At 35.2% G+C, this 288358-nt stretch overlaps 8 protein-coding genes, 1 long non-coding RNA gene and 1 other non-coding gene across 23 annotated transcripts in view; 6 read left to right on the top strand and 4 right to left on the bottom strand.

The window, feature by feature from the left end:
- rnf38 (ring finger protein 38) overlaps nt 1-15895 on the top strand; it is a 40663-nt gene extending 24768 nt beyond the window's left edge. For all 3 annotated transcript variants that reach the window (XM_051113522.1, XM_051113529.1, XM_051113513.1), the window contains exons 4-13: nt 9109-9302; nt 9985-10240; nt 10851-11030; nt 11216-11386; nt 12611-12772; nt 12852-12955; nt 13057-13144; nt 13443-13564; nt 13743-13842; nt 15767-15895. In XM_051113522.1, coding sequence (XP_050969479.1) covers nt 9109-9302; nt 9985-10240; nt 10851-11030; nt 11216-11386; nt 12611-12772; nt 12852-12955; nt 13057-13144; nt 13443-13564; nt 13743-13842; nt 15767-15829 — 1440 coding nt within the window. In that variant the 3' untranslated portion in view covers nt 15830-15895. The remainder of the gene's footprint in view (nt 1-9108; nt 9303-9984; nt 10241-10850; nt 11031-11215; nt 11387-12610; nt 12773-12851; nt 12956-13056; nt 13145-13442; nt 13565-13742; nt 13843-15766) is intronic.
- Nucleotides 15896-24371: 8476 nt separating this feature from the next.
- On the top strand, nt 24372-87598 carry limch1a (LIM and calponin homology domains 1a). Of its 5 annotated transcripts, XM_051106609.1 has the most exons (33): nt 24372-24828; nt 45600-45670; nt 46581-46650; nt 47761-47867; nt 47984-48014; nt 48121-48231; nt 48339-48540; nt 50729-50969; nt 51193-51372; nt 52513-52851; nt 53999-54277; nt 54686-54973; nt 57553-57870; nt 60582-60983; nt 63297-63629; nt 64086-64301; nt 65506-65535; nt 67098-67230; nt 67311-67468; nt 67561-68029; nt 70938-71244; nt 72771-72889; nt 73088-73175; nt 75719-75744; nt 77683-77796; nt 78469-78561; nt 78634-78839; nt 79141-79235; nt 81261-81369; nt 81585-81671; nt 83489-83597; nt 83678-83780; nt 84330-87598. In XM_051106609.1, exons 1-33 carry the CDS (start codon nt 24721-24723, stop codon nt 84353-84355), a joined length of 5568 nt encoding a protein of 1855 aa, XP_050962566.1. In that variant the 5' UTR covers nt 24372-24720; the 3' UTR covers nt 84356-87598. The 5 variants fall into 5 exon arrangements, with proteins under 5 accessions (XP_050962566.1, XP_050962582.1, XP_050962574.1 ...); XM_051106625.1 differs by lacking the exon at nt 77683-77796; XM_051106617.1 differs by lacking the exon at nt 81585-81671.
- A 293-nt stretch (nt 87599-87891) lies between these two features.
- On the bottom strand, nt 87892-91398 carry phox2ba (paired like homeobox 2Ba). The gene is made up of 3 exons (XM_051121283.1): nt 91095-91398; nt 90196-90383; nt 87892-88346 (listed from the first exon to the last, which is right to left on the bottom strand). The coding sequence occupies exons 1-3, from the start codon at nt 91285-91287 to the stop codon at nt 88047-88049; spliced, it is 681 nt and encodes a 226-aa protein (XP_050977240.1). The 5' UTR covers nt 91288-91398; the 3' UTR covers nt 87892-88046.
- A 3117-nt stretch (nt 91399-94515) lies between these two features.
- exosc9 (exosome component 9) lies at nt 94516-98890 on the top strand. Its single transcript, XM_051119108.1, has 12 exons — nt 94516-94657; nt 94781-94875; nt 95021-95140; nt 95248-95350; nt 95755-95892; nt 96005-96087; nt 96798-96930; nt 97110-97198; nt 97418-97564; nt 97769-97887; nt 98229-98292; nt 98402-98890. The coding sequence occupies exons 1-12, from the start codon at nt 94592-94594 to the stop codon at nt 98430-98432; spliced, it is 1188 nt and encodes a 395-aa protein (XP_050975065.1). The 5' UTR covers nt 94516-94591; the 3' UTR covers nt 98433-98890.
- A 1662-nt stretch (nt 98891-100552) lies between these two features.
- Nucleotides 100553-100626, bottom strand: trnai-aau (transfer RNA isoleucine (anticodon AAU)). Its single transcript has one exon. It is a non-coding gene; the product is annotated as a tRNA-Ile (tRNA).
- A 264-nt stretch (nt 100627-100890) lies between these two features.
- Nucleotides 100891-116626, top strand: ptpn9b (protein tyrosine phosphatase non-receptor type 9b). Its single transcript, XM_051113903.1, is given in 14 exon segments — nt 100891-100972; nt 103677-103820; nt 103918-104007; nt 105396-105520; nt 105610-105715; nt 109420-109530; nt 109643-110502; nt 110599-110695; nt 111051-111120; nt 111228-111306; nt 112174-112324; nt 113275-113439; nt 113442-113484; nt 114273-116626. Coding segments are annotated over 14 exon segments (2298 nt in total). The 5' UTR covers nt 100891-100939; the 3' UTR covers nt 114497-116626.
- Nucleotides 116627-120324: 3698 nt separating this feature from the next.
- Nucleotides 120325-210834, bottom strand: ptprdb (protein tyrosine phosphatase receptor type Db). 3 transcript variants are annotated; one of them, XM_051106372.1, is made up of 41 exons: nt 210312-210834; nt 208012-208034; nt 205278-205359; nt 200489-200528; nt 171514-171653; nt 168444-168589; nt 168072-168213; nt 166298-166483; nt 161435-161452; nt 157799-157909; nt 157569-157580; nt 154609-154878; nt 152017-152598; nt 151756-151898; nt 151531-151672; nt 148909-149211; nt 148401-148594; nt 147785-147808; nt 147121-147238; nt 144351-145004; nt 143749-143846; nt 140842-141098; nt 140338-140431; nt 139945-140154; nt 139079-139239; nt 137428-137439; nt 137203-137318; nt 137028-137066; nt 133981-134078; nt 133611-133734; nt 132023-132198; nt 130794-130817; nt 130074-130193; nt 128273-128427; nt 127313-127598; nt 126902-127080; nt 126662-126788; nt 124826-124951; nt 124244-124398; nt 123804-123939; nt 120325-123087 (listed from the first exon to the last, which is right to left on the bottom strand). In XM_051106372.1, the coding sequence occupies exons 5-41, from the start codon at nt 171599-171601 to the stop codon at nt 123019-123021; spliced, it is 5895 nt and encodes a 1964-aa protein (XP_050962329.1). In that variant the 5' UTR covers nt 171602-171653; nt 200489-200528; nt 205278-205359; nt 208012-208034; nt 210312-210834; the 3' UTR covers nt 120325-123018. The 3 variants fall into 3 exon arrangements, with proteins under 3 accessions (XP_050962329.1, XP_050962338.1, XP_050962346.1); XM_051106381.1 differs by lacking the exons at nt 144351-145004; nt 147121-147238; nt 147785-147808; nt 148401-148594; nt 148909-149211 and having other exon boundaries at nt 210312-210813; XM_051106389.1 differs by lacking the exons at nt 130794-130817; nt 137028-137066; nt 144351-145004; ... (2 more) ...; nt 148401-148594; nt 148909-149211 and having other exon boundaries at nt 210312-210807.
- On the top strand, nt 148585-168593 carry LOC127163247 (uncharacterized). Of its 2 annotated transcripts, XR_007827463.1 has the most exons (5): nt 148585-148671; nt 148748-148821; nt 153635-153783; nt 153967-154092; nt 168497-168593. It is a non-coding gene; the product is annotated as an uncharacterized LOC127163247 (long non-coding RNA). The 2 variants fall into 2 exon arrangements; XR_007827464.1 differs by lacking the exon at nt 153635-153783.
- A 27291-nt stretch (nt 210835-238125) lies between the features above and the next one.
- tyrp1b (tyrosinase-related protein 1b) lies at nt 238126-249734 on the top strand. The gene is made up of 8 exons (XM_051122478.1): nt 238126-238202; nt 240245-240600; nt 240699-241021; nt 242569-242773; nt 245056-245223; nt 245374-245553; nt 245647-245796; nt 248871-249734. The coding sequence occupies exons 2-8, from the start codon at nt 240246-240248 to the stop codon at nt 249068-249070; spliced, it is 1581 nt and encodes a 526-aa protein (XP_050978435.1). The 5' UTR covers nt 238126-238202; nt 240245; the 3' UTR covers nt 249071-249734.
- Nucleotides 249735-252695: 2961 nt separating this feature from the next.
- rbm47 (RNA binding motif protein 47) lies at nt 252696-285171 on the bottom strand. 5 transcript variants are annotated; one of them, XM_051106841.1, is made up of 7 exons: nt 284825-285171; nt 276040-276213; nt 263941-264664; nt 262079-262547; nt 259484-259687; nt 258306-258496; nt 252696-256192 (listed from the first exon to the last, which is right to left on the bottom strand). In XM_051106841.1, exons 3-7 carry the CDS (start codon nt 264631-264633, stop codon nt 255938-255940), a joined length of 1812 nt encoding a protein of 603 aa, XP_050962798.1. In that variant the 5' UTR covers nt 264634-264664; nt 276040-276213; nt 284825-285171; the 3' UTR covers nt 252696-255937. The 5 variants fall into 5 exon arrangements, with proteins under 5 accessions (XP_050962798.1, XP_050962774.1, XP_050962807.1 ...); XM_051106817.1 differs by having other exon boundaries at nt 259484-259690; nt 284825-285169; XM_051106850.1 differs by lacking the exon at nt 259484-259687 and having other exon boundaries at nt 284825-285170.
- Nucleotides 285172-288358: the final 3187 nt, after the last annotated feature.

Here is a 288358-nt window from a genome sequence, read left to right as displayed (position 1 = left end):
TAATAATAAATACATAAATAATTAAATAATAATAAATACATAATAATACATAATAAATGTGACCCTGGACCACAAAACCAATCTTAAGTAGCATGGGTATATTTGTAGCAATAGCCAAAAAGAATAATGGTCATAATAGTAGTAATAGTAATAATAATAGTAGTAATAATAATAATAAATGTGACCCTGGACCACAAAACCAATTTTAAGTAGCACGGGTATATTTGTAGCAATAGCCAAAAATACATTGTATGGGTCAAAATTATTGATTATTCTTTTATGCCAAAAATTATTAGGATATTAAGTAAAGATCATGTATAGTAATATGCATTGCTACGAACTTCATTTGGATAACTTTAAAGGAAATTTTCTCAATATTTAATTATATTTAGATTTGCGGAATTTAATCGCAAACCAGTCAGGGTGCATGTTACAGAACCAAGTGTATTAATAAAAAATAAAAAAATAAAAAAAAAAGTCAGATTCCCAATTTGGAATTGGACTCTGTTGGAATTGCTCAGTTGTTTCTTCTCCAAAATGAAAAACATGCTCAAACTCGTGAAACTTTGCACACACAACAAAAGTGGTTAAAATTAACATCTGATATGGGTTTCAGAACTGGGTGTGGCAAAATGGCTCAGTAGCGCCACCTATAAAATTTCAACGAAGTGCCCCTCGAGCTATGTTTTACATGCATGTATGAAATTCAGTAGACACATGTAACACACCAATACCTACAAAAAAGTTCCAGTCAGTTAGCCAGTGGTCAGTCTAATCTAAGTTGGTATAACTCAGCCATACAATGTCTAATCTGCCCCAAACTTCACACGTTCAATAAGAGTCCTGATCTGAACACATATAAAGGCCAATATTGTGTTATGCATGGCGTCTCATGCCACACATAATGTTCAAAATGGACACTGACATTGTGCCAACAGACAAGACAGAGCAGGTTACTTTAGCTATGAAACAATCTCTCAGCTTTCAGATTTTGTAGTTTTGTAAGAAATTTAAACAAATACAGTTTTGTTGCTCTTTAATGTTGTGGAAAATCGCTGTAGCGCCTCAGTTCAAGAATGGCACATGAACAGATCATCTCTTCTACTAGTTATAGTATGAAATAAACATGAATGAACATCAGAAGGTGTCTTGTTTTAACCGTGGAAGGACATCAGTACACACCATTTTCAAGTTCAAGCCCACCAACATTAATCTATTCTCCTGTCTAGTTTATTTGTCGGGCAGATTTGTCGTTATGATTGATCAGATCGCCTGCCAGTCAAACTCCTTGCAAAGGGTCAATTGTTATCTATATTTGCAGAACATTTTGTCAGACAATTCTTGGACTTTTATTGGACACTGGGAGTTTTTAAGTCAAAAATGAATTGTAGAGATGCTGGTTCAGGTATGTGTACCATTACAAGTATATGTATGAAAGCATTTTTTAGTAGTTGTATTTGCGTTGTAGCACTAAAAATGTTGTACTCGGGGCAGCATAGTGGTTAAAGATCTGAGCTGGTAAAAGGTTAAATCCCACATAATTGATCCTTGAACAGCTACCATTGTGCCCTTCTGCAAGGCACTTAACCCCAGATATCGAAGTAATCTGTCACTTTGGGCAAAAGTACTAGGGCCACAAGAGTACCTTAAGACCAAGTAGAAATACCAACTGGTGAGTTGCTTTTTGAAATATTTTGTGTATAACCACTACAGAGAGAACTATAAAACAACCATTTTTTTTTTTCTTTCACGTGCACTAATGGTGGCTTACTTGCTCCATAGCAGCTTCACAAATTGTGACACTGAATTGACACCATATTTAATTTTGTAATCCAAAAGAGAGGGAGTTCCCTGTGCTCTACAACAGAAAAATCTTATCTAGCTGTATTCATCCTGATGGCTGGTTGTAGTCCGTGTATAACAGAAATTTCCGCTTTATCACTTAGATGCCATCCTCCAGAAGATTTCTGTGAAATCCTGGATGCAAATGCACAACTCTTACTATGAAGGTTTAGCCAAGGAATATTATTTAGGTCATGCTTCTTGGTCGCCTTAAAGTATCCTGTCATGGATCCTAATTAATATTCCCGAGGCAAACCTTCACCAATTTGAAACTGAACATTCGTTGTGCCAGTCACTTTATTGCAAGACTTTGATAGTATAACCATGCCATACTTTATGATATAAGATAGTTATATGTGTTGGTTTTCTAGTGGCTTAGTTGAGTTAACCAGCCATTAAGTTCACAAAAATGCTCCTTAAACACAAATGTTAAGATGAATTGGTATCAGAACCAGAATCTGTAAATCCCTCATGATTCCCAGCCTTAGTTATCCACAGCAGTGCTGACTGCTCTCAGATCGCATGGATATATAGTAGCTGGGTGTTCAGCACTTTGCCAAGCTGCCTCACAATAGCAGTGGTTATTCCCTGTAGATAGTGTGGCCCCCCCAGGCAGAGCGAGCTTGGTATTTGTTGAGCATGTGATGGCGGGTCCTGGAGCTGTAGTTTTTAAGCTCTCACATACTCGTGTGGCTCCGCTACGATAAATGCATTCAAAACATGAAACCACCGAGTATGTTAAAAGTTTTTCTCTAATCTTCTCCTTACAATTTCAAATGCATGCATGAATGTTCAGATTTTGTTCTCTGTACCCCTCACCCACTCGTCTCCCCCAAACACGGATGTACGGCCCCATTAATGTTTCATACTAATGGACCTGTCTGACCGGGTTTGAACAGATGTGTGTGTGTGTCTGTATTTGAGTCATGCATCTCTGCTGCTGTTTGGCTTTGTCCCGAAGTCTCGTGTGATCCTGTGCCTGTACGTGCATTTTGTACGTTTTGTTTGTCCTTTATGTGTGAACGCCTTGTAATTTGCGTATGTGTGTGGGTGCATTTACTTAGCTGTAGGTTGAAGACAAATTTGACGACAACCTGCCATTAGGGACATTCAGCAAACTTGTTTAGGGAAAGAAAACTTATTTCAGCAATTTGTCAAGCCAGCATTTCTCATTTTCATTTAGTTTAAATTGATGTGTTAAAATGATGTGCTAAAACTGAAGTAAAATTGCTAAATGCTGCATAAACCCGTCTACATATATAACAACACGTGTATATAAACACAAACTAACAACAAAATTACAAAAACCAGATAATTGAAATGTTAATAAAACTATAATAGTATCTTAATGATGCTAAACATTGGATTATAGTAATTATAAATGGCTATAATAGTTTCAAAAATAATAATTATATTATAAGTAAAATTAAATGGTACAACTGTAGATAACTTAATAACAGCAGTGTAAAATGTATAAGTGTTTTTCGTATCTCTGATTAAATTGTTCCTTGGTCTTTGTGTTATAACAACAGTAACATTTTTATGACTGGTTTGGATCCTTTTGGGATAATGTCTGTCTGTGTGTCTGTGTGTCTGTGTGTCTGTGTCTGTGTGTGTGTGTGTGTGTGTGTGTGTGTGTGTGTGTGTGTGTGTGTGTGTGTGTGTGTGTGTGTGTGTGTGTGCATGTGGACGGCTGCCGGTTTCGGATGGTTGTGGATAAATGTCCTGAGGCTGTGTTCCAGGCACTGTTCATAGTTCATCATTTTCAATTCTGCACTTTCCCCCCTCTGAGCCCCACCCTGCCGCCCCTTGGGGCATCACTCCTGTCCTCCCCCCATCTCTGCTTCCCATCCATCCATCCACTCCCCCCTTCAGCCCCAGATTCTCATCCTTCCCTTCACCTTCCTCTCCTCTCATGGCTCTGAAGAAACGAAGGACTGAAGAAAGACTAGTATGGGGTCACTCTATGGTTTCTTTCCTTTGTATGAACTCAAATATGTGAGCATAGTGTATGTTAACAGTGCAGCTTTTACATATATGGGCCATTCTACAGAACTGGTTTAGAATCACAGTAATATATAATTTAAAAAGATGGGTTATATTGACCTATTAATATTTTGCTTACATCTTCCTTGTAAATATATATCTTTTCTATTTTATTACAAAGTTTTCAGAGGTAAATCAATAACAGTTACAATTTTAATAATATTTCAAGTGTGATTTGAGATTTGTTGCATTTTGAATCAAATTTTTCTTTGTCAAAGGCAAAAAGTTGATCATACTGAGTTCAAACTTAAGGATCCATTATTTTGAATATATATCGAACCAAACACTATTATAACGTCTTATTTGATAATTCAGTATACTTCCCATGTTTCTGTTGTGACTGCACATTTTCAGAAGTAACAGTAATATTTTAACACAACAGAATTTTAACCCACATGCTAAAACGTACTAAAGTACTAAACTTTTGCTTAACTGTACTAAAATTGTTTATTTCCCCCCCAAATAAAGGACTGTGTGTTCCCTTTTGTCACTACTGAAACAGTGATAACATGTTTCGGTTGAAATGCCACTGACTGTTTTGGTAGTGACAATTTTAGATGCTAGCTTCTTTTAAAGCTAGCTCAAAGATGCTTATCATGGTTTTTGGTTGTGAGACAGCAGTTTGGACCAATTGTATACATGTAGAATGGACTGTATATACAGTACATATACAGTTAATATACATTTACATGCGTAACATGGTACAATTTTGTCCTTTTCTCTCTTTTTTTTTTTTTTTTTTGTCCAAAGAACCATTTTACATGTCCAAAAATCCCAGACTCCAAGAATTTCACTTTCATAAAAGCAATGGCCAGCTGTGTAATTGTGTTGCAACTGTTTCTTATGGAGTCATTTCAAGTGTAGTCAGCCCACAGTGGAAAGAACCAGAATGTTCATTATAAAGTTGTCATACAGGCCGACAGTGTGACCATATGGCCATCAGAACAGGAAAGGCATTTCAACGTGCTTCTAGTTTTAATATCCAATTTTAGAACAAGGCTGTTAAAACTTCTATAGCTGTGCTGAAAATGACATCTTCAACTTTCCAAGGCCCAGCTCTTGTAAAAACACAGTATCCATACATAAAATGAATTTCCCATGAAGAATTCAGAACAGTGAGACGGTTATCTTGCGTCATTTGACTGTCGTAATGTTGTAACGCTAGAATCTAGTTAAGATTTTTGATGCCAATTTTAAATATTTTATTTGTAGCACGAATGTGTTATGAATGCATACATTTAGTATATGCACTATTTAATACTTATTTTCAGTTCATAATTTAAAATAATTGGGTCAAACAAAGCAAAACTTTTGATTTTAAACATCATTAACACCCTTAAAACACCAAATGGGGCTTTCTTTGGTGGTAACACACAATTTTTAAAGCCCAAATCTCACTATGAACTGACTATTAACAATGATTTTATCTTACGAAACTCCTAATTTGCTGCATATTATTGGTTATGGTCTTTGCACATGTAATCCGAAATTCTTGTTCAAAATTTTGGCACGTTAAAAAAATAAATATATATTTATATTTACATAAATCAAAGTCAGACGTGCTCCTTTGCCAGCTGTGATGCCTGGTTACTGGTTTAAACTTGTCTTAGGTTTTTAAAAGATTTTTGGGTCAGCACACCTAAATAGCTTCAACAATTGATAAGTAAAGGGTAAGATTAAGAGCTCTAAAATGTGACCCTGGACCACAAAACCAGTCATAAGGGTCATTTTTTTTCTTTTTTTCCTTTTTTTTTTTTTTAATTGAGATTTATACATTTATATTACTTTGAATATTATATTAAGCTTTCCATTCATGTTTGTTAGGATAGGACAGTATTTGGCTGAGATACAACTATTTGAAAACATGGAATCTGAGGGTGCAAAAAAATCAAAATATTGAGAAAATCATCTTTAAATTTGTCCAAATGAAGTTCTTAGCAATGCATATTACTAACCAAAAACTGAGTTTTGATATATTTATTGTAGGAAATTTATAAATTGTATTTATGGAACATGATCTTCACTTAATATCCTAATAATTTTTGCCATTAAAGAAAAATACCTAATTTTGACCCATAATGTTTTGTTGGCTATTGCTACAAATATACCCATGCTACTTATGACTGGTTTTGTGGTCCAGGGTCACAAATATGATTATGCAAAATAAGGCATTAATATCTGCTTTATAAGCAGCCAACATGCTAGTATTATGCGACTAGTTAATAATAACAATTGGTCCCTAAACTAAAGTGTTGCCAAACAAGTTATCAGTAAATGATGAAGAAAGTCCCATTTAACATCTAATTCATGTATAAATCACACTGATTAAATCAAGTTTTATGTAAGAGTGTATATGAAAAGTTCAGATGCAAAAGCCTCTAAATCCATCTGACGTGTTTCTTTAAAATAAGCATTACTTTCTGGCTACTTTGTATAGGTTTCTATGTAAGTACTGGTAATTCTGATTGGGCTGAGGCTGGAATTTAGCAAGTTTGGAGTAAAAGTGTTTGATGGACGTATACTATGTGTCAGGAGCATTCACTCAGTATCATTATCTCTTTTATGACCGAGATGGCTTTTAACTGGTTTTGCATCTGAACTCTTCATATACACTACTACTCAAAAATTCTGACTCTATACGATTTTTTTTTTTCCTGTCTACTGTGTCCTTTTTCTGATCCTGTTCGCTCTATTAATTGGGCTGGTGATGGATGAGAGGGGAAGCAAAGTTGCAAAAGGCCAAAAACTAATTTTCAAACATGTGTATAATCTCGTTTTGTGTGTATGTGAGAGAAAGTGTGTAGACCGCATACAAAACAATTGATGTCATTGTTTTGAATGGGATCAGGCAGCTGACTCAGACGTTACTTTGCAAGGTCTCACCTCTCACACGGAGAGACGTAAAGGAGTGTCTGGAAGACTACATACGCAGACCGAAGTGACATTTTTACCTCACGGAAAATGAGATGAGGGGGAATATACGGTGTATCTGTTTCAAGAGACATTTAAATAAACCTGACTCAAATCCATATGCAGATAAGTCTAGCCTGCTCCCCAGCTGTTTCCTCTTACTGATTTCTCACACACACACGGTGTCAACGGCTGCTCTCTGTATCTCCACACTTGGCTTAACCTTGTTTTGTGTGAGCTCACTTTACCACCCACAATGAGTCTGTGTGTGTGTTCCGTCCACTTGTTTGCCTGTCCTTTTGTGATTTTCGCCAAAAATCGCACGCGTGTTCTTTTAAGACGCACCTCTAGTTTGCATGTTGAAATCCTTAGTGATATGTGTGTGTGGGTTAGCATTTGAAAGTTTGTCTGAGTAACTTGTTAGTCACCCAAAAGTGCTTTAGAAAGTCAGTCGTCTCTTTTCTGATACCACCCCTCGTAAACTGTGACTCTCCCAAACTAAGTAGACCCAGAGCTCATCAGGCTATAAAGTGTTAGTGCGTGTGTGTTTAGTCATGAGTAAGCATGTGTATGTGTGTACTGAGTGACTTCCAGTAAGAGGTGAGTGCTAGATGAAGCTGATATGATGTGTTCAGATATTCCTGCATGTTCAAGCCTTTGTTACACATACTGACTCATGTGGTGCTGCATGTTTCCCCATGTCTCGGATGAGACTGCTGACTTGGACTTGAATGTGTTTGAGTAACACCGGCGGAGCAAGTGTGCGTGTGTTGAGCAACAAGCTATGGGTTTCCTCAAACTTTCGGGAAGTGACCTCACACTGCCTTAGGCAACAGAGGCAGTGATATCATTGACAGGAAATGCCACTAATGCCGGCAGGCACAATAGCTGCTTGTGCTCTCAATGGGCAAAAGCAACTAGCACATGTACAAAACATTTTTTCTTATTGTGTTAAATTTTAATTAACATCAGTTTTCATATAGGGGGAAATTACTGGAGTAGAAAATGACTCATTTTGTGGTGAATATTCTTTTGTCCTTAAGTGCAGCAGTGAGCAATACGTGGTTGTTAGACTTGAATATTGGAAATTGAATTATGTTGTTGTTGTTTAAAGGGGATTTTATAAAGAAATACATTTTTAACTGAGTCAGCTTTTATCTGTGAGAAACAAAACGAAATATTTAGCAGAATGTTTAAGCTGTTTACAGACAAATGAAAGCTGTTGAGCTTCAAAAAGCTCATCCACATCTCGTATTTCAAGTCTTTCTGATAGCTTTATGTAAAGAACAGTTTGAAATTCATAGAAAATCCACCGAAGCTCATTTCTGCTTCCATATATGACCCTTCACCACAAATCCAGTCATAAGTTGCACGGGTATATTTGTAGTAACAGTCGAAAAATACCATTGTATGGGTCAAAAGGATTGATTTTACTTTTATGCCAAAAATCATTGGAATATTAAGTAAAGATCATGTTCCATGAAGATATTCTGTAAATTTCTGACTGTAAATATAATAAAACTTCATTTTCAATTAGTAATATGCATTGCCAAGAACTTCATTTGGACAACTTTAAAGGTGATTTTCTCAATATTTAGATTTATTTATTATTATTTTATTTTCTCAGATTTCAGATTTTCAGATGGTTGTATTTTGGCCAAATGTTGTTCTATCCTAACAAACCAAACATCAATGGAAAGCCTATTTATCCATGATGTATATATGTCAATTTCAAAAATATTACCCTTATGACTGGTTTTGTGGTCCTGGGTCACATTTACTGTACCTGTACAAAATGATCAAATTTTCTTTTATGCCAAAAATCATTAGGATATTAAGTAAAGATCATGTTCCATAAAGATATTTTGTAAATTTTCTTACCATAAATATATCAAAACTTAATTTTTGATCAGTAATATGCATTAAGAACTTCATTTGGACAACTTTAAGGGTGATTTTTCTCAGTATTTTGACATTATTATTATTATTATTATTATTATTATTATTATTATTATTATTATTTTGTTTGTTTGTTTTGCACCCTCAGATTCCAGATTTTCAAATAGTTGCATCATGTATAAATCTCAGTTTTTAAAAAAAATTGACCGTTATGACTGGTTTTGTGGTCTAGGGTCACATATTCAAATTTATTGTGACACAATGGGTGAACTGTTCCTTTAAGTACATCAAACGGCTGTAGTATCGCAATGTTTAAGTAATGATTCAGTTAAAAAAAAAAAAGAAAAAAAAAGAAAGTGGTTTGTAATTGCACATGAGTAATTGAGTGATTTCCTGTGTTTTGTCCCTCAGACGGAGGATTCTCCTAGTCCGAAGAGACAGCGTCTTTCCCAGCAGTCTGTACTGGAGTTTACCTCTGCCCCTCCTTCCACACCCTCGCCACCAATCAGACCATGGGAGCTTCCGCCCAGTCGCAGGCCACACCCCTATCCCCACCCACACTACCACCCCGAACGCTGCCACACACCTGCACGGCACAGACGCAGGTATGCTGTTGTGTTAGTTTTAACTGTTTGTACTAATGCACAACGAATGAGCTGACAGCTAATCATGACAGCAGAGGCATTTGTCAGTTCAGGTGTGTTTGGCTTTTGCTTTTATAATGCAGTTTTAAGAAGCTTAACAGATTAGATTACTGTATTGTGAACTGTATGAATTATTGTGCTAGAAATGGACTCATTTAGTAGTGTAAATCCATAATTGTTGTCTCTTCTTTAGTTGTTTAATCCACTAGTGAGCATTTTTAATATGGCTGTTTAGTAAAATCAAATACTAATAGTAATAGTTCAAATCTTGGCCATTCTACAGAATTGGTCCCAAGTCAGAGTTGGAAATCTCTTGGAAAAAGGTGTTTTTCCAAATTGTATGTATGCAAATTGTATAATATTCAAGGTACATATAGTAATTGTGCAGTTAACACATTGTTTCAGAACGATTTGGAATATTTATTCTCTCCCCAAATTTGTCACTACTGAAACACTGTAATAATAATTTAATTTGTAGGGTTATATTGACCAATTGAGATTTTGCTTAGTAAATATCTAAGATCTGAATACTTAAATGCTTTTAAAATGTGCTTTTTTGGTTGTAGGACCAAAGTTTGGACACATTCTGTAGTGTGTTTGTGTATTTGTATGTATTTAAATGTACGTGACTTTCTCTGTGCAGTCCTCCAGTGCGGCGTCAGCGTGGCCGACGAGAGCGTCTGTCGCGGCACCATCCCCCTCATGGTTCCCCGGGTGGGGGGCAGGATGAAAACTATCGCCACCCTCCTCACCCACATTCGCTTCATCCCTACGGCCAGCCACCATCCCACCCTCCACCCGGTCTTGATGAGCCCCGGGCCTTTCACCCCCCTACGCTCTCGCCACGGTTATTGCACCCTCCGCAGCAGGGAGCCATGGTGATGGACCTCCATGAACAGGTTAGAGGGTTGGGGCAGGGTCTCTGTGGGATCATAACTGGGACCAAAGGTACCCTAATGAGGTTTCCAACCAAGAAGATTAAACAGACTCTGATGTCTTATAACTTTTTTTTTTTTGTATGTCATGTACCCTCACAGCCCCACAGCTCAAGTACCCCTTCATCAACCAAAGCAGAAATGTGATTATTTTAAATCTTACTATACTGGATATCATCCAGCATGTTTTTGTAGCATTTTTTTTTTTTCTTTTTTTTTTCTCAGATTTGAGTTTTCTCACTTCTTTTTCCATCACAGTACTTAAAAAAAAAAAAAAAAAAAAAGTAAATAAAATAAAAACAAGATAATTGAGTTCATCTTGCAATTCTGAATTTTCTTGTAATTCTGACTTTATTATTTTTATTATTATAATAATTATTATTATTATTATTATTATTATTATTTGCAATTTTGAAAAGTCAGAATTGTGAAATGTATTTTTTTTCTATTGTAGGAAAAAATGGAAATAGGCTTCCATTAACATTATCATAATTGAAGTGCCCTTTTTTGGATGCATCATTAATAAATCAAACATTATTCATTATTATTCATGTTTTTTGTGTGTGTTTGTTAGCTTCCTCAGGGTACGGTGCCTGTGTCATATACCGTTTCTCCAGTGCCGCCCCATGGTCTACCTGCCCCCCTCTGTACAGGACAGCATCTCCCAGCATGCTCTTCTCAACAGCAGGTGCCAGCCTGTTCTGTGGTCTTCAGCGGACAGCAACACTATCCAATCTGTAGCGTACCGCCTCCTGTAAGTACATATCAGTGTGTGAGAAGGCATAGCATCAATTGAGTTTGCTGAGCTCATTTGATTTGATTGAATCTGCTGCCCCCCAGTGGTGGCAAGTTATACATTCCTGTTTTGATCTTTAATGGTGCCTAGCCTTTGTAATAGCCTGAAACTAATAGTCTAATGTCTATTTGTTTGACCTGCAGATGTTGCCGGCATGTTCGGTGCAGCATTTGCCAGTGCCGTACGCTGCGTTTCCTTCTCTTCTCTCCAGTGATCCACCCTTCCTGCTTCATCCTCCGCATCTATCACATCATCCGCCCCACCTCCCCACTCCTGGACAGTTCCTACCCTTCCAGACACAACAGTCTCGATCTGTGAGTATACAATCGTATGCCCACATAGTTTTTAGGGGAAACCATATTGTAATTGTTAGAATGGTCACGGATCAGCGATCTCCACGTAAACCTGATTGTGCAAACCAAACCGTAAGTTGTAGAGACTTGAAACTTGGAGGGATGGTAGTACTCACACCACCTACAAAACGTCACCAAGACTCTCCCCAATCAGCCTGACAGGGGCGCTACAGCGATCAAAAGTACAAAATCGCTCATAACTTCTAAACCGTCAGTTGCAGGCTCAAGTGTCTTATGCCGTTGGAATCCTTGGCTCATGCTGGACAGATTACATCATGAGTGAAATTTTCGGGTATTTTGGAAAAACCTACTTTTGTGAACTAGTCCTAGTCCAATCAGAACCAAACCAGTGGAGAAAGATTCTCAGGAGATCAAATATCAATAATTCTTTAAAAAAAACAAAAACTTTGCGACTCGCTGTCAGAAAGGGACGCCAAAACGTTTGAAAGGGGCAGGGCCACTTTTAGTAAAATGCCTATAACTCCTGAAGGAAATGCGATATCTTTGCCAAACTCGGGAAACTTATATAAAAGCTCAATCTGCAGTCGCAGGATTAAAGTCATGGATCTTGGCCACTTGGTGGCGCTATAAAGAGGGGAAAAAAAATGGCTATACCTACGCAACCATTTGTCCTATCAACATAAAAATTGCTGTGCACTGGAAAAACTCAATTATCTGTACTCTCTAGGTCAATTATGAAAAAAAACGTTGAAATTTACCCTTAGGGAAGCTATAACAGGGTCGTTTAGAAAAGGGGGCCTGTTCGTATTTACCCAAAATCCTATAAAGCCTGAAGGAAAACTCAAAACTTCACAAAACCTCGTAAGCACATGCGACCGGTGATTCTAAACAACCATGCAAAGTTTTGAGATTGGACCACAGCTGGCACTATAACAGTCATAAACGTTACAACACATAATATTTCTATGGTAAATTACCTGTATTTGCAAATAAAAAAACGGTGCTACATAATGTCTTTTTTCATATGTGCTTAAATGCTTTAAAGTGCTTGAACCCTGTTAATCGCTGCTTGCAGCTATATTATATTTTACATTATATCATTTACCATCAACATTTTTATGTTTTGGAACTCTTTTACTCAACAATGCTGCATTTGCATACATTTAAAAATATTAGTATTAAATATGCATGTTTGTTTGTGTTTTTTTTTTTTTTTGTGACTAGCCGTTGCAGAGGATAGAGAACGAGGTGGAGTTGTTGGGGGATCATCTGTCAGTAGGTGGAGGGTTTAACTATCCTCATTCGGGGCATCCTAGTCCTCTGCCCCCTTCCACCCCATTGCAGTTCCTCTCCCATGAACCCCTGCCACAGGAGCTCTTTGGAGTGGTGAGTGATCTTCATGCTTCATCACCTCTGCTCATTGCAATCTAAACAAGCTGATGAAGGTTTCATGTGTTCTCTCCAGCCGTATCCACACTTCATGCCTCGACGAATCACAGGCAGACGTTACCGCTCTCAGCAGGCTGTACCTCCACCTCCTTACCACCCAAGTCTGCTGCCCTACTTCCTGTGAGTCACACATGTAAACGTACACCAGAGTGTGTTGTGTTGGAGAGCCAACGAGCTGTGGAATAATAATGTCACTGTTTTGTTTCTATTTGCTGGGCCAGATCTGTTCTTCCAGTCCAGCCAACAGCAGTGGGTCCCACCATTAGCTTAGAGCTGGATGTAGATGATGGAGAGGTTGAGAATTATGAGGTGAGAGTCCAGGAAACTTTTATAAACAATTCGGTTACACTTTATTTCAAGGTGCCCTTGTTACAGTGTAATTATACATTTAAGTACTGAGTAATATTAATTAACTACATGTACTTACTATATGGTTAGGATTAGGGTTTGGCTTAGGGTTATTTACATGTAATTATACGTAATTAATTGTTGTTATAAGACTAACTACATGTAATGTGTAACAAGGACACCTTCAAGACAGATTGTTTTTTGGGTATACTTTTGTTTTATTACTGTTTTACATGTGCTTTTGTTTTTGTTTGACTAGGCTCTGTTAAACCTTGCTGAGCGGCTCGGAGAAGCGAAGCCTAGAGGTTTGACAAAAGCCGATATCGAACAGCTGCCTTCCTACAGATTCAACCCCAGCAACCATCAGTCTGAGCAGACTTTGTAAGTACAAACCCAACTATTTTTGTGACCTTATAATAATTGAGACTACATTGGAATGTTTGTACTCTTGAAAGGGAAAACAAAGTTTCCTTCTATTTTTTTTAAAATACATTGTAACAAATGTTTGATGTTGAAAAGGTATTATAGTATTGAATATTTTTCCCCTCTTTCCCTGTAGGTGTGTAGTGTGCATGTGTGATTTTGAGTCTCGTCAACTGTTGAGAGTACTGCCCTGTAATCATGAATTCCATGCCAAGTGTGTCGATAAATGGCTTAAGGTAAGCAGTCTTGGAAATTTAATTTAATTTAGTTTAATTTAATTTAATATTAAATAACAAATAATCATGTGTTGACTTTATGAATTAATAATATGGTTAATGCTAACCCTATAATAATATTTTTTTGTTATACCTTTGATAAATTATGTGAAGGATTTCAGTGGTTCTCAATTCATAGTTCCCTTTTTCTAACAATTAAAAAAAATAAATAAATATATACTGTAATTGAAGAGAGAGAGAGGGAGAGAGAGATTAAATTATTATATTAATAATTTAAACACCTTTCAGTTATCTTTAAGCCGCCTTGGAGGACCTCTGGTTGAGAACCACTGTTTTAAAGAAATAGTTCACCCAAAATTGAAAATTAGCCCATGATTTACTCTCCCTCAAACGATCCTAGGTGTATATGACTTTGTTCTTTCAGATGACTACAGTCGGAGTTATGTATTAAAATATGTCTTGGCTCTTTCAAGCTTTATAATGGCACTGAACGGGTGTTGAGATTTTGAAGCCCAAAAAAAGTGTATCCACCATCATGAAAAGTACTCCACATGGCTCTGAGTGGGTTTTAAAGGCCTTCTGAAGCAAATCGATGCATTTGTTCAAGAAAAATCTCCATATTTAAAACTTTATAACTGAGAGTTGTGTTCCAGACGTAGGTGAATGTAGAAGTGATCAACGCGGAAGCACAGTGGAGAGAGCAAAACAAAACACCAGTCAGGAATTAGTCAAACCAAAATGTATTCAGATAATTTCAACATTTCTCACATTATCTCAGATTATTCCCTATAGTTTAGAAAATGGTAATAAAACATGACAAGAACTCGGAGTGAAACAGAACACATTCATCTTGATCATGTCAGATAACTCAAAGGTATGTAATGGATTTCAAACAACCAAAAAATCAGACAACTGTGTGACAGTATTTACACAACTATCAATACTTTGTTGAGCAATTACCAAGCAAAGCTTAATTTTGTTCAGTCTGTGGTGTAAAAAGGCCACATTAGCAATTAAAGAAAAATACTTAAGCAAAACATGGTCAGGTCAAAGTGTCTGAATAATTTTTGGTCCCAAGTTTTTATACATTTTACTGTATGAAGAATTATATGTCACAGTTTACTTTATTTTGCTGTCCTCACTTACATAAATGAACTACAGTGTCTTGCACCCACTACTAATATCAAAAATTTAATCTGGTGTCTAAATAATTTTTGGTTTGACTGTACAAAATGAGGATTTGTAATGAAAAATGGTGGAGGATTTTGATACAAGCCAATAGGAGACTGGTTTTCCTCTGCTGCAAACAAAGCTTGGTTCTCATTAGACAAGTACATTCTCGCTGGAGATTACGCTACGCTACGTCCTACGTCATCCACTGGAACGCCACTTTCGACAGTTAGCAGAAGCTAGAGATTACAGTTCATAAAGTGTTAAATATTGAGAGTTTTCTTAGACAAACACCTGTGTTCACTTCAGAATGCCATTATTTACCCCTCGTAGCTGTGTGGAGTACTTTTTATGATAGATGGATGCACTTTTTTGGACTTCAAAATCTCAACACCCATTTACTGCCATTATAAACCTTGGAAGAGCCAGGACATTTTTAAATATAGTTCTGATTGTAATCATCTGACAGAAGAAAGTCATAAACACCTAGGATAGCTTGAGGGTGAGTAAATCATGGGGTAATCTTCATTTTCGGTGAACTATCCCTTTAAGATGCGGCCACAAAAAAAACAGTTGTTTCACTAGGAGTCCATGAACTCTGCTTCATACATCGCTATACTATTGATAAGTAGACATTGGATGCTACTGTGACCACACCTTTATGCAGGTGGACTTTAACTACAGCTTGTCTCCAGTTGTCGTGTGTGTATATTTCTTAGACCTATTTGACAATATATCCTCCTCTGTCTTCTAGGCTAACAGAACCTGTCCTATTTGCCGAGCAGATGCCTCTGAAGTCCAGCGGGATTCTGAGTGATGCTGCTCACCGAACACACACATACATATACGCACACACACACCACTAAACACTTCCTTCAGTCATTCTCCTACCCTGTTACATTCAATTAACTTCCACATGCATAATTACTCCTCGCACACAGACGACTGCTGCAAAAGATCCATGAAAACTTTATGCATCGAAATCGTTTGATATTCATCTTTGAATATCCAAGTAACTGAGACACACAGACACACGCACACACACACACACATCCTTTTGGTTGTTTGATCACTAATTCTTTGAGTGGAAGTCCAAAGATTATGGTTCATATTATCATTCTGGTTATGTTCTGGTTCTGATATTTTTTTTTGTTTGTTTTGTTTTGTTTTTTTAATATATAAATATATATAGTTTAGTTTTCCCCTCGGGGACTGGTGTTGGTATGTTGCAGTCTTGTGTGATTGAGTGAGTGTATGTGCACTAACATTCCCGGCTATGTGAGCACACTGTGGTGTGGTGGTCTTTACGAAGGTTAATGTTGTGAGCATGGGCTTTTTATATTTTACCAACAGATATAGCTATATATAAATATGTATGTATGTATCAATATAGAGGGACAAATTACAAAATTCATAATTTTTTTTTTTTTTTGGTTGTTTGTTTTTTAAATAGGAAAGAAAGAAAAAAATTATGGAAGTCTGTCTTTTTCCCAAAAATGGAACAAAAGATTGCAAAAGATTCAAATTATATCTATACATAAAACGGGGCTTTTGGGTGGGTCTTGCTCAATTATGATTTAGCAGTCTTTATAGAATTGGAAAACTGTGAGGTGTGTGCTTTTGTGTGAAAGAGAGTGTGCGTGTGTGTATTAGAGAATCAGTTGTTTGTTATTTATCCCATATGTGTGGTACAGAACACTGGCTTGTCGCTCTCACTTTTATTCTCATCTGGGATTGGCTGAGGATGCGCACTGACATGACATGTGATTGGTTTGGAGGGGCAGTGGAATATTCTCCAAGTTCTTCGTATCCTGCTGCAACCTTTTTTGTTCTTCGGTTTTCTTTGCCGCCTGTTACGTTTTTCAATATTACTGCCATCAACAAAACACAAATAACCTTTTAAAACGTGTTCCTAATCCATAGCCAGTCCTGCAGATTGATTATGTAGACAAATCACCACTTTTCTCATTTAGCACTTAGGGCACCATAGTGTCATTTATTATCATTTGGTGCCAGCATAGACACCATTTAAAGCCTTAAAAGCATAGTTCACACAAAAATGAAAATTTTATGTCGCAGATAGCCATCGACTTTCATAGTGTTTATTTTTTTCCAAACTATGCAAGTCAGTGGCTACCAGCAACTGTGTTACCAACATTCTTTAAAATATTATCTTTTGTGCTCAGCGGAAGAAAGAAACTGTTACAGGTTGAATTACCAACTTGAGGGTCATTCAAATTTAGAATTGTGCGAACTGTCCCTTTAAGTCTTTTTAAACCCAAGCTAATGTTTCAGTAGCAGTGTTCCCCACAATACTCTTGAGTTTACCAAAATAGGCTGTCGTTTTTAATTTGGGTCATTATTTGATTTTATACGCCTTAAAATCCAGTAATCAAGGACTCTTCTGCCTGATTATATTGTAGCATTTCCGTTTCTTTAAAAAAGGAAACATCAATTCTGCAGGACAAAATGGAGGGCAAATACGGCGTTTTAAGTACCTTCCCTTTATCCCTGTAAGGCTCTTGGTCTTAGTAAACGGTTTACGTCTCTTGTCCTCTCATTTGCTCTCTCACTGCCCTCTCTGTACGGTTAGTTTTTCTTTATTTAAACAGCCTTCCAGTGCACCCACTCATACAGCCTCCATAAGGCTGTTATAGCCATTCATAGCCACGTGCGTTACTTTATAATGAATGCCTGAGATGACCTGTAGGGTTGTTTGTGTGTGTATGATTGTTTTGTCATTATGAATGGATATAACTGCCTCTGTGTCGCATTATGTAGGCTCTATGACTGGTGTAGAAAGTGTCATATGAATTCTGTGATGTAGTCTCAGAGCCTGCAGTGTCTTAATGAGAGATGCCTTTAAACCATTCTCCAGTGTTGTCCGCTTTAGTGTCATACGTCGAATTCATGACCCGAATATTATGAATTCTTTATTCTTTGCAAGCAACAAATGTGCATTACCTTACTTAACCATTGTCATTCTGTGTTATAGAAGTTTTATTTTTCCCTGCTTGGTACAATAGCAGTTACCTCAGTTTTACTATTTATGTTTTGTTTTTTTTCCCCGTATTCCTTTGCGACACCAATAAGAGAGCTTATGAATTCTCTTGCGTTTGTTTATTGGTTGTTTTAATTCTTACCATTAAAAATACAATTGTATCATTTAACATGTTGTAGTTTCATATGTATAATATCTGTAACCAAAATCATTTGAAGGCTTGATATAAAAAATTTTTAACAAACATTTGTAATTTTTTTTAATTTTTTTTTTTGTTTGTTTTTTTTTATGAGAGATATTACTAGTAATGCTTTACTAAGTGGTGGAAATTTTTTTTTTTTTTTTTTCTCTTTGTCTCTGACCCCTATTCCCAGTCTTTTGGATTTCAAAGGGTGGCTCAGTAATAAATGTATAATGTTCTCTTCCTTGACCTTTTCTGTTCTTTTCTTTTTCCATCCATTCTTATCCTATCTCTTTATGTCTGTTTTCATTCTCATGGTTAAAGGAATATTTCAACCCCTTCAAAATAAAAAAAAGGACATTTTAATTAGAAATTGCTGATAAATTTCACAATTACAAAGAAATTAAATATTCTGAAGTAGAGTTACAGTGTACTCTCGGTCTCATGGTTTTTTGAAAATCTGTCATGATTTTCTACTACGAGCCACAAAAGAAACATTTATAGCTGAATGTCCAAACTGCTATTTTCCATGTAATGAAAGCGAATGCAGATTTTTGGAGAATATCAACTTATAGTTGAATATGATCCACTTTCACTGTATAAAAGAGAGCAGCTGATTGTGATTTACATCTGTTTTGTTCCACAGTAGTAGGCAAATTATGTCAGAAATTGCATTTTGGGGTGAATTATTCTTTTAACTTGTCATAAGGATGTACTATGTACATACAGAAATGCATCCATAAAATTTTTAAATCCCACACTCATCAATAGGTTAATTCTCTGGTTGCCACTGTAATCAAGTGTGACTGGACAAAAAAAGCTAAAAAGCACCATTATGAAGATGTTTTATAGCTGTATAAATTTGTTTATGCTAAAGTAAATCAAAAAATTGATTTATGTTAAACAACGTCTCTGCAGCATTTAATTTACACCAAACAAAGTATCTGTGGTTGTGTATCTTTTGCAAGATTACTGCAAAAGTGCTACTTGAAACCTAAAGGATTTTTTTTAATTATTCAAATAGTGTCTAGTTATACTCCTGTTTCAAGCCCAGTTAGTTACGGAACTACGCTCTTAAAAATAAAGGTGTTTTATGATGCCATAGAAGAAACTTTTTTGTCTATATGAGTCCATGAAGAACCTTTAACAACTGAAGAACCTTTTTTTGTTTCACAAAGGAAGGAGGTTTTACAGGTTATATAAAGGTATGAAATAGATTGTTCTTTAAAGAACATTTGACTGAGTGGTTCTATGTGGAACCAATATTTTTTTTATTTTTTTTATTTTTTTTTTGGCATCGCTGTGAAGAACCTTTTTAAAGCACCTTTATTTTTTAAGATAGTAGCTTACCATGTTTTTGTAATGTGTCCAAAGCTTGTTTCTGGGTGTTGTCCTTGTTCTTTCCTCTTCTCATTTTCATCTTTAATATCACACCCATGTAAGCCTTTGGTCTGGAGTCATGGCATGATGCTGAGCAAGGAAGAAAGGAGCATTAGTTTACGGTCACTCTCAGTGTACAGCACTATATGAATGCGGTAATTGTTGTTTATGGCCGGATGAGACTGTCTCCACAAGTTAGACTGTGTAGTCTCAGTCAAGTTCTGACTAAAAACGGACTGACTACTGCTTCTGGGAATAATGGCAAGCGACATTCACAAGACATCCCGCAGAAAGTCGTGCTCACAAGGTAAGAAAGTTTCTACAATGAGTACCTCTGACTGAGGAAGAAACTTAACTGGATTTTGGTAATGTTTACAAGATTTGTGGTGTTGTCTGAGGGACATAAAATAGCAGGTTTGTACTGCCCCCCAAAACTGTTACCCAGACTTCACCACCAAAGAAGCAAATGACATTTAAATGATAAAGTATAGCTTTCTCCTGGTGTAAACACAGGACAGAGAAGCAATTGCTTATCAAAACATATTCAAAATATCATCAGTGACTTGATTTATTGTTTGTGCCTGTGCTTGTTTGCACAAAAATATTTAATTAAATTAGTTTGTAAAAACGAGTAACATTAGGACAAAGGATGGCAAAGCAATATTCATTACCTACATGGGAAAAAAATGTTGTAGTCAATAAATGGATAATATATGGCTAATAATGGATTCCCATGAGGGGAAAAAATCCTTCCTCCAGAGGGCGCATGGCGATTAGGAAAAAAAAATGGGACTCAGCCAAAGATGGAGTGTAATGACACCTATTGGTTACATTCAGTCCTGGTTCTTGAGGACTCATGGTAGTGAACATTTGATATGCCTGTTTTTATTTGACACACAACGTTTATTCCATGGAGAAGCATTATTTGAATCAGGTATGTTGAATAAGGGAGACCCAGAAAATGTGCAGAGCTCCCCAGGACAGAATTGAAAACTACTGGTCTATAATATCTGGAGAAGATGCATTTATTTAATTCCATTTAAATGTACTGTTGTAAGTCTTATAACATGCATTTAAGTTTATTACCTTAATGTGTATTTTATATCATATTTACATTCATTTACATTTAAAAGACATCACATTTGCTGTTATAAGAGAAGAAAAGGATGCACACCAGTGCTATTTTTTTAATCAATAAAAATCCTATACGTTTTTTTGTTATTATTTTGAATTAGTTTATTAGAATTTTCTGTTTTCATTTTAATTTTGCGTTTTAGTAGTTTGTTGTTGTTGTTTTTTGTTATAGTATAGTATAGTTTTTATTATTTTTCAAGTCGAATCAAGTTAATTAAGTTGAACTGAATGAAAATGGGAAATGTTACCTTGAAATAATTTTTTTATATTAAATTTCTACTAGCAGTGTTTTTTATTACAATTACGTTAGCATAGAAAGAAAACTGAGTTAACTGATTTTATCAGATCTTCAAGCACACAGTACAAGCTTTTATATTTTAACTTAACAATAAACCTATAGATTGTTTTCATTTATCAAAAAAACTGATGCCAGAGGCTTTCAAATCCTCTAGACCAGTGTCAGCTCTAAAAAGGACTTTTCCTCCCTGCTTTGTGCTTGATAAGCTGATCAGCCTTACAGGCTCAGTATGCTTAGAGTTAGGGGAGGATTTGTTTAGGACCTTGTGGGCACTTTTTCCTCCAGTTCCCACTTTTCTTCTTAAAACGTTTGAACCCTTTTATCTAGCCTTATTATTTCTTCTGCTATTGAGTTGATTGAACAGCACCACCAACTGGCTGTACTTTAAGCTGTAAAAAGTGAATAAATCAATGACCTTTGAACTTCTTTGGCTAAAATCTGATTCTGGAATACGTTTATTTGGCTTCTTAGGCTGCAGCTGATAATTCTGAACAAACCCCTAACATAAAAAAATTTAAATGTGTTCAATTAACAACTATTTCATAATTAGAAATGCAATAAATCTATGGAGTTTGAAAATGGTATTCTTTCTTATATTTCATTGTATAGTAAGTTATTAGTGTTTTTAAAGCCACCTCTAAAGGTCCAGTCACATTTACTGTTCTTTTGAAATTTTCGCCGGGAAATTTAGTCATTTCAGTAGGAATCCATGTAATTGTGAATTTCGCTGAAGATTTACATGTGCAAATTTTGCAACATAAAGCATTTTGCAACATTGACTTGAAAGGAAATTTATTGTGAGCTGTGCTGTGCTTCATATATTGCTACAATAGACAATGGACCTTGCCTCTGAAAATTTCACTAATGTGACCATACTTGCAAAAATGGCACACTGTACAAAGGTCAGAAATGAACAAGGGCTTAGGGCAAAAATACCACAGACATTTAAAATGTGAGGGGAGGAAAAAATGCCAAATATAGTGCACTGCATTCTGTAGATTGTTTAAATCTGTTCTCTAACATTTAACCTCTAGTCCTATATCTAGATAAGCTAATATATTAAATGTATTCTAGCAGAGGGTTTATTGTCTTTTGACACATCATAAATTATTTATGGATACTAGCCTATGTGATGATTTGATTTTACAGGTAACAGTAACTGAGTAGCTATTTATTTATTTCAATTAATTGATTCAAGGGTTAAGTATTTGACACGGATGAATTAAAGGGGTCATGACATGAGAAATCAAATTTTCCTTGATCCTTTGGCATATAAGAGTTCTTTGTACCATTAAAACATCCCCCTCATTATAAACAAAGCCTTTATTTAATCAAGCTCCCAAAAAAAAAAAAAAAAAAAAAACACTGCCTCCAGAGCAAGGCATCAACGAATAGTTATCTTCTCACTATAGTCCCCACCTACTGGTGGTCATTCGCATAACGGCTGACATGCTAAATGCGAGTGTTGTGTCGCATCACATTGAATAGAAATTACAACTGTTATCTTGTCTACACTGGATACAGTATACAGAGGTGCGTTCGCTTGAGTCTGTCGTCAACAGGACAAATGGAGTGAAAAAATGTTTGCTTTGACGCATTTGGTTTAAACAGCTTGTTCGTGTCTTTGTACAGATATCAGAAGGATCCCATCTTAAGGAACAAGTGGATAGTTTATTTTTTAATGGCATCACAGATCATGTCAGAGGATTGTTCAGAGTATTTTGTTTTGTAAAGAAGTCACAATATCATGGAGAGTTCACAAAGAATCATTTGTTGAATAATGAAGCAGTTTTAGATCTGACTGCAGCTGCATCACAAACTGTAAGTAAATTGTTTCATAATGCTTTGTCTGGAAATGACTGTTTTTTAATCATGTTGTCAAAACACTCACATGCAATAGGAACGGGAACATATTAAAGTAGTAAAAAAATCCATGTCATTACCCTTATAAGGTGTGATTTTAAATGGTTAGAGTCCTCATTAAAATAAAAATGTCTCCGAAAATCACCCGGACACAAACATTTGAACAATCCAGAGAAAGGCACTGATGAACAGACATCTTCTCACCATAGGCCCCAGCCCACTGGCATTCAGTGGCTGACACTAGAAGTGTGTTCACACCATATCGGAATTCCCATAATTACAAGATTCCAATTTGTAAAAAGCATTCACGTCCTCATAGAACTCGTAATTACAACGTGTGAACTGGGAGTCTTCTGAGAGCTAAGAGTAGAACATTTTGTCATCTCGAAATTACGGTAATTACGATATGGCGTGAACGCAGCACAAGTGTACCGCACAATTCAAAAAAATTGAAGCCAAAACGTTTCGATTGCCCCCAGGTGGCTGGTCCCAGTATAGGTCATAAACCCCGGCCTCTCCATGTAATCGAATGGGATGTGAGGCAAACTAAATAATTAAATTTCACTTCAAATAAGAGTTTTCCAAAGATGTGTTTGCGATCGTCTCTGTGGGAGTGTTGCTCGCTACTGCGCAGACTCTGGTCCCAAATCAGCATAATAGATAGTGTCAGAGGCTTGTTCAGAGTATTTTGTTTTGTAAACAAGGCACAGCGTCATGGAGAGTTTACAATGAAACATTCGTTGAAAGATAAAGCGGTACTAAATCAGAGAAACTAAATCTGGTTGCACAATGCTTTGTCTGGAAATGACCGTTTTTTAATCATGTTGTCAAAACATTCACATGCAATAGCAAATGGGTGTTGATACTGTTTCCTATGCAATAACGTTAGCCAATTAAAAAAGTGGTCAATTACTAACAAGCTTTTAAGGACCCGCCTCCTAAAAACAGGTCATTTTAGACAGAGTCAGAATGAAGGTTGAAAATAATAATTTTTCCACATATTTATTTGTTTTTGTTTTGTGCAATTATAAGTAAACCTCAAGGAACATAATACAATAATTTAAAAAATACATGTCATGACCCCTTTAAGGTGTGATTTTAAATGCTTAATGAGTTCTCTTTAAGATAAAAATGACTCTGAAAATTAATTTCAGGGGACAAATATAGTATTTTATAAAAATCCTAATACTGTACTGAGCACAAGAGCAGTCGTTTTTGTTTATCCATTTCAGCTGCGTATTTCTAGAAATTTCTGTCTCCCTCTATCCATGGGTTTTCAACTTTTTCCAAATATGAATGTGAAAGTACTGGTGTTTTCTTTAGAAAACGCAAACCTAGTTTTACTTTAAATGAATAACTTTGTTATACTCCATTGAGAGAGGGTGAAAGACAATAGTTATGTTTATAAGAATAATATGAGAGAGAGAGGGAGAGAGATGTCTGGCCGTAACTGGAGCGGTAACGGAACTGCTCTATTGTTCTCGTTAAATTCCTTTCCCCCGCGCATGCCAGTCTCCCGTTCTTTAGGAGAAGAGACAGGGAGGCTGATGCGTTCGCCTTGCTGCCCCTTACGCATTGGCTGAACGGAGACCTCTGGTGTTTTTTTAGCTTATATTTTTAGCAGCGGAGGTCGGACTCGTATTGCATCGCGCTTGGTAAAAAGTGCAGTTCATCTGCAGTGCTGCTGAGCGCTGGAGAACCGCAGTGTGCTGCGCTGTGAACGTTCGAGCTCAGCATATTGAACGAGTCCGCTATTACGGCGAATGATCTGAAGTAAACACGCAGGTCTGTCTGTTTGCGGAGCGCTGGATATCTCATCTAGACTTTTTTGCTAAGACCCTGTTTTAGGAAATGGCCAGTCCTGGAGACGATTCGGCTTCAAATGCCCCACTGGATCAAGCAGAATCTGCTGACGCGACCCCAGAACCAGCGTTTCAGGAGGCTCAGAAATGGATCGAGGTGAGTTTCGCATCACTGTAATGTTTGTTTCGAGGTTACATCACGCTCTGAACAGCTTATAAATATTGCACCGTCACCTGTTGTGAGTGCGCGAGCGTGTGTGGCGGGTTTGGTTACAACAGCGGGCAATGGAGCCCAACAACGCGGGGATCATGTGCGCGGGATTCGGGTGCTGTAATCGGACTAGCGCGGCTTTGATACAAGTAGGGCTCACCGATTTTTTCACTCACATGACAGCCTATTTAAATTTGCTGACAGATTTTATGCTGTACGACACCAATCCAGTGGACACTTTTCCAAACAAAACATTATTAATTTTGAAGATGTGCATCAGAAACAGAAGATGCACATAATATTATGCGTGCGGACACGCCCCCTTTTGCTAAGCAATTCCAGCAGCTGTTGTGGAAGCCAAGAGACACGCCCCCGCATCCTCTACAGGCCACGCCCCTTTCCCGAGTCAGGCCAGGCAGTCAGCAGCACAGAAGCTTGATCAAACAGTTTGTTTACGGAGCATGTGTGGCATATACAGTATTTATGAGGCCTTCGTTTTATTTGACCTGATTCACTATCAAGTGTAACATGTGAATGTAGGACTGTTGCATCCCTAGAGATGTTAAAGGTTTTAGATGTAGGTCTTGGTATTAATATGGTGACCCATTTTAGGGGTCGTGGATTGGATAGGGAGAATCCTCGTCACTGATCTAGATTTGAGGTTGAGTTTTTAATATTTTAGATACCATGGACCCCAAATGTGATCATTCTCGTGTGAGGGATCCCCATCGTAAAGTCTGTGTAGTTTTTTGTATAAAGATCCAGTTTATAATATGAATAATGTATTTATAAATATAATTTGGGAAATATTTAGTTTCTGCTAATTTATATTAATAGAACTGTGCTGTTTGATGTATTATTTATTTATTTATTTCAATCCTATTTCAATTTACACTACCGGTCAAAAGTTTTTGAACAGCAAGATTTTTAATGTTTTGTAAAGAAGTCTCTTCTGCTCACCAAGCCTGCATTTATTTGATCCAAAGTACAGCAAAAACTGTAAAATTCTGAAATATTTTTACTATTTAAAATAATTTGAATATATTTTAAAATGCAATTTATTCCTGTGATCAAATCTGAATTTTCAGCATCACTACTCCAGTCTTCAGTGTCACATGATCCTTCAGAAATTCTAGTATTCTGATTTGCTGTTCAACAAACATTTATTATTTTTATCAATATTTAAAACAGTTGAGTTTATTTTTTTCAGGATTCTCTGATGAATAGAACGATAAAAGATTAGCATTTTTCTGAAATAATTTTTCTTTTCTAACATTATACAGGAGAAATTATAGAAATTAATACTTTTATTTAGCAAAGATGCTTTAAATTGATCACAAAAGTGATGATAAAGACATTTATAATATTACAAAAGATTTTTATTTCAGATAAATGCTGTTCTTCTGAACTTTTTTATTCATCAAAGAAACCTGAAAAATTCTACACTACTCTACAGCAAAATCAGAATATTATAATTGTTTCTGTGACTAGAGTAATAATGCAAAAAAAATTCAGCGACGAAATCACAGGAAACACTTATTTTAAAATAGTAAAAATATTTCAGAATATTACTGTTTTTGCTGTATTTTGTATCAAATAAATGCAGACTTGGTGAGCAGTTAAAAAAAATCATTAAAAATCTTACTCTTCAAATGTGTATGTTGTTAGTTTGTTATTTTAATTTTAAATAATTTTTTTTTACAATTTTATACCATCTAGCATTTCTTTTTAGTTCTAAGTTTAACAAACCCTGCATTAGATTATCAGTAATGGCTTTTTTTTATATGGTCCTTTAAACTTACATAGCCACCCACATATAGACAGTGTTACTATGTTGTTATTTAGTTAGATTACGCAAGGACTTGCCTAGTTAGATTAGTATAGAAGATAGTTGCAAATATAAGTGCACTACATTCTGTAGATCTAATATTTATAGCTTATTGCATAATACTTTATTGTCTTTAAATGCATCATAAATTATTTATGGTTAATATGATATGATTTGATTTTATAGGTAACAGTTGTTGAGTAGCTATTAATTTCAAATTGATTCAAGGGTCAGGTATTTGATATAGATGAATAATAAGGTGTGATTTTATATGGTTAGATTATAAAAAGTCCTCATTAAGGTAAAAATGACTCAGAAAATCAGTACCTGCTTATTATATGTACATATGGCACTTAAAACTTTAATGTAGCAACCTACTACAGATAGCATTAGTATATTGTTATTCAGTTATTGTTATATAGTTAGATCATATAATAGTATAAAAGATGGATTTTATGTGTTTTTTGTGATTTCACAAATCCCCCCCAAAAGTATAGACCACTTTGTCATGCCATAATTCTTTCACATTTTTTCTGCATTACTATTTGTCTATTCTGTCTGTCTTTCTGTCCATGTGTTTCTCTTTCTGTCCATGTGTTTCTCTGGCATGTCAGTAACACAGGCAAGAGCTCATGCATTTTAGGACGATCAGTATAAATAGACAGGCTGAAATAGCCTAGCACCCTGCTGCTCGCAAATAGTTTTAACTAAACTGGCACAGAGAGAGACATGCTTCTTCTGTCTCCTGCTAAAAATGCTTTTTCCTTAGTGAGTCACTGAAAGAGCTAGAACATTACAGGCCAAAGCATATGGCAGACTGAAGCGTGAATGGCAGACTGCAGTACAAAGTTACATGCAGCTCTCTTGAGACATACATATAATATATAGATTGAGAATCCCTGCAGTGGTCAACTGAGATGAGGTCGATGTCAATATATTAGAATGCAAGGTGATGGACAATATACTATTGATATTTAGGTTTCATAATCTATCTATCAATCTATCACAAATAAAGATTTATTAGTAGGGGTGGGGGAAAGAATTGATTCACATTTGAATCGTGTTCAGTCTTCTAGCAATTCTCATTGATTCACAGATTTCAAAAATCGATTTTCTAGTTAATAATAATAGCATGATGTTGTCGGAACAAAACAGCAACAGCAATGGAGCAGGAAAAACAAATACATCCTGCCCCATTTTCAGCGAGGGCAAATGTTTGGAAAAATGTTATATTAATTATTGATCTTTTGTTATTATGAGAAGTATTCAGAAAGGGACGGAAAACAAACAATGCATTCTATGGAGCCGCTAAAGGGACACGGTTAGCCGCGCGAGCGGTAGCCTGTTATATTAGAGTACATAATATATATTTCACTTACCACATGAACAGATTAGGGAGAGATGACTGCTAGGAAGATGGTGAATGATTTGCAGATCCTGAGCACCACAGACAAACATCTAATCTTGTAAAATATGTGGTCAGTATGCCTACTGTCGCTCCATGTAATCACAAATCTCGAAAGTGAAAGTAAAACACAAAAGCGCATTCAAAAGCAGTATTAATTATTCCTATTAATAGTAGATAGGAAGCATTGATTTCTTGAGTCAGGACTACCCATACTATGGACTGGTGTGTTTTTGTATTAAAATACTGGTGTGTTTGATGTCTAGTGTGCTCAAAACATTTTATGAAAAATTGTGAATCGTTTTTTTTTATCGAGTCATGACCACAAGAATCGATTTGAATCGAATCGTGAGGTACCAAGAAGATTTCCACTCCTAGTTATTAGTTTATATGTTAAAGGTGAATTTGTACAAATCATAAATTATTAATTTAAAAAATTTGGGGTTGTACCAGATGACATTTTACAGCATGTACTTTATTTACCTTGACAAACAATCATGTTCCTCTATATTTGTACTATACAGTGGAGATAAAAATTAGAGAACAACCTACAATTTCCCAAATTTCAAGGTCACTGTTTAGTCCTATTTAAAGTTATCCTAACAGGAGTAGAAGGGCAGTTTTTAAGCATATTTCATAAATTGTATTCTGAAGCACAGTATAAAAAAACTTAAATGAGATGTTGAGAACTCTGATCACTTATAGATACCTCCAAGTTATTGGTGATAATCTGGCACCTGGTGCTAATTTCCTTAATTATATGACAAACCCTTTTTAACTGGTAGCATTCCTCCAGTTGTCACTGAGATTGCAAGATGGCGGGCCGTTCTAAGGTGACTCTGCAACAACAGGTGGTGCACATGAAGGCCAAAGGGACGACCCTTTCAGCCACTGCAAGAGAAGTTGGTCATTCTAAATTTGTGATTTCTTGAACACTGCAGGTTTACAATGACGTATTCTTTGGCTGGTTGTCCATGTAAGACAAATGCATGAGAAGACAGGATAATGCAGAGACTCTCAGTGGGGAATCGGTTCAACACGGCAGCTGGAATTGCTTCCCAGTTCAGTGTTGAACAGGGTAAGGATGTGTCTCTGCATGTTTAAGAGAAGTTGGACTGAAAGCACACTCTGCAGTGGCCAAGCCTCTCATCAGCAGAAAGAATCAAAAGGCTAAGATCACCTTTGCTGAGGAGCATGTTGTGTGGAGAGAGTAAAACTGGTCCAAAGTTCACTTAAGTAAATTTTTTGGTCTGATGTGAAGCATTTTATTCAGCATCAAACTGGGGAAAGACTGAAGCCTAAGTGCCTGAAGAAGTCAGTGAAAGGTGGAGGAGGAAGTGACATGATTTGGAGGATGTTTTCAGCAGCAGGAGTTGGGCCTTTTACACAGATGCATACCAGGATGAATGCAAATGTTTATCAGAACTTCCTTCAGCAACATGCAGTTCCTTCCCTGCAAACAGCTCCCAATCAGCATGCAATTTTCATGCAAGACAATGCCCCTGTCTCTCTGCAAAACAGATAAAGAAGTTCCTTGAAGCTAAGAACACTGAAATAATGAAATGGCTGTTCTAAACCGACTGAAAATCTTTGGCGACAAAGTTGTGGCTAAGAAACCCACTACAGCTACCAAAATATGGAAGAAAAGTGGACCAAGATCACACCAGCACAGTCTGAGAAACTGATGTCCTGCGGTCAGATGTGCTAAAGTCATTCAAAGCAAGAGCCTCTACACTTTCTACTAATTTCTGACAGCTGTAACCCTCCAGAATTTTAGTTGTAATCTTCTTTCGTGCTACAGTGGGTTATTGTTCTCTGTGTTTTCAACAAAATTATGTTTTTGTTGAAATACTCTAGTTATCTTGTCAAACATGTTCATAGACCCACAGCTAATATTCCTTTTTGAAGTATTTGTAGATTGCTCTAATTTTGATTTCCACTGTATGTTGGTTGCCTAAAAAAAAGTCGATTGGCCTAACAGTATATCGTCTGGCACTTCTTATCTGTATATCAGGATTGCTTTTAGACAGAGAATCATCATGTCCTATCTTTGTTTTGATAGTACCTCTTATAGGGCTCATAGGTGTGTGCTGAATGGGTCACGTGACATTATACGGAAACTGTATGAGGAAACACTCCCAGTGCACCTGTCAGTGGTTAGAGACGGACGGCAGCAACCACATCGCATTACAGAAAGTCCTTCTCTGCCATGGCCTATCATATTTCAAGAGCCCTAGAGTTCCTCTCCCATTGACTATCGGGTGTCAGAGCACTTCTCTCTTTCTCTGCCTGTTTCTTTCCATCCTACCATTTGCCCACCACTGTCATAGAGTCACCATAGAGACCATACAACATGTCCCATTGATTGCACATCAACTTGTGGTCCATTTTAAGCATTTTAAAGCTTCTATCTGGCAAATCAAGGGTATGAGGTCAAGTGTGTGTGTGTGACAGAGCTGGTACATTCTGAGTACAGATGGCTCTGTCATATGACCTCATAAAGCCAGCTGTCACAGCTGTGCAGTCACATACATACGGATTAAATGATACAGCTTGCACAGTGAGAGATTTGGGAGGCAGACACAGGCTGTCTACACAGTTCACATTCATTTAATAGAGTCCTCTCAAGAACACAGGGACTGAAATCAGAAACTAAATATGAGCTTTCCATGATGCCGTTGGCTTTGTTTTGTGCTTTCAAGTATTCAGGGTGACCACAAAGACACACTTTAAGCCAAATGACCTTCAGTCCAACTGTGTCTGTGACTAAGATCAACTCCAGTCTACTGTGAAAGACTTGGAGCTGTTCAGCATCAGTTCTCTGTGCCATACAGCACTATTAGCAAAAATAATCTGTCTCTGTTTGGAACAGAGCTGTTTTGCCTTAAAGGGACAATTGACCCAAAAATTAAAGTTTTGTCATTAATTACTTACCCACTGGTCGTTCCAAACCCGTCCATCGTTCATCTTTGATGAAATCCGAGAGCTTTCTGACCCTGCATAGACAGCAGGGCAAGTGAAAAGTTTTATGGCCCAGAACCCTATTGAAAAAAACAGCATATGGTGGTAGGTATGTTTTGATGCTGGGATGCTGGTTAGGTAGGTTTTGATGCTGGTTAAAGCTGGTCCTTTGCTGGTTTATGCTGGTCCTTGACCAGCAACATGACCAGCTAAGGACCATATGCTGTTTTTTTCAAGATAGTAAGGACATCAATAAAATAGTCCATGTGACATCAGTGGTTCAACCGTAATGTTATGAAACTATAAGAATACTTTTTGTGCGCAAAGAAAACAAAAACAACTACTTTATTCAACAATTTCTTCTCTTCCGTGTCAGTCTTGAACGCGCATTGGCAACAGTACCACAACGCATTCAGTAATGAGGAAATTTTACATACATCTTGCAGAATCTTTTTTATTCTTAATTATTTGACCAAAATAAGAGGGATCATACAAAATGCATATTACTTTTTATTTAGTACTGACCTGATGTGCGTTTCCCAAAAGCAACTATTGTCGCAAGTTTCGTTGTTACCAAAAGAGTTCAGTGGAACTAACGACCATAGTTATCTAACAATAATTTTGGGAAACGTGCACCTGAAAAAGATATTTTACATAAAAGAACATCTTTTATATAGTTCACAATATATAGCATAAATAATGAGAACTGAGAGACTAATATGCAACTATTACAGAAGGTTCAAATGCTCACTGATGCTTTAGAAGGAAAAACAATGCATTAAGAGCTGGGGGGTAAAAACTTTTTGAATTTTAAGATCAGGGTTTAACTTATTTTGTCTTCTGGGACACATATAAGTATTTTTTGTAGCTTCTGAAGGACAGTACAAAATGAAAAAAATATGATATTTAGGCAACATAAGAAAAATGTATCATCATTATGTTCAAAAGTTTTCACCCCCTGTCTCTTAATTCATTGTTTTTCCTTCTGAAGCATCAGTGAGCATTTGAACCTTCTGTAATAGTTGCATATGAGTCCCTCAGTTGTCCTCAGTGTGAAAAGATGGGTCTCAAAATCATACAGTCATTGTTGGAAAGTGTTCAAATACACAAAAATGCTGAAAAACCAAAGAATTTGTGGGACCTGAAGAATTTTTCTGAAGAACAGCAGGCAGTTTAACTATTCAGGACAAACAAGGGACTCATGAACAACTATCACTAATCATTCAGGTAACAACATATGTAAACTTTTGAACTTTTGGTCATTTTTATACATTCAACTATTATTTTTTTTATATGTAACTATATGTAAAAGTCTTTTATGTGAAATATCTTTTTCAGGTCAGTACTAAATAAAAAATAATGCATTTTGTATGATCCCTCTTATTTTGGTAAAATAATTAACATTTTGCAGGTCCTGCAAGGTGTTTGTAAACTTTTGACTGAATAGTGGTTCTTAGTTCAGTGAGGGAGTCAGTTAAACTCAGTAACGGTTTTAAACAATTCACTGAGTGAGCAAACCGCTAATGAGTTAAATTTAAAGTGTACATTTTTTGACAGTAAGTAAATTTGAACTGATTCATAAGAGTCATTTGTTTGTCAATCAGACATCACAGCTTGCGCTGTGTTCATTACTGTGTTCAGGAAACATTGGCATGCATATGATATCTGGCAAAATGGTGACAGATTTAAAATTAAGGTCACATTTTTAAATTTTGACACTTTTACAACCATTTTAGTCACATGTGAACGTAGTAAACTTGTAAAAAGTGTTACCTCAAAAGACTAGTTTGTAACTGTCTCTGATTAGCCTTTGATGAAAACACATTGATCCAGTGCTTTCGTCTTATACAACAAAACTGTTCATGTGTAAATGAGTCTTGTAGATTATGTAAAGAAATGCAATTCTTTCCAGCCTCAAAATCTCTCCAGATTCACCACCCACCCTTGAGAGCACACACAATCCTGATGTATTTTGCAATCATTTAAACGCAGTGTTATATAACACTACTTTTACTCATCTTGGGCTAGGTTTTCCTGGTCAAGGAATAATCTCCAAAAGTCCATGGAACGTTTAGCATAACTAGCATAAGTCACTGCTGAACTATATAAGGAGATAAGATATACAGTATATAAAGATATGGTAGAAATATATGCTATTTCAAATTCAGGCAAAATGTCTGTGTGTGGTAGTTTTGACCTCTGACCTCAAAAATGCCACATGCAAATGAATTTTTTTCTGTCAGTGTGGCTAAATTTCGTCGGCGGTTGTATTGGCTGAGGTCTTTGTTTATGCGCTGAAATTTTTGGTTGTGTTTAGTCTTCCCAGCAGAACCATGCAGCACAAATCTAATATCTGCACGGCCTATGGATGGACAGTGGCAAAAGCAACTGGAATATGGCTTTGTTTACCAAACTGATCAGCGCTGCGTGAATCAGAGTCATGCCTGGCACAATCCATTTGAATCTGACACAGAATTCTCTGTTTTAGACCTCATTGTGAATCCCAAATTTTGCTTTAACAATGTTGAACATTGTGAACAAGGACAACAGGAGAAAGTGGTGCCATGCACAGACATAAAGGCTTTTCAATTCACATATTTACTATAGTAACACACTTATTTCCACTATAAAGAACCTTTTGTGCAATAAAAAGATTTCATGGATGTTAAAGGATCTTCATGGAACCATCAGTGCCAATAAAGGCAATAAAGGTCAAAAGTTTACATACACCTTGCAGAAACTGCAAAATGTTAATTATTTTACCAAAATAAAAAGGAATAATACAAAATGCATGCTATTTTTGTATTTAGTACTGACCTGAATAAGATATTTCACATACAAAAAATGTTTACATATAGTCCACAAGAGAAAATAATAGCTGAATTTATTAAAATGACACCGTTCAAAAGTTGTTACCTGAAAGATCCACAGCTGTTTTTTTCTTGTTTGTTTGTTTAGTGATAGGTGTTCATGAGTCCTTTGTTTGTCCTGAACAGTAAAACTGCTCAATGTTCTTCAGAAAAATCCTTCAGGTCCCCCAAATTATTTGGTTTTTTAGCATTTTTGTGTATTTGAACCCTTTCCAACAATGACTGTATACTTTTGAGAACTGAGGGACTCCTACGCAACTATTACAGAAGGTTCAAACACTTACTGATGCTCCAGAAGGTAAACCGATGCATTTAGAGCCAGAGGGTGAAAACTTTCGAACAAAATGAAGATGTGTACATTTTTCTTATTTTGCCAAAATATCATGTTTCTTGTTATTTAGTTTTGCCATTCAGAAGATGCTTACATGTTTCCCAGAAGAAAAAATAAGTTAATTTGCAAGGTGTATGTAAACTTTTGACCTCAACTGTATATTTTTAAGAGTGTAGCTGTAAAACATAGCATGTTTTGTAAATATCAGCAAATTTATATCTGCATTCAAATTCAAAACCCTGTTTTACTGTCAAATGTATCTATATATCACAAAATATGCATTATTATTGCACTTATAAGTCCTTGTAGAACAATAACATTACTGTTATTGCTGTTTTTTCCTCTAATAATTCATTCTTAAACACTTACCATCCCTGGAGATTTGCATATACATTTAGACTAAACAGCAAAACTGCATTAAGGTGGATTAATAGAGAAATTAATCAAAATGGTTCACTCTTCCAGGGAGGAATGAGTCTATATTTATGAAGTAAGTGTATGTTTGTGTGTATAAATGTGCATGCGTTTTGTGTGTATAAATGTGCATGCGTTTTCAAGTACTTCAGTACAAGTCTTGAGGTGCAGTTATCTGTGTCTAAGCAACCAATTAGCAGATTGATTATTAACATGTGAATGAACTCACAAACAGTGAGAGACTGGCTGACACGGATAAACACACACACACACTTTTGACATCTGAGGGGAATAATCTCTGAGAACAAGGCAGAGCAGTAGAATGTATCTTACTCTGAAAATATTCCCAGTGGGTTCTATAAATCAGCAGCTATTGAACTTTCTTGGCCCACAACCTGAATAAGACATTTTGTCTTTACTGAAGCTCTGCAATAGGCTATCAGATATGCTTGTAATGTATACACTGATTCTTGTTGTTTTTTCACACATTTAAAAAAAAAAAAAGAAACATTTGAGCATAAACACTAACGATAGTATATATATAAAGGGTTGAAATCGATACTACATAGAGGTTTGTATGAGAATGAAATATGATGTTTTGAGCTGTGTTTCCTGTTACTGTTACAAAATTGTATTTTGCTAACCATAACCTCTGCCAAAAATACCATGGTTGCTACAGTTATTTCTCCTGCAATAAAACTGTGGTAACTTGGTATTCACCACAGCTGTCATCAAAAAATATTCTGGAAGGGTTTTGCACAGTTTGGATGACTGTATGTTTTTCTGTAGATCTAGTAACAATAATTGCAGTAAGTGTGGTATTTTGGTAGAAACTATGGTTACCATGTGGTTGTGGGAAGCTTGATAGAAAACATTTCTTCTGGCTAAATGGTCCCAACATACTTTTGTGAATAATTATTCCTACAGAGCATTATAATTCAGGAATGAATGTGAAATTTATTAACATAGCTTTGTGCTTTCCCGTGTGTGCTCGGCCCTCCCAGTGGGTGCTCGGCGCCTCTGCCCCTGTCCCACATACACATGTCATTTGCTTGGTTATTTTAAAATGCTCCAGTCACCCACATTCTGTCCATCTAAATTTAGGGTCCCTACAGCTGTTCAGTTCTTTTCAATACTTGTGTGTGTGTACATCCTGGTGTAAATGCATGTCCTGACACCGACAACCTTGTCTAACTTTACACTTCCAGTTCCCTGTTTATGTGTCCTTCTCTCTAGACAGTGGTCAATGCTTAGATTTTTGTTTTTAGGAGCACTAATTGTAGCAAAGTCAAAAAAGTTTCTTTAGAAGTTTCAGTAGAAAATGTATATGATGCATTTTCAGTTAATCCTACTCATGATTATTAATTATGTATTGTAACATTAACTGTGTTGTTGAGGAATAGTTCATCCACAAATGAAAAGTTGCTGAAAATGTATTAATTTTTAGGCCATCCACGATGTAGATGAGTTTGTTTCTTCATCAGAACAGATTTGCAATGCAGCAATACATCACTTCCAGTCCGTCAATTAACATCTTGTGAAGGGAAAAGCTGTATGTTTGTAACAAACAAAACCATCAAGACTTTTTTTTCATGTCAAACTGTTGCTTCCAGCTAATATTCTAATATATGCTTGAATCAGGAGAGAAATCTGCACAAATCAAGTCCCACATACCACTGGTTCTAAACATGTATGTAGTTGTATTTTGATGTGAGAGGACAACAGGGGATGGATTTTTTCACTAGACTTGAGATATTTTGTCCAGAAGTAAAACTTTTTGGACTTTCATTCTGACAGCACCCATTTACTGCAGAGGATCCATTGTTGAGCAAGTGATGTAATCTACATTTCCCAAAATTTGTTCTGATGAAGAAACAAACTTATCTACATCTCTTTTGGCCTGATGGTTGAGTAAATATTTAGCAAATGTTTATTTTGGGTGAGCCAATTCCTCAAGTATGCATAACAAAGTGTTAAATTAACTAATTCTACTATGACTCATAAATGTTTATTATGAATATAAGTAAAAGGAGACCTATTATGCCCCTTTTTACAAGATGTAATATAATTTTCAGCTCATAATACCCCACAGATCATTTATTATAGCGTTTTGAAAAAACACTCTGTTTTCCGTGCATGTCTCTTTAAATGCAAATGAGCTGCTGCTCCCCACCCCTTTTTCCAGAATAAGGCTGTGCCGTTACAGCTCGTACCTCAGATACTCTGCTAAAAAACGTCTGTTTGGTTTTGATTATCAGGTCTATCATGCTGAATTCATGTGTTTTAAAGCCATGTTTGTTTAAACTTCTGATATACGGTTTTCTGAGCACACACATCCAAAACACTTGCACAGAAAGTGGCTGTTACACGGCATGTACTAAACTAAGTTCTCTTTCATGTCTTATTGCGCTTAAACGGTCAAATACACACAAGTTTATGTAAAAAAACACATAAGTAACAAAAACAGGTGGTTAGGTCTGTTAAACAGCTGGGAAAGAAATCTGATCTGTGTGGCAGCAGTGTAATATACAGTAAATAAATCAATAAATCCACAGCTCTCTTGTCTCCTCTGAGGCTGGGACTCTAAATAGTTAGTATACTTTGCTCAAACTTTTGTCATGGCTTTAAAACTTGTACAGCATTGTCGCTTGCGAAAACAAAATGGCGATGCAGTGGGTGGAAACGTGCAGATTAAGGGTAATATTATAATAAGATCTCATTTCTATGTCACGGGGAGAGTGAAATCTGATCTTTTTTTACAGGCTTGCAGAGAAAGGCTTACTGGGTTGTCCCTTTTCACATTTTCTGGGTTGGTAGATACACTGGGGACCCGATTTTAGCACTTTAAACATGGAAAATTTCAGATTTTCATGATATTTAACTGTCTGAAATGAGGGTGGTCACAGAAGATAACTATTCTATGTATTTATGACCCAGTTAATGTCATGCACCACACCTTGAGTATGCATTCTAGGTTACACACAGATTGATGAAAAGTAATATAAAGCAATCAGTTGCAGTATGAAAGATGGTTGGTTGGTGGTTTTATTCTCTAAGATTTGATCAGTATTTTTACACATTGGCACACAATAATTTTCACTCGCTATTTCTGATATGGGTCATGTTCAGTGAGCAAATGGATAGAAGAGCATAACATTTTTAAATCCGCTTTTGCCCACGTATTATCCGTTGTTCTTTTACAGCTTTTAATTTTCCTGTAGTGGTGAGAGAGAGTGCTCTTTAATCCTGTGTGTGTCTTTGTCTGGACGGATGAGCTGGAGTTGTCTATTTCCAACAGCCCTAGTCAGGTGGCCTATTTTCAGATGTATTTTAAGACAGTGTGTCCTGAGAGACATCATCCCCTGTCTGTTTCTGCCTCACTGAGAGTAGCCCTGCTTTCCGCTGCTGAGGCTGTTGCTTAGGTGATTATAAGCAGGAATAGCACATGTATACTGCTATTTTTGTCCGTCTTTAATGTTGATGTCATAGGGGGGATTGTCAAACGTGGTTTCTTTATGTGTGCATGCAGAATAGAGACATATAAAGTGCATTAGTACCACCCACTTTTCCGGTGGGCAGGTTCCAAAAGTATTTCTATTCATGTCTTGCAGAAGTATATTTTCTATTCATGTTAAAAGAAGTAATTGTTAAAGTGGTATAAGCCATGTAGTGTTCATTTTGTCAGACATTTTTAATTTAGTCTTAGTCTTTTAAAGGGGTCATCGGATGAAATTTCACTTTTCCATGTTGTTTGAACATTAACGTGTGTTGGCAGTGTATGTACAAATCTACCCTATAATGATTAAAATCCATGCAGTGGTTTTTAATTAATCTGTAAAAATAATATTCCCTTTTTCAAATCGAGCCATTCTCAGATGCCTGTCGTTGTTGCGTCACATCGACAGAGGCCACTCCAATGATAGTTGATTGACATGAGCATCTTACCTCAGATCAGTTGTAACAGTCCAACCTCCATGTTTTGATGCCGAGAGCAAGGATGTAAGTTAGACAAGAGTTGAGCGATTGAGGTGTTGCGTTGCTGGATGTAATAATGAACGTAGTGGTCGTCATTTACTCCAGACATCTGAGCTGCTGAAGATGCAGTGGATTACATTTGTTTGTGAAGGGAATGCGCCTCCCGATCTACATATATCCGTCTATGTTCGCGCAAATCATTTGTGATCCAGCTTCACTTACAGCTGAAGTGAGTTTAAGGGGTTTTTTAATGAATCTTTGCGATCGCCTTTCCTAATAATGTGCTAGTTAGCAAGTTTAGCAGCTAAAGTAAACAGGCTCGTCACTCCACAGAGAGAAGAGGGGGCGGGGCGAGCAGAGCTCATTTGCATTTAAAGCAACCTCGACCAGAATGTGATGATTTTTGCAGAGCTCATTTTGACAAGGTAAAAAGGGTGTTGTTTTACACTACCATTGAGAATTTTTAACCAAAGTACATTACAGACTTTTCATTAAGACCCTAAAGAATCATATCAACTTGTGGAAAATGGGCATCGGATGACCCCTTTAAATTAGACTTAGTCTTGTATCAAATTTTTTTTTAGTTACTATCATATTTAGTCAACCTTGTCCTGTTTTTGTTTAGTCAAGTTTTAGTCAATAAAATCTTGGTCACATTTTCGTCAAGCTGTAATGGTTAAACTGATAAAAAACAAATTTTGCTCTAAACTATATTTGTAATGATTTTTGTCATTTGAGAATTTTTGTTTTGCATTTCAGGTATTGTACTTTCTCCAATAAGAACAAATCATTTACCTCACCTGTTGTACAGATTAATTATAGGCTATTTATGATATAAATTAATTAGGGCTGGCAAACGATTAATCGTGATTAATCACATACAAAATAAAAGTTTGCCTAATATATGTGTACTGTAATTATTATGTATATATAAATACAAGCACATTCAAGTATATATTTAAGAGAAATATGTTATTTATGTGCAAAATATTTTTATTTATATATAATATAAATTCTATAAAAATTGTAATAAGTACAGTACACATACTTGTAAATATTTCAACTTTTTGTGTTTTTTTTTTTATTATTTGTTTGTTTGTTTTTATTTATATAATTATTTTTTGGTTTGGTAATTTTAGTACCTCAGCTTAAACTTATCTATTTCAGTTAGCTGCCGGGCAATACTTTCGACTTTTTGTGTTTTTTTTTTTTTTTAAGTTTATTTTTTTCATGTAATATTTATATTTTATATTTATAACAAATCTTTCACATCACAAAGGGCAGCTTCTGTCCACTACGAAACAATCACATACATTGTTAAAGTCAGTTTACGAATTCAGTTAAGTACAATAGTTTATGTGAACTGTTGGTACTCCTGTTTATATTTCAGTAAGCTTTACATTGAAAGCATTGTAATATGTGAGTGTGATGGACTAACAAAAGAGAGCAAAACTTCTGCAAAAACCGCTGGTAAGGGAGAGATCTTCTACCAAAATCCCAATGTTTTGAGTCAGCTAATGGGAGGCTGCCTTGAGCAACTCACTGTTTTCTTGGCTCCGGTGTATGGCATCTTGGCCATTATGGTGAAATGTAGCTTGTTACACAACTGCACTGTAGGGGAGCTGTTCCCGTGGGTATGTTGACTGGACTGTCACCAGCAGGTGTAAGTGTGTGTGTGTGTGTGTGTGTGAGCTTGGCGTCAAGGTAACGGAACTGCTTGTCTGCCACCAGAAGCTTTTTTGGTTCTTCCTAAATTGTTGCCATCAATCAATTTTTTCTCTCTCTATTACTGTCTATCTCTCGCTGTATGAATGAATTAGGTCAGCATGTGTATACAGGACTGTCATATGGCTTTCACAGTATTAAGAGTAGTTTCAGGAACTTTTTTTTATTGAGGGCAATATTTGCTTCTCCAAGTTTCAGTTTATAAGGCATTTATTTTTAGATTTTAGTGGACAATGTTTTATTAAAAACTTAAAAATGATTCTCAGGGCATGTCAACACTGTTACCATTATAGTTTCTATTTTGAGGTGCTTGAGATGTCACAGTACAATTTATTAACAATAAAACATTATTACCTATCTGTTACGATGTTTAAAATCTTACAAAAATGTACCTTAAAGGGGTCATCGGATGCTAAGTTCACTTTTACATGCTGTTTGAACATTAATGTGTGTTGACAGTGCATGTACAAATCTACCCTGTAATGGTAAAAATCCATGCAGTGGTTTTTAATTCATCTGTAAAAATAATATCCCCTTTTTCAAATCGAGCCATTCTCAGATGCCTGTCGTTGTTGCGACACACCCACAGAGGCCGCTCCTACGATAGTTGATTGACATGAGCGTTTTACCTCAGATCAGTTGTAACAGTCCGACCTCCATGTTTTGATGCCGGAGCAGGGATGTAAGTTAGACAAGAATTGAGCGATTGAGGTGTTGTGTTGCTGGATGTAATAATGAACATAGTGGTCGTCATTTACTCCCGACATCTGAGCTGCTGAAGATGCAGTGGATTAGGTTTGTTTGTGAAGGGAATGCGCCTCCCGATCTACATTTATCCGTCTATGTTCACGCGTATCATTCGTGACGCAGCTTCACTTACAGCAGAAGTGAGTTTAAGGGTTTTTTTAATGAATCTTTGCGATCACCTTTCCTAATAATGTGCTAGTTAGCAAGTTTAGCAGCTAAAGTAAACAGGCTCGTCACTCCACAGAGAGAAGAGAGGGGCGGGGCAAGCAGAGCTCATTAACATTTAAAGCAGCCTCGACCAGAACTGGATTATTTTTGCAGAGCTGATTTTGGCAAGGTAAAAAGGGTGTTGTTTTACACTACCACTGAGAATTTTTAACCAAAGTATATTATAGACTTTTCATCAAGACCCTAAAGAATCATATCAACTTGTGGAAAATGGGCATCTGATGACCCCTTTAAAAATCATCCCATCAGACTGGAAATGGTATTGTTTTCAAAATTATTATCCATAATGCTGTAGAGTACAGTTATGGTTGATGTTCATGTAATAGCTGTTTCATGTAATGGAGTTGTTGAAGTGATTTCTTGATGTTTAGGGATTAATTTCTGACCCTGATCCACAGCAATATTGAGTATGTTGGCGCAGGCGCCAAGCAGATTAATGTGTGCCTGAAAAACAGCTTACCTCTAATTTATGTGTGTGTGTGTGTACTCATGTAATGAAGAGTGTAAAGACATAAGTCAGAGGGAGAGTGAGTCTTTCTGACAGTTAAAGACAGCTGCAAGGGATTTCTCAAAGAACTTTGTGATTCTGAGAGATTGAATGTGTCAGCATGTGTGAAAATCAGTATGTGAAGCTGTGTGCTATTCCCTATATAGTGCACTATATGTGCAATACCAACACTTTGTAGTGTTGTCTGAGTTTTTAGAAAAGATTTAATTCCATATGTAATTCACTTATTATTTTTTTACTCAGCATAAAGTTTATGTATATGTACACTACCGTTTAAAAGTTGTACATTTATAAAAAAAATCTCTTATGCTTACCAAGGCTGCATTTATTTGATCAAAGATATACTCAAAGCTATGGAAGCCCGTTTCTGCCACTGAATAAAAAAAAAAAAAAAAAAAAAAAAAAAAAAAAGGATTTTTTTTGTCTTGCAATTATGACTTATCTTGCAGTTGCAAGACTTTTTTTCCTCAGAATTGTGATACAAACTCGCAATTCTTAGAAATAAACTCGCAATTGTGAGAAATAAAGTCAGAATTGCAAGATATAAACTCGCAATTGCAAGTAATAATATCAGAATTGTGAGATATAAGGTCACAATTCTGACTTTTTCTCAGAATTGCATGATATATACTCACAATTCTGATTTTTTCTCCGATTTGTGAGATATAAACTCATAATTCTTGGAAATAAACTCGCAATTCTCAGAAATAAAGTCAGAATTGCGAGATATAAAGTCACAATTCAGATTTTTTTTTCTCAGAATTGTGATACAAACTCACAATTTTGACTTTTTTCTCAGAATTGTGAGATAAATTCACAATTCTGAGAAAAAAAAGTCAGAAGTGCAAGATAAAAAGTCGCAATTTTTTCATGGCGGAAACAAGATTCCATACAAAATTGTAATATTGTATAATTTTATTTTAATTAAATTAAAATTAAAATGTAGTTTTTACTGTGATGACAAAGCTGAATCTTCAGCATAATTACTCTAGTCTTCACTGTCACATGATCCTTCAGAAATCCTTCTAATATGCTGATTTGCTACTCAAGAAACATTCCTTATTATCTCAGTTGAAAATGGTTGAAAATTCTGTGTTGAATTCAGTTGCTCTTTTCATCCACACTTTCCCTATGTAGTGAGCAATAAGACTCACTGGGAAATAATTGGAAGAGTTGTTTCAGACACAGCATGCGTGTAAGGTAATTCAGAGACCCATATTTCAGTGTGAGTGACATTAGCCTTTTAGCACAGTTAGCAACAGCTGCAATAATTCGCACACAGAACACCTTGCATGTTACAGAAAAAGTTACTTTTACTGAGAAACATAAATATATATTACATAATTTAAAACTTACTAATGTAAATTTAATGTTAAATGAATTCTTTATTGTGCCATTTTGTGCATATTTTACTTTCTCGTGACCATTTTCCCCTCTTGCTGACCTTTAGAATTAAATGAATGCTGTTGAAAATGCCTCTGTCCCACGTAAAATGAGCAACAGTACACACAGATGGTGGCTTTGCTGTTATGCCCAATATCATTTGAACTCCCCCACATCCTTAAATAACAGCCTCTTTGCAAAGCAAAACCATCTATGCTGAAATGTGCAGCTGCAGCACAAACTCTTAAGATCTGAATAAAATGACTGAGGAATTTGCTAAACAAAATTTTGTTTGGCATTCTTTAGAAGCATATGCAGAGCAACATGTGCTAAACACAACTAGTTATTTAGGAATAACAGCCTCTGTCCAGGTTTCTCATTACCTCAGAATGATTGGGTGACCCAAATTTCTGATTACTTAAGAGATGTCCTATACATTGTTTTATCAAGGCAATTTTGATTCTTCATGATATGAGTTAAAGGACTAGTTTACCCAAATATGAAAATTTGCTGAAGATTTACTAACCTTCAGGTCATCCAAGATGTAGATGAGTTTGTTTCTTAATCGAAACAGATTAAGAGAAATGTAGCATAAAATCACTTGCTCACAAATAAATCCTCTGCAGTGAATGGGTGCCGTCAGAATGAGATTCCAAACAGCTATTAAAAACATCACAATAATCCACAATAATGTACATGACTCCAGCCCTTTAAAGGGAAAAGCTGCATGTTTGTAATAAATACAAGACATGTTTAACTTTAAACTGTTGCTTCAAGCTGAAAGTCCTCTAAATATAATATTGGTTTCTTCAGTAAAAATGTTACCCCATCTGAATCAGGAGAGAAATATTCACAGATCAAGCACCATTTACAAGCGAAAACAGTCCAAAACAATTCTAAATAATTATGTCATTAGATTTTAATATGAGAGGACAACAGGGGATGGACCTTTTCCACTAGATAAAGCATTATTAGGATTATGGACTTATATTTTGGCATCTTGTTGAATTTGTTTATTACAAAAAACTGTTTTTTTACAAGACAGTAATTGATGGACTGGAGTCATAATTGTCGCTTATTCCCTTGAAACTGTAATTGCGATTATTAATTGCGATTATCACAATTTACAATGAATAATGTTTTGAATAGCTTTATATCTGTTTGATATAAGTTATTGAGTTAGCAACTGCATGCCACATTTTTAAATATAGTTCCTTCTTTATCTATAAATTTTTTTTTTTAAAAATTAAAACAATGAGGGGAAAAAAAACCTAAGATAACCTTTAGAAAAAATACACACTCTCTCTCTCTCACACACACACATTTGGCTGAGGCAGAGGATCTATGGTTGAGCAAGTGTTGCAATGCTAAATTTCTCCAGATCTGTTTAGATGAAGAATGAAACTCATCTACAGCTTGGGTGGCCTGAAGGTAAATACTTTTTTTTTTTTTTTTTTTTTTTTTTGGGTGGACTATTCCTTTAATGGTGCTGTGTGACACTGCGGCTTCCTTTCTTAGCAGCAGTTGAAGGACAATGGACAATGAGTGACCTCTGTACTGATGTACAGGTCAGCTGTTTCCTGCTTTGAGAGAAACTATGTGTAAAGGTTAAGGGGGTAACAGGTTTATGATTAATTGTATGTGTATAATTGCAGGTTTTGTCTTCCAAAGGGCTTTGCATTGTTAAAAATAATCTTTATTAATCTCAAATACTTGGTCATGCACTGCTCTTGGCAATAGAGAGCAAATTAATGTTCTCTCTCTCTTTTACACACATGCATAGTATGTGTGATTGTGTTAAGTAAGGACAGATTATGTAATACTAGTTTAGTAGTTTACTAGTGCACATTAAATGTGCACACACACAGTGTAGGGCCTATATAATCATTCTCACACACACAGAATACATACATAAATAAATACAAGCATACATATTTATTTTCTCTGACCCATCCACACACACATTGTGCTTTTAGAATGTAAGCATTTGTGAATGAAAGAAAATCAGCTGTTTTAGAGCTCCTTTGTGAAACCCATTTATTTTTTTAACTTAGCAAGAGCAATATATGTGTGAACATACATATTATAAAACGCAAATATCATAACAGATTAAAACATAAAGAGTTAAGCTTTGAGGCTTTCTTAAACAAATATACAGTATCTGTTTGGTTAGCATTTAGGGACAAATCATACTGTAAAAGTATAGATTTAGAAAGGGGCATTTTTCACACAGTTATTTTGACTACATTTAAATGGCTCTGGTCACATTAGCACTCTCTGAAACTGAAACATTTTCAGTTCTTTTTTCTGATGATCTTTGTGCTTTTCTGTTTGCTTGACAGGCAGTGACAGGAAGAAGTTTCGGTGATAAGGATTTTAGAAGCGGGCTGGAGAACGGCATTCTGCTCTGCGAGTGAGTTTTATATACACACTGTTGATGTAAATGAAAAATGTTGAGATTTTTTGTTTAAAAACATTTATTCTGATTAAATACAGGTGGTACTAATTCACCAGTATGAATACAAAATACATACAACTTGTTTGTTTAAGCATCATCTAGCAAATTTTTTATATTACAGAGGACAAATAAAAGTACTGATTAATGGATAAAATCACTCTGATTATGATCACTACACTACTGTTTAAACGTTTTGGGTCAGTTATTATTTTTCATGTTTCTTTTTGCAGTCTTTTATGCTCACCACGGCTTCATGTATTTGATCAAAACAGTAAAAATGTAATTTGTGGAAAGTATTACAGTTTAAAATAACTCTTTTTCTATTATAATATATTTTAAAATGTAATTTATTCATGTGATGGCAAAATCGATTTTTCAGCAGCCATTACTCCAGTCTTTAGTGTCACATGATCCTTCAGAAATCATTCTAATGTGCTGATTTGGTGCTAAAATATTTCTTATTATAATGTTGCAAACAGTGTTGTTGGAAACTGTTTTTTCAGGATTCTTTGATAAATAGAAAGTTCAAAAGAACAACATTTATATGAAATGTACTCTTTTTAACCATGTAAAAGTCAGTATACTGTCGATAAATTGAATTGAATTCAATGCAATAAATATAAGTTTTAATTTATTTTTTTTTAAATCTGACTGACCCCAAATTTGTGAACAGCAGTGTAATTATTATTTTTATTTTTTTAATGTAAAATGTATGAAAAAAGAAAGGAAAAGAGGAATTAAAATAAATTATTGAAACCTTTTTTTTTGCAGGGTCATTCATGGGTCATTGTGATGATGTTATGAGTTGACCCACATATTATGGTTCTCTAATGTAATCTCTCTCTCTCATCATGTGATTTATTAGGTTGCTGAGTTCAATCAAACCAGGCCTTGTGAAAAAGATCAATAGACTTCCGACACCCATTGCCGGGCTGGTGAGTGTGATTAGTGTGTGATTGTTTGCATGTGTTTGTGTTGTTCTGTGCCTGTTTGTGTCAGGCCAGTCTCAGCACTGCTGTCTCTGAACAAATCCAGTACTGTCCCGGTGTGTGCGTGTATCTGTGTGCGTGGTAGTTATTTTATGTTTATGCTGTCAAAATATCAGATAAGTACACCCCCATTGTGTTACGCTTTAGTTTAATTAGATAAAAGAAAAAAACTTACCATGGTATTTTATTCTAAGTGTCATGGTATGCTATTTGTGCCTCTTGCAAAATAAGTAAAAGAAAACTGTAAAACTGTCTAAAACACATTTTACACAACTTTAGACACTTGTTCTTCAAATAATGAGATTTTCTGCACTTTGGTTTGATAACATGCATCACATACAGTGCCTTGCGAAAGTATTCATACCCCTTCATTTTTTTCACATTTTATGTTGCTGCCTTATGTTAAACTGTTTTAAATGACTTTTTTTCCCCACATCAATGCACCATAATGACAAATCAAAAACACAATTGTCACAACATTTTCATAAACGGAAAAAAAAAAAAAAATTCTTAACTCTTCCCCAGATGTGTGGCTTGATGCAATCCTGTCTCTGAGCTCCAGAGGAGCTCCTCAGGGTTTGGTAATTGCTCTGATACGCATTTTCAGCTGTTAGACCTTTAATTGAGAGGTGTGTGCCTTTCCAAATCATACTCATTCAACTGAATTTGCCACAGGTTAACTTCACTTGAAGTGTACTAACATCTATAAGCAATATGAATGCTCCTGAGCTAAATTTCAGCTGTCCCAGATACTGAATACTGAATACTTATGCAGCAGAATCATTTTAAGTTTTTTATTTTTAATAAATTTGCAAAGATGTAAAAACTTTTTTTTGCTTTCCATTATGGTGTATTAAGGGTGAATTGATGTGGGGGAAAAATGATTTAAAGCAGTTTAACATAAGGCAGCAACAAAACAAAATGGGGAAAAAAAATGTAGGGGTATGAATACTTTTGCAAAGCAGCACTCTACATATGTATGTACTCTACATGTGACCTGTAATTTTCACATACAGTGGGAAGCAGGTATATAATATGTGTCTTTCCTCTCATCAGGATAATCTGACCATGTTTCTGAGAGGATGTGAAGAACTGGGATTGAAGGGATCACAGCTGTTCGATCCTGGAGACCTGCAGGATACATCGATACGAGCAAACTTAACGTATGTGTGTGTTTGTGTATGTGTAAACAGAGATAGTATAAACAGGAAACTAATTATGTGCAGAAATTAATGGGATCAATCAACAATTAACAAATCTTTTTCTTTTTCTGCTTTAGGGGCTCTGACTGCAGTAGAAAGCTGAAGAATGTAAGTACACTGAACTATTTTCATAACTGTTGCATTTCAGTTTGTGTTTGATTGACATTTTTGCTGATATTTTTTTTATTCTCCCCTATGTTTTTTAAATGATCAGGTGCTCATAACCATATACTGGCTTGGTAAAGCTGCTAACAGCTGTACAACATATAACGGCCCCACACTCGATCTCAAAGAGTTTGAGGGGCTTCTTTCCATGATGCGAAAGGTAAATCAAATCCTACCAATAACCAAAACCCTATGAAACAGCCAGATACATAAAATAATTGATACGCTATTATGTTTTTCATTATTTTTTTAATATTTGGTGTGCAGGAGTGTGCAAATGAAGAGTTAGACTCCCCTAAGCGCAGTATAAGGGACAGCGGTTACATCGACAGCTGGGAATCTGAGCGCTCTGATTCGCTGTCTCCTCCAAGACACGGTCGTGATGATTCGTTTGACAGTCTCGACTCGTTTGGCTCGCGATCACAGAACACACCCTCCCCAGACACAGTTATTCGCTGCAACAGTGATGGTATGACTTTCTTTTCTGTTTTTTTTTTTTGTCATCATGCTAGATTATGTTAAGTCAGGCAATATTTTCAGTAGTCTTGAAATATTAATTGTCTTTATTCCATGGAATGTCTGGATACTGGATTCTGATTGGCTGGCAGGTATGCAGTAAAACCGTTCAATGCACAGGTAGTTCCAAATCAGTTTAATCACTGTTCTATATTAATGTGCTGCTTTAACTGATGCACGCAAACACACACACACACAGAGAGAGAGAGAGGTCGGAGATGACATTGTGCTGTGCACATACATTAACTTTGTCAGCATTGTCAGCGCTTCTCTGCGATTCTTATTAATAAAATAGTCTAGATACTAGATCGCTACATTATATTCCTCAGCAACAAGCAACGTTTTATATGTACTTCGCGTCAGGTGTTCTTAGCTTCCACGTCATGCATTTAAAATCCTTTAATGCACGGCAAGCCATTGATTATCCCTTACATAATTGTGTAATAATATATGACAATATTACTGTTTTTACTGTGCTTTTGATCAAATAATTGCAGCCCTGATGAGCATAAAAGACTTCTTTGAAAAACATTGTCAAAGCATTAAAAATATACATTTTTTAATCAATTTCACCAAAATGTACATTATTCCTGTACTGGCCATTCTACAGAATTGGTACAAACTGAATTTAAGAATTCAAATCTTAGGTGTTTACAAAGAACTTTGTATTATCTGTTGAAACCCACAATAATATTTAAAATATCAGGAAGCTTAAAATCATAAAATCATCATTTGGTGTTTACTTTCAATTGGGAGGTGGCTGTCCTGAACTCTAACCCCTAAATTTCAACTTGTAAAAGTGATATTTAAATCATTTTTGCATTTTATTCCATTATTGTTGTTAAAAATATTATTTTGATTTTTTTTAAAAGTGAAGTTAAAAATGTTTTTTTTGTAAATTATGAATCTTTATGTAAAAAATGTGTCCCGCTTCTCGTCGCTACCAAAACAGTGTATGTTTTAGTCCATTGGCTGAGACTGATTTTAATTACACCCCTACATTTATGATCAGGAAATATTTGTCTCTCTGTGTCTAGCTACAAGGTGTGAATAGATATGTCCCATCATTTTGAGGTAATTTTTTTTTCAAAAGTCTGAAAATACTACCACTACCACTACCAAACACCTTTTTTTTTTTTTTGCAAATAAGCACACTTTTTTGGGAGTTATTCCATAGCATTTAGTTTTCATATGTGTACCACTATTCAGAACTGTTCTAGCTAACCATGTGCTGATTAGCATCTTTGAACTAGTTTCAAAAGTACCTAAAATTGTCACTACCGAAACACTCATGACCAAAACATTTGGTGATGTTTCGGTAGTGACATAATTGTTTTTTGGATGTTTTTCCATGAAATTTAGTTTTTATGTGTGTACAACAGTCCAGAACTTTAATAGCTAACCATGTGCTGATTAACATCTTTGAGCTGGACTCAAAAGTGTCTAAAATTATCATTACCGTAACAGTCACGACCAAAACATGTTATCATTGTTTCAGTAGTGACAAAAGAAAACACACAATCCTTTATTTGGGGGAAATAAAAAAATAGTGCAGTCATGCAAATTTTTACTAGTGTTTTAGTGTGTAAGTTAAAATTCTGTAATGTGATGTGGTCACTACCAAAACATGACTGTCACTACTGAAAATGTGTTTCCACGACCGAAACATTTCAAGATGTTTCTAACTCTGACTTTGCACTAGTTCTACAGAATGGTCCATATATTATGCACACACACTTACGTCAGACTCTCCATGTCTGTCCTGTCAGCAAACCTTCATGCAAGAGCAGCTGGGTGTAAAAACACACTCAGCACACAATCATGAACTCCGAACTCAAGGAGAAGAATAATATATTCCCACATATGTGCCGCGGGGGTGTAAGACTGCAGCTGTTGCGCAGGACAGACATTTAAACACTCATCTGTGAGTGTGTGAGAGGCTCCACATGAGCTGCATCTGATTACTGAATCCAGACATCGACAGACTAAAAACGGGAATGAAAAAACATCAAAGCCAAAGAAACTTCTAAACGATAAATTATATTTATGTGTGTGTGTGTGGTTTTTTTCACTTTAAAAATAAAACAACATACTTCTGATAGTTAGATCTAATAGTTTCTCTCAATATGTCTTTCTGACAGACTCAGAAAGTGACGCTGGTCATAGGAAGTTGCCGGACGTACGTAAGGATGACATGTCTGCCCGCCGCGTGTCCTACAAAGAGCCTCGCGCAGCTCTTCCCTTCAATCAGTATCTGCCGAACAAGAGCAACCAGACCAACTACCTTCCTGCTCCCTTGAGAAAGAGGAGGAGCGAGAGAGAGGAAGACAGGAGGAGTGTGAGCAACTCAACATCTCCTGTAGGAGGAGAAAGACCTCTCAGGTAATCAAAGCCGCTATGTTAAACAGTGTTTGGTTTTCCTCAGGAAGTGGCTGGAAATACCTCCTCTGGCTGCAGTATGGCTGAGACGCATCATACATCTGAACAAAAATCAGTACACACTAGCATCATCTGTTTCATCCGTCCGAGTTTGTTTGATTCATCCTGTATTATCCACAAGTGTGTTGTTGGTGAGCGCTGTGAAAATTCCCATTGCTCCCCACAGACAAGAGTGCATAGAAGTATTAAAAGAGGAGGCTGTTGTGTCTCGAAGCATTGCGTTCCACAAAAACTCCACCTGGGCGGATGAGAAAGGGGCGGAGCTTGAGGAGGCAGAGCTTAAGAAAATGAGAAAGCTGGAAAAGGCGGGAATAAAAGTATTACCTGCCTCTGTGCGATACAACAGGTCAGCGGTTGAATGCATGTGTATGCAGCGACTAAAACTGCTAACTAGTTGTGTGTAGGGCCTAGTAGCTAAAGAACTACAAAGCTTGTGTGTTCAAATCCATGAGTTGTTATCTAACTCCAGGTTGCTGTGTGGGAAGTGTCCCTTTTTGCTTTTGGTTTCATCTACATTATAGCATGGAGTGACATGGTTGTGAATTAGCTTTAGCCTTCGTAGCTTAGCTAATGTTTTGAGTCGATGTCAGCTGTGTAGTGCGAAGTTGAACTGACTTGTTTTGTCAGCTTGTGAGTGTGACTCTGACTAGTCTGAATCTGTGCTAGGTTAATGAGGAGTGTGTGTGTGTCTTATTAGGTTGAGCATGTTATGCTAATTTGGCTTATTCTGAAGGCTTGATATCTGCATCAACTCTTGATACGGAAGGACTAACATCTCTACATTATAGAGTGCAACGGTCCCATTTATTTTCTCCATAAGGGAGTTTATTTTGAGTGATAACTTGTTAATCGATGGTATATGTTGTGTTGAAGCCTTCGGTCTACATTATTTCAACGTATTTGTAAATAATCATGTTCAGCAGTGGAATTTCTGGTAAAAAAAAAAAAAAAAAAAAACTACATTACCCATGATTCTGCAGAAATCTCCAATAATCAGAGAATTGTAACAAGCAAATAATGTTAAAAGAACTCCTTAGTGCCAGCCCATGTATAAGCTGTATATTTTGCAATAAACAAAAAAAATAAAATTATTGATGTTTCTTTTGTGTCAAAAATCATTAGGATATTAAGTAAAGATCATGTTCCATGAAGATATTTTGTACATTTCCTACCTTAAATATATCAAAACTTAATTTTTGATTTGTAATATGCATTGCTAAGAACTTCAGACAACTTTAAATGCGTTTTTTCTCAATATTTATATTTTTTTACACCTTCAGATTCCAGATTTTCAAATTGTTGTATCTCAGTCAAATATTGTCCTATCCTAACAAACCATACATCAATGGAAAGCTTATTTCCATATGGAAAAAATGAATGGGGAAAATACTTCCGGAACCAAGGCTGCTAAAAAGTGGAAGCGAACTGTTGCACTCTATTTTTCGAAAATATATTCAAATGTTATCATGGCCAATTTTCTCCTCAGTCCAATTGTGAACCCTGTGGAGGCCAGTAAAGCTAAATCACCGTCGCCTGACATCATTCTCCGTCGTGATAATGAGTTCATGCGGGCCGCTGCTCCACATCAGTGGGACTCGAATGAGGAAGACGATGACGAAGAGGCAGAGCGGAAGGTTCCGGATGTCCAAAAGGATGATCTTGCTTCTCGCAGAGCGCGCATGAATCAGTTCAAACCCAGTGTGGCACATCACTTCCTGCCAAGCTCTTGTAGCTGGAAGGACCGAGAAAAATGGGAGGGAATCAGGCTGGCATCCCAGCATGCTATGTTGGAGAGGATGGAGAAGATGGAACAGGAGAAAAGAAGGTGTGATGGGGTCTCATGTTTAGGGACAAGTTATATTGGGTTTACACATCTAGCACAGTGTTATTGGACAAACTCATTATCTCAAAAAGATTTCAAGTTACATCCACAAAGTTCTACGCAGTCCTTCATTCTTTTCTAACTTATTTTATCTTCACTATCTGATTGGATTTCCCCTAGTGGATGATCATAAACTAAATTTCTACCTTCACAGTCCTTCAGCCAATATGTGATCCTTTCAGCCTTACTTGGTATGCTTTATTTTTTAGGATTGATCTGGCTTTGTCTAGACAACAAGCTTCTCTTCAGTATCTTTACATTTGCTGTGTAGTGTTGTTCTATTTGCTTGTACAGTTGAGGTCAAAAGTTTACATCCCCCTTTCAGAATCTACAAAATGTTAATTATTTTACCAAAAGAAGAGCTGTGTTTTTTTTGTTGTTGTTTTTTGTTTAGTGATAGTTGTTTATGAGTCCCTTGTTTGTCCTGAACAGTTAAACTGCCTGCGGTTCTTCAGAAAAATCAGGTCCCACAAATTCTTTGGTTTTCCATCATTTTTGTGTATTTGAACTCTTTCCAGCAATGAGTAAGATCCATTTTGAGATCCATCTTTTCACACTGAGGACAACTGAGGGACTCATATGCAACGATTACATAAGGTTCAAACTCTCACTGATGCTCCAGAAGGAAAAGCCATGTATTATGAGCTGGGGGTGAAAACTTTTGAACAGAATGGAGATGTGCACATTTTTCTTATTTTGCCTAAATATCATATTTTTTTTTCATTTAGTACTGCCCTTCAGAGGCTACAGAAGATACTTACATGTTTCCCAGATGACAAAATAAGTTCAATTTACCCTGATCTTCAAATTCAAAAAGTTTTCACCCCCTGGCTCTTAATGCATGTTTTTTTTCCCCTGAAGCATCAGTCTTATTTTAATAAAATAATTAACATTTTGCAGATTCTGAAAAGGGGATGTAAACTTTTGACCTCAACTGTACCATACAGTATTATGCATTTTTCATAGTAGTTAGGTATTTGCCATTACAGTAGGTAACTGTCTGTGGTCAATATTGGTATTGTCGTTGTGTTCTGTGGGATTTTATTGGTCCATTTTTTTTTATATTTCTTATTTTACATTTCTACCACAGTCAGGCTGACTCCACCTCCCCTGAGGTGCCAATCATAACTCGTAAGGACAATCCTTTCCTGAATCCTGAAAAAGACAGGAAAGAGGGGAATGAGGAAGATGAGAGAGAGGTAGAGGGGAAGATAGTTGTCCCAAACCCACACAAAGATGATCTAGCCAGGAGGCGGACTGGGAGAGGGCCACGCCCTCCCAAAGATCCCCATCAGTCATTGGCCCAGACATCCATCACTCAGTCAGACCTGGAGACATGGCAGAGGCTCAAGATGAATACAGATAGCAGGTGCCTCGAAACAAACACACGCTCTCTCACTCTTCTGATCTTTATACGCACATTTGACCACAATGTCCAAAACTAACACTCATTGAGCACTAAATAATATGACTTTGATCATTTGGCTGGTAAATATGTAAAATTTTACATGGTTTAAATTTAACACAAAAACTGTGATCCTGGAAGTGACTGAAAGTATGGAAGAAAAAACAACTAAATAATCCCATTGTTTTTGGTTCAAATAAGTAATTTGTAAAAATAAATCGTTAATTAATAATAATAATTTGTTATTAAAAAATGCAGTTTCAAGGTTGGTAAAAACCATATATTAAAAATGACTTGTTATTTGCATGTGTGGCAAAAAGTTAATGCCATTCCTCCTGCTTAGTTCAGTGTATCCTTCGTACTGATCTACAGTGAGTCTGACTCTCCTCCTGCTGAAGTGTCAATCATAACTCGCAAGGACAACCTCTTCCTGACCCCTGAGAAAGACAGTAAGGCTGAGCAGCAGAATGAGGAGGGAGCAGACAGAGAGAAAGAGGCGAGGGTTGTGGTGCCTAATGTAAAGACAGATGACCTGGCCAGAAGGCGGGCCCAAAGTGGGCCTGTCCCTCAGAGGGACCCCCGACAGTCATTGGCTCAAACAACCATCACTCAGTCAGACCTGGAGAAATGGCAAAGGCTCAAGATGAATACAGAGAGCAGGTGCCTGACATGTGACCTTTACCTTTGACCCTTGACCTAACATGACTTATCAGCACGCTTCAAGACATTTTAAAAGTTTCAAACTGCTGAAACTTTGAGCTTATCTACTTAGTTGTATGTTTTTTGTGTTTTTATACATAAAACAGACACACCTCCAGCTTCTGAAATTCAGTAATTTATCCAAGAAAATAACCTTATTGTTATTATTTTTTTACAGTTTGGGTCTAACACTGTGTCTTAAGCAGATATGATGCAATAAAGCAACAAATAATAAAATATTTTTCCTCTTATGTCTTATAGCTTGCTCAAAGGTTGTAAAAGAAAAATGCTATTCAAAATACATTACTGTTCAAAAGGTTGGGGTCAGTAAGATTTAAAAAAATGTAATCAAATATATTTTTTTTGTTTTTATTCAGCAAATACACATTAAATTGATCAAAAGTGACAATAACAGCATTTATAATGTTACAAAAGCTAAATACATACAGTTACATTTCAAATAAAAGCTGTTCTTTTAAACTTTGAATTCATCAAAAAATCCCATATTAAGTTAAGTTTTAACATTGATAAGAAATGAGTACCAAATCAACATATCGGAATGATTTTTTAAGGATCGTATGACACTGAAGACTTCAGAAGAATTGCATTTTAAAATATTATTTTATTGTTATTTTGAATTGTTCTAAAATATTTCAAAATACTACTGTTTTACTGTATTGTGATTAAATAAATCCAGCCTTGGTAAGGATAACATGCTTACACATTAAAAATCATAATGACCCCAAACTTTCCAATTATTTTAGAATATTAGGTATAAAAAAGATAATGTGTTTACTGTTAAATACTATCAGCTATTATAACAGTAATATTTTCCACATAATATTTTATTAATTTATTGTGCCTTTAGTACAATGACAAATAAAAGCCAGTAGTGCTGTCTTATATAGCACATTCTCATATAATTTGTATTATATATATATATTTTTATAATATAGCAAACTTATACACTGCCGTTCAAAAGTTTGGGATCATGTTTATTTAAAGAGGATTTTTATGCTCATATGCTTTGATTAAAAATACAGAATAAATGGTAATATTGTAAAATATTATTTTAACATAAAATAACTGTTTTCTGTGTGAATATATTTTAAAGCGTAATTTATTCCTCTGATGCATAGCTGAATTTTCCGCATCATTATTCCAGTCTTCAGCGTCACATGATCTTTCAGAAATCATTCTAATATGCTGAAAACATTTGTGCTGCTTAATATTTTGTTGGAATCTGTGATTATTTGTTTATGATTTTTCAGGATTGTATAATAAATAACATGTTAAAAAGAACAGCATTTGCTTAAAATAAAAATCTTTGTAACAATATAAACTACCATTTAAAAGTTTGTGGTCAACACATTTTTATTCTTTTTTTATTTTTTTAATTTTTTGACAGAAATTAATACTTTTATTCACCAAGGACATTGATAAATTGACAAATTGATAAAAACTGACAAACTTGTTTTGTTAGACAAAAATCTATTTTGAATAAATGCTCAAAATGTTCCCAAAAATATTGATAATAAATCAGCATATTAGAATAATTTCTGAAGGATCATGTGACAATGAAGACTAGACTAATGGCTGATGAAAATTGGGCGTGGCATCACAGGAATAAATTATAATTTAAAATATATTAAAATAGAAAACCATTATTTTAAACTGTAATAATATTTCACAATATTACAGTTTTTTCTGTATTCGTGAATGCAGCCTTGATGAGCATAAAAGAATTAAAAAAAAAAAAAAAAACATTAAAAATCTTACTGAGCCCAAACTTTTACACAGAGTTGTATACACATAGCAAACAGTATAAATGAGTCTGCATATAAAATATGCCTACTTTTATATTTTAAGAAAACTGTATTTTCTTTAAACATGTTTTGATTGGCTGTGATTGTGTGCCATCACACTGTATTTTTACTGTCAGTGTAGACAGACAAATTACTTGTTGCTGAAAAAGTATTATGCCTGGTTAAGACACAGCGTGAGCCTAAATATATATATTTAAATCAGTCGAGGCTTACAGCCAAGAAGCTTGGTCTGTCATTGGCTCGAGTGCTACGTAATAGGGCTCTGTCTTGTTCTGCTGTTGTGGAGATGTTTGTTAAAGCGGGTCTTTGTGAGACTCTACATTCTGCTAGCAGAGGGAAGCCCCTCTCAAGCAAACAGACGTCACCAAGGCAACTATTGAAACCAAGAGATGCTCACAAAGAATGAGGGAGGGGAGCATGAGAGTGTTAGACGACATACTAAACTGTTGTAGAAGAGCCAAGGCTGTGTGTCATTCCTTCAGTATAGTAATTACCCTTTTGTATGTTTCAAAAGGCCATGCTTGCGTCAGCCTCAGTGGGTTTATTTGGACATCTCACAAATTCCAGTCCAGACATCCATGACTTGACTGTCAGATTGACGTGGACTGCATTATTGTATTTTAGTTTTCACTATTTCTTTACGTCGCTCCTCTAATTCTTCTCTCTTTCTCTTCTTTACTCACATGTGTCATATATGTGTGTGCGTGTGAACAGCGATGACCCTATTGTCCCTCTGTGTCAGACGTGTCTTGAGAAAGGCTGCCTCTCTGTTTCCACCAAGACGAAGGTTGCCAAGAACGACCTGGCCAGTTGCCGAGAGCGTTCCTCCGGTGAACGGCGGCGTTTTGTGACATTTGGGGGTGTGACAGAGATGGAGAGTAATTCCTGGAAAGAGGAGGAGGAGGAGGATGAGGAAGGGGGAGAGGGACAGGGGGACGAGGCAGAGAAGCTTCGATATCTCCTCTCGATGGCGCCTGTCGCTGTGCCCACCATAGGGCTGGGCTCCATACTGACAAAGAGAGCGGTGGGCAGGTAGGGAGAGAAAGGATGACAGATAGAGAAGGATAGATGCATAAATTATGCATGAAGTGCATTAAACATTATATTATGTCAAAGTTTCCCAAACTAGGGTTTGTGAACTGCAGGCAGATTGTGAGTTTAATGAAAAGCTAATAATTAATGTAGAATTAATCTAATAAAACTAATAAAAAGCTAATAAAATCATAAATATTTAAATAAATCTTTTTATTAAATTACAGTGTTAATAATATTTGATCCAAAATACAGTAAAAGCAGTGATACTTTATTAAATATTTTTACTATTTAAAATAACCACTTTCTATTTGAATATATTTTAAAATGTAATTTATTCCTGTGATCAAAGCTAATTTTTCAGCATCAATACTCCAGTCTTCAGTGTCCCATGATCCTTCAGAAATCATTCTAATATGCTGATTTGCTGTTCAAGAAACATTATTATGTTTAATTTTTTTCTTCAATGAATAGAAAGAGCCAAAGATCAGCATTTATCTGAAATAAAACGCCTTTGTAACATTATACACTATACCATTCAAAAGCTCTATTCATTCATCGAAGAAAAAATTCTACTCAGCTGTTTTCAACATAATAATAATAAATAATAAATGTTTTTTGAGCAGCAAATCAGAAAATTAGAATGATTTCTGAAGGATCATGTGACTGGAGTAATGATGCAAAACATTCAGCATTGAAATCACTGGAATAAATTACATTTTAAAATATATTCAAATGGAAAACAGTTATTTTAAATAGTAAAAATATTTCAAAATGTACTTTGGATCTAATAAACGCAGGCTTGGTGGGCAGAAGAGACGTCTTTACAAAACTAAAAAAATTCAAAAACTTTTGACTGTAGGTGTAATATATAAAAAAGAATATATAATTCTATTATATATTATTATTATTATAGAAATTATATTAATTTTATATAAAAGTAAATGTAAAATATATAATATAAAAAAATAATATAATAAAAAATTCTAAGATATAGCCTACACTTATATTTAAGATAAAAAATTTGCTTATTGTTTAGTGAATTCCAACTAGATTGATATAATTTTTCGTCTGGTCCCTAAGGTGCATTCATGCCATGTTGGAATTACCATAATTATGAGATCCCAACTCGGAAAAAACATTCATTTCCTCCTACAACTTAGAATTACAACTTGTAAACTTTCAACTTTTTGGGAGCTCTGACTCATACCACCTGACTGTACCACCTGGCAGCAGTAAAATGTAGTTAAGCAGTTAATATTCAGTTAGTCAATTATAGCAATTCCTATATTGTTAATGTCATAATGATGCAAGAATAATCTAAAAATAAACAAAGACAAAGTTCGATGTCGCTAGCACAGAGTTATGTTTGACCTTAAGCGGCCTTTGACCTCCACCGAGTGCAGAGTGCTGGAGGGGGAACTGGCTGAGAAAGCGAAGAATGAGAGAGAAGATGATGAAGTTGATAAAGAAGATGAGAGGCAACCAGACATACAAAAGCTAGCACAGAGTTGAATAAATAGCTAATGTTCCGCTAAACTATAAGCGCACTGATGCATTTGATTAATGACTTGTATTGCAGTTTTGTATATTGATTACACACTTTCATTTTGCCGTTTATAGACAAGGAAAAGCATTCTGAGTCTGAGGACCTGAATAACTCTGAGTAATATCCCAGTATGTCATCTAGTAATTACAGTAATTGTGAAATAGCATGAACACAGAATTAGTTTCTGCCATATTTCATTATTTACTTCACAATATGACTCTTTTAGACATCATCGTCTTCTTAGAATCAAGCAGTAATTTTAGGTCCAGTGATATGAAGGATACCGACACACTACTACAAACACTGCTTGTTGAGGATTCCCTGCTGTCAGGAACTAGGAAGTTCTCGGGAAGTTTTGTTTATCAAATGATCTGGACATACATGCAAAGTCACCCTCACAGTGTGTTGGAGTTTGTGAATGTGTATCGTGATTTTAGCAGTGATGCTGCATTTTTAGGGCATGTTGGTTTGGTTTATAAAGCTGGAGGATTCCTGCCTTGAGAGAATGTTAGCATGATGCTAACAAATGTAGCACCAATGAATGATGCTTGAAACTCTTCTTATTTAGGCTAGGAGTGCAACTGGGCTTATAGTTGAGACTGTTAGGATGATGCTAACAACTGTAGCACCCTCTGAATGATGCTAAAATTATGCTTTTTGGCCTGTGTGGGAGAGAAATGAGCTGTGGATGGCTTAGAATGAGGCTGTTAGCATGATGCTGACAATGTAGCACTCATGAATGATGTTTAAAACTGCTCTATTTAGGAGGGAAATTAGCTGTGAATGGCTTGCAGTGAGGCGGTTAGCATGATGCTAACAACTGTAGCACTTTTGTGAAAACTGCACTTTTTTGGCCTGTTTAGGAGAGAAATTAGCTGTGAATGCCTTATAGCGGTAGTGTGGACTGAAATTTCCAAGTCTGACTGTGAAGAAACAGAAAAAAGATGAAATATGTGTTTGTGCTTGTGTAAGAGAGTAATAAAGCGTGTTTCTGTTTCTTTTGAGTAACTGCAGTGCAGTTGCTTTGGTTCCCACTGGACTGCATCGTTCCTTGCCTGTATCTGCATTCTTTGTCCTTCCCCCTCATTTTTTTTTCTTTACTGTATCTGATTCATTGTTTCTCTCTTTCCTTCCATGCTTCATACATTATGAACTAACTTAGTGGAGATGCAAACCCTGAGCCTCCTCCCATAATGCCCCCTGAACCTCCGAACCCTGTTATGTTTGACCTTAAACGGCCTTTGACCTCCACCGAGTGCAGAGTGCTGGATGAGGAACTGGCTGAGAAAGCGAAGGATGAGAGAGAAGATGATGAAGAGGATGAAGAAGATGAGAGGCAACCAGACATACAAAAGGATGACATGCTAGCTCGCAGAACAGGATCATTTCAGAAGCCAGCAAGCGGGACCTCCTATAACAGATTCCTCCCGCAGCCGGGATCCAAGAAAGAGAACACAACAGCGGCTTCCTTAGCCCAGAAAGGAATAATGGGCACGAGTGGAGACAGAGATCTCCAATATCTGGAAAGAAACATAAAGACAAAGAGAACCATGATTGGACAGAGGTGGGACGAGCAAGACTTACTGGAAGTCTCAACTTCTCTTTGTTGATAATGCATGAGACTAACATGTGTGCCGTGGTGAAAAGGACTCTTTCATTTTAAACACGATATTTATATTTTAGCAGAGCTATCTATGGAAAGCATGACTTTTGTCTTTTCTCATACTGGGTTAGGGAGTTACTGCACCATTTGTGCAAAAGACAGAATAATATCTTGTTGCCAATTTTGCAATAGTCATCTGATGTCATTCCAAACCCTTCAGACCTTTGTTCATCTTCAGAACACAAATTAAGATATTTTTGATGAAATCCAAGAGATTTCTGTTGGATTTAGACAGATCGCTGTATTAAATCATATCGCTCATTAAATTATACTGTTTTCTCTGTGAAAATTCCACCACCTATACTCCGCAAAAAATGTCTGTGGCGTCCAGCCTTTTATTTCTCACAACAATAACACTAATGGTTGAAGTCGTTAACATAAGTTATGTAGTTGTCTTTTCTGAGGTATAACGTTAAGTGACTATTCACAAGCTGTTTTATTCACGATATAATACAGTAAATGATTGGACATAATATTTAACGTCTTTCATTCGTTATTTGTAGAGCGCCAGCCACCAAGTAATCGCAATAATTTTCAGAAGGCGTGAAAACAAACAGTATAGCCTAATTTAATGAAATTATTGTAATTGGAAAGATGATTGACTTACTTGCCACTTAAACTGAAGTGAATACAGCGATCTGTCATGCCGCATTCAAGAGCGTGAAAAACACATTATTGTAATAGACATATTGTTTGTATTTTGCTATAAAACTGCTAGAATTTGAAACCTGATACTTTGGAATTTCTCCCAGTGCTCCCAATCTGGGCCATTTGCATGTGCAAAAGGCTAATATACTCTCAAAATATTAAAATATAAACTTTTGTTTCGTAATTGCAACGAACTAATTCTCGTAATTTTGACTTTATTCTCAGAATAGTTTGACTTTATTCTCAAAACGTTTCAACTTTATTCTTAAAATATTTTGACTTTATTCTCGTAATATTTCTAGTTTATTCTTGCAATTTCAACTTTATGCTCAAAATATTTCGACTTTATTCTCGTAGTATTTCAGCTTTATTCTTGTAATTTCAAATTTATTCTTGAAATATTATGACTTTAATCTCAGATTTTTATTTTTTTAATGTGGCACTAAAACGCCGTCATAAAAAAGTATGTTAATAAAATTAAGGTCGAACCATTAATGTCATATGGACTATTTTAAAGTGGATCGGATGGTCATCGGATACCCATTTTCAATAAGTTGATATAATTCTTTAGGGTCTTAATGAAAAGTCTGTAACATACTTTAGGAAAAATTTCTCAATGGTGGTGTAAACAACACCCTTTTTACCTTGTCAAAAGCAGCCCTTTTCACAGAAAGACATTTTGGAGCATGTCCCTTTAAATGCTAATGAGTTCTGCTCACCCCGCCCCTTTCTTCCGTGGGGTGACGAGCGGTTCCTTGAGAGACCGTAAGCTTTAGCCATGGCACTTGCTAACTAGCACATTACTAGTGAAGCCATTTTTCAAAGATTCATAAAAACCTCTCACTTCTTCTGTAGGTGAAGCTGCATCACAAATGATTCAAGCACATAGACACATTTAGGCAGATCAGGGATCGGCGCATTTCCTTCAAAAATGAAAGTAACATTAATCCTCTGAGTCTTAAACTGCTATGTTCATTATTACATCCAACAACAAAACACCTCAATCGCTTAGGAGACATTCTTGCCTTCCCCTGCTCCAGCGTCATTGCAGTGGTGGACAGTTCACAGCTCACTCAGGGCAGGTCTAAAGTAAGACAGCCGTGTCACACTGGGTGGATTTTTATCATTATTGGGTGGATGTGTACACACACTGCCAACACCCATTTATGTTCAAACAACATGTAAAAGTGAATTTTGCATCTGATTACTCCTTTAAGGATGTCCTTACTACCTTTCTGGGCTTTGAACATGTCAGTTGCGTTGCTGTCTATGCAGGGATCTGAAAGCTCTTTAAATTCATCAAAAATATTTTAATTTGTGTTCCGATGAACAAAGTTCTTGCTGGTTTGGAATGACACGAGGGTGCGTAGTTAATGACAGAATTTTCATTTTTAGGTGAACTATACCTTTAAAGCAAATGTAAAATTTGTTCCTAGAGAAGTGAATATGTGTGCATTTGTTTTTAACCTGCCTGCGTTAAGTTTTGCCTTTTGAAAGTATTGCGTTTTCGCTATATCAAGAGTTTTGGAGTTCCAAGTTAGTTATCAGCATATGCTTTTTTGACAGAAATGAACCAGTCGAAGTACCAAAGACACCTGTTCCAGTTGCTGTAATCACAGAAAAGAGCCCTGACGTTGTACGTTCATCTATAACTAACGCCAATCGCTTTGGCAGTTACAATGATGATGATGAATGTGGGGATGACGATCAACTGCCAGATTTTGAGAAGGATGACATGCTTGCACGAAGGACTGGATTTAACCAAAAGCCAAGTGCAGGACAGGTTTTTAATGCTTTTCTGCCCAAACCTGGTGCTGTCAAACATAAAATCACTCCTGTCGGTGGATTGCAGTCTAGCCTCAAACCAAGAGAACAAGAGACAGCCTCGTCTCTGGACAGGTTAGGACCCTCTGGGAATGAAGCGTTTGCCCCTGAATGCTGCTTTTGTGGTGTTCGTGGAAAGAAGATTGTTTAAATTGCTATTAATGTGGGTTTTTTGGATGTGGTTTTGAGCTTGCTGTGTGCAGTTGGTTTTCGGAGTACAGAGAAGAGATGAATGGCTTGTACATCAGTGATTTAAGGTGGCTATTATCTGTTTACTAATATATGTGTCTGGCTTGAACTAAATTAATCTCTTTGTTTCTAATCTAATATGCATATTCTGATATATTGTCTATGCGTATATTATTTAGTCATTAAAACAAGTACCCAGTTGACACCCCTTATGCATTTTCATTTTTGTTTGCACGTGTTTTCTCTGTTCTCTCTGGTGGTTTGTTTTGTAGTCAGAGAACAGAGCCTCAGGCTCCCTTTCACAGCCCTGCTTTGCTTTAGTAACCATGGCAACTTTCTCAGCTTCACCCTTAGCTCTGTGGCCCCGCCCCCAAGAGATGCTGAGGACACGCCTAGGAAGTGCCCTCAGATGATGGACAGGCAGGAGGCGGGCTCTGTGGGTGTGGTGGGACTTGAAAGTCTTAGTAAAGATGAGACTATTACCAAAAGCCCCTCCCCCAGACCTCACCAACCCTCACGTCGCCCCCTTTGGCAGGAAGATGATGATCTCCCCCCAATGTGAGAAAGCACTTTCAGGACCAATTTATTACTTTTGAAAACAGCTCTGACTGAAATGTGTTTTTGTATTCCTGCATGGAAAGAGATTGTGTCTCATGCCTGTATCTCTGTTTTATCACTGTTTCACTTTTCTTTGCTCATCGATGCAATGGTTATCCTTGAAGGATTGGTTCACTCCTGCATTAAAATTTCCTGATAATTTACTCCCAACTTCATCCAAGATGTTCATGTCTTTCTTTCTTCATTTGAAAAGAAATTAAGGTTTTTGAGGAAAACATTCCAGGATTTTTCTTCATATAGAGGACTTTAATGGGGATAAGCAGGTTGAAGGTCTAAATTGGAGTTTCATTGCAGCTTTAAAGGGCTCGACATGATCCCAGCCAGGGAATAAGGTCTTATCCAGCAAAACAACTGGTCTTTTTTTAAAAAAATAAACATTTATATACTTTTTAACCACAAATGCTCATCTTGCACTAGCTCTGTGATGCGTGTCTATCACGTTGACTGTATAATGCGTGAAGTCTTGGACGTAGAGCTAGTGCAAGATGAGAATTTGTGGATGAAAAGTATTCATTTTTAATTTTTTAAGAACTTGACCAATAGTTTCGCTAGATAAGAGCCCTTCAAATCGTTGATTCCCACTGAAGTCCACTATATGGTGAAAATCGTGGAATGTTTTCCTTAGAAACAATTTCTTTTTGACTACAGAAAGAAAGACATAAGCATCTTGGATGACATGGGTATGAGTAAATGACTGGAGTGAACCAATCTTTTAAAGGTGCTGTAAGTGATTTTATTACTAAGAAGCAGGCTTTTTATGTTAAGAGTTTAGCTTTACTTACATGCCATTAGAGGGCGCGATTTTGGAAAGAGCAGGTTGTTTAATGCAGTGGCTGACCTGGGGAAATATCACAAATATCACTTACAGCTCCTTTAAAGACAATATGAAATGCTGTGGAGAACTCATTTTACTGACATGTGTTGTAAAATCAGATTAGGAAAGTACATTAAGACACGCACACACTATATATATCTCTATCTGTGTGTGTGTAATATAGTGAGGCAACATTTTATTTTGAGAGGTAATAAAAATGTCTTTTTTTTTTTCAAAGGTCTATAATTAGTGTTCTATTATGTTTAGCCATTTTGTTCTTTAAAGCTCAACTTTATTTATATTGTTTTTTTTTATCCATTAATGTTCTAGATTCAGAGCTACTAGTGTTTCTGAAACTGAGTAAGTTTATTTTCCTTCCTCTTTGTCTTTTGTACTGCTGCTGCAGAACTGAGCAGTTGCATGTACTGTAAACACAAGCATTTAGAAGTGTCTCTCTTCACATGCCGATACAACCGACATACTCTTTCTTGAACTTTATGCATGCATATTCAAATGTCAAGCCTGCCCTTACACATGCATGTAATAACATATGTTTGAATCTTTCTCATGGTTTGCTGTGGTGGATACTTCAGCTCCCTGTGTTAAAGGAATAGTTCAGCGAAAAAAATGAAAATTGATTCATTTACTCCTCATGTCGTTCTAAATCTGTATGACTCTATGAGGCTCATTTCCATGCATTTATAATAAACTGAAGTTTACAAGCTTCAAAAAGATGCAAATATGACTCACACGTGCATATTTTACATTTAATTTAGTCATATGATTTGTATTAAGTAACAACTAAAATGCAATATGGTATAATGATAATATGGGTTTTGAACAACATGAGGGTTTCTTGAGCAATTAAGAAATAATGTTGTCAAAAATGTACATTTTAAAGTTGAAGTCAAAATTACGTACACATTACAGAATCTGCAAAATGTTAATTATTTTACCAAAATAAGAGGGAGCATACAAAATGCATGGTATTTTTTATTTAGTACTGAGCTGAATAAAAGATTTCACATAAAAGATGTTTACATATAGTCCACAAAAGAAAATAGTTGAATTTATAAAAATGACTCCCTTCAAAAGTTTACATATGCTTGATTTTTACTACTATGTTTACCTGAATTATCCACTTTTGTCCTGAACAGTTAAACTGCCCACTGTTCTTCAGAAAAAAATCTTTCAGGTCCCACAAATTCTTTGGTTTTTCAACATGTTTGCGTATTTGAACCCTTTCCAACAACGACTGTGTGATTTTGAGATCCATCTTTTCAAACTGAGGACAACTGAGGGACTCATAAGCAACTATTACAGAAGGTTCTAACACTGATGCGTTCAGGACAAATAAGGGACTCATGAACAAAAAAACAACTGTGGGTCATTCAGGTAACAACACAGTAGTAAGAATCAAGTGTATGTAAACTTTTGAACGGGGTAATTTTTATAAATTCAACTACTATTTTCTCTTGTAGACTAAATGTAAACATCTTTTATGTGAAATATCTTATTCAGGTCAGTACTAAATAAAAAAAATAACATGCATTTTGTATGATCTCTCTTATTTTGGTAAAATAATTAACATTTTGCAGATTCTGCAAGGTGTATGTAAACTTTTGACTTCAATGTACCTGTACTTTTTATTGTATTTGTTCTGGTTGTATTATTCATGGTCCTAATAAACACTTGTTGCTCTTGCTCTAACATTTTTTTCACTCAACCATTTCATTCCTCTTTAACATCACTGACATTTTATATATGTGTTTATTTTTTGACATGTCCTATCTTGGTGCCTTCAGGTCTCAGAGGAAGAGATGTGCTGTTATTGTCAATCTGGCTTTGATTGCACCGTTTTATCTTCAGCTAAAAGAGTTACAGCACTTGTAAACATGTCTATTTTTGTTTGTTATTCAAAGGAGCGTGAGTTTGATTGACATGCGTGATGAAGAGGATGAGCTGTCCTACCTTCGTCCGCACAGCCAATCACGACACGAGCACCTACACAACCAGTACAACAAACTCAAAGAGGAGGAGGACCAGTGGCAGGACGTGAGTCATACAAACCCACACAAGCACGTTTAATGAGCTCACACGCATAAGTGTGTACATTTTCTGGCTTCTGTGTGTAGGACTTGGCACGCTGGAAGAATCGGAGGCGAAGCGCATCTCAAGATCTGATCAAAAAGGAAGAAGAGAGGAAGATGATGGAGAAGCTAATGACAGCGGATGGAGGAGCCGGTCATCGCCGGAAGAGCATCAAGACATACAAAGAAATCGTAGAGGAGAAGTGAGACACAAACTGAAATCTCTACACTCTAGCAGATATCTTAATGATCACTTTAATACATCATTGACATTCTACTGATCTCTCTCTTTCAGGGAACGTAGGGAACAGGAGCTACATGAACAATACTGTAAAGCCTCCACTCCAGAAGAGAAAGCAGCCGTGCTTCAACGCTACGCTCTCCGTTTCACCATCAGCGATGCCATACTGGAGAAACTCCAGCTCCCCAAACTGCCATCTGCTGCCTCACCAATGCACACATCACCGCTCCATCAGCCTGAGAAGAAGCTGACATGCACTACCTTAGTAGAAGCAGAGGTTCAAGAGCCTGAACAAACGACCCAAACACACCACAGTGTCCATGTGGACCAGAAGATTGCACAAAAACAGGCACCGGCACAACCCAAAACCCCTGAACCATCACCTGCGGAGGCCACCAAAGCTCCAGAAATCCTGTCAGCACCCATACGAGTTCCTCCGGCTCCATCAAAGCCTGTACCCCTGATCGCCCCAAAACCCTACAGCCAGCCCAAATTCAGCCAAGGACTCCGCAAATCAGTGAAGGCAAGATTACTTTCCTAAGACTATACTCTCAATAACGATTTCATTTAAAGGGGTCATCGGATGCAAACTTCACTTTTTCATGTTGTTTGAACATTAATGTGTGTTGTCAGTGTATGTACAAATCTACGCTATAATAATAAAAATACATGCAGTGGTTTTTAATTAATCTGTAAAAATAATATAATAGGGAATAATATCCCCTGTTTCAAATCGAGCCGTTCTCAGATGCCTGTCGGTGTGCTGTCACACCGACAGAGGCCGCTCCCACGATAGTTGATTGACATAGGCTCTTACCTCAGACCAGCTGTCACAGTCCAGTAACTTTCCTGTCCGATGCCGAAGCAGGGATGTAAGTTAGACAAGAATATCTCCGATTGAGGTGTTGTGTTGCTGGATGTAATAATAAACATAGTGGTCGTCATTTACTCCCGACATCTGAGCCGCTGAAGATGCAGTAGATTACATTTGTTTGTGAAGGGAATGCACCTATGTTCGCGCGAATCATTCGTGATCCAGCTTCACTGTGTATAGAAGAAGTGTGTATAAATGTTTTTTTATGAATCTTTGTGATCGCCTTTCCTTATAATGTGGTAGTTGGGAAGTTTAGTGGCTAAACGCGGCCAAATGTGGCTAAAGTAAACAAGATCGTCACTCCACAGAGAGAAGAGAGGGGCGGGGCGAGCAGAGCTCATTTGCATTTAAAGGAACAACCCCTTAGAATGAGATGATTTTTGCAGAGCCCATTTTGACAAGGTAAAAAGGGTGTTGTTTTACAAAACCATTGAGAATTTTTAATCAAAGTATAATAGAAATTTTTTTTATTAAGACCCTAAAGAATCATATCAGCTTGTGGAAAATGGGCATCCGATGGCCCCTTTAAAGATGGCAAAAAACTCTCTGGGTATTTTCAAACTTTTTCATCATTCAAATGTGATGATCTTCCGTTTATACTGTATGAAAAGGTATCATATTATAAAGACAAAATCCTAAATAGTGATAATTGTTTTGTTTTTTATTAACTTTGTTATTAACTATGTTTTGTGTATGCACATACATTTCATAACATAGTTTTGATTTAAAAAAAAAAAAAAAAAAAATCTAAAATTTTTCTTGGTTCACAGGTCCCCAGTTTGAAAATCCCTGAGTCAATGTTATGCCAGGATAGTTCACCAAAATATGAAAATTCTCTCATTGCTCACCCTCATATTGTGCAAAATCTGTATGGTTTTCTTTTTTGCATAAAACACAACAGAATTATCTTTCAGAATGGCCAGAATGGCTGCTTTTTCCGTATATATTTAAAATTGATGAGACCAGGGGTGCCCAAACTCAATGCTGGAGGACAGAGTCCTGCAGAGTTTAGCCAAAGCCAATAGAAGGCAAGCCTGCAACCTTTAGCCAAAAAAGCGTAACATTAAGCTAACACTTACGGTTTGGGAAAGGAGACTAGAGGCTGTTTTCTTTTAAATGATGTGTATGGAGAAGAGGCTTTACGATGCTGAATAAATAGCTTTTTTAGATGAAACAGCTTATCATTTAATGAATCGACTGCCTATCGGCTAATTTTCAACATATTTTACACTAAACAATACCCAGCAAGCAATAATCGTGATTTCAACGTCTGGTTTAACTATAGACCCGATATAGTCCAGCTATTTATAACCCACTTCTAGACCAAATAATCTTGAATTTAGTTACATGTCATTTTTTGGCAAAATACTTGTGAGATGTATGATATTTCATCATGTAAGCAAAGTCAACAGCGTTTACAAGGTGTTTGGTTTTAGTTCTATATTTATATATATTTATATATATTTATTTATATGTATATATATATATATTTATATATATATATATATATATATATATATATTTATAGTCTATTCTAGGGCTATGTTTAGACGTCTATTAAATTTTCACTGACAGCCCAATGACAACCTTATTTTAGCCTAGACGTCTGGGCTGTGTTTCAACGGCTAATATACGTTTTTTAGACCAAAAATTGCTTGCTGGGTACTTTTGGATTTAACTATTTTTAGAGTTTACACTGAAAAAAAGGCCGTTTTATAAGAGAAGTCACTGGCTTTTTGCAACAGGTGTGATTCAGCTTACAGCACTTCCCATTCGTTCCTATGGTATCCATAAACGGCGATTGAGTGTCGCACAACTCTGAACTGAAATTCAGTGACGTCAAGGCTGTAATGTGATTGGTTATCAAGGCACAGGTGATCCAAGGTGACCATTACACTTTCCCCAATATTAAGTAATACACAAAGTCACTAGAAGGCGAGCCTGCAACCATTAGCTGAAAAAGCGTTAACGGCTAAAGCTAACACTTCTTGTCTGGCAGTACATGGGAAAGGAGACCAGAGGCCGTTTTTTTAATGGATGTCAATGGAGGAGAGGCTGTACTATACTGAATAACCAGCTTTTTAGAGGAAACGGCTTATCATTTAATGTGATCCCAGTTAGCCGTTATGCTTTCTCCAATAATAAGTAATACAGACCTTCTCATCTCGCTATAGTAAGACAATCTCTGGTAATACAGAAACTCTCATCTCCCAATAGTAAGAAAATCTCTGGTTTAGCAACAACTCCAATTAGACACACCTGAAGCAGCTAATCAAGCTCTTACTAGGCATACTAGAAACTTCCCGACAGGTGTATTGAGGCAAGTTGGAGCTAAAATCTGCAGTACACTGGCCCTCCAAGACTGAGTTTGGGCACCCCTTGATGAGACCAATAACACTTTGTAGTCACCATTGGCTGCCTTTGAATAAAAAGACTAACCTGGACATTTTGCTAGATAGCTCATTGTGTATTGTACGCAACAATGACGTGAAGGCAAGTAAATTATCTGTCTTTTTTTTTTAAATCAGCCTAAATACATTTTTTGTTTGTATTACAGAGTGATGGGCTGATACGTGTGAACGGTGATAACACTCAGCAGGAGAACAGAGAGAGAGATGATAGAGATTCAGTGTCATGTCCTGAAGTCAACTTCTCTTCTTCACCTCCAAAGCCAGACACTCAAAGTCAACAAAATGAGGAGCTAATTGTTTTAAAAGCCTCAGAACACCAGCAAAACTCACAGACGTCTGTATCTGACCGGGAGAATGAAGGCGTAAAGGAGGAAAAAGAGTGTACTCTTAGTCCTCAGGAAGAGAGTATCAAAGAAGACACCTCAACTACACTGACAGTGTCAGAACCAGAAGGTTGAGGATTATAATATTAGCCATAGTTTCCAATATTCTGAATGTTTGTAGAGAATATGTATACATTATATATTCATATAATATATATATATATATTCATATCAGAGGTTGCGCTAGACTTTAACATGGTCCAGACAGGGTCGTAAAAATTCTGTCATAATAATCTATTATTACCCGTCATTTTAATTTTCATATTTTTATTATAATAACACATTTAATTGATTTTATTTTTGTTCACATAGCAGTGTTTAAAAACAACTAAATACCCTAGGGCTGGGTAAACAAAAAAACAAAAAAATCGATTTTTCGATTTTCATAGATTCTCATTTTAATGAACCAATATCGATTCTTTTGGTCTATGCTGTTTTCAGTTGATGAATGAACAGTACATAGTGCGACTTCCTTCCAATAAATAGCAATAGGCTAGGCTTTATGTTACTTTTCCAATCTGACACTTTGTTTCATATCTAATTCTCTACTCACCTGTGTAATCAAACGCATTCGTGACAGTTTCGTTTTTGTTCTGTAGCTCGTGCTCTGCTGCAATTACAGCTACAGTTTACAATAGATCACCCTCAGTGTTATCTGTCAAAGTGACAGACGCCCTTTAGATTTTTTGGACTGACGGACAATTTTCGGTTAACGCAACCTCTGATTCATATATCATTTTTTAAGAAGTCTTATTTATGAGAAATAAAAATACTGTCATACAGTGATGGTTTACTGTAACTTTCAAAAATCAGAACTTCTTCCTCAGACAGTTTTTTTTTTAATATTTTAAGGGATAGTTCACCCAAAAATGAAAATTCTATCATTAATTACTCACCCTCATGTCGTTCCAAACCTGTAAAGCCTTCTTTTATCTTCCGAACACAAATTAAGATATTTTTGATGAAATAGTTAAGTAGCGAAAGTAGTTTAAAGTAGTCATCTAGATTAATACATTGACACTTTTGACCACATTTTACATCAGTTACACCTATCAGGTGTTCAAAAACTTAACTCTAAGTGCAAACATATACAAATTTCTAACTGAGCAAAAATAAACTTTTGAAACAAAGATAAAAAAAAGGGTTTTTTTTTTTTTTTTTTAATTGAGATATATACAACATCTGAAAGGTGAATAAATATGCTTTCCAGTGATGTATGGTTTGTTGGGACAATATTTGGCTGACATACAGCTATTTGAAAATCTGGAATCTGAGGTTGCAAAAAAAAAAAAAAAAAAAAAAACTAAATGAATTTGTCCAAATAAAGTTCTTAGCAATTAAGTTTAGATATATATTTATGGTAGGAAAGGTACCAAAAATCTTCCTGAAACATATCCTAATGATATTGGGCATAAAAGAAAAAGCGATAATTTTGACCTATACAATGTATTTTTGGCTACTGCTACAAATATATCTGTGCTACATAAGACTGGTTTTGTGGTCCAGGGTCACAAATGATATGATCTGACCAATTTAAAGAAGAGGCAGCATAGACTGAATCATTTTATATTACCTTACAGTTTTCTATTTCATCAGGAAAACAGCCAGTGCCTGACACGATGATGAAGCGCAGCTGTGTTGTTACAACAACCATAGTGACAGAACTCACCCAGACTCACCCCGTCCCACCAAATGACACGTCCAGCACAGAGCAGGTGGGCCATGATTTCTCTCTTTTCAATTTGTAATAAAACGTTCATTAATTTTCCAATACATCAGCTAATTCTTAAAAGTAAAACCTCAAGCTGGCTGAAAGTAAGTGATTAGTGCCGCTGTGTATTCTATTGGAAAAATGCTTTTATTTCTATATTGACTGTAAAAACCAGCAGTGATTTTCTTTTCATTCCCCTCAGCTTGATTCAGTCCATAATTCATGTGATGTGAGCTCAACTGCCGAGTCAAGCAAGGCTGAACAGACTTCATGCTCGCTCTCAATGACAGGTAATACCTCCTAACTTTAATACAGTGATGACCAAATTAATCCGTACTCCAGCTTTCCAACTTTTTAGTTATTTACCTCCTCTAAATCCTCTTCTTGGTTACCTTTCTTTCTGGTTTACTTTTTCTACTCTTCTCTCTTGCTTTTTGTCTCTTTCATTGATTACCCTTCTGTCATTTGGTGTGCTTGTGGGTCTGTTAGAGTCCTCACATTCCTCCAATAGCTCTAGGTTACGCTGGGAGTTCTTCGCTCCAACAGGTAAAAGCGATAGATGAACTAATCGCACAGAGCATCCTTCCCCATGAGCGGCAGATGATGCATCTGCCCACCGCTGATCATCTCTTGTTTGTCAGCCTCCATTGACTTCTCCTGTGGAGGTGCATTGTACAGTAAATGCTTGTCCACTGAGGGCATTATGAGGCACTACAGATTTTTGAAACTGTTTTTTGAGTGTAGAGGAGAGTGGAGTAAGCTGTAGCACTTTACCTTAAGTTGTCATAAAGTTAAGGACAAAGGAGACCGATATCTAATATTATACTGTACATTATGTACATTCTTTTAACTTCCTATTTTTTTGTGAATCCTCAAAAATCTATCAGCAGCACAGCTGTTTATTAATGATAATATTAATAATATTACTGTTTCCTGAGCACTGAATCAGCATATTAGAATGATTTCTGAAGGATCATGTGAGACTTGAGTAATCGCTGCTAAAAATTCAGCTTTGCCATCACAGAAATGAATTACATTTGTAATTTTGTAAAAAACAAAAAGAAAATGTTTTTTTATATTATAATAATATTTCACAATATTACTGATTTTACTGTATTTTTTATATTATATTATATTATATTATATTATATTATATTATATTATATTATATTATATTATATTATATTATATTCTGATATTTTTTTCATAAATTATCCCCACAAATGTTCCTCTGTTTGACATCATTTTTAACAAAACCAGAAATTTTGTCATTAATAACGTTTTCAAAAATTCTATTATTTAAAAAAAAATATATATATATATATATATATATATATATATATATATATATATATATACACTACCGTTTAAAAGTTTGGGGTCAGTAAGACTTGTAATAGTCTTTAAAGAAGTCTCTTATGCTCATCAAGGCTGCATTTATTTGATTAAAAATATAGAAAAAAAACAGTAATATTGCAAAATGTTTTTACAATATAAAATAATGTTTTTTATTTTAACATATTTTAAAATAGAATTTATTCCTGTGATGAAAAGCTGATTTTTTTATCAGCTGTTACTCCAGTCTTAAGTGTCACATGATCCTTCAGAAATCATTCTAATATGCGGATTTATTATTAGAATGATCAGTGTTGGATAATATCAACAGTTGTGCTGCCAAATATTTTTTGGAACCTGTGATTTTTTTTCTTTCATGAATAACAAGTTTAAAAAGTACAGTGTTTATTCAAAATATAAATATTTTATAACAATGTAAATTATTTATTATTAACTTTTAATAAACTTTTAATTATTAACTTAATACATCCTTGGTGAATAAAAGTATTAATTTCTTTAAAAAAAAAACAAAAAAAAAAACAATAAAAATGTACTGACCCCAAACTTTTGAACGGTTGTGTATATATATATATTATTATTATTATTGTTATTATTATTAGAAATATATTAATATATTATATTTAATAATTAATGGCTAGTCATATAATATATTTATACAATTGCAATTTACTGATATATACTTATATAGACCCACATAAATTTTGCTTTGACATAAAATTAATTTTAATAGCCAGGTACAAAATGTACTTTGATTACAAAATCTTGCATAATTTCTTAAGGATTTTATTTAGTTTACCCACTCATACTCCAGTCTTTCCTCATCATTTCTTCTAAACATAGAATTGTGTTTCTTTTTGTCCTCATTGGGCATCTGTAGCATGGACATATATCAGCACTCCATGACTATAGATTTATTTAGTCTGATCATTGTACAGCGGTCCGCAGAAATTAAACATGTAGAAATTAAGATGCTCTGTGTTATATTGCTTCTGTTGTTTTCATGTCTATATTTACAACTCACAGAGAACAGATCCTTCTTGTCTTCTCTGCTTATACCTGGTATTCATATCCATCTCAGGTGATACATACAGGTGTAAACAGTGTCCAAAATCTTGGATTGAATCACTCAAACCAGGTGGTGGTGTAGATATACATGACCACACTGAATTTGCAATCTGTAGTCACAAAGAGACCTGTCAAAATCTGATCATAAGCGCACATATGAGATCAACTGGAGATGCAAGTGAGTAATATTAATAATATATGTAAACAGGGATTACAAGATGGATGTCAGTAATGGCTGTAAATAGAGACATTGTGTCTTAACACTTCTCTTTGTTCGTGTCATTTTAATGTTTTACACTCTGTGTACCACTTTGAGCTCCTGTGGTGCTATTGCTTTCATTAGCATATGGAAAGATTAATGAGCATATGATGAGTTTCTAAAGCCACTGTTCTCTTCTTCTTTCTTCCACAGAGGGGATTGACTACTCCATTGATTGTGTAAGTACTTAAATTGTGCCAAACTCACACTCATTCTTTCAGAATCTCTCCTTTTTCCTCTTTCTGTATTTCTTTTAAGTGTTTTTTCCTTTGTTAGTCACTCATTATAACTAGGGATGTGCATTTCGGTCATTTTGGCTGCTAGAGTACTGGCTTGATGGGAACATATTGTATTTGGTCTTCGCACCAATAGCTTTACGTTTTGAATGAGCTTTATCGGAGTGTCTATTTACACTAAGTGCAAATAGCCTGTCTTGTTGGCAGAGGCTATTTACAGTAACTCCGCCCACAAATGTGTGATTTGAATAGTCAACACTTCAAAAGATGCCTCCTAAATAACAGCTCCAGTGGTATAGTTGGTAAAGTGTGTGGCATAGTTTTTCAACGCAATCGACCTGGGGTTCAAATCCACCTATTGGCTAACCTTTTTATTGGCTACATTTTTTAAGGTGGCATCCATTTAATAATTTGAATTAAAACTATAATTTAAACTCAATACGTTATTATTGCATACTGTTTTATAATGTACTACAATACTGAGGCACAGATTTTGCAATAAGTATTATAAATAGCAAAAAATTCTGCTATTTTAACTTAGTGTAAATAGAATCTAGAAGTCCACTTCCAGAACAACAATTTACAGATAATGTACTCACCCCCTTGTCATCCAAGATGATCAAGTCTTTCTTTCTTCAGTCGTAAAGAAATTATGTTTTTTGAGGAAAACATTTCAGGATTTTTATCCATATAATGGACTGCTATGGTGCCCTGAGTTTGAACTTCCAAAATGTAGTTTAAATGCGGCTTCAAACGATCCAGAATGTGGCCGTAAACGAGGAAGAAGGGTCTTATCTAGCAAAACGATCGGTTATTTTCATTACAAAAACAGCGATTTTGGACGATTTTGAAGTTGAGGGTATGTCTGAGTTTTTTGACATACCCTAACTGTCTTGAGCCAAAATACACAGAGTTCAGGGAGAGCAAGACAAGACGAGCATTTGAGAATAAAAAGTATATAAACTGTATTATTTTTCTGAAAATAACCAATCGTTTCGCTAGATAAGACCCTTCTTTCTTGGCTGGGATTGTTTACAACCGCATTTGGGATCATTTGAAGCCGCATTTAAACTGCATTTTGGAAGTTCAAACTCAGGGCATTATAAGGAGAAAAACCTGAAATATTTTATTTGAAAAACACAATTTCTTTACAGCTAAAGAAAAAAAGACATGAACATCTTGGATGACAAGGGGGTGAGTATATTATCTGTAAACTGTTGTTCTGGAAGTGGAGTTCTCCTTTAAGAAAATATGCTATTTTCAGTGTAAATAGCCTCTATCACTGTTTACAAATAGTGCAAATAGCTGCTGTCTTTTTTAATATATTTTTAGTTTTAGTAATTTTACATACTTTTGACATATTATTATATTTTATATTATTTATATTATATATTTATATCATTATATAAATTATATTTATGTTGTCATGGCAATTTATTAAAATAGAAGTTAAAACTTTGTTGTTAAGTTTAATTTTTAGTTTTGTTTTATTTTGTTTCAGCTTTATTTAAATCAAAGAAAATCTTAATAGTTTTAATACTATTTCGAAATTTCTTGTTGCAAATGACAATTTGGCTGTCAAATGTTAAAAAAAAAACATTTTTTAAATCTGATCTGACTGTTAAAAATGAGAAACGTTTAAAAAAAAAATCAGATTTCAAAGCAATTATGCATGTGGTTTCAATCATTCGTAAAATAAGAGGCCCCATTTTGGCAAGTTAAAAACAAGTTACACAACTGATTTTAAATAATTAATCATTACTTTTGAGTACTCATGCTCATACCTAGTTGGAACAGCGTTAGATGCACCCTGTCTTCTTACCTACTTTCCTCTTTTCATTTTTGCTTCTGTATGTATGTGTGTGTGTGTGTGTGAATCAGATTGAAACCCCAATGTTGAACCTTGCAAAAAGGGTTGACCACTGGACGTGGGATCCTAATGAAGAGCGTAAGCGACAGGAGAGGTGGCAACAGGAGCAGGAACGCCTGCTACAGGTACAATAGCCAGCTTGGGGTTTGTCTGAGTGAAGTGAGCACCACCTGTTCTGTAGAGACAACTTCCTCTGTCTGTTGTGTTCTGGTTAGCATTTTTCCATCTGTTCCTGTCTACCCTTCACCTTCTCTCAAATCTATCACACTGTTTGATGACTTTTGTATACCTAGAACCTGTTCTTCTGCAAAGTATAAAAGGAGGAATTTTGAAGAATGTGTTCAATCTTGTCCTTCCAGTTACAATAAATGAAGTTCACTGAAGCTTCAATTTTCATAAGGGTCACAAAAGCACTTGTGTATTTATGTTGGTTTCATACACTATTTTCCAAATGTTTGGGGTCAGTAAGATTGTTTTGTAAAGAAATTAAAGGGATAGTTCATTCAAAAATGAAAATTCTGTCATTAATTACTTACCCTTATGTCGTTCCAAACCCGTAAGACCTTCATTCATCTTCGGAACACAAATTAAGATATTTTTGATGAAATCCCAGAGCTTTCTGACCCTGTATAGACAGCAACGCAACTACCACATTCAAGGCCCAGAAAGGTAGTGAGAACATCAATAAAAAAGTCAATGTGATATCATTGGTTGAACTGTAATGTTACGAAGCTACGAGAATACTTTCTGTGTGCAAAGAAAACAAAACCGACTAACAACTTTTTCTTTTTCTGCAGGAGAAATATCAGCGAGAGCAGGAGAAGCTGAAGGAGGAGTGGGAGAGAGCACAGAGAGAAGTGGAAGAGGAGGAAAGGAGACACCATGAAGAGGTACGTCTTCTAATAGTTCCACGTGACCTCTAATTGGTTCTTAATGACCACTAATTAGTTGTTCATCTATAGGAAAGGAGGATACTGGAGGAAACCGTGACCCCACTGACCCCTCGCAACTCAAGTTTATCATCCAGTGTGGTGACAGAGGCTCCGTCCCTCACCCAGCCCTCAGCCCCACATGACACCATTGTCCTCTCCTTGGCTGACTGGGAAAGGAAACAGGAAGTGCTGGAGAAACAGGCACAGACGAACCAGAGTAACGGACTCACGCACAGGTGGAGTACATACAAAATCCATTAGAAAGAAATATCCCAGGCATCTGTAAACAGCTTGTGTTTCCACTAAGGCAAGCAATAATGTGACTGAACCAGAACCTGCAAAAATGTATAATTCCAAATTTTCATGTTAAACGCAATTTAATTCAGTGTTTTTTGTGGTGTTAAAAGCTGATTTTGATGTACTCTGGCAACTTGTTACTGGAAAAAGTGTAATGGTCAAATACAGAGTGTTAATATCATAACTCTGCAAACAGGATATGTCTGAAAGGATGTTTCAATGTTAATATAACCTCTCTAGCCCTGATCAAGTAATCACACCAGCTCAGCAGAACGGTCAGAGAACTGAACCTCAGGAGAGCCAAACAGCTACACCACAACTGCAGTTTATACAGGGTAAGACACAAACACTAACCCTGGCTCAAAATGAATGTCATAAGTGACAAAATGTAATTTATAAAATAAATAGTTTTAGTAAACATGTAAAAATCCTAAAAAAAGATCAATATTTCTTGGTTTCATAAATTTTGAAAATGTTATCTACAAATATTTATTTCATTATTCATTTATGTATTTATTTATTTAAACCAGCATGTAAAAAGTAACTTTTCTTGTGTGTTGAATACTTTCAACAATGTTTTCAAACATAATTTGAATTATTATTATTATTATTATTATTAATAATACTAATTATAGTTTGAATTAAATATCATGATCTTGATTTGGAGGACAAGAGGTTTTCAGAAATAATACATACATACATACATTCATATATATACATATATATATATATATATATATATATATATATATATTAAAATTTAAAATTTAAAATTTGTAAAATCTCAAGTAAAGCCATATGTAAAAAGTAAAAACATAATTTTTAAGGTGAATTGTTACTATTATTATTATTAATTATTATTATAATTTTAATTAAATATCATAACCTTGTTTTGGTGGACAAGAAGTTATTAGAAATCTGCTTATAGCAACATTTTCGATATTTAATTTTTTTAATATTTAAAATATGACATTATAATAGTAATATTGTAATATTAATTATTATAAATATTTGCTATAATATTATTTCATATTATTCTAAATAATAGTTTTATTATTATTATTATTATATTATAAATTATTGTGTGTGTGTGTGTATATATATATATATATAGTAGTTAGCTGTATTTTTTTTGTTATTATTACATAATAAAAACAAATCTACTGCAGTTTGATTAATATTACTTAGAATGCAGAATAATATATATATATTAATATTACTTAGAATATATTATATAGATAGATAGATAGATATAAAATTCTAATCTCTATTTTTTTTAGGGTTACACCATTTGACCTGAAAATAAAGAAAGAAAGTAAAAAATATCTGATATTGTTTCCTTAATACACACATTAAAGGCACAATATGTAAGATTTCTTAATCAGATATCCCAAAACCAATAGAACAATGTTACATGTTTTGCTGACTTGTGTATTTACATTAGCCAAAATGTTTTGAAAAATGTTTAGGTCCAGAGAAATAAGCAATATTCTTACTAGTGTAATGGACTGTGTCATTGCGTCACCTGCCAGTGATGTTATACACACTTGTTTTTCTGGTTTTATTTTTGTAGAAAACATGGAAACCCCAAAGACACTTTAATATTTTATGCATTTTATTAGACTGTTGACAAACACACAGAGTAGCATTATAACAGAACTCTCAACACACTCAAATGTATCTAGTATGATAAAACAGCGCTGCTTTTTTAAAACATTTTTATGCATGACCGGAAGGAGCGGAAGTGCTCGACTGTGGCATAATAAAAGCTCCGCTGCTTTCGAGCCGTGTATCTCACTCATCCTTCATTAGCAAACGCTTCAGTGTCCTCAATTCACTTCCACGACTTCCAGCCCCACCCTGCTTAATAGAACAGTGACCTTAATAAATCTTTAATATATTAGCTCATCCACGGACATGATTTCTGAGTCCCGATGGATTGCATTAGCTGTGAGGATAAAGACAACTCCCATGATTCCACACTCAATCATGGCGTCATCAAACTACGCATTTGTTTCTTTGTTTGTTTTGAATATGCGCCCTCTAGCAGCGAAAACTTACATATTGTGCCTTTATGATCTAAAAGGATCTTTTTTTTTTCTTCTATGTTGTTTACGCCATGATGACTTTGATTTGGAGGACAAAACGTTTCTACAAATAGCCAAAATTATTCAACCCACATTTTTAAAATCTAAATAATATCAAAAAAGTTGTTTAAATATTACAACATAAAAATAGCCTTATTAAAACTTAAAGAAAAACGCAAGAGCATATACTTTACTGCTTTACTCATCTGCAACAATGTTTTACATATATAAGAACACACTGGACACACACGGTTTTTCTCTGTGTTATTACAGATAGCTCTTGGAGCTGCAAGTCTAAAGACAGACAAGAGGATTTGAAGAAAACTGCCTCACTGGATCGTAAACAGAGTCCACCTCAGAGCCAGACCACAAGGATGAGGAGGTGCGTGTATATGTGTGTGTGTTTGTGGGAATGCATGCTGGCTTGCATACACACATGTGTGCCAAAATGCTGCTTGGCTTTGCTATAAGTGGAGGATGTTTTACAGATCAGATCATATGAGGTTTTTTTTGGCACATGGAACATTTCTGCATATGACTTGCTTTCACAGTTGTGTATCTCTGTGCTTGTGTGTATGTGTGTGCGGCTGCTGGCAGGACTGGGTCGTGTGAAAATGTTTTAGGGACACACCCATCAAAATCACCCACACCATCACAAGACACGCCACCTCCATCACCCAGCAGGTATGAGCCTTCCCTCCAACACATACTCAATCACATGGAGACACATGTGTGTGTGTATGTGTGTATGAGGAGGTTTTCAGTAATAGGCTTCAAAAGCATTTATGCGTTTCACCCAGACACAGTGACTGCGTCATGCTGTTGAACTGGCTTTTAAGATTTATTGCATTTAATTTAAAAGCAAAAATATTGGTTTAAAGAAACAGTTTGCCCAAAGAAATGAAAATTTGCTTATGTACTCAACCTCGGGCCATCCAAAATGTAGTTTAGTTCTTCATCAGAACAGATTTAGAGAAATGTACCATTACATCACTCACCAATGGATCCTATGCGATGAATGGGTGCCGTCGGAATGAGAGTCCAAACAGCTGTTAAAAACACCACATTATTCAGTCCAACCCCTGTTGTTTTCTCATAGCAAAATCCACCAACATATTTGTTTTTGCTTTTAAACAGTACTTGATCTGTGTATATTACTCTACTGAATCAGATGAGATGACTTTTTCACAAGTGTTATGTATTGTGGGCTTATATTTCAGCAATTTGATGAATTTGTTTATTACAAACACACAGCTTTTCACTTCACAGGACATTAATTGATGGACTGGAGTCGTGTGGATTACTTGTTGATTATTGTGATGTTTTTATCAGTGTTTGGACACTTGTTCTGACGGCACCCATTCACTGCAGAGGACCCACTGTTGAGCAAGTGATGTAATGCTAAGTTTTTCTAAATCTATTCCAATGAAGAAACAAATTCACCTACACTACCAGTCAAAAGTTTTAGATTTTTTGCTTTTTAAAGTAGTCTCTTCTGCTCACCAAGCCTGCAATTATTTGATCCAAAGAACAGCAGAAACATTAAATTTTGAAATATTTTTATTATTTAAAATGACTTTTCTATTTGAATATTATTTTAAAATGTGATTTATTTCTAAATTTCAAAGCTGAACTTTTAGCATCATTACTCCAGTCACATGATCCTTCAGAAATCATTATTATTATCACTAATATTCTGATTTGCTGTTAAAAAAACATTTATTATTATTATCATTATTATTATTATTATGTTGAAAACAACTGAGTAGAATTTTTTCAGGTTTCTTTGATGAATAGAATGTTCAGAAGAACAGCATTTATCTGAAATAGAATTCTTTTGTAACATTATACATGTCTTTATCATCACTTAATACACATTTGATTATATTAGTGTGATTTCTGAAGACTCATGTGACACTGAAGACTGGAGTAATGATGCTGAAAATTTAGTTTGGATCACAGGAATAAAATAAATTTTAAAATATATTCAAATAGAAAACAGTTATTTTAAATAGTAAAAAATATTTCACAATTTTACTGTTTTTGCTTTACTTTGGATCGAATAAATGCAGGCTTGGTGAGCAGAAGAGACGTCTTGAAAAAAACATTAAAAATCTTACTGTTCAAAAACTTTTAACTGGTAGTGTACATATTAAGGGTGTGTGAATTTTCAGTGTTTTGTCTTTTTTTTTGGGTGAACTATTCCTTTAATGCATCCATTTGAAATGCAAAAGTTCAGCATATCATCTTAAGTTCTCAAGTTGTATCACCATAATTATAAGGCATAATCAGTGCTTTCATTTCAGGAGTTACATAATCATGCTAAATGCTTATGTGCGCACAATCCCATTTGTTTATATTGCTGGCCTGTATTGCATTTGTTACCTCTTTATAGTCTTTTTTTGTTATTGCTTTTCATCCAAGACCTGACAAGACCAGACAAGAATGTTAAATGTTCATGTTTTGCATTAATTTATGGCGTTATGTGGCGCCCTCTGCAGGTCAGTAAGTGGAAAGAAGCTTTGCTCCAGTTGTGCACATCCGTTGGGTAAAGGAGCAGCTATGATCATTGAAAGCTTGGGGTTGTACTTCCATATTCAGTGTTTTAAGGTAATACCCATATGCTTTTGTTTCTCTGTGTGTGTAAGTAACTTGTGCAGCCTTTTATATCAATATCTGATGTGTTCCAGTGTGGCATATGTAAAGGGTTACTCGGTGACACAAGTGCTGGAACTGACGTCAGAATTCGAAATGGACTTCTTAATTGTCAAGAATGCTACATAAAATCAAGGGGTGAGTCTTAATGTGTTTTTTTATTGTATCTTAAACATGATCCTAATGTGCAGGTTATTGTAAGTCCCTTTTGTCTAGTATTTTTTTAAGATAAACCAGATAGAAAATCTGTTTCTGTGCATTTTTTTACCTTAAATACACACATTTACATGTATTATAAATATATTTAATAATGTAATTACAATCGAATGATAATATTTTCACACTTTTTACAATTTTATTTAATTACATTGGAATTTTACAAAATTAGTTTAATTAGAAAAGGTGAAAAATAGACATAGTCCATTCAGGTGATAATTGCATTGGTTTGGAAATGCATTGCATTTCATAACAAGCTGGGAAAAAAAATAACTGCAATGTTTAGCAATAATTTACCATAAAATATATTTTATTAAAGTAAAAAAATTATCATCGTTTTTAAAAATTTGATAATATTTTTATGTTTTTTTTATTTTATTTTATTTTTTTATTTGGTTCTGGTACCAGAGTAAAACATATTTTCAGGACCTTTTTACAGATTTACTGTTTTAATGTGCTCCTTCCTTGCAGCTGCTGGCCAGCCAACAACGTTGTGATGCCTCCGTACTTCTGACAAGGAAATGGAACTGAAATCAGGTTAAACCAGCCCAGGACCATACCCAAGAAGAATGGATTTTGCGTTTATACAACGTTTCCAACAGTTTTCCTTACAGCACAATCAAGCATAGACATTAATGTCAAAACTGGAATCATGTAAACATGATGGGTTTTCCTCTGGACATTATTTGATTGTCTTTGTTCTTGCTGAAAAATGACCTTATCGCTTACATGATAAAGAGTCCATAAAATATTACAGAGATTACAGCGAGTCTGATCATACTGTTAGTTTTAAACTTTTGAAGGAGAAGAACTGGTAGCACTGTACCTCACAGTGGCCATGTTACTCACATTTTAATAGCAATAAGGCCCGAAACATACTTTCCGCAAATGCAGATCTGCTTTCTTGCTTTAGTGCATCAGTATCAAACTGATTATGTACCAAGGTATCAGAAAAAGGGTCAGAAATTAACTTTTCCAGTAAGGCTTTTTTTTTTTTTTTTTAAATAATAACCCTATTATTATAAAAACTAAACTATGTTGTCTTTAATGTCAAATACTTAAATTTACCCAATTAAGTTACTTTAATCAATATTTTAAACTGTTGTCAATAACAATAGGCTACATTTTACCTAAATTATAAATGTAAAACAGGAGTTTATAGGGCTGCAGTATTACAAAAATCATTATTGTAGATTATTGCTCTGTATATTGTAATTATGATTATTAATTAATCAAGAATAACATTCTTGTTTCATTGACAAAAATGTAAGTCCATGACTTTAGCCAAGTCTAGCACATCTTATACAAAAACTCCCGGTTATACTCACTGAAGCTATGAAATTAATATTTTATTTACATCGTGTCTGCACTGTTGTTTATGATGAGGAAATTCGCGAGCGTGAGCAATCAACAACAGCTCCGGAATTTTTAGCGCTGGCTAATCTAAGTGCCTCTGATTGGCTAGTGCAATTCTAAGCTCAACAGAAACGCGTTTGATTGGTTATAAGGCTCAACGCTGCCTGAACAGCGCGTAAAATCTGATGTAGTCAGTGTGAGGGAATCTATAATTGCACTAATAGACACTTTTTGTTCATTTTCACATACGTTGTTTAATTGTGCAGAAGCGTTTTTTACCCCTTTGTCTTGAATTTATGGCCATTTTTGTTTATTTTGGTGCCATTTTTGCCACAAACCCTCGTTAATTTCCGACCTTGGGTAGTACCTTTTCAAAATGTACTAATAAATACCATTTAGGTACTAATAAGTAAGAAAGAAGAAATGAGAATATATTTATATATATTTATATAATATATATATATTAAAAGTTATAAGTTTACAAAAAAATATTTTATTTATTGCCACCATTCACTCTTATTCTTAAGCCTATGTAGAAAATGGTCAAATAATTCAATAATAAAAAAAACGGATATTATGGTTGGTTGTTTAACATTTCTATGTTAAACTATGCTAAAGTTAAATATTAAATGTTTAGTTTATTACCTTGAACTTTTTCACTGTTCGTTGTCTGTGAACAGTAAACTAAGCAGAAATATAACTTATTGAACATCAAGAATATCAAATATTGGCGGTTAAAGCACTGAAGCAACATATAAGTGTCCAGTGTTTTTCCAGTGACATTTTTGAAGTAAATGTATGTCATAGTTTACTCTACATACTCACTACTGAGGGTGCGTAGCTAGAAACATCTACATTCTCGTATTTGTTTAGAGTATGTTTTGGGCCTAACACTAACAACATGGAATTATAAACTTCCAGAAATTAACAACATATTGACTACATGTTGTACATTACTCAAGTACTTACGTAAACACATTGTAACATGGCCGCTGTGATGTAGAATGAGGCTGAATCCATTTTTTATTGTGAGGAACATGTGGTAGCACAAATGTCCAGAAAATTTTGCATCTATTATTTTATTAATGATAAATAATCTCAGTTTTTGTAAAGGTCTTGCAGGTATCTGACATTATTCTTAAATGTTCCACTAACAGACGAACGCATGATGTGCGACTCTTAGGCCTAGCTGATTTGTCCTGATGCCTTAACTGACAACATGAATCACAGATAAGATTGTCCATCATTTTTATTTATGGTTTGAAAACACGTCTTCATGAACTGGAGTGGTTTTGATTTAAATGTTCTGTTCCTTCCTTCGTTTCACATTGCCTGTTTTATCTTGTTTGATCAGTGAGGGGTTTGATACTTTATTTGTGCAGCATTGTTTAACACCATGTAGAAAGCATGTTTCTAATGGGTAGGTCTCACATTTCCATCCAATAATATTTACGTTTTGCTTGCAGTTGAATAGTAAGATTGCATGATCCCCGAAACTTCCCTTGATGCCGCTTTACATTACAATGTCCGTACATTACAAGCTACTAAAATGAATGAGTAAAGTAAGCTCCACATAATCAGAAGTATATTATGTAATAAACACTGTAATGTAAAGTGTAACCCTTTTCTTTTAGCTTTTGAAAATATTCCGTTAAAGTCGGTTTTATGTGTTCTGTTGCCTTTCTCTCTTCTGCAATGTTGTGCCTTAGAAATGCGCTCCTAGATAATGTCTAGTGTCGGCCACCCTTGCATCCAAAGCTTCAAGTTACCAATGTGTATTGGTGAGAGTATTATGCATATGCACTGAGCACTCTGCTTTTACCCTTGTACTTTATTCAAACACCATGAATGTGCGGACAAGAGATTTAAAAAATGAAACTCAAGCCCTCTGTGTGCTTTTCACTCATTTCATGTGCATTTAGAGATGTAAAATTGTGAAATATCTATATTTATCTAAATCAACTGAAAAGGATTTCAATCTTAATGTCACTAAAATATCAAATTCAACAACACGGACAGATTGTATACAGCAGCACTAGCATATAATTCCTGCTTTTTTAACTTCTGCTTATGCTTTCTGTTAATATTTGAGATTAAAAGACATTGTCATTTAGATCCGGGGGGTTTTGATTGTTGCTTGTATATCGTTTGTTTTATTTTGTGATATTGTAAGAATATGAACTGAGACTGAAGTAAGGCAATAATTACTGGAAAGAGTAGCCAAGGATGAGTGAGATGTGTGTGACAAATAACTTCATATTCTGTATTTATTATACCCTTTTAAAAATGAGCGATATAAGACAACCTACAAGACGCTGAAATGCAATGGCTTTTATAGCAAGTGTATGTTTTTAAATAAACTGTAATAAACTATTTTAAATGCACTTGCATTTGATCCACATGCTTCTGTTTGTGACTGAATGAAGTGGTAAAAAATTATTAATCACTGATCGGAATGTATTTTCAAAGAAAGATTAAGCTCTGTATATTTGTTATAAAAAGTTATTTGTAAATCTAAATATTTATTATAAATAACTGAAAAAAGAACAAAAGCAGTAAAACATTACGTATGTTGACTAATTATATGAATCACTTTTCGATCCACTTTCTTTATTTGCATTTTAATAAAATACTAAAATCAATAAGAAAAGATATAAATCTAGTATCTCTCCCATACTTGTAAAAAAAATTTTGTCAGTGAATAGACCAATGCAATTCTATTTGCATGAGAACCTAACAGATAAATAACATAAATGAAGTACATAAATGGCACTATTGCGATCTAAACAGTGGGTTCTGATGTTTAAACTGGCACATCATGTTTTTCACTGCTCAGCACATGCAGCCAGTAGTTACACAGTGAGTTTGGTGACCTCTTGACCTCTGTGCTTCAAGAGAAGAGACCCCTAACAAGGGAAGTTCGTCGGAAGCCTGGTCCTCTCTGAGACTGCTGGTGTCCTGTTTGTGGTCTGGGTTTAGTATAAGACTTGGTTGTGTGCTGTCTGGGTCAGGGACTGTCATCGTTTTGGAGCTGTCATGGGAAGGTGAACTGTTCAGTTTGGAGGATGACTCAATCCATGTAGCCGCGCGCTCCTGTTTGCGAAATTTAGCACGTCTGTTCTGGAACCAGACCTAAATAAAATAAAATAAACCCATTTAATGAAAAAGTAAACTTCTAAATTTGGCTGACCTAATTAAATCCACCAGATATTAACAACATAACTATTTTCAAGTTGTTATGCATTTTACAGAAAGGTTCAGGTTTTGTTACTTTTAAAGGGATAGTTCACCCAAAAATGAAAATTCTGTCAGTAATTACTCACCCTCATGTCATTCCATATGCATAACACTGTGTCCTAACTGCGATAAAAGGTATCTTTTCTATGTTAATCTGAGTTTTTGACCTAACTAGCCACGGCGACGACACGCAAAATTTCTATTTTAGAAATGGTTTTTATTTCTGTGACGTTAAGCTGAAACAGCATAACATACAAACTATGATAATTATAATCTCAAGTACTGAGTATGTGTTTTATTTAATGTTAAAAGTGTCTAATGTGAGTTTGAATATCGCATTTGCGTGACATTTATAGCCATACTGAAAACAAGATAGTTTACCTCAGATCTTGAAAATAAATTGAAGCAAACATATACGTAAAAACTGCAAACTCAATGCGAACCAACAAGTGTTTTTCATGACAAAGATGGTATCAGTCATGATATTTAGTTTTAACAATGTTAAAAAGGTTTAGTATTTATGAATTAGACTTTAAACTTGTCCATTTAGTTGAGAGTGTAGTGCACTTCTGAACGGCTGTGATATTTCAGTGATACGGTCATGTCTTGCTGTCGCGTCGTGTCTGATGTGGAGAGATAAAAACTGTGTGTTGCTGGAGTCTTGTCATGTTCCGTGTAGTTAGGACACAGTGTAAGACCTTCGTTCATCTTCGGAACACAAATTAAGATATTTTTGATGAAGTCCGAGATCTTTCTGATGTTCAAGACCCACAAAGGTAGTAAGGACATTGTTAAAATCCCTGGTGAAAAAAACAGCATATACTGGTAGCTATGTTTTGATGCTGGGATGCTGGTTAGGTATGTTTTGGTGTTGGTTTAAGCTGTTCCTTTGCTGGTCTGTGCTGGTCCTTAGTTGGTTTATGCTGGTCCTTTGCTGGTTTATGCTGGTCCTTGACCAGCAACATGACCAGCATGAACCAGCAAAGGACCAGCTTAAACCAGCACAAAAACATACCTAACCAGCATCCCAGCATCAAAACATAGCTACCAGCATATGCTGTTTTTTTCACCAGGGATAGTCCATATAACAACATTGGTTCAACCATAGTGTTATGAAGCTACAAGAATACTTTTTGTGCATAAAGAAAACTAAAACAATGACTTTATTTGACAATTTCTTCTCTTCTGCGGCCGTCTTTGACTCCCCGGTGTTCTAATGTGGAACCCGGATGCACTGCGCATTGTTTACAAGTAGAAGGTGGGGTACACTGTATGTAAAATGGTCTTTGTAAAGATCTTATGAATTCATGTCAAAGACTGACATGGAAGGAAAAAAGGTTGAATAAAGTCTACTAATTGAACTACTAATCACGTGGCCTTGATGTGATATTTGCCTTGCTGTCTGTGCAGGGTCAAAAAGCTCTCGGATTTCAGCAAAATATCTTCATTTGTGTTCCGAAGATGAACGAGGGTCTTATGTGTTTGTAACAACCTGAGGGTGAGTAATTAATAACAGAATATTAATTTTTGGTTGAACTAATTAACGTTAATGTCAGATACAATACAGGTTATCCAGTTATTTATGAAAACATTTTAAATTAGGTTAGATATTGCATGAATACCTCTACACTTGTTGAGCAAAATAAAAATAATTAATCAGTTTCTGAAGTCTGCGCCAATGTTGTTTACTCTTGTTTATAACTGCTTGTACGGTTGTATGTTCTGTTGCTTAGAACGCAGATACCTGAACTCGAGCTTCAGTAAGATGGATCTCCTGTGCGAGCTCCTCTCGGGTGTAGATGTCTGGATATTGAGTCTGTGAGAACACGCGCTCTAGCGCTTTCAGCTGCGCGCTGCTGAAGATGGTGCGGACGCGCCTTTGTTTACGTCTCTCCTGGACGCCCCGTTCATAAGCCAAAAGATTATGATGAACTGGAAATTGAATGAAATTTTAATCAAACACAAAAACATATGTTTTATATTGCGTTATATCCCTAAAAAGCCTCACCATTATTCTAACCAAGGCTGCATTTATTATAAAGACACAGTAAAAAAAAAAAAAAAATTGTGAAATATTTGTAGGCTACAACTTAAAATAACTGTTTTCCATTTTAATATATTTTAAAATGTAAATGTGTATTTTTTGCTGCATAATGTTAGTCGTAAATCGAAATATGGAGCAAAATCAATTCTAGAAAAGAGAAAAAAAAAACAGTAAAAGACAACACTGTGTTGATGTATTGTGCCGCTTTGGCGCAATGCTGAAAACTGTTGTGCTGCTTATTATTTTTTTTTCATTATTACTTATTTTATTTGTTTGTTTTTTGTTTGTTTGTTGTTGTTGATGATGATACTTTTTGCAGGATTCTGATAAATAGGACAGTGTTTAGTTGATTTTTTTATTACGACTGTAAAATATTATCTGTCACTTTTGATTGAATGCATCCTTGCTGAATAAAAGTATTAATATCTTTAAAAATAAATTAATAAAATTAATTAAAAATACATTTCTTGGGAGCCTATGTGAAAAAAGGTTGCTATCAACTTTTACATTTTTTATATTAGCTAATGCAAATAATTAGCTTACATCCTTAATTAGTTTGATATAGCCTACTAATAAATATGATTAAAGCATAGACTAACCTGTTATGTAGTGTGAGGGTTGATGAGAGCCAGGCGCAATGAAATGGCAACTGCTTGTGTTTCCTAAATTGCACCTGTTATACTGAAAACTGAAGGGCTGACTGCAGGAGCTGAACTCTGTGGAGCGGCTAGAAGTTCGGCCAGTGTCCATCCCAGAGTCGTACGCAGTAGACGTCAGGTAGCTGTACTCCATCACTATTGCAACACTCGCAAAGTGTCTCTGATGTCCTCGGAACTGTTTCTTATGTGAGGGCTCTGTGGCTTTTATTAGCCCTGGAGTTCAGTTGATTAAGTCGGTCACTGACACGTGGCGGTGGGTCTCATTGTATTATGCTTTTGACATGTCTCTCCATCATCTCTCCCTCCACCTGCATCATATCAGCCAACAGCCTAATAAATGTATTAGGCTACCATAGCATGTTACAGCTACATCTATTTTATTTATTTATTTTATTTTATTTTATTTTATTTTATTTTATTTATTATTAATTAATTAATTTTTTTTTTTTTTTTTGATTTTGCACTAAAATGTGTTTTGAGTTAATAGTTAAAAACACATTTATGACGTAGCCTTATTTATGTATTTATTTATTTATTTATTTTATTTATTTATTTATTTTTAATAAATGAGAACGGTCCACACCTCTGAAGCTCTGAAGCCGGATGACTTTTTTTTTAACTATTACCGTCACCTGAAACATGTTTGTAATTTTTGTTATTAAAAATGTTGCTGTTATTAAATTTGAAATATTAAAGTATATGCGATATACTACACATTTGATGTAGCATTGTATACAGTTTATTACACATTGCACATAATTATCAGAATTACATTAAGACTAACGAGGTGTAAGATGAAAAGATTTTCAGAAAATAATTAAATACATTATGCGTTAGTATCAGTATTACTCATGATGACATAATGTAAAAATGGCTAATTCAAGAAGTAGCCTAAGCATTTATTATTAATTAATTACGAACAGAATAGACTTGTATTAAAATCTGATAACTATAGGATAAAAAGTTTCGTTTCGTCTTGCTTCTTAATGCACATTTTCGTGGTTTTATTTCGCTCCAGATTTGATTTCTGTGCCGCCATTGCTTTGTAGAGATGCCTGACGTTTGTATTATAGGCTGTTCTCATTTATTTGTTCTTATTTTGAACCTTGCATGACATTTGACATGAACTAGGTCAAAGCGTTGTTGTGTCGTATAAGTGTATATGTAGGTGGAAAAGAGAGACAGGAGATGATAGAGTGGGTTTTGATGCAAATCTCGTCCGCGTCTTTGTGCTCAGCATGCGAGTATCACGTTGAGCTGCTCAAAGGGTTGGCGAGTGTGCAGCCCATCCATCATAACGTTATGAGAGCAACAGGCCTACACAAGAGCACCAGCTGAACGGTAAAATATACAACGCTGCTATGATTAGTCGGGTTCGGCTGGTACCATTAGCCTACCAGCGCTTTTAAAAGGGACATCTGCGTACATGTGAATTTGCCACAGGCGCATTCGACCATAACAATAGCTTTCCAATAATATCAAATAATAAATCACAATAATTTGTAACAGATTGCATGAGATTATGATCCATCAAACCATCCAAATTGTTGCACTGAAAAGGAGACGGATTCATACACCAGTCTAATTTTTTAATAAACGCCTAATTTGCTTAATAAATCACTTTGCACACACTGGCCCAGCGCTGGGTTGCCAAATGACCTAGACTGGCTGAAACAATCTATTAAAACGTTGTTGTTTTGACTGAGCGTGGTTGGGTTAAATGACCCAGCAGGATGTTTTTTTAAGGACTTCTCAACCTAAGGTAAATGTAATGATATTTACTTTTCCAGTTATGTCAAAAGTCTGACTTTGTATTATTTTAATCGTTAAAAGTCAAGTTCAAGACCACTGAGGTGGGAGAGGCCAGGTAAAGATAAATATTTTTTTGTTTGTTTGTTTGTTTTCTGCTGAAGAAAAAATCATAGAAGATCTTGATCTTTTTAATTGTTATTTTTTGGTGTATCTAGATAAAGATAATGAATAATAAAGTAATCAATTAGTAATCAATTGGCAATGAAATACATAAACTGAAAATTTCAGATGTGAGTTTTTTTTACACACAAATTATAAGATTTAATATACAATAACAATTCAACAAAATTATGTCTGAAAAATTATAGGTCCTGTGCTGATCTGGAACTTTGTTTTCCTTTGCAAAAATAGCTTACAAGTTGTTTTTTTTTAACTATTAATATTATAGTATAATAATATTATATATTAGCATAATATAATTTAATATAATAACATTTTTATTCGTCTAAAATACAATTCTTTATTTATATATTATTTTATACCTTGATCAGAGAAAAAGAACCATCAACTATAATTTTTTTTTTTTTTTTTTTTTTTTTTAATAAAGTTCAACAAAGTTTTTGGTGAAACATACATTACCATTCAAAAGCTTTTGGACAGTAAGATTTTTAATGTTTTTTAAAGAATCTCTTCTGATCACCAAGACTGCATTTATTTGATCCAAAGTAGCAAAGTAGCAGCAAAAGCAGTAAAATTTTGAAATATTTTTTTCTATTTAAAATAACTGTTTTCTATTTGAGTATATTTTAAAATGTAATTTATTCCTGTGATTTCAAAGCTGAATTTTTAGTGTCATTACGCCAGTCACATGATCCTTCAGACTTCATTTAAATATTCTGATTTGCTGCTCAAATTATTATTATGTTAAAAACAGCTGAGTAGAATTTTTTTCAGGTTTCTTTGATGAATAGAAAGCTCAGAAGAACAGCATTTATCTGAAATAGAAATCTTTTGTAACATTATAAATGTCATTATCATCACTTTTGACAAATTAAAAAAAAATACTGACTCCAAGCTTTTGAATGGTATAGTGTATAATCTTACAAAAGAACAAAATAATCTTTAGATCTTTCTATTCATCAGAACATCCTGAAAAACTATACTCAACTGTTTTAAATATTGCAAATAATATAAAATGTCTCTTGATCAGCAAATCAGCATATTAGAATGATTTCTGATGGATCATGTGACACTGAACACTGGTGTAATGTTGCTGAAAATATAGCTTTGATCACAGGAATAAATTACATTTTAAAATACATTCCAATAGGAAGCAGATATTTTAAATAGTAAAATTATTTCACCATATTACTGCTTTTGCTGTATTTTGGATCAAAAAATGCAGCCTTGGTGAGCAAAAGAGACTTTTTTAAAAAACATAAAAAATCTTACTGTCCAAAAACTTTTGACTGGTAGTGTACGATTTCAAACAAATGGAGCTGCTGCTGTTTTATCAAATCTAAAACTCAGCCAGCATTCGCCACTCTGTTTCAGTGCTTACGCATATACCGTGTGCCACTGTTACGTTTACGTCATAACTATGCGCAGGTTCTACGCTGAATGAAGCGTGTGTGAGGATGCAGTGATAGATCGAGTTGTTTATTTCGTATATTCAGGCTGTCAAAATGAGGGATACTCCGCTGTCAAACTGCGAGAGGCGTTTTCTTCTTAAAGCTATAGAAGAGAAAAAAGTAAGTTACACATTGTGAATATATTTTAGACGTGATATCGCTAGTAATAAAAGTTTTGATTATTGTCTTTCTACAAACCACATCTCTATCTCACTACCTGAACCATATTTATGTATTCTATAGCGCTTAGATGGAAGACAGACATACGATTACCGAAACATTAAAATCAGTTTTGGAACTGATTATGGATGCTGCATCGTGGAACTTGGGAAAACAAGGTATCAGTCACAGTTGCTTTAACATTTACAGTGCTTACAAACGACGTGCTTCCCTACACCATTGATTCAAAGTCATAGCAAATAATCGCTTACATGCTGTCTAGAAGAAAATAATCAAATTTTAAACACCTGTTTTTCTTTTCAGGGTATTGTGTCAGGTATCGTGTGAGCTGGTCCCTCCAAAAGACTCACGTCCCACAGAAGGCATCATGTTTTTTAATTTGGAACTGTCTCCCATGGCGTCACCAGCCTTTGAGCCAAACAGGTTCGGACTTATTTACACACAGTCTTGCAAATTATTCTCAGTGTCTGTGTTATCTTATATCCTAATGTCTGTGTTTTTCTCATTGTGTTTCTGTGTGTATTCCATAGGCAGTCAGAGTTGTTGGTGACCTTAAACAGACAGCTTGAGAGGTGTCTGAGGAATTCTAAATGCATAGACACAGAGTCTCTCTGTGTAGTTTCAGGAGAAAAGGTGAAGTGCATACCTGTCATGTGATATACACTACTGGTGGAAAGTTTGGATCAGTTCCTTTTTTTTAAATGACATTAATAACAATAATTTTATCAAGTGAGGATGCATTAAATTGATCAAAAATAACAGTAAAGACTTACATTGTTACCAAAACAACCATATAAAATAAAAATAGAACTTTGTATTCATCAAAGAGTCCTGAAAATATACACTACCAGTCAAAAGTTTTTGAATAGAAGAATTCTCTTCTGTTCACCATACCTGCATTTTAATGCAAAATACAGTGAAAACAGTACAATTTTGAATTGTTTTTACTGTTGTAAATATATTTTAAAGTGTAATTTATTCCTGTGATCAAAGTTACATTTCAGCATCATTACTCGCCTTACCTCTATTATTTACAGGTTTGGCAAATACGGGTTGATGTCCATGTGTTAAATCATGATGGAAACTTGATGGATGCAGCCAGTATTGCTGCCATTTCTGCACTCTCACATTTTAGGCGGCCGGATGTTGCTATTCAGGGACGAGATGTCACTGTGGTGAGTGTCCTGAAACTGCAATAAAGTGGTCTAGGCTGTTTAAATGTATGTTTGGCAGGTGGTTTTTATTTGGCATTTCTTGTTTATGCTTTGATTTTTGTATTTTAAACAGTTCAGTCCAGAGGAGAGAGATCCTATTCCACTGAGCATATATCACATGCCTATATGTGTCAGCTTTGCGTTCTTCCTGCAGGGGTAAGAAACAAAATCAAAACCTTACAACGACAAGTTTTACTGATTTTTTTCTGCAGACAATTAGATAAACTGCACTGGAATTTGTTGACACGGTAATTGAACTAAATGGAATCAATGTTAAACTGACTCAAGCTGAATAACAACACACTTTTCAGTTGAGGTCCTTATTGCTAAATTGAACTGGTATTATCCACCATTTTCCTTAATGCAGAAGTAAGCCTATGGGTGAGACTTCTGGTTCATTAGCCGAAATAGGGTAATAACGAGAAGAATAACAACGCGCAGTAAATGGTAAAATTGTTTGCTCTATAAACCAGTGTGTTCATAATCAAGATAATACATTAAAATAATATGGTAAGACACCTATTTGCGATATCAAGCTGTGAAATGTGCAGTTTTGTACAGCTGCTAAAAACAGCTTGATGCATACCAGAAGCCACACCCACAAAATTTACAATGGCCACGCCTACTCTTACGGGAGGAAAAAGGTGGATAATTGATGAACTTTTACACAGTTATTGAACTAATCTGGATCAACATCGGACTAACTGGAGCTAAATAAAGACACTATTTTTTAATAGAGCTGCTGTATTGAGTTGCATTTTGAACTTGTCTTGCCTTTTTCTTCTGTTCATGCTGTTGTTTTCAGTTGACATAAGAAATTATTATTTTTTTCTACATTCGTTGTTTACTTGTTATTCCTTCTTAAGCTCTTATTTGCTTGTGGACCCTTGTGAACGAGAAGAGCGAGTTAAGGATGGATTATTGGTGATAGCCATGAACAAACATAGAGAGATCTGCTCTATTCAGTCTAGTGGAGGGATCATGCTTCTCAAAGACCAGGTAAGAGTGTATGTTAGTTATATATTTCTAGTCTTATTTTACTTGTTTTTAGTTTATTTCATTGATTTATCACATAACTGTGAGATGGGCTTTTAATCTTGACAGCGTTTCACTTTTAATCAGTACTTTGCATGTTTATGCAGGGTAGTACAATCTTACAACATTTTGTTTTCATGCAGGTTTTAAGATGCAGCAAAATAGCAAGCGTAAAAGTTTCTGAAATCACAGAGCTTATCAACAAAGCCTTAGAGAATGACAGAAAAATCAGGTATGTGTGTTTGCAGTTTAAAATGATTTTAAGTGTGTAGTGAGTTTTATTATTTAAATTTAGATGTTACAATTTGATCTTAAATCTGATCTTAAAAAATAATGTTTTTTATCACTCTTTCTGTCTTATTACAACAAATAATAAATAATGGAATAATTTATGTTTATATAATAGATTTATATGAAATTAATTTACCGTTTTGTTATTTTTTCTCTTTAGAAAGGAGGGTGGAAAGTTTGGCTTTGCTGAATCCATGCCTAAAGAGCGAATCACAACCCTTAAGAGAGACGAAGCACCGGTGGAGATGACAGATGTCGAAGAGACTGCCAAAGACATTGTGAACAGAACAGAAACTACCACAGAAGTGTATCTATTGGCCCATACAGCATATTTAAAGAGAGTTTTTGAACAGCTCATTTCAGTTGAGAATGTTTTAATATACTGTTTAGAAATCCAGAAAAAGAAGAGTAATTATATGATGTGCCAGAGGATGCATGAAATGTAAAGGGAATATTGTCTGTGCCATGTAAATTATTTTACCCGAACATTACTCCTTGACCCCAGAGTCAGTGTTCCCTCTCCTGTTCTTGTTGGCATGGGAACTGCACAGGTAGGTGAAGGCATCGTGAACTCGTGGGGACTCGATGAGGAAGAAGAAGATGAACCTCAGACAGAGGACACAAAAACAGGTAATGTGAGAGTCTGGTGTTTTTGTGCTATAAAGTAATTGTAAACATGCTTTATATATCTTTTCTGAAGAAAAGGAGTGTGTTTGTGTTTATTGTCCAGATATTTTGAATGTTGTAGGGGCTAAATGTCATCACAAAAATAGTAAAGATTAATTTTTTGATGTTATGGGGAACAATTTTTTTGTCCCCATGAGGAAAACATAGTTTTCTGTAAGAGTAAGGGTAGGTTTAGGGTTGGGTTATAGAATATAAGGTTTGTACAGTATAAAAAAACATGTCTATGGAGAGTCCTCATAAAACACAAAACCCAAATGTCTGTGTGTGTGTTTGTGTATGTACAGATGAAGTAATGGTGATCTCAGACAGTGAAGAGGAGGAAGTTGTCATTCTTAATGAAGAAGTCCAGTGAGTAATGTCATTAAATCTGGTCTTTTACCTCACTTATAAATGTACAACATACCCACATATTGCAGCTTACACACTGGGATATAACCAGATATAATTCTTTTTTAAGGAAATCCAAGAAGACTTCTAAACGCAAATGAACTTCGGCACTGCAAAGAAAAATGAGGATCGTATATCAGATTCCCATACCGTTGGAGACTATATGTTCTTTTTTGTATTATAATACAAATAAAATAAAAAAAAATGTGGAACATTTTTTTTTTATTGCTAAAGAATAGTTCACCCTAAAATGAAAATTTTGAAAATGAAAATGAAAAATGAAAACCTATATGAGTTTCTTTCTTTGTTGAACATAAAAGATGTTTTGAAGAAGGCTGGTAATCAAACAATTGATGGTCTCCATGGAGTTCCATAGTATTTCTTTCCCTACTATGGAAGTCAGTGGGGAGCAACAACTTTTTTGTTCTTTAAAATTCTTCAAAATATCATATTTTGTTTAACATACAATTGCAAAAGTATTTTTTATATTTTTATGTTTTGTTTTTTCACTGCCTTGTTAAACTGCTTTAAATTACTTTTTTCCATGTCAATCTACACTCCATACACCATAATGACAAAGCCAAAAACAGAATTGTCACAGCTTCAAACAAATGAAAAAAAAAAAAAAAAAACTGAAATAAGTACATTGCATAAGTATTCATACCCTTAACTCGGTACTTAGCTGAAGCACCTTTACAGCCTCAAGTATTTTGGGTATCAAACTACATCAGCATTTGGCAATTATTTGCCATTCTTCTCCTAACCTCTTCACCTCTCAAGCTCTGTCAACTTGGATGGCAGCAGATGCACATTTTCAGGTTTCTCCAGAAATGTTTGATTGGGTTCAAGCCCAGACTCTGGATGGACTGCTCAAGGACATTCACAGAGTTGTCTATAAGCCACTCTTGCTGTGTGCTTAGCGTCATTGTCCTGTTGGAAGGTGAACCTTCTGCCCATTCTGAGGTTCTGAATGATCTGCACTGGGTTTTCATTAAGTCTATCTCTATATTTTGCTGTGTTGAGCTTTCATTTTACTCTGTTGAGTCCTTTAGTCCCTGCTGCTCAAAAACAGCCCCACAGCATGAGGCTGCTACCAGTACACTGTACTTTTGGGATGGTACTCTGCAGGTGATGAGCACTGCCTGGTTTCCTCCATACATGATGCCTGGAATTGAGGTTCATCAGACCAGAAAACATTGTTTGTCAGTCTGAGGGTCCTTCAGGTGCTTTTTTGCACATTCCAAGTGTGTTTTCATGTGTCTTCATTGAGGAGAGGATCGAGTCTTGCCACACTGCCATAAATCCCAGATTGGTGTAGTGTTGCAGTGATGTTTGTCCTTCTGTAAGTTTCTCCCATCTTCACATATGATCATGAGGCTCCACTAGAGTGACCATCAGGATCTTGGTCACCAGTATAACCAAAACTCTCCTCCATCAATTGCTCAATTTGGCCAAGAGTTGTGGTTGTTACACACTTCTGCCATTAATGGTAACAGAGACTACATGCTTCTATGGATCTTCAATGCAGCAGAATTTTCTCAGATCTGTTTCTTTTTCTGAGCTGTATGGTCAGTTTTTTTTTGTTTTGTTTTTTGCACTGATATGCATTTTCAGCTGTTAGACCTTTTATTAAGACGTGTGCCTTACCTAATCATACTCATTCAACTGAATTTGTCACAGGTTAACTCAACTCAAAGTGTAGTAACATCTACAAGCGATATGAGTGCTTCTGAGCTAAATTTCAGCTGTCCCAGAAAAGGGTATGAATACTTATGCAATGGAATAATTGAAGTTTTTTCCTTTTTTTGGAAGTTGCAAAGATGTAAAAACGTGTTCTTTTTTTTTTTTTTTTTTTTATTTTATTTTTTTTTTTTTTTGCTTTGCCATTATGGTGTATGGAGTGTAGACTGATGTGGAAAAAGTGATTTAAAGCAGTTTAACGTAAGGCAGCAACTTGTAAAAAAATGCAGGAGTATGAATACTTTCGCAAGGCACTGTAAGAAAGAAACTGATACTATGTTTGGAAAGACATGAGGGTGAGTAAATGAAGACAAAATTTTCATTGTGGGTGAACTATACCTTTAAACGGGTGTGAATGGGAAGTGATTAAAGCTGCTAGTCATGTTGTTAAATAAAATAGCACGTCTAGACATAAGATCAGTACGACATGTCGCATGTGAAATCATAAGTAACTACTTGTTTGTAAATTCATAAATATATATGGCCAGTACGGGGATCGAACCCGCGACCTTGGCGTTATTAGCACCACGCTCTAACCAACTGAGCTAACCGGCCAACTTGAGCACGCAGTGGGCCAATGAGCTCACAAACTTAACTTAGTCCAACTGATAATGGTCATATAAATAGATTGCCACAGATTTCGAACATCTATCTTGAAAACTATACGCCCCAGTCTATTCTCTTTGTGCCTACTTACTAAAATGCATAAATAACTTCTGCGCTAACTTCCAAGCATGAATTTAACCACAATACTGCGCATGCGCGCAGTCCTGATGCACGCCGCTCTGACGCCGCTTGACAGGCATCAGCGGCGCGTTCCCGAAAGTAGAGAGGGCGCGCCCGTAGACGTTGCTGCTCAGGCTTCAAGATGGCGGAAGCCCTGACAACTCAAGAGGAGGTGGTAAGATACCTAAATATTTCCACTAAGCCTTTCGTAGATTCCTTGGCGTTTCGTGTTGAGCCGCTACCAGCTCCTTTGTAGCATGTATTAAGATGATACGACATATAATACAGTTAATAATTTTTATTAACAAGGATGTTAATGGGAATCGCGGGCCTGTGGCTGTTTTTGAGGTAGCTGAGGTAAATGCTAGCCGCGTTAGCGAGCTAGCGACGCTGTGTAGGATGATACACATTTATAACGGTTTAATAAATCTTTAATGACCGGTATGATTGTAGAATTTTAGGAAACTGATAGACAGTATTGTAAAATGACTCTTACGTGTTTTGAATTAAACACCAACTGTCTAGCATTAAGTAACATTAGGTTGACATACAACGTGAATGTGACTCGCGGTCTGTCTAGACTGTTCACGTTAATGTTATTGCGGCATGATTTCATTTAATAAAAGCTGTTGTAACAAATTTGCATCGCTGCTCTGTCACGTGTGGGGATATATAAATCTCCATGTCGCTGTTTGTTAACACAGCGAGCCGGGTGTCTGATGTGCTCCACTGCTGGAAAATGTGAGACAGCTCTCAGTTCTTTCTGTCTCACCGTGAGAACACTCATATCTAGTACTGGAGGTGCCATTTGTTCTGACTCGTTGAGGAAACAGTGTAATATGAGTGTAGCATAACGTCTGTCAGCACGATCCGTCTCTCTTTACAGCTGTTAGATCATCCTGCTTGTACACATGCATTTGATTAAGTGTTGTCATGGTAGGATACTGCAAAAATGGTTCGGTTTTGTATTTGGAAACCCTTTGGAAAATCAGGCATATGGGCTGTAGCTCGACTGGTACATTGTTAGTGCATTAGCTGGTTGTCAACCGATGTAGGGGCTCATTGGCTGGAAATATAGGGGGATTGCAGTGTAATGTCATAGCATATATTCGACAAAGTCAAGAAGATTTTGATTATTACAACCGAGATGTAAATGTAAGCACTGCCTTTAGGATTTATAGAAGCTTATAAACAAGTTTTAAGTTATATGCTCACAGGGCTGCATTTGTATGATGACAAATGCAGTAAAACAGTAATGTGAAATATTCATATTTAAAATGACTGTTTTCTGTTTTAATATATTTTAAAGTGAAGTTTATTCCTCTGATGGCAAAGCTGAATTTTCATTACCCTAGTCTTCAGTGTCACATGAAACTTTAGAAATCATTCTAATATACTGATTTTCATATATTGATTTTCATTCATTTTCACTGTTGATCAATTTATTGTATCCATGTTTAGTAGAAGTATTAATTTCTTCAAAAAAATCTTACTGACCCCAAATTTTTGTGCAACTAACACGCTAAAATGATTACATTTCCCTCTGTTTATTAAGCGTAATTCCCTGCACTATTCACCTACTCGTTATTTATCCTGAAACAAGCTTTTCTCTTAATCGATACATTTTCTGTCCAGTGATTTACTTAATCTACCCAACCTGGCAACCATGTGCACATTCTCTCTCTACATTACAGAAAAAGCACTGATGAGCTGAAAACACTGGCAAACATGTAAGTTGGAGCGATCTCTATTGAGAGATTCTGCTCAAATAATAATGTGATACAGCCAGTCGGTGTTATTTTACACAGTCGTTTATGCTGTTTGCTGCAACTAAATCTGAGCACATCATGCTAGTTTACGTTCTCTAGATTCGTACTTATGTGAGAGTGAGAATGATGAAATGTAGTTGTTTAATTTAAAAAATTTTTTTGAGCAAAATAATGTGATGATACACTACCAGTCAAGTTTTTAAATAGTGAGATTTTGAATGTTTTAAAAAGCAGTCTCTTCTGCTCACCAAGCCTGCATTTATTTGCTTCAAAGTATAGCAACAAAGTATAACTTAATTATTATAATTATAATAAATGTTTTTTGAACAGCAAATCAGTATATTAGAATGATTTCTGAAGGATCATGTGACACTGAAGACTGGAGTAATGATGCTGAAAATTTAGCTTTGACCATAGGAATAACCTTTTAATTTATTTTTCAAATAGAAAACAGTTATTTTAAATAATAAAAATATTTCAAAATTGTATTGTTTTTGCTGTACTTTGGATCAAATAAATGCAGGCTTGAGCAGAAGAGACAACTTAAAAAAAAAAAAAAAAAAAAAAAATTACAAAACTTACTGTTCAAAAACTTTTGACTGGTAGTGTAAGATCCTCTCAAAATTCGCTTAAACTAAAAGCAGATTATTTATTGACAAGGTTATTGATTGATTTTTGGTTTTACACAAGGGAGAGCTAACATTTCTATTATAATACCTGAAGAAAGCAATCCGTTCAGCGTTTACATTCATTTCCATGTGCTTTGCCAGAATAAACTTGACTTATGAACACCTGTCAATAGTAAAGGATGTCATTTGCAGCCAAATGGTGTCATGCTGATCAGCCAAACTTTGCATGTTTACTGGCAATGCCGATGATCTCAAAATGCCAAATATCAAGTGATTTATCGGTGAAGTTGATGCGTTGGTTTATCACTAGTGACAGCAGCCAGACCCAATCACTATAAAGTACAACATGCATTACAATAAATATACAAAAATAAAAAAATGGATGTTGAAAGTGGGATGTGTAACTGCCATTAAACGTGCTTTTTCGGTGTTGGATACAGTAAACCTCCTGATGAAATTTATGTTTGTGTGTGCGCGCCAGGCGGTGGAGGAGTTTCTGGCTGAGCTGAGGTGTCGGGAACAGTCTCAGAATGCAGATCTCGTCAGTCAGATGACAGCGGTTAAGTTCCTCATGGCAAGAAAGTTTGATGTCTCCAGAGCCATAGACCTCTTTCAAGCTTACAAGGTACAGTATCCTAATGTGGAAAGTTTGAAAGATAATAAAATTCAGTATACTGTATGGGAGAGTCTATTTACATTTTAATGCTTGTGTGTGTCTACAGAACACCAGAATAAAGGAAGGCATCTACAATATTAACCCAAATGAGGAGCCTTTAAGAAGCGAGTTACTCAGTGGGAAATTCACAGTTCTGGTGAGTACAGTTTCAGATGAACATAATGTGTGTGAACATTACTGATGTCCAGGTCAGCTTTTTGGACGCAGTTACCAGTTTGCCGTTGCTTCTCTGCTACAGGAACATTTTAGTTGTACAGATTGGAGATGATCTGCATGATCTGTAGAATGTGTGAATGGACAGACTGGTTTTCACAGTCAGATATTACAAACTATTTGTCAGATAGTGCTCACTTATATTTACACAAGCGTGTTGAGCTTTTTAATCAATGTTCATTGTGTTTTTTAACATAGAATCTCACTTTTGAATTGGCTCACTGTGTAAAAATGCTGTTGGAACACTACCATTCAAAAGTTTGGGATCATTTTGGGAATTTGTGGGAAGAAAAATTCACAGGGACGTATTGAATTAATCAAAAGTGACCGCAACTATGTGCAACAATGTGCAACAGTGTTGCAAAAGATTTCTATTTCACATAAATAATGTTCATTTGAATTTTATATTCATCAAAGATCCTAAAAATGTATTCAGTTTCCACAAGATATTAAGCAACACAGATGTTTTCAACTTTGATAATAGTAAGAAATGTCTCTTGAGCAGTACATTAGGCCCTTTCCTAAATTGTTTTAATTTTTCTAGACTCTGTTATAATGGTTAAATTAAAAAATATTAATCAAAACAAGTCTAATCAATTGAAATCAAAAAACCTGCACAGTTAAACAGCAATTTATTAAAAGTTTAACAAAAATTACATTTTTAAGTTCCTATGAAATGTTTTTTCCTTCAAATTCAGTTTTATTTTGACCAAATTCAGTGTTTGTCATTAATTGTCTGGATTCTATTTTAATGGTTTCATTAAATTTTAATAATCAAAAGCATCTGTGACACTAGAAACCTTCAGCAAGTAACCCAAATTTGGGCAAAAGGCAGCTACAAGAATTTGGACGCAAGAATTTTTAATCACTTTCAGATTATGCAAACCAAAACCAGTGCATCAGCGAAATCATTCATATGTACAGTTCCTGTAAATAAAGCAGAAAATAAAGGCCACCATCATTGCTAGTGATGGCGAAGGAAATTTAATCTCTGATCTCACACATCACACGCAGAGCAGTTCCATGATCTTTGTTTAGTCTGGACCTTACTGTTTGTTTCAGTCATTTTTCATCCACGGCCACGCTGTATACAGAGTTCGCTCAAGTGTTTGTGTAGGCAGTTCTGATCTATTCATCACATCTTAGTTTTCAGAGCACTAATATAAAGAATAATGCAGCTTTTCTATTACATCTGACTGGTTTAAACTGGTTGTTGAATTGACTGTTTTTGCTTGTACTTGTGTGTCTGTGTATTAGCTGTGCATGTTTTTACAAGCTGTGTATGCATTAATTTGGCTTCTGTGTGTGTAGCCCGGCCGTGACGCGAAAGGTGCGGCTTTGGCACTTTTTACAGCACGTCTCCATCGGCCAGACCTCACTACCCATAAGGCTGTTCTTCAGGCCATTATATATCAGCTGGACAAGGCCATTGAGAGGTAAAATAGACCACATCCATAAATCTGATCAAATTTAATAAGGTTAACAGCTTTGCATTTTCATCTAAATCATCTTTCTCTCCCCTCAGCGTTCAGACGCAGAGAGACGGGCTCATTTTCATCTATGATATGACTAATTCCACATATGCCAACTTTGACTATGAGCTTTGCGTCAAGATTTTGAATCTGCTTAAAGTAAGTGTTTTTATGCTGTCAAGACCATCTGTCTGTTTTACAGTGCGTTCATATGGCATTAACAGCACTCAGTGGGGTTTGGATTTGCTCTTTTGATATATAGGAAGCTTTTCATCTTTCATACTTGTAATTTGTGGAGAACTGGAGCTTTAGTAATATTCAGTCACATACAAGTAGGGTTGGCTGATATATTGAATAACATAAGTCAGAATTGTACACATGCTATGATTTTTATTCACTTTATATTTGTCTAAAATATACACTACCAGTCAAAGGTTTTTGGACAGTAAGACTTTTAATTTTTTTTTTTAAAGAAGTCTCTTCTGTTCACCAAGCCTGCATTTATTTGATCCAAAGTACAGCAAAACAGTAATCTTTTAAAATTATTTTTACTATTTAAAATAACTGTTTTCTATTAGAATATATTTTAAAATAGAAATTATTCCTGTGATTTCAAAGCTACGTTTTTAGCATCATTATTCCAGTCACATGATTCTTTAGAAAATTATTCTAATATTCTGATTTGCTTTCCAAAATCATTTATTATTATTATTATTATTATTATTATTATTATTATGTTTGATGTTTTCAAGATTCTTTGATGAATAGAAAGTTTGAAAGAACAGCATTTATTTGAAACAGAAATCTTCTATAAGATTATAAATGTCTTTATCATCACTTGTGATCAATTTACAGCATCTTTGCTAAATAAAAGTATTTTAATATAATAAAATAAATAAAATACTGACTCCAAGCTTGTTTGTGTAGTGTTGTAATGGTGAGTAGTGATATTACAAAAGCTTTCTATTCATCAAATAATCATGTAAAAAATGTACTCAACTGTTTTAAATATTGATAATAATAATAATAATAATAAAGGTTTCTTGAAAATTAGCTGAAGGATCTTTGAATGATTTCTGAAGGATCATGTGACACTGAAGACTGGAGTAATGATGCTGAAAATTTAGCTTTGAACACAGGAATTATTTTTAAATAAAATTAAATAGAAAGTAGTTGTCAAAAGTGTTAAGGTGTTATTAATAGTCTCTGAGTTCAGTAGCAAAAGTTTATATATTTGATTTTTTTTTTTTTTTTTTGCTGATTATCATGATGTTACTTTTGTTCATATACTCTACCGTTGAAGTTTGGGTTTGCTAAGATATTTTATTGTATATTTTACATGAATGTACTTTTTTTCTGCAACCTTCATTCCAGTTTTCAGTGTCACATGATCCTCAGAAATCGTTCTAAAATGCTGATTTGGTGCTCAAGGTTATTATTATTAATATTGACAACAGTTATGCTACTTTATATTTTTGTGGAAACTGATACAATTGTTTTTCGGGATTCTTAGACTAATAGAAAGCAACAGCACTTACTTGACACAAACATCTTTTGTAATAGTGTAAAGGTCTTTCCTTTCTCTTTTGATTAATTTAATGTGCCCTGGCTGAACAAAAATGTTAATTTCTTTTAAAGCCAAAATAAAAATGCATTGACCCCAAACTTTTGAACCGTAGTGCAATGGATGAAGTTGAAAAAATTATGTTTGATTAAAAAAATCCTCTGATTGAAAAAATGGCAGTAGTGGAGCAAAGAAAGTAATGACTAGTTCTTAAAATTTCTTGAAAATGTTGAACAAGTCGATGAGTTCTGCTATCTAGTGAGACCGTTGACCTTACATGGATAATTCTGAGAGTGCATGTAATGCACCAGGTCTCTTCGTTTTGTCCAGAATTGAGGAAAAGTATGCGTGCATATCCTTTTAATTAACAGATTTTGCTATTTTTATCTTCACCCATAACAGGTGCATAAAATCAAGCGCATAGCCACAATCCTCCTTAGACAAACATTTTTAGTAGAAAGAGACGCACACTTTTTGTTCAGGCATTACAATGCCCCTGTGCACAAAGCATGATCCAGAGAGAGTATTTACTGAGTTTCGTGTGAAAGAACTTGTCTGGCTTGCATAAAGCCCAGACCTGAACCCCACTGAACACCTTTGGGATGAATTGTACCGCAGACTGTGAGCCAGAACCCATCACTCATCTTCACTTCCTGACCTCACTGATGCTTTCGGGTCTGAATGGGAGCAAATCCCCAGAATCTAGTGTTGTTTTTGGAACAATGGAAATTTTTAGAGCAGAAAAAGAAAGATGAACCTGCTATTAAAGGGATAGTTCACCCAAAAATGAAAATTACCCCATGATTTACACATCCTCAAGCCATTCTAGGCTTCATTCAGACTAGCGCTTGCTGTTTTTTTTTTTCTGATTTTATTGATTAATTTAAATGTACTGTTTTGCCATGATTTAATTTTTTAGAAATCGAGGAATCACGATTTTGAATAGAAATATTACCAAAGGTTAGAATTCGACACTTTGACAATATGCCACTGAAAATTGTACAGAGAAAAGAACGATCAAACCACATGTCAGTGCACTTGATTAACCGCTCACGTGTGACACGCTCATAACGCCAGGTGCCATTCACACAGAATGTGCTTTGGTGTTGACAAAGATGTGTCGTGGGCAGTGGAATAGGAAAAACATGCAAGAAGATGGGAGTAAACTTCTTTGAACTTGAGCACTGCATTTTTAGAATGCCGTTTCATGCATGAGATGCTGCAGGAGATGCGAGTGCAGCAGTCAAACGGGTCCAGGTTTACATAGAAAAAAAACGATAAAAATGCAAAATATGATTGTGCAAATAAAAAACCTGTGAAGAACTACTACTGTATGTCTGATATTTCATGTTTGCATCATGGAGACAGGCTCAAATCCTGCCGTTCATTGTTTTTACAGAACATTTATAGCTAATAATAGTCTACTGGTGTTATTCCTTCAGTCATTTTGAATTTGAATTACCTTGACTTTTAAGAGGGTTTTCCTCATATTGTTTCTTAATATACAATATGTGTAAGACAAGTATGTACATGGTGTAGTTGTAGTTCATGCATCTTTTCTGCAAACAAGTGATTTGTTTAACATTTAAATCATGTTGACAACTTCATGTGTGGTGCACTTGGAAAATAATTTTTTTTTAACTAGAGAGTTAATAAAGAAAAAGTTACTTGAATCATGCTGTAGTTGCATTTTCAAGTTGACCAGTTAAAAATCGTAAAAAATCAAGAATCGGTCAAACTTTTTTTTGCCATATCGCCCAGCCCTATTTCAGACAAATACAATTGGAGTTATATTAAAAAAGTTCTGGCTCTTCAAAGCTTTATAATGGGGGTGAATGGGTGTTGAGATTTTGAAGTCCGATAAAGTTCATCCATCCATCATAAAAAGTACTCCACATGGCTCTGGGGTTTTTTTAAAGGCCTCCTGAAGTGAATTGATGCATCTGTGTAAGAAAAATGTCCGTATTTAAAACTTTATAAACTGTAATCTCTAGCTTCCACTGTCATACTTGTGTACGCAAGTGAGTGGCGTTGCAGCGGATGAACATATTACAATTTAATAATATTTTACAATATTATTAGAATATTATTAGATTTGACAGCATTTTTGATCAAATAAATGGGACGTATGTGAGCATAAGAGCTTTCAAAAACTATTAAAAATCTTACCAACCCCAAACTTACAAATGGTTTTGTATGTTTTTGATTTTTCAGAGGGTTTGTTTAATGGGTGGGTCTGTGAATGGGATTGGCACAGTCCTTTGTTTGTTGTGCTTACTGTCTTTTTTGTGATTTTTAGGGGGCTTTCCCTGCTCGTCTGAAATGTGTCTTTATTGTATCGTCTCCGCTGTGGTTCAGAGCACCGTTTGCGGTACTTCGTCTGTTTGTGAGAGAGAAACTAAGAGAGAGGGTATGTCTAGAACTTTGTATATGCGAACATTAATCTTTTTAAAGTGGAAAATGCTACATTTATTATTTTTAAGTGTACAATGCTTTGAATGTGATTGCATGTTTGTATTCAGGTGTGCACTGTAAAAGCCCATGAACTGGTCAATCACATACCGGTCAGCTCTCTTCCAGAACATTTGGGTGGCTCGTCACAGTATAGCCACATTGCCTGGATCCAGTCCTGCGTCAACTCCAGTCCCAACCACCCCAATAACTCTCCCTACGTCACTGCGGACTGCTTGGGCAGTCTGCTCCGCTCCTACTCCATGGAGCATGGCCAGAACACTTCAACAGACCCCTTAACTGCCAATACTTCAGGGGCCACCCTCCTGGGTGACGGACTGAACTCAAACTGCCCCAAACTGGATGACGGCAATGCCAACCTGCAGAACCACAGGACAGCGGGACACGCACATTGGAACGGCTCTGTACTGCCAGGTTCAGGGGGAATCTTGGGGTCCAACGCCAATGTCGTCAACGGCCGTGGCCGTCAGCCACCACCGCAGTCAGACACGCCCCCAGACACACCCCTGCATCAAAAACACACTGCTGGTGCCATAGTACCAGGAGTTGGTGGGACTATGGGTATGGAAGGTGCTTGTTTGGATGACAGTAGGCAGGATGGCAATGGCGCTGAGGACAGCCAACAGGATATGGAGTTTCTGGAAGAGGAAGTGGAGGGAGGAGATGGTGTTCCACCCCTCCCGTTGAAATCAAGGCCGCCGCCTCTTCATCACAGCGCTGCCCCGGATATGAGCTGGTTACCGGGAACGACAACGGAAACAGCTGCTTTGTCAGTGCATGTGGCAGAGCCAGGTGGAATGAGCCTTCAGGATCTGGTGCAGCACGTGAAACGTAAAAAGAAGAAGGGCATTTATCAGGAGTATGAGGAGATCCGCAAAGAGCCTCCTGCTGGAACCTTTGACTACTCGAAGTAAGTGACATTTGCTTTCAAGGAGTAGCTGTAAAGATGATATATTTACAGACAAAGGAGTGTTTGCTAACATAAACATGATGCTTATTCTGACAGGAAAGCCTCTAACCAGATAAAGAATCGCTACAGTGATGTCCTTTGCCTTGACCAATCACGTGTTCGACTCTGTCCGCTCAACAGTGAGGATGACGAGGTCAGTGATGCCCTTTTTCCTTTATGAACCTAGTGATTTTCCGTGCATTTAATATTTTGAATAAGCCATTTTTAATTTTTTTTACTTCTACTAATTTTCTGTGCTTTTGTCATTTTTATTATTATTATTTTAAATAATTCTATGTAACTTTAATTTATTTGTATTTCAGTTTAAGCTTAGTAATTTTAGTACTTAAATTCAAATTATTTTTTATTTTTTTACCATTTTCTCATCTAATATTATTTATTTCATTTTGTTTCATTTTTGTCAAAACTTTTTTTTTTTTATTGTTTGGTTGACTGTTTGTTGACTGCCATTGACGGTTTTCTTCATCAAATTGATTATTTGCTTTTAGACGTCTGACTACATAAATGCAAGTTTCATGGATGGTTACAAGAGGAGTAATGCTTACATCGCTACTCAGGGTGAGACTCTTTGTTTTTTAACTAATCATTGTGTTGTGAAGTACACATACATGCATAGTACGGATGTCAGTGTATGTGTGTAAATGTAAATGTTTGGCTTGTTTCAGGGCCTTTGCCAAAAACATTTGGAGACTTTTGGCGAATGGTGTGGGAGCAAATGGTTTTAATAATTGTTATGACTACAAGGTTAGTTTCCTTCTGTGAAATGTTACACGGTTTTCCTTTAAGGAATGTTGTAATGATGCTTTAACAAGATTTTGGACAGGATAATACAGGGCTGCAACTAACAGTAATACCATTTTAAAGTTTTTAAATGAGCGATGCTTTTTCTGCAAGGATGCATGAAATTGCTCAAAAGGGACCTTTTTTTTTTTACATTATTACAAAAGATTTCTAATATAAATAAATGCAGTTCTTACTGTTCATCAAAGAATCTAGAAATTCATGAAAACCATGCAGTACCATGGTTGTCACAAAAATATTAAGCAGCTTCATGCAGGGTTCAACATTGATAAAACAACAGTTGATAATACAATATTAAAGAAACCAAGCCATATTAGAATGCTTTTTGAAGGATCACGTGACACTGAAGACTGGAGTAGATGCTGAAAATTCACTGGAATAATAACTGGATTTTTGATCAAATAAATGCAGCCTTGATGAGCCCAAAAAGATTTCTTTTAAAAACATTCAAAAATCATGCTGACCCTAATCCTGTGAATGGTATCTGTCAAATCTGTCAAAAACTTTTTTTGTATTATTTGAACACATTATAAATAAGATCAAAAGAAATCTAAAAGTGTATCATTTTATGTCATATAATGTCCAATTACAAATTGCATCATAATGAACAATAATTATGTTGTAATTACAACTGTGGGGACTTCGTGTTTGTTATTGAAGTCCAATGATTTTCATAGTAATTTCAATAGAATGTCTGGGATCATTGCATTGAATTTATAGATTTTTTTTAGTAGAATTATATTTAAAATAAAGATTAATGTCTGACAAAGAAGATCAATATAATAATTCTTTATCTTCTGTCTATCACAGAGTTGTAGAGCGAGGTCGAGTGAAATGCGGACAGTACTGGCCATTAGAGGCTGGTCGCACTGAAGATTATGGGTACTTTTTGGTGAGAAATGTCCATATTGAGATGTTTCAGGACTTTAAGCTATCACACCTGGAGCTTTTCAACACTCAGGTCAGCCTCTCAGTCTCTTTTTTTTATCTTTTCTTGCCCTTTTATTTTATTTTGTTTTCATGAGCACTGACTCTGACATATAAGTTTAATATAGACATGCTCTCACTTTGTATGAAAGCCTGTTTCCGTATTTTCGGCTTTTTTCTCAGAATTTGGAGATATGAACTCGCAGTTGGGAGTTATAAAGTCAGAATTCTGAGGAATAAGCTTGCTATTCTGAGAAATAAAGGAGCAAGAAGTGAAACTGACAATTCTGACTTTTTTCTCAGAATTTTGAGTTTGTCTTGCAATTGTGTTGTGTTTTGTTTTTTCTCAGAATTGCAGTTGGGAGCAGTGTTGGGTGTAACTAGTTACTAAGTAATTAATTAAGTAATCTAGAGTGTGACCAGAAAAATGTATGTAGTATTATGTATCTGTCATTTATTTGAAAGAATTAAAAGAACAATTTCATGTCCTTCCTTGTATTATTACCTTGTCAAGCTTGAAATAGGATTTAGAAAGTAATTAGTAATAAGTAATTAAATATTTTTTGGAGAGAGTAATTTGTACAATACTCTAATTACACTGTTGCAGATGTAATTAGTAACTAATAATTAATGACTTTTTCTAGGGAGCTTAGCCAACACCCAACACCCAAGACTTGAAATTCTAAGAAGAAGTCATTATTGTGAGTTTGTCGCAAGTCTGATTTTATAACTCACATTTGTGAGTTTGAATCATGCAATTCTTAGAAAAAATAGTCAGAATTGTCACATTAAGTCGCGATAGCCTTTTTTAATTTTTTTTTTTCAGTGCTGGAAACAGGCTTCCATACATTTTGCCAGATATTTTGACTATCTACATAAAGTCTGGTCCACTTTTCAGCTTACTCTAGTTAAGAAAAGCACACTTCCATCACATACTTCTTGTGTAAATAAGGGCATATGTTAATCCTGAATCTTTTCTTCCAGACAGGGGAATGTAGGGAAGTGTCCCATTATCTCTACATGAGCTGGCCAGATTTTGGTGTTCCGAAGTCAGCGTCAGCCATGCTGGATTTCCGGGCACATGTGAAACAGAGACAAGAGTCCTCATTACGAACACTGTATCCTGATTGGACGGGACCCCCAGGAGGCCCCCCCCAGTGGTGGTGCACTGCAGTGCAGGCATTGGCCGAACAGGTCAGTTTATACCTTAACGGATTAGTTCACTCCAGAATGAAAATTTCCTGATAATTTACTCACCCCTATGTCATCCAAGATGTTTGTCTTTCTTACTTCAGTCGAAAAGAAATCAAGGTTTTTGAGGAAAACATTCCAGGATTTTTCATCATATAGTGGACTTCAATGGAGGCTAACAGGTTGAAGGTCCAACTTGCCATTTTCTTAAAAAAAAAATAATAATTATATACTTTTTAACCACAAATGCTTGTCTTGCACTAGCTCTGCATAGTGCAAAAAAAGTCCATCTCATTTTCTCCTCCAACTTCAAAATCATCATTGATTTGCCTTTTTTTGTAAAAGCCATTTGACTTTCTTTGCACGTTCGCTTTGTAAACACTGGGTCAGTACTTCCACCTACGTCACACGTGACCTTTCCAATGTGACTACTTAATGCGTGAAGTCAAGCTTGTGCAAGACGAGCATTTGTGGTTTAAAAAGTATATAATTTTTACCTTTTTTAGAAAATGACAGATCGTTTCGCTAGATAAGACCCTTATTCCTCAGCTGGGATTGTGTAGAGCCCTTTGAAGCTGCAGTGAAACTGCAGTTTGGACCTTCAACCCATTTGGCTCCCATTGAAGTCCACTACGTGGAGAAAATAATAATGTTTTCCTCAAAAAACCTTAATTTCGACTGAAGAAAGAAATACATGAACCTCTTGGAAGACATGGAGGTGAAATTTCATTTCTTAACTACACCACAGCATGCCTTACAAATGTTCTTTGTTTTTTTTCCTTCACTCTCAGGCACGTTTTGTACTTTAGACATTTGTCTTTCTCGTCTGGAGGACATCGGGACAGTGGACATTAAGCAGACGGTGCGTCGCATGCGGACGCAGCGTGCCTTCAGCATCCAAACGTGGGACCAGTACTACTTCTGTTACAAAGCAGTGATCGAGTACGCCCAACAGAGCGGCCTGCTGCAGCCCGTAGAGTGGTCCGACACCGAGCTGGAAACCGACAGCGAGTGAATCAGGAAAAACAGAACTCACATGAGAGGGCGCAAAAGGCACGGAAGGAAAAAAAAAAAAGCCGTCTTTTCCCTTCTCGAGGCTACAGGTAGACTCCACCGCCAAGGAAGTTGCGGAGCGGAGGATGCTTTTGTCCTGCCACTTTTCAAGCCCTTCTTTTTACACCGATCCAGACGAGATCAGAGAATGTGGCTTGATGTACGAGTTGTAGCATTTTTTTTTTTTTTTTTCTTTTGTTTTTTTTATAAATACTGACTTGCACATGTGGAATGACAAACTTGAAAAATCTAGTTTATCGTATTACCTGCTCTTTTTTTTTTATGCTCAAGTGTTGTCAATTCAATATCACTCAACTTGGGGGTTAAATGCACACTTTTTATTAAAAGTGTACAAACAAAACTTGAATTTTTTTTTCTTCCTCCGTCACATTAAAATAGCAACTTCTTTGTGTCTAAACAGGTTCCAGTTTTAGTTGCTATTATTTGTGTTCGTCGTTAAACTAATCTTCAAGCCAAAGGTATGGTGTCGAATGCTTGGATGTATCCGTAATGATCGTTGTGATTTAAACCCTTGTATATCTTGTAACATACATTTATATATTGTGCATAACAACCTTTGAAAAGCCTTGTTTTAATATAATACTCTTAACTTTCTTCAGAATTATGTGTATCTATATATAAATATATATATATATATAAAGAATATATGTATAAGTATATGTTGGGTTAAAACAATATGAAAAGAGGAGGAACGCAACTATGCTATATATATATATATATGGTATATCTTGTTTGGGTCCTGCAGTTTTGATTTTCATCTAACCGAAATCCACGATTATCCAGCCTTAACGCAGGCCGTCTATCATTCGCAGAGCGTCTCAACTGTGAAGATTCTCTCTGAATTCTGGCCCTTAACCTCCAATCACTGCCTTGCTCCCTCTAAAGTATGAACTTTGACTTTTGACTGTTTTTTTTTTTTTTTTTTTTTTTTTTTTTTTTTCCCTCCCTCCTACTTGTTTCGTTTTCCACTACGGGCCCCAAGTTGAAGTATCCTGACCTACACGGACACTGATTCTGTTACCGCCATTATCTGAAGTGTTCCGTACTGATGTGAAGTGTTGGAGTCATTTGTTACAAGTGAACTGGGGTCTTCAGCTGTGCGGTGTGTGTATGTTTGTGTGTATGTGTGTCTTGGGGTGGAAAAAGCCCCAGTTTGTGCCTTCAAGTTTTCCGTAGCGCAATGTGTAGTTTCAGGCAGCAAGTAGAACAACTGGTCTCACATGCATATAGGGAATTTATTTTAATCTCAGGGGTATACTTGGTGTTTTCCTGCTCTCAAAAAACGTCATTTGCCTCTATGGTAATTATTTCCAAAAAAGACAAAAAAAGTGAAAGTGAAAGAAAAAAAAAAAACTAAGTATACAAATTTTATTTTGAATTTTATACAGCATCCTGTATTATATTCTGTTTTTATTTATGCCTTTGTAGAACTTCAGCAGTATTGAAATTTGAATGTTGGTACGAAAAAATGAACACACATACTATTTTGAACGGATAAGCTAAAGAAATCAAACCATGTAACAAAAGACTGATCAGTCTTTTCTCTATTTTTTTTTCTGTTGTTGTTCCATTCAGTTCAGTGTGGAATTATGTTACTCATCATTGTGTTTTGGGAGATAAAATCTGTTATTTTTCCAGATGCCTGTAGCAGAACTTTTTTCATACTCTGTGAACTGTTAAAGGGCCAAGACTCAGCACGGCTGCCACTAACAGTTTTTAACTATTTGCCAATCAAAAAAACAGAGGTTTTACGTGTAAGAAAACCAAAAAGAAAAAAAGAAGAAAAAAAAAACAGGATATGAACTTGAATGTTATGATTAGATAAAAATCACGTCGTCTTTGGGAGAACTTTGGAATGCTTTCTCCTTGAATATCAATGCTTGTATGATGATGACAGATGGTATTGAATGTGTGAACGTCCCACTCATCTAATGTTTACTTGTTGACTGACTTATCCGATGCAGGTGTGCAGAATGTGCTTGACTGTTTTATACAGCTGATTCCTGCTTGAATGAGGTTAAGTGCAAGAGACACACTTGGCTCTGATTTATTAAAGCAGTCGGGAATGCGATGTGAGTGTTTTTACTTTTATTTTCAGTTTCTTCTTTTGGTGCCCGGAGTTCTTGTGATTGAGTAATGGCCTTTTTACCCGACATCTGCAGTAGTGTCGTAGTAAACATGAATATTATTCTGAAACTGAGCATGTGTTTGTGTGTTAAAATGAGCTGGCGAGAATTGAAACGTGAAACAATGACTGTATTGAAATATATAACTCTTGTGTTTTCAGAAAGGAGTGATTTATTTCAGAATTGGCTACAATTTGCTGTATTTTGAGCCAAATAGCACATTGCTTTTGACTGGTCTCGCTTTGGACCTGATTGCTGATTTAAAAGCTTTACACGCAAAAACAGTAAATGGGTTTGATTGGCAAAGCGATCAAATTGACTCTTGGAACCAAAGAGATTTCAAAAGTGGTTTTGAATTCTTGTGCATTACAGCAGGTGAATGTCTCTCAGCTTCTGTATGTCCCTAGAAAAGTGCCTGAATTAATATAAAAAGCTTACCAGCACTCTAGACATTGTTCCCACTGAGTAAAACTAAATACCCAGGTTATCTAAAATAGAAAGAAAGAAAAATAAAATAAAATGGGTGACTATTGATGATGGCTGGTATAATGCTGAAATGCATCTAATACAGTTTAATAGCAAATTAGATATACATAATATTCTTTAGAGCACTTTAACAGTTTTTACTTTCAGTAAATTTCGTGTCAAATTCATCTATTTTTTAAGACGGTCTTGATGTCATGTCGTTATTATATTGCAAGTGTTAAACTGGGCGCTAGGGGGCGCTAACGGCTGGTTATTTGGACAAGGTTATTGGCTGATGGCCAAAAATAAGATGAAATTCTGATAGCTTTGATAGTAAATCAATGGGATTATATAACAGTATCGCAGACTGCTTATATAAAATGCATATAAATATGAGTTATGCTCTATCTCTCCCAGTAATACGTCTTAGTAAGATGATATTTAAATGCTTAGTTTTAAACTCAAAGCTCTGTCGTTTTTATTGCGGGGCAAAACGTGTAATGCAATGCAATACAGTGATAAGAGAGAGACGTACAAATAAATATTACTAAAAAATTATGTATGGAATATAAAGTAAAATATAAAGTAAATCTATGTTGCTTTAGTTCAGTAAGTGTTCATCTTGAAACATTACTAATAATGTTTTATTTTATACAAATCAGTAAAGGCCCAACACTACAATACAAAGGTGGACAATGATACTGTAACGTAAAAATTATACAAAAGTATAAGGCATCTTTCTTCCCCCACCAAAGTTTTGATAATATCCTTCATTTAAAAGCCTTATTTTTACCGTAAGCGAAACCAGTCATAAGTAGCACGGGTATATTTGTAGCAATAGCCAATAAGTGGTCAAAATTATATATATATATATACACATACATACACACACACACACACACACACATATATATATATATATACATATAATATATATATGGGTAAAAATGATAAATGATCGACTTTTATGCCAAAAAGCATGTTCCATTAAGATATTTTGTGAATTTCGTACCGTAAATATATTAAAACGTAATTTTTTATTAGTAATATGCATTGCTAAGAACGTCATTTGGACGATTTTCTTAATATTTAGATTTTTTTTTTTGCACCTTCAGATTCAGATCTCGGTTAAATATTGTCATAGTGTTAGGCTATGACAGTGGTTTCCAAACTGGGGAAAAATTCTATGTATACTTGTTCCTGTTTGCAATAGCGTCGCATACTGTGCTGTAACATGCTGTAGTACTGCTGTACTGGACAACGCTGGTAAAATGACGCGACCCTCTCGTGACGGTATGCTCTGCTCACATGCGCTGATAATAATAACTTTGTAGGACTATACATTATTTTGATAATTAGTCAAAAAAAAGTTATATCTGATTCTGTTTCATAGAACTGAATAAAATAATATATTGAGATTTAATATTCATATATTTTCTGTCCAATTTTATTGTTACTTTCAATAAACGTGGTTATTTTATTGGCTTGTGATTTTTTTTTATTCACTATCATTAATATTATTGAGTTAAATTAAGTCTTTAAAAAATTACTATATACTAATATATAATTACAAAGCAGTTTCAGTTTCAGCCAAGAATTTTCATTTCGGTACATCCCTAGATTTTTATGTAACGTTAAAAAAACATTTTCAGGGTGATACAAGACACCACTGTGAAAATGATCTTGCTTATTATATGGCTACTTGCCACATATGTAAATAATTTAACACAAAATATGAATTTCATCATATTTTATTACCTCAAGACGACTTGCAGTACCCGCTGCAGCGGTCTGTTATCAGTTGTAGCGGTTTTTGCGTAAAAATAACAAGTCAGAAATGAGAATTGCCGTTAGCCGAGTAAAATTATGAATGAATGACGCATATTAGTTCTGCTTTAAGCATTAGTGCAAGTTTTTCAAAAGACAACAAGTGCCAGGTAAACGTAAAGTAGATGATGAATCTGCTTTAAAGATCACAACTACAACAAAGAGAAGAAAGAGAAAGAAAGAGAAGAAGAAAGAGTTTGTTTTTCTCTTTTACAAATCTGTTTAAAAAACAATGAATGCTGTTACATAGTACACAGTAAAGCTGCATGCTTTACTTTTAATGTTTCTACTCTAAAAGTGACTAGTTCATTGTTTAGTTTTTTTTTTTTTTTCAGTAAGTTGTCACGCGGAATTTTAATTATTACGTTTCAAATAAATCCTTCTGAAGTTGTGTTTATGTTTATGCGTAAATGCGGGGGTGGGGCTTGAATTTTTTTTTTTATTCTGCAAAAAGGGGGCCCGGCAGAAAAAGTTTGGGAACCACTGCACTAGCCTATACACCAATGGAAAGCTTTGTAAACATTTGTAAATTTATAAGACTGGCTTCCGGTCTCATTCACTTCCAGCTAATTTTATCTGTAAAAAAAACAGCTCGTTTTGCTGCTTGATATTACAAATTGGTGTGTCTTATCATATTATTTTAATGTATTATCTTAATTATTAGCAGACTGGTTTGTAGCGCAAACAGTTTTACAGTTTACTGCAAGTTGTTATTGTTCTCCTTATTTCGTTAGCGTCTAATGAACCGGAAGTCTCACATATAGGCTTGCTTCCACGTTACGGTGGATGTTTTAGCTGTACAAAGCAGCTCGTTATTTGAATGTATTATCTTAATTATGAACACAATGGTTTGTAGTTCAAACAGTTTTACCTTTTTTCTTCTCAATTTCCCTACAGCAGCTAATAATGAACCAGCATTCTCACACATTCACAGAAAACGTCCAAATTGCAGTTTCGCTGGGCTCTACATGAGGACTTAAGGGTCTTATCTAGCGAAACGATCAGTCATTTTCTAATAATAATAATAATAATAAAAAAAATACTCAAATCTACGTACTTTTTAACCACACGCTCGTCTTTGAAGCTGCATTGAAACTGCTGTTTGGATCTTCAACCTGCTGATCCCCACTATATGGAGAAAAATCCTGGAATGTTTTCCTCAGAAACCTTCATTTCTTTTCGACTGAAGAAAGAAAGACATGAACATCTTGGATGACATAGGGGTGAGTAGATTATCAGACAATTTCTTTTCTGGAAGTGAACTAATCCTTTAAGTATTCTTGAATATTTTGCTGGCCTGTATGAACCAATCACTGATCATAAGGAGTGGATAAATAATGACTCTCTGAACTATTCTTACCATTTTATTTGTAACAAATAAAACTTTTCCAAGACAATTGTATTCTCACACATCTGTCCTTACAACATAAAGTAGGAAAATTAAAAAAAGAAAATGTCCTCTGAAATATTTACATTTACTACAAAATCAGAGGTAAAAGATTTCCCTTTTGTGTTTCACATTAATTGACGGGTGAAATTGTAAAACCACTCACAACGTTTGACAATATGAAAATGGTGATACAATGCATATTTGGTCAGATTACATGATATAGATTGTGCTAGTTTATTCTTCACATGAAACAATGTCATGACTCATCAAAATCTGATGGTGCCTTCGCATCTGTACAAATGGGGACTGTCATGCACTGGAAAATAGATGATTTTTTTGTGTGTTTTTCTTCTCAAAACATTGACAGATTAGCATAGAATTCCCATTAAACAAATGCTAATTGATATCCTCTTGAAAATATAAGCATAGCTAGATTCAACAAAAGTTGAAATTTGAAAAACCCTGAAACTTGGTTGTGATATTAATATGTTGTAAAGTGTAAGGAGGTGGAGAAGGTAGATAGTGGAAGATTTGCATGTTAGATTTTCAAATACAAAACTAACTCAACTCTGGTTTTAAATAAAAAAATACACAAAGACAAAGATGCTGCAAAGCAAGTAAAACACTTCCTTACATCGTAAGTTTGCAGTGACCAGACTTTCTTGGGAATTACTGAATGACTATTACCACTGGACTAGAAGGAAAACCACTCATATTAAACCACCCTGTCATCTAAGATTTCAACAATAACATTATGCACATATTTTCGTAAGCTTTGGAACCAAAACTTGTGTTTCTCTTAACATGCACACACTGTGAGCAACACTGTGAAATTCATCTCATTCAATACAAATAACATTCTGTGTTGAAGAAATAGTAAGGGTTAGTGCATAGAACAAGAGTGCAGTCATATCCAAAACCATAACCATACAGATGTTACGGTCCGTGATATTGATACAGACACATTAGGGCCGTTTTTATGTGCGACTTTGTTCCCAAAGTTGTAAATCTAATTTATCATGCAGTGATGTTTTATCTCAACTTATAGCGAAAAGTCTTTTAAGATGTCATTTAGTTGGCTTGTAAAATCCCCCTTCCGAATGCGTCCTCACCAGCATGAAAAATGTTCTTTTTGTTGATGTTAACACACTAACATCATTGATACCATCACAACGCTGATAAACAAGAATGCAGACACGAACAGTTAGAGAAATGAACGTTTCCTGCAGCGGTATGCACTGAAAGCGAGAAAACTATTTCCTGTTCTATACTCCATTAGAATTTCAAATACAAATCATTTATAATATAATAGCTATTATATATGTAATGGAATATGCAGTTCTCTTGGCCCAATATAGATACAATAAACGTGTGTCCTCTCAAAAATGGACACATATTGGCTTTCAGTAATATAATTGTCTAGTCATCTTGGCAGTACTTCACCACCCTGGTACTTAAAATTGGTCTTGGTGTTAAATATATATTAAAATTCACTCTGAAGGATGTAACTGTATTTTTAATTCAGTTTTATTAAGTATTGTCTTTTTTTTTATAACATAAAACAGGCTCATATCCATAAATGTGGAACATTTAACTTTAATAGCGAACTATTTTAAACATGTGACTATGATAAGGCACTACCAGTGTCAGATGATCCATTATGTTATTGTTTTGAGAGTTTGGCGGCATTTGACTTCAACATTTGAACTTCTAAACCTGATTGAAAGGATGTAGTTGTTTTGGTAAGTTTAGTGAAGAAAATCCTCTTTACATATTACTGCAATCAGTACTTTTCGTAACTTATGTGCACTGACAAGTACCTCACTCACATAGTATAAATATCACTCAATACATTGACAATTTTTATATATAATGTGCTAATATGCATAATAACATTTTGTTTTATACTTTATGTCATATAGGATTAATGAGACAGTATAATTACAGTGAGAATATCTCTAATACTTGAGTGGTTTTAAACTTGAAGGTGCGGTTCACGTTCAATATTGCACAGTTTTTGAGACAAATCTCCATTTTCGGCTTGTTATTTTTCCTCGTCTTAAATTTGTGATAGATATGTACGTATATATCTATGTGTGTGTGTGCTACAGATAAACAAACAGGATACTGGCATAAGCACCGATACTTAGGGAGTTGCTGAATGTCATTTTTTATGTATCACTTAAGTGAGTTAGTGGATCCACTATACAACTGGTGACAAAAAACAGTGGAAACTCTAAACCCGGACTGCATCCCTCAATAAACTGTTTATTTGGGGCGGATCTGGTGTTAAACAAATTATGACAAGTAAGAAGTACCATCAAATTGTTTGCTTGTTGTCTCCTCATTGGTCTGTTGAATCGGTCCAGACAGCACATGGCACAACTCATGCATTTTCATTGGATCTGCTGGCCGATTGCCAGAGTTTTACTCCACCTCAAATCTGACTTGACAACTTTCAGCTATATGATTGGAGCTACAATTTGTTGTGACAATTCTGTATCCCAGCTGCCCTCCCTGTCTGGCTATTAAATTGTGTGCTGTCGGGAGAAATCAAACAGACTCTTGAGCTGTGGGGAACAGAAAGAGGCTGTCAGATTGATCAGACGCAGGTCTCGGTGTGTAATGATGTGGCCCTTGGTCCAGGGAAAGGTTTTATGTTGCATAGTGATCAAAACTGCCCAGGTATTCCAGCGCTGCTCGATAGCAGAACTGGTACTGCTCCTGTGGAGGGCACACACACACACATACACACACACCATTTGATCTGAATCTCAATTTGCTGATCAGTATACTGCTAAAATATATATAGTATATCTGCTAAAAATGCTAGGTTATTTTTTTAACCCAAATGCTGGGTTCAGTTCGTTGGGTCTTTTTATTGGTTTGTTTTAATATTTTTACCCAGGTGCTTTCCACAGTTGAAACAAGATACCTTCTGATATTCATTCATGTTTATTTAATGCTGTAAACTAGTAACGAGGAAGAGATGATCAGTTCATGTACTGCTTGAACTGAGGCGCTACAGTGATCTGTCAAAACACATTAAAGAGCCAAAACATATTTATTGTTTGAATTCTTAAATGATGAAATCTGAAAGCTGAGACTGTTTCATTCCAAAAGTAACACGCTCTGTCTTGTTTGTCATTGTTGTAAGCATCCCCTTTACACGCAATGTATTTTTCACTGCGTGAGAACATGATGTGTCGCATGAAAGCATTACGGGCACATTTTTTATACTTTTATGGCGAATCAACCTACAGATGGCTTTGAAGGTTTAGCTACGAAATGAAAAAGTACTTTAACATTCGATAAAATTACACACAGCCGTTTGAAAAATGTTTAACTTGTACAAGTCTAAAGAAATTACGTAACTATGAGTAGTGTGGGCAGAAAGACATGAGTACTGCATCATGTGGGTTGGCAGCGTGCGAGCTTACCTCTGTCTGCACCATAGCTGGTCGTTGAGTGCGCAACATTTTGACAGTCTGGAAGATATCGACCACTCCTTCATAACGCATCCTCTCCAACACTATACTCAGAGTGATAAATACACCTGTCCTGCCAACACCAGCACTGCACGCACACACAACAAAGTAAATACATTAAGTACAATAATGTGAATTCACTGATTTTATTTCACAGCTCTTAGTCAGACGTGACCCTGATTGGCATTTTGAATCATGACATTTTTGTCCAGTGATAATTAAGTCATTTTGACTCAAATCTACATATTCTAAAATACAAAAATACAATTTCCATTTTTATTTATTTAGTAGGTAACCTTGCAATAAAGGAGAATGTAGTCAACCAGCCATTATCGCAACATAAACCCTGACTTTTTTTTGTAAACAACTCATAACGCAAGTATTCTCCTCACCTGCAATGTACTGAGATAGGCCCATCCTGACCAAACTGCTCTTTTGTTTTGTGCACTTGGCCGATGAAATCAATGAAGCCTTCTCCCGATTTTGGCACACCCTGCTCTGGCCAATCCGTGAACTGAAACTGCCGGACTGTTCTGGATTGACCGTCCTAGGAGAGAGACACATCATGAGAGACAGACAGTTGCCAGCATTTTAATCTGTAGAGAAGTTATATAAACCATGGAATTGTATTAAATTTTCATGATAGTTCTAACTAATAAATAATTTCTAATTTGCCAGCTAATGAGTTTTAAGCATTATATAATGTAGGAACATTAGTTAATGTTCTGAATGAAAATTTTATAGAATGTAATTGAGAAAACCCAGCTTTTTTTAGGCTGGGGGTCTCTGGTCTGTAAAAATCCCTATGCTAATAAATAATGCAAACCAATCGTTTTGACTGAATCATTCAAAAGAAGTCATTACAGTAGGAAAACGTGCACTCACAATATAAGTTTCTATTAGTTTTTAGAATAAAAAATGACTGTATATTCAAGGTTTTCCATGAACATAGAAAGCCTGAGTGTTTAACATACCCTCGCGTCTGTGACTTTAAACTCTCGCAGTATATACTGAGGCATGTTGTACTCCGCCATGGGATCCACCACAAAGTACTGATAGCGTGCTGATCTGTCAGATGGCCAGTACTGATGACATTTCTCCTGCATTAGAAAGAAATTCACATATTCATCAGTGTTACTATTGATATCCAAAACTAAAATTATTTAAAACATTATGATATTTGAAATGAAGCTAAAATAAAATATAAATACTAGCAAAAAAGTAGGGTTAGATTACCCAAAAAGAAAATTCTGTCATTAATTACTCACCCTCATGTCATTCCAACCCCGTAATAACTTTATTTGTCTTCGGTACGCAAATTAAGGTATTTCTGATTAAATCCAAGAGCTTTCTGACCCTGAATAGACAGCAACTGACACGTTCAAACAGTCACACAGACTAGTTTAACAATGTCCTTTCTACCTTCCCGGGCCTTGAATGTGGTAGTTGCATTGCTGTCTATGCAGGGTCAGAAAGCTCTTGGATTTCATCGAAAATATTTTCATTTGTGTTCTAAAAATGAACAAAGTTCATACGGGTTTGGAACAACATGAGAGTGAGTAATTAACAGAAATTTCATTTTTGGATGAACTAATCAGAAATAAGTTGAAGCAATAAGCATACTAACTGGATCTCAGTAAAAAGTAAAAGTAAAACTTAAATAAAAACAAATTAAACCCAAACCCTAAAAAAAAAAAAAAATTAAAAAATAATTTTAAAAAATGACAAAAGCAGATAAGAAAATTGACTAAAAAGTAAACTAAAATAAAAAATAGAAAATAAAAACTAATACTACGGCTGCTTCCTAATAGTCGAGTAATGGTTTGTCGACGACAAAAAAAGCCACAGAAGTGGCGAAGTCACTCTCGCCATGACGGACAGATCGTTAACGGCTGGTTTATGTGGTAATATAGTACATCGGGCAATACATCCAAACACTTAAATATCATTCATCAACTTCAAATATGGCTTTTTATCTGAAAGATTTATGTAGTAGCAACTTTATACAGCAGCGCAATCTAATGTTAACCTAGAAAAATGTGCGCTATTCAAGTGTCTGTGTGGAGTGTGGAAGCTGAATAGTAGCTGCTTACAGCATTACAGATGGAGACGTCGGTGCAGTCAGTTGCTCTTAAAATACTCCGTCATTTTAGTCATACAGATAAGAGCAATACATCCTTCGAATCTGTAAAGACTCTGTACGTTTATTTTTGTGCACTCAGAATAACAATGAAATGTTGCGCTTTTGTAAAATAATGAAAGCAAAAGCTTTCTGTCGTCTCAGTCTCTGAACTTGAGAGCGAAACTTCAAAACACTGTGTACACTTGCCTTACAGACATGAAGAATATATCTATAGAGAGTGAAATGTCTACATTTAGATGAACCAATTCAAATAGAAAACAAATATTCTCAGATGATGTAATCTGTATGAAACATGCATACAGGCACATCACTACTGCGTAGATAATGAGTCAGTGTCGCCGATGTCATCTCTTAAGCCGAAAATAAATAAAGCGCTAATTTATCAATAAATTATTAAAACGTTAATGCAATATCTTTGCTATTTTTCCCTGACACATGCATAATCATTACTTCTGCCAGTGCACTGTGGCAAGCTTTTTTTTGCATGTGCTTCAGCGCTTATTAGGCTATGTAGGCAATTAAAGGCTAATTATTATTATTTATATGGTTTATTAATAAATGTGCGACTAATAGTTGACTAATGCAATGAATGACTACTAGTCGAGCAGAAAAATCTTTAGTCGAGGGCAGCCCTAGCTAATACGTGTATGTGTGTATGTGAACTAACCCTTCCCATTTCTCTGAGTTTAGTAAGCATAACCACTATGGTAGAATTGTGTTCCCAAAGCATCCGCCAGTAATCTTCAACTGTCTCCGCCAGCGGCCCCTGAGTCGCAATATACGCCCTCTGTTGCCTAGAGAGATGAGAAGGAAATGAAAACTTCAAGAACTGATAATTTCATCAGCTTTCTTGCAAATGTTGATGTGTCAGTGGCTTGTTTTGGAGATGTGTTGTTTTGCAATTTACCTGTAGCCATCTATAAAACTGCCATTGACATAGTCTGAGCCCTCCACTCCTCTGATTAGCTGCAGACACACACGTGTGCTCTCATATGGCATGATATTGACCAGTCGGTTTTTGAACTTATTGCATGGAAGGCTGGCACTGACGAATCGGGAGTTATGCGCTTTGGCATTAGCTAACCGCTGAAAAGGAAATGATACAGAAAAAAGAAATAAGTACACAACAATTAAATGTTATGAATGGGCACATTACAAAGCAACATACAATTGCCAGCAACAGGAAACAATACAGTTTTTATGTATTATTTATAATACAACTTGAACTACTTAAAAAGCTGTAACAGTGTTGTGGACTGTTATTTTTCAGTTAATTTGTTATTGAGAAAAGTAAGTTCCATTCGTGGGATGTACTGACTTTAAACTCCTGCTCCATTCCGCTGATGTGCTCCGGCGGTTCCGTCTGTGACAGTCTCTGGATGTAGGCGTAAAGATTCCGTGCCGGAACCTCTGTGTTGCCGCAGGAAACGGCCTCCAGCAGTGCATCGTAAATAAAGACGTACTGCTCCTCTGTCTGCACCATGTAGTTTCGTTGAGATCGCATCAGAGTCACATGACCATAAACATCTATCGTCTTCTCCTGCTTCACACGCTCCAACATGGCATCAATCACAATGAAGCAGCCCGTTCGGCCCACACCAGCACTGAGACAGAGGGGAAAAGCTTCTGTCACAAGCACTCACATTAACACATTCCAGCATAAATGTTGTATAAAAATTGCTGTCACATTAAAAAAAGAATCTGTGATTTTCTCACTGACTAATTTCATAGCATAAAAACATTAGATGAAGGACACAAATAAAACATACATTAACAGAGACAAACAACTGAGCTGCAGAATTTCAAGAGAAAATTCTATGACATAATGCCAATTTTATGTAGTCAACCCATTTTAGACCAATGGTAACAAACTCTCATGAACGCACATCCACAGCTGACACAGTAGAGATGAAAATGTGGACTAAAGTCGTTATTTTTGTTTTCTTTGCGCACAAAAAGTATTCTTGTAGCTTTGTAAAATTATAGTTGAACCACTGATGTCACTACTTTGTCAATCATCTTGGTACTTTTCTGAGCCTTTAACGTGGTAGTACCCTTGCTATCTATGGGAGAGTCAGAGGCCTCTTGGATTTCATCAAAAATATCTTAATTTGTGTTCCGAAGATGAACGAAGAGCCAGTACTCACCCAATCATAAGGGTGAGTACTTAGTGACAGAATTTTCATTTTTGGGTGAACTAACCCTTAACCATTTCTCAGAATCTTTCCCTGTCATGTCTGACTGGATATAAATGTGTTTTCAATTCGGTACTATTTACCTGCAGTGGACCACAATGGGTCCAGCGTCTGGGGGGTTGCAGGCTTTGACCCGCCTGAGGAAGGCCAGGAATGGAGTGGGGTGTTCAGGAACCCCCTGATCTGGCCATCCTGTAAACTGGAACTGACGAACCTCCCTTTTCTCACCACTCCCACTCTGCACATAGAAACAACACAATTCAGCACGTGTGCTTCAGTTGCACGCACAAATACAGAGGCGCGCACTGTATCATTTTATATTAAAGCGCGAATGAAGCTACAAGCATGCGTGTCAGATCCGCGCCACGTTCAACAGAGGCAGCTCTTAAAGTAATAGCAGCCAAATAAGCTAATAACCCAGCTGCTGTGATGTCTGTTAATCAAAGAACAAAAGAAAAAAGACGAAATCAATAACATTTGTAGCTTTAGGATTCATCTATATTTCATTTAGAATTGAGTGCCGGATAGCGTTATTCAATTTCTGTATATTTCCTACTATTTACACAAGTAAAAATATTTACTTAAGTTAATTTAAATTAGAAGTTGTTATTTTTTAAAGTCTAATAAATGTTAAAATTGATAGCTCTCAATTATACTGTAATGTTGAATGGCTATAGTCAATGGTTAAATGTTAGGAAAAAAGTACAATTTTTCTACAGACATCAGTAGTATTGGTATCAGTGATACTTGCCTTCAGTCATAAAAAAAAAAAGGTGGTATTAAACAAATATTAAAAATATACTGTCTTCATGTTATTTCTACATTAATTTTAAGATTGAATGTGAAATTACTGCAATATAAAAGTATATTAAAAAACTTTAATGTTGGATTAATCACAATTTCAGAAAAAAAATGTTCGATTAATTAGCTATTTTTTAATCGATTGACAGCACTATATAGAATAGAATAGAAAATAGAATAGAATTTTTGTCAGAGAGTGCTTCTCATCCAAGCAGTAGTCTTATTTTATCCAACAAATTCCATGTGTATAGCCTTCAAAATTTAGCACACAAAGCACAATAACTGTCAAAAAAAATACATGAAAAGTTATGAATAAGCAATACATGACAAATAATTGAAACTGTTGACAACAACAACATCATAAATAAATACATAAAAGCATCACATTTCAAAATAAGAAATGCATAATGTTTAAAGCAGTTTTATATGATTTTCTCAAGAATAATATGGGGTAGAAAATCAAGCATTGCCAAAAAGATAATGTCAGAGTGAACATTTCATCTGCAAAACTTTCTGCAAATATCTGCTCTTTAAGAGGTATATGTATGTAGTTGTTATATTTGTTTATTTTCAATACATTTTGTGTTGTTCTGTTTCTATACAGTATATCAAAATAATTTACACATTATTTCTAATTTTTCACTTTTTTCTCCACTTATGGTAGATTTACTTTTAAACATAGTTCAGAGTATGTTCATATTTTGTTTTATATGTTTACATTGCAACATTGCAAATCAGCTTATTCTAGAGTTATTCCATAACCCTAACCTTAACCTTCTATTCTCAAGTCTACTAATATTCTTTTAATATACTAATACTAATATAATTTCAAAGTTAATTATAGTTAGTAGAATTAATAATTTTTGAACCTGTAGGTCTATTTTAATTCCAAAACAAATTCAAAAAATTTAAATGAAAATAAATTATGTAAACACTTTCTCGCAAACATTCAAAGATGTTAAAAGAATGCTATCTGTTTTTATGTTAAACCCTGCGGTTCGACCCTACCATTTGGCTACATTTGTGAGAGTAAAAAAGTGTTTGTATCTTGTGTTTATGTGCTGATCACTGCTGCTTCATTACCTTAAAGAGAGCAAAAGTCCTGACGCAGTAGGTCGCGAGCTCCACCGTGTCCAGTAAATTGACTTGCATCAGTCCATATGTCTCTGTGCCTCTGCTGGGCCAGTACTGATCGCATTTATTCTGCACACAGTTCAACAGACACTTAGTAAACCTCTCACTGCTGCAAATGTCTCAATGTCAAAGGAGACATTAGAGGAGAGCTGAAGAACCAGCTGAGATCAACATTGAGAGTCAGCTGCTCTTCAGCTTGGCAGCTTTCCATCAACAACTGTACTCGCACGGCTATGTGTCAGTCTGCTCCCAAGTTCACTAGTAATTACACTACCATGGGAGTAGGTTGTCAAAATCATTCCAGTGCACTGAACAGTTCACTCCCTAGAAATGATCAGAATGCCTTTTAACCTATTTTAACCTATTTTTTTACTAATTCCCACTAAAGGGAACTAGGGAATAGACTGAGACACACCCTTTGAGAGCACATTTCAGCATGCAGTGAGAGTGTGATAACCAGCCAAAAAATTCAAGTTACACTTTGGCAAAATGTGTCTCAGAAGTCAGTGAGCGAAAGAGGAAGTGAGAAGAGACAGATCAGAAAAAGAGAGAGTAGGTGTAAAAAAGGGATGAGGCAGAGTTAACAAGGAGGAAAGAGGTGAGACACGGAATATCAACCATTCAAGTGCAAAGTGAGAGTGGTCTAATTAGCCAAGTGAGACGTCTTGCCTTTGAGAAGAAATACGAAGGCATCTGGAGAGTAATAGACAAACAGCATAAGACTTACTCTGCTTCGTAACACCACACAACAGACTCACTGAGAAATATGGAAAATATCAATGCTGTGTTTGATCAAAAAAAAATTAGTATGGTTAGTAGGTGTGTGTGTTTGATTTTATGAGTTTGATTAGGTGTTGTACTGTCTCAGTAATTATGTTCCAAAATCCAGTCGGTTGATTACCTAGACAGCATTTTAGACATCCTGATGCAAAGACTGCTTAAAATTTTAGTTCCTTTAACATTCTGGTGGGCTACATAAGTGCCCATAGCTTTTGAAAATCTAAAAAAAAAACAAAGATATATTGCAGACAAAAATACGATTTTGATAAGGAATTAGTTGTTCATGCTGTTCTTGCAAAACATTCTGCAGTTATTAGCTGGGTTTCCATCCAAAGTTGGAAATGTAATATATTTAAATTTAAAAACAATACAGCAAGATGTTCTCTAAGTACAGAGTTTTACTTTCACTTTCAAATTAGCAGCAATTCTGGTCTAGCAATTGTTTGTTTTTAGTTTGTTTCAGTTTTCCCTCTTTTCCTTGCTTTCCTTCTGTAAAAGCTTCGTGCACATTTTACTTTCACTTTCAAATTAGCGGCAATTTGTCAGCGTCAATAGCCTTGTGGGCAGTGCGCCAACATATGGTGCAGTTGCGCCCCGGGTGTCCTGAGATCGGATCCCACCCCCCTCTCTCTCTTCCCCTCACTTCCTGTCTCATCTCCACTGTCCTGTCGTAGAAAAAAAATTCAAATGCCAAAAAAAGGCAATTTGACGTCAAGCAGTTGTTTGTTTTTAGTTCATTTTCCTGTTTTCTTCACTTTCCTTCTGTTTTAAGTAGCTTGTAAAAGTGTCGTGCACATTTTACTTTCACTTTTAAATTAGCGGCATTAACGTAACGTAACAAACTTTTATTAACAAAATAAATAAAGATACACAATGTTATATGCCTAATATAAAATCATACCTTACACAAAGTTTAAACAGGTATACAAAACTGAAAATCAGTAAACTGTGTAACCAAATAAACTGTAACTGTAAGTGACCAGTCCTGGCGTTGCTTCTAGTAGAAAGCTAGGATGCTTGCTAGATTTTGGAACAGAGATTGTGAGTGTTCTGTCTGGAAATGTGTGAGTGCACATGACTTGAGTGTGCTCTGTATTTGTATGATTTAGCGCTCTCACCCTGGATTTCTCCTCAAGTTTGGTGATCATGATGATATTTGCTGAGTGTTGTTCCCACACCATTCTCCAGAAGTCACTAAACGTGTCTGGCATGGGGCCCTGGGTGGCGATGTATGCGCCCTGTCGGCGGTACCCGTCTATGAAGTTGGCATTGATGTAGTCACCGCCAGGAACACCTGCATAACAAGAGGGAATGACATAAACTTCATTACTTTCAAACGAGAAAAAAAAGAAATGCTCTTCATAAATTTTAATGGGTGTAAATAAAAGATTCAGTTCCATTAGTATTGTGTCGGATCAAATATTTCAAAATGACAAAGCAGCATAAGAGCCGAAATGTAGAGCAGCTGCACTTCAGGTGACCTAAGTTTGAGGCCCACCTAGTGGACACCACTTGATCCCATCCCCCCCGTCCAGCAATTTGTTTCCTGTCTACCTATACTTTCGCAATAAAGGGAAAAATACAAAGTATAAGGGATATTTGCTGGAAATTTTTTTAAAAACTTAAAATCTATGATATGAATCATCTTCAAATTAGTATATGTCAGTGTTATTTTGGTATTATTTATATACTACTATAGCACTTTTTATTGTATTTTATTATTTAGAAGTATTTATTTTTATATTTTTAGTTATTTTAGTAATTTGATGTGCTTTTGTCATTTTTATTTTTTTGTAATATTTATTTGTAATATTTATGTTTTCTTTTTTGTAAGTTTACTACTACCTTATTTCAGTTAGTTGCCAAGGTAATTAAGTTGGCAGCATCCAATTAAGTTTTTTAAGTTTATGTAATATTATATCCAATATTTTATTTGGCTTCAGCTTTATTTCATGTAAACCCCCAAAATAATAAATTATTGGTTTTAGTCTACAATAACAACTATGGAAGCCCATTTCCACCACTGAATAAAAAATAAAAAAGGTCATTTTTATTTCACAATTCTTACTTTTTTCTTAGAATTGCATGATATAAACTTATAATTGCGAGTTATAAAGTCAGAATTGCAAGATATAAACTCACAATTCTGAATTTTTTCTTGGAATTGCGTGATATAATCTTGCAATTGAGAGTTATAATTCCAGTTGTGACAGGAAAAAAAAGACTTATTTCTTCAGAATTCTGAGTTAATATGTTACAATTCTGACTTGTTAACACGCAATTGTGTTATAAAGTCAGAATTGTGAGTTGTGAATTTATATCTTGCAATTGTGACTTTATAATTTGTAATTGCAAGTGTATATCAATTCTGAGAAAAAATATCTTGCAATTCTGGCTTTATATCTAATAACTGCAAGTTTAAATCTCTCAATTCTGAGAAAAAAATTAGAATTGCTAGAATTCTTTTTTAAACATTTTTTTTTATTCAGTTGCTTAAATGGGCTTCCATAAATAACGGTTCAGTTATGTGTACATTCAGAGATAACAAATAGCAGTGGTGCTAGATGCAATAAATGTGAACGGGTAAAACATTCTCATAGTTGATTTCCCATGATAACACCCCTTTAAGATGAAAAAAAGTCTTATTTCTCAGGAATACACACACAAAAAAAGCAGTATTGACATACTGAACACACACGCTCTCACCATCATTGTTGGACAGTGCTACTCTGGTGTGGTCGTAGGCGATGACGTTGGCATATCTGTTCTTTGGCTTGTTAATCTCAAGGTTAGAATGTTCCCATGAGAACTGCTGCCCTGGATCAATAGACTACAAAAGAGAAACGTGTCATGAATTACACATCACAGTGGACAAGCCCCATACTGTACTTCACATGTTACAAACATCACATGGCTTATGCATTCAAATTAGTGCTCACACATCAAAAGTACATGAAAAAGAACTCAAAGCATGTTATAGCATGCTAAAAATGTGGTGCTAATATACATCATTCATTGGCCAATATGTTTTTAATGTACACCCGTAGGGTGTGAATGTGCGTGTGTGAGATCTGACCTCATACTCTTGAGAGAACCTCAGGTTGTCATTGGCTTTCATCCTCTCTATATGAGCTGGCAGTTCTGAGACGGACACTGGAGGGTGGCTGGTCATGCCTGTCAATCATATCACACAAACACTTCAGTTCAGACCCTGAGAACACGGCATGCTATTGGACTGAGTGCTCTGAGCGGTGTGAGAGAATGTTAGTGATATCATCTATGTTTTAGCTCTAGGGTTCATGAGTGTATGCGTTTTGAGGAAAAAAAACTTAAAAGAATATCACTAGAAGTTAACCCTGTAAATTCTAATCTACTGTATGAAAATTTTCTTCTGCTTTTTTTGGAATAGAAGAGTTTATTGAACCCTTAAATGATTAATTCATGTGTTTTTGGATATCAGACTTTTTACAGAGTATGAAATACAGAGAATTTGGAGCTCATACTGAGGAGGGGGAAAAACTGTTTAATTCAGAGGGCCAAACTGGGCATAAACATGCATTTTGGTGCAACTGCTGTTATTTATATGGTCAAAAACTAAGATGAAATTCTGATAGGTTGAAATGTAAATCAATAAGATCTTTATAACAATATAGCAGATTATCTATATAAAATGCATTAAAATTTTAGTTGTTACTATGTTCTTCACAACAATAGGTGTTTTAAGATGATATTTCAATTCTTAATTTTATGGTCAAAACTCTATAGTTTTTAGTGTTATAGTTGTGGAGTACAAAATATATAATGAAACATAATATTTGACACTCACATTTTAATATGATATTTCTAAAAAATGTTGCATGGATAAGGTTGCTTTAGTCCAGTAAGTGTCCATCTTGACATATTACCATATAAAAGAGTGAGAAGTCCTTTTTGCTGTAATATCTTTTCTAATTTTTGTGTGAGAAGTGTGAGGAAACACAAAAAGACACATATACCATGACCCGAAGGGGGAAGTTTTCAGTTTTGATCATATTGATAATTTAAAAATTTACAGTTGAAGTCAAAAGTTTATTTAACCTAAATAAGAGGGATCATTCAAAACGCATGTTATTTTTAATTAAGTACTTTATGATTTTTACTGTATGATTTTGAGATTCATCTTTTCACACTGAAGACAACGGAGGGACTCATATGCAACTATAACAGAAGGTTCAAACGCTCACTGATGCTTCAGAAGGAAACACAATGCATTAAGAGCCGTGTGGTGAAAACGTTTTGAATGTAAAGATCAGGGTAAATTTAACTTAACTAAGTATCTTCTGTAGCTTCTGAAGTGCAGTACTAAATGAAAAAAATATTATATGTAGGCAAAATAAGAAAAATGTTCACATCTTTAGTCTGTTCAATAGTTTTCACCCCCTGGCTCTTAATGCACTGTGTTTCTCTCTGAAGCATCAGTGAGCATTTGAACCTTCTGTAACAGTTGCATACTGAGTTCCTCAGTTTTCCTTAGTGTGAAAAGATGAATTTCATCGTATAGCCATTTTTGGAAAGGGTTCAAATACACAAAAATGAAAAAACCACAGAATTTGTGGGACCTGAAGGATTTTTCTGAAGAACAACGGGCAACTGTTCAAGACAAACAAGGGACTCATGAACAACTATCACTTAAACAAAAACAACAACAAAAAAAAACTGTGGATCATTCAGGTAACAACACGGTATTAAGAATCAATGTAAACTTTTGAACAGGGTCATTTTTTATAAATTCAACTATTTTCTCTTGTGAACTTTATGTAAACATCTTTTATGTGAAATATCTTATTCAGGTCAGTACTAAATAAACAATAACATGCATTTTGTATGATCCCTCTTATTTTGTTAAAATAATCAACACTTAGCAGATTCTGAAAGGGGGGTGTAAACTTTTGACCTCAACTGTAATAATACTGATGGTTGAGACCAATTTAAATGGAACTTTTACTTTTCCATTTTTTTTTTAAATGGATACTTTTAGTTGGACAGTTAATGTTATATACATTTAATGTTCATATAAAAATTAACTGATCAATACCAATTAAAAGATCACAAAATGTAAGCTTGTCATGTTTTTTAATGACAAATCCTGTAAAGTGATACATTAGGCATCTATAAACTAAAAAAAAAGCATCACATTATTTAAACAGAATTGTTTAGATTATTTACTTATGTACTGTAGTCTGTAGGTTATTGAAAATGCAGGACAGAATATACACAAATGTTATATCTAGTAAAGTAAACAGCCTCACAGAAAGCTTTATTTCAATTATTTTATGATATGTTACTTATTTTTGAGGGGACTGGTCTCCACGCAGACTGATATCCACATCCCATCTCTATAAATAGAATCTGAACTATACTGAATGCGCACAGGGCAGGGTATAGATTACAAGATAGTCAGAAGTATTAAGCAAGATGAAATAAACAGTAAAACAGCTGAATCAGATCAAATTAAACTTAAAGCAGAAATCAATATTGCTGCATTTAGAATATCACTGTGAAGAGTTCATTTCATGTCTGCAATAGTTGCCTGTTCAACAAAGTCAAGATCAACATTGATTGAACACTGCATTACTGTAATCTCTAATACAGCTACCTTTATTTAAAAACACCTAGCTATATTTATATGTGTCAGTGTGCTTAGATCAGTTTTCCCCATTGTCATGGGGACTAAATCTCCACAAGGACAGTAGAACTTAAAATCACCTACACTGTGGCGGCCAGCCAATGGTCCCCATGAGGAAACATCTAAATATTAACTAAACAATGTCTTAATGAAAATCTTAAAATGCATAAAGTTTGTGTGAGGGTTTAGAGGTTAGGGAAGAGAAGATATCATTAGCCAAATCTAAAACAAGAAAGACAATGGAAAGTTCAACGAGATAGAAAGTGTGTGTGCATGAGTATGTGAGCTGGTTGTGACGTCAGAAAAGCAAGAAAAGTTTTACACGCTGCAGCAGGCGTTCACATACACCCCTGTTATTGAGCCAAATGAGTTAAGAGGATGAAAAAGCCAAACTTGTTACTGCATATGTGTAAATGGAGGTTAAGCAGTCAATATAGACTTCAAAAACCACAACTAACTTGATAACCGTCGATAACCGATGATAGATGCACGCAAACCTAGAAAAGAGACAACACTGTGTTGATACAGACAGTGTGTGTGCGTCAAAGCAAAGGGGCGCTGAAAGCTGCTTCTTCAGCACTCTGTACCTGTGTGTGAAAGTGTTTGTGACATGTCTTTTCATCAGTATATTACCAGCCGTTGGGAAGTTGATTCTACGCAGCTCCACTGGGTCAGATGGATGCTGGGAACTCATGGCTTTACTACTGCTGGGAAAGCTGCACTTCCTGCCCTCCAGCTCTGCCCGCTTCCTGTAACATCACACGCGCAGGAGCATTAAAGCAACACTCACTTAGTAGGAAATAGTTTATATTGCATTTCGGTCATAATTAGATTTAGAGAGAAACATAATACACAGACCTGTCTGGTTTGCTGGTGTGTGCATAGATAAAGCGAGGGAAGAAAAAAGAATTAAGGATAAATAAAATCAGCTTCTGCAGAAGTAAAATATAAAACATCTATCATTTTATTCCTTTGCTTATCAAATGAATGAATAATGTAGGCCAATTTGTGAATAGTTCAAGGACTGACTCTAATGAATGATTCACTCACAAACATCATGGTTTTAAGTTTAACTCTACACATGCAATATCTAGAAGATACAACAATTTTAGATTTCAGGAAAAATTAGAGCAGAGCATAATTTTTCATTTTACATGTTTCCATTTTCAGGTTTTTCATGAATGCCTCACTTATAGGGATAGTTCGGCCCAAATATGAAAATTACCCCATGATTTACTCAACCTCAAGCCATCCTAGATGTATATGGCTTTCTTCTTTCAGACGGATACAATCAGAGTTAATATTTAAAAATTGTCCCGGCTTTCCTTTGCTGCAAACTAAATTTGGTTCTCGTGAGACTAGCATATTCTCATCTGGTTCATAAAGATTTAAATATGAACATTTTTCCTACACAAACACATTGTGATTCACTTCAGAAGGCCTTTATCAACCCCCCCGGAGCTGTGTGGAGAACTTTTTTAATGGATGGATACACTTTATTGTACTTCAAAATATCAACACCCATTCACTGCCATTATAAAGCCTGAAAGATCCAAGACATTTTTAATATAACTCTGACTGGATTTGTCTGAAAAAAGAAAGTCATATACACCTAGGATGGCTTGAGGGTGAGTAAATCATGGAGTAATTTTCATTTTTGGTTAGGGATGTAACTATATTATTAATATTGTGATATTGTGATTTCAAAACTGTCTTGATATTATCGTGGTCACATGGCGATCAAACGATACATTTCTTATTCTAACATAAAAGGTCTTTAAAGTTGTGTTTTGGGATATTATGCTTTGGTAGCGTATCTGTCAAACGAACTAAAACTGAACTAAATCCAAGAACGACAACAAAACGAGAACAAAACAGAGAACAAAACGTTTTGTTCTCGTGATCCGATGAGTTCCGCACCTCAGAACGGCTCAGTTCATAGTGAACTAATGCAGTAAACTCGTTTATTGCATGTGCCACCAGTTATGCTTTATTTTTGTGGTAGATGATTACAGTATTTCACTAGATTTGTAGTGAGACACATTTTTGTAAGCCTGTTTTCACTGAAGCTGCAGTTTTCCTTCAAAATAAAAACTCTGCTGCCATTTCCATCAAAATAAAAGTGAAGTGTGAATTGCTGGCAGCTAGCTGTTTAAATGCAAATTTTAAATATCTCTAAAAGTGTAGAAATTAGGAAAGAAGTATGGTAATATCCTATTGTAATAATATCCTTATGAAATATTCATTTTCATTTATTTTACAGTGCAGTTGTTTTACAATATATGGCTAACAAGTCAATTCACTGACTTAGTTAAGAATATGGGTTGGAGCTCTTAATCTTGAACTCTCAAAGTGCATTAGATATTGATTTTGATATATTACATCCCCATTTTTGGGTGAACTACTCATTTAATTCACTTTATGACTTTTTTTCCTTATCTCTTTGATGTCATTTAATCTACAGTCAAATTCTCAATCATTTTTCCGCTCAATTCTCTTTATATCTCACCTTTTAAAGAGGAGGATGAGGATGACAATGCTGATAATGAAGATGACAGCCAGCACTGGCCCCACTACCCACAGAAGCCCCTCCTCCTCATCTACGATTGGCTGCGGCTCAACATCAGAGAACAGCACGGCATCAGAGAATGGACTCGTGGAGTACACGGTCTGTCAATCAAAGATCAAGAATGTTTTTTTCAGAAATGCTTTATGCATTTTCAATTTTGCCTTCACACTTTCCTTCTCACTTTAAAATTAAGCAGTACATCATACTTATTTGACTAGGGGCCAGATTTACTAAACAAGGCAAATTAGCATTAGAGCGCAATTCCACAAAAGTGCTGATGGATGGGGAAAATTCTGCGTAATTTACTGACAATGTGCACATTAAAGAACACAGACGCAGCCAGATCATAATGACTAGTGCAATCTTCCAAGAGCAGCGCAAATTACCGCCTGCTTTAAGACATGCTTTTTTGGGGCATTAAATAATGATGCAAATACCAGTAATTTAAAGAGTGCAAACGTTAGTACATCACATTGCATGATTCATTTTAATACTCTCCTCCCATAAATTTTGTGTCTGAGAGGAAAACTCCTACAAATGCATATTCAATAAGCTCAGATGCAAAAATAACTGTGTCCAGCGATAATTCTTCACTGCACGTCTTTAGTAAATCTTGACAGTACTACTTTGCATTGGCGCAAGTTTATAGTAAATCTGGCCCTAAATGTTTCAAACAGTTTCTGAGTGGATGCTTTCTTATAAAAGACTCACTCACAATGATGAAATTATTTAACACAGTAAATGTAATCACTACATTATCATAGTGGAGCCCAAAATACACCAACATGAAAAAGAAAAGTACTTACGTTCTGGCCCAGTTCAAGAATAGCCAGCACGAAGCACACATACTCCTGTCCGTTTACAAGCGGTCGGTTCAGGAACGCTCCATACACACGTCCGTCTCCTAGTTTAAATTCAGTTGGAAGATTCTGGAAATGAGCGCTGATGTACGCTTTTGCCTCCGCCTGCCTCCGTAAACGCACAGAGCGACCGGTGCCATTAATCTCCCTCAGCAGCTGGAGAAACCAGAAAACAGGACAAGCGCATGACACAAGCTAAGTTAATCACAACAGACACTGCAGCTCCCCTGTTGAATCAACGTGCGCTTTAAACTCTGAACAGCTTTTTTTAACAGTGAAAACTTGATGGAAACTTTACAAAATTACAACATCAACCACTCAACTGTAAAAAAATATTACCTCATCAATGTTCATCTCATCTGGATCACTCCACGAATTCTGATAGTTTCCTCCTCTCTGCCTCTTCAGGGGGACAACCACAATGTAGAAACCCCTTCCAATAAAAACATGATATTACATTATTATGGCTAAATCTCAGGGGTGAATCTCAAGAATAGTCTGGGTTATTTTCTCCATCAAAAAGAAAGAAGTTTCATAAAGACCATTAAATATTTCTGCACTGAAAAACTGAAAGCTGAAAATTCCGATTGTTTTGCCATCACAGGAATAAATGATATAAAATATCTTAAAATTTTTACAACGGTTATTTTAAATTGTAATAACATTTCACAATATTTTCATTTTTATGAATTTTTTTATCAAATACATGCGAATTTTTGAGTTTAAAATTCTGTGACCACACTGGAAATCTGGAAACTTAAACCTGAACATAAACAGTTTCAAAAGTCCAATTTGAAACTTTTAATCAAACCCGCCCTCTATTTTCATTGGTGTATTGCTGACCTGACATTAGCCTGTCCCTGGACAGTGGGCAGCTGCAGTGTAGCGATGCTCTGAGAGCTGGTCTTGTCCAGCAGCTGGGGTTTTCTAGTCAGCAGGTTTGGAGCCGTCATGGCATCTGCCCGGTGCTGCAGGCCTCCAGTGCCATCAGCTTTACTAGTTAACAGGAAGGTGTAGAGAGACTGGGCCTTCAGCTTAGTCACCAACTTCTGCCCAAGCCGCCCATCCACCTCCACACTCTCACCATCACCATATGAGATCTGAGAAAGAAGGAGAAAATAGAAAAGCAAATAAACATAAATTGCACACTTAACCAGTCACGACTATGCACATCCTGTGGCACACACACATTTGAGTAGGGCAGATAGAGATTCAGACTGACACCTCAGACGCTTGCTAACACACACACCCTCACACGTTTATACAAACACTGTCATACACAATTCCATCTCAATATGCTGCATGAAGGGGTGGCGATAGAAGAACAACACACACACCCACACATTTGTTTTTATACTGAGCTAATGATACTGTCTGTCATCTAAGCTAGTGATTCTCAACCAGGTGTCTGGGGCCCACAAGGGGGCCTCAGCACACTTAAAGGGATAGCTTATCCAAATATGTAAAAACTGTCATTAATAACTCACCCTCATGTCGTTTCAAACCTGTAAGACCTTCGTTCATCTCTGGAACACAAATTAAGATATTTCTGATGAAATCCAAGAGCTTTCTGACTGTAGACAGCAACACAACTGACACGTTCAAGGCCCAGAAGTTAGTAAGGACATCGTTAAAATAGTCCATTTGACAACTGTGGTTCAACCTTAATTTTATGAAGCTACGAGAACCACAGTTGAACCACTGATGTCACATGGGCTGTTTTATTGATGTTCTTAATGCCTTTCCATATCTTGAACATGGTAATTACATTCTGTCTATGCAGGGTCAAAAAAATCTTGGATTTCTTAGAGTTGTCAAAAGGTACCGGGTTTGGTATTTTCGGTACTGAAATTTTAAAAACGTCCATTTCCCGCTCACATCTGAGCGCTGTTGAGCCGTTTTTTAAACATCGCTGATTGACCATAGTGTTCACGCGCTCAACAGACATGACTGTGATTGGTTACAATGATAAGCGCTTCGCGCTCCTCACCGAGCGCTCACACATAAGCGCAACGGGAGTGTTTTAAAGCCGTTTGTGTCAGCGGATCCCTAATACATCTGCACATAGACGGATCTGCCGACAGGCGCTGCTGTCAAACGCTCTCGTTGCGCTCATGTGTGAGCGCCAGTGTTGCCAACTTTTTTCAATGGAAAGTAGCTAAACCCCATTTGAAAAGTCGTCAAATGTCGCTACATGACGTCATACGCTCATTAGCATATTAGCTCATTAGCGTACGTCGTATTGTCTTGCGTCTCTGTGCTCACATACTGCTATTTAATGCAGCCAAATTCAATAAAACTGTTTTCATTTATATATTTCATAGATATATTGATATATTTTACGGTTTCTTTTGTCAGACAACGGGGTAAATATGAAATAGTGACTGAAACGCGGCCCATTAGGACTACATAACCAGCTCTCGAAGATATTTATTTACACTAAAATCGTGATTCATAATCACGACATTGTCTAATGAAATAAAATACACATACGATGTCATGTCTGTTGAGCACGTGAACACTATGGCCAATCAGCGATGTTTAAAAATCGGCTCAACAGCGCTCAAATATGAGCGGTAAATAGACGTTTTTAAAATTTCAGTAACGAAAGTACCGAACGTGGTACATTTTGACAACTGTACTTAATATGTGTTTTCCAAAGATGAACAAAGGTCTTACAGGTTTGGAACGACATTAGGGTGAGTAATTAATGACAGAATTTTCATTTTTGGGTGAACTCTCACTTTAAAAGGGGGCCAGAAGATGGCTTAAAATTATTTAAAAAAGACAAAACCAGTTTTAAAATAAACAAAAAAACTGCTAAAAATCAAAATGTAAACTAATAAAAGATTCCTTATTTTAATGAATTCCTCCAACAACCAACATTTTTTATTATTAAATTAAATATATAAGAATTTTTTAAATAAAATAAAAAAAAATGTTTTAAATAAAATAAACTTAGCAGTGTAAGTTCCTATAATATAAATTCCTTTAATGTTAGACCTGGAAAAGTCATATAAACTTCTATACGCTAAATGTAAATTTTTCTAGTTACATAAAGTTCTAAAATATTTTATCATGTAGAAACAACTGAAAAACTGCTATTTTGAGTAAAAATATTTAAAATATTTTAAATAAAAACTTATTTTTTATTTTTAGGAAAAAGTATTTTTAAAAAAATCTTCTAAATTCTTATAAAAAGTGTGAAACCTGAAGAACACTCAGTTCTTGAACTGTCTAGAATAACTAATTTTAATTTGAATTATTTTACATTAATATATTCCCACTCTAAGTTTGTGCAAATAAAAACACCTGAAAACAAGCAGCTTTATCATTACTGTGCTGCAGCCTTGACGTCAAAACCAAGTTACAACGTTGCAACATTATAACCAAGATTTAAACCTATAGGTTTTTATAATGGGAATTTTCAATGAATGAGTAAAATAAGGTGTGTGGTAAATATAACTTGGTGATACTTTGACGATAACTGCTTCAAAAAGTTTTCAGTATGGATATGTGTAATTTATGATGTAGACCAAAGTACTGTCAATTTATATTTACCACAGACAATTGAAAAACTCCATTATACAAACCCATTAGTCTGCCAGGTTTTGATGTGATGGCGGCTTTTGAAGTCATAAAGGTTGAGAACCACTTCCCTAACCTTTTCACACATGTAGATTTTCAACAAAACCAAACTCATGCACACACACACACATGCAGCAAAGTATTGTATTTTGCAATACTTACAATAAGAGACTGTGCTTTATTACTGGCGGTTCGTGACTCCCAGGTCAGCAGGACTGAACTCTTCATAGCAGCTTTCACTCTAAAGTTCACAGCAAACACTATTAAAGAGAAAAAAACAAGAGATCAACACATCACACATCAATACTCCAGCTCACCTGAGCAGAACCTCTGGCCTCCAGCATTGCTAAAGCATTTATGAAGAACATCAAAGAATCTTTTCAACTGTTTCTACTAAAAACATTTACCACATCACGCTGTTATCTGCGAAGGGTGTGCAGAGCCGACAAAAGAAAGTAGAGCTTATAAGTTATTTTTTCCTCATAGTGCTGACAAGAATTCGTCACCCTTTTCTAAAGGCTCACCTTTACCATAGTTGCCTTATGAGATAATAGAGCACTCCACTTTCACCTAGATCCATTTACAGAAAGACTCTCACCTTTTATCTGCACTTAATGGACGTCACCGAGTAAGAGACTCAGACTGACAAAGACCAGACATAAACAGAAAACATCCTTCCAGAGTAATGAAAATGTAGTGTTTTTTTTTTAGGAAGGCTTGTTTGACAGTAAACGTTTGAGTGTGAGGATACACATGAGTCCTACCTTCCTGTGCAGGTTGTGTTTTGATGGATATGGGGAGACTATAGGGCCCAGGGCCGTGTTTGCTAAGCACGCACACTCTCGCCACATACTCAGTATTTGGCCTTAGGCCATTAAGAACCACTGTGGCCTCCGAAACGTCTGATTCCATGGCAATGTCCGTGCCATTACTATAGGTGACAGCGAACCACACGCGGTAACCTTGAATTTGATCGTAGTTTTTTGGTCGCTCCCATCTCAGGATTACAGATGAAGAGTTGATGCCTTCGGCTGTTAAGTTAGCCAACAGCGGAATGGTTTCCTCTATGCTCACATTCTGAGCGTCTGTTGTTCCTAGTGATGTTACCATGTCATCTGTGGTTGTCTGCACCACGTTTGGTGTTAAAAGTGTGACCTGAGCGCTTGAACCGTAACCCCAGATGGTACGGGCCGCGAGACGGAAGACATACAGCACCCCTGCGTTCAAAGATGGGACGGTGTAGGTGCGTTCCTCAGTGTTTAGCTCTTGCACCATGAAGGAGTCTGACGTTGGGTCTGCCGGGCCATACGAGAGCCTGTAGCCCAACACAGGAGACAGACCAGCAGGGGGAGGCTGCCATTTCAGTACCGCAGTGCCATCCTCTGATGGCGCGACTGTAAGCAAGGGCATACCTGGCACTGTGGGGTAGAAAACAGTAGTGTAGATTAACACTATATATGTAGCATTGCAGCTAAGTTATGTGTAGGGTTAAGTAATATACACTACCAGTCAAAAATTTTTGAACATTAAGATTTTAAAGTTTCTTTTAAAGAAGGCTCTTTTGCTCACCAAGCCTCCATATTATTTGATCCAAAGTACAGCAAATACAGTATAATTTTGGAATATTTTTACTATTTAAAATAACTGTTTTCTATTTTTATATATGTTAAAATGTATTTTATTCCTGTGATCAAAGCTAAATTTTCAGCATCATTACTCCAGTCTTCAGTGTCACATGATCTTTCAGAAATAATTCTAATATGCTGATTTGCTGTTCAAGAAACTATTCAAGAAATTATTATTATTATCATCAAAATTTAAAACAGTGGAGTACTTTTTTTAGGATTCTTTGATGACTAGAAAGATCCAAAGATCAGCATTTATCTGACATAAAAAGCTTTTGAAACATTATATACCATTCAAAATCTTGGAGTTAATATAATTTAGAAAGATAGAAATGAGAAGAAGAAATTATAGAGATCAATACTTTTATTTACCAAGGATGCTTTAAATTGGTAAATAAAGACATTTATTATGTTACAAAAGATTTTAATTTTAGATAAATAGTGTTCTTCTGAACTTTCTATTCATCAAAGAACATAATATTAATAAAAAAATAACTAAATTTGAGCAGCAAATCAGAATATTAGAATTTTTTGAAGAATTTCTGAAGGATCATGTGACTGGAGTAATGACGCTATAAATTCAGCTTTGAAATCACAGGAATAAATTACATTTTAAAATATATTCAATTAGAAAACAGCTATTTTAAATAGTAAAAATATTTCAAAATTTGACTGTTTTTGCTGTATTTTCGATCAAATAAATGCAGGCTTTTTGTGCAGAAGAGACTTTTTAAAAAACTTTTAGAAACTTTGGACTGGCAATGTACTTGATTTTGTGGTTACTTCAATGATTAGTTCACCCAGAAATGAAAATGAAAAGACTTTCTTGTGCAATACACAAAAGAAAAATGTTTCAATGCTCTTTTCCATGAATTACAATGAACTGGGACTGAAGATTTCAACCTTTAAAAATGACACACTGAAATCCCCACCTGAATGAATTCACAGGAAATCTTGACATTTGCAACAGCTTTAATAAAAGAAGTACCCTTTGAGTAATTTGTGCGGTCACAAATTGGTTAAACTGAAAAGTCATGGACATCCAAATCTTGACATCCATTTTTAAATTAACAGAAGTACTTTCATTTGTTAACTTTTTTTTTAGTTAAATATTATCAGATCCAGTTCACAATATCAGTCTGAATGTTTCATTTATGGATTGAAAAGTTGAACTCACATTTTATTAGCCAAGACGTTTAAATACTCTAATTTGTTGTTGAATCAGATCTTTTCAGTGAATCATTTGATTGGTCTGAATGATTCATTTATACAGTAGCCTACATCGAAGACCTTATAATTACAAAAGTCAAACTCACTGACTCACTATTTGGTGATATTCACTAAAAATCTTGACATCCACAAATGTTTTCTTTGTCACATTTTTATGTTAATAGAAATAGTCAGATTTGTTGGAAAATAATTCTTTTGAGTCTTTTCAGTGAATCATTTGATCCGATCCACAAAATTGCTCTGAATACCCTGTAAAAAAAAAAAACAGTACATGCTGGTTAGTTATGTTTTAAAGCATGGTAGTTAGTTTGAGCTGGTTTAAGCTGGTCCTGAGTTGGTCCTGAGCAACTAGTTCATGCTCACGACCAACTAAGGACCAGCTTAAACCAGCCTCCATGCTTTAAAACATAACTAACCAGCATATGCTGTTTTTTTTTCAACAGGGCAATTCATGAATCAAAATGTTAAACTCACAGCTTTCTCACGAAATTTCATCATCCAGTTGCAGAAAAGCAATCTTCAAATTTTCTTTTTTAGTGTTCCAAGCAAAAAGGTTTGAAATGGCATGAGGATAAGTAGATGATTTTCATTTTTGGGTGACCTTTCTCTTAACACTAAGATAAAGATAAAAATGTATACCAATGCATTAGTGTGTATGTATGTGGGAGTGTGTACAAACATGATGGTTTAGTTCTGATGACAGTAGGTTTGCTGCGCGCGCCATCGCCTTTTGAGTTGAATGCAGCCACAGTCACAGAGTATTCAGTGTTCGGCCACAAATCAGTCAAAATCAGGTCCTAGTAAACACATATACACCTTACTAAAAAAAATCAAAGAAACCAAGCGTTCTGTAATACTGCACCACATAATCTGTATTCATATCAGAGACTAAGAAAGGAGGAAGGCAAAGAATTGTTGCAAAATTAATGTGAGAAATCGCAATGTTCAATATGGAGGCTCTAAGAATTAAGGTCGACCTCACGGTTAAAAGAAGTCAATAACACTTTGATTGAGACGCCGTTTGTTTTACTTTAGTACAGTATGTGCAAGCATAGTAGCTGGACCAGCATGACTTTTTTTTTAAACTATGATTTGAGCTAAAGAAGCTAATTTTTGACTATATTTATTTGACTATAAATATTTGACTCAAGTTACTGAAAAATAATCCTGACAAACTGATTCCATTTGTTTCCCCACTCAGGTGTATTTTCATTCATGGCTACATAGCTGCCTGAAGGCATAACCAAGATAGCCGCAGAGTGAACTGATTTGCCTTAAAGGGACTTTGATTTATGTAAATATGCGTATTAAAATTCTGGATTGTGTTCAAAATAGATACTCACATATTGTTTTGAGTCGTTCTGTGGCTGTTTACAAAAACAAGACATAAATAGTTAAAATTGACGTGATTGCCAAGATGTAATATAATTATTTGCAACAACACAATGAATAACAGTCTACTGAGAATAAATAGTGTGAAAGGTTCACTGAAACAATTACATGGTGGTTTTAAGGCTCTCAGTTTCTGAGATAGCTATCAGAAGCTCTGTCTTAGCATGTGGATAATAAGCAGATACTGATGTTATCTGATGATATAGGCAAAATTAAAGTCCATTTAGAGAGCATTAGCTGAGCTAAGAAGCCTAATTACTGACAAACAAACAACTCGTCCAGATCAAGTGATAGTTGAGATCTGCATCATATTTCTAATCCATGCGATTGATTCTTCCGTTAGTGGCACTACTTGAAACCTTGAAAAACAAAAACATCTGTTTCAACTGTATGAAAATGTTTATCACATGTCCTTGTTCCAGTTAATTTTGATATGTGTGATAGTGTGGAATTTTGATATTATATTGGTAATGACACCATTCGAGCCCCATTTCTAAAAAAAATGCACATACTAACTGAGAAGTGTATTTGTGTGCATGTGTGTGTCAGTGAGGTGAAGACTCCTACCTGCGGGTCTCTCAGTAGGAGTTCCCTAATTCTGGGCGAGACTGTTCTCTCCCCTGCTGTTCGTCTGGCGTATGTCACCTGGTAACCACGGATCTTTCCATGCTGTCGCTCAGCAACTGGAGGTTTCCATGACACTCTAGCAGAGGTGGCGTTTAAGACCACCACATCCACACCCCGTGGCGGTGCACTGGGCACTAAAGGGGCATTTTAGTAAAGGACATGTAGTCACAGCAGAACATTCCTTCCAGCTCACAGGAGGAGAACAGGAAAGGTGAGGAAAAGAGGTGTGGTAAAACACCACAGAAAGGGATCTGACCAGGATGACAAATACACAATTTTCTACACAGATGGAAAGATCCTTAAAGAAGGAAATCCAATGAGGAGAAGTCAGGAATAACGCAACCACTTGCTTCAGGACAAGGTAAATGTTGAGAAGACAAATGCGCCTTTGGTAGACGAAGGAAAGGGAGGTTTAGCTTCAGGTCAAAGGTCATATTAAGGCACGTACCATCTTCTTCTGTGCGGATCAATATCGGTAGGCTCTCAGGCCCTTGACCAGTGTCAGTGTGGGCAGCAACTGTTACAGAGTACAGGGTCCCTTTTTTCAGGCCCTCTATCCGATATCGGAAACAGTTGGATGGAATGTCCGAGATCCTTTGCACGGGGTCTTTCTCCCGTTCCACTGCCACATATCGGATGGAGTATCCCGTTATGCTTCCATTTTCATCTGTGAGGGGTGGAGCCCAGCTGAGCAATAAACTGGTGGAGGAGGGGCTTATGCATGTGACTTCCTGGGGAGGGGGTATGGACTCTGATTGGGTGATTAGAGAAGTGTTTGAGGCAGCGGAGTTTAGTTTTAGTGTTGTCATGGATGATAATGCGTGAAAATGAAATAAGAGATAAAGACAAAAAATAGACAAAACAGACATGTAAAATAATGTGTCACTGTCACAGACAGGTAAAAAAAAGACATTAAACTGCAAAAGATCATCCACAAAGAGTGGACTGAACTGAAAGACAAATATATTCAACATGAAACTTACTTGTTTGACTCTCTCTTTCCAGATCCTTTCATTGAATGTCTCATGTTCTTACCTGCTGTTTACACTTAACCCATCCAATGAACAGACTTGGACAATATCATGCAAGGCAGAGGGAAGCCCTCTTTCTCGCTTTATTATTTCTTGCAGAGGCACAAGCTAAATACACCACACCAGCATACAAGTTTCATTGATGAAGACCACATGGCAATCTTACCATATTCTGTGTCTATGTGTGCGTGTCAGAATGTCAGATGCCAAGATTGTCTGTGGTCAGAAGCGAGGTAAAAAGGTAGTCAGTGTAGGTGAGGTTCTAAAGAAGACTTGCCCTAATCTTACACGCATATCTACATCTAGGCACTAGCATCTACTTCTAACTGACACTTCCTGTTTGCATTAATGCAACAATTATTTTTATCAGTACAGTTTCACTTGCATCAACAGCATTTGCTATTTGCCTCAATGAAATATTTGCATGTATCAACTGTCCGGTTGTCAGATTTTTGATGTCTTTCTAGACATTTAATTCGTAAGTCTCTAAATACTTTCAGTTGGCCAAAGTGTCCAGTTCAGTTGGTTTTAGTGTCAAAAGTTAAAGCTGATCAACAAAACAAGTGATAAACAAACATGCTCTCTTAAACTTTATTCTTTATGTCTAGAATGGGGAAATCTGATTCATTTAAGTGAATCATTTTGTTATAATGGTTCAAAAGATTTTCCTTTAGCATCATAATATAAATCATTCTAATATGCTGATTTAGCAATCAAGAAACATTTTTTATTATTAAAAAGGCTGAGAACAGTTGTGTAATATATATATATACACTGACCAAAATTATAAACGCAACACTTTTGTTTTTGCCCCCATTTTTCATGAGATGAACTCCAAGATCTAAGACTCGATCCACAACGTTGACATCAGCAAACCGCTCACCCACACAACGCCATACACGCTGTCTGCCATCTGCCCTGTACAGTGAAAACCGGGATTCATCCGTGAAGAGAACACCTCTCCAAAGTGCCAGATGCCATCGAATGTGAGCATTTGCTCACTCAAGTCAGTTACGACGACGAACTACAGTCAGGTCGAGACCCCGATGAGGACGACGAGCATGCAGATGAGCTTCCCTGCGTTTATAATTTTGGTCAGTGTATATGGAAACCATATTTTTTTTAAGATTTTTTGATTAATAAAAAGTTCAAAAGAACAGGATTTATTTAAAATGGAAACACTGTAAATGTCTTTACTGTCACTTTTGATCAATTTAACTTATAATTACCAGACAAAAGCATCAATGTATTTAAAAAAAAAGAGAGCCCAAACTGTTGAAAGGTAGCATAAATAATATGTTTGTAAAAATTATTGCTATTTTCTGATGGTTATAAGGGTCAATTTTATGAAAATACGTAATCTAAAAGCTGAATAAATAAACTTTCCATTGATGTTTGGTTTGTTAGGATAGGATAATATTTGGCTAAGATACTATTTGAAAATCAGGAATCTGAGGGTGCAAAAACATTAAAATGCTGAGAAAATCACCTTTGTCCAAATGAAGTTCTTAGCAATGCATATTACTAATCAAAAATTAAGTTTTGATATATTTACAGTAGGAAATTTGCAAAATATCTTAATGGAACATGATCTTTACTTAATATCCTAATGATTTTTAGCATAAAAGAAAAATCAATAATTTTGACCCATTTGGCTATTGCTACAAATATTTCTGTGCCACTTAAGACTGGTTTTGTGATCCAGGGTCACATATATGTGAAATAACATTTGACTGTAGTTTGACTTTGAAATTAAATTTAATAAAAAAGCTTGTAATTTGGGAAGCTACAGTTTCTAGCTTCCCCAACATCAGTGTGGATCAGGTAGAAAAGACAAAGCTGAATTAAACTGTAATATTTAGCCGGTCGACCATTATAATCTTTATGCTGAAGCTGACTGAGCTGATTAAAGGACATTTTGCTGGTTAAGTGAGTTAAGAAGCTTTCCAGCACACCACCATCTAAAACACATGATTTTTTTTCAGCAAGGAGAAAGGTGTTTGTGTCCGTTATTTATAAAAGCTTTACACAGAACATACGTGTTTGTGGAGTCTGAACGGTGATTTCACTGGTGAATGCCCCCAGGCCGTGTTTACTTCGCGCTGCTAGTTGAAATATGTAGGTGGAAAATGGCTTCAGGTTCTTCAGCAGATAGCTGGAGCTCGGATCAAATGATATTTTCTGGAAGAGAGAGGTTTAAAGTAATTAGCATAAACCAGACACTATAAAATAAAAAAGTTTTGCATGTGTGTGTCTGTGTGTACCTGCTCTGGCTGGTCTCCAAGCCTGTAAATAAGCTCATAGCCAGTGATGGCATCTGTACCACTGTGAGCAGGAGGAATCCACGACAAAAGAATGCTGGTCTCTGATTTCACCTCTGCCTTCAGTTCTGTGGGCTGGGACGGGACTAAAAATGAGAGGAAGCAGAAAGACGATGCTTCTGAACGAGAGCATGATGCAACAGAATCAAAATAGGCTGCAATATTAGAATCTATAAAATAATCACAACTTCACATTCTGCACACCTCCTGTCTTGGCAATGATGTGCAGATCGCTGGAAAGAGGTCCGTCTCCCACTGCTGTAAAGGCGAGAACTCTAATATAATAGGTTTTGTTCGGCGTCAGGTCTCGAATGTTCAAAAAATTGGCCCCTCGTACCATTTCCTTCTCCCACTGGCTCACAGGCAGTGACGAATCTGATGTGTAATACACCCTGTAACCAACCACCTGACCGTTGGCTTCCTCTGGCTCCTCCCACTGCACCATCGCCGTGGAACCACTCAGCATACGACCTCTGACACGACGAGGAGGAGAACTAGGCGCCTGTTCGGCCGTGCGAGCTTCAACCGTCTGACTTGGCGGGCCATGGCCAATCGAATTCACTGCCACAACACGGAAATGGTAGTGCGAGTAGGGGCTGAGTCCACCCACGCTGTAACGAGTTGTCGCTATGGCATCGATTTCTTTAAACGGGTCGGTGGAGGAAGAGGGACGATACTGAATGATGTAATAAGATACAGGTAGTGGATTTCCACTGTCCCACATTAGAGTAATGCTGGTGGCAGATCGCTCCATGATAACCGGAGCTCCTGGAGGATTGGGAAGGGCTATGGAGTTGAAGGAAGAGACGGGTAAATTAGGAAAATGTATTTATTTAATATTGTGGGCTGTGTAGTATTTAGGATTAAGCAGCACAACCATATTTAACTTAAAGCGATAGTTCACCCAAAAATGAGAATTCAGTTATTAATTGCTCACCCTCGTGTCATGCCAAACTTGTAAAACCTTTGTTCCTCTTCGGAACACAAATTAAGATATTTTTGGTGAAATCCAAGAGCTTTCTGACTCTGTAGAAACAGCAATGCAACTACCATGTTTAAGGACCAGAAAGGTAAGGGCATTGATAAAATAGTCCATGTGACATAAGTGGTTCAACCGTAATTTTATGAAGCTACGAGAACACTTTTTATAAAATAAAACAAAAATATTGACTTTATATGACAATTTCAGTCTTTGACGCAAGTTCAGAAGAGTACCACAATGCAAGCACCAATGTGGTGCGGCTCATAAATATGTAAAGAATCCTCATTTGCAAGCACGTAGAGCCATCTTCAACTTCAAGCCATCTTGCAACGGTCAACTTGACACCATTCAACATAATAATCAATAAATATTCATAGACACTACAATCATGGACAGCCAGTGGTTGTAAAAAACGCTGGGATTTAAATTCCTGAAGAAACGGGATAACCTTTCACAGATAAGAATGTGTTGGTTTGTGTTTTTAACATGTATTAACTCAATATTGCAGGTTTTTAAAGGGGTCATCAGATCCCTATTTTGGGTCTGATGAGTCTATAACATACTTCAGTTAAAATTTCTCAATGGTAGTGTAAAACAACACCTTTTTTACCTTATCAAAAACAGCTCTGTTCACAGCGAGCCATTTCAAATGTCCCTTTAAATACTAATGAGCTCTGCTCACCCCGCCCCTCTCTTTCTCTTCATAAGAAAACCCTTATACTCACTTCTGCTGTAGGTGAAGCTGGATCACCAATTATTTTATGTGAACATAGACAAATTTAGATCAGCGGGCACATTCCCTTCAAAAATGAAAGTAAAGTTAATTCTCTGCGTCTTCAGTGGCCCAGATGTCGGGAGTAAATGACGACTGCTATGTTCGTCCAACAACAGAACACCTCAATCACTCAATCTGAGCCATTCTTGTCTACCCCTGCCCTGTTTTCGAAACAACGGTGAACAGTTCACAGCTCACTCAGGGCGGGTCTAAGGTAAGACGGTCATGTCAATCAACAATTGTGGGAGTGGCCTGTGCAGAACTATGTCATTCTGCCAGGAATCTCAGAACAGCCTGATTTGAGAAAGTGAATACTATTTATCTTAGCTTCATAAAATTACAGTTGAACCACTGATGTCACATGGACTATTTTAACAATGCCCTTACTATCTTTCAGGGTCTTGAACGTGGTAGTCGTGATGCTGTCAACGCAGGGTCAGAATGCTCTTGGATTTCATCAAAAACATCTTAATTTGTGTTTCAAAGATGAACGAAGGTCTTATGGATTTGGAACAATGTGAGGGTGAGTAACTAATGACAGAACTTTAACTTTTGGGTGAACTATCCTTTTAAATATAATAACATAATATAATATAATAAGAAGAATAATTAAAAGAATCATTTTCATTCAGTTTCGTTACATATTGTACATTAAAGGCATCACAGACCTAATGTGAAAGTTGTTCCAAAAGGTAGCAATTACACTGGCCAAATCTTTTTTTTTTCAATGCACTGAAACACGCTTAGTCAAACAAATAATAAGATGCTGAAGGAAGTGGGACAAGTGTTGATTTTGTGTGCACTCAGAATGAGTTGTTGCCTATGAAGTGTGTTCCAAGTCGTTGACTCATGAGGTCATATTTCAGTTAGCCAGGCATTAGACTGCAAGCCAGCTCACTAGGCTTTGGAACAACCATCAGCCACCCTGCTTCCCAAATATTGGCTCTGCCCATGGAACATATTGTTAAACTAAGTGTTTTTCTTTCTTTAACATCATTAAACATCTTCAAAGAGTCTTTTAAATACCACTCCTGCGTACCTTTAACTGTGATCTGGGCAACCGTTTCGATAACTCCGAGAGTCGACATGGCCACACACGTGTAGTTGGCAGACTGGCGTACATCTGTGAGCTCTAAAACATTCCGCCCAATAGGCATGTCATCTTCTGGAGTCAAATCCTCTGCTCCCAGCATCCATTTGACATATGGCATGGGAACGCCCACTGCCTGACAGGAGATATTCACACTTCCTCCCGGCATGATCTCATAATCCATCGGTGGCACTGAGAAGCGAGGAGGGATGCGACGCACTGAGGGTGTGAAAGACAGTGAGCCATTTATTAACTCATGCTAAAGACATTATTAATGCTACAGAGAGCACTGCGCCTAATAAGATACGCCCTCAAGATGTTGTACGCTGCAGGTTATCAATCTGTGCTGTAGTGAAGAGTGGGATAAGATGTGGCTGCATCTCCTCTTTAATGTCCCAGACTATGAATAATTTTTGTGACGTGACTATATAATTGGAAAACACAGATGCCTGTGACCAAGAGGTGCATATGAGAAAAGTGTTACAAGTTAACTTTTTTTGCACATCAAAATACATACTGTACATGGCAAGTAAAATTATTTTTATGTAAAGCAAGTGCATCAAGGTGTAACAATATGTGACCGTAGACCACAAAACCAGTCATATAGGTCATTTTTTTTAAATTGAGATTTACACATCATTTACTGAAAGGTGAATAAATAAGCTTTCCATTGATGTATGGTTTAGGTTAGCACAAAAAAGCTGGGATAGAACTATTTGAAAATCTGGAATCTGAGGGTGCAAAAAAAATCTAAATATTGAGAAAATCGTCTTAAAAGTGGTCTACATAATTTCTTAGCAATGCATATCGCTATTAAAAATTTAGATTTTAAATATTTACGGTAACAAATTTACAAAATATCTTCATGGAACATGAATTTTGACCTATACAATGTATTGTTGGCTATTGCTACAAATATACCTGTGCTACTTAAAGGAGAACTCCACTTTTAGAACGATTTACAAAAATTTACTCACCCCCTTATCATCCATGATGTTTAAGTCTTTCTGTCTTCAGCTGTGAAGAAATTATGGTTTTTGAGGAAAGCATTTTAGGATTTTGCTCCATATAATAGACTTTATTGGTGCCCCGAACTTCCAAAATGTAGTTTAAATGCAGCTTCAAAGGGCTCTAAATGATCCCAGCTGAGGAAGAAGGGTCTTATCTAGTGAAACAATTGGTAATTTTTTTCAGAAAATAAAAATCTGTTTACTTTTTAAGCACAAAAGCTTGTGTAGCACAGGCTCTGGGATGCGTGTCCATGACACTACGTACTATTGAATCACGTCGAAAGGTCACTTAGACCCAGTGTTTACAAAGTGAACGTGCAAAGACTAAGGAAATGCAAGTAAGTCACACGCTATTTACAAACAAAAGGGGTACAACGATGTCAGACGATTCTGAAGTTGTAGGAGAAAATGAGATGGAGTTTTTCGCCATACTCTACCTCTTTGAGCCCGAGTACACAGACAATGAACTTAGACGTGATTCGTAGTGTCGTGGACGTGCATCCCAGAGCCTGTGCTACACAAGCTTTTGCGCTTAAAAAGTATACAAATTTTTATTTAAAAAAAAAAAATGACCGATCGTTTCGCTAGATAAGAATCTTCTTCCTCAGCTGAGATTGTTTAGAGCCCTTTGAAGCTGCATTTAAACTACATTTTGGAAGTTCAAAATCGGGGCACCAATAAAGTCCATTATATGGAGAAAAATCCTGAAATGCTTTCCTCAAAAACCATAATTTATTCACGACTGATGACAGAAAGACATGAACATCTTGGATGACAAGGGGGCGAGTAAATTATTTGTAAATTGCTGTTCCGGAAGTGGACTTCTCCTTTAAGACTGGTTTTGTGGTCCAGTGTCACATATATATATCATGCAAGTTGGTGTAGTACAAACAAGGCAAATTTTGTTAAAAATTAACCATGAAGAATTAAAAAGCATTTTTCACAAAATGGCAGTTGTGGGGTTAAATGTACCAGACAGTGTTACTGTATTTGTTGTTAAAATGTTGGGGGAAAAAATACTGCCAGGCTTATAAAAATGCTAATAATATGCAACAAAATAAAACAGTGGTGCATTAGTAAACTGTTTTAAGCAGTTTTTTTTTTTATGTTAGATCATTTATTTGAAATGAAACTATATTCTAAAACATATTCACATTAAAAAAAATTGTTAGTTCATGTTAGATGAGGACCATTATATAATATTAACTAATTTTTTTAAGAGTGTAATAGTAAATGCTAAAATAAACATTAAACGGAGATTGATAAATGCTTTATATATAGTATATTTCATTGTTAGTTCACATTAACTAATGTATTTAACTTATATTAACAAACGGAACCTTATTGTAAAGTGTTACACTTTTGGGTAATATTTCTTTAGTAACATTTACATATTTTTTATATTCTTATGTTATAGATGCTTTATTGTAATTACTTTAGGACACCATGGAATAAATTACATATTATATTAATAATTTTGCATCTACTGTATCTGATATTTCCTTGCAAACAAATATTTACCCTTCTCTCCCATGCTTATAAATTGTGAAAACACAAACAATTCTGGTACTGTATTCTATAACATAAATAACCTAAGATGAATGTATAAATTAAATTGTACTTTTTTTGTTCAGATGGACACAAGTTCAGATGAGTACACGGCATTACTACGATATCATTTGCTATTAGCATGATGTTATGGAATGCGGTTAAGTAGGATCAGGTGAAATATGGCGGATTAGTGTCAAATGACATATGCAGTATTAGGATCTGGAAAGTGAGTTTGACTGTCCGGAGGGAGGGAATCCCAGTGGAGGGGAAGGATTATGCGGATGTGAGGGTCTGAGACTTAGATTAGAGTAAGAAACAGAGTGTTGGTAGGAGAGGAAGAGCACTTACCATCTCTTAACTCTATAGAGGAGTCCAGCAGTGAAAAATGAGGCAACAAGGAAAAATAAAGAAATAATGACAACACATCTAAGGTACTGTAAGAGGAGATGATCTAAGAAGAATCAGACAGATCAAACTACACAGACTCACTTTGACATGTATCTATTCATAAAAATGTGTTAGTTACAGGTTTTATTTTATAATTATACAGCAGTCAAATAAATAACAGAAAGCTGTACCTCTGACGTAAAGGTTAGCTGGTGTTGAGTAGCGCGTTCCTTCGCTGTTGGTCGCGACACACTCGTATTTACCCTGATCAGTTTCTTCGCTCTGATCAATCTGAAGTGCACCTGGATACATATGCACATTTAAAGGCATTTACATTTAAGACACGACGACACATGCACAGACTTCGTCACCACCCCAGTCCTTTGGAATAAATGTTCTAGGTTGTGAACAAGTTAAGCTCTATCGACAGGCATACATACATTTCACAAAGCAATTTTATCACGCTAGTGTCATGTCTTATACAGTAGCAATAACTTTTCTGTGGAAAATCGACAACATGTTTTACATAGAGCTTAATCTGTACTGAACCTGTAACATTTTGTTAACTGTAACTCAGACATACCAACACCACACAAACTAGTTTGCATGTAAATATTAGCACAAATTGACAGGGTTAAACAATATCACAATTAGTGCTGGGCGTTTAGACCAAAAATCTCGCAGTTTCATCGTTTATGATGGTTTTTCCCCTTTCCTGTGCCTTTATATGAATCAGAATGCATGAATTCATTGCAGAACCACTGTGTTTTAATCACTATCCAAACAAACATGCTACATAAAGTATAAGCAGTTTTTGATGTAAATTAGATTGTATAATTTCAGAATTTCAAGCAAAAACAGAATGGGCTTTGTGAAATTATGCTATATAAAACACTTCAGTATGAACCAGAAACAGCAGACAGGCTGAACGAGAATGTAAATTCACTGTCTGACTGCAGGTGGCGCTTATGGAACAGCAGCGATACAATGGCTGTAAACAAAGCAGCTGTGCTTTTAAATACTACATTAATATACATTATACAGTTGAGGTCAAAAGTTTGCATCCCCCTTTCAGAATCATTAAAATTGTTAATTATTTTACCAAAATAAGAGGGATCATACAAAATGCATGTTATTGTTTATTTAGTACTGAAATTGAATAAGATATTTCACATAAAAGATGTTTACATATAGTCCACAAAAGAAAATAATAGTTGAATTTATAAAAATAACCCTGTTCAAGACTTTACATCCCCTTGATTCTTAATACTGTGTTGTTATCTAAACGAGCCACAGCTGTGTTTTTTTGTTTAGTGATAGTTGTTCATGAGTCCCTTGTTTGTCCTGAACAGTTGAACTGCCTGCTGTTCTTCAGAAAAATCCTTCAGGTCCCACAAATTCTTTGATTTTCCAGCATTTTTGTGTATTTGAACCCTTTTCCAACAATGACTGTATGATTTTGAGATCCATCTTTTCACACTGAGCACAACTGAGGGACTCATATGCAACTATTACAGAAGGTTCAAATGTTCACTGATGCTCCAGAAGGAAAAACCATGCATTAAGAGCCAGGGGGTGAAAACTTTTTGAATTTGAAGATCAGTGTATATTTAACTTATTTTGTCTTCTGGGAAACAAATGTATGTATCTTCTGTAGCCTCTGAAGGGCAGTACTAAATGAAAAAAAAAAAGGATATTTAGGCAAAATAAGAAAAATGTACATCTCCATTCTGGTCAAAAGTTTTCAACCCAGGCTCTTAATGCATGTTTTTCCTTCTGGAACATCAGTGAGCATTTGAATCTTCTGTAAGAGTTAAATTGTTGGAAAGGTTCAAATACACAAAATGCCGGAAAACCAAAGAATCTGTGGGAACTGAAGGATTTTTCTGAAGAACAGCAGGCAGTTTAACTGTTCAGGACAAACAAGGGAATCATGAACAACTATCACTAAACAAAAAAACATAGACGTGGATCATTCAGGGAACAACACAGTATTAAGAATTAAGAGTATGTATGGGGTCATTTTTATAAATTTAGCTATTATTTTCTCCTGTGGACTATATGTAAACATCTTTTATGTGAAGTATCTTATTCAGGTCAGTACTAAATAAACAATAAAATGCAATTTGTATGATCCCTCTTATTTTGATAAAATGATTAACATTTTTAAAGATTCTGAAAGTGGGATGCAAACTTTTGACCACAAGTGTATCTCAACTTTTCTGAAGACAGTCAGTTCCCCTCAGAGATGCATTCATTTAAACCTGAGTTCAGTATTTAGGATTTTTCTCCAATATTCTGCGGTAAACAGTGATCTTGCTCTGCCCGCTACAATATTTTCTCCTCTTTGGATTCGTCTTCAGCGTCTCTGGCTTCTGTCAACGGCAGTTTACAGTTGTTTTTTTGCCATGTTACAAAATTAGTTGTGTGTTATTAATAGTTCTCTAACCATTAGTCAGAAGTGTATGTAGTTAACAGTGATTTCCTCTCAGATGTCCATAATTCAAACCGGTTTACCATTTGAACTAGCATATCGCCCAGCACTAATAACATCTAATAATCATAACAGTATTAAAAACTCTCCAAGAACAACTTTTTAAGAATAAAATAAACCAAATATTGCCTTAATATCTCAGAACAGTCAAACAAGTGACCTTGCCAAAGAGAAAAAGAAAAGCAGACAGCTTCTTTCAACAAAGTTACTTAAATATTAATTGTTAGATATAGACACAAAGAGACAGAAATGACTCCAAAAAAGACACAGACTGTTGCACTGCATGTAGACCAGATTCTAAAAAGCTTTCATTAAAAAGACAAGATAAAAATAAAAAATAGCCTGATTTATCATCCAAGTAGAAATTTCAAGCTGAAAAATGAAATGGTGTTTAATTAGAGGGAGAAAGAAGTGAAAAGATCCAAAGAGGGATCAGAAGAACGTGAGAAAAACAGCAAAATCAGAAAAATGCTTTAATTTGAGTAAAGCAACAGTATTTCACAAAAAGATCAGTATTTTTGTAATGTCAGTGATGGCAAAAGATGTCACTGAAATTGCAAACTTAAAAGTCTATATTTCACAATACAAGATAATACAAGATAATTTAGGTGGTCTCTTCTTTTTTCCCATTATTTAGCTGGAAAACACAAATCATCTCTCATATCTGTTCCTCAACTTCAAAAATTATAGCATATGTATCATATTTATCCTTTCAAGCAATGATGCAACCATTCAAGACTGGAGAGGGACCAAAAATAAAACTGATTTTGTGGCTTTTAGTCCATGGCTGTTTGCTTTGAAGCTGGTTAAATGCTAGTGCATATGCATTTAAAATTTATAGCCTTCGGGGACAACAAACCAAAAACTATAGATGACTCAGCTATCAATTTTTTATCCAATAGGTTTTTATCCAAAAAGGTTTAGGTTTGAACCTTGCAATATGTCCTGCCCAATCTTCCTGTTTCAAAAAGTAATACACCATCACAAGAAAGAAAACTGCAATAGACACATCGAACAACCACTAAAGTAAATCCTCTTTAATTTTAGTAAAGATTTTGATCAATTCATGAAATTACTGCCTATTTGATTTTAATTTACCATGAAAATAACACATTGAGATAAGATCTGTGTAAAGGGGAGGTAGTTTTATCATGGTGACAGAAATCAAACATTAATCATGATAAACAGTCTCTGAAAATGACACGGTTAGTCAAACAGAGAGAACGAGAAAGAAAGAGAGAGATGGAAAGAGAGACAAAGGGAAGGGGAAGAGAAAGAAAGAAAGAGAACGGTAAGGCGAGGATAGATGTGGTGGGTTGCTTTAGTCTCTTACCTCGGATAGGTGTACCCCCTGGATGTGTGAGAATGAAAGCAGATGGGAGATTAAAGAGAAGACGAGTTAGTGCAGCGAGGGAGAATGAGAAAAAGAGAGAGAGCGAAAAAGAGATACAGAGAAAGAAAACAGAAAGATAGAGGGATAAATAAAAACAGCAAAAAAAAGAGTGCAAGAAAGAAAGAGGGGAGGAGGGAGACTCTTCATGTCTTAAGTGCAAAGTGTATGTTAGGTTTTTATGAGATGACAAAAGAGGTTGTCTTAACCAAAAAGAACTGAAACTTTCCGTCATTTAGCACGTTTTAAAAATATTGATGATTATAATTTAGATTTGTATGTAATTCTTTTAGCAATCAAACAATCAAGATCTGCACATGACTGTACATCAAGCTAATACTTCTTCAAAAATTCTTTATTAAATGCTGCATCAGAGGTCATAAAAATACGTGCATAAAGTGCAATAAATGTGCAAAGGTTCAAAACGTTTTCAAGCTCTTCCTCAGTGCCCCATCATGATGTTATTAGCTTGATGTACACTCGTGTGCGGATCTTAATTGTTTGATTGCTATATGTTTTTTTTGGATCTATGCACCGCACCAACTTGTGTTTCGGATTTTGAACTTTTGGCGCTGCTCCTTTTTTGTGACTATGTAATTCTTTTAAAAATATATTTACAAAACTTAATCAAAATATAAATTAAAAAAAAATGCTTTAAAGGGATTGTTTACCCAAAAATGAAAATTAGCCTATTAATCACTCACCCTCCAGGCATCCTAGGTGTATATGACTTCCTTCTTTCAGATGAATCCAATTGGAGTTATATTAGAAATTATCTTCGCACTTATAAGCTCTATCATGGCAATCAGCGAGTGTTTCTCTTTCATCAGTCCAAAACAAGTCCAATAAAGTACATCCATCCATAAAGAAGTGCCTCATGTGGCTCCGGGGGGTGAATAAAAGCCTGTTGTAGCGAATCGATGCATTTTATAAGAAATACATCCATATCTAAAACGTAATAATCTATCTTGCGCCAACTGGTCATACACGGAAGCATCTCCGTGTGGATGACGTAGGACGTCCGTGTTGCGTGTGCGCCAGTGTGTCTTGTGAAAACCAACTTTTGTTTACAGGAGCAAAGGAAGCAAATTGTCCTTACTTTAGCAAAGGATTTGTGGTTTCTACAGAAATCCTCCTCGTTTTGAACTTCTAATTCGTAACCATTGTTTGGTTTGGTTTCTCTGCGGCGCGTTCGCGTTCATCACTTCTGAGTGGCCGGAGCTGCTTCCGTGTACAACCAGTTGGCACAAGCTAGATTAAAGTGATTATTACGTTTTAGATGCATTGATTCACTACTTGAGGTTTTATTCATATTTTATTTATACTGTGAGGCACTTTTTATTATGGATGGATGCACTTTATTGGACTTGTTTTGGACTGATGAAGAGAAACACCTACCTATTGCCATTCTAAGGCTTGGAAGTGCCAGGATAATTTTTAATACAACTCAGATTGGATTCATCTGAAAGAAGGAAATCATATACACCTAGGATGCCTGGAGGGTGAGTAAATAATGGACTAATTTTCATTTTTGGGTGAACTAACTCTTTAAATTCATTTCAAAGGCATTTGGTCCCTGTTTCAAAAACCCTTTGTAGAAATAAACTGAATGATTAGAAATAAAGAAAAAAGGGAAACCAAACCCTAAGTTCTAAAGCACCCCTGTGAAATGTAATTAATGGTTTGAGAGAAAAACAGACAATTCCAAATGCAGTCCAGTTGAATAATTCATGAAATATTTTTTGCAATAAATTAGATTTCCAGAACAAAGAGTGGAATAAAAAGCCAAGAATCTGCTACTAATAAAGCTCTTTCACTAAAGATGTTGTGATATCAATGTCACAATAAAAATATCAAGTGTTACATGTATTTTACCAAAAGAACATGACGGAAAATTTACAGTCAAGTCCGTCAGTGGCAAATGACGATTATTTGTAGCACAACCTCTGGATGGCACCTCCATTTTCGAAGAAGCAGTTTGTAAAACCAGTGCAATTGAGAAAATATCCTTAAAAAAATGAATCGAAAAGAACACAGAGACTTAAGACAGGCAGACTCGAGCCCAGAGAGACAGGAAAGCCAAAAAAGGCCACGGTTTTGGGTGAAAAGCCACTGTAACATTCAGCATTAGGACATTCAAACCTATCTAGGCAACAAAGTGACAGAAAGAAAGAAAGAAAGAGAAAGATCTGAAAGAGTGAGGGGGTAGTGATGCAGGAAATCCAATGCCGAGGGCAGTGAGCGTTTGGAGAAGTGAAATAGTGAGCCAGTGAAGGAGGGAGCAAGAAAACGTAAGTGAGAGTGGAAGCGAGAGGCTCGGTATCACACGTTAGAGGGGCAGCGCTCAGGTAAGGAGGACCATCTACTGTACGTGAATGTGACTATGTGTTGACTATGTGCGTGGAGAAAGGGTGACTATACTGTTAGGGGGAATACAATGTATAGATATATCATGCGCTTTACCAGTAACTACGTGTTTATTTGTTTTGTGCTTGAACATGTGAGTGTGTGTTGTGCCTCAGAATAGCACACTTACCAAAAGACTCTGTAGATTAAAACACAGAAAGAGAGACAGCACATTTATCACTTAAGGTTCTCGCACAGCAAAAACAGTGTGTTTGAGACTGTCTGTTTGTGTGAGAGACAGCATATTAGGCTACAGGATTTCTTTAAAGGTGCACTCAAAGAGGTTTTGTGTGTATGTTTGTGGCATGGGAATTGGTGGCAGGTTTGGGACTGCATGTTTGGGCAATTTATTTTTCCCACTGTTATGATGTGTCTTTTCTGGTTTCCTTGTTCTGTTTAGAGTACTTTTATTATTGTTTTCTAAAGTATATAAAACGCATAATATACACTATATACACGTTTAAAAGTTTGGGGGTTGGTAAGGTTTTTAATGTATTTTAAGTCTCTTATGCTTACCAAAACTGCATTATTTTATTGAAAATATTTTCACAAAATTGTGAAATATTATTACAATTTAAACAATATTTTTCTATTTTAATATATTTAAAAATGTAATTTATTTCTGTGATGCAAGGCTGAATTTTCAGCAGCCATTACTCCAGTCCTCAGTGTCACAAGATTCCTCAGAAATCATAATATGCTGACTTGTAAAAAAAAAACAAAAAGCTGAAAAAAAAAATGCTGAATAAAACAAAATTCTTTCAAATGAAATTGAACTGACCTCAAACTTTTCAACTACAATATATATCAATACCACATCAACTATCTTCCAATTGTAGATTTAAAAAAAAAATTTGGTTATGTGCAATATTGCATTGGTCGTCTATAGTATTTTTTTAACATCTGGATTACAGCTGCCATTGTCTCACTTTAAGTTCATCTTTAAAATGACTTTACTGTAATCTTTGACAAATCTCAAAATGACTATTCATTTTCACAGTGTATATTATAATGTTGTTATTCGTAACTTCAAACAAAATAGCATAGCATTTTAATATTGGGCACAACATAAAAATAATTATTACCATAGCGGTATGAATTTTAGGGCCCTATGAAATCCGTTTTAATTTTTCCCAGAGTCCATTTTTTTCCATTTTAATTATTCAGTTTTAAAAAATATTAATCAAAAAGCATGTCTAATCAACTGAAATTGTAAAACTTTTAAATTAAAACACCAAATTTAAAATGTATTAAAAGCTGAACAAGAATTACCTTTTAAGGCCCTATGAAATACATTTCTTTTTTCTCAAATTCAGTTTTATTTTTTACCAAATTCAGTGTTTTCCATTGATTTTCTCGATTCCATTTAATGGTTTCATTAATTTTTTTTTATTTTATATTATACAGTTTTTTTCAGAAATACTGTGTTGTGTATTTACATTTTTCTGGTTCCTAAATACTGGTAAATAATTTTTCTGGTAAGTATTACTTAAAAGATATTTTTCATAATAATTTCATTCTTAGTAGTAGTACTGTCATTAGGCCTACATTAAGTAAAATGTTTCTGTCACAGTTTCTTTAATTTAAAACAAACTTTTATTTTGACTGGTTACTGTGAAGACATTTAAGTTTCTGTTAGTATATGATATGACGATAGTTTTCTTTCAATAAATGGTAAAATGCTCATTAATGACTCTCAGAGCAGTTCTAGAGATTGTGTTTCTTTGTTAATATTCTCATATATTAAGGCTGAAAACAGCAAGTATCACATGCGCTTCAGTGTGTAGTAAACAAAACCATGCGTCTGCGCCATTCATTCACACAGAGGCACACAGAACATGCAGGATTCATATATAAATAGCATTTGTGCGGCTTAATATTTCCAGACACTCATTCATATCTCGTTTTGATTTAAGTGTACTGACCTACTTTTAATTTATTTCTCCAAAATTTGCCAAATTCCATGACATTCCGTGTTATACAGTAAATTCCATTTTTATGACTGGATTGCGCAATTCCATCTGCGTTTTCTGCTTTGCAGAAATCATAGGGCCCTAGAATTTCAACATTGGTGCATCCCTAATTAATTATGCATATGAAGAAAACTTGTCACATTATTATTAATAATACCATTAACATTAGTAACTTGTTACAAGCAAAACTCAACTGGTCATGTGATCTCAACATGGAAACCACCATGTAGAATAAAACACTGATTGTTCTAATATGACTCTTTATCTCATGTGAGTGTGCATCACTTAAAACATACAGTATGTAAAATGTACTATTTCTTTTTTATGTGTAAAACATTTGAATGAGGCAAATTCGCTAAGTGCACCCTTAAACAAATAACGAGAATAGGAGCACAGAGACTGTGTGAATCCTTCAGAGCACACAAACCTGAGCGTAGCTGTTTGATGCGCCCATGAGTGTGTGTATCTATGGGAAGGAAATCTTTAAACCAGGTGATCTCAGGGTCAGGCGTTCCACTGGCTGCACACAGCATGGTAGCGGTGCGAGAACGCTCCACCACCTTCAGCTGAGGGCCCATATCTATAGAAGGGAAACCAGCGGGAAGCTGGTCCTCTGAAATACACAAAAACAAACAAACATTACACTCACACCTCTGCCTTCAGTGGAGGGCTTCAATCTTCACAAGGCGAAGGTGATCTTATGCAGATATTATGCAAAATAGCACACTTTTTTTAAGTCTTCTTTCATTAAGGTCATATTCTTGTAGACGACAAACAGCTACAACAGGTATATAGACCACAAACTAGAAAACAACAAGGGACGCACAATATATCGATGTAAATTTTTAATTTTACAAAAAAATACTAATTAGCTATTCCAATATAAGATATTAAGACGACAAACAGTGTCTACAGCTATAGACCACAAATGATGCACAATATATCAGACCAGTTTCACAAAAATTACTCATTAAAAATATATGAAACATAAATGTATTTTATCAATTAAACATATTAACGAAAATACATTAATTCAACATGTTATTAACCAAATATAATATTTTTACTGTTTCATTTTATTTTCTAAAATGACTTCAGAAATTATGAAATACATTACAGTTATTTTATTAACTTATTACAACATTTTTTTATGTATTTAAAAGTCTCTTATGCTCACCAAAACTGCATTTATTTAATCAAAAATACAGTAAAACAGTAATATGGCAAAATATTATTACAATTTAAAATAACTTTTTTTCTGATTATTACTAATTATTTAATTCACAATTGAATTAATATATTAATTCTTTTTTAATTATGAACATGTTCATTAACAAGTTATTAACTAAATATAATATTTTTACTGTTTCATTTTGTTTTGTAAAATGAATTCAGAAATTACAAAATACATTACAATTATTTTATTACAATTCTTAAATTATTACAAAGTTTTTTAAATTGTATTTCAAAGTCTCTTATGCTCACCAACAGAGCAAATTATTTGATACAAAATACAGTAAAGCAGTAATTTTGTGAAATATTATTACAATTTAATAACAAAAGCTTTTCTATTTTAATATAAATAAAATGTATTATTATATAAATATAAATGTATTTTTTCAATTTACATTTTTTAAATAATATTTTTACTATTTCATTTTGTTTTCATTTTGCAGAAATTATGAAACATTACAATTATTGTATTAACTTAGTATTTACACAGTAAATATTCTTCATACAATATTTAAAAAAAATAGCTTTGGCTTACAGTGAGAACATTAAAGCTTCATAGTTGTTGAATTTAGAAAATAATGTGCATTTACACTTAATTACGCTTAATATTTTTTAGATTGGTCTTTAAACATAAAATTACACAGCTATCATTATATTTTAGGAAGTGGCAACTGAGTCATCATATTTTGGAGTCCTTGGCATTAAAAAGTTTTAAAAACACTGTTCAATACATAATATCAACAAATTTATACAGTAGATTCAGCGATTTCAGTGTGGGCCTACACTTGCATATTCGCTTTTATATTGATTATTAGTCACCGAACGAAAACAATCTTCTAATTGGCACTTTCCAGAAATTCTATGTCAGTGCATCTCTAAAAATAACAGTTAAGCTTGACAGAAATGCACTTCAGATGTCCAAGTTAGAGCAAACTCTTGAAGAAGCTTCCATTTAGATGTGTACCTACCGCGGAGAACACTAAGACGTGTGGAGGCGCTGATCTCTCCTGCCTCGTTAGATGCCACACATTCATACACAGCCTCATCACGGGGGGTCCGCAGTGGCTGCACTCGCAACACAGACCCTGAACCATCCTCAAACTCTATCACCTACACACAGACACAGAGACAAATGTGTTAGTAACTCCCTGAATAGCTGGTGTGTCTTTATAGACCATGTGTATGTCATCCTTTGAGCCAGGGCAAATGTGTGAAGTGTACGCGAAGTGTACTGTGGGAATCTCACTTTAGTAGTGTTACAACCTTGTTCTACTGCTTGCAGTGAATGTGTAAGCAAGCTGTCTGTATGTTTTGTGTTTGTTCAGTTGAGATGTGTTTACCTCGAATCTCTGGTTGGTCACTTTTTTGCCTTTTCTACTCCATGTGATTTTAGGCTGTGGATCCCCTGTGGCTTGACATACGAAGGAGGCAACGCCCCCCTGAACACCTATCTGATCAACGGGTGTCCGGGTGAACTGAGGAGGAGCTGCAGAGAAAGACAGAGATTGGTCAACAAAAGCATTATGTACCAGTTAGTGGAAGAATTGTCTTGATGATAGGGAAATCTTTAAATGCTAAAATCAAAACAAAACAAAACAAAATTAGATAAAAATGTCTTACTATAAAGAAATAATTCACCAATAGGGGTCAACCGATTATTGGTGCCGATATGAAGCATTTTTATGGTTATCGGTATCGGTCATTTTCAAAACCGATTTGCCTATAAAATAATTTAAAGCATTTAAAGAACATTTTTGTCAAAGGCCTTGTTATTCCTAATTTCAACATTAATTTTCATTTTTACACCAGACATATATATCGGTTCAAATTATTGGTTATCGGCCTATTTGATCTGTAATAATTGGTATCGCATCTGCCCAGAAAAACACATATCGGTCGACCCCCTATTAACCATAATGTATTAGGAACTGCAGTATTATATATACATATATATATAGACACACACATATATATATATATATATATATATATATATACACTTATGACAGTTATTCTGATGATTATTTTTTTCATGTTCTATGCAACATTAAAATTTTATACTACTATGTTTTAATAAATAAATAAATAAAATGCTAAAAAATATATTGTTTTAAATTCTATCATTTTAAATAAAACAAAACAAAATAAAAAAAAAAATGTGCCATTTAGTATTGCAGCTCCTAAACTTCATGGTCAGTTAGTTAAACCATGTTGTTAGTTTTTAAACCCAACCTGTAACTTAAGTCGATAATTATTTTCACACTGTACTAAATAATACTTTTCTATACTATTGTGTCTAAATACATTAAAAAATAAAACACAAAAACTAAAATCAATCATTTAACATATTTAATCCCCAATTTTTTCCAGACATGAAAATATCCAAATGATGTGTCATTATTACCCCTTTAAAATAATTATTATTAGTTTAAATTTCTGGGGAAAAAAAAAGTTGTGTTTTATGGTCAGTCATTTTTAAAACCAATTTGCCAATAAAATAACTTAAATGCATTTAAAGAAATATATAAGTTAAGCTAATAATTATTTAAAAGATTCTTTTAAAATATTCTATACTACTATGTTTAAATAAATAAAACAATAAAAAAATAAAACCAATGGTTTTGAATTCTATCTTTTTAAATAAAACAAAAAAAATGCAGCATTTAGTAATGCAACTACTAAAATTTCATGATCGGTTAAACCATGTTGTTAGTTTTTAAACCCTACCTGTAACTTTAGTCAATAATTATTTTCACACTGTACTAAATATTACATTACACAAGTATTGTGTCTAAACAAATGAAGAAATAAAATCAAACTAAAAAACTAAAATCAGTCATTTTAATAAAAATGTCTTGCCATACTATAAATAAATAATTAACTATTAGGGGTCAACCAATTACCTGCCTGGTCGATTATCGGCACCGATATTAAGCATTTTTTTAGTTATCTATGTTTTTTTAAAACCGATTTGCCAATAATTTTTTTGCCAATTTAATTTTCATTTTTACACCACACATATGTATCCTTTCAAAATATTGGTTATCAGTCTACTTAATCTGTAATAATCAGTGTCGGCACCGGTCCTGAAAAACACATATCGGTCGACCCCTTTTAACCATAATGTTTTAGGAACTGCAACATTAAACATTTATTGCAATTTGTTTATAATAACAGTAAAAATCATAGTAAGAAATATTTATATTTTTTTTTCCTCCGTAAACCAATCACTGGCAGGCATGGCAAAAGTTCTTGATCTGTAACTTAACATGTTAGCATCAGCATCTCATGCCATGAGCACAATGTCAAATTAAAAATCACTGCATTCTATGCTGCTTCATTACATTCCACTCTATCCAGCTGTTAAAGTAAAGCCAAGGCTATCACTTTGTTATCCGTTTTTGAAAATTACAATAAATTTGACTTAAAATCATAAAACCTATTTTAAAATCAGATTGTGACTTTATGTGTGCATTAAAAGTACATTACAGTTTATACAAAAGACAGAGTGAATTAACTCTTGTAGATGAGGAAAGTGCAGATAAGCGGTGTAATTGATGTAGTCTGCAGTGGTTTCTAATCCACTCGATCTAAGGTTGATGTCACATTAATCTGCACTGTAACCCACTGACCGGCAGCTCTAAACTAATGGCATGTGTAACTAACCAAAGGCTCAGCTCAGGTTCAAACAGAACAATGCAGTGAGTGCGTGGGTGAAAGATCGTGTCATCACCCCAGATGATGTGCGATGAAATCTCTTCATCTTCACTTTACATGCTTTAATCTGCAAAGGCTCAGATAACGCTTACAAAAGAAAGCCCTTGAGTGCAACTACTCTTACATTTTAATAAAACACATTTACAAAGACCAAAGAGAAAACAATAAAATGTTTATAATAATGAATTTAAAATAGTTTAATAAAAATTACAAATACAATTTTATATATATATTGTAATTTTTTTTTTACCATTTAAAATCTTAACAACTAAAAACACTGAAGGTAAATGGTATGTCATTCGTCTTCTACTAGAGAATAACATAATGCCAGCCTGATTATCTTCTTTAATGTTTATCGTGAAAAGCTAAAAATCCATGTATTAAATATTGACGTCATTTCTTTGCGTAGTCATCGAAGGCCGCAGTTGTCTTGTAAACACTGATCCGGACATTTGGTGCAGTGAGAGAAACAAATGGAGGATAGTATTATAATCCATCCAACTGGTTTAGCATGATGAAATTGCATAGCATGTTCAAAAACCTTATTTTTTAATTACATACTACTTTGTAAGCTGCATTAAAGTGTGCCTTTATCCTTTGCGCTGGTTGAGAAGAAGCATATTTCACGAAAAGAGCCAGTTTCAGAGGATTCAGCCTCTGTTTTATATATGTATTTGATGTCTGTGTACTCACTTTGCGTATGCGCCAGCTGGAGCACGCTCAGTAGAATCAGTAGTACCGGCTGGTAGGCGCTTCTGTAGATCATGTGATCTCTGGCCATCCTCTCATTGGCTTGTCTATGTGGATCACCAAGCTGTAAGTGCACTCATAACCTACAGTACACATGTGAACAAGCAAACATATCTGTCAGTCACATGTGCCGCAGCACAACAATCGATCGCATTAATCAATTAGTACTCTGTGTGTAAGACTTTCTCTGAGGATCAGATAACAAATTACCGTGTGGTCAATCAATTCGTGAACATATCATTTAACATAGAGCCTTCACAGACAGAGAGCATAGTTTGCATTAAAAGAATAGCACACCAAAATCCGGTCATCATTTACATACTCTGATGTTGTTATAAATAAATAAACAATAAATACATTAATAAAGCAGCATAAAAGAAGTCCAGATGATTTGTGATACTGTATATTCAAAGTCTTCTGAAGCCTTAAAGCTTGCTAATAATCGTTGTGTCATTGGTTTTAAGGTACATTCAAACATGGCCTATCATGATTGACATCAAAACTGGCACTACCACTCTTGGTGCATAATTTTTTCATGTATAAATGTGAATGACACTAACAGCTACACCAGAGGGAAATATGTTTGAATAATAGCTTTCTTTTTCATGGCTTCACAACAGTTTGGTAATTTTTGAAGCTTGACTCTCAATACAATTTAATTTTACAGAAAAAAACATCTGTGCTCCAATAAAAAAGGAAATCAGTACACTATTATTTGAAAGTTTAAGGTCAATAAGATTTTTATTTTATTTTTTTGAAAGAAATTTTGAACTTTAATTCAACAAAGATTCAACAAGCCTTGGTTTCAATGTTGTTTGGAATTGCATGAGGATGAATAAATGATTTTCATCAAACCATTTCATTTACTTTGAATATTTTCGGTTATTGTCCTTCAGATTCAACCCATGCTCAGTACACCAAACCCAACCCTAAACCTAAATGATAGTGTTAACAAATGCAAAAGTGATATAAAAGCACATTTGTTGATGCAGCTGTGCTATTTTAACTTTCTTATGCAGATTTGAGCTGTTTTGTCGAACCGTAGTTTCATGGGGTTCGTACCAGAGCTCTTCATCACCTAAGTGCTATGCCGTATCACATGAGATACCAAGGAAACCTACTGAATAACGTACACATATGAAGCTGATAATTTACTCACCCCCCATGTCTTCCAAGATGTTCATGTCTTTCTTTAGTTGGAAAGAAATCAAAGTTTTTGAGGAAAACATTCCAGAATTTTTCTCTATATAGTAGACTTGGGTTGAAGGTCCAAATTGCAGTTTCAGTGCAGTTTCTGGGCTCTACACGATCCCAGTCTAGGAATAAGGGTCTTATCTAGCAAAATAGTCTGTCATTTTCTTTAAAAATACAAATTTATATATACGTTTCAACCACAAATGCTCATCTTGCACTAGTTCAAGTTCACACATGTATGCAGGCACGTTGGAAAGGTCACACATGACGTAGGCTCCTCAAAAACCTTAATTTCCTTTCGACTGAAGAAAGACATGAACATCTTGGATGACATGGGGGTGAGTAAAAAAAGGTCATTTTCATTCTGGAAGTGAACTAATCCTTTAAAGGGCACCTATTATGCAAAATCCACTTTTATAATAGAAGGTAGACAGAAATGTGTGCTGGAATTGTGTGTACACATCCATCTTAGAATGATAAAAACACATCCAGGCTTTTTTTATCTTCATGAAATCAAACCAGGCTCAATAAACAAGCACTTTGGAGCCTGTCCAAAATTACAGCATATTTCGGTAGCGGCCACCACTATTGACTGGCGTGTATTACCATATCCTCAGCCATTTTGTCTGCGTGTGATCAGCTGTGTTGAAAGCAGTGTCCCCTTAGAAACACCTGTGCTCTGTTTCATGATCATAAAACATTCAAGGATGTTGGTGTTTCTGCTGTAAATGTGTACTGAGGCTTTTTTGGAGTTTTACTAAATTTTCTATAAGTTCATGCACAACTACGATTTGGTTTACAAATGTTTGTAAGAGTTTATTTATATATATTTTTTTAAAGTTCATTGATACCTGTAAATAAAGGAAAGTAATTACACTATACAAGTTTTCATGGATTACTTGACGAACATAACAAAAACACTAAGGTACACAGTTTATCTTGTTCTGTGATTATTTATACATTTACTGGATTTAACTAGGAAAGTGTGAAGCTAAAAGTTAAAGGCATTCGCAGGCCTGTCCATCCTCTCCCCTCCCTGCCAAACGTGATAGATTTCGAAAGCGAAAGTGAAACCGGTAAAACAGCGTGCATATAAAAAGCAACTGCACACGATCACAGACAGCACACTTTGATTCATTGTTCAGCAACTCTTGGTAAAAAATACTGTATTTTTGTTCCATTTAAGTACAGTAAAAATACCGGTCCTCCCACGCTCGCTCATGTTGCTTCTCCTCTGTGTTTTTTGCCATACGCAAAACAGAGACGTCTAGGCTCTGCCCCGTTCTGGAGTTGGGCGGGAAGTTGCACATTTTCATGTAAGGGACACACCCCTGAAACAGCACTTTTTGGACCTTCCCCAAAAATGACACTTTTCAACACGTTACAATAAACAATCTGTATTGTTTTTGGATCTGAAACTTCACAGACACATTCAGGAGAGCCATAAGATTAATATTACATCTTGTAAAAAGGGGCATAATAGGTGCCCTTTAAAAAGTTGGTGACAATTAAAAAAAAAAAAAAAAGTAAAAGCTGATAGACTACCGAAAACTGATAACAACTGCTATGGTTATAACAAATGTGTGAAGAAAAATAACTCAAAGTTCTACAGAGTTCTGATTATAACTTTAACTTTAATATGGAATATATGATAATACATGACAGCCTAAAGGTCCCACTCTCAAGCAGGCTGGAAAATTTTTCCGTAAACTCAATAATTATAACACTCAGCTTATAAATGTATAATGTATCTTACTTCTGAAAATATAACAAGAAGAATGAAAGAGAGAGAGAGAGAGAGAGAAAGAGTTGGGTGGGCAGTTGTACTGCACTAAGTAAAAGTTGCATTAAATATGGATGCTGTGCATGGGAGATTGCCACAGATGGGGGGCGTGTTGGGAATCGCTATGGTAACTCTGCCCCCACGAGCACCACGCTTGTCACATCACATCACATCATTAGGAGAGAGAGTGGTTGCAGACCCCCTCATCCGTGCTGCCTCCCCCGTCTCCTATCCATATTTAATTCCTCCACTGCACTCTGAGGCTTCCTTCACTTTTACAGAGCTGAGAGAGAAAAGACCACACGTGTCACTTCCTGCAGGGAATCATGATGATGTAGGAAACGGGGAGCGAAGGAGGGGAACGGTGACACGTACAAACCCCAAATGTATGTGTGTTTCCACATGTCGGGATTCGGCTGCGGAGGAAATGGGTCAATCTGATCTCTGACTCATGTAAAACTGAAGCCCTTCAAACCCCTAAACCTACACACACACACACCATCTGCCTCATTTGGAAAACACTCCACAGCAGCTTAACACAATCCCTAATACACATTATTATCAGGGAAATACGTAGATGCGCGCAACGCATACGCAAACAACACAAATACATCGAGTATATCCACCAAAGACACATCACATCTAAAAGTCTAAGACCAAAAGTCACAAGAAAAAGCTCCTGCTTTGCATTTTTCTACTTTATCAACTCAGTAAAAAAATTATTTAAAAAAAAAATTACACGAATTTCACAAAAAATAAAATATTAAATAAAAAGAATAACAAATGAACACATAAAGCATTCTGCTGTATATTTAAAAACAGAATTTTCTATGTTATTCATTTTTTATTTATTTTTACTTTTTTGGAGGCATGCACTCAAGAATAAACTTCACAAGTCCTATGATCCATGTTGTCCAGCATGATATGAAAGAGCATCTTCTGCTTCAGTAGAAGCAAGAAAATCTGACCTTTAGGACAAGGACATTAAAATTGTCACAACAGTTCAGAATCTTAAAAAAAAATATTTTTAATTTTACATTATAACATTTATTTGTTGTAAACTTTCTAAATCCTGCAATTATTTGTTTGTTTCCAGGTTTAAATTAGACTCTGAATGCTAGATTTTCGATTTGGACTGTGCAGACAACATGGATTTTGTGTGTATGTGTGTGTGTGGATTATTTTCCTCTCCCCTGTGTTAGAGCCATACGCTACCCTGCCTAATCTGGAAAGAACAGAGATCATTATGATAACCTGATATTTCCTGCTTCAACTCCATTTGTGCCAAAAGTCGATAGCTAAGCTTTGTGGCTACGTCTGTGTGCATATGAGAGAGACATAGCGAGAGAGAGCGGAACATACGAGACTATGAAAGAAAGCCGACAGCAAGTGTGTATATGTGTGTATTTGTGGAACAGTGAGACATAGCTGCTGACTAAACAAATTTGTGTCTTAATTACTTATTCAAAGATGCAACGACTCAAATAATTGATATTTATTACTAAGGCACCAATCATTTTAATATGCACAGACACAATTAGCCCGCAGTTAGGTGATACTTAGTCATGATGAGAGGGCTAACTGCATGTCATGCAACAGTGAAAACAACACAGCGTGTCTGTGATGAGCTTTTAGACCTTTCGGAATCCATTGTTAAAAGGACTGTTCATACTAAAATTCATTCCAAACTTATAGCCTCCTTTCTTTCATGAAACACAATATTTTGTAGAATATCATGGCTATTCTTTTACATTCAATAAAAGTGAATGTGTACCAGTGCTAAAGTGAAAAAATGACAAATGCACTATAAAGGTAGTCCACATGAATTATGTAATATATTCCAAGTCATCAGAAGCCGTACAACAGTTAGGTTAGTCTTCTATTCTCAAATATGGCACCTCTGATGTCTCAAATCAGGCTTTACACCAATCTAAAGATAACTACGGCTGCCATCGACTAAAGATTTTTCTGGTCGTCTAGTCGGTCTTTGTAAACATTAGTCGACTATTAGTCACATGTTTATTAATAAACCATATAAATCATAATTATGAGCCTTTAATTGCCTACATAGCCTAATAAGCGCTCAAGCGCACATATAATGCTTGCCACAGCGCACCGGCAGACATAATAATTATAAACGTGGAAGGAAAAAACATCAAGGAGACTGCATTAACGTTTTAATAAGTTATTGATAACTAGTGCTTTCTTTGTTTTCAACTTAAGAGGTGAAGTCGGCGACACTGACTCATCTCCGCAGTAGTGATGAGCCTGTATGCATGTTTCATATGGATTACATAATCTGAGAATATATGTTTTCTATTTGAATTGGTTTATTTAAAAGTAGACTCACTCGCTATAGATATATTTTTCTGTCTGTAAAGACAGAGAGAGAGATGGCAGAAAAGGGCATTCTGTTTGCTTTATTTTACAAAAGCACAATGGTTAGTTGTTATTTTAAGTGCACACAAATAAAAGTAGACTCTTTACAGATTCGAAAGATGTATTACTTTTAACTGTATGACCAAAAATGACGGAGTATTTTAAGAGCAAGTGACTGCACCAGCACCTTCATTTGTCATGCAGTAAGCTACTGTTCAGCTTTCACACTCTGCACAGACACTTGAATAGTGCACATCTTTCTAGGTTAACATTAGCTTGATATTTCAGATGAAAAGCCATATTTAAGGTTGATGAATGATAGATGAGAGTTTGGGTGTCCGGACCGATTTACTATATTACCAAATTGACCAGCCGTTAACGATCTGTCTGTCATGGACTGCGTGACTTTGCCACTTCCTGTGGATTTTTTCTTCTGCGACTAATAACATTTTGGTCAACCAAGCCTCTTCTCATCGACTAACGGTTAGTTGACTATTAGTGGGCAGCCCTACTGATACCTCCCAAAACTCAGTTTATTGAAATAACCCATTTTACCAGTTTACTTGCAAACCAGTGAACCAGCAGCACAAAAAAACACACAAAAACCAGTTTACATTAATGACGTGATGTCACAACATAAGCATTTGTGCATTCCACTCATAGTATTCTATTTATTATGTGAGTTTTGGTAGTAAATAAAGCATTATTACCACAGAATAGGGGTGAGAAATATGACCAAAATCTTACATCAAGATATGAGTGATTTTTTTTTCACGGAGTTATTTTTGCTTTAAATAAGGTTTTTACCATAGAAATGTCATAATTATTGTCACCAAGAAAAAAAAAAAACTCAGTACAAACAATAATTAACTAATTAAAAGAAATACGACAAAAATCTACAGTAGAACAAATAAATAAGAATGCTACATATACAATGAATAAAATAATCAAATGTATAAAAACACTGCATATTCTTCACTGTGTAAAATACATATTAGTGATGTCAAATGATTAATCGCGCACATTAAAAATAAAGATTTTTGTTCACATAATATACGCTTGTGTACTGTGTATATTTATTATGCATATATAAATGCACACACATATATATTGAAAATATTTACATGTATATATTTATAACCATATAATTTATATTTATATATAAATATATTTAATATATAAACATAACATATTTTTCTTAAATATACACATGCATGTGTGTGTATTTATATATACACAATAAATATACACAGTACACAGACATAAATGAACAAAAACTTTTATTTTGGATGCGATTAATCACAATCACGATTAATCATTTGACAGCACTATTAAATATATATTTCTTCTTATAAAAGTTACAAAAGTGATTTAGTCAAGAGCAGTGAGAGATTTTCTCTCTTTAGTTGTTTGATTAACATGAATGACAGACAGCAGAAATATTAGACTGCTGTCACTTTAAGAGCTGCGTGGATCCCATATATTGTTACACATGCATTTTCTTTCTCAGCTGTTTGCTTTTACTTAAAAACAAATTACTGTGTTTACAAGGATACTTGCAGAAACGGACAATTTGACACACAAGTGTGTGTATTTAACTGCTCAAGGCCTATAAAATGGCAAAAATTACTTCAACAGTTACTTGCAGTTTCTATGACAATTTATCTTTCAGCTGCACAATATGAGAACACATTTTTTTTAGAATTTCTTGGGTAAAAAAAGAGTCAGAGTATATAATATATTTATATAATATATATACAATACAACCAGAAACATTCATGTTGGATGCACTTAAACCTGCAGGAAGGATGCTTTTATGGTGTTTTTTGTCATTTTGGAGCACTTTAAAAACGTGCATGTAAACAATCACTGATGTTTCTTCACAACATATGTGAAAAGCAATGCTGTTTGATGTCATTAACTTCAAACCTGACACAACATCTAAGTCTGCCATATTTAATGTGTTTTTTGTAATTTTGGAAAACTTTCATTATATGGAAATGACCGACCAGAATATGCTTTTTAAAAAAATCACATTCTGCTCTTCACAAAACAAAAAAAAGTTATACAGGTTCCGAATGATGTGAGAATTTGGATGAATTATCCCTTTAATGTCTACACAACATTTATTTTAAAAAACATCCCCCGTATTTCAAGTGAAAAGAGGATTCTAAATTGCGTAGGTTTGAAATGACTACAATAAAAGCTCAACAGACTAGCCACTAAACTCCCTCTCAAACCCTGATTGAGCGATGCACTCTTATTTTGCTGAACCACGTCGGTTTTTAACTATTAAATCAATTTGTGCTCTAAGAGTCCATGGACATGAGCAGCAATTTATAATGCAGCTTATTAACTATAGATAGGCCTGCAATGCCATAAATACTACTGTTGTACTATTAATGCTGTGCAGCAGGGGTCTTCAACAGGGGGTTCGTGACACTACTGCAGTAATTTTTGTGCAAAACAATAGTAAACAAACATCAATCAAAGCTGAAGTTAAGAAACTGTCATTAACCCTCCACATTAAAATAGATAAGATCAAATGAAACAATGCAACATATATGACTCTGTATATCGTTCATGATCATAAATAAGCTTCAAATGTGACAGGGGGTCTCTTATCCAATAGGGGGTCCCTGACCTGAAAAAGGTTAAAGACCCCTGTTGATCTTTCAAGTAAATCTGTTTGGGAATAACAGTGGTTACATAAGGTGATTTGCAGTATTAGGGAGGAAAAATACTGTGTGTGTTTCCCAGTGTTTGTTCACGAACACAAAAACACACACTGAATCGGATATAATCACTAGCTGAAAAGAGAGATCACCACCGGGTACTGAGTTCAAGACCAAGTTTTATAATTTTCAAACAGCTTTTCATCTCTAATATGCATCCCGTCACATGAGCACTCAAACATACAACAGCAAGCAAAGACAATTCCTTGGCCATATGGCCGCTGTAACTCAACGCAAGAACATGTTAGTGTGTTACAAACACAAACTCTACAAAACCCTTCATTAAGTCTCTGTACAACAGATGCGGCTGTCAGGGCAAGAGACAGATGAGGACAAAATGACATGTAGATGTGGGACAGTCTCGCTGGCAGGCACTCATTGCCTTGACAACGCAGAACTCCAATTAGAGCTACTTTGACATGGAGCAGCTGTGACAGTTAACAGGTACACACATCTGTCTCACCCTAGCCAAAAGTGACCTGAAGCTTCTACATATGGAACGCCCTGCGTGACACAATCACATGGTCCTCGGCGTATTCCAAGTGACTTCTTCCGTTTCAACATTTAAAGACCTTCTAGATGTTGCACTCCGCCAAAGAAAGAAAAGAAATATTGATTTGTTTAACAACATAAACAAACAAAAAGAACTGCCTGTCTGGACGCTCTGGGCAACCTAAATAGTGCAGGACTTATAATTCACTTACAGATCCAGTGTAGGTCAAAAATAAACAACTACATGTAATAGGGCCATATGATATTGGAAAAAACTGACATTGCGATATGAAAAAAATATACATTTTCAGGAGTTTTCAGCAGATCACTTGAATAGCTACTGTATATTTAGAAAGAAATAATTATTTGAGAATTAGTGGGATGATTATGTTGGGGAGTGAATCTGCATATAGATAATAAAAATTATAATAATAATTAAAGATTTCAGTAACTATTTCAGAGTCTCTTTTTCCTACTGTTTCTGCCAATTCAATATGAATAATATGACTTTAAAATAATAATAATTCCCATGATTATATTGTGATTACTGACAATAATATTGAAATTGAGTTATCATGACATAAAAAATAATGACACTTAAAAACCAATAAAGCAAGAATTTATTCAATTGAATTGCATCTATATACTAATATATCTATATACTAAGCAATATTATTTTTTTTAATCTTTTTATAGCATTTTAACTATACACATGTACATATAAATTTCCATGTAACAGAAAGAAGAAGAAGAACAACAAAAAGCTTCTCAGTATTTTACATGAATATACAATATCACCTATTTTCTTAGGCTTCTGTCAACACATTTTCAACTCCATCACATTTTAAAAACAATTTAAAAAATAAAATAAAATTTTGGTAACACTTTAGTATAGGGACCAATTCTCATTATTAACTAGTTGCTTATTAGCATGCCTATTATTAACTTATTGGCTGTTTATTAGTACTTATAAAGCACATACTCTGCATGATCATATTCTACATTCCTAAACCTACCAAATATACCTGAACTTAACAACTACCTCACTAATTATTAATAAGCAGCAAATTAGGAGTTTATTAAGGGGAACAGTCATAGTTAATGGTTTGTTAATAGCAAGAACTGGACCTTAAAATAAAGTGTGACCAAAATTTTATAGTTATCTCTTAATTAGGGCTGTCAGTCGATTATAATTTTTAATCTAATGAATTACATGTTTCAATTAATTAAACTTGACTGTGAAAATACCCACAAAAGATTGTTTAAAGCTATTTTTGTGTCAACTGAGAACAAATCAAGTAGACATTAGAAATTATAGCTTTAAAAAAGAAATAATTTATTTAATTCGACATAAAATGTATTACACATAAACAACGGCCTAACATAAACTATGATACATAAAAGAAGACAATTCAAGAAACATCTCAGTATTTTTTGTTCATACAATGAAAGTCATTGGTAACCAAAACAGCTTTAGTTTTTAATATTGATTTTATAATAAATATATAAACACTAGGGGTGTAACGGTACACAGATGTAACGGTTCGGTACGTACCTCGGTTGGAGGGTCACAGTTCGATACAATTTTGGTACAACAGAAAAAAACAACACAAATCTACTATGCTAGGTTTCTTTTCATTTATTTTAAACAGTCAGTAGTACAATTTTTTCCACCTACATGTGAAAATACTAAATATTATATTAAATTAATGTCATATACAGGCTATAAAATCTGCAGTACATATATACATACAAGGAATAAATACTTGAAATATATTTAATTTAATTAACTGATAGACCAGGTGGAAAAAAACTGTAACGTAACTGTACACTGTAAACGTAACGTAGGCTATTTGCTGAGTTTCAGTTTAGTTTTGTGACAGAAAGGAAACTCAAATGGCAGAAAACGACATTCTATTTGTTTTCTAAGTTGATTTTGCTGGTATGAGGAAAGTTAAAGTAATCGTGCCTGTGCACACAAACACAAAACATATCACCTTGCAGGTGGTACTTCATCAAAATAAAACAGAGTGAACCAAACATCAGCCTGCCCGCCTCACTGTGTCACCATTAGAACGCAACTGATTTACATAATAAATAATAGTTTAGCAATTGGATGCATCGCAAATATGAATATTATTACGGAATATTTAGATTTGTGCCAAATGAGAGAGGTAAGATTCAAGAGCACAAAGCTCCATTTCGCAGACAGTTGAGTGCGCAAGTCTTTAAAGTAACTTTATACTCCTTTGTCAGTGAGAGACGCGTTCAGAATCAGCACATGATCACTGTCTAGTGGGCTTTGTTTTCAAATGCGCAACTCCTGGCATTCACTGTTCTTCTGTCGGCGGTTATCAAGTATGTATAACTGCAGACCGGAGATCTCCAAAATGGGGCGGGAACTCCAAAAGTGGGCAGAACCTCCAAAATGGGGGGGTCTCGTTGCGCAAAGACTTTTCCCATTGGCTCTGGCTTCAGCCCATTGTTATTAACTTACATTTCAAAACTAAACTTTATAAATAAAACATTGTTTGTAGTTGATCTCAAATAAAATAAACTATGCTATATAAATAATGATATATGTTAATATATGTTAATGATATAAACGGGAATCACCCACAAGATCTCCCGCGAGCCATCCCACTGAAGCGCAAGGGAAAGGTTTTACTCTGCCACTTTGTTTTAAGCAACGGGGGCATCCAGGTTCTTGAAATTCGCAGGGTAGGAGGGGGTAGTGACGCTGGATGTAACTAAAAAGGTCAAATTTAGGGTTACAGAACGGCCCGACGATCTCATATTACATAATCTTATTAACTGTTTATCTGCCTCGCTATTCAGCGCCAATCCTGCCGTGCAGTCAGTTTCACTGGTTAAGGTTAGGGTAGGTTTAGGGGTTAGCATTTGTGTAGCATAGTTTAGGTAATCAACACTGCGTTTGACACAACCAATAAAATCCATAAAATTAGCTGTGGGGCGGAGTTTGCACTGAAGTTCACTGGGGGGAAAAATTGCACATGCGTGACATGTGCCTGTCTGTCAAATGGAGGAAGCCACGCCCTATTTTGGAGGACCCACCCCGTTTTGAACTTCCCGCCCCCATTTGGTGATCTCCAGGCTGCAGTTATATACCCCTCGCGGTTATCAAACAGAGTTGCATTACTGTGGGCACCCCCTTCTGGATTGAGGGTGAATTGCCTGTATTCGTTGTAAGGCCTCATGCACCGAAACAAGATGCCCATACCGTGACGGTTCGGTACGAATACATGTATCGTTATGCCTCTAATAAACACAAATTCTTGCCTGTTTATTCCAAAAATTTTGTGAGTAATTTGATTCTGTCTTCAGATACAAAAAACATCATTGCTGCTTCTTAGCAGCTGGGCTTTAAAAATTCCTATGCACTTCTTTTCTTTGGTATTGTATAACCATGTATTCCTGCTATAAATGATTTAAAAAGGATACAAGTGTTTTAAAAATGGATCTGAATAACCCCTAAATGCATATTCTGAGAATAGGTGCCTCTTAAATAAAAACACACTTGAGAAGACAAACAGCTTGTATAAATGGATTACCATAATTTCATATTTTATATCCTACAAATGGGATTTGCAGCACCAAGCTAAAACAAACCTTAATCACTACAACAAGCCATTTCAAAGTGCCTGATCACTAGCGACTGAGAATCATTCTTTCTTTTCACCACACATCTGTATTTTTCCCTACATTTAAAAATTGGAACATGGCATGCAAGGCGTATCACAAAGGCACTTTCTATTTTTATATAGCTGGCAGTAAAACAACCAATAAAACTGTTTAAAAACCACTCATGAATAGTTCTAAATAGGCTCCAAACAGCAATGGCCCGTACTGAATCAAACAGGAGCAGTGTTGTAAGTAACAGTGTGTTCCTTTATGTGGCATGAAGACAGTAACAATTAGGGTGCAACTGAACAGACTGAACTGGAACACATGGAATTACAGTCATTATGATATGTAAAGATCTAATTTCATCCAAAATACAGCAGTGATATTTCATACGCTTTTATTTATCATGCTAAAAAGCTCCAGAGGGACTTCAGGGATCATTTTTGATTATGTAAACAAATCGCTAAATCAATCTGATTCATGAAACAACCCGTTTGAAAGAACTGAGAGCTGTTGAATTGACTTGCATTAACTCATTGTGATTTGTGATTTTATTGACTACCACATTATTAGCCATGGTACTTACTATATGCAAGTAACACTAGTTGCTCCCTGTTTGCCCCTCTTCTCAAATTTAACTCTGCTATCCAATAAAGAGGCAAAAATGCTTTAAAAAAGAGATTTGAACCTCTAGTTCATGAATTGTACATCACTAGAAAGTCTCCTTGATCACAACTCTTTGATGTTACGCTTATAGGAGCCATCCTATTAAATTAAGTCTGAATATGCTCGCATCCTGCACAATCTCTCTACAAGTTCATGGAAGCTCACACACTTTATTGACTTTTTAAAGGTAAAGGGTTTAAATTTTTCACTGTTAGCGTATTTTTTCTTATCTTAGCTTAATGTACAGAGACAACTAGGAGCTATTTGTAGATTAATTTACACTGTGGCTCTGTGGTGCTTTCAAAACATTGCTCTGTTTACTTCCCCACAAGCCCAACATAGCAACAATAGCTCAGCCAATGGTGTAAAACTGGGGCAGGTTTATCTAAACAATGGAAGACGGAGAGAATATTTCGGGAAACGTGTTTAAATACAGTTATTATTTTTGCAATGCCATTTGATGATAACAGTGACACAGAAACAACATGCATCACCTTTATATTTTAAAGAGTTAAGCATGATGAAAGAAGTGAAACTAGACTTGCAGATAGATTTACTAATGTTCAAAAGGTGAGAGAAGTAAAATTATCTTTATAAACAGATGCACTAAGGAATAATGTACAGTCAGCCAGTCATTACTGCAAAATAAAGCCTATATTCTGATCACCCTGTTGAGGTTCACTTTGCAATAATGACCATCTTTGTAAATAGATGGAAAATATTACACAGCGGCTTGGAAAATAAATAAATAAATGGATATGAAATATTGATTTGAGCTGAAATTATTTTATTACGTAAAAAGAAAAAGATGAAAGAGCTAGACGTGAAACTAGCACAGCTACATAGGAAATTGGTTGTCTGTTGTACAGCATAGAAGCCATTACAAAAAAAAAATACAGAATACAGATTCCAGATTACAGAGAGCAATGCTTTATTCTACCACTTATCTGTAAGCAACATCAATCTTGTCTCATGCTTATCATGCTGTGAGCTGATTGTGCATGCGCAAATACTACAATAATACAGTGATAGCCAAAGCAGTACATAAGCACAACAATTTTTCTCTCAATAAGCATCATATTTCTGGCCTTGAGAGAAAGGAAAAATAATGCTACTATTTTTTAACAAAACATTTCATATAAAACTATTCTGTATATACGATCTATACAGATAGATTCTGCTCCTATGTTGTACTTTTTAATTTTTGGTCTACTTTGGCCTTGCATTAAACAGATGTCTTTGCATTTCGTTTTGCTGTTTTTTAGCTGTGTGTCAAGGACAAAAAGTATGCAGACGTTCTCTTCCATTTTACTTTGCTTTATCTAGCTGTATTTAAATTAAGAAAAACATTATATTTTTGCATTTTGCATTTCTATTCACTCAGCAAGCACACATAAACATACCTGGGGGTTCGTGACAGTACTGCAGTCATTTCGTGGAAAAAAATAGTAAACAAACATCAATTATAGTGAAAGTTAAGAATCTGAAGTTTAGCTAAATGTTTCATTAACCCTTCAACATTGAAATGCATCAGGTAAATTAAAATGTAAAATATATATGACTTTGTACATCGTTCATGATCATTATGATATGTAACAAAAAATTAAAAATGCTGCTATTTTTTAACAAAATATTTATATAAAACATTGAGATTACTAAATATAACATTTACACATGCATTATATATAGATAGATATTACAGATAGATTCTTCTTCTATGTTGTACTTTTTAACTTTTGTTCTGCTTTGGTCATGCATCAATCAGACGTCTTTGCATTTTGTCTCGCTGTTTTTTAGCATCTAACGCCATGAGCGTTGAGTTTGTAGAACTGTGTGTCAAGGACAAAATGCAGAAGTTCTGCTCCATTTTATTTTGCTTCATCTAGCTGTATGTAAATGAAGAAATGCAAGATATTTTTGCATTTTGGATTTCTATTCGCTCAACAAACACACACAAACATAACTGGGGGTTCGTAACAGTACTGCAGTCATTTCATATCATAGCGAAAGTTAAGAAACTGAAGTTCAGCTAAATGTTTCATTAACCCTTCAACATTGAAATGCATTAGGTAAATTAAAATGTAAAATATATATGACTCTGTACATCATTCATGATCATCATAATAGTAACAAAAAATTAAAAATGCTGCTATTTTTTAACAAAATATTTATATAAAACATTGAGATTACTAAATAAAAGATTTACACATGTATTATATATAGATAGATATTATAGATAGATTCTTCTCCTATGTTTACTTTTTAATTTTTGTTCTGCTTTGGTCATGCATCAATCAGATGTCTATGCATTTTGCCATGAGTGTTGAGCGTTTGTAGAACTGTGTGTCAAGGACAAAATGCAGAAGTTTTGCTCCATTTTATTTTGCTTCATCTAGCTGTATTTAAATGAAGAAATGCATGATATTTTTGCATTTTGCATTTCTATTCGCTCAACAGTAGTTTTAAGCACACACAAACGTAACGCATGGCACAAATACAGCATTCCATGAACTGGCTTGAAACTCAATCATACTTGCCCCAGTCCATCAGGCCATCCATACCACTGTATAATGGCTATTGAGTACAAGTTCTTCTCAAGAAGATTAGAAATCATTTCCAAAAAGAAGCCTTAAACCATATGGTTTTGACAGTAATGCACATGCAGAACACTTGAGCTGATCAAAGCCTTAAGCACTGAGCACATCAGTGCTATTAAACTCTTCTCCAGTTTCAGGAAGAGATTTTACTGCTAGCTTTCAGCTCAGTGTCATAAGCACAACATTCACTAGCAGAAGCACTTAGGACCCACACCTATAAATGGTATCAGAGACTCACGTCTGTGCAATAAGCACAAGGACTGTGCCTCTGTGACGTCTACATTATTAATACAAACCATATGCCGCCGAAGCTGAGGCAACCTGCTTTTCAAATAGTGCAAGTTTTCAAGTGTGCTCCGAGCAAACCTTAGTCTGCAGGTATGGCAAAGAAATAAATTATTCACAACTCATCACTCTCTCACTTCGTCCATCTGTCATTTTCTCACAGCTCTGGGCATTACGGGTCAAACACTTGCACCTCACTCCAGACCAACCGCCAAACTCTCCGCTCCGCTTCTTTCCTCCAAATTTGTTCTCTTGCATATGCAAACCTTAATACCCTAACATCATAATATCCCTCGCTCTTTCATTCCCTCCCCCTTCAGTCTCTCACACACACTAAGAGCATTAGGAGGTATAGCAAAAGTCATCACACATAATCCCCTTCCATGTGAACTTTGTTCAAATGTAGAGTCATTCAGTTTATTGGTCCATTAAGAATATGCTTTTAATGATCCGTGGAGAACATTCTGTCATAAACAGTAATACTTTAAGCTCGGCATAATGCCTCGGAGCACTGGGTTCCCCGAACATCACTGAATGATCTAAAAGGCAGTAGTAGGGAAACCACAACAAAAAAAAAATCTATGTCAGTTAAGACAATAAAGCAATTGCCTACATTAGACCAAGCACCTATATATATATATATATATATATATATATATATATACACTGCAAAAAAATGACAAAAAAATATTAGGAACATGTAACACGATGCAATACTCCTTATGAAAAACACATTATGTTAAAATGCTAGCAAAACAGCAGCCAAAAAGTAGAATGTACATGCATGCAATATAGTCTTCTGTATTAGCCTGCCTGATTTACAATAAAGGATTTCCCATCGATTCCCATGCAATTGTAGCTCGAGTGGATGACTGAACATTACAATGAAATTATTTTGTCGTTTCCTCCTTAATGACTCGAGAGCGGATGAGGCTTTTACTCCTCGCCTACCTGATCAACATCGCTGTCGGGTTCAGGTTTTCATTCGGGTCTCACCGGCTCGGTACCGCCTGTGAATTCATCTATGAGCAGCAGAGATATAATCCAGAAGCCCGTCCTCTCCCTTGTGAGGTTCACCGGTGCTGGGTTGAACTATAAAAAGCACAACAGCAGCAGAAGCACTGCGTGTTTCCAGCGCTCGTAAAAAGCTCGCAGGTCTTTCTTTTTGATGATGCTGATGCTGTGTGTGCAGCCGAGCGCGCGAGCATACAGGAGCGCTCGCGCACACACTCACGCGCAGCGGAATATAAGGGGACGGGCTCGAGGCAGGACAGGCGATGGTGGTGTGACGTCAGGTGCCCCGGAATGAATCTCCGGTTCAGGGAAAATAAATAATTTGGAGAAACTGCATTTGCACATCGGAGAGACTTAAGGTACACGTCTGGAAACCAGGCCATGTGCCAAATGTGACGTGTGTGTATGGTGACACTTCAGGGTCACTATATTTTTATCTTTAACATCCTGAATAGTTTTAAAAGACCATACATTTGACTTTTTAAAATGACAGTGTAGATTACTATATGATAATATTAATATGTGATATAGCATCATGATTAAATGTAGGAAAATAATTTAACTGGGAGATTAGATTAAGTGATATTTCACAATTTTTTTTTACTCCAGTGAGTATTTCTTAAAGGAGTCCACTTTCAAAACAAAGATTTACAGATAATGTACTTACCTCCTTGTCATCCAAGATGTTTATGTCTTCATGATGTTCAGTCGTAAAGAAATTATGTTTTTTGAGGAAAATTTTTCAGCATTTTTCTTCATATAATGGACTGCTATGGTGCCCCAATTTTGAACTTCCAAAATGCAGTTTAAATGCAGCTTCAAATGATCCCAAATGCAGCCAAGGAAGAAGGGTCTTATCTAGCGATTGGTTATTTTCATTAAAAAAGTATAATTTAAATACTTTTTATTCTCAAACGCTCGTCTTGCCTTGCTCTCCATGAACTCGGTGTATTCTGGCTCAAGACAGTTAGGGTATGTCGAAAAACTCGTATCGTATTTTCTCCGTCAACTTCAAAAATCATTTCAAAATCATCCTACATCGCTGCAGAAGTACAGACCCAGCCTTTGCAAAGTAAACATGCAAAGAAGATCAAACACCCTTAACAAAAAAGGTAAAACAGCAATATAAGGCGATTTTGAAGTTGAGGGAGAACATGAGATGGGAGTTTTTCGACATACCCTAACAACCCTAACATACCCTGGAAAAAAACAGTCCAAGCAGAGTAAGACAAGATGAGCATTTGACATTGAAAAGTATATAAATTGTATTATTTTTATGAAAGTAACTGACCGTTACACTAGATAACGATAGTTTACAACCGCATTTGGGATCGTTTGAAGCCACATTTAAACTGCATTTTGGAAGTTCAAAATCAAGGCACCATATCAGTCCATTATATGGAGAAAAATCCTGAAATGTTTTCCTCAAAAAACACAATTTCTTTATGACTGAAGAAAGAAAGACATGAACATCTTGGATGACAAGGGGATGAGTGCATTATATGTGAACAATATGATTATATGACTTTCTACTTTCAGATGAATCCAATTGGAGTTATTTTAAAAATGATCCTGGCTCTTCCAAGCTTTATAATGGCAGAGGGTGTTTCTGTTCAACAATCCAAAAGAAGTCCAATAACGCTCATCCATCCATAAGAAAAAAGTGCCTCACATGGCTCCGGGGGGTAAATAAAGGCCTCCTGTAGTGAATTGATGCATTTTTGTAAGCAAAATATCCATATTTAAACGTAATAATCACTTTTCTCTAACTTGCGCTAACTGTCATATGCAGAAGCCATTATAAACCTCCGGGATGATGGATGAACTTTGCTTCATTTGCTTCTGTAAACAAACACTGGTTTTTGTGAGATCAGCTTGCATGACAGTTAGTGCAAGCTAAATTAAAGGAGTAGTTCACTTCCAGAACAAAAATTTACAGATAATTTACTCACCCACTTGTCATCCAATATGTTCATGTCTTTCTCTCTTCAGTTGAAGAAAACATTTTAGCACTGTCAGAAAAAAAGTTACAATTCTGTCGCTGGGGCGGTACCCTAAGGTATAAAGTGAAAAGGTACAAATATGTACTTTTAAGGTACCAATATGTACTTCCAAAGTACTAAAATGTACTTTTAAGGTACTAATATGTACTGTTTAGGGGTAGGTAAGGTACAAAAATGTACCTTTTCACTTTATGATGTTTGATAACAAAGTTCGGGAGGAGCACGATCAGATAATCAGCTAATTTGGCACAGGTGCAACTCGTCTAGCTAATCATCTAAACTAGCACAAGTCATATAAATGCACACAGCTGACTTACCGCCGTCATTCGACTGTTTTTCGGCATCCCCCCCTCCACCCTAACTCCTCACTCTTAATCTATCCTCATCCTATACTTGGGATGGGGGGAATTCTCTGGGTTCGGGCCATATTCCGGGCTCAGAGCCCTCCCCCAGGACAACACGCCAAAATATGCTTACTGTTTACTCAACCAGATTAGATGTAAGGGTGAACTTGTGAATGTACCTTACCCCAGCGACAGAACTGTACCTTTTTTTCTGAGAGTGAGGATTTCTCTCCATATAGTGGACTTCTGTGGTGCCCCTGAGTGTGAACTGCCAAAATGCACTTTAAATGCAGCTTCAGAGGGACCTAAATAATCCCAGCTGAACAAAAAGGGTCTTATCTAGCAAAACAATTGGTTATTTTTTTAAACAAAAAGAAAAATACAATTTATATACTTTTTTATATACTTTTTTTTTAACCTCAAATGCTCGACTTGTTTAGCTCTGAATGAACTTTGTGTGTTCCAGTTCATGACAGTTAGGGTAGGTTGAAAAACTCCCATCTAATTTTCTTCTTCAGCTTCAAAATTGCTGTTTTACCCTTTTTTTTTTTTTTTTGTAAAGGACATTTGATCTTCTTTGCACGTTCACTTTGTAAACACTGGGTCAGTACGTCTGCAGCAATGTAGGACAATATCCTAACTGTATTGACCCGGAGTTCACACAGAGCTAGAAAAGATAAGCATTTGAGGTTAAAAAGTGTATATATATATATATATATTTATATTTATTTATTTATTTTTATTTTTTTTTTTTAAGAAAATAACTGATAATTTCACTAGATAAGACCCTTCTTCCTCGACTGGGATTTAGAGCCCTTTGAAGCTGCATTTAAACAGCATTTTGAGAAATATCTTGAAATGTTTGCCTCAAAAAACATAATTTATTTACAACTGAAGAAAGAAAGATATTAACATCTTGGATGACAAGGGGGTGAGTAAATTATCTGTACATTTTTGCTCTGGAAGTGGACTCCTTTAATACAGCTATTAACACATTCTCTGACAAGCGGAAGCGATGAGACCTGTTTTCCGGTTTTGGTCAAGTGATGATTGACATATACACTATGAAGCGTATCCATCCATAATGAAAAAAAGTGGCTCACACAGCTCCAGGAGGCGAATCGATGCGACTATTTTTATGAAATATCTAGATTTAAAACATAATAATCACTTTTCTCTTTTTTTACTTTTCACTGCAATTCCGAGCTGATAAAGTGGGGCATATATGTTGAGATGCACCAGTGGGAAGTGACAAAAGAATGTCTAAAAGAATGAAAGGATGCCTTGAGGGCAAGCAAATCATGGGCTAATTTTCATTTTAAGTTCAGTTTTAAAAGTAAATTTCATGGTTATATAAATAAATAAATACATAAACAGGGCGTTTTCCAAGATGTCACAACAGATCTACCTATTAAATAGCCTATTACAGGCAATTCAGGGAAAACAGTCAAACAATTCCTTCATCCTGACAACACAGTTTAGAGTTTCAGTTAAAACAACCTTGCCTGATGTGGTTTTATTGTGTTTACTAATTACTCAACTTCTCTATAATGTCCATGTAATAATATGTAATATATACAAGGGGAGTACTTGTTGGGGGGGTACTTTTTTTTGGAAATGTTAATCTTTCACCACCTTATCTGTTTCTCCATTAGAAGTATATAATGTATGCAAAACACCATCCAGATAATTTGTTATTTAGGGTATATTTAAAAAACATATCTTTTTATCAACTGGTAACTGGTAAGATATGATTGGTGATATTAATGAAGGTTTTGCTCACTGATAAACTTTTGACTGTTTCTGATATCACATGGCCACTTTGTGTAACCAGGATGAAGTACACTTGCTTGAAAGCAAGAAGGAGCCTTTATATATATAATTTACTTATTTATTTATGCATTTATATATACGCTTATCCAAGAGTACAACAGACTCCACTTAAAAACTGAAAAACAAACGCAGTTCATTATGCAGACTGTCAGAGAGAACAGAAATCCAGGTCCCTGCAAGAGTACTGTGGTTGAAGATCATAATAAATGTGACCCTGGATCACAAAACCAGTCATAAGGGTCAATTTTGCAAAATTGAGCTTTAAACATCACCTGAAAGCTGACTAAAGCTTTCCATTGATGTATAGTTTGTTAGGATAGGACAAATTTGAAAATCTGGAATCTGAGGGTGCAAAAAATCTAAATATTGAGAAATGTGTTCCAAGAAAGTTGTCCAAATAAAGTTCTTAAAAATGTATATTACTAATCAAAAATTAAGTTTTCATATATTTACAGTAGGAATTTTACAAAATATCTTCATGGAACATGATCTTTACTTAATTTCCTAATTATTTTTGCCATAAAAGAAAAATCAATAATTTTGATCCATACAATGTATTTTTGGCTATTGCTACGAATATACCCCAGTGATTTAAGACTGGTTTTGTGGTCCAGGGTCACAAATATCTAGATTAAATCTCAGTTTTGTTCCAAGTTCACTTTCTTCACCAGTACAGTAATTTCACTTTTTAACATTCTGCTTTTATGTCTGCAAGAACTTTTTGGCTGAAGGACATGTCAGAGTTGGGCTGTCATCACAATCTAGATCAGATCTCAATTTTACAAAGAACAATTCTCACCCCCCCTTTTTTTTTTTGGCGATTTATCCCTTTTATGAAGCAAAGTGGGAGAGTCAGTGAGACTTGAACTCGGGACACCTGAAGTGCAGCGGGAATACATGTCAGGACACTATCGGTGCCATCATACTTTAACGTTTTAACACTAACAACACTGTTCTGTGTTTTCGTTTTTAACCTAATGGTCTTAATTATTAATTACGTGCTGTTATAGTCATTCAATAGACAAAATTTCAATTTTGTTGAGCACAGCCCAAACATACTCCAATCGAAATTTGGTTTGTTTCCATTTTTCATGAAGCGGAGGTGACTATATAAAATATATATATATAGTATAAAATATAATGATATTATAATCACATAATTATATAATGATTGAATATACAGTAAATGAAATACTTTAATGAAGAGTGGAATTTCTGTCATCAAACAAAACTGCAGAAATTAGTAATTACTACAGTTAATACTATTCATAATTAATCAATTTTATCTTGTTTTTACTATTGTTTTACCACACACAATAAAAAAATGTAATGCTACATGCTTCTTTTATTTATGTATGTATGTATTTATGCAGCCTAAAGAGGAAGTGAGAAATATAGGGACACTTATGATGAACTGTTTTAATTAACTGTTTACTGCAGCAGAATTCAATTATATGCAAATTGAGGTGCCAGTTTTTCTAGTGGAGTGAATTTGAACAATACACAAAATAAATGCAGAATGAAATTTGTTTCTCTCTCTCAAGCTCACTGACTCTTTCTCTCTTTCACACACACACACACGTACACACACACAAACAAACACATATACACACGTTCACAGTCACAAAGATGTATGCATCATCAGTACCCCAGTTCCCACAGCGATATGTAAATGAGGGCATTAATTTGCTTTAGTTGCAGAAAGTGCTCAGGTAACCACAGACCCGGCAGCCCTGGCATACAAACCACTCGCACGCACATAAAAAAGAGTTATTTCTGGAAACATCATTAATCGACCATATGAATGTAAGGTTGCATGTATAATGCATCATACAAATAAACATTTTTTTCAGTACGTTGCATAGATATATAGAGGCATTCGATGCTCTTAATCAGAATGTCATCGTAAGAGCAGGAGACACTCGACATTTTGCACCAAATTAACACACAGCGAGACACCAAACACATGCTCTCGCACACACACACAACATCAGAGCTGGCATTTAATTAATCTTGATCTGGCCTTTGAAAATGAAAGAGAAGGAGTAACAGAAACTACCATCATCTGTGATGTGTATCCTTCAGTGAACTGTTGATTAAAGATTATTCAGTGCACTCCGTCACTGTTTAGAAGCTCATACGATTTCTGTGTGTGTTTTCTCTAAAATGGTTGGTGCTCTGTAATCCTCACACTAATCTGATTTCTTGTGTGAGTGTGAGCACGTGAAAAAGAAATAGAAAAAAACTCCAACCCAGCCCATCCCATCCCCCATGTATTCATCCTTCCTATCTCTCTCTAATGCTCACAGACTCATGCACACACACACAGAGGGCATTATTGTGATCGCATAGCCAGTGTCTATTTTTTTCAGTCAGTCGAATTAAATGTAAGAGACTTTCTCACATACTAATCAACTCCAGCTGACTTGCTACTGTACTGTACATGAACCCATCTACATTTATTTCAAAGAAAAAACTAACAACTGAACAGAATTGCAAAGGAAACATACAGTAAACACATGCACACAAAGGGCTCTTAGTCACAGTTGTGTGATCCTAATCTATTCTTATGTTCAACTGAAGTGACCATAATCGGATATTTTAATTATATCCACTCTATTGCACATATGAAAACCCACACACATGCTCTCTCTCCCTCTCTGTGATTGAGTGATTGCATGTATGTTATGTGGCATATTTTTTTTTCAAAAAAGCATGTATACACATTCAAATTAGACCTTCGACTGTTATGTCCAGTTTTAAAGAGAAAAAATAATATGTGCTGATGTTAAATTAAATGCGCTGATTGAATTACATGTTTGTACTAGAGTATTTTTTTTTTAAATAAATGCTGTGTATAAAATGTATATTAGTGCAGTCAAATTAATTCAATTGCATCCAAAATAAAAGTTTGTGTTTACATAATATATGTGTGTGCACTGTCTATATATATAGAACGTTTTAAGACGGGTCATCAATCGGCCATAAAGGCGGCACTGAACGTAAACAATGCCAATGAACCGAAAGAAACTAACATTTTGCTGATTATTGCTGCTGAAAATGGTCAATTATTGTCATGTTTGGGGCTGAACCAATCATCTTAACAACATTTGGAGTACTATAGAGTGCGAAAAGTGTTAAAAAAATAAATAAATAAAGAGAAGAGTGATAAAAAAATGTCTGAGGAACAAAAGGCGTTTGTGTTTGGCCAAACTGAACCAGGATTTCCAGGGCAAGAGTCTTGACAACATTCATGTTTGGTCTTATTGTTTCTGGTCAGGTAGGTGAAATATTAGACTACTTTCTTAATTAATACTACTTGTATGTATATTTACCACCTATTAACTTAACTAACAAAATATTGCACCCTTTCCTGTTTACTAAGTCCTTTTCTATATGATTTTGCAGCTTTCACATATTTTTCCTTGGTTTAGACAGCATAAATTGGCAGAACAATGTATACAGTGGTACATTAACCGTGCAATCCATGCTGTTGTTTACAATATGGCTGTGCATCCGGGTAACTGACCAAATCGTGTTTACCAAGCTCTGAGTGAGGACCGATGATCTGAAAATAAGTTTATTATGACAAAAAAAAAAATTATACATATATATATATATAATTGTTAAAATTGTGGAATAAAATTGTTTATTGTTTAAATGCTACACTAAACAGATGAGATTTATACTTGGTTTTAATGAATAGTATAGCCCATTAATTATATTGTTTATGTAAAAATATATTATAGAACCAATTACTGAAGCAAGAAAATGTGACTGGGACATGAATTTAATTTTTAAAAAATATACAAAATGTGAGGACTTTGAGGCCTTCTCATTTTATAACACCACTGCATTAAGAAGTACAGTGGCATGTGAAAGTTTGGGAACCCCTTGCAGAATATGTAAAAATGTCAATAATTTTAACAAAATAGGAAAGATCATAGAAAATGCATGTTATTTTTTACTTAGTACTGTCCTGAGTAAGATAAGATTTTACATATTGTCCACAAGACAAAAAAAAAAGCTAAAATTATTAAAATTACCCCCTTCAAAAGTTTGGGAACCCTTATTTCTTAATACTGTGTGTGGTTACCTAGATGATCTATGACTGTTATTTTTTTTGTTTTGTTTTTTGATGGCTGTTCATGAGTTTCTTGTTTGTTCTGAACAGTTAAACTGAGCACTGTTCTTCTGAAAAATTGTCCAGATCCTGCAGATTCTTCAATTTTCCAGCATCTTTGCATATTTTAACCCTTTCCAGCAGTGACTGTATGATTTTGAGATCCTTGTTTTCACACTGAGGAAAACTGAGGGACTCAAAGACAACTATTAAAAAAGGTTCAAATATTCACTGATGCTCTAGAACAGGGGTGCTCAACTCTGGTACTGGAGATCGACTTTGCGGCAGAGTTCAGCTCCAACCCTGACCAAACACACCTGAACCAGCTAATTAGGATATCAAGGAGCACTTGATAATTACAGACAGGTGTGTTTGATTAGGGTTGGAACTAAACTCTGCAGGAAAGTCGATCTCCAGGAACAGGGTTGGGCACCCCTGCTCTAGAAGGAAAGATGCATTAAATGTGGGGGTGAAAACCTTTGAACAGGAAGAAGATGTTCAAGATGCGAAATGATACTTTAGATCCTACCTGTCCGATCGCTACCACTTTGTTTATCTTAATGGGGAGTCATTTAAATTATCACCAGTAAAGTATGGAGTGCCACAAGGATCTGTACTAGGTCCTCTGCTATTTTCAATATACATGCTGCCCCTCGGTAATATTATTAGAACATACGGGATTAGTTTCCATTGTTATGCTGATGATACTCAGCTATATATCTAAACAAGACCAGATAAAACTTGTCGAATTGTCGAAGTTAGCAGAGTGTGTTAAAAATGTAAAAGACTGGATGACCAATAATTTTCTCCTATTAATAGTACACAGAATCTCTTGACTTACAGTCTACAACTAGACGGATGTACTGTTACTTCCACTACACTGTAAAAAACAATATGTTGAGTCAACTTAAAATAATTTGTAACCTGGCTGCCCTAAAATTTTAAGTTTAGTCAACTCAAAAAAAGTTTATTCAACTTGAAATGTTAAATTATACTAAGTGACAACTTAGATATTTGAGTTGAATCAACCTAAAATTTTAAGGCAGCTGGGTTACTTACCCATCTGTTAAGTTTAGCAAACACAAATATAAATAAGTTGTTACTTAGTACAACTTAACATTTCAAGTTGAATAAACTTATTTTAGTTGACTGAACTTAAAATTTTAAGGCAGCAGGGTAACAAATTATTTTAAGCTGACTCAACAAATTGTGTTTTTTATTTTTTACAGTGTACAGTCAAAAGTCTGGGTGTTATATTAGACAGCAACTTGTCTTTTGAAAATCATATTTCTCATGTTACAAAAACAGCATTCTTCCATCTTAGAAACAATAAAATTTTAAAGTCTCTGCACTGGCTACCTATTAGGTTCCGCATCAGCTACAATATATTACTTCTTACCTATAAGGCCCTTAACGGTTTAGTTCCTGCGTCCCTAACCCTAACTACAATCCATCACGCTCCCTAAGGTCTCAAAACTCTGGACTTCTGGTAGTGCCCAGGATAGCAAAGTCCACTTAAAGAGGTAGAGCTTTTCCGCATTTGGCTCCCAATAGCCTTCCTGATAATGTTCGGAGATCGGACACACTCTCTCTGTTTAAATCTAGATTAAAGACTCATCTTTTTAGCCATTCAGATAATGGATCTCATAAACTTTTACTGCAGTTATATCTGATCAAATGCACATTATTAATCTTTTAGCTCTGGTTGAAGAAAGCTTTCTTTGCTTGGTTTAAACAGCAGCTACGCTAATTATGTTCCTATTTGTTCTCTGTTTCTGCCATGGGATTGATATCCCATGGTATAGGAATTTACAAGCTTCAGTCTGGATCCAGAACACTTAAGAAGAGATGATGCCAACCCCACAGAGGACTTCAGATGATGCCAACCCCGAAACAACATACAGCACTACCGAATTTTGCTACTAATTTATAGTGTTCTTTGTCTGTTTGATTAAATATATTGTAAAAACTTTAATTTGCTGTAAAGTTGCTTTGCAACGATATGTATTGTGAAAGGCGCTATACAAACAAATTTGAACTGAAAGATACTTGCATGTTTCCCGGAAGACAAATTAAGAACAATTTACCTTGATCTTCACATTCAAAAAGTTTTCACCCCCTGGATCTTAATGCATCGTGTTTTCTTCTGGAGCATCAGTGAATGTTTGAACCCTTTTTAATAGTTGTGTTTGAGTCCCTCAGTTGTCCTGAGTGTGAAAAGATGGATCTCAAAATCATACAGTCACTGCTGGAAAGGGTGCAAACATGCAAAAGATGCTTGAAAACAGAAGAATCTGCAGGACCTGGAGGATTTCTCTGAAGAACAGTGCTCAAACTCTTGAAGAGGGTTATTTTAATAATTTCAGCTTTTTGTCTTGTGGACTATATGTAAACATCTTTTATGTAAAATATCTTACTCATGACAGTACTAAATAAAAAATAAAATGCATTTTGTATGATCTCCTTTATTATGTTAACATTAATCACATTTTCACAGATTCTACAAGGGGTTCCCAAACTTTCACATGCCACTGCATATGTAATATATATTTATATTTATATTTATATTTATATTTATATTTATATTTATATTTATATTTATATTTATATTTATATTTGATTTGAAAGCATTAATATGTGTTTGTGTGTGTGTGTGTATACACAGTTACTTTTAAACGCCTGAGAAAGTTGTGTTTTCTTTCACTCAAAGATGAGTCTAAATCCCTCTCACACAAGTCAGTGTAGAGCGGGGATGGAAAAATGTGAGGTGAAGCTGAAGCAGAGTGATTACAGAATTTTATGTGCAAAGAGGGGAAATTGCTGTCACTCCACTCCCACACTTTGGCGTCTTTGGAACTATTTTCATGAGCAGAGAAAAAAAAATTATAAACTAACTGGTCAAATTTTGTCTGAAAGTGAGTCACTCAAAATAAATTTCCAGTTTATTGAACTGTTGTGTAAAAGCAGTATCACACTTGTTATCATGCTGTTCTATCAAGAATGTACATACAATGGAAAAAAAAAAAATTACGATTCATGTACATATTTAAGAAATAATATTTAAGAAATATTTACAAGTATATGTATTTATTATAATTTTTATATAGTTTAAATAATATATTAATAAAATATTTTGTACATAAATAACATATTTCTATTAAATATATACATTAATTTATGTGTATTTATATATACATAATAATTACACACAGTACACACACACATATATATTAGGCAAACTCAAACTTTTATTTTGTATGCGACTAATCACGATTAATCGTGATTAATCGTTTGACATCCCTAAATATAATATAATATAATATAAAGTGTCAGTAAAGCATTTAAAAATTCTAACAAAATGTTCCTATTTCAAATCAATGAGGTTTGTTTGCACACTGTATTTATCAAAGTGTTTTTAAAAAGTATCACGGTTCAGCCAGATGACCTTTTTCAGCCGTGCACAATATCAGAGCATGTGCATGACTTTTTAAGACAAATCTCTGCAACTAATCTGCATTTTATTGTAGCTTTGTCTGGCTCCAGCAGAATATTGGGATGCGTTTAACTGAATTATCTGGCCATTGATATTTCAACCTACTCCTGAGGGCAAAAATTATCTAGCTATCTTTTGACACAACATGACATACTATTCCACTTCCTTCCATTAAATCAAGCACAAAAATGTCTGAGGCAAGCACGGTTGAATACATGTGATTTTTTTTACAAGACAGAACAACAAACGGTGAACCAGGACTGGATTAACTGGTATTTGATTGAGCTTGAGGTTATGGAGTGCACTTAATAAATGCATAAAGGTGTTCTTACCTTTTGATGTCCCACATGCTGCTGGTCAGAGTTACGGAAGCTGATACGAGATAAAAACAAGAACAAACAGTATTTTCATATCTTTCAGGTTTTAAAATGTTAAAATATCAGCCTCCAGAGGAGGGCAGCAGCAGTCTCACAGCATGAGATATTGTCTTAAAATCAACAGGAAAAGTTGTGCCAAACAGAGGACGGCCCCTGCTGTGTCTGATTTCGCCATTGGCTTATTTGCACCTTCTATTTATAGATAAGCTATGTGGAATATACTATCTTCATCTATCACTTTAATGCACTACCAGATTCATAAGTACCACCTCTAATAAAGAGATGGAGAGAAAGGAGAGTGAGAAAAAGAAAGGGATAGTTATTGAGCGACTGAGAGGAGAAGGGAAAAACGATCTAATGCATCTAATGCAGCTCCAGTTTAGCACATTAAAGCAGACAGACGCAAACACACACACACACACACAAGGAAGACACACATGAGGAGTGAATCAAGTAGTGAAAGAAAATAAATGGAGAGGGAGAGGGAGTAAAAGGAAGAGATTGAAAGAAAGAAAAAAACCAATAGAGAGGAAGAGAGATAGACAGAAAGAGTGAGAGAGAAAACCGACAGAGGAAGAGGCAGAGACAGAAAGTGAGAGATGAGGTAAGTACGTATTTTTAGTGGATTACATCTTCAGTGTCAGAAAGAGTTGGATGCATCTGTGAGTAGCTCTCAATAATGCAGCAGTGTATGCACTATAAAACACACACGCACTCTAACACGCTAAATCCGCTGAGGTTTTATGGTCATATACAGTATTCATGTGCGCGTTATTTGCTGCGAGGCTTGACAGCAGCTGGTCAGAGAGAAGCTACTTCAGGATCAACTGTGTGAGAACACAGGAAGAGGGAAACAGGGGTTTGGGGAATACAGAGAGGCATTTGTACTGGCACATGTAAAACGGGAAGCGGTCTAAATCGTCTAAGAGTGGCTCTGGTCCAAATCCTAGTGAGCTGCCTACTGAGGCCGCATTTTAAGACGTCTACATACATGCCGTGGCTGTTCCACAAAGTAAGCAGCTTGACTGTGTTCCTTCTGATATTGCTAATTTAGGCCAAACTGTAAGACTCCAAAATGCATTGCAAAGAGCTAAGTGAAAACTGTGTCCAAGTTGCTCAATGAAGTGAGAGAAATGTTCACTATGGGCCACTGCATAGACATAGCCACTAGGTTAAGACTGTGTCTTAAAGGGGTCAACGGATGTCCATTTTCCACAAGTTGACATGATTCTTTAAGGTCTTAATGAAAAGTTTCGAATATACTTTGATTAAAAATTCTCAATGGTTTTGTAAAACAACACCCTTTTTACCAAAATGAGCTCTGCAAAAATCATCTCATTCTAAGGGGTTGTTTCTTTAAATGCAAATGAACTCTGCTCACCTCGCCCCTCTCTTCTCTCTGTGGAATGACGAGCTTGTTTACTTTAGCCACATTTAACCATGTTTAGACACTAAACTTTCTAACTACCACGTTATAAGGAAAGGCGATCGCAAAGATTCATAAAAAACGGTTATACACACTTCTGCTGTAAGTGAAACTGGATCACAAATGATTCGCGTGAACATAGACGGATATATGTAGATCGGGGGGCGCATTCCCTTCACAAACAAACGTAATCTACTGCATCTTCAGTGGCTCAGATGTCTGGAGTAAATCACGACCACTATGTTCATTATTACATCCAGCAACACAACACCTCAATCGCTCAGTTAGAGATATTCTTGTCTAACTTACATCCCTGCTTCTGCATCAAACAGTTACTGGACTGTGACAGCTGGTCTGAGGTAAGAGCTCATGTCAATCAACTATCATGGGAGCGGCCTCTGTTGGTGTAATGCCACACCGACAGGCATCTGAGAACGGCTCGATTTGAAAAAGGGGATATTATTTTTAGAGATTAATTAAAAACCACTGCATGGATTTTTGGCATTATACGGTAGATTTGTACATACACTGACAACACACATTAATGTTCAAACAACATGAAAAAGTGAAGCATCCGATGACCCCTTTAAGGACTAGTTTGACCAACTAGTAGCTAGCAAAGAGGTAATCATTTACATTTTGGATTCAAATTAGACCATTCTCCCTTTTTGCAACTGGTCCTGTAAGTTGAATTTATTTAATGATTTATTTAATTTATTTACAGTAATATTGTGAAATATGATTACAATTTCACCATCCATTACTCCAATCTTCGGTGTAATGATTCTTTAGAAAAAAATGTTGATTTGATGTTCAAGAAACGTCTTATTATTACAAATGCTGAAAGTTGTGATGCCATCAAACCATGATATATTTTTTAGGATTCTTTGATGAATAAGTTCAAATAAACTGCATTTGAAGTAGAAATCTTTTGTTAAATTATAAATGTCTTCAGTGTCACTTTTGATCAGTGTATTTCGTCTTTGCTAAATAAAGGAATTGATTCCCATATACACTACCCTCCAAAAGTTTTGAACACAAAGTGTGGTTTTGGACGATATCAGCATACATTCTTATCATTTTTTGGTGCAAATACATTGAAGTAACTTGACGTTATCATTGAAGACCACCAATAATAATTTTCATTTTGATTACATAATGGCAATATATACATGTCAAAGTCAGACAGGCCTCTTTGCCAGCTGTGATGCCTGGTTACTGGTTTAAACTTGGCCCAGGTTTTTAAAAGATTTTTGGGTCAGCACACCTTAATAGCTTCAACAATTGATTGCCAATTAAGTTTAGAATACAATGAATTTAGGCCCAGATTATGCAAAGCTGTAATAGCTAATAATGGTGGATATTTTGATGAATGAAAAATTATGTTTTTTCTATGTATAAACTGTTTATGTAATAAAATATGTTTTTGTAGTTTGTGTTGTCTCTTATCAGTGCAAAATTATCACAAATTAAAAAGGATTCATGCCAATATTGTCCAAAACCCCACTTTTCTAGGGCATTTCTAAACTTTTGGAGGGCAGTATATGTTAAATTTCCATATATTAAATATACTGTCATGATATGTCATGTACATGCATATCCATCCTAAAACCCATCATGCTGATCTTATATAAGTAAATGTCAAACATAGACATTTATTAAAAAACATATAAACTATAGATTTGTATATATGTTGTTTTAAAAAATTTGCATATATAAACAATATATTGTTGACAAATGTGGTTGCTACATATAATACATATATAAATATCATCATGTTGAAATTCTCAACATATGTACATATACAAATTTTACTATGCTTTTTATATATTTTATGATCATCTATCAATGCAAATTATACATAGCCTTATACGTAAGATACGTGGCAATAGCAATCTTGATATAGGGCAATATATGTTATATATTACATTTCCGTATGGGTTTCTTCATTCAAAATGTTTATCAGTCAAAAGCTTTTAAACAGTAAGATTTTTTTTTTAAAATTTCTCTCTCCTGCTCGTCAAGCCTGCATTTATTTGATCGAAAGTACAGCAAAAACAGTAAAATTTTGAAATATTTTTACTATTTAAAATAACTGTTTTCTATTTGAATATATTTTAAAACACAATTTATTCTTGTGATTTTAAAGCTAAATTACTCATTACTCTAGTAAATTACACATGATCCTTTAGAAATCATTCTAATATTCTGATCTGCTGCTCAAAAACATGTATTATTATTATTATGTTGAAAAAGCTGAGTAGAATTTTTTCAGGTTTCTTTCATGGATAGAAAGTTCAGAAGAACAGCATTTATCTGAAATAGAAATCTTTTGTGACATTATACGTCTTTATCATCTCTTCTGATTAATTTAAAGCATCCTTGCTAAATAAAAGTATTACTTTCTATAATTCTACTGAAAAGAAAATATACTGACTCCAAACTTTTGAATGGTACAATATATAACGTTACAAAAGCTTTTTTATTTCAGATAAATGCTGATCTTTGGATCCTTCTATTCATCAAAGAATCCTGGAAAAAAATGTACTCATCTGTTTAAATATTGATAATAATAAATGTTTCTTGATCAGCAAATCAGCATATTAGAATGATTTCTGAAGGACCATGTAACACTGAAGACTGGAGTAATGATGCTGAAAATTTAACTTTGATTACAGAAATAAATTACATTTTAAAATATATTCAAATAGAAAGCAGTTATTTTAAATAGTAAAAAAAAAATGTTCCTGTTTTTGCTGTACTTTAGATCAAATAAATGCAGGCTTGGTGAGCTGAAGAGACTTTTTTTAAAAAACATTAAAAATGCTCAAAAGCTTTTGACTGTGTATGTCTATATACTGACCATATCTGATATACTGATGGTATACTGATTTCTAATAAGGCAAATTACTTTTCCGTTAAAAAAAATACTTTTTTTGCATTAATGTAAATTGCTTTATGACAGCTACAAATTCATTTGTAGATTGATTTTAGGCAAAGTTATCTGTTTGACTGACCACTGACAGTTTTTTGGGGGGGAAAGGCATTATTTTAAATAAATTAGACACTTTAGCTTTAAAATTGTAGCATTCAATTGTGTCGTTAGCTTAGCAACATGCTAACTTTATAAATATGTAAAACAATTGTAGCTTGTGTGCTTCACAAGCTGCTGCTGCCTACAGTATGTAATGTAAAGTACCAAGTTCAAAATCATTCACTTATGACTTGGCATGCCGCCTTCAAGGCAGTTAACAAGGCTCATTGGGTTTTGGACAGAGCAAGTGTGAGTGTGAATGTGTATGAATGTAAACAACTTACATGTGCTAATATGAGTTTAAACTGAGTCTAAACTCAGCTGACTCTCGCTGGGTGAAAGAAGGACAGACTCCACAGGACTCTCCTGAAAGATGAAAAACTCATTAAACACGCACACACACTCAGCCCTTTTTAATCCTTCTCTCTCAAACATCCACATGCTCACTGAAAGCATCAGATGGGATTTGACTGTTTTATGATTTTTTCAGTCTAGTTTGGAAACAGCTGACTCAGGTATTCTCCCACTCAAACTTTGCGATCATCTGTCTGAATATGAGGGTCTTACTGTGAGCTTGTCACTATAGTTAGATGGAAATTTTGTCTATTATTAGACTTTTAGTATTCTGCATGACAGAAAGTGGCCATATATTCTTCAATGTATATATAAACTACCATTCAAAAGTTTGGGTCAGTAAGCTTTTTGTTTGTTTATTTGCTTGCTTTGAAAGAAATTCAAACTTTTAATCAACAAGGACCCACTGAAGTAAGAAAATTTATAATGTTATCTAAAAAATTTTTTTATTTCAAATCAATGCTGTTCTTCTGAACGTTATATATTTAACAAAAAAATACTGAAAAAAACATATCATGATTTTCACAAATATATTAAGCAGCACAACTGTTTTCAACATTGATAGTAATAATAAATGTTTCTTGATTAACCAGTTGTAAGTAGTATGTGTATATTTGTAGCAATAGCCAAAAATACATTGTATGGGTCAAAATGATCAATTTTTCTTTTATGCCAAAAATCATTAGGATATTAAGTAAAGATCACGTAGATATTTTGTAAATTTCCTAAAAATATATCAAAACTTAATTTTTGATCAGTAATATGCATTGCTAAGAACTTAATTTGGACAACTTTAAAGGTGATTTTCTCAATATTTTGATTTTTTTTGCACACTTAGATTCCAGATTTTCAAATAGTTGTATCTCAACCAAATACTGTACTATCCTAACAACCATACATTAATGGAAAACCTATTTATTTAGCATTCAGAAGATGTATAAATAACAATTTAAAAAATTGACACTTACGACTGGTTTTGTGGTCCAGGGTCACAAATCAATACATTAAAATGGTTTCTAAAGGTTCATGTGACACAGCAGACTAAAAGTAAAGCCTGCTTTTCCATCACAGAAATAAATTACATTTTAAAATGTTTATTTAGACTGTAATTATATTTAACTTTTTTTTCTACCACTTTCATTGTATTTTTGATTTTTAATTAAAAAAAAAATGTTGCATTGGTGAACGTAAAACATTTTTTTCTGAAAACATAAAAAAAATCTTACTGAGCCCAAACTTTTTAACAGTGGGTATTTTCAATGTATGTGCATATGTGGGTCCCAAGCGTCAGATAAATACATCTAAATTAATTCTAAATAAATACAAAAAAACGTATATTATCAGCATAACATTTAAAAATGGAATTGCTTTGCATTTGTTTGCACTAAAGCTGACATCGTCTCTAAAATGTTCACAAAATGTTCACAGCTTCGACGGAAGCAACAACATCTGGCCTTTGCTACAAATTTGTTTACATTTAATCAGTGACCTAGAAATAATGCAAAAAAATATGTCATTTTACGCACAAAAAAAGTCACTGTAGTCTCAGAGTTTTGGGCCCCACTGTATACTGTACCATTTGCAAACATCTGGAATGGATCTATTTTTAAATAAGGAACATAAATGCGAGAGATCAAGCTCAAGTGTGAGATTCCTGTAACAGATGGAGTGTATTTTGGGTTTTAAGAGCAGAATGGTGTGAATGCAGTCAGAACATGTGGCCACTAGGTTGTGCTGTTCACTTTCATTCACCAACCACAGTATTGATCACGAACTGGTTGTAAAATTACCTGTGAAATGTGTTGAGAACAAAAATTCAGCATTGCCTGTGTATTATACAATGCTTACGCAATACATGTTCCATAGGTTCTAATATGCAAAGCTCTTATTTGTTCCTCCTGAGTGAGACAACATATAGTCTGAAAAGCCTAAAACAGTCAGCCCTTTGTTTGTGTGCGCGTGTGTGTGTGTGTGTTTGAGAGAGAGAGACCGAAAGGGTTTAGTGAGAAAGAGAGAAGACATTTCACCCCCTCACTGAAAGGAGGTTTTATTGATCTCAGTGGACATCAGCGCCTTCCAGCATGGCCTTGTACAGAAAGGCACATTAAAACGTCTAAACAGTGTTAGAGTGTTGAATATGAGATAAGACAAGCCTTAACTACTAGCTATGAAAGAAAAAAAGAAGCAAAAATGGCCTTTTGGTGTTTTTAAACTTCTCTAGATATGCATTCTTCATATTTAGAGAAGACAAGCACTGTAGATGAAACAGCTGAACTGAATACAACCGCTCTAATGCCAGGCCCAGAAGGAATCCGCTGACTTTTTTTTGCATCCCTTGTGCTGATTTTACGGAATTTAAAAACAGTAAAACATGAAATTGAGCTGATAGTACTATGTATTTACTGATAGCCCGAAAGCATAATCAAATTAGACAAAATATTTATACACAAGCGATGACGTAAGTGTAGACAGACATTTGAATTTTGTGGAGTTCTGCGCAGATTCAGTTTGTGGCTGTTCATATATCTTGTAATTAAAAGGGTTTCGAGAGATTGATCTCTGCCGTGTGCCACATTTCCGTTATCACAGTTCATTCTCATGCTTGTCATCACGCTTGTTAGTTTTTCCAAGCTGAAAAACTATCAGTATGAAGATCTCACTTACCTCTGTGTTCTATTTGAGTCAATCTGGAAAAGAGAGAGAGAGAGAAAAAAGAGAGTGAGATGAATACAGTCATCCAAAATGACAGCATTACACCAACACTTCATTATCATGCAACTGTTTTCCATACAAAAGATCAAAAATGCAGTCTCCATGAACCGTGGCAATATCAGATGCTCTGTCATAGTTGATGTAACGCAGTGATTCCCAACCAGGGCCACGTAAACCCAAGGGAATACTTCGAAAGATTGTGATTTTGCCTTGTTAAACCTCCAAAACAGAAACTATGGCTTTAGAATAAAATATGCTTGGGCTTATCAAATGATTCAAAATTTTTGCATGTAATATTTTCAGTTATTTTCAAGGAAAAATAACGTGTAATGCACAATAATGCATTAAATTGACATTTACGTTGGTACAAATGATTGTCAAATTATTACATTATCAGTTTGGGTTTAATGAAAGCGTATTTAAGACAAAAAAGGTTGAGAAACACTAATCTAATGTCTCACTATCACACTTCAGAACTGCTAAGGGTAGGTAAAATCATTTAGGGATCAACTGGCTGACAGGTCAAGGGTCACGTCAAGTCGATGTGCTAACCGGCAAACGTTGTAAAAGAGAAGTGCATATGTTTGAGTGAAAACGGAGCGGGTCACGACTGTGACCCGGGCCTGTCAATCGTGAACTCCGAAAGACACGATTTGAAGAGTTTTTTCCCCCGTTTCTCTCTTCTTTTCACACTCATCTTCTCTCTCGCATTCGTACACACACTTTCACACCCACATCTTGAGAGAGTTGTTTGACTGTGTGCCTAATGATAATAGATGAGGTGTCAGGATGAAGGTGAGAGACACTAAGTCATCCTCACAGCACGAGGGAGAAACAGCTCATCTCTAGCTCCCTCTCTCTCTCATTTTCACTTCGCCTAAATCTACAGGCGCTAAAATGGGAGAAAAAGCGCCTATAGAGCTTCTATTCTAACACGACGCTGATGTTTTCCATTTTATTTTTCTCTTACTTTTAAATAATGTGGCCATCTGTGTCTGAGTTGCGGAAGGGAGAACTTGGATATTCAAACCGGGCTGTCTTTTCAGTACACATTAGAGCAGCAGGAAGAAGTCAGCACTTTACACAAGTCTTGTGAGAAAATGTCAAAATATGACAGGGCTGAACAGAAATAAAAAACTGCTTATGCAAGCCTCTTGTCTCTCAGAGAATCACTTGAGTAAAGTGACCTCCGGTTCTCAAGAGCAATCATACACAGAGTCATATAATGCATAAACGATATTTAACGTCATTTAATTTAATTTTGGTTACAGTTTTAATATTACAGGATAAAAATTGCTGTAAAAATTGTGATGTTTCACAAGATGCATTTTTGGTGACTGTATATCATTAAACTGTATAATATTGGTGTATTTAGCTAATAAAATGTATTTTTGACTGTAATAATTAGCTGCACAACGACAAATGTCACATGATGCCCCAAAGATAAGTTCAAATGCCCTTTTCCAGTGACTGCTGTCACACAGAAACACTATCAGGGTAATAAACGTGACACTAAAATAACACTATGAACACTACCTAAACAACATAAGATGTAACTTATAACCACTGTGCATACTGTAACCGTAAATAATATAATAAGAATCAAACTTAAACTTGATGTCATGTGAATTCTGGGAATTCCATTTCAAGTAGGCCTATTTATAAGACGTATACTTTTTTTTTAAAGAAATTATTCCATGAATCCATAACATAGGTTACTGCCTTGTTAACAAATACAATATATATTTTATTCATACATTATAATAATTTATAAATGCATTCATTTCAGGCGTTTTACAATTTAAAATGACATGTATTGTCATTTAAAATCTAAAGTTTTTTTTTTTTTTACTGTAGCCTATAGGTGCCTTACAGTTTTACTGTAGCGCGTTATTCCTGAGAATATTTGGACATTTTACAGTGTGGTTTGTAATAGCCCGCAGTCTCTGCAAGTTTGTAAGAAAACCAACAAAACTTGAAGACTTTTAATGAGTTCACCCTGTCCTAAAATGTTCAACAGAGCTTACAACTCTAATAAATAATTCAATTTAACAGCGGTCTGCACATTTACGGCTGAATAACGACGTGTTCTGTGAAAGCACTATGAAATCTTGGACATTTCTGAACTGACTGCCTAACAATAGTTTTTCTTTCACTGAATATCGCAGCACTCACACATATACACACACACACACACTTGACCAAAGAACCGGACGACCTCGTTTGTATTGTGAAGCCGCGGGAGCTCTTACCGGATTCTCCAGGTACAGTCGCGGTGCGAGGAGATCCCGGTGGAGATCCGTCTCTCTATCCGCCCGAGTGAGAGTCCAAAATCTGGTAACTCCGACAGAAGACGAGTGTAGTCTCTACGGTTCTCAAAAACCCGACGTGTCCACGCGTATAACCCGATATAAGTGAAGAGCTTTAGAAGCTTTTGAAGTGGTGCGCTTCACGCGACGCGCTCGCACCCTGCTTTTAAAAATAGTCTCCAGACGCAGGTGGGCTACGGGGTCGCACAAAGCCAGAGGAGTCAGAGCGCAAGTTGATCTCTACACAAATCTGATGAAGACACGAACAAAGATATGCAGGATGCAGCTCATACACACACAGGCGCGCGCGCGCGCGTAAAGGGGGTGACGATTTAGGATAGATTTTTTTTGGCACTGAAAATTTCAATAGCACATAAACTGCGTTTTAGCAGGAAATCCGCTTGTTTTGTGTGTGAGATTTAACAAAGAAAAAGAGGGCCGATTTAACACAACTTCATGATAATATAAGCCCAAAGGGGAGCTCAGCCCAGAGCAATAGAAATCTCATCATCATTCATTAACTCATCAAAAGACAGCACACACGCACGCACGCAAACACGAACACACACACACTGTGCATCTATTCCAGGACATCCCATGGCTTCATTAGACGGAGTGTGATCTCATTAGCAACACAACACAATGCTTTAACAGCATACATATTCATGTATATTCCATGAGCATCATTGTATGATATTCAGAATGTGTGTTTGTGTGAAAATAAAAACTAGGTCGTATAGCCCACCCAGAGCTTTCTGTGCTTATGGGGGCTGTGTACAGAAAACACACACAAACACATCAAACACTCAATTACACAACATGCAAACCACACTGAATGACCTAATACCAGCCTTCATCCTATCCTCATCTCTTGTTCACACGTTCTGGCTGCCTAAATGAATATGTAAGAAACAGATGATAAGAGAAGGTGAATAATGAGCAGGCCCAGACAGAATCTGTTCAGGTTTTTTTCACACTTTCTGCAGTTTTTTTTTTTTTTGGAGGGGAATCTGTAAAATGGAAATATAATAATATTTCAGATATGATATATTGCAAAACGGGAGCTGGAAGTACTGTACACGTTTATTGGAAGCTGAAAGCGTTATCAAATTTGCTGAAATATTTAATAAATGAAAGGACAGGAGAATATGCAAAATGCAAAATTTGTGAATTATGGCATGACTAAAAATATTTATTGCTGGCAATGTATTTATGTTCAAAAGAGATAGTTCATATATATTAGAAACTTTTTTTTTATCATCATATATTTTGGGACCAGAAAAAAAGGTTGAGGTTGGTAAGGTTTTTATGCTTTTACTTTTAGCATATATTGCAATTACTTAAAAAATCTGGAATGATTACTATTTTTAATTTGTTTGAAATGGTCTCTTATATATTTATTTGATAAAAAAACAAATGGTAAAAAAAAATCATTATTGTGATATATTACTAAAATTTAAAAATAACTTTAAAAAGCATTATACAGTTAGCTAATATATTCAATAAATTAAAGGGTGAGAAAATGTGCAGACAAATGTAAACAATAGAAATGTATTTGTGTTTAAAGAGACACGTCACCTATTGTATATATGCACGCACACACACACATATATATGTGTGTGCTTGTGTGTGTGTGTGTGTGTGTATATATATATGGAAAAAAATTGTAATTTTGTATTTATTGTGTGTGTGTATATATATATATATACTATATACTATATATACACACAGACAGAATTCTGACAAAGTTGGTAGATTAGCAAATAATAATAATATATATATATATATATATATATATATATATATATTTGGGGTTGGTATAATTTTGCTTTTTCATTTTTTTTGCTTTTTAATTAATTTTAATTACAGGAATAATTGGTAAATAATTGGAATAATTGGCTGATATAATTTTGCTTTTAATTTTTTTATTTTAATTATGTTTTATTAATAATAATAATTTAATCATTTTAATAATAATATTATTTTAATGATGCTTTCATTTTGACCATATATTGAAATTAATACTTGTCAAAGTCTGGAATAATTACTGTTTTTAATTTGTTTGAGCAAACTGTCTGGCTGCAAATCAAGGCTGCATTTATTTGATGAAAAAATACAGCAAAAAGGCATAAAAGCACAAATACTGTCATCATTTCTCGCCTGTATGTCATTCCTAACCTGTATGGCCATTCTTATATTTTGTATGGATAAAACTGACATTTTTCAAAATATATTTAAAATTATTCTGACATGAGGGTAAGTAAATGACGACAGAATTAAATTTTGGGGTGTACTGTCCCTTTAACTCTTTTGACCTCACCCTCTGAGGTCGAGTGTACACCTTTAATAAGGTCAGGAAACACACAAACACACACTTAAACGCACACACATTTGCAACTCAGCACCTTGCTCGAATAGGTGAGAGGTCAAAGAAGCACAGCCATAACTCTTTATGAATCAACCCCCTGGGAGTGTTTACGTGCGTGTTGGCCACTATGTCAAGGAATGCATTAAAAACACTCAAGAGTAAAGAGTAGTCAAAAGAGAGAAAATATAAAATTGTGCATGCAAGCCTAATTAAGAAGAAACACCTTTCTTCTCACTTCTTGCCTCGCTTTGTCTAAGTGTGAGATACGGAGACAATGTGCGTGAAGAAGGAGAATGTGTGTTGATTGTGTGCATGTGTAAGAGAGAGAGCTTATGTGTGAGTATGTGTGTGTGTCTCATCACCATACAGCTGAGACTGCAGGTGGTGGATCTTTCAGTGAAAGACTGTCTCACTTCTCATAAGAATCACTGCCAGATAACACACACAGGAGCCACTGTTTATCACACACACACACACACATACACACAGCACTGCAAATGAAGAAATAATCAAGCCTGATCGCAAAACATGTTCGACACATTAAACGCGATTACATCGCGGATCTCCTAAACAGATGTCTTAGAATGTATTAAACATCCATTGCTCGTAATTCTCTAAATAACAATAAAATATGTATCAATTAATGCTATAAAGCAGCACTGGTTACATAAGTACGTAATTAAAAACAATAAAATATGAATTATGGGATCCAATATTGATCATTAAAAAATTCAACCTATCTTGGGTTGTTTAATGTGTTTGTCCTCTAGAGAGGCAGTGTGAAGATTAATTAGGGTCTAAACACACATACACACACTGCTCAGTGGGTACTTTCACTGCATTTTGTTCCTGTCTTATATCCAAACGTCGCTAGCTCAACATTACTTCTTTATCATTCTATTTCTGAGTTTTCTCTTTCGCACACATTCTCAGATTCTTGTTCCTCTTTGTCTCATATTCTCCTCCTTCACGGGCTAAAACAGTAGAGGGACCATTAGACGTATAGCAGAGTCCCAGAAACGGCTTTGATCATCTGTTCATTAGATCACATGGGAATATCATGGAAAAGGAGACAGATACGGGGATGGGCGTTGGAGCATTTTCAAGAGGATGCACCAAATTTGTAAAGTCAGATTGTTTTGCACTCATAAAAATCCATATAAAGATCCATTTTACCACTTACATTCACTGAAAAGAAATATTATACCAATTCTAACATTTTTTTTTCATCATGGTGGCCACTTGATAACTTTTTTCTTTTTATTTTGAAAATCTACACCACCTTTCAAAATTTGTTAAGAGTTACGATTTTTATGCTTTTGAAAGAAATCTTCTATGCTCACCATTTGATTACATTTACAGCAAAAATATTGTTGGAAATTATTCCAATTACAAGTGTTTTCTATTTTAATATATTATAAAACATAATTTATTCCTGTGATGGTAAAGCTGAATTTTCAGCAGCCATGGCTTCAGCCTTCAGTGTCACATGATCCTTCTGAATAATTCTAATATGCTGCTTTGTGGATTATTATTATCAGTGCTGAAATGTGACCCTGGACCACAAAACCAGTCATAAGGGTTAGATTTAAGATGAATAAATAAGCTTTCCATTGATGTATGGTTTGTTAGGATAGGACAATATTTGGTAGAGATCTGAGGGTGCAAAAAAAAAAAAAAACAATTAAGAAAATCACCTTTAGAGCTGTCCAAATGAACTTCCTAGCATTGCATATTACTGATCAAAAATTAAGTTTTGATATATGAATAGTAGGAAATGTACAAAATATCTTCATGGAGCATGACCTTTACTTAATATCCTAATGATTTTTGGCATAAAAGAAAAATCAATAATTTTGACCCGTACAATATATCTTTGGCTATTTCTACATATACCTGTGCTACTTATGATAGGTTTTGTGGTCCAAGGTCACGTATCAGTTATGCTGCTTAACATTTTTGTAGAAAAATTTGTGATCCATTTTATTTTTTGTAACTCTTTCTGACATTTGAGTTACATTTTTTGTAACTCTTTCTGACACTTTTGATCAATTAAATGAATAAAACCATTAATTTGCTTCCTTTAATTTTCAAAGCATATTTCTTTGATAAATAGAGTTCAAGAGAAGCATTTATTTAAAATATAAATCTTTGGTGCATTATGAAGGCCTTTACTGTCACATTGATCAATTTAATGTATCCTTGCTGAAAAAATAAATAAAAAAAATATAATCTTTACAACTCTGAATGTTGATGTGATTATGTAAAACATTTATATCAAAATGAAAAATACTATACGTGTCATGCCCTTTTATCTGCAAGGTATTCATACAACATGACTCTGCTTTTGGAATTCCACAGTGTCTTGTACCTATTCCCATCCCAGGAGAAATGGCACAAGAGCTCATACCACACGACCTGTGTTATTATATAGGACATAGCCGGTGTCTGCCACTTACAGTAGTGCAATGGTTCACCCTTCTGTCCTCCCAGATGACATTACATCCACCATATCCCCCATTTTCAGATCTGACTGAGGCTTTTTTTTTTCAGTCTGGCAATGGAAAATGAATGATTGAAACCCATATCATATTTTCTTGAAGCAATCCACATGGACTGTAATGACATCACGCCAGAGGCCTGTCATTCTAGGCACAACTTCCCCGGCTGTTTGGCCAAGGAACCAGATTCAGGTGTCATGTTGATGAAATTAGGTGGCAACATCCAAATGGCGACATACAAACACCTGCTCTTGTGTTTTGTACAACATATGACATGAATAAACCACAGTACAGGCCAGATAAACATTTGTTTGTGTTAATAATAAATATATATTTTTTATGTTTTTTAAAAAAAGTCCCACATGCAGCAAGGCTGCATTAATTTAATGAAAAACACAGTAAAAATTATGTAAAAAAAATTACAATTTAAAAGAACAGTTTTTTATTTCAATATATTTTAAAATGTAATTCATTTCTGTGATGCAAAACTGAATTTTCATCATCCATTACTCCAGTCTTCAGTGTCACAAGATCCTTCAGAAATCATTCTACTATGCTTATTTGGTGCTCAATCATGTTCAATTATTATTTATGCTCAAATCAGGTTCTTCTTATTATTACTGAGTATTAGTGTATCACAGTTTCCGCACAAACATTAAGCAGCAAAAACTGTTTTCAACATTGATAATAAGAAGAAATGTTTCTTAAGCACCAAATCATGATTTCTGAAGGCTCATGTGACACTGAAAGCTACTGAAAAATAATCTTTGCAATCACAGGAATAAATTAAGTTTAAAATGTATTCAGCCAGTTCTATTATTATTTCACAAGATCACTGTTTGTACTGTTTTATTCTATATATTATTGCAAGTAAATACAGACATGGTAAGAATAAGAGACTTCTATCAAAAACCTAAAGACAAACAAACAAATGATTTCACACTTTTAACCAGCTGTGCACTTTTAACATACAGTCAAATTAAGCGTCAAGCTGTTTTCATTAAAAGACAATTTGGTATGTTGATTAAGCCATTTCTCTCATGGGAACAGTTAGCTGGCCTCCACAAAGTACTGCAGCTGATTTCAGGTTTAACTATCCTTGTGGGGACATTCGGACCCCCAACAATGCAGTCAAAATGTGACCTATACACACACAAAGAGCGGATAACCTGCTGTTACGCCCAGGACAATCATTCTTTCTAACGCTATAACCTTCAGTCAGTCGTTTACTTTAACATTCATCCATCTCACATACTCACGTACACACTCAAATCCATTAAGACTCAGGAAGCTGGGATAGCTGGCGTTAAAGTTATGAGTCATTAAAGTAAATCTGAGACAGATCAGACCTTAAGACATCACTGGAAAATGCAATACCGTTATACACTCAAGTGCAGCTCTGGTGTAGAAACACACACTCACACTCACACACACACACACACACAGGTTTTTTGACTGGTAGGTAGATGCTCTTACACCCTGGAGGCAGCCTGACCCAATTCTGCCTCAGAGAAGATGCTGTAAGGAATCTTTTCCCCTCTCTTTCCTCCTCTTTCTCTCTCCTTCTGTTGCTCGCTTTCGCTGCAAATTATGCATGCGATAGTGACAGTTTAAAACAATAATATTACAAATAAAGAAACAGAGGTGTTAGTGTGAGAAAGTGTGTAAATTATGGAGAGCGGAGGGGGAGGTGTGAGTGGGGGACATGCTGATGTAAGGTTTAAGGTTTCACATCGATGAAATGAAGGGTTTCTATTAAGCCACATGCGCCCTCTGCTGACAAGACACCCGTATTGTACGTTCTTTTCAGCACCCACCCTGTTTCATCTTAGCGTTCCTGTCTCTTTTCTAATCTCTTTTTTGGTTCAAGAAGATGTGCGTGGAGGAATGACGAAAGATATCTACCTCTGTGACTTGACACTGAGTATGTCTGTCTCTACACTTTGTCTAATGATCGCGTATACACCTCCGCCCTCCCACGGTACTCGTGGACCGCCGACAATGTTCATGGAAGGGACGCAGATAATTCAGCGGGAACATCAAACACAGACCACCACCACACATTTATGAAATATTAATAAAGGCATCCCTCTTACGTAATATACAATGCTTATGTAAGCGCTCTATTTAAGTAGAGGATATTGTCTAATGATCTCTCGAAGAAGGGTGGAGCCCTGGTTGTCGGTTCCATTGATTACATACAGCTCAGATAACTAATATGATCCCTGGAAGGGAAACAATCTGGACAGGGAGCCATGAATCTGAGCAGGTGGTTTCACATCGACTAAGGAGTAACTGAATTTGAGAAACATTACCAGTAAAATTGTTTGGAATTTGCTGCAGGTTAGTCAGTCTTGCATATTAAACTTTCACATTAAAGCGTGCAATTAGTACCTAGTTAGCACAAGTACATTTACAAGATGTCTGTTAAAGATTGCTTCTGTACAAACATGTCAATTATGCATACAATCTTAAACACATTTTCTAAATTTCTATTTGATGTCTGACAGGAAACGTCCTCTGGACTTTTTGCAGATGAGAAAACACTCTAATAAATATGTCTTCCAGATGTAAACACTCACATCAAATAGACGTCTCTGAGATGAGCATGTGCTATCAGGGTAAAGTACTTCACTTTTTTACCTCTGCAACATTATTTAAAGTCTACCCACCTTATTTTTCCCATGGCCATTTGTAAATTGTATGGGTCTGGCTTCCGGTATCATCCGCATCCAGCTATTTTTAGCTGTACAAAACAATTCGTTTTGCTGCTTTGATATTGCAAATGTATTATCTTAATTAGGAACACACTGGTTTGAAGTGCAAACAGTTTTACTGTTTAAGAATGTTGAAGAATAAGGTAGATGATGATATCATACCAAAAATGATATCACGATTTCGTTAAAATGAAAAGCTTTTCTTAATGAGTTAGCTGTATGCCAAGCTAGTTGGCTAAGATGTTAGGTTGCTATATAGCAAAGAATAACTAAACAGTGTTAGAAACACTTAACACTTAAAACATTTTGTGTTGGACATAATTTACTAAAAAATAATGAAAGAATTGCAATTCAGGCAGTGTGTTGCTTGCAACATATACACACAAAAAATAAAGGTTTAAAATTGTACCTTTTGGGGTACCATAGCTTGTCACTGGAGCGGTACCTTAAGGGTACGTATTACTACTCTAGGGTACTAATATGTACCTATAAGGGTTAAAAAAGGTACAAAAATGTCCTTTTAAGGGTACTGCTCCAGCGACAAGTTGTTGTACCCCAAAAGGCCCAATTTTAAACCCCTATTTTTCTGTGTGTACAGTTGAAGTCAAAAGTTTACATACACCTTGCAGAATCTGTGAAATAATTATTTTACCAAAATAAGAGGGATCATACAAAATGCATATTATTGTTTATTTAGTACTGACCTGAATAAGAAATTTCACCTAAAAGACATTTACATATAGTCCACAAGAGAAAAAAATAGTTGAATTTATAAAAAATTTATTTATAAAAAATCAATAATAAAAAAAAATGTACATACACTTGATTCTTCATACTGTGTTGTTACACTCATAAAAATGATTCTTCAACACTGTTCAGATTATTTAAAAAAATCCTTTTCATTTAACACCATTGTGTTAGGTTTTCCATTTATACAATTGCATTGTGTTAAACTGACTTGAAACAGTTGCATTTTGGTACAACTCAGTATTTTCATTTTGAAAGAACGTGTGTCAATTAAATAGGCCAAAAATACCATTTGGTGCTTGTTCAATTTACTTAAGTAAATTAAGTTAATCCAACACAATTTTTTCAACCACTTTACTTAATTAATTTGAGTTGAGAGTACATAAATTATTTTACTTGTGTAACTAGGAAGTGAATTTCCCCTTCCCATCATGCTTTGTACAAAGAGAATAAATGTTGAAATAAAATGTTATTTTATGCATTTTTTAATTAAGATAATACAATTGGGAGACTTGTTAATGTTTAATGTTCTTTAATGCTTGTATTTAAAACAGTTTCTGGAGAGTTAATGTTTTTGGGGGTTACCATTGTGGTGAAGTGTAGAGCATGAGCTTGGGTTGAGAACCTGCTGACGTGAGTTAAAGTTGTTTTAATAATAAAATAATCAACTATTTTGGGCATGCCATGAAAAGCCATCTTATGGCTAATGCCTAACAAGTTGGTTAATGCCTGAAGTTAAGTACATCAAATGTATAATTTTTTGAGTGTAGAAGGATTTCTGCCTAGTTATTTGTTTTCCAGTTAAATGTTTTATTTTGAGCATAAAATAATCACTTTATAAATGTGTCAATTTCATTTAAACTATATTTGATCAAATTGAGTTGGCCGAACTCAATTACATTTCATTGCATGAATTTAATTTTTATGAGTTGGGGTTACACATATTTATTGGATGGAAATCCTGCCCTTAATTGAATTGAGTTCATTCAATTAATTATTTTTTTGAGTGTACCTGAATGTTTTTTTTTTTTAAATGATAGTTGTCCCTTGTTTGTCCTGAACAGCTAAACTGCCTGCTGTCCTTCAGAAAAATCCTTCAGGTCCCACAAATTCTTTAGTTCTTCAGCATTTTTGTGTGTTTGAACCCTTTCCAACATTGACTGAATGATTTTGAGATCCATCTTTTCACACTGAAGACAACTGAGGGACTCATATGCAACTATTACAGAAGGTTCAAACTCTCACTGATGCTCCAGAAGAAAAAACTATGTATTAAAAGCCAGGGGTGTAAACTTTTTTTCAAGACAAAATAAGTGAAATTTACCCTGATCCAGCTCTTAATGTATTGTGTTTCCTTCTGCAGCATCAGTGAGCCTTTGAACCTTCTGTAATAGTTGATGAGTCCCTCGGTTGTCCTCAGTGTGAAAATATGGATCTTATAATCACAAAGTCATTGTTGGAAAGAGTTCAAATACACAGAAATGCTGAAAAAACACTAAATTTGTGGGACCTGAAGGATTTTTCTGGAGAACAACTGGCAGTTTAACTGTTCAGGACAAACAAGGCACTCATGCACAACTATCACTAAAAAAAAATAGCTGTGTATCATTTAAGTAACAAGTAACAACACAGTATTAAGTATCAAGTTTATGTAACGGGGTCATTGAAATAAATTCAACTATTATTTTCTCTTGTGGACTATATGTAAATGTCTTTTATGTGAAATACATTATTCAGGTCAGTACTAAATAAAAATAACATGCATTTTGTATGATCCCTCTTATTTTGGTAAAATAATTAACATGTTGCAGATTCTGCAAGGTGTATGTAAATTTTGACTTCAACTCTATATACTGAACATATTTCTTAAGAATGGTTGTCGATGGGAAACATGCTTTACGGCAGCAGAATTATTTTACATCATCTACCAGCAGGACCATACTACTCAGTCAAACCATGAACCTTTATTTGGACCAGAATCAAGTGAGAGTGGATCTGTCTGCTTTCAGTCTGAAAGTATAATTAAATTGTATTAAGTTAATGATATTCCATTTGGATGACATGACAATCAATACATTTAAGACTAATCCATATTTACGTTCATAAATCACCATGGCAGAACATCATACTTAACCTATGGAGATTCTATTTTAAGAGTCACCTTCTGGACATGAGTGCCCTCATGTATTATTTAGCATTAGTATAATAATTACAGTAGCTATGTATTTGATTATTGAAGAGCTGCATGAGTTGAACAGACCAATTTCTGTGCCACTATGTTTTCAAACAGGTTCCCCCATCTTCCTTTGGTCAGACAAATGAAGAAAGTTGTTTTTTTGTGTGTATAGTTACGACATCTACCAGCAGGGGTGCACAGAGCCATGCTTGCCACCAAAAACCCAAACTAACATAGGAGAAAGTAACATCAAACAAACCTTTATAAATAGGTCCTGTTCAATTGTAGGCCTCTATTCTCCTAATTGGATTAGACCACTAAAGTGAACAGGAAATGGGAGAAAGCTTTCAAGAAAATATCCCTGTTGTTGGGAACAATCTCTCTGTTAGCTGTGTACAAACATGCTCACAAACACACAGCAAAATCAGCGTGCCTGTCGACTGGTAATGTTACAGTTACTGGCTCTCTCCTTTGATAAGTTTCCTAATGAAGGCTGCATAAATTAGAAGTTTCTCTCTGAATATTAATAACGCATATATCATTGGTGCTGTTGTTTCTGTTGCTTCCATGGAGCTGATTTACATATGAAAAATGGAAGCTTTCTGAAAACAGAATTTCTGAAGTTTTTGACCTAAAAAGATGTCCTAGATACCTCGAAATCCACATCAAACATGCTCCACTCCCTCTCTTCCTCTCTCTCTGTTCCACACGTACACGCTCACACGCGGGGACACAAGCTAAGCCACCATTTTTAGGTAGCATGACATCATCTCTGTCAGATTTTCAAAATAATTAGCTGCTTTCTTCGTGGCTGGCATACGCTATAGTGAATCATTTTTTAGCTGAAGCTGTCATAATGATTCAAATGAGAGACTTTGATCACACCCTGTATTCGCTAACGATTGGGGTGTTTAAACCAGTCATGATGGCTTTAATGATGTGTTTTTGATACCATTTTTGCTGGTCTCTTTGAAAATTCCTGCAACTACATAATCGCACTAGAACATACGCAAACCTTATTGTTCCCAACTTGCACAGGGATTCTACTGTAAGAAGATGAATGTGATGAATAAACTATTTTGATCCCTGTCTGCAATTACGGTATTAGAAATACATGCAAGCCTACTCTCTCTGTATAACTCTCACTTTTGGGCACAGAGTGTCTTGCATACTGACGTTAAGCTGTGAAGGCTAAAGGAGAGCCTGCACTTTGATCCTAAGGAAACTTCAAAAGTTAGACGTCCTCCAAAAATCCCCTATGTTGTCAACATTGAGAGTTTACTCTAGGTAATGTTATGGAAAGGGTCAATGACATAAGAAAACAACTTCAAATGAAATTATAATTAACTATCAATTTATAAATATTTATAAGATTTTAAAGCCTTGTGCCTGCATGTGTCTGTGTGTTGGCTGCACCAAACGTTTTTCAATATTAATAAGCTGTGACGCTAAGAAATAAAAATAAACGATTATGCATTTACATTGGCATAATATAATGTATCAGAATTACACTCTAAAAATGCTGTTTTTTTTTTTGTTTTTTTTTAACCTAAATGCTGGGTTCATCTTGCTGGGTCATTTTATTGGGTTATTTTTAATAATTTTACCCAGGTGCTGGGTAGTTTTTCTGTAACTATGCTGCTGGGTCATTTTTAACGCTGGGTTATTTTTTTCTACCCAACCGCTGGGTTAAGCCTGTCTCAGACCAAACAACCCAGCTGCTGAGTTACAGTCAGAACGCAGGATTTTTTAATCCTCTACAGGAGAGAGCGATTCTCAGCACTGCCAATTTGGTGCGCTTTTTCGTCGAAAAATGGCTTGTATACATTTTATTTCATTTATAAAGTCTTTACTGTGCTGTAAATTATATTATTTTACTCAACATAAGAATGAGTCAGCAGCGGTTGTTTCACAGGATAAAAATGTCTTTTGCCTTGCATAAAATAACGCTACATGGATTTTATTTGTTATAGTACTGAGTTTAATTTAAGTTGATGTTAAAATATGTTATCTAATGTAAGTACTGTTTGTTTACGGGCATGTTTTAGAGTCAGTCCTGGCATCTTTCAGCAATGTGAGAAATGCGTGCGAGCTGAAGTCTGACTGCGTCTGAGGTTTGCAGTAAACCCGGCTTAGATTTTGGCAACACACCGGCATGAGAATTAGCACTATTATGGTAAAAAGCTACTTTTAAATTTTACATTTTTATGTCTAAAATGCTTGTTAAACGCATTTAAGTGTATGTAATATTGTAAACTATGCTGTATTCACCCAAATAACTTTGGGTGAATACAAGACAATTTGTCTTGTATTTTGTCCATGTGTTCTTGCTTAATAATAAATGTTCATATTTTAATTACTGCTGTTGCCTCTAGCAATTCTGTGTGTTTTTTAAACTTCCAGTCCATTTAAGCCAGCAGTATAATAATTTTTAAACAATAGGGTCAAAATAGCCTAGCATGTGTTCTGTCCAATATTTACCCAGCGCTGGGTTGCCAAACAATCCAAGTTGGGTTGTTTTTAACCCTGCATTTTTTAGAGTGTAGAAAACACTTACAGATACCTTCAAGTTATTGGTCTTAATTTAGAATTTAACTGGGAGCATTCCTCAAATTTTCACTGAGATGGCAAGATGGTGGGCCACAAAAAGGTGACTGAAACCCTGCGACAGGAGGTTGTCCAAATAAAGGCCAAAGGGATGACCCTTTCAGCCACTGCAAGAGAAGTTGGTCATTCCAAATCTGTGATTTCTTGAATATTGCAGGTTTACAATGACACTAATTCAATTCCCAAGTCCCCTAAAAAGGCTGGTCATCCACGTAAGACAGATGCACGAGAAGACAGGATAATGCAGACTCTCAATGGGGAATCGGTTCAACACTGCAGCTGGAGTTGCTTGTTTTCTGCAGCAGAAGTTGGGCTTCTTATGTAGCTACTTGGCATGATGAATGCAAATGTTTATCAGAACCTCCTTCAGCAACATCTGTTGCCTTCTTTGTAAGCATCTCCCAATCAGCCTGCAATTTTCATGCAAGACAGTGCAGGAAAAGCAGTTCTTTAATGCAGAAACACTGAAATTATGAAATGGCCAGGACAGGATCCTGATTGGTAACAAAGTTATGGCTAAGAAACCCTCTACAGTTACCGAAACTAGTGATGTCCTGCGGCCACAGATGTGCTGAAGTCATTCAAAGCAAGGGCTTCTACACTTCCTACTAATTTCAGACAGCTGTAACTCTCCAAAATTTTACTTGTAATCTTCTTTCATGCTACAGTGGTTTTTGTTCTGATCACTGTGTTTTCCACAAAATAAAGGTTTTTGTTGAAATGCCTGCCATGTTAGTAGAACAGTGGTAAACCTACAGCTAATATTCCTTCAGATTTTGAGTGATGAAGACAAAAAAAATGTATAGATTGTTCTCTAATTTTGATCTCCACTGTAATGTAATACATAATTGAAAACCGTATGTTCAAGTCAGTGACTGTATGAAATGCGTTTTTACAGAACTTTTCAAGAAATGAATAGATAAGACAAAAATATGTGTCATGCCACTGTCCCAAAAGTATTCCCTATGGTGTTTTTTAATGATGATCTCTTATCTCAAATCACACTGTCCATGCGTGTATGACAACATCTTCAAAAAGTGAGCATCACAATAATATTCCCTTTGAAACTGAAATAAAGGAATTGTTTATCCTTGTGAATTTCAGTGCCTCGAGCAAGTGTGTGTGTGTACGTTCAGCTCCCTCCTGTTGTATGAGTGTGTTTGGGTCTTGCGTTGCATGGCTCAGTAATCCCAGTGCAGTCACAAGCTAACAGTGCCTCTCTCCTGCCGGGACTTAACGCACACAATGTGAGCGGCATGTGACTGCATTAGCATAGCTCACTGTCAGACTACACTGGTCTAATCTCTGTACAGTCACGAACCACAGCACCAACAAAGCCTAAGAGAATAATAAAGCAGGAGGAAACTCTTGAAAAAGAAGTATCTGTCCGCAGCGGTGGGTTTCAAATAGTTTTTGTTATTTTGGAAGCAACAAAACACTCTTTTAACGACCCTTGAAAATTCCATTTGCGCCCTTGATGACATCATCAATCTCACTAGGACCCATTGATTGGGGTCTGTCCTCTCTCACCTTATCCTATTTCCCTTTAGGACTACATTAAGAAATACATAAAGCTCTTTTATAAGAGCAGTTTTGTCATATGAGCGACTGAGTAAATGTTACCGAATACAAAGCAACTCTTATCCGAAACGCTGTGCGTACAAAGAGCAAGAAAGAAAAAAAAAAGTGAAGGTTCCCGGGGCTGGGGCAAAGTGCCAGAAACTATGATGATCATGTGAACTAGTTATGATGTGAATTACAAAGTAATGACTGAAATCATGCCTGCTTTTGGGTCCCATTCAGAACAGTGAACTTCGGGCAACGGCATTCCAGGAATTCTTTGAATTGGAGGAGTAAAGCCCAGCAGACCAAACACATGAGGCGTTCAAGCTGCTGTTCATTAGTGAACAGAAGTTTTAGGTGCTGCTGGCTGGACCTAATCAACAAAAGTATTTTAATTAAATATCTGTCATTTTAATAACATAGCAGAGTCAAAATTAGAACCTTTATTTGTTGCAAAAGCGCCTGTAATCAGCTGTCAAAATGACCTGTAGGCATGCTTTTTAATCTTGATTTTCTGCATAATTAAAGAAAGAAAGAAAATAAACAAACAAACAAATAAATAAATAAATCTAATTATCAGTATATCTAAAATTATAAATTTGAACTTATTGGTAACATTTGCACACTCTTTAGCTTTGATACGTAGCTCTGCTATAACACAAAATATAAAACTAACATAGTCACATCACTGATGTAAAAATCTTCTGTGAATGTAGAAAACTAAAGCATTTCCGGAAAGTGTTATTGCATTTGACAGCCAAGGTTTTGCAAACTCCATTGGACAATATGCCATCATGATACTTTTTTAGTATGGAACTGGACAGAACACTCGACCATATTATCTGTAAAGTGGCTATTTATGTATGTATATATGTATGTATATATTTATTTATTTGTTTGCATCTGTACTGTATTTTCCATTAGTATATTATATCTAAATACTGCTGCTCTTATAATTTTATTATTTTCACTGTACCTGACTTTTGTTACTAATTGTATCTGTTATTTTTATTCTGCTTTATTTTATTACTCATTTTTCCTATGCATATTATTGAAATTTTAAAAAAGAAATAATTAAAAACAATGACACTCACAACTCTTGAATAATCCATTAAAGTCAAGAAATTAAATATTGTAAGTTTATTTTATTTGAAAATGTTATTAATTTATTTTATTTATTTATTTATGTTGTAAGTATGGTACCAAAAATATAATGGCGAGACAAAAATAGAAAATAAATACATTTCAACCACATTTATGAACACAAATGAATTTTTCTGAACTTATGATCTTGCATGGAATATAAAGGAATAATCCAAAACCACAATGTATTGGGTCAATTAAAGGGATAGTTCACCCAAAAATTTAAATTCATCTTCGGAACACAAATTAAGATATTATTGATGAAATCCAAGAGGTTTCTGACCCTGCATAAACTGCAATGCAACTACCATGTTCTAGGCCCAGAAAGGTAGTAAGGACATTGTTAAAATAGTCCATGTGCCATAGTGGTTCAATCGTAATTTTGTGAAGCTATATGAGAATACATTTTGTGCACAAAGAAAACAAAAATAACAACTCTATTATTGTAATGACAGAATTTTTGGCCGAACTACTCCTTTAAACCACCTTTTTGTATTCTAGGGTTAAAATAAAAGAGTACCACATTAGCATATACAGGGTATTTAGGTTTACCAAAGCACAATAAATTGAGTATTTTCACACTACAGTAGGCACATTTGAGTTTTTAAGTTATTTTATTAAGTTACTAGACTCAATTCAATGTTTACCTCAATCAAAGTAAAAATGTTGAAGTTCCAAAACAAAACTGTAGCACAAGACAGACATGTCTGTCAATATAAATGTCAGCATCTGACAGTATGAATAGCTTCCCTGTAGTGCAACACAAAGGATATGGGTTTGATTCCCAGGGAGCGTGTATACTGATAAAACACATAAAGTCTTGAATTCACTGCTGTTTGCTTGAAATAAAAGTGCTTGGAAAATGAATTCATGTAAATATTTGTCTTCAACTCACATTGGTATTCTCCTGGATGATGATGCTCCCTCACTCTTGAATGGACCTATTGCCCTGATGTGCTGCCCTGATGAACTCACAGGTAGGCCTTAATTACTACATGAGTGAGACATGTCGTCGTGACTCTTCGAGGATTCCACACAGCATTCTGCAAAGTCTTGCGACTTTTCCAGATGAGGGCAAATCCTTATTGTTCCTGACGCCAACTCAAAGGGAGATCGAGGATCCCAGTCCAGAGACCTCCACTTTTGAGTTCAACACACCTGGAGCCAGCTAATTCCCTCATCCATCTCAAACACTATAAAAAAAACACACCAACAAATAGGCCCTACAAAAAGAAGGCTGTTTTGGACATCTGTGGTTTTCCACCATGGGACTGTGTTCTCATAATGGATTGTTTGTGATGTTGCTGTTTCATCTTTGCCAGGCACAAGGTACAGTAACTTTTCCTTCGATGACACTGTGAAATTGTGCTTGAAAGCAGATGTTAAGGAGTCAGATTACAAAGTCTATATAAAGACTAGAAAAAGGATACAATATTCTTAGGGAATTACCCTCAGGGCAAAATAGCTTGGTCTATGTCTAGTCAGCATTAGATGTCAGTTTGTTTCACTGATTCATGGACCGCATCTAGGGTTGAAATCAATTTCTAAAGTGCTATCTGCATAATCAATTTTCCTGGTCATTCCAAAGGTGGTTTGCTGACGATTGGCTTAAAACCCAGTTTTCAAACATGTCAACCAGATCTGAAACCAATAACAACTTCAAATCAGTTTGTCAAGGCTGAATGGTAACCACAGCACTGGCGGCCTCAGCTTGAGTTTGGCTGTAGTACAAACAAACTAATATCTCTATAGACTCCAGACTGAGATCCCATTAGCTTTTCCATTTCAGGCCTATAAAAGTGATTCAGTTGCAATTTCCCAGCACCGCAACACCTTCATGCAAATCAACTGTGAGATCTCACATTCCACGGGAATTCACACAAATCTATTTCACTTTCCTTTGAAATTACTGTGAAAACAAAAGCCTAAACTGAAGATGTTTTTGACAACAACTTATACAGAAAGTAAATATATAGTTTCTTGTTTATTCAACTAATATTCTTTTTACTTTTTTAAAAGCCTGCCATTTCTGCTTCCAAACATTACACAAGTTTAATAAGTCTCTTAGCTTCTGATGGATTCTTATGAGTATATTCAGGCATAGAGCTCAAAATGCATCTAGAGTACAATCACTATTTTAAGAAGCTGTGATATTAAAAGTGAAAAACTGTTACTTTAGAGAAAGCGTAAAGCTACTGTAAGTCTAACTGTCATCACAAATATAATTGGATCTTTAAAGTATGATATTTGGTTTAAATGCTAGTTAAAGGCTTCAGCTTTTAACTGTGGGCTCCATTGACCCTTCTGCCACTATTCATCAGGGTTGTGCACCATTCAGAATTTTTCTGAGAATGCCTTTTAAATTATAATCAAATCCCTGAATTTAGACTGAATAATAACTGAGGTAGCAAAGACCATTTGCATGTAAGAAAGTATCAGTACATATACTGTTATTCTTACATTAAAATTTTTGTCAAGATACACTCTGAATGTTGGCTTGAGTTTAAAAACAATCTAAAAAGTCAGAATGATCACTTATTTTATTAATGCATGTTAAAGATCTTTTTGTGAACTAATCATCTATGTAAATGTCAGACGTTTATGCCAGACATTTTCAATAATTTAGCAAGCGTGCGCATGTTTAAATTAAAATCGAAAATCGTTTTTTATTTGAATATATTTTAAAATGTAATTTATTCATGTGATTTCAAAGCTGAATTTTAAGCATCATTACTCCGGTCACATGATCCTTCAGAAATCATTCTAATATTATGATATGCTGCGCAAAAAACATGTATTATCATTGTTGATAAGAGCTGAGTACATTTTTTTTCAGATTTCTTTGATAAATAGAAAGTTCAAAAAGAACAGCATTTATCTGACATAGAAATCTTCTGTAACATTTTAAAATGTCTTTATCATCACTTTTGATCAATTTAAAGCATACGTGTTAAATAAAAGTATTAATTTCTATAATTTCTTAGTATATATAATTATTCATATATATGCAAAATATATGTGCAAAAGTCTTAGGCCACTAGTACTTTCATCAGCTAAAAAATGGTTTAAAGTCAGTTAAAGTCAGTCTGTTGCTGTAGTGTATCAGTAGGAAATATTAGTTTACATTTCTAAACATTCATTTTGCCATTAATTGTAATAATCCAGTGAGATTTTTGTATGGAGCACAGGCTGTTGTCAGACTCCTTGTGCAAACAGAGATCTGATCTCTCCATCATTCAATCCAGTCTTTCTTAAGAAACAGAAAAAACTGAGACAGACTAAATCCAAAAGAACTGTGGCAACATCTCCAAGATGCTTTAAGAGACCTACACCTACAAAGCTACAGTACTGTTAACATTTTTAGGCAGTTAGGCACATAAAATGAGGATGCTGTCAAAAACAATGTCGTAAATAGATTTTCTTTATCAATGAACTTCTATTAACTAAAATCAGCATTTGATGTGACCATCCTTTGTATTTAAAGTAGCCTTTGCCCTATGTGCACTTGTGCATAGTTTTTCAGGTAGCTTTGCAGGTAGGTTACTTGAAACATCTTGGAGATGTTGAAGCAGTTCTTCTGGATTTAGTCTGTTTCAGTTATTCTGTTTCTTCATGTCATTCCAGAGACAGACTGGACGATGGTGAGATCAGATGTCAGTGTGGAGCACTGGCTGTTGTCAGACTGCCTGTGCAAACAAAAATCTAACTAGATTATTACAATTAATGGCAAACAGAATGTTTGGAAATGTAAACTGATGTTTCCTACTGACACACTACAGCAAAAGATAGAAATAACTTACTTTAAACCATTTTTTAACTGGTGAAAATACTAGTGGCCTAAGACTTTTGCATAGTACTGTATATATATATATATATATATATATATATATATATATATATATATATATACACACTGATTTCAAGATTTTAAATGGTATAATGTATAATGTTACAAAATCTTTTTATTTCAGATAAATGCTGATCTTTGGATCTTTCTATTCATCAAAAAATCCTGAAAAAAAATTACGCAACTATTTTAAATATTGATAATAATAATAAAAAAATGTTGCTTGAACAGAAAATCAGCATATAAAGTGAAACTGAAGATTGGAGAAAGAATGCTGAAAATTTAGATTTGAATAAAGGAATAAATTACATTTTAAAATATTTTCACATAGAAAGCAGTAATTTCTAAATAGTAAAAATATTTCACAATATTACTGCTTTTGTTGTATTTGGATCAAATAAATGCAGGCTTGGTGAGCAGAACAGAATTCCTTGAAAACTGTTCAAAAACTTTTGATTGGTAGTGTATACTTTGCATTATACTTAGATACATGTCAGAAAATGGAAGAAAAGATCTGTTGGTGCTTATGTTTCATTGCAACTCAAACATGTCTTATATACATTTTATCTTAGATAGATAGATAGGTAGAACCCTGGTGTTCATATATTCAAATTCACAGAAAGAATGATTACATGTGGCCCTGTTACACTTTAGCAGCTTGACAATGTTGGCCTGGTCAAATCTGCTCTAAAGTCTCAAGTTCTCTTTCCTGCTTTTCACAGATGATGCTCTCCCCTCCCCTGACCCCGAGCCAGCCCCACCAAGCCTGGGTGATGTGATAGATGCGGTGAAGGCAGCCTTTGAGCAGGCGGTACAAATCTCAACAACCGGTGCTGTACGCGAGGCCTTGGAGCAGGTTGTAGGTGAACTCAACACTCCGGAAGAGCAGTCACCAGCGGTAGAGACGGCAGTAGATTATACAACAGAAGAAGCCGCAAAAGAGAAGGCAGTAGTGCTCAGTGGAGGAGAACCAGATGCTCATATGTTGAAGTCAAGTGAACAGACATATGAGGAACCAGCTCAAGAAGGACTGACTGAAGATATAGAGCCTGAGGATAAGATTGAAGGTCTGATAGCTCAGGACGAGTCATTAGTTTCAGAACCAGAAGAGAAATCAGCTGAGTTGGACCCTGAGGCAGCAGATGCAGTTCAGGAACCAGTAGAATCAGTTTTGCAAGACCCTGAGACTGAACCAATGATTGAAGAAAGCCATTCAGAGGAATCACCTGTCCAGATATATTCTGATACACAAAAAGAAAATGAATCAGGAATAGTAGTTGCGGAAATGAACAAGGAAAGCAAGGAGGTTGAAGATGAAGATGTAGAAGAACCAGAACAGGGATTGTCTGAGATGGAGGCAAAAATTCCCCTTGGGGAAATAGAGAAAGTAGAGGTGACAATAAATGGGGAAGACATTAAAATACAAGGACAACAAGAAGAAGAATCTGTGAAAAAGCAAGATACAGAATGGGATACCAAATCAGAGCACAGTCAAGAGGAATGGCAGGCAGTAACAGCACAGATGGGTCCAGATGGTGGTGTGGTTGATATGGATGAAGTAAAACAGAAAGAGGAAGAACAGGGAGTAGCGAAGACTGAAGAAGGTGTGATTGAAGTAAGGAGAGAGGAGGAGGTTCCTCCAACCGACAAAACAGTACTGGATAAAAACCAACACGAACCAGGTAATAAACCTTTAATTAATGCGCATTTACCACCCAAGACAGCGTTAAACCAATAATAGTGATATATTTCCACCTCCAAAAATCAAATTACATATTTTGCTTTATGTTAGAGGTATAAAACCAGCTGTACACCACAGCAGCAAATTATTTAGTTAGCTATGGTTTCCCAATTGTGATGGTGTTTTCCCCTCCAAACCTAATGCAATTAGACTTTCACTGTCTGATCTTTGCACTTACAATAATACAGCAAAGGAACAAAGCTGCCTAAGGGCGTCCCTTCAGTTTGTAACAGCGAAAAGACTCATAACATGTATCTCTGGAGATGACTGGCTCCTGGGTGCACTCTGAGTCATCTATCCACCATTAATTACACAGTCACGCTGAAATACACTAAAATACACTGCTCACCCAGACTGTGCGCAATGGGGATTCGGATGGTATCGCTTTATTTCAATTTAGGACTGAGTAGTGTAATAGAATCTTCCTAAACAATAGAATAGAATAGAATGGAATAGAATAGTGTGGCAGAATAGCAGTTGTTTTCTTTAATCAAAGGATACGTATCTTGTTGCTTTACATCTGGGAGTATGGAGAATAATGAAGCCCACACAAACACCTGCAAACACTAATGATATCTCCCTCTACATGACGAAAAGGTAACTAAAACAAACTGAAAGAAACAGTAAACAAAATACAATCTCCAGTCAGTGTCATTTTATAGCCTCATTAGTGTTCTTATGTATTTGCAAATACGCTACTGTGCAAAAATATATTTCGCCAAGAATAAAATGGTTTTTAGTCAGTTGTTATATTATGAATATTATGCACACTCAATGAACAAATATTCACCACTATATTGAGTACTAATGAGAACATGTTGCATTTAAACATCTGCCTAAATGAGTGAGAGTGTGGTCTGTTTTGGTGTCTGTCCAAAGCTCCAGAGCCTAATTTCTAATGAACCACTGTCCTATATGTTTCTGCTCCTGCTGCTCCTGTGACCTACATACAGAAACACATTCATCCTGCTGAAACTAAGATACCCCTAAACCTTAATTCCCACACAACATGGACTTTACCCTCCAATCCTCCTAAAAGCACTACATGCTCCACTGAGTCAAATGGCCTCTGTCACAGTTGGTTGTAGTCAGATAAAACAGACTTTCTTCATTTCTGTGCATGGGATAAATTTGTATATCAAATGTGCATCTGTTATGATTGATTTAGCGATTTGAGGATGTTTTATGAGAATAATACGAGTAAGAATCTCACCCTAGACTTAATTAAAACTAGTCATTAGTTGAAAATGCCCTCGCATACAATACAGTTGAAGACAAAAGTTTACATACACATTGCAGAATCTGCAAAATGTTAATTATTTTATCAAAATAAGAGGGATCATGCAAAATAATGCTATTTTTATTTATTACTGACCTGAATAAAAAATTTCACATAAAGTAATAGTTTAAATTATAAAAATGACCCTAAAAAATTTACATACACTTGATTCTTAATACTGTCTTGTTACCTGAATGATCCACAGCTGTGTTTTTGTTTGGCAATAGTTGTTCATGAGTCCCTTGTTTGTCCTGAACAGTTAAACTGCCTGCTGTTCTACAGAAAAATCCTTTAGGTCCCACAAATTCTTTGGTTTTTCAGCATTTTTGTGTATTTGAACTCTTTTCAACAATGATTGTATGGTTTTGAGATCCATCTTTTCACATTTTGGGCAACTGAGGGACTAATGCTTAGAAGGAAAAACAATGCATTGAGAGCCAGGGGGTGAAAACTTTTGAACGGAATGAGGATGTGTACATTTTTCTTATTTTGCCTAATTATCATATTTTTTTATTTAGTACTGCACTTCAGAAGCTACAGAAGATACTTACATGTTTCCCAAAAGATAAAATAAGTTAAATTTACCCTGATCTTCAAATTCTAAAAGTTTTCACCCCTGGCTCTTAATGTATCGTTTTTCCTTCTGAAGCATCCTTCTGTAATAGTTGCATATGAGTCCCTCAGTTGTTGTCAGTTTGAAAGATAAATCTCAAAAAAACTGAAAAACCAAAGAATTTGTGGGACTTGAAGGATTTTTCTGGGCAGTTTAACTGTTCAGGACAATCAAGGGACTTATGAACAACTATCACTAAAAAAACAAATGTGGATCAATCAGGTAATAAAACAATAGTAAAAATAAAGTGTATGTAAACTTTTGAACAGGGTCATTTTTATAAATTCAACTATTATTTTCTCTTGTGGACTATAAATGTCTTTTATGTGAAATATCTTATTCAGGTCAGTACTACATAAAAAATAACAAGCATTTTGTATGCTAAAATAATTAACAATTTGCAGTTTCTGCCAGGTGTATGTAAACTTTTGAACTTAACTGTAGCGAATGATCGTCATTTTGTCGACTGACAAACACACATCTCTTTGTAAAGGTTTCTTGGTATCTTCATATACTCAACTTGTGTCTCACACACGTAAGTATATACTGCGAGAGCGTCATTTTAAATTCCATACGTATCCTCCAGCTCTCATCTCATCTTTCTGCTGCAATTTTCACCACTCTGTTAAATGTCTCCCCTGTTTCACAACAGAGGTCGCCGTGGATACTAAGGGACCAATTAAGTTGCAGGAGCCTGTTATTACGAAGTCTAAAGCAACAGGCGGTGAGGCTTTTAATGACACAAATTCTCTGTCAAATCTTTAGCCGCCTGCTGTCTATAAACGTAACACAATGAATGTGTGGAAACATCTTCAGATTTTACAGGTAAAACACATGAGGCCAGTGATATAAACGAGATTATCACCTCCAGGGATCCAAACAAGAACAATCAGGGTGTACCGGTGTTGATTAACACTATTGAAGAGCTCCCACCAACGCCAGTTCTCAAACTCAGGGTTGGAGATACTGAAGCACCAGTGGAGGAACACGTTGACTCTACACGTATGACAACTACATGACAATCAGAATTTAAACACACCAAATTAAAATGTTAAAATTAAAATTAGACTTGCAAAAACTATTTTTTAAAAGACACAACAACTTCAAAATGAATGATTTTTGTCATAATATTGTAGCCCTATGAGGTCCTGTGTTTACATGTATAATTTAAATAAAAATGTAAATAATCTATTGTTATTGACAACAGTTTTAAGTACAAATTTAAGTATATGATATTAAAGACAACATACGTTTTTTATAATAATAAGGTAATTATAAAAACTGCCTTCACTAATGTAAAAAATGTCCCTGGAAATCAATTCAAGGGGGGAAATATTGCCCCTTAATAAGCACAGGGGTGAGATTTTCAGATAACAACGTGCAGTAAACAGTAAAACCGTTTGCACTACAAACCAGCGTGTTCATAATTAAGATAATACATTAAAATATTATAGTAAGACACACCAATCTGCAATATCAAACAGCAAAACAAGCAGTTTTGTATGGTTAAAAATAGCTGGATGCGGATAAGATGGAATCCAGACCCATAAAATTTACAAATGCCCACGCCTGCTCTTAAGGGAAAAGTAAGGTGGATAAAAATAACTACATACATAAATAAATAAAACAGCATACTATTTCGTTGTTGCCAATCAGTATTTTCTGAAGGTTGAACACCTGTCACTGACCATTTGTTTAAAAAAATAGATTTTTTGAAGAGTTTCACTATTTTGTACTCTATTCGTGGAAAGTGCCAGATGGTAGTCTCTATAGAGAGGCACACCTGCTCATTTCTCTTTTTTGATTTATTTAACTTTCTATATTTGACAGTACTTTCTCTCTTTCACGCTTCAGAGACCAAAGCCATAGGGCAGGAAGCATGGAAGATAGGAGCCATAGCAGCAGCTTTCTTTCTTATTCTGCAAACTGCTGTCACCATTGTCTACATTCTGAAGTGCAGGAGAAAGCCAAATAGGTTTGTGTGTGCTTTGTAAGATTGTAAGCATCTTCGAAAGGAGAAGTGGCTATTGGAACATCACTACAATAACTGATGAAATATAAAATACATGATATAGACATATATCTATACAGAGTGTTAAGTAGTACACTTTACATACAAAATAGGAACATTGGAGTTTAATGAATTTTTTGAACAGTAGTGTAAATTTGTGCCCAAAAAATGTTATGTACATTTCTATTACTTTTATAACATACCTTTAGCTGATAAATGCTACTAAAAATAACCAGTTGTCTTCTGGGAGAAAAATACTGATGACTTACAGTATATTGCACTCACAGTCATCGCCCAAGTTTTTCCCACAGAATGCATTGAAACAATGATATCTGGAAAGTGGGGGACACATTATGAGCCTTATTCTGACTCATGAATATTTTATGATGATGTAACATTTGCACTGCGGGTGACTGTGTAGGAGAATGGGTTGAATTTAGAGATTTCTAAAAATTATAATGATTGAATGAGAGCGGTCCTCGTCCTAATACCACCTGCCTCTAGCTAATGATAGATTCTGTATACTGAAAGATCTAAAAACTACTTTAAAGTTAATATCTCTATATATTTGTTAGCAGCATAGCCTCAAAGAACCTGTGTGCTGGAGGAAACGGAAGAATAGAATGTGACGCAAACAACACAGATGCCACCATACCAATCGATGAACAGTGAGTATATGACACACATATTCACCCTGATTATGAGGAACATAAACACACACACACACACACATATGGATTGTGACTGATTGTTTGTGCTTACAGAACGGCTATAGACGACCTTCCCGAGTACTCAGAGGTCCAGCAAGAGGACGTTGCTATGACAACTATCCCACTGGATTCCACAGAGAAGAATTCGTCCTATGACCCCAGAACCTCTGTTGTTTAGCACTGCTGACCTTAAGGAGTATGACTCTATGCGCAAGTGTGTGTATGTAAATGACTGAGTCTCTGACTGTGCGAAGATGTGTGCGTCTATATGTGTATTGAACGGTCTGGTTAAATGTCACTCTTGTGTTATTCTTCGTACACTAAAACGACCTGTTATCTGTGGAAAAAGCAGGCTGGTTTCTCATTTAAAATATCTAAATATTCTGGGGGAAAAATTAATGTACTTAAAAAGCAAAACTGCATAAAATATTAAGGCTTGTTTTCAGAGAATATATTTAGAATTTACTTTTATTGAGTTTTCTTGTTTAAAACATCTAACAGTTAACATGTTTTTGCTTAAAATAAATAAACAAACAAACAAACCATTTGCCCATGGGGTAAGAGAAATAAACTCAATTTATTTTGAGAAAAACAAGTTTTATTATATTACACAGTTTTGCTTCACAAGTATATTTATCTTGAGATATTAAGATATTTTTACTGGAAAACAAGACTAAATACTTTTGAACAGTATGTATTGTCCTGCACTCTATTTAAGATTTATGTATTTTGAGTTTGAGAATATTAAATGTAATTTATTTGGATTATACAGGTTTAACAACAACAACAAAATATTAATAAAATTAATGTGATGCATATTTGTCAGTCATACATAAATTAAACGTAAGAAACAAGTAAGATTTTTAGTATTATTTCTAAAGTTTATTTTTAGTTATTTGCAAATATATCTCATTTAAATCAAATCATATTTTCAATACACTTAGGATCAAACGCTTTGATTTATTCAGTTAAAAATATTAAAATGTGGCTAGCTGTGGAATATTTAATAGTTAGTTAAAATGTAAGAGACTGAAACAAATTGAATTTATTGAAATAAATAAACCTGGTTATAGTGTATTTAAAAATGTATACGTATACAATTACAATAATCTTTTGTTTCTTGTTTTATTAATGTATGACTGGCAAATAAACATCACATTAAGTTTATTAGTTTGCTAAGTAAATCAAGTACATCTTAAATTTAGGCCTTATTTTTTTGGATTTTGATTTTCTACTGTTTTAAACTGATTAAGCAGAACAATAGTGACAATTCACATAAATTTATTGCATTAAACAATTTCCATTTAGTAAATGTATATCAAATTTCAGAAATATGTTTGAAAAACTTGTTTAAGTTTGGCATATGTACTAACTGAATTTGAAGAGTTCAGAATTAAAAAACGATTCAAATGTTATGTCTTTCTATGTTTCCTGCACAACCGTTTCATAACAGACCTCAGACACGTGTCTTTTCTTTAATGAATGGTTTGTTTCTGTCCACTATTTTGCCTGTTATGAAAACAGAGACCACTGATCTGTCAACCTTTGAAAAGGTCAAACCGTCAGGCGCAAATGAAGAGTCACATTCACTGAAGGGGAATAAAGTTGTAGGCTGTGTTTTTACCCTCTCCTTCCCTCTCTCTACTGGCTGCTGATCACGGGATGGAGGGATCAGAGAGATGAGTGCAGTCAGGAGGGGTGTAAGTATAAAAGAGTTGGCCAGGGGGCAGCACAGGGGGGCACTACAGTACAGGAGAAAGGAGAGTGTGAGAGAGAAAGAGTGGGGCAGAAAAGAGAACGGATGATATAAGGTACATACTTTAATTTAATCTTTTTTTGCTTGTATCTTTTTTACTGTTTATATCACTACATTGGTTGAAGACTATTACTGTGGCCCACTAGGGCATGACACGGATAAACTGTTGTTTAATAAATCAGTGCAGAATTTATGCTGATGAGCATAAAATTGCATATAATTTTTGTTTTATAGTTTTTGTGATCATAGGAGTCAAGATGACAAATCGATAAAGGAAATAATTTATTTTATTTTGTAAGAACCATTAACACAATCCATATGTGTGAGTTTGCTCTGACTAGTCAGCAAGTTAGACAGTTTGAGGTCGTGAAGTACAACTGCAAGCCTGTACTACTTCAAAAAAACTAAAACTAAAAATACAATATTAAAGAGAGAAGGGGGAAAATCATCTGTTGCGTTCCATTGTTTCTGTTTGACAGAGTAATACATTTCTCCCATTTTTCAGATCTTCTGCAGTAGGATTGGATCTTACTGGGCACATTTTTGCACTCCTCTCAAATAATGATTTTTTTTTTTTTTTTTTTTTTTTTTTGTGGTTTTCACTAACAGTTAGAACAAGAGTGGGTTACTAATGTTCCTGAAGCAAGCCATAACGCTTCATGGTGAAAGAATTTTCTCAATTCAAGCTTAATTTCTTTAGTATAACTGCAAAATACAAAATATATGTAAAGAAAATAATAGTCATATAAATAATAAAATTGAATATATTGAATAGATTCACTTAGACACACTTTACAATAAGGTATCATTTGTTAACATTAGTTAACGTATTAACTAACATGAACAAACATTGAACAATACATTTACCACAGTATTTATTAATATTTAGTATAATTAATATAAAATACAGTTGGTCATTGTTAGTTCATGTTAATTCACAGTGCATTTTTATAGTGTTAACAAACGCAAATATAGATTTTAATAATGCATTAGTAAATGTTGAAATTAATATTAACTATGATTAATATACGCTGTAGAAGTATTGCTCATTCTTAATTTATGTTAACTAAAGTAGTTAATTAATGAAACCTCACTGTAAAGTGTTACCATTAAGTGTTGTGCTACCATTTTTTCAAAGTTTATGCATAAAAAAACAAGATATGGTGTCAAAGCTGAATAATGAATTCAAATGATTAAATTATTAATTCAAGATACATTTGCTGATGGAAAACAGATGAAAATACTTTTTTAAGTGTTCTAATTGAATAGTTTGCTAATATTACAAGTATAAACTGCATGAATAACTAAAAAGCTGATATTTATGAATGATTGATACTGGCCATGTTAACTTCAGTTTCACAATCTATGTACTTTTAGAGGCATATTTTAACTTGCCAATACATTTCTCTCAATCTTATGCTACTCCAAACCTGTATATTTTCATTCTGCCTAGCATCTCCTATTGTGTTCCACAGACTAAATAAAGTTATACAGGTTTTATAATGACATGAGGTTCAAAAAATGATGACAATATTTGGGATAGTTCACTCAGAAATGAAAATTCTGTCTTTATTTCCTCACCATCATGTTGTTCCAAACCCGTAAGACCTTTGTTCATCTTTGGAACACCATTTTTTATTAAATCTGAGAAATTTCTGACCCTGCATAGACTGCAATGCAACTGAAATGTTCAAACAGCCCTGAAAGGTAATGCTGGTACTCTCGTGAATGCGCGGTGGAGACTGACGCAAAAGAAAAGAAGTCATTATTTTTGTTTTCTTCTGACACAGAAGTCTTCTCATAGCTTCATGAAATTAAGGTTGAACCACCAATGTCACATGGACTATTTTAACAATGTCCTTACTATCTTTCTGGGCCATTTGAACATTTCAGTTGCACTGCTGTCTATACAGGGTCAGAAAGCTCTTGGATTTAATCAAAAATATCTTAATTTTTGTTCCGAAGATGAACGAATGAAGTCTTACTGGTTTGGAACGACATGAGGGTAAGTAATTAATGACAGAATTTTCATTTTTAGGTGAACTATCCCTTTTTAAGCATATTTTAATGCATGTGGGCCTATATATGTCTTTCCAGGATGTGGAAGAGTGTGTGTATAGTGCTAATGTGCGTTGTGCTGACGCACGCTCAGTTCCCACGTCAGTGTGTGACACCAGAAGGTCTGCGGAGTGGCACCTGCTGCCCATCACCTACTGGATTGCCCAATGATGAGTGTGGATCTAGTACTGGTAGAGGTCAATGTGTGTCAATCACTGCTGACCGCCGCCCACACGGGCCTCAGTATCCTCACGATGGGCGGGATGATAGAGAACGATGGCCACTGAGGTTCTTTAACAGGACCTGCCAATGTAACGGAAACTTCAGTGGATTTAACTGTGGGCGATGCCGACATGGCCTGACAGGGCCAAACTGTGATCAAAGAATCACAGTGGGTAAGGACAGACATCCACACACTTAAATACCCATAATAAGCATGTACATACAGCTATGCACTGTTAATACATACATCTGGGTTTGTTTGTGATCTCAGTGCGACGTAACGTCATGCAGATGTCTGCAGATGAGAAAAGAGCCTTTGTGAATTCTCTGGACCAGGCGAAAAGAACCGTCCATCCTGACCTGGTCATCTGTACACGTCGCTATCAGGAGATTTTCAGCCCTGATGGAGCAAGTGTACAGTGTGAGAACATCACCGTTTATAATTACTTTGTCTGGACCCACTACTTTTCGGTCAGCAAGACTTACATGGGTCCAGGCCAGCAGAGCTTCGGAGGTGTGGATTTCTCTCACGAAGGACCAGGATTTGTCACTTGGCACCGGTACCACCTGTTGCAGCTGGAAAGAGACATGCAGGTGACCAAAAACAGATAATGATAACTATACAGCAGGGAGAAAAAAATACAAAACCTGTTAAATAATGTAATGTGATTGCAAAACTGTATGACTTAGAGGATATATAAAAGAATGCATTAGTTCCTTTTTTCAACAAAAATGTCATGAATGAGGACAGGCACTTTCAAGCTTCAAAAATACATCAAATAGGACACTGACAACTCACTGACAGACAAGACAGAGCAGGTTACTTTTGATATGAAACAAAGTCTTAGATTTATTTTAAAGTAATTCACACAATAAATACCGTTTTGTGGCTGTGTCGTGACAGATCGCTGTACCGCCTCAGTTCAAGAGGCACGTAAACTGATCATCACTTCCTTTTTAACGTTAACGTTACTAGTTATAGGACGTAATAAACAAAAACTTTGAAAAAGTTATCTTGTATTGACCACGGAAAAACATCAATACACACCATTTATCAAGTTCAGTCCACTGACGTAATCTTTTCATTTTTGGGGAAATCTTCCTTTTAGTGTGAAAGCGCATTTCTGCCACATAAGGAAAAAGTCTTGCTTTGGTACATCATATGTGACCATGGACCACAAAACCAGTCATAAGGGTACGTTTTTGAAATTGAGATTTATACATCATCTGAAAGCTGAATAAATAAAATAGTTTCCATTGATGTACGGTTTGTTAGGATAGGACATTATTTGGCCGAGATACAACATCAAAATCAAAATACTGAGAAAATTGCCTTCAAAGCTGTCCATATGAAGTTCTTAGCAATGCATATTACTAATCAAAAATTTAGTTTTAATATATTTACGGTAGGAAATGTACAAAATATCTTCATGGAACATAATAATGATTTTTGGCATAAAAGAAAAATAATTTTGACCCATACTATGTATTTTTGGCTATTGCTACAAATATACCCTGATTTTGTGGTCCAGGGTCACATATGTCATAAAAAGTTTTTATGCCATGTAAAAAAGTTGAAAATTTGACATAATTATAACACAATTCTGATATAATTTGAAATTATGAAATAAAAAGTCAAAATTATGACGAGTCAAAATTATTAGATATTTTGTCATAATTATCACTTTTTATGTCAGAATCTTGACTTAGTATCTGATCATTTTGACTGTTTACCTCAGAATCTCATAATTTTGCCTTTGTCATTATGATTGACCAATTAATGATTTTTTTCTTATGTGGCTTTAATGCCTTACAGAAGGGCTGCAACAATTGTTTTATTTTATTCATTTAATTTTTAATAATAAAAAATCTAAATACACTAAGAACAAACTTATCTGAGAACTAAGTTCAAACTTTTTCAGAGAAAGTATCTTGAATCCAATTAAATGAAATATTTTTCCTTTTTGCATTGTTTTAAGCATTAAGCTCTAAAGTTTTGTTAAATTCATGCTTTATTCTTGAAAAATCAATTTGGCAAATCTTATTATCTTGTGCAGTGAGCAGAAATACCAACTATTCCCCATTGATAGAAGGATCAGCTAATGGGATATGCTGGGATATGCATGTGTGTGTGTGCACAGGACATGCTGGGGGACCCGTCGTTTGCCCTGCCGTACTGGAACTTTGCAATAGGAGGCAATGAATGTGATATCTGCACGGATGACCTGCTGGGAGCCAGAAGCAGCTTTGACACCAATGGCATCAGTTCCAACTCTGTGTTCTCTCAGTGGAGAGTCATCTGTGAGAGTGTGGAGGAGTATGAGACACTGGGGACCATCTGCAACAGTACGACACACTCACACAACATACCAATAACACACACCGGCTCTCTATACATCACGCAAACACGTATACACAGAATACTGCAAAAACACACGTCTAATTTTGTGTCCTCTCCCTGGTGGGAGATCTGTGAGAGTGTGGGGGAGTGTGAGACATTGGAGACCATCTGCAACAGTAAGACACACACACACATGCATTCCAAGACCTAAGACTGCTCACATGCTGTTTGAACTAATCCTTTGAGGCATTTCGAGAGCTCAGAAGAAAGATCAAACCTTATATGGGCAAAACGATTAGGATCATGTGATTGTATTTGCAAGTGACTCACGATTGCAGACAAAGTGAATAGTATAATGTTCGATCTTATGATGCTTCTTTCTCACAATCTGTGGGATCTCATAAAAAGATTTAGTTCTTTGGTCAAAAACAAATGGCAAATTGTGATTTTAAAAAATCTAGTTTAAATATGGTTATGAAAAACTTTTGCAACATTTTCAAGAAAACTTTCAATTGAATGACTCTAAAAATGTTATGTGGTGCGACTATCAAGTAAAAAGTTACAACATAATTATTTTCCTTACACTGTGAATACAAGTGAGTGTACACCAGTGTTATTTTATAAATGAGATACTATTATAGTTTTTATTAATATTTTGAACCAGTTTAAATTTTTTTGTTTCAGTTAAAGTTTTACACTTTTGTTGTGTGTTGTCATTTTTTGTAGTTTTTTTTATTTTTAATAAATATTTATCGATAAAGTTTTTACTAAATAATTTTATTTCAGTTTTAGGTTTAATTATTTTTAGTACATCAAGTACTAAATTAAAATAAGAAATTTTGCTCTAGCAATTAGTTGAAATAAATACTTAACTTTTATTTTATCATTCTATTTTATTTTTCAGTTAATTTTTATTTTATTTTAGGTAATACTATTTTTTTTCAGTTTTAGTTAACTACAGGGTGGGCCATTTATATGGATACATCACACATCAAACTTATTGGGAATTTCACAAGAAAAACAATGGTGTGCTTGTTTTTAACGTAACTTTATTCTTTCATGAGTTATTTACAAGTTTCTGACCACTTATAATGTGCCACAAACAGGACGTTAATATCACCAACCATTCCCATTTTATTAAGGTGTATCCATATAAATGGCCCACCCTGTATATTAACCCTTTTTAAATATATTTTTCAAAACAATAGTAATTTTTACAAATATTATGAATTAATAAATTCTAAACATCACATTTTGAGGGAGTCGCACCACATGACACATAAATGTACAACCTAAAAAAATCTATCAGACGTATTGCCCTTGACACAATGAAAAAAACTCGCAATTCTGACTTTTTTCTCACAAGCGCAGGCTTATATCACGCAATTCAGACTTTTTTCTAGCAATTGCGAGCATGTATCTTGCAATTCTGATTTTTTTCTCACAGTTAGCGAGTAATTTTTACTAATATTATGAATGAATAAATTCTAAACATCACATTTTGGGGGAGTTGCATCACATGACACATCATTGTACAACCTAAACAAATCTATCAGACATATTGCCCTTGACACAATGATAAAAACTCACAATTCTGACTTTTTTCTCACAAGTGCAGGCTTATATCTTGCAATTCTGACTTTTTTCTAGCAATTGTGAGCATGTATCTTGCAGTTTTGATTTGTTTCTTGCAATTAGCGAGTCATTTTTACAAATATTATGAATTAATAAATTCTAAACATCACATTTTGGGGGAGTCGCACCACATGACACATAATTGTACAACCTAAAGAAATCTTTAAAAAAAAGTGATATTTTACCAGACATATTGCACTTGACAAAGTGATAAAAACTCGCAATTCTGACTTTTTTCTCACAAGCGCAGGCTTATATCTCGCAATTTTGACTTTTTTTCTAGCAATTGCGAGCATGTATCTTTCAATTCTGATTTTTTCTCGCAATTACCGAGTCATTTTTACAAATATTATGAATTAATAAATTCTAAACATCACGTTTTGGGGGAGCCGCACCACATGACACATAATTGTACAACCTAAAGAAATCTATCAGACATATTGGCCTTGACACAATGATAAAAACTCGCAGTTCTTTTTTTCTTGCAAACACTCTCAGTTGCATGTTATAAAGTCAGAATTGCAAGATATAAACTCGCACTTGCAAGAAAAAAGTCGAGTTTATATCACGCAAACAGTCTTGATGGCCTTCAAGGAGTCTTTAATAATCAAAAGTTATCAAAATTTACCTTCTCTGTCTGGTGTGTATTCAGGTACAGAGACGAGTCCGATCAGAAGAAACCCTGCTGGTAATGTGGCTCGACCCATGGTTCAAAGACTTCCAGAACCACAGGATATCATTGACTGTCTAGAGCTGAACACTTTTGACACGCCACCATATTACTCGACTTCTTCACAGAGCTTCAGGAACACTATTGAGGGTATGATACGCTCATGAACACTGTTTTTTAAAAAAAGTTTTTTGAAAAATGTGTAGAGCCACAGACGAAGAGACTAGCACACCAAATAAGCACCTGCATAAGCTGTTAAAAGTGAGGAGACTTTTAATTGGTGTTCTTGTGTGTCACTAGGTTACAGTGCTCCCCAGGGAAACTATGACCCAGTAGTGAGGAGTCTGCACAACCTGGCTCATTTGTTTCTCAATGGCACAGGTGGACAGACTCACCTGTCACCAAACGACCCTATCTTTGTCCTGCTTCACACATTTACTGATGCCATATTTGATGAATGGCTTCAGAGACACACTGCTGGTAAACACACACACATAATGTACCTACATACATAACCAAAAAGAGTTTCACATTTCAGCTGTATTCTGATTAGTGTTCTCTGTGCTTATCCAGCAGGGACAGTGGTCTATCCTGAGGAAAACGCTCCAATTGGACACAACAGAGAGTTTAACATGGTTCCTTTCTGGCCACCAGTCAGAAATGCTGAAATGTTTGTCACCGCCCCAGACAACCTAGGCTACACCTATGAGGTTCAGTGGCCAAGTGAGTAAAAAAAATTATATATATATATTTATATATTACGCAATCAATAATTACTGAATAACATTGGCCTCGTTACAAATTAAGAATTATGATAGATTATAAAGAATTTTAAAGAACCTGTTAATTACTAATCAGTAATCACAACATTAATATCTGTCTGAGATATGAGCAATTGCCTTTTTTACTTATTTCATCATGTTCAATAAATACATTATTAGTTTACACACTAAGTAACACTAGTGACTAGGTAACACTTGAGTACTTATTAATGCATTTTATGACCATATTCAGAGTAAAAAAATATATATTATTTCTCAGACACATTGATGTTGTGATTAGTAATTAATTACTAATTAATTCTTATAATTTGGCATCGTTAATTATTAGTCCGTAATGAGGCCAGTCTCATTCAGTAATTACTGAATACCTAATAAGGAACTATCTTAGTCCTAAATTTACTATTATTGTACTTACTGATTAATTAATCTTGTTCCATATTAGTTTATAGTAGTAGCTTAAGTGTTAATGTAGTACTAGTCATTAGTTCTGCATTACTTCCTGCACAGTTACCTGTTAATGATGGACTATTATTCTAAAGTGTTCTTTCTGGAACGGTTAGTTAATATAACTTAACCGAACTACTTAATTGAAGAAATAGTTCACCCAAAAATGAAGATTGTCATCATATGCTCACATCTTTTTTCCTCTGCACAACACAAAAGTAGATCATTTAATTAATATCCAGCTGTGTGAATTGAGTATAATGGCAGTACATTATGACTCACTTTAACACTTAATGAGGTACCCAAAAGTGAAAGCAAAAAATAGGTCTATGTGGCTCGCTGATCATTTTGCTCTGTTTTAATCAATTTTAAGAGTACAGTTGTTGCTGAGGCCATTGATCTGCTGTGTGCAGTTCAGCAAGTGGAGGAAATGTTCACCTGCTTCTTCTGCCAGTTAGATCTTCCCACTCTTCATTACTGGTCTTTTTATAAATGAAATCTCTGGATATTTAACACATAGTTATATTATGTAGTGCTGTGAATATATGTAGGGTAAGTGCAAACGTGTGGTGTATAAGCTAAGCTATTAGGCTAATTGGGTATCTGTATGCTATTCTAGTACGTAAGCTAACGAAGACATTAATGGTCATTATAACAGTCCAAATCAAATGACATGTATCATAGCATGATTTTGTTAACACCATCCTGTAGCAATTCATAACTATTTTGTGTTTTGATTAATTGGTGGCTAATTTGAATAACTTTGCATAATCTCATTCATAAGTTTTAGCACAGTCTGTTTACTCCCCACTAACGGTTTGGTTTAGGGGTGGGATTAAGGGTGGACCTTCATGCTTTTTTTAAAAAATAAAAATAATACATTTTTATGTGAATTCCATCATTTCAAAAATAAACCACCACCTCATAAAATACTTATGTTTTCTCATGAGATCAGGTTGAATTTCGAAGGAATCATACTAAATGAAGTACCTAAAAGTTTTTTTGAGCCAATAAGTTTTTTTGGAAGCCCATTTCCACCACTGAATTAATAATAATAAAAAAAAAGGTTCTGATTTTGTTTCTTGCAGTTGTGAGTTTAAATCTCACAATTCTGAGAAAAGAAGTCATTGTGAGATATAAACTTACAGTTGCATATTATAAAGTCAGAATTGCAAGATATAAACTTGCAATTCTGAGAAAAAAGTTTATGTCTCGCAATTCTAACTTTATAATTTGCAAGTGCAAGTTTATAACACACAATTCTGACTTCATTTCTCAGAGCTGCAATTCCGACTTTTTTCTCATTTGCCAGTTTATATCTTGTAATTCTTTTTTTCTCAGAATTTTGAGATATAAACTCGCAGTTGCTGTTATATCTCGCAATTCTGACTTTATAACATGCAACTGTGAATTTATATCTCACAATTCTGAGAAAAAAGTCAGAATTGGGACATATAAACTCGCAATTGCAAGAAAAAAGTCAGAATTGCAAAAAAAATAGTCAGAATTGTGACTTTATAATTTGCAGCTGTAAGTTTATATCTTGCAATTCTGACTTTTTTCTTGTAATTGCGAGTTTATATCTCAGAATTCTGACCTTATAATTTGCAATTGTGAGTATATATCACGTTATTTTGACTTCATTTCTCAGAGCTGCAATTCTGACTTTTCTCTCAATTGCGAGTTTATATCTTGTAATTGTGTATTTTTTCGCAGAATTGTGGGATATAAACTCGCAGTTGCTGTTATATCTCGCAATTCTGACTTTATAACATGCAATTGCGAGTTTATATCTCACAATTCTGAGAAAAAAGTCAGAATTGGGACATATAAACTCGCAATTGCAAGAAAAAAGTCAGAATTGCAAGATATAAACTCGCAATTCTGAGAAAAAAGTCAGAATTGTGAGTTTATATCTTGCAATTTTGCCTTTATAATTTGCAGTTGCAAGTTTATATCTTGCAATTCTGACTTTTTTCTTGCAGTTGAGAGTTTATATCTCAGAATTCTGACCTTATAATTTGCAATTGTGAGTTTATATCATGTTATTCTGACTTTATTTCTCAGAGCTGCAATTCTGACTTTTCTCTCAATTGTGAGTTTATATCTTGTAATTCTGGATTTTTTCACAAAATTTTGAGACATAAACTCACAGTTGCTGTTATATCTCGCAATTCTGACTTTATAACATGCAATTGCAAGTTTATATCTCACAATTCTGAGAAAAAAATCAGAATTGGGACATATAAACTTGCAATTGCAAGAAAAAAGTCAGAATTGTGAGTTTATATATCTTGCAATTCTGACTTCATTATTATGAGATAAAAAGTCACAGTTACCTTTTTTATTTTTTTTATTCAGTGCCACAAAATGGGCTTCCATAGGTTTTTGAGGTTAGCAAACCAATGTCAAAGATGCATTTCTGCAACCTACTGGACTGGAGTGTGAAGTGCACACAGGAAAGCAATGGCGGCCACCACAATTTTAGTGTATAAACAAAAAAAAATACTGTTGACCTGATTTGTGGTTTGATACATATAAACATGAATCTCTCTCTTTCTCCCTCAACAGCTCGGGCATACACTATTTCAGAGATCATCACCATAGCGATTGTTGCCGTGGTGCTTGTTGTGGCTGTGGTGGGCGGAGTCATCGGGTGTGCCGTTCGGGCACGTTCTTACCGCTCAGCTGAGGGCCTGGAGCCGCTGCTAGGAGAACAGTTCAGGCGTTACTCAGAGGATGAGCGCCATGCTTCTCAGTCCGTGGTGTGATTGAGAAACTCAAAATATGCATCTTAAACATTTTTATTTTGTTGTACTGTGCACTCACATTGTACTAAAAGCATCTGAATTATGAATTTTTAGCATTCAAAAGCATTGTAAAAGCATTTGTTGACACAGGGGCTTAATTTTTGACTATTTATTATCAGATTTTACATGTCCAGCGAGACACTGAGAATACAGTCATATGAGCCTATTAAACATTTGTAATGTGTCACATTGAGTTTATGCAATGCTTATGAATGCCCTATGAACACATAAGTTTATTGTACAGTGTGACCTGTTTTATATTACTCTGATATAAAAAAAGTTTTAAAATTTAAGTTTGATTTTTGTGTACTGTACTGTCAATTTTACTAAATTGTCAGTGCAGACGATTCAGCAGCAACTGCAATAGAGACAAATTTCAAGTGTCAACATGCATAAATACTAAAAAATAAAATTTTAGGTACATTTCATATATGTTGTACTAAATTATTTTTAAAATAATTTTAACTCCTCCTAGTTACCATAAATTGAAAATAACATTCCTGATAGTCTCCATATCACATACACATGCAGGCTCAAACTATTATATGACAAGAACAAGACATAATTTTCTGTAATGTTCATTCAATAATTAAAATAATAATTAAGAACTAGTTTTGTGTAAGTGATTTGAATTGTGTAGTCATACTGTGAACTGTGAGTCTTAAGTTTAAAGGAGAAGTTCACTTCTAGAACAAAAATTTACAGATAATTTACTCATCCCCTTGTCATCCAAGATGTTCATGTCTTTCTTTCTTCAGTCATAAAGAAATTGTTTCTTGAGGAAAACATTTTTCTCCATATAGTGGACTTCAATGGTGCCCACGAGTTTGACCTTCCAAAATGCAGATTCAATGCAGCTTCAAAGGGCTCTAAACGATCCCAGCCGAGGAAGAAGGTTCTTATCTAGCAAAACTATCTGTTATTTTCCAAAAATATGTTCAATCTATATACTTTTTAACCTCAAGTGCTCGTCTATTCTCTGTGACACGTATGCGAACTCTGTGTAATCCGGGTCAATACAGTTAGGGTAGGTTGAAAAACTCCTGTCTCATTTTCTCCTCCAACTTTAAAAATCATCCTACATCGCTGTTTTACCTTTTTTTGTAAAGGGCGTCTGATCTTCTTTGTACATTCACTTTGTGAACACTGGGTCGGTACTTCTGCAGCAATGTCGGCAACTCCGAAGTTGGAGGAGAAAATGAAATGGGAATTTTTCAACATACCCTAACTGTTCTGTCCCAGATTACACACAGTTTGCATGCGCAAATAGACAAGATGAGCAATTGAGGTTAAAAAGTATATAAACTGTCTTTTTTTTTTTTAGAAAATAACCGATCGTTTCGGTTTTTTACTTTGAAGCTGCATTTAAACAGATTTTGGAAGTTCAAACTCACTGGCACCATAGAAGTCCACCATATGGAGAAAAGTTCTGGAATGTTTTCCTCAAGAAACATAATTTCTTTAAAACTAAAGAAAAAAAAACATGAACATCTTGGATAATAAGGGGTGAGTAAATTATCTGTAAATTTTTGTTCTGAAAGTGAACTTCTCCGTTAAGAGGAGCATTTTCATTTGCCTGAGATGAATTGGATGTTAAAGGAGAAGTCCACTTCCAGAACAAAAAAATACAGATAATGTACTCACCCCCTTGTCACCCAAGATGTTCATGTCTTTTTTCCTTCAGCCGTAAAGAAATAATGTTTTTGAGGGAAACATTTAAGGATTTTTCTCCCTATAATGGACTGATATGGTGCCCCAATTTTGAACTTCCAAAATGCAGTTTAAATGCGGCTTCAAACGATCCCAAATGCGGTTGCAAATGATCTTAACTGAGGAAGAAGGGTCTTGTCTAGCAAAACGATCGGTTATTTTCATTCAAAAAATAAAATTTAAATACTTTTTTATCTTAAATGCTCATCTTGTCTTGCTCTCCTTGAACTCTGTGTATTCTGGCTCAAGACAGTTAGGGTATGTCGAAAAACTCCAACCGTATTTTCTCCCTCAACTTCAAAAATCATTCTAAAATCATCCTACATCACTGCAGAAGTACCAACCCAGTCTTTGCAAAGTGAACATGCAAAGAAGATCAAACACCCTCAACAAAAAAGGGTAAAACAGCGATATAAGATGATTTTGAAGTTGAGGGAGAAAATGAGATGGGAGTTTTACGACATAGCCTTACTGTCATGAACCGGAAAAAAACAGTCCAGGCAGAGTAAGACAAGACAAGCGTTTGAGATTAAAAAGTATATAAATTGTATTATTTTTATGAAAATAACAGATCGTTTTGCTAGATAAGACCCTTCTTCCTCATCTGGGATCGTTTACAACCGCTTTTGGGATCATTTGAAGCCACATTTAAACTGCATTTTGGAAGTTCAAAATCGGGGCACCCATAGCAGTCCATTATATGGAGAAAAATCCTAAAATGTTTCCCTCAAAAAAACATAATTTCTTTACGGCTGCAGAAAGAAAGACAGATCCAGATCTTGGATGACAAGGGGGTAATTTTTTGTTCTGGAAGTGGACTTCTCCTTTAAAGCAAGATCATATTCAGTGTTATGCATGATTGTGATGCAAATGAAAACATTTGGAATGACAACTACCCTTGTGGCAACTATTAACATTTGATCTTCTACTGATATTTAAAGGGCAATCAATCACGAAACATATTCGTCCCACTTCACCCTATGTCACATTATTTACAAATCAAAAAAAGGTAAAATAAAATCTATTTTCTCTCAGCTGACCTTGCAGATTTTTACATCACCAGGGAGTGGCAATAATGACCAATACAGCAAGCCTTATCATGTCATGCATGCCACTGCTCCTTAGTCGCTTCCTGAGAGAAAGAAAGTAAAAAGAACTTCACTGTGCTTAATGGTACATTGAGCAAAACCTGGCAGTTTCAGCCATATTATAGTAACACAGGTTTTCAGATCCCATCCCATCACTTTAAACCTTCATCTGGTCCCTTTGCACTGCTGCCCCCTAGTGGTACAAAAAGAACTGCATGTTTCAATCTTAAATTTTCATTTTGTTAGGAGTGCTCAGTCCCGTTCAAGGAAATACTTCAGAATAATTAATTAAGATCTTTAAGCACACATAGTAATTAAAAAATATGTTGGAACAGAGTTGCAAATGAAGTTTGCAGGACGGCTCTCTAGGATCTGGATTGAACTACTGTTTGAAATTATTTGGTACACTTCATCCATCACCAAAAAGTTCTTTAAACTTCATTGCTTGTGAAGTTTAAAAATGAACTTTACATTATCTGATCATTATCAGCACAGAACAAAAACGAAACCAAGATTCTAAAAATTCTAACATTCTAAAAATCATCCAAGATGTTTCTTTCTTCAGTCGTCAAGAAATTCCAGAATTCCCATATAGTGGACTTCTACATAAAATATTGTAAAATTCAAGTATTTTAATAAAAAAAAGTGAAATTATTGTGTGTAAATGGTGAACAAAGAAAAGGACAAGCACAAATCTTACATTTCTTTTTGAAAATGCTTTATTAAACTACCTCTATAAATACAACAATGCCAAAAAAGCTTTAAACAAATAATGCGAGATAGAAAACAGTTCTAAGTAGACCTAAAAAAAGGAAAAGATAAGAATATTTTGGCAATAACATTCTACATTATCTAAATGTCCTCTGCCGAGGTCGACTTGTCTTGTTCATTTGTCTTTTAGTAACAAGAAACAAGTCTAAAAATGGAGGCGGAAAAAAAAACGCTACACATGTAGTGTTTATGAAATGATCGCAAAAGACAGAATGTTTTGCCAATGAATGCATGATCAATTTGGGCCAGTATTGACTCCAAACTGGCAACTTACCGCCACATACATGCACACATACATACATTCGCATTAGTTGAACACTTTGGCAAAAAAAAGAAGTTTTTGTTGTTAAACTCTAAAGCACATACAGTATAATGAGATGGAAAATCTTCTTAAAATATATTATAGCATTTCCTCTTACTTCATACACAAAAACATTGTACTGTATATATTAAATATATCCTGACTGCTTCGCTCATAATAAAAGATTAGATAACAGACAGAGGAAAAACTACTGGGGATGGTTCACTTTTCTCAAAAACACAGATATGCCGTATCTGAGAGAGAGAAAGAAGGAGTGTGTCCTCGATGGTGGCGGCAGTGTGTAAAAACGTGTCTCTAGCTTACTGCACGGATTGTCATTCTTTGTTTGGTACACCGTGAAGTTTTCCCCAAACTTTCACTCAGTCTCTTCTAAAAAAAACAGGCTATACTTAATAAAACATCAACTCTGTTAGAACATGAAACACATGAAAGCATAATACAACATAAAGCAGCACTCTAACACTCAGAGCCCCCATAAAAACAACAGTATAACACAAAAAAAGAAGAAGAAAACTTGACGTTCTGAAAGAAAATAGGACAGAAGAGGCACTGTGGTATCACAAACAGTGTTTAAGAGGTCACTTGACAGACAGCAGTCTGAATAAAGGCACATGTGACATACGCAGTCCTACAGAAGGCATAGTGGTGGTGTACAGCAGTCTTCAGAAGGACATTTATATGATTTACAGCAGTCACTGAAAAGACAATGAGGATATTAACAGGTTCTCTGAGCTCCCTGGTTTCAGTTTGGTCCAGTTCAAACCTAGGAGTATCAAAATACCCCTAAAAAAAAGACAAAAGTGCCTGCTCACACACATATTGTGAAGCATATACATACACAAGAACTTCTAACACCCTAAAATGTTTAAGTGCACCTCAGAACAGTCATCGTTAGTTACAGTAGCTACATGGAGTGTGATCTACAAAAATGCAGGGTTAGAACTACAAAAGAAACAAAATACAAACTCGATGGACCATCTGCTGTGTCTATAGGAGAAGGTATGAAAGTATCGTGCCATTAACCTGATTTTATTCTGCAACTCAAGGTCTGCAACTCAAGACCGTTAATAAACAACATGAACATAATTGGTTCAGTGGTAAATGGGACAGTACTTCAGGTGTAATTTGTATTAATGGCACAAAAGCCAATATGAGGGAGCCTGTGTTCTCCTAATGATGCACATAAGACTTCACAGGACTGGATGCTGGGAATCACAGTAGTGGTCTGAAAAATAAAGGTTGGTCAACTAACACAACCAGTACAAGTAAGCAGAACTAAGTCATCATAAATAATGCTATATCTTCAGCCCAGCTACTTTTTTGTCAGTCCAGTTTGTGCATTTTTTAAACATATTAAAGGGACAGTTTACACAAAAATGAACTTTACAAAAAACCTGAATTTCTTTCTTCAGCAGAACACAAATGAAGATATTTTGAAAAATGTTGGTGACCTAAAAGGTTTGGTTACCATTGACTTCCATTGTACAGAGAAGGAAAAACGGATTCATTCATGTTCCACCAAAGAAAGTAAGTTACACAGGTTTGGAAAGACATCCCTGCTGAAAAAAAAACAGCCTAAGCCTAAGGTCTTAGCTGGTCAGCAGGCTGGTTGTAGAGGGGTTTTGGCCACTGCCAGGCTGGTCTTAACTGGTCAGAGACCAGCTAAAACCAGCCAACCAGCTTAGGCTATTTTTTTCAGCAGGGATGTAATTTCATTTTTGGGTGAACTATCCCTTTTTCCAGGGAATAAATGTAATCTAGCAGATATCCGACTGACTGAAAAACACTTTTTCCAGTTTTCTTTTACTTGAACACACATTTTGCCTCTGAGAATGTGAATGAAAACAGTGTTTGTCTTCCAGTTTCGAGATGAAAAATATCCTCTACACAATAAAAACAACATTTTTAAACCAGCTAAACAATACAATCTTAAAATATTCTAAATATAAAAAGGCGGGAAAACAGAATGCAGGTATTTGCATATAGACTCGCGTGCAGGAAACCCAGTGGACGGAAGATTCCGACGTCTTCAACACATTTTGCAAGCATATGTTATAAACTTAAAATACAGCATTTTCATGAAACACTTAAAGTCTTCTACTTCTGTGGTTGTTGAAGTTCCTGCTCAGCAGTTTTGTTCTTCATAAAACATAAGTAAATGCACTAAAGTTTAGAGAGGCTTTAAATACGTTCTTTTTAAAGTCGACAAATACTACGTCGTTCCTTCAGTATTGAATGCAGAGGAGTGTGCAGCGACAGGAACGCTCTGGCTCACGATTTTCAGCTGGAGTGTGTGGGGAAGACGGTGATATGTCAGTAGGTGTGCTTCTGCAAGTCTTATTTTAGATTACTTCATATGAACATATCACTCGGAGTCAGTCCACAGCTGTACTGGTATTCAGCTAATATACAAGACCTCTGATAAAATATGCGTGTGCGAGAACAGGAGTTGTCATTCATTCAGTCGTGTGATGGCTTTGGAAATCAGCAAGTGTCGTCAATTCCTTTAGGAAGTCAAAAAATGACAGACTGCTTCCTATTGATCTAAAGGGAAAATAGGTGAGGTTGTGGTCACATTGCAGGGTTTGAGTCCATAGCTATAACACAAAAGTCTACCTGTCTTTGTAAGTTAATCAGTAGCATACAAAAGTGGTTTTGGTCTAGGTCATACGTCCGGATTAATAAATGTGGGCCAGAGGGGCTGATGAAGTTGTGAATTAATTTAGCAGAAATCTACATCCTTGCTGCCAGCATCTAATCTAAAGGCTTCCAGGGAGCTTCACACGAGTCAGAAGGTGTTAGTTTTGTTGTATGTCAGTTTCACTCTGCGTGGTTCAATTAACCAGCAGACCTCATAGATGTGGCGTAAATGTCTGATGGCCTGTGGCGATATGGTGTGTGTAGTTGTAAGTCATTGTGATTGATGCTGTGGGTGTCTCAGTAGGTCTGGTATACATCATGAATGGGCATCTGAAAGGCTGCGGCGGCAGGGAAGGCCTGGGGCATGTACCCCGCATACCCTCCGTAGCTTGCGGCGGCTGCCACAGCGGCGTTCTTCTGCAGCGCTGCCAGCGTGGCGGTGTTGGCGTGGGCAGCGATAGGCATGTAACCGGCTCCATATAGACTGGCGGCTGCGGCCGGGATCCTCTGGACATTGTGAGCCATTGCGTAGACGGGAGTTATAGGACGACCCTGTGAGAGATAAAGAAATAGGTTGTTACTCTGCATCCTAACTAAATAAAGCAACAATTAATAAAGTGTTTTTGACAAAGACCATGATGGCGGGTTGCTTGGTTTTTATTTTTGCACTGTTGGAATGTCGTGTAGGGCCACCTAGAGTGAAATTTGATACATGGATAACGTGTTTGATACAGATTTTTGACGAGGCTTTATTTCATATTGACACATTTTTGTATCCACTGATCGAGGCTAGTGCATTATGGGTGTTGAAGTTTTACTACCTTTTTTCACCACATCCCTTTTTCTATGTTTTCTCTAGTTATGTAGCACCGAAAAAAAAGAACCTACATAGTTTTAACTGCATAGACAACCAACTTTTATTAAAACCCCAACTTGCCAGTGGTGAATTATCCCTTTAACAGTTCAATAAATTTCTTTAAATTAGTACTGTCAAATTGATAAATTGCAATTAATCGCATCCTAAATAAGGGTTTGTGTTTACATAATATGTGTGTGTATATGGAAGCCCATTTCCGCCACTGAATACAAAACAAAAAACAAGGTTTTTATCTCACAATTCCAACTTTTTTCTTGCAATTGCAAGTTTACATCTCCTAATTCTGACCTTTTTTCTCAGAATTGTGTAATACAAACTTGTAGTTTGTTTTTTTACTCAGAATTGTGAGATATAAACTCAGAATTATGAACTATTAAGTCAGAATTGTGAGATACAAATTCAAAAAGTCAGAATTGCAAGTTATCTCACCATTGTTACTTTATTTTTGGTAATTGCGACTTTAACTCGCATTTGTGAGTTCATTATAAAATTCTAAGAAAAAAAAAGTCAAAATTGCAAGTTTATATCATGCAATTCTAAGGAAAAAAAGTCTGATTTGTGAGTTTGTATCAAGCAATTCTGAAAAAAAAGTCAGAACTGAAAGATGTTAACTTGCAATTTCAAGAAAAAATTACCGCAATTACCTTCTTTATTTTTTATTTAGTGGCAGAAACGGGCTTCCATAGTGTACTGTGTATTTTTATATAATATATAAATACGCACACACGTACATATTTAATATACATTTAAGCGAATAACCGCGATTAATCGATTTGACAGCACTATTTTAAATTTACTACTTTAATCTTTTTTTTCCTATCATAAGATCTATACAGATTTCCATACAGTTGTGAAGGTGATATATATTACAATAGCATTGTGAATAGACAATTTTATTTGCCCGAAATACAACTATTTGAAAATCTGGAATCTGAGGGTGCAAAAAAAAATCTAAATATTGAGAAAAAGTTGTCCAAACAAAGTCCTTAGCAATTTACAAAATATATTCATGTAACATCATCTTTACTTAATATCCCAATGACTTTTGCCATAAAATAAAAATTTAAAATTTTGACCCATACAATGTATTTTTGGCTATTGCTACAAACATACCCACGCTACTTAGGACTGGTTTTGTGGTCCAGAGTCACAAATCTCTGTACTTCTGGCTGCTAACAGTCTTTTAATGTGGTAAATTCTTTATTTACAGGCTGTAACATATTATACTCATTCGTATTTTTATATAATTTTATGTAACATATCAAGTTTCTATTTTTAGAATTGGCCTCCTTTCGAATCATGAGTTGGAATTTTAACTGAATAGTAAGTTGAACTGGAATTTAAACTGGAATTACAGGAAGTAGAATTTACTGAATTACAACTCAAAGAAATGTAACATAATGGCGCACAGATATAGCTTTGTCTTTCTGTAAGGCCTATAAAACTTTCAAGGCGTTTTTTAACTTCCTTTTCTAGTTAAAAATTACACTTACTGCAGTTACACAAATTTCTTTGAATTTTAGTACTTCTTTTAACTCAAATATTTGCTTCTGCAATTCAAATCTCTTGGAAGCAGTATAAGTTGGATCTTAGAGTGTAAGAAAGCACTAACGCTCCAGGCTTGATCAAGTTCCACATAGTTGTATAACAATGTTTTCATTGGCTGTTAAAGTGCCATACAGCATTTTCACTTTCAGTGTGGACACACAATTAATCTCATGGTGTTAGAATTATCTGAGTGTTATAATAACTGTAAATTGTCCCATCTGCTCAGGCGCAGGTGAGTACCTGGAAAGGCGGTGGTGTGGAGACCGCAGGTATGACTGCAGCAGTGGCCGAAGCAGCTGTGGGGTCATGCTGGAGGGCCAAAGGATTTATCAGATGCTCCACTGGGTGCATCTTCCCTTCCTCCATTAACTTAGTTGCAGGGGCAGCAGAAAACACAGCAGGGTACTGGGCACCCAGGCCTGGAAGAGCCACTGAACATATACATACAATTAGAACAACAGTGTACATTACACAATACATCACTATGTAAATGATGTGCTATATGTGAGGTAAAATAACATTTAAAATATGAAGAAATTCAGGTAAGTGAAAGAAAAGTCAGAAAGTGCAAGAATGATAAAGGGTAAATGTAGGAAAAAGGGAAAGATGGAGACTTACACAACCTGTCCTCATTTATGAGTGTATGACTCAGCTTAAGATTAGTGACAAAAAACACACCCACACACAGCCACGTACACATTGTCGTTCACACACACACATTGTTTCCGTGTACAAAAACTCTTTTCATTCCCCATGATAATTCAGACTTAGGATCAGTAGGTTTAAGTGACGTCAAAATGCTCCAGTCAGGTTTTCGCAGATCTCAGATCAGAATTCTGCAAGATCAGTCAGTTTTGACACAGAGCAGCCGATTAGTAAGGAAAATAAAGTCGTTAAGAACACTGAACTCAATGCCCAAACAAACTCAAACACTCTCAAAGCATTTTTATTGGGGGTTTAGTTCCTGCTCCTTAATAACAGTCTATTCGGATGACTGTATATTGTAATATTTAATCTGGAGGTTTGAGAGCTTTTTGAGAATTGTTTGACCATTGTATGAATAATTGAAAGAAAGCATTTAAGCAATAAAATAAAAATCAAAAGCCTGCTTACTAGGGTAAGCAGTGACAGCTATTACAGCTGTCATGAAGAAAGGAAGTTAGTGTTCCACTCCAGGCCAGCAGGGGCAGTAGTTTTACAAATTTATCATTTTTTAATAACCCCAATTTACTTGATAGCAATTTTTAGATGTAAGAGGTGAATGTAAAACTAACTGGTGGTTCAATTTCAGTAATATTAGTTAGATTTTTTAAATTGAAACAGTTTCTAAATTCTGTTTCCTTATTCTGCCTCCACTGGATGGAGTAGAGCACAACTGAGTTAAAATCTTTGTATATGTGGTTTAATTTCACACTGACTTGTGCCAGGCTTGATGCCCACTGGGTTCACAGCTGCCAGCTCTAGATTGGGCATGATCTCGTAAGGTTTGTCCGGCAATTTGGCCTTTCCTTCATGGTAGCGGCTGTAAATGCCTCGGCCAGCTGAATAGCCACCAAGGTATGAGCCGCGGGGCCCTGGGCCCCTATTAGCGGCCCCAGCGCGGCCACGGCCTCTTACAGTACCTGCTTGAGATACAAATGAAAGGAGGTGCTGTTCAGGTACAGAAGCACAAGGAGGCACATACCTAAATACAGTATATAACTACTGGTAACCTCATTGCTTGAGGTTAAGCATCATTCGCTTTCTCTTTCAGCTTTCTATTCTGGTAAAATATGTTTGCTTAAAGGTTTGCTTTAAGATCGAGGGGTGTGGCAGTATCACTCTTCAGCATTCTAATTCAAACTGCTGTCAGTGTGAACGCCTCTTAAAATATTTGTAATTTCCCTCCGTTCTTTGAGATGGGGAGTGGTGGCAGTGGTGTTTGAGCAAAGTTGGAATTAAAAGTAAAGATAAAGTTCTGTTTTAATCAGATAGTAGATGACCAAATACGTCTCAGATTGAATACGCAATCACAGTTCTTTGTTCAATTTGAAAGAGAAAAATGATCTCAGTTGCTACAAACCCAACCCAAAACCACAAGCATTTATAATTGATGATTATGGGTTAGGAAATGTAATAATACCAGATTCACATCATTAGTTTCAGTATCATACATTTTGGACCCAAAACAATCCCAGAGTGCATGCCATCTAGTGGCCATACTAAAAATGTGATTAGCAACAAACAGGGCAGAGCTTCTTGTTTTGGGATGCATCTTTTAAAACAGTTGCTCTCAAATGGTTTTGTTTCTGGATTTTACATTAGATACCATTGTAGCAGCCATAATTGTAGAAAAGTAAGTTCCTTGAATTTCATTAAAATTGTCATGAACTAATATTCAAAATTATTAGCATGACAAGGCTGAATAGGAAAAGTGATTTTGGTTTCTAAATGTCTGTTTAAACTGAAGCCAATCCAGTAATTCAGGGAAAAAATACTTTTTTTTCCCAACCAAACCATTTCTTCATTATATTTTAAAGTCAAAGTATATTGAGACAAATATACTTGATTAAAGCAATTTTCCACTTCAAATTTGATTTTTAGCATTGTTTTGCTCCAGTTGAGAACCACTGTTTTAAAGGAGATAGCCATATGAAAGCTTTGGGTTAAAGGGGACATAATTTTAACATTAATTGTATTTCGTTCCCTGCATTTGTTTGTACAGATCAAGTCTGATTACTTGTGTGAATATGGACTGTTATGCAAGAGAGAGTTGGAAAACAATCTAGTTTCCCAACTGTATTTAACTGCATGATACTCAAGGTCATCAAGAAAAATCAGTTGTTACTAACGCTTTCAGGTAATTCTGGATTTTAATCAAATGGTATTGCATTTCTTGAGTACATACAGTTGAAGTCTAAAGTTTACATACACCTCGCAGAATCTGCACAATGTTAATTATTTTACCAAAATAAGAGGGATCATACTACATGTTATTTTTTATTTAGTACTGACCTGAATAAGATATTTCACATAAAAGATATTTACATATAGTCTGCAAGAGAAAATGATAGTTGAATTTATAAAAAGGACCCTGTTCAAAAGTTTACATACACTTGATAGTTCCTTGTTTGACCTGAACAGTTAAACTGCCTGCTGTTCTACAGAAAAGTCCTTCAGGTCCCACAGATTCTTTGGTTTTTCAGCATTTTTGTGTATTTGAACCCTTTCCAACAATGACTGTATGATTTTGAGTTTCATCTTTTCACACTGAGGACAACTGAGGGACTCGTATGCAACTATTACAGAAGGTTCAAATGCTAACTGATTCTTCAGAAGGAAAAATGATGCATTAAGAGCAGGGGGTGTAAACTTTTTAAACAGAATGAGGATGTGTACTTTTTTTTTTTCTTATTTTGCCCAAATATCTTTTTTTTTTTCATTTAGTACTTCCCTTCAGAAGCTACAGAAGATACTTACATACTAGTATCTATACTTGTTAGATACTTACAAGATAAAATAAGTTAAATTTACCCTGATCTAAAAGTCTAAATTCTAAATTCTAAAAGTTTTCACCCCCTGGCTCTTAATGCATAATTTTTCCTTCTGAAGCATCAGAATTTGTGGGACCTGAAGGATTTTTCTGAAGAACAGCAGACAGTTTAACTGTTCAGGACAAACAAGGAACTCATGGACAACTATCACTAAACAAAAAACAACAACGCAGCTGTGGATCATCCTAGTAACAACACAGAATTAAGAATCAAGTGTATGTACATTTTAAACAATTATTTTCTCTTGTGGATTACATGTAAACATCTTTTATATGAAATATTTTATTCAGGTCAGTACTAAATAAAAAATAACATACATTTTGTATTATCCCTCTTATTTTGGTAAAAGAATTATTTTGCAAATTCTGCAAGGTGTATGCATGCTTTTAACTTCAACTGTATATATACATATAAGATCACATTTTTTCCACTGTTCAATCTGATTTGAGAGAGTAAAGAGAAAAAAATGAGGTGTCCAACCTTTGATGAAGTAGTCTCGGTTGGGTCCAATGAGTGTGCTGTAGGGATACCCATAATAGGCGAGTGTATACGGGTCACACTGATACACGTAACTTTGTTGGGTGTTGTCAGTAGGTGTCGCAGCCGCTGTTCCCTTCGATGCTTTCTGATAGCGGGTGTACTGCTCTTTATCCACAGGCTTGGCCAGGGTGACTTCGATACGGGAACCTTCGATCTCTGTGCCATTCAGGTTGTCCATTGCAACCACAGCATCATCTCGACTGGCGAAGTGAACAAAGGCATAGTCTCTGATTTTTTTGACACGTTCCACGCAGCCAGGGTTGAACTGGCTGAAGGTTTGGCGTAGAGTATCCTCACTGGTTTCTATCATCAGGTTCCGCACGTACAGAATCTTCACTGTTTCCATGACGTCCTCGTCAACATCAATCTCAGGTTCTGCCCAGTCAACTGCAATCTGGTGACCCCAGAGCTATATACACACACGTAGAGAAGTGGTTTAAAGTAAAGTGGGTGTATTCACTTAATGTCATAGATAAAGGAATAGTTCAGGTAATAGCTCATGCAACAATAAATCATTATCTCTAAAGCTTCAAAAAGCACAAATAACAATGGTAAAAGCACCATAAGAGCAGTCCATACGACTTCTGAGACACAGTCTTCTAAGCCATTCAACAGTTTTGTGTGATGAATTGGGTAAAACCGAAACCACTAATAAAATCTTCCCATTAAGCAAACTGTTAACAGCTGTGACAGGATCATTGAAACAGTCAATCAATAAAAGGAGTCATTTAACTCAAATTCGGATCAGTCCTATTTGTTATTAAATTAGTCAGCTTCATTTTCAAACAAGCCATTGTTTGAAAGAATTATTTGTACTTGAATCTGACAGATCCAGTTCTCAAGTCTCAACTCATTGACTCATTGATCTGGTCTTAAAGAGACAGTTCACCCAAAAATAAAAATTATCCCATGATTTACTCACCCTAAAGCCATCCTAGGTGTATATGACTTTCTTCTTTCACCTCAATACAATTGGAGTTATATATATATATATAAAAAAGCTTTATAATGGCAGTGAATGGGTGTTGAGATTTTTATAGTCCAATAAAGTGCATCCATCCATCATAAAAAGTGCTCCACATGGCTCTGGGGTTAATAAAGACTTTCTGAAGCAAATCAATGCGTTTGAATGTTAAAGGATTTCAATATAAACCAAAATGAGACTGGTTTTCCTTGCTCTAAACAAAACTTGGGTCTTACGAGACTAGCGTATTCTCACCAGAGTTTACGCTACGTATGACAGTTATCGGAAGCTAAAGATTACGGTTTATAAAGTTCTAAATATGAATATTTTTCTTACACAAACAGATAGACTAGCTTTAGAAGGCCTTTAATAATCCCAACTACACCAATGAAATTTTTTATGACTTTTTTATGATGGATGCATGCACTTTTTTGGACTTCAAAATCTTAACACCCATTCACTACAATTATAAAGCTTGGAAGAGACAGGATATTTTTAATATAACTCTGACTGTATTGGTCTGAAAGAAGAAAGTCATATACACCTAGGATGACTTGAGGGTGAGTAAATCATGGGGTAATTTTAACTTTTGGGTGAACCAAAGCTTTAAGTTAACAGCTTACTAAATAAGAGAATTACTAGTGAAAAAGCTAAAATTTCAGTTTGTTTCTCATGTAAATTTATCGTCTGACTTCAGAAGAAGAATACCTTTATAGAAATACTTTTATGTTCCTTTTATAGTGTTGTATGTATGTTAAGAGACTTCAAAAAATTCTCCTTTTGTAAGTATATAATGAAATAAACACTTTCTTTGATTCCAGAGTAAAATGGTGTTAACCTGAATTCGTCCTGGCATGAGCTTTCTTCTGGCCATAGCAGCAGCACGGTGAGACTCATACTCTACAAAGGCAAAGCCACGATTCTTCATCTTATCCGCAGCACTCGCGTACACAATCACATCCAGCACCCCTTCTGTCACCTTGGAAACTTCCTCCAGGATCTCCTCACGTTTCTTGGTTTTTGGGATTCCGCCAATGAAGAGGCGGCAGTTATCTACACTAGAGCAGACACCTAGCAACCTTCCTGGGCGAATTTCGAAGTTATTGAGTTCACGAACTGCTCGCTTAGCCTCATGCTTCTGCGTATACATGACGAACGCGTACCCGCGGTTCTTCCCGTCAAAATCCATCATTAGCCGCATCTCGTAGATCCGTCCAACTGTCTCAAATACTGGCACCAGCTCGTCCTCGTAAACGTCACGTGGGATTTTACCCACAAAGATTTCACAGCCACGTGGAGGGGAGGGGCCTTGCCAGCCAGGTGGTGGCCCATATTTGCGCTGTCCATTTTCTTGCACCATACCATAACCTGACCGCTCCATCAAGGCCACAAGGGCAGCTTCATTGGGGGCCCCAGCCACTCCCTCTGGGATGGCGCTGTGATGCTGCGGATGCCCAGAGGAGGCCTTAGAAGAGGAGGAAGGGCTAGGGTTACTCATAGCAACGGCAGAGGCGGAGTCTTCTGCTGTCATTCTGAAATAAGCATCCAATCAGGATTGGAGTCTAAAAAAGAGACAAATTAATCTGGTCAGTATGTGTGTATTATTATCTCTATAAACAATACAATTTCACTTCCTGATTAATTAATCCAGTTTCTTAATTAGGGATGTACCAATATTAACATTTTGGCCAATTATCACTGTTTTCATCCTAAGGTTAAGTGGCCAGTATTAAAAGTGTCTAATTTCATCTAAATGAATTACTAAATGAAATAAAATCAATGCTACTAGTGAATTTAGTTATCAACATTATAAAGTACAGTAAGACTTATCAAGTGCTATTCAATTCTTATTGTTTTTAAAGATTAACTTTAAGTGAGCATTAGATGACAGGTAATCTTAATGTAAAAATATAGATGGACAGTAGTATGTAGTAGATTTAGTATTTTCTCGAACACACAGACACACACACACACACTTACACACACAGACAAAATGTAAATCCTCTTCTACACCTAAATCTGCCTAATAAACCCTCACTAAGCCGCATCTACATTCTTTAGCATGGAAAAAATCTCCAAAATGCCTAAATCCTACAGTCTAGAATTTTCAATAAGCAGAACATAGACACATGGAGGCAAAATCTTTGACAAGGAAATCACATTTGACACAAAGAAATGAGTTTTGTTTTTTAGTAATGTTTTACTAATAAAACATTATACAGTACACCACATATATTCAGTTACACTGTTTTATTGTTAGTTGGCTCTAGTCTGCAATTTAGCAGTTAGCCGGACCTTGATGCCTGCTTAGAGGGTAAAGCAGTTAGGTTGCTTAGTAATGAAACCATGGTTACACACGCAGAGCATGCTGACCCACACAGCTTATCCTAGAGTACACAACTAAGTTCACATAACTCACACAGATACAAAAAAAGGCATGCAAACACAACTAAAAGGACATCAAGTAACAAGGTGCAAAGGTTATTAATTAGTAATATAAGCCAGCAATAAAGTTCAAACAAATGAACAACTGCAACACGCACCGTGCTTAAGTTGGTACCTGGTGTTTTCATGATAAGTTCAAGAGGCTTGCTGAAGGAGCATGTGACTGTGACTGTGAGGTTGGAATAACAGGCAACTCAGCAGTACTAAACCAAAGCTCTCTCACACACATCCACAAACACTTCCTCATTCACACGCTTACACACACATATACTGAAAATCAGTACATGTGTGGCTCAAGGCCAAGCTGAAACAGGAAGAAAAGCAGACTGACTAATCAAAAGCCATGAGGACCAGGCAAACATACCAATAAGAGATATTTAAATAATACATCTGTGGATGTTGCGTTTTTATAATCACTTACGCAAAAAGTTTATAATAAGCAACAACAGCTAATACAGTCTGAAAGGGTTAATTTTATGAAACTGAAATAATAGTACAAAAACAGGTCAAGAATTTGAATAATGGACATTAACTGCACAAATTCATATTCTGAAGCACAGACCAACTTTTTTCCCCAAAATGTACTTCCTCTAAATGAACTACTGGTTGTTAGTTCGTATTAAATTGGGGATAGACTGTTGGTGGAAGTGGGGTCAATGAAAGTGTGTGAATGACAATGAAAGACGATTCAGCAGAATTCGGGAGGAAGGAAAGGTCAAGAGAGAGAATAAATTATGGATCTCGGCCAGAAAACGAACAAGTAAAAAACAGAAAGAAGGCGTTAGAAAGGAAAATGTGTGATTCAGCAAGAGGAGCAATAATAAGTAGAGCAGTCAATTTCATACGATTAATTATGACAAAAATATAGCACGGTAAAAATGAACGCAATGCCTCCTGCAAACGCACAGAGAACAGCTCAAGGCTACGTCTTAAGGGGGTCGCACACCGGACGAGAAGCGCAGCGCCGCGTCGCGTGGCGCCTAGGACAACTCCAGGTATCGCACACCGGACGCGCACATTCTATACGCGCCAGCTCATTTTCCAATGAAGTTCTGAGCTGCAAGATGGGTGATTTTTAACTAAATGTATTATTAATATTATTCTAAATATATTATTTGAATTGATAATAGCTAAGTTTTGAACGTTAATCAATTAAAAGAATCTGTGTTATAAGTCTGTTATTGTTTTTTTGTAGGCTGTCTGTTACTAGGCAACTATGTTACATTGTAGCAAAATAGTTTAGCTAAGGTTAGCTAGCCAACCGGAGTGAAAACGTAACCGAACACCTTGAAAAGTTTTTTTTTTTTTTTCAGTGAGTTTAGGTTTAGGTTTCAGTTTATAATCTATTTATAATATCGATCTGGTGAAAATAAAGAAAACCATAGTGTGACCGTTGAATATTTGTATAGTCCTAGATAAATATACAGGGTGTATATTCCCTAGTTGCCAAGAAAAATGCACCAGATAAAGGGGTGTGCGATATATATGGGCTGCGATAATATTGTAATTGTTGTTTTGACGATGTTCAATTTGACATTATGAGTATATTGCAGAAACATTCAAAACACAGAGTACAGTGCACTCATTAACAGTACAGGTATGCATTAACAGTGCAATCTTTCACTGTATGATTCAGTCTAATAAAATACATTTAGAATGATCACAAATTTAGGATATAATTCTGGGTATTTCCCTACTTCGTTGCTAAGTTTTTCGTCGCTCCGCTACACCGCTATTTAAATGAACTGAAGTGACGGTTGTGACCTTGTAAATCCAGTAGGTGGCAGTCAAAGATAGTGAATATAATTACAGTACGATAGACAAATGTTAAATAAGACTTTATATTTTGCGTATGTAAAATGTCTCAAGAGAAAAATAAAATGAAACAACTACGATTATACAATTAATTCTATAGGTTTACATTTTTTCAAGCTGTAAACCTAATGTAAGTAGTATTTTGCAGTAGTGGTATCTTGTTTTTTCAATGTAATAAGACGATTTGAGACAAATATGATGTTATTTAATATAAAACTATGCAGATGGCGCTCTGTGGCGCGGCAGGAAATTGAACAGCGTTCTGAGTCCTAGCTGGGCGCCGCGGACAGACGCCGAATGGCGCCGCCGGTGTGCGTACACTCATAGAAAACTATGTGTTCGAATTTTAAAGACGTGGCGCGACGCGACGCGGCGCTGCGCTTCTCGTCCGGTGTGCGACCCCCTTTAGAGGGACCTTACAAAAAGGTTGTTGAAAAAAGGGTGTCTTCTTTTACCTTGCCATCGCGTTCTAAAAGCACGCCGTTAATACACAAAACCCATCAAAAGACGTAAGCGAAAGTGTCTAAAGTCGTCACGTAAGTCTAGCTCATAATCACACAGGCAAAAAAATAAAATCAACTTAAAAACACATTATGGAAAAGCAGTGAAGTACAGTACCAAAGTGTACATTTACGCTCAACATCTGAAATTGTACAGAACGCAGTGTCGTTCAGTTTTTTTTTCTCGTCTGTACTTAGCTCATGCATTGGATCGACTGCAAGATGAAGCTCTGTTGACTGCAGTGATTTTCATTTAATATGGGGCAAGTTGTCACGCCTTTTACTCAGCAAATACTTGTATACCTTACAATTATTAGCCTTGTAACAACGCTTCCTATGTGTTAATTAATAACCATAGGATTGAATTCATTCAGTTTAAATATTGCTTGACAGTTAATATTAAAGGGATAGCTCACCCAATAATGAAAATTACCCCATGATTTACTCACCCTCAAGCCATCCTAGGTGTATACGACTTTGTTCTTTCAGATGAAAACAATCTGAGTTATATAAAAAAAAAAAAAAAAAAAAAATGTCCTGGCTCTTCCAAGCTTTATAATGGCAGTGAATCGCTGTTGAGATTTTTATAGTCCAATAAAGTTCATCCATCAATCATAAAAAGTACTCTACATGGCTCTGGGGGGTTATAAAGGCCATGCGAAGCAAAGCAATGCATTTGTGCAAGAGAAATGTCCATATTTAAACCTTTTTCTTTACAAATCCTCATTTTGCGTTTCTAATTCACGACCGATGTTTTGTTTGTCTCTCTCCTCTGCGCTTTCGCGTTCGTCGCTACTCACCGGAGCTTAAGCTACGCTTACGTCCTGCATCATCCGCTGGAACACCACTCGCTCATGGACGTGTGTATGAAAGTTAGCGAAAGCTAGAGATTATGGAAGATTATACCTACAGAAGAAGTGAGTATAAGGGTTTTTATGCATCTTCGCAAATCGCCTTTCCAAATAATGTGCTAGTTAGCAAGTTTCACGCCCAAATGAGGCTGAAGTAAACAGTTTCTCAGAGCACGGCTCGTCACCCCACAGAAAAGAGGGGCAGGGTGAGGAGAGCTCATTAGCATTTAAAGAAACATGCAACAAAACGGGTTGCTTTGAAAAGAGCTGATTTTGACAAGTGTTTTTTACACTACCGTTGAGAAATTTTAACCACTGCATGTTACTGACCCTAAAGAATCATATCGACTTGTGGAAAATGGGCATCCAGTGACCCCTTTAATATAACTCTGACTGTATTCGTCTGAAAAAAGAAAGTCATATACACCTAGAATGGCTTGAGGGTGAATAAATCATGGGGTAATTTTTGGGTGAACTATCCCTTTAAGGTAAACCACTGGGGACATCAAAAGCATTTATCGGCCCTCGTGTGTTTCTGGAAGTGAGATGTTTTGGAAGTTTCCTTGTTCCGTACAGATATACAGAAAACAACAGGAAGTGAAAATCAGTGGCAAGACAGAGAAAATGAACGATCGAGAGGGTGGAAAAAGATTATTCATTTTCCAGCCAACATCAGGTTCCATATCTCATTGTACCTGGCAATGGTTGACCTTTATAAGTCTGTGTGTGCGTGTGTACTTGGTGTAAGGAAACCTGAGGCTGCAGCAGGTGGATGATTAACCAACACAAATCACTAGCTACACACACACACACACAGAGAGAGAGAGAACAAAATGAACAAATTCTCACATAAACTCTTTTCTTCAATTCTCACATCTTAAAATATTATTTAGTACAATAAATATTGCATTCGTTTACACTAGTCAACCACATTTGACTTAATTTTAACATTTAAGAGTTGTAAACTTGTGTGAAGTGCCTTTCATACAAGTTCAACTACTAGAAATGTGTTAACTTTACTTGAAGAAAATGTGGAAACCAATTGCACAGTTTTTAAATCTTCATAGCTTAAAATGGAAGATTAAATCCATCTTCAGAATAATAGTATTTAAGATGTATTTAGCATTAAAGAACAAAATATAACAATGTTAGTTCAACTGAACTAATATTCTTATTATTAAACCTTAAGTAAGAGATAAGACAATTGAAGTTACACATCTTAGAATTTACAGAGTACTAATACATTATTAAAATCAAAAGTTGTATCTGTTATTATTTAATGGACCTCAGCTAACATGATCTCACAATGAACAGTTGCATTTGTATTAACTACCATTTACAAAGATCAATACATACTGTAAAGAAATGTATTGGTTATTGTTGTTAGTGTTAGTGAATGCATTTACTAATTCTAAATTTAAGAATGAGCCAGTGATATAAAATATAGTGTTTGTATGTTCATTTTGACTCAAGTTATTAAATAAATGCCTTGTTACTACATAACAAGCGACGGAAATAAATGATGGAATGAAGTGTGTGAATGTGCGTGAGTGTGAGGTTTTGTGAGAGTGATCACAAGATAATGTTTTTTTATTATCTAATATACTGATTGACAGAAGTATCTGATCTTTGACTTCTTTAACACACAGGACAATATTTGACAAGCAGCACATATAAACTCACACACACAGATACACAGGGACGCACACAAGGCTTTTGTGTGCAGACAGATCAATTAGTATCTCTTGGGTCAAACTCCTTCAATCTCGCTGAAAGAAAAGAGTGAAACATAGAAGGGTAGAACAATACACATGCTGGCCTCCCAGAGTACGTACTGACAGCAAACACACACACCTGCTGTACAGAGCTGGGTCACTGTGGCTTGGAAAATGGATCAGCGCTGACATTTCGCATCATGTGGATGAAATGGCTTAGAGAAAAGTCATTCACTGAGATTTTCATCTTTTTTTGTTTTGTTTTGTTTTTATTATTTGCTTACATATAATCATAAATGTGTCTGTAGTCTAGTTTGAAAAGATTGTAGATAATATTGCGGTTATGCAGCTACGGTGTCAATATAATAATAACGAGGTTGTGATTTTTGCTTGGTTGCAGGAATACATCCTTCAAAGTGCAAATATACACTCTCTCACAACAGATAATAAAGAAGCGTTTGGGTCAATAACAAATAAGAAAAACATTAAAAAATCTAGTTCAAAACACATTTGCCAAGTTTTGAAAAACTTTCAATTTTAAAGAGGTTTAAATTTGATAACCATATTAAAAATTTATGCAAACATCAAGTGCAATGTAACATTTTTCTTACACCTTAAATACATGTGAGTGTGCACATCTAAATAACTACTGCCTAAAAAGTTTTAAAATGTTGTTCAAGGTAAAACAAATTAAAAAGTTTAAAAAATCTTTACACATTCATAAATATTATGCACTTTTGGGAAATCACAATGCATTTTACAACTTTAACTCACCTTGCTTTATAAAATATGTGCAGTGTTCTTATCTATAATTAAGAAATTATATTATATATAAATAACTGTTTTATTAAATAAATTATATAATATTTATCATTTCCTGTTCTATGTTCCCTGCATGTTTTTTATATGTTGGTCACAGCAGACAACTTTGATTTACCAGACAAAAGTTTTTCAAATATTAATTAGTGTAGCAGTTTTTGTAAATACAAGATTTTTCCCTATGGAATAATACAAAAATTATTCAAAAAAAAAAAAAAAATACACTAAATATATATATATATATATATATACTTTTTTTATTATGCTTTTTTTTTAATAATGCTACTAGAACAGTTGTATCACTCTGATATGTTTATGCCCCAAAAAATATCAAATAATTTTTTTAGTTTCCTGCATGCTTTTGCATGTTTGTCACAACAGACAAAAGTTTTTTTTTACTATTAATAAGCAGTGTAGCAGTTTTTTGTAAATGATTTTTCCCTACGGAATAATACAAATATTATGCAAAATGATGTTTTAAAGATGTTTTTTTTTTTTCCATAATGCTACTACAACAGTTGTATCACTCTGACATTTTTACTTATAAACTTAAAATTTACTTAAAAATATAAAATTATTTTTTAGTTAAGGAATTAACTAATATATTATATATAATTTAATGTTTTATGCTTCCTGCATGTTTTTGCATGTTTGACACAACAGACAATTTTTTTATATATATTAACAAGCAGTGCAGAAGTTTTTGTAAATACATGATTTTCCCCTATGAAATGTGAAATGTGAAAAATGTGTTTAAGTAAGTAATAGGTTAAAGATGCTTTTTTTTTTCCATAATGATAACAGAACAGTTGTATAACTTGACTTTATGCCCCCAAAAATTTAAAATTATTTTTAAGGAATTAACTAATATATTATATATAATTTCCTGCATGTTGGTCACAACAAACTAAAGTTTTTCAAATATTAGAATATGCTTACAGTTTCTGTAGCAGTTTCTGCAATATGATTTTAACAAAAGTTTTTTCTATAATGCTATCAGGGCAGTTACTTCTCCCTGACATTTTTGACTTTATGCCCAGAAAAATATCTAAAAATAATTTTTAAAAACATGGTCATTATAGAAAATGCGTATTTAAGTTGCATGCAAGGCATACATGCATTTTTAAATAAATTAATAGATGAGTCAAATGAACATGTCACATCACTGACCCATTTGTGTCTGTCTTTCTATTTATGTGTAGATGCTATGCAGCTCTTTAGTCATGTCAAGGGCTCTTCAAACAATATACACTCCATAGAGCAACCAAGAGAGCAAAGAAAAGCCCTCACATACAGTATACACAAAAGCTCTGTTGGCCTGAGTGTCATTCAGGACTCTCAGGGGTAAAAGGTGGCTGAAAGACATGAGTGAGAGAGCGTTTGTGTGTGTCTGTATGTTGGGGTGTCAGCAGGGTTTAGATTAACTCCATTTACACTCAACATCCACACAAGGTGACCAGTGCGTTAAGAGTCAAAGTTTGTTCCCATGCCAACAGATAACCTAGTAAGTTAATGTTTATTGCTGAGACTCTTAAAAGAGCTCACTTTAAGAAACCACTCACATGATGAACCGAAAAGTGCAGAACCTTGTGTTCTTCTCAGTGACTAAGCAAAAACGGTATAATGGTGTCTTATAATTATTAAACCTCATCTCTGACAAACATTGACCTTTGTGACACTTCATAATCACTGCGCAGATCATTAACATTAAGTCTCTTTAAACGAGAAGCCATAATTTTCTTTCATTTAACATACTCTCTATACTCTACATAGAATTTTTTAGTCGCTACTTCAAGCTCACAAAATTTAGCTTTCATTTTAAACAGATTATCCAGTGAAAATCTGCTGGTTGATTTTGAAAGTGACACAAGAGGGAACTACCACTTCTGTTAATCAGCCAAGCAGTTATAGTTATAGGCCAAAGTGGCCAAATGTCGCCTAAAGCAAATATGCGAGCATAGACTTACTTTAGCAGATAAATCTTATTCTTACTAACTGTTCACTGGAACTTTGTGTACTTCATAATGTGATCCGAACAGCTAATGCCAGTATTTGTCATTAAACAATCAATCTGAAATGTTGAAAATGACAGGAATGAATCTCTTGAAAGCTATCAAGAACAAAAATAAGTTCTTAAGTTTTCATAACTGTGATGTAAAAAAAAAAAGAAAAATCAGTGTATTGCTGTATTAAGTCATGAGAAAGTATCTAACAAGAACCAGCACTGAGAATTGTCAGAGTTACATGTAAAAAGTCTGTATAGCTTTCAATCACAGGAGATGACTTTACAATATTACATAAAAAACACATTACAGTTTCTTAAAACAAAACACTGGCGTCAATCGGTGTCAGACAGAGCGAGAGACGTGTGGACATGGCAACCATCATACCCACAACACCATTCTCAATTCCTGTAATCCTCAGTTTCAATTCTCTATGAAAACATGCTACAGTAAAACATTTATCCAGTCATTCATATAAAATACACGCAATCATTTTGTCTCATGACTTAGAAACTATAAAATCAGACGGTATATAACCAAAGAATCATTGTTGTTTTACTATTTTTAATAGACTCTTATAGTATTCTTTACTTTACAACAAGGTTCCATTAGTTAATGTTAGTTTTGTTTTAACTAACATGAACAAACAATGAAAAATACATTTATTACAGTATTTTATGTTCGTTAATGAAAATACAGTTGTTCATTGTTAGTTCATTGTTAACTAATGTTAATGTTAATAATGCATTAGCAAAAGGTGAAATTAACATTAACATAAATTAATAAAAGCTGTAGAAGTATTGATCATTCTTAGTTCATGTTTACTAAAGTAGTTAACTAATGTTAACTTATTGTAAAGTCTAACCTTTTCTTTAATATTTTGAATTAGTTTTTATTAACTTTTGTTTTGGAATTTTTTGGTTGAAATTTTATTTCAGTTTTAGTTTTAGTAATTTAAGTACTTCTACTTCAATTAGATACAAAGGCAACATTTTAAAAGTTTTAAAATGTTTTTTAACCTAATATTTATGTTTTATTTTATTTCTGCTTTATTTCAATTAATAAAAATGATTTTTATAGTTTTAGATTTAGTTAACACTGCTAAATGTATTTTATTTCAATTAGTTACAAAGGGTACATTTCTAATTTTCATTTTTAAACGTTTTAAAGTTTAAGTTTTTTACCTAATATTTATGTTTTATATTATTTCCACTTTATTTCAACTAATGAAAATGATTTTCAAAACAGCTACACGTATTTTATTTAAATTAAGTACAAAGGATACATTTCTAATTTTCGTTTTTAAAAGTTTTTAAGTTTATGTTTTTTTTTAATCTAATATTTATGTTTTATTTTATTTTTGCTTTATTTCAATTAATAAAAATGTAGTTTAATAGTTTTGGTTTTAGTTAACACTGTTAAATGTATTTCATTTCAATTAGTTACAAAGGGTACATTTCTAATTTTTAAACATTTTTAAGGTTACGTTTTTTACCTAATATTTGTGTTTTATTTTATTTCTACTTTATTTCAACTAATGAAAATGATTTTCAGCACAGCTTAACTTTTTTTTATTTCAATTAGTTAGAAAGGGTACATTTCTAATTTTCATTTTTAAAAGTTTTTAAGTTTAAGTTTTTTACCTAATATTTATGTTTTATTTTATTTCCACTTTATTTCAAATAATGAAAATGATTTTCAGCACAGCTAAACGTATTTTATTTCAATTAGGCACAAAGGGTGCATTTTCATTTTTAAAAGTTTTTTTAACTTCAAGTTATTTTTAGCTAATATTTATTTGATTTTATTTCAATTATTTCAATTTCAATAGCTGTAATTTTAGTTAACACATAGTTGCCAACAATCAATAACAAATCAGGAAAAAAGAAGTAGAAAACTAAAAATGATTAAGTTTAAGTGAATTAAACACAACCTCACATATTACGCATTTTTGCATACACACACAAATCGATTGGCCAATCACAAATGCAAACACACCTTACTATAACCTAATGCACTTCAATTCTTTTTACCACAAAAACTACACTACACACACAAGAGCATTGGGATAAACCACAATGCTGATGACATCTTGAGGTTTCTTATCTTACACTCTGAACTCTTCACTCCTCAAGTTAATCTACTTACTGCAACACAATGTGACGAGGCCTGATCAAGCACAATCCACTGATACAGAAACACACAGCTGATGATCTGCTCAAAAATGCCTCAAGTAAGCACATCACTGATGTCTCATCACTTTCTCTTGATGATTTTTCTGTGAGAAATCTCCACATGGAGAATCAAGATACCGAAGAAAATACAGGAACCTTTCTGATAACAGTAACACGCGCAGGTCTGGGCCCACCCTAACAGCAAACATAAGGCTGAAGAAGTCGAGTCCAAAGACCAACAACCAACACAGCGCACTGTGACGCACAATTACATTTTACTCTATTTCACGCTCACTTGCATAAACACACAAAGCTTCTAGTCAAATTACAGAAGATGCTATTTACATTATAACAGTATTTTTATTTTCTATTTCAATTACTGTTTAATATCCCTACCATACAGCAAACAAATGCTTCGTTTTCATTTTTAAACTTCGCCTGAAGGTCACAAAAGGTCATTACAATGTTTCTTCTCAAAAAGGACGCACAAGTAAATATGAATTATTTAAATAAGACCTCAGACAAAACTAAACAAGTGCCCACAAGCAGAAAAACCCATGTACTTTACAATCCCAGCGGTCACAGACACACACAGACATACAAAACACAGGTTACCTGGCTTTTCAGGTGAATGAATGTGTGTCCGAGTGGCAGTGTAGCTGGTGTGTGTTCTGTGATGTTTCACTCACACAGTCACACACACACACTCAGTCAGGCCTTCTGACTGTCTGGCGTCAGCGGTTACCCTCTTCTGTCTCTCGGTCAGTCTCTCGCTTTCACACACACAGTCTGTGGGGTAGAGGAGCGGAGAGTGTGATTGGAGGTGCAGTTGGTAAAAGAGTGTTTACTCAGTGCATGTGAGGGGTGGGGCAGAGCAAAATTGCCCCCTCCTACACCTCTCTCTGATATTTCTTTCTTTCTTTCTTGCTCGCTTTTCCTTGTCACACCCAAGAACCCTTCTATCCCATTTTCTGGGAGCAAACGACATGAGCGTGACTGTGTGCGGTGAGCTGTGAATGAGGTTGTCCATTGACTGAGCAAAAGTTCATTAGAAGTGGCAAACGACTCAAAACTATTCAGTCTAACCTGAAATCAGTTTCCTGAATTCCTGCATTCAAAAACATTTCAAGACAAACAGTTTAATGCTCAGCGGCCCTCATGCACATTCAAACCTGGAAAGGTCTGTGAAATCTTCTCATTCCTGTTCCTAAGAAACAGGTACTTACATGTTAGTGTTTTATGTTGCTTTAGTTACTTTGATAAGGTGGGAATCATTGATTCGCAGACGGGTGTGTGTTTGCGTGTGCATGATTGCAAAACTGGTCATGTAAAATTCCAAACAAAATCTAAAATAAAAACACATGCACAAGGTGCATCAAATATAGAAATGAATATTACTTTAAAGTGTTTAAAATGACATTAGATAAATCTAGTAATATTAGCAGCCTGATCAAATTTAATATGGAGCCACTAAGGGAGCCACCATTTTAAGATCACACGACAATTATACAGTCTGGAAACACTGATTGGCTAGTGGCACTACTGTGTTGTGAAAGGTAGCAGACAGAGGAAAATGTATGTAACAGGAAAAAAGCACCGGATGTCAATATAAGGTCAGGTTGACGTCGGATCCCAACATCGGACAGACGTTGCATTCAAAGCCACTTAAAAAAAAAAAAAAAAAAAAAAAAAAACACTAGAAGGCATGCCTGCAACCATTAGCCAAAAAAGCGTAACAGCTAAAGCTAACGCTTCCAGTCTAGCAGTACGTGGGAAAGGAGACAGGAGGATGTTTTTTTTTAATGAATGTCAATGGAGGAGAGGCTTTGCTAAACTAAATAATACGTTTTTAGAGAAAACAGCATATCATTTAATGAATCAACAGATTATCTGCTAATCTTCAACATGTTTTACGCTTAACAATACTTTTGGATTGAACTATTTTAAGTGTACGATGAAAAAAATGTTTTATAAGAGAAGTCACTGACTTTTTGTGACAGGTGGGATTCAGCTTACAGCACTTCCCATTCATTTCTATGGTATCTATAAACAGCGATTAAGTGTCGTACAACTGTGACTGAAATTCAGTGAGGTCAAGGCTGTAATGTGATTGGTTATTAAGGAACACGTGATTCAAGTTATCTGTTACGCTTTCTCCAATAGTAAAAAGTAATACAGACCCTCTCATCTCCCAATAGTAAGACAATCTCTGGTTGCATTTTGGTTGAGAATGAAAATTGGGTTGACGTCAGTATTTGATGTCATTTGGACTTTGACTTAATGTTGGATTTTGGTTACACAACCTACAAACAAAACATCAGTGTCAGTTAACATCAGTATTGGACATCAAATTTTCATTTTATATTAAAGATGTAGTTCACTTCTAGAAAAAAAATTATATTTTAAACTATATTAAAATAGAAAATAGTTATTTTAAATTGTAATAATATTTCACAGTATTACTGTATTTTTGATCAAATAAATGCAGCCTTGGTGAACATAAAAAAAACCCTCACCAACCCTTTTAAATTATGCTAAAAAGCAGCAATTTTCTTTATAGCCAACATATTGGTTTAAAAAACAGTTTATGGACATGTTATTTATCAACTACCCGATTATAATTTTCTGCAGAGTCAGTAAGATGTCATATGATGATGGTCACTTGTTACACATTCAGCTGTAACTAATAAACATGGGGGTGGAATGAGGGAGGGCAATGAGAGAAGTGCGATGGGGGACGTGCACAAACAGGAAATGATGGTGAGTTTAAGGGGCAAAACAATTTTTGTTTTAGGCGGTTGGCTGATCAGAAGAATCCTTAGTAGCCACACAAAACACACACACACACACAAAGGGGTGGCAAACCAGTTGGATGGAACCCTGAACTGTCTACAACAGTCCTGAGCTCAAAATGCTAGTGTATACAAAAAGAAACATATCTGGAGTTTATCCGTACTCACTCATAATCCAACCTTGAGATGTAAAACAGCACCATCGGATATTATCTTTTAAATCATTAGCAACATTATAAAACCTGGGCACATGATGCATTGTGGGTAGGCCATAAAGCAGGGTGAGGCTGTGTAGAGAGTCAACATGCCTTGAGAGGGTGCAAAGTCTGCATTTATAGGCCTTATCAGTACCCACTATACATATCTAAAGCCTTGTCCTTCATTGAGTTCAAGTCTTTTTTCTTCTTTTCTTCCTCAGGATGAGGGGGCAAGAGTAAAAAAGAAAAACAAAGTATTAGAATATGAAGCATAACTTATTAAATATATCCTGAAGGGACAGTGGAAGATGTGTGTGTGTGTGTGTGTGTGTGTGTGTGTGTGTTTAAAGGGTATAAAGATAGACTGTGAAAGTGTGTTTTAGTTTTGCACATACTGTATTGCGTCACACATTGCCGGTAAAGGTAACCGGAAAATCAGGTTTAACTTCAGCACAGTAGGAATATATGAATAGACTAAAGACACACACACGGACACGCATACAGACATGCGCTCTGACTGTCTATGCTAGTAATACATCTGACCTACAGTAGATCTCTTAGTCAAGGTCATCTGATGGTGACTGCATTGGTGGCTCAACCGCTTTAAGAGCTTTAAATAACTTCAGACACGGAAGAGCCATTTTGAAGTGAAATACACAGGGTGATTTTAAACCAATGAGATTTCACTGAAGGCAGGGCTACAAAGTGGAAAATTTGGTAACTTTGATCTGTGTATTAACATAGCACTAACATTTCGAAAGCTCTAGATTTGAAGTATAATGGCCAGCGTTGGGGGTAATGCAGTACAAGTCATGCAAGTTATGCAATAAGATTACTTTTTCAAGTAATTGTCCCACTTTATATTAGGTGGCATTTTATTTAAATTAATAATTTGATACAATGCACTTATTGTGTTCATATGTGTTTTTACATTGTACTAATATTTTTAAAACATTCTGCATGTAATTATATCTGTAATTAATTTTTGTCAATACATTTATAGTTACACTGTTGACCCATCCCTTACACCTTAACCCAACCTTAAACCTACCCACACTACCAAACCTGTCCCTAACCTTACCCGTATCTCACCTCAATAGCAGCAAAAGAGTTTTGCAATACAATATGAACACAAAAAGTACATTGTACTTATTTTCTGATGTAAGTACATAGTAGTTAAAGCCACCTAATACAAAGTGGGACCTAAGTAACTAAAGTAACACACTACTTCCGATTTTAGAACAAAACATCTGAGTTACTTTTTCAAATAAGTAATGCAAGTTACTTACATATTCTTGTATTCTCATTTATTGACTGACACCTCTCTTGTCTCCATGTTTGAAGAATTTGGAAATGAAGTGCAGAGACTGAGACACTTTCTTTAGCCTGAGGCTTATTAATTTCAATTCTGGTGTGAAGGGCCTTTACAGTTGCCAAAAATATAACTTTTGGGTTATTAAAAAAACAAATAAACAACCTCAGCCCAAAGGGGAAAAAAGTAATGCAAAAGTAACGTAATGCATTACTTTCCATAAAAAGTAACTAAGTAGCACAATTACTTACTTTTTCATGGAGTAACGCAATATTGTAATGCTTTAAAACTAACTTTAAAAAGTAACTTTTTCCCGACACTCCTTACTTCTAAGTAGAGAAGTAACTATATATAGTTGCAGTTGGTAATTACATTTGTAGTTTGAAAAAAAAGCGACATCTAAGACATTTCACATGCTCGAAGTGTTTGAGGTGGCAAATCTATAAGACTTTATTTCATGTTTAAAACACAAAAGAAGATATTTTTAATGAAACCTGTAACATTTCTATTAAAATTCATAGACATCCTAAAAGTTATCCATATGAATCAAGTGGTTCAATCCAAGTTTTCCAAAGAGACATGATCACTTTATATGTTGAACAGATATAATATAGGCATTTATTTACATATAAACATAGAACAATACAGAACATTTCAAACATCAGAAACAGAAACTCAGTCATACTCAGCTGACATAGAGTACAACAATAAACCCTTACATAAAGCAAGTTTGAGTTTCTGTTGATGCGCTCTATGTTGATCGATGTTTATGTGTGAATAAAAACCTGAATTAAACCTGTTAATCATATAATGCAATTCAGAAGACTTGGATTTAAATGTTTTACTTAAATATATTTATGAACATTAGTATCAAAGATTAGGTGTAAAGGATTTTCAGTGAAGGGACAGATACCACCCAGGTTTCATTAAAAATATTTGAGTTTCAAAAGAAGATTAAAAAGCCTATGGGTTTGGAACTATATGAATGTGTGTACACTACCACAGTGTTAATTTTGACTGCAAATTTTAATTTAGTTTAGTCATAGTCCTTCGACTAAAATTCCATTTAGTTTTAATCATATTTTAGTCATCTGAATTGTTTTAGTTTTACTTTAGGTTTAGTCAATTTTACTCTACTAAATCTACAGTAGATTTAGTCTGCCAAGATCTACTGTTTTTAGTTACAGTGTAATACATTTATTAAGCATTTCTCTAAAACTAGGTTTGATATCAAGGTTTTATCATGATAGACACAGATTTAACTGCTGTGACGCACAACATGCCTTTATATTAAAGTTAAATGAAACCACTTCTCATAAAGAAACGATGAAATACCAGTGGATATATACTGTAGGCTGATTATGCATTCTTCATAACTTGGTATTCTTTATAACTTTATAACAACTGCTTTTTCCCATTGCACACTGATTAAAGGGTCAAACAAATCTAAAACACATTTTTGAGTTTTTTAACATTTAGATAAAACTGGTTGATTTTTGTACTACTTTGTTTTTCTGGTTGAAAAACCAACGTTGAAGGTCTCAGCAAAAGGACAGGGTGTACTTGGAAACATTTGTAAGTGTGTAAATCTTAAGTATCAGTGCAAGAGAGATGAGATGAGTTTTAAACAGTTACATTCAAAAGAAGACAAACTGCAAGAGATTGCATTCTATCAGCCCATCAACAAATACACGCACTATAGCAGATTTATTCATAATGCAATTAAGACACATACTACATAACAGTAATCACACACCAGTGCTGATTTTGTCCAGTTTGTTGGGTTTAATGAACGAGGCCTATTATTACTCACTATAACAAAGAAAAGAAGAAAGGGGAGAAAGAGAAATGTGTAATGAAGCGGCATAAAAGCATTAGCAAAACAGAGAGAAACTGAGCGACTTGATTCAAACAAGCAGAACTTGTGTCACTAAGGAGACTTGTGTGTGTGTGTGTGTGTGTGTGTGTGTGTGCACGGCACACGGTGGGATATCCCAAATTAAGCCTTTGGTCTAAAAGAGCTCCACCCCTCAGAAGTCACTATTAATCAAAGTACCTGGAGGAGAACCGTGCTGAACTCACACACACACACAGCTCTTCTAGTCTGTCTATAGAGACAGTGTAAGAATGCATTCATTGTGAAGTGCAGGTATTTGGTGTGTGTTAGGGAGAGAGATGGGAAAAAAAGCAGAAGGGAGAGAGAGGAGATCCTGTTTCACTCACACACACACACGCACACATACACTTGTCCAGATGTCTGTCAGGGTTAAAGTCATGCTGAGGAGGTCACATGATCAGTCATATGACTTTAAGAACCCAGAAAGAGAGGTGACCTGTCTTGTTCTCTCTCTTGGTTTCCTTCTTTATATCAAATAGTACGTCTACAAGAAGTTAAAAAAGGCTGACTGAAGTGCTGAAGGTGGATGAATAAAAAATGTGCTTCCCACAAAGAGGAAACGAAACTACTGAGTCAATAAAGGATGTAGAATTGAGAAACGCCCCTAAAGCTTAAATTTTTATTTAATTTAGAGTTTTTTAAGAAATAAAGAAAGACATTTTGAGAACAGATGATATATTTTTATCTCTATTATTATGGTTTAACCATAAATATACTGTAAAAAAAAAAAAGCCATCGTTTATTACATTTTGCATTTTTATAATTTATTTTAATTTTTAGTCACTGAAGGCACAATATATAAGTTTTTGCGACTAGATGGCGCATATTCAAAACAAACAAAATAACAAAGGCGTAGTTTGAAGACTGATTTTATGTGGAATCATGGGAGTTGTTGTCTTTATCCCCACAGCTGACGCAATCCCTCTGGACTGGGCAGAAATCATGTCCATGGATGAGCTAATGTATTGAAAACCTATTAAGGTCACTGTATTGTTTAGCAGAGTGGGGCTGAAAGTCGTGAAAGCGAAACAAGGATGCTGGAGGCATTGCTAATGAAGGACGTACGCGATACACAGCTCGAAAGCACCAGAGCTTTTATTATGCCACAGTCGAGCACTTCCGCTCCTTCCGGTCATGCGTATGTGAGGTAAAACAGCGCTGTTTTATCATACTAGAAACATTTGAGCGTTAAAAGTTCTGATAAAATGCATAAATTAAAGTGTCAAAATATATTAAAAAGCAAAATATATAACACTGTTCTAGTGGTTTTCGTTATTTTAATCAAAAACTTGTGCCTTTAAATGGAAAGAAGAATTTTAATCATTTTCATTTTTATGCACCACTATAACAATAAACAGTAACAAATAGCTATATTTATGAACTTATATTTTTGAATATTATTGAATATAGTTTAAACTTACTCACAGAAACCAAAGGTAGCAACTTTAAATAGATTTTTGATCCTGTCTTAAAGCTCATACCCACCAAAATTTTGAATCAGTTCATTAAAACAGAAATTTTGAACTGATTCACAGAAATGAACTGAACTGAGTTCAGCTTCTTAAGTTTAAACCGGAAACACAAGTAATGCATCTCTGTTTCAACGTTCACACTTCACAAGACAAGAATGATGATGGCTTTAAATGGAAATTTAATGGTCATATAAAAAGAAAATTGAAATTCTTTAAATATTTACAACATTAATGAAAGGGAAATGCATATAAATTCTAAAAATAAACATGCACCCGAATATGCTGCTTTCTGAGAATCAGATAAGCAGCTGAAAGGAGGCAGAAAGAACTGGCTCAAGTCAGACCCACAGCCAATCAGATTGCAAACACGCACACACACAAACACAAGTGTATGCACTACTGGGCCCCTAAAGGTCTGTCACCAAATAAACATGCCTACACATTTAACAGATGCAGTATTTAGAGTAACAACAAAGAGTCACATGACTCACTGAGACACGCACACACAGAGACAGGTTGTACTTCACCTCGGTGCTAATTCATCTCTAGTTCTTCCTCTAATTTCTTTAAAACTACATCCCCCACAATGCAAAGCCACAGCGTGTCGGCTCTCAAGACCCCTGACCTCTTTACCCCCTACGTGAAATAACCCATTCATAGGTCCTCACAAACACACACACACACACTTACCCAGGAGACTTTTGTATAAAGATATTATAATTACTACTGCTACTGATTACTACAACTAACAGATTGTTTTTTCCAATTTTTCCAATTGAAAAAGTCCAAGTTCTCCCCCAAAGGGAGGTTTTGAACGATTTAGCTCACTTCTGCAGACAAAATTATACCTCAAGTACAGCTAAGTAAACACACCCACCCACGTACACGTTTACCTAGTTATCTAGCTATTCTTCTTACATAAAGCTAATTATAATTGCAAAAAACTAACCCTAGCCCTACAAGCTACATTTCTTTATGACATACAATACTGTATATGAGTCATTTTTACCTTTTGGACATGCCTAAAATGAGGTTTTTATCAGATGCAGCTACTTTTTGGAGACAACTTAACATCATATTAAAGCTGAAGCACTTCCCTATTACATTTCCATACATTGTTGGTAGAAAAACAAGATTCTACAGCTCTAGAAACAATTATTTGCTTATGAAACAGTGATTAATCTTTAAAGTGAAGCATATGTCTTGTCCGTTCATGTTGTGCCATTCCCCTGTTTAAAAAAAAAAAAAAAAAAAAAAAAAAACACGTCTACACTCATTATGCTAAGCATGCAAACTCTTACAATGGGCCTCAACGTCTTTTAATCTTTTTCATTCCTTGTTTTTTCTTAGATTGAGCCATCTCATTGTCAGAAACCTGACACACTAAATTATAGCACACCCCCTGAGTGCAGTTACACAACACACATACACACACAAAAGACCCGCAGAGCAACTTTCAGCACAGTTTTCGCAACACAAGGGCATTCTAACCTTACAACTGTAAGATGGAAAGAGAAAGAAAAGGGAGGGATGGAAAAAAAAAAAAGAGAGAGAGAGAGAGATGTCAATTGAACTCTATGAAAATAAATAAGGTCAGAGGGGAGAACGTGATCACTGGACCATCTGTGAGAAGATGACACACAGAGAACAAGGAAGGAAAACAGACAAAACATGAGACTCTGAAGGACAGAGAATCACAAAAAGACGTGTATGAGAATGTAGGAACTTACCTGCGCTTCTAGTAGCTGTCAAAGAGAATCTACGTGTTGCATTAATCAAAGGCACAGCAGATCAGCCACATTCATCCCTGTTTCTCTGTATTTCACCCGTTATCGTGTCTGTTCTCACAAGTCTTGACAGTCCAGAGTGATGAAAAAACTTGAAGTTTCTCTTCTTTTTCTCTTTTAGTTTCTGTCTCCAAACTGTTTCACTTCCCCAGCCCTGCTGTTCGTTCCCCTGCTTGTCTCCTTCACTGGCAAGGAGGAGGAGGAGGGAGGGAAAACGAGGGAGACCGGGCGGAGAAAGAAAGAGAGAGAGAGAAAGAGAGAGAGTAATTAGCGCTGGTCTCTGTACCTGCCTCTCACTGACATAATCTTCACATTCCTCTGCTGTGAGGAAAAAAAAAAAAAAAAAAAAAGGAGCAAAAAAAACTGTAGGAATACTGAATCAGTCTGTAATGCCAAAGGTCAAAAACAAACTTTTCACAAGGAATATTTAATCTTCAGAAACTGATAAAAAGAAGAGCGTGCGTGTGTGTCGGTCTGTGTCTACAGCAGTTAGTACTAGGAAATGTTTAGTCTCACATCTTTCTCACCGGGCTGGTCCGAGCAACCTGTTCCTTTCTGTGTGTGTGCGTGTGCGTGCGCCTCAGAAACTCACCAAACCAGAATGCTTCCAGCCTCTCGGATTGGAAACGCTATCCTCCCTCAAACTGGAGACAGGCCAGAGCAGCATTCCACACACACACACACACCTTACAAATATCAGAGCTCACCATCCCATTTGGTTTCTCTGATTTACGCAAAGAAGGCCTTAAAGTAACACAAAGATGAACACATCTCCGGGAATGTTTGAATGAAACTGAGGAAGGAAAAAAAAACTTTACATCTCACATCTCACAATTATGTTTGTTAAATTAAAAAAAACTGTCTGCAACTGTCAATAAATAACACTTATTCAAAAAATTCTTATTTAAATTAAATTCACACTTTAACATGACAGTTACATCTACTTACTATTAGTGTTGGGGAAAGTTACTTTTAAAAGTAATGCATTACAATATTGAGTTACTCCCTAAAAAAGTAACTAATTACGTTACTTAGTTACTTTTTATGAAAAGTAATCGGTTACTTTACTTTTGCGTTACTTTTTAAATCTGGACAGGGCTTGCTTGTTTGTTTTTAATATAAAAAGTTCTATTTTTGGCAAATGTAAAAGCCTTTTCACACCAAAAGCCTCAGGCTTTGAGAAAAGTCATTCATAAATTCATGTTTGTACAGTAGACCGCAGAAGAAAAAAATGTCAGTTCTTCAGCAATAAAAACAAATGTTAGATTATCATGAGTAATTTTTGTTTATTAGTATGGTTGAATTGGATCATCGAAGGTCGGCAGCAAAGACACTGGTTAATAAAATGGTATTAAATGCATAAAGGATATTTGTATTGTTTAACATTTTTAATTATTGTGTCATATTCTGAGTTGAATTTCACTGTTTTTATTCATTTTTAGAAATACCGAATCTGTTTTATGTGAGTGAGATGAATGAATGCATGTTCACATTTATTCTAGAACTAATATCTTACTTCAGATTTCTCTCAAGGTGGGGACAGGAGAACTTTTAATCAATAAATTGGGGGAAAAGTAACTGGTGTTACTTATTTGAAAAAGTAACTAGATAAAAGATATTTTCTTGTCAATTAAAAAGTAATGTGTTACTTTACTAGTTACTTGGAAAAAGTAATAATATTACGTAACTCACGTTACTTGTAATGCGTTACCCCCAACACTGCTTACTATAGTAATAACAGTAAATTAAAATGAATTGATGCATTGCAAAGCCAAACCCTAAACTTAACCCTATAATAAGTACATGAAGTTTATTAATATTACTCAGTACTTACTAACAACATAACTTTAAAATAAAGTGTAACCAACTCACATGAACATAAAAAAGGATATGTTATGTTCACTGTTCATTTCTTTGGAAGCCCGTTTCCGCCACTAAATGAAAAATTTAAAAAAAGGTTATCTCAACTTTTTACCTCACAATTCTGACTTCTTTTTTTTTTTCACAGAATTGCATGATACAAACTTGTAATTCTGACTTTTAAAAACAGTTGTGAGTTATAAATTCAGAATTGCGTGATATAAACACAATCGCAAGAAATAACGTCAGAATTGCGAGATAAAAACTCTCAATTCTGACTTTTTTCTCACAAATGCAAGTTTGTATCTAGCAATTCTGACTTTTTTTCTCAGAGTTCTCAGATATAAACTCAATTGCAGTTGCAAATTCTAACATTTTGAGGGGGAAAAAGACTGATAATGTTCTTAGAATTGCGAGTTTATATCTCACAAATTCTGAATTGTGTTATGAAGTCAGAATTACAAGATACAAACTCGCAATTCTGCAATAAAAAGTCACAATTTTGAGATATAAACTTGCAAATCTGAGAAAAAAGTAAGTAGTTCTGACTTTATTTCTCAGTATTGCGAGTTCATATCTCAACAATTCTGACCTTATAACTTGCAATTGTGCATTTTTATCTGGCAATTCTGACTTCTGATTTCTTGCAATTGTGCGTTAATATCTTGGAATTCTGACTTTATAACTTACAATTGCAATTTTGGCAATCATGAAAATAAAGAAAAGGTTATTGCAACTTTTTATCTCACAATTCTGTGAAAAAAAGTAAGAATTGTGAGATAAAAAGTCTCAATAACCTTTTTTTTATTTTTTATTCAGTGGCGGAAACAGGCTTTTATAGAACTGAACAGTGAACATGAGACTCAAATAGTATTTTCTGAGAGGAAAAGTCATAATTTCGAGATATAATCTCACAATTCTGAGAAAAAGAGTAAGAATTGTGAGTTTATATCTTGCAGTTCTGACCTTATAACTCACAATTGTGAGTTTATATCTCACAATCCTAAAGGAAAAAAAGTCAGAATTGTGAGTTTGTATACCTTTTTTTTATTCAGTGGCGAAAACAGGCTTCCATACAGTTTGTTGTGTTACTTGCCGTTTCTTTGTAATTATTTGTGAAATTTACTAGCAATTCTGTTTTTTAATTGTACAGGCTTGTAATGACATGAAAATGAGTAATTTTCAGGTTAACTACCATTTACTATCATTTACTAATATGTGCCATTGTCCTCCCAAGCAAACAAATAGTTCATCTAATAACTATAATTAGTACGGTTCACTAAACCATTGATTTCTTGACTTGGCTGGAAACAAAAATAAATGAACCAACCCCCATGTGTGAAATACAAGTCTCTGAGAAGAGTTCTATTTATTCTCACACACAGAAACGCCTTTCATACAATCAATGCATTCAACACACCTCTTCTCTCTCAATAGACAGACAATGCAGAGAGAAAACAAAAAACAGAGAGAGAGAGAGATCGGAAACACTTCCTCAATGTTGGACATGACAAAGGCTTGCAGGTGAATTTCACATAGGCAAAAGCAGTAGGAGTGGACAAAATTACATTCCTCATCTCTGGTTGCATAGTCACTGTGCACTGCAGTGACACAGCA

Source organism: Labeo rohita, chromosome 1, assembly GCF_022985175.1.
Source record: "Labeo rohita strain BAU-BD-2019 chromosome 1, IGBB_LRoh.1.0, whole genome shotgun sequence".
Lineage (NCBI taxonomy): Eukaryota > Metazoa > Chordata > Actinopteri > Cypriniformes > Cyprinidae > Labeo > Labeo rohita.
Note: the sequence above shows the minus strand (reverse complement) of the source record. Positions and strands in the feature narration are given on the sequence as shown.

Excerpts from the sequence above, each read along its gene's own strand:
- limch1a (XM_051106609.1), top strand. The coding sequence starts at position 24,721 with ATGGCCAGTCCTGGAGACGATTCGGCTTCAAATGCCCCACTGGATCAA. Across the intron at positions 73,176-75,718 it reads ATGCTCGCTCTCAATGACAG|AGGGGATTGACTACTCCATT; the intron begins GTAATACCTCCT and ends TTTCTTCCACAG. Across the intron at positions 75,745-77,682 it reads TTGACTACTCCATTGATTGT|ATTGAAACCCCAATGTTGAA; the intron begins GTAAGTACTTAA and ends TGTGTGAATCAG.
- phox2ba (XM_051121283.1), bottom strand. The coding sequence starts at position 91,287 with ATGGAGTACAGCTACCTGACGTCTACTGCGTACGACTCTGGGATGGAC. Across the intron at positions 90,384-91,094 it reads ACCCTCACACTACATAACAG|TTCATCATAATCTTTTGGCT; the intron begins GTTAGTCTATGC and ends TTCAATTTCCAG. Across the intron at positions 88,347-90,195 it reads TTACTGAAGCTCGAGTTCAG|GTCTGGTTCCAGAACAGACG; the intron begins GTATCTGCGTTC and ends TATTTTATTTAG.
- exosc9 (XM_051119108.1), top strand. The coding sequence starts at position 94,592 with ATGAGGGATACTCCGCTGTCAAACTGCGAGAGGCGTTTTCTTCTTAAA. Across the intron at positions 94,658-94,780 it reads AAGCTATAGAAGAGAAAAAA|CGCTTAGATGGAAGACAGAC; the intron begins GTAAGTTACACA and ends TGTATTCTATAG. Across the intron at positions 96,931-97,109 it reads TCATGCTTCTCAAAGACCAG|GTTTTAAGATGCAGCAAAAT; the intron begins GTAAGAGTGTAT and ends GTTTTCATGCAG.
- ptprdb (XM_051106372.1), bottom strand. The coding sequence starts at position 171,601 with ATGGCCAGAGATCACATGATCTACAGAAGCGCCTACCAGCCGGTACTA. Across the intron at positions 130,818-132,022 it reads AACTTGAGGAGAAATCCAGG|ATGCCTTCGTATTTCTTCTC; the intron begins GTGAGAGCGCTA and ends ATTACTCTCCAG. Across the intron at positions 127,081-127,312 it reads GAATGGAGCAGGAGTTTAAA|CGGTTAGCTAATGCCAAAGC; the intron begins GTCAGTACATCC and ends TTTCCTTTTCAG.
- tyrp1b (XM_051122478.1), top strand. The coding sequence starts at position 240,246 with ATGTGGAAGAGTGTGTGTATAGTGCTAATGTGCGTTGTGCTGACGCAC. Across the intron at positions 242,774-245,055 it reads ACTGGGGACCATCTGCAACA|GTACAGAGACGAGTCCGATC; the intron begins GTACGACACACT and ends GTGTGTATTCAG. Across the intron at positions 245,797-248,870 it reads CTATGAGGTTCAGTGGCCAA|CTCGGGCATACACTATTTCA; the intron begins GTGAGTAAAAAA and ends CTCCCTCAACAG.
- rbm47 (XM_051106826.1), bottom strand. The coding sequence starts at position 264,633 with ATGACAGCAGAAGACTCCGCCTCTGCCGTTGCTATGAGTAACCCTAGC. Across the intron at positions 258,497-259,483 it reads GGGCATCAAGCCTGGCACAA|TGGCTCTTCCAGGCCTGGGT; the intron begins GTCAGTGTGAAA and ends GTATATGTTCAG. Across the intron at positions 256,193-258,305 it reads CCACACCACCGCCTTTCCAG|GGTCGTCCTATAACTCCCGT; the intron begins GTACTCACCTGC and ends TATCTCTCACAG.